Below are 250621 nucleotides of genomic sequence, written 5' to 3'. Positions count from 1 at the left end.
TAGGGGCCCTGAGATTCATTCCTTCATGGTGACTTGTGAGCATCTTAAACAGAAGCAGAGAAGCCCTGGAGAACTGTGAATGTTGAAATGAGATGTTTAGATCTACCTGAAACAACACTTGTGTTCGCTGTGTTTGTTTTGGTGCTATGGTAGCAAACAATCAGCACTGCACTGCCCTATGAAAATAAATGGGATGTTTGCAGCATGCTGGGCTTCTGGCTCTGCTTCTCCAGCGGGGAACTCTGTGCCCATGTGTGGACAATAGGCATTGCCCCTCCGCCACTCTCCCAGCTTGGGCGCAAGGTGGTGGGGCTGTCATCCACGCTTCTAGGGCTTCGTTTCTGTAAGGTGTTTGGCAAACACCTGTGATACAGTCCAGAGGTGTGTGAAAAGTGTTTCTGTGGTGCAGCGTGTTGCAAAGGTGCTGCTGGGCAATGGGAGGCTGGGTACGGAAGGGAATTCAGGGAAAAACCTTTTGCTTTTTTGAGTAATCTGCATCTGTTTGAGAAATGCTGCTTAAATCTCACCTGTGACTGACTGGTGATTAAAAACAGGCCAGAACAAGGTAGCATTTCTGTGCTGGAGACGATGCTGGTTAAGTGTTCAGACCTACCTGTCTTTGAGTCAGGGACATCCCATCCGAATGGAAACAGTGGCTTCTGCTTGACGTATCGATGAAACTTGTGCTTTACAAATCTGAGTCACTAAAATAAATCCTGCTTCATCTGGACTGCATGGTGCAAAAAGAAGAATGAGAGAAAAGATAACAAAATAATCCACTTGGGACAAAATTGTATTTTAATATGATTTTGGTGGAAACCAGCTTCTCTGGTTTTGATTTCCATGGAAACAAGTACAGCAACGCTGCTTACCACTGCCTGCAGCAGGGCTGAGCTTGGCCATAACAACAGTGGTGGTGTGGTGTGCTGGGTGATGAGCTGCCTAGTGTCTAGGGGAATGCTCAAATTTGTGAGCGTGAACTGAACAAAATGGGGTCACTTACCCAAAAAGCCACCTGTGGGTCCCTCTGCACCTCCTGATCTGTCTCAACTTTCTTTTCCCAAGGGCTCCTCTCCCTGAATTTTACTCCTTCCAGTACCTAAAGGGGGCCTACAGGAGAGCTGGAGAAGGACTTTTTACAAGAGCATGTAGTGATAGGACGAGGGGAAATGGCTTTAAACTGGAAGAGGGCAGGTTTACATTAAACATTAGGATGAAATTTTTCACTGGGAGGGTGGTAAGGCACTGGAACAGGTTGCCCAGAGAGGTTGTTGAGGCCCCATCCCTGGAGGTGTTCAAGGCCAGGCTGGATGGGGCTTTGAGCAACCTGGTCTAGTGGGAGGTGTCCCTGCCTGTGGCAGGGGGGTTGGAACTCGATGATCTTCAAGGTCCCTTCCAACCTAAACCATTCTATGACTCTATGATCTCCTCACTCATAAAGTCTGTTTTAAGACCATAAAGGAGAAAAGCAGATGTAAGTGAAGATGACGGCAAAACACCCAGGACAGGTCCATGTCTTTCCTATGTTGGGGGCTCCAGAGCTGGACGGAGTACTCCAGGTGGGGTCTCACCAGACTAGAGCAGAGGGGCAGAATCACCTCCCTGTGGAGGTGGAACAGAGAAACATTTTTCTTAGCAGAAATTGATGGCGGGCTTTCTCCTCACTGCTGTATTTTTCCTTCTCTTTTTGCAGGGTTGTGAGGGATGTTAGTCATTAGCGTGTACGCTTGTCAGATTTGGGAAACAGACTCAGTCTAAATCATTGTTCCTGCTTGGATTGAATTTCTGATTGTGCACTTTAATACTGTTGGCTTTAAGAAATGTGAGTGGCTGGGACAATGCTGCCGGTCAGCCGTCACTGGCTTTGTGGCAGAAGCAGCAGTAAAGAGCTGGCCCAAGGCAGGTGGGACTGAGGGTCAGGGGGAAGCTCAGTGGTTTTGTTTCAACAAGAGCAAACCAGTAATATAACATTTAAATCTTGAAATGGCTACAAGGGAGGAGAGGAATACAGGTAAGGCTTGCAGTGGGTCTGCCTTCTGTACTGGCACTGCAGAGGGGATGCTCTGTACAGATCCTCCCTCGGTGTCCAGTGTCACCTCTCTTCCCCTTTGAAGCACCCTACCCATCCCAGGCTGTTCATCTGCAATACTGCTCGATACACTGATACTTCTCCCCGTTACAATCAGCTTAACGACAGCTGCTGTGTAGATGAAGGCCTGACTCTTTGGGCTTTATAATATGATCTGGACTGCTTCTGCTGCTGAACACGCTGCCGGGCAGGCAGCATGTAACCGGTGTTTCAGCAACTCAGGCGTGGAGGGACCTCTTTGAGGCAGAACTAATTTTTTCTACGTCATTTCTCAGATTTTTGAGGAAAAGAGGAGGTAGCCGAGACTTGGTTCCAAATCGCTGGATTTGCTCGGCCTGGTGTGTTAGGCTTGCAAGCTGCTTTGTCCTTTTGGCCAGCTCTGAATAGTTTTAAACTATCCGTCCCCTAAGCCAGGCTTACTGGCACAGGCTAGCACAGTGCAGCCTGGCTGTGAGCTGAGATGCTCAGCTCCCACGGGACACTTCGGTCCGTCGCTCAGCCATTGCTCTCACCTCCTGCCATATCTGGGATTTTCATGGGAGCCTTCGCCTCCACGAGTTTTGTTTCGTCTACATCGCTCAGCCTGTGAAAGCTGATCGTGCTGCAGCCATAAATATCTGGTGATGAAAACGGGCATTAAAAATGCGACAGATGTAGCTAAGTTTAAAAGCATACCAAAGGGACTTATGCTTGGAGTTAAATTACAGAGCGGGATGGTTCAGGCTGGTTCTTTCAGGGCTCCTCTCAAGCCCTCAGTGCAGCACGTTTAATCTTTCGTATTTTAACTCCCTTAAACGCTACTGTGTGAGATTTGTTGTGTGCGTTTTTTTTTTTAACTAGGGGCTACGTGTTTATAATGCTGTTGACAAGGACAACCAAATGATGTCAAAGTCCTAATTATCCCAAGCTGAAGTGTCACCTCTGCTTTCTGTCTGAGCAGATGAAAGCAATGTTCAAAGAGATCCACTTAATACCAGAGCATTTTTCAAGGCAATCAGCTGCTCCAAGCTCTTTTCCCCCCTAAGCAATCTAAATGCTAAATAGATCTTTAAAATAATTACCATATCTAAGACGAGGAGCCTTCCCTCCCCCCCCCCAAACACCTGATGCTCATTAGCAATATTTGACATGTCACATATCACCTCTGTTTACTCTAAACTTTCTTGGCAGGAGTTTGTCAGGTGCCTTCGAGTGCTGAGCCTACGCTGAAGAGCTTGGGGAAGCCTCTTGAGCACTAATCACAGAATGGTCAGGGTTGGAAGGGACCTCTGGAGGTCACCTAGTCCAACCCTCCTGCCAGAGCAGGGTCGCCTACAGCAGGTTGCACAGGATGGAGTCCAGATGGGTTTTGAATGTCTCCAGTGTGGGAGACTCCACCACCTCTCTGGGCAGCCTGTTCCAGTGCTCTGCCACTCTCAAAGTAAAGAAGTTCCTCCTCATGTTTAGATGGAACTTCCTATGTTCAAGTTTGTGCCCGTTACCCAAGTGCCTCAGCCTCTCCTCGTAAGAAAGATGCTCCAATCCCCTAATCATCTGTGTAGCCCTAATCATTTGTCCTGAGAGAGAGAAGGAGGCTGGATTTCTCCAAAACTCTTCCCTTCCCCTTCCCCCGCCCCCCCCTTCCAGCTTCATTTTGATCGTACTAAAAATGAACAGTGTCAGCGCATGACATCAACCTGGTGTCAGCCTAAGCCAGGTCCCCAAACTGAAGATGAGCTTGGCACCGAGTTTGTGAGGTGCAGGGTGGTAGAAAAGCTGGCTTCAACCTGTCTTTGCAGCTCTTCTTTCCCAGGTCAGAAGAGGACGCAGCTGGGTCGCTGGTGGCTGCTTGCAGCATCCAAGAGCCCTTGGCAGGACCAGCAGCTGCCAGCTGCAACTCTAGCATGGGATGGACTATGAACCCGTGGGACTGCCACAGGGCTGTTACAGCAGCTTTTCTGCAGCAAAGCGGAGCCTTCTGCTAGGGGGAATCCACAGGAGGGGTCTGCTCGCTGCACCTCATGTGGCTGCCAGGAGTCACTCCCACCCTTGTACCAATGGGATATATTAATGAGGAACAGACCCTCTGGGAAACTGGGGGTGCTCTGCTCAAGGGGGTGGCGTTCTTAGCCCTGCCCGCTAAAGCTGCTCTACATTGCACCTCACATGATAATAAAGCTTAATTTGGGCAAAGGATGTATGATTGTAGCCTAGTGGCTCAAGAGCTTTCTGTCTCTTGGAGTGAGGCCTGCGGCCCAAGATCGCTTCAGGAATTACTTTGCATTTTTACTCTGTAACCATTTAATTTCAAGCTCCTAAACAGCCTTTGGAGCAGTGCCTGGAATGCAGGACTGTCCTGCCACACAAATGCCCCAGATGCTGCTAGAAAACTGTAATTACTTTCCCTCTGGTGCAGTTCATCCTCAGATATTCCATCCCAAGGATTCCAAAAGAGCCTCATATTAAGTGGCACTCATGTTGAAAGACATTAAGTGTTTTGCTCTCTAATCCCTCCTGCCAGCCCCAGACAAGCCTATACAGCTTGGTGAAATAGAGAAAGCGATGACTGTTCTTTTATTTTTGTGTTTATTTGCAATGGCTGTGCTCTGGGAAGGCTTCCCAAATCAGGGGAAATAGAGGAACACCTTCTTTATGAGTTCCCTTGGCACTTACAGAGATGGTCTGAACACAGCTGAGACTAAAGCGCTTTTGGGCAGGTGTTGGAGCAGATCCTGAATTGTGAAGACTGAGTTGTACACGTCTGAGGTGTATCCAGCTTTGGACAACAGCTGAATAGAGGCTTTTTGGATTCCAGTGTGAGATCTGTCAATTCAAATCCCACCTACACCCTTTGGATCTGGGCCTCTGGACACCATACATCATCTGGGGTACAGCCTGGAAAAGAGTCTGGAATCACCTGACTTCGAGCCCTGTATTTTGTCTAGGATGCCATCCATTCCTCTTAATGCACACTTCTCAAAGTTCTTATTCAAATGTCTCATTTGAATAGCGTGTGCTTCATCGCCACAGGGGCTCTTTACCCTGTAATATACCGCCAACCAGGCTGAAGGTCTTGAGTTTTAGCGGAGTTGATGGGGCCCTTTTGGGTGTGCTGTGTGTGGTAATGCTATCACCTCTGACCTCTGTGAACTCAGCGCCTCCAGACACCACGTCCATCAGTAAAACAGATTACAAAATCTCAAAGGTTTTTTTTGGTGTTGCTCAGAGAAGTGAGTGCTGCTGTAGAAACTTCCTCTGAATTAGATAGCAATAAAACCTGACCCAGAGGACTGTGAGCATGTGCGAGAAGGGTTATTTGGGGGCTCTTCCTCGTACCCCAGGGCCCCCACCAGCTGATCTCTTCAATCACCTCTTAATCTGACCACAGTCCCAGCAAGCTGATGAGAGCGAACCGGCAGGAAAGGCTTGGTGCCTGCTGTAGCAATGAGTGACCAAGCAGATCCTGAAAGCTGCAAAAGGTTTTAAGGGGATCAATATTCTCTGCGTTCTCATTTCTAATTGGGCTTTATTGCAGGGCTCTGATTCATGTAGTTCATTAAATGGACTCAGATGGAGTTTCTATAACTGAGTTTATACTCCTAGGGCATAGGATCAAAATAGCAGCAGCAAGCAATTGCCAAGGCCCCTAGAACTCATCTGGAGAAGTAATTGCAAGAGTGCTGAAGCATTAGACTTCAAAGAAACGTGGATGTGGCTAAATCAGTATTATTCATTGCATTTCAGTTTACAAAAAAAGTTATCTGCCATGTTAAGAGTCACTTTAAAAACCACTCAGTGCCATGAAGTAGATACTTCGACTAATTTGTGGTACCTCTTGCATTCCGGGGCAAGTATTTTCTGGGTCTTCGTGAAGCCCATGAGTAAACAGCTCCTAAACAGTAACTATATCAGCTGGAGTTACACCATCTCCAGTTCTCTTGTTCTCATGACACCATGCCCAAAACACCAAACTACTGGAAACAATGAGGAAAATACACAACGGAGGAAGATGCTGCTTATTGCACCTCCTTATCTACCGCGGTCTGCAGAGGCACTTTGAACTTCCCTGCAAAACATTTGTGGAAAACCTTACTCAAGTAAGGAAAAAACCTCCCAACCCCGCCATGAAAATAACCCCAACATAGAGTGCTTATGTGTATCTGACCAGATAAAAGTGCCACCTCATCCATTAGCCTGTTCCTGTCAGTGACCCAAACCAGGCGTCTAGGGGAAAAGATGTAAGAACAGGGCAATTGCGTGGTGCTGCTCTCCCAAAACACTCTCGGGGTCCTCAGTAACTTCTGATGCATTGACACCCTGAGCCAGGGGTAGCATCCTTGCACTTAACAACCAGTGATGGATTTGTCTTTATGGGGCTTGTCTAAGTAAGTAGGAAGAGGAGTTTGTTTCAATTCTTAGCAGTTCTTTGGCATTAACTAATTAGCGCTACTTGTTGCTAGTTAGGGTGAGTGGCAGCATTTGATGGAAAGTAGGGCAAGAGGTACCAGTTAGGTCAATGCATGTGTGAGGGCGGGAAAGGGGGAATTGGAACGAGGTGCTCAGTGGGAAGCTGGTTCAGCTGGTACTGGGCTGGGACTTGCATTTTGCTGTTACGTTACTCCAGGAGCTGGAAGGGAGCCTGGGCAAGTCACATGGGTAGGTTTTTTCAATCTGAATTACATGTCAAACACCTTTGAGGCTGGACCTCCATTCCCCCTGCAACCAGATTTAAGTAATATCTAACTTCTCGTGACAGCATGCCTGGAGGTAGTCATGAATTTTCTACTGAAACAGTTTAAATGGAGAATTCAGGTTTATGGAGCTTAAAATGGTTTATTCGAGGTGTCTTGGGGCGGGCAAGAGGAGGTTGATAAAAATTCTACTGGCTGCTGTTCTCCCCACTGCAGGGGGAATCTGGGGCTCCAAATGCGATGCGCAGGCTTCCCGTAGTTAGGGAGGACTGGGGCTGAGGAGTAAGACAGACAGAAGGCAGCGTGCTGAGCAGAGAGCTGCCTTGGTTATGCAATATGCTAACAAGATGATTAGTCCATTAATTGCAAGATGGAGGGAGGCACCTATTTTTCCTTGGGGATTTTCAGAAGGCAAATACTTCCTGGAGCTATGGCTGACCTGCTTTGGGTGCCTTTCTGCCAACAAATGGAGCAATGCAGTTTTGTGGTTAATGTAGCTCCCGCTCTGCTCATTTCAGACGGGCTTTGAGTCCTCTGGAGTATCCCAGGTGAGTGTCTTCATTAAGAGGCTATTCTGCTTGGTTATTCTCACATATCTCTTTCTCAAGTTTTCTATCTGAAGTTGTTTCATTTTGTATAAATAATGAGCGCTTTCACTTGGAGACGATAGGGGAAAGGGATACAGGGTGCACTGAGTGATCGCTGAACAATTAAGTGTGTTGTAAACACAAAAACGACACATGTAATTTTAGGAGGCATTAAATGATTCGTTCTTGGTCTAAGGAGACATCATTACCACAGTATGAAAGATTGGTAAACTTCATTTAGAGCGGCAGGTGCCTGGAATGATAACTGTGTTCAATCGAAGACAAACTTAGACAGGAAAAGATGCAGAAAACTGCTAGGATGAGCAGGAGACAAAGCAACTTCTTGTACAAGAAGAAACTACAGTTCACAAGTTACTAATTTAGCAAAACTGAGATGGGGAATGATTGCTCTTCTGGGGAGATGAGTGGAGAAGTAATTGGAGAAAAATGATAAAAAGGTGCTACTAGCACAAAGTGGATAGAAAATGAAATTAAACTCACTTGGCCCATAATCTAGAAGGATACTCATGAGCTGAGAAAAGTGTTCTGGAACAGCATTACAAGCCAGGCAAGGAAAGCTGCAGTGGTTTGGCACTGGCTAAACTTCTGGACATGATGGGGATGGAGAAGGAACAATTCTGGATTTGAGAAATGCACTTTGAAGAGAAGACTTGAATGCTGACTCTGCTTGCTACGCTCTGGTAACGTCTTGGTGCTTCTGCTACATTCCAGTGTTACAGTAGAATAGATGTACAAGCCAAGAATTCCCTCAGAGGTCAAGTTAATGTATTGAGAGAGAAGAGATTTCTCCCCTTCCCTTCCCCTTTTCCTTCCTGCTGAGAACCTGAGAGAAGGCATAGCTAAAAATGAAATGTGGAGCAAGGTTTATTTCTAGCCCTAGTAGCATTGACTTTCCTCTTTCCCCTGCAAGTACGTTATTGGATACTGCACTAGGACGCCTTTGCCTCCCAGTAAGATTAGCCGGGGGTGATGGGGTGGGGGCAGGGGCACAGGTGTGATTGCTTTTCTCTCCATTGTCATGCAGGGCCTGTTTCTGACTGTCCCCTGGCATTTCCCAAAGTCCTTGAGCTTTCCCTATCAGTACATCACAGATTTCTGAGGCCTTTTATCTCTAATACAGACTTTGTTGTTGTTGTTGTTGTTGAGGGCTGGAAAAGCTTGTGAGGTGTGTGAGTATACGGAGGGGAAGGGGGTGCATCTAGATGGCAGGTCTGATGACCTCTCAGGACTAAACCTATGCCACAAGGCTTTATTCTCAGTGTCCCATGTGAATCTTCTTTCATTCAAAGGGAACATCAGAACAAGATCAAATCTGACTATTCTGCACCCTGTCTTTGTCACCCGGGATTAGTTGCACTTTAGCCCAGTGAACACTACTGTTGTGTCATGCAAACCCACTCAGGACTACTCGCTCGTCTGCCATTTGCAGCACTGTTGTAGGTGGCCAGGGGAACGCTGAGTTCAAATGCCTCCATGAAGCTGGTCATTCAAAACTTAGGTTTCCCATTTTTCATTATACAGGACATTCCAGTAGTGAGTCCAATATAATGATGGACAATTTAGGTTGGAAGAAAGCTCCAAAAGTCGTCTAGCCAAATCCCGCTCAGAGCAGGTTTAACCAGATCTGGCTGCGCAGTGCTGTGGTCAGGTCTTGAACATCTCCGAGGACGGATATTCCCCAACCTCTCAGGGCAACGGTTTTCTGTTGGGGGTGTGTGAAAACCAATCCTCTGGGTAGCTAAGAAGTTTAAACTTAAGGAGACTGTTTCCCGTGCAGTCAATGGAGTGATGCAAAAGCTGTATGAACAGGAATTAAATACGCCAGCTGGAAGCACTGGTGTGTTAGTGATCTGGGCCATACAAATGTCATATTTAGCCAGTGGCAGAGTCCAGAAACACAACCTCCACATACACAGCCCAATTTTTCTCTTCTCCAGGTCTTGTTGGCTTCCATGGCACAAACGCAAAGCACGCATCAGCTACACAGCGTTCCAGAAGCTGTGTGTATGTCACTGGTGGTTGATGCTAAGACGACGGGACTAATCACAGTTTTAGGTGGAAGGACTACAGAGACACTGCGGGGGGGGGTAGCAGCAGCTTGACAAGGGGGTGTAAAAAAAAAAAAAAAAAAAAAAAAAAAAAAATTAACAAAACCCTCACTAATGCTCCACCAGGGACGTCACAGAGCTGGGATATGCAGCGTGCAAGTTTTACTTACGTGTCATACGCAAACTCAGCACAAATAGTAGGAATTAAACCTATAAATTGGAGCTGCGCCCAAACCTCATCTGGATAAACTGTTCATACCGGCACAGCTCAAATTACAGTAATGAGAAAACTAATTGCTAGAATATGACGTTTCCCTGTTACAAATCAAAATGGGTCTTACTTTAACTTCAATCCTTTTCAGACACAGGGAGGATAGAGCATTTATTAACAGGTTGGAATAGAGAGCTGCCTTTATACTGTGCAAACCCAAACATCCCCATTCAGTGTATTTCAGTGGCAAAGTCACTGCCCTGCTATTTCAGTGAATGGAACATTATAGTCAGCCAACACTGAGCAACATTACAGCAGACAAGACGCTCCGTGTAGAAAACCTGAGAGAATTGACTAATATGGCAGAGCTTTAAAATAGTTTTCTATTTCAACAGATTTACTCTTGCAGTTTATGTATAGCTGAGAATCTCAGACTCTGTTAGGAGCCTCAGCGGCAACCTGTATACTGCTGGAGAACTGCTAAATTATGCTCCCTGCTCCCCCAAACACTCCCTGCCTAACAAATCTATGATAACGGTAAAACAGAAAATTTATAATTTATTTGCTTTAATGCTCTCCAGGGTTGCGTGGACACTTTACAGTTTCATAGCAGCTGAAAAACAGGAGCTTGAAATTACTTTGTACTTGTAATCCGGCTACCCTTGATTTTTCAGTTTATTAGCTTTCTTGATGGATTGTTGAGTTTCCAACACAGCTGAGTTCCAGTACAATCAGGCTGTTACTCAGTGGGAATTGCAAATGTACATAACTGTTTATGTACTCTAAAGGGAAGTATCTGGAGCATTGCCCTACTCCCTCCCAGAGCAAGTCATCTTAAGGAGCGTCCTTGCTTTCAGTGTGTCACAAACTAGCTCATTGCTTGGCATATATGGCAATGAGATCACAACCAGCAACTCGCTTACCTCTCTCTAATGCAAGTGAAAAATCTGGTGGTTCTCCCCACCTAAAAAAATCCTATGAGTGGTAGAATCACAGAATGGTAGGGGTTGGAAGGGACCTCTGGAGATCATCTAGGCCAACCTCCCTGCCAGAGCAGGGTCACCTACAGTAGGTTGCACAGGACGGCGTCCAGGCAGGCTTTGAAAGTCTCCAGAGTCGGAGACTCCTCCACCTCACCGGGCAGCCTGTTCCAGTGCTCTGCCACCCTCAAAGTAAAGAAATCCCTCCTTGTGTTTAGATGGAAATTCCTAAGTTCAAGTTCCTGCCTGTTACCTCTTGTCCTGTCACTGGGCACCACTGAAAAAAAGACCATTCCCATGTACCTGGCACCCTCCCTTTAAGTATTTATAAGCATTGATAAGATCCCCCCTCAGTCGTCTTTTTCTCCAGACTGAAAAGCCCCAAGTGCCTCAGCCTTTCCTCGTAAGAAAGATGCTCCAGTCCCCTAATCATCTTTGTAGCCCTTTGCTGGACCCTCTCCAGCAGTTCCCTGTCCTTCTTGAACCGGGGAGCCCAGAACTGGACACAATACTCCAGATGCAGCCTCACCAGGGCAGAGGGGGAGGATGACCTCCCTCGACCTGCTGGCCACACTCCTCTTGATGGACCCGAGGATGCCATTGGCCTTCTTGGCCACCAGGGCACATTGCTGCCTCATGGCCATCCTGTTGTCCACCAGGACTCCCAGGTCCCTTTTCACAGAGCTGCTCTCCAGGAGGTCAGCCCCCAACCTGTACTGACGCACGGGGTTATTCCTCCCCGGATGCAGTACCCTACACTTGCCCTTGTTGTATTTCATTAGGTTCCTCTCCGCTCAACTCTCCAGCCTGTCCGAGTCACGCTGTATGGCAGCACAGACTTCCAGTGTGTCAGCTACCCCTCCCAGCGTTGTGTCATCAGCAAGCTTGCTGATGGTACACTCTATCCCTTCATCAAAAGGTAAAGTCTCCTCTTGCTGTAAACAGTTCTTCTAAAGCACATACATTAGGCTTTAACAAAGAGAGCAAGGTGGTCTTACTTTTTTTTTCCCCGCTGTATGTGACAGTGGTGTTAAATCTGAGAACAGACTGATGTAACGATGGGGATGCTACTTTCCTGCTGTGCTTATGATGTGTTGTGATGGATCTCATGATTTCAGTCTATTTTAAAAGAATGTGACAACAGAAGAAACTGTAGACAAGTATTTTAACCACCTAGCTTATTTCACCCTCAAAGCAGGAATACAAACTCAATTTTGCTTTTCACAATCCCCTTCAGCACATTGAAGGAGGCTGCAGAGTGAGATTCTTGTAAGAGAGTGTTCCTGTTGTTATTGTGCAGTCAAAAACAACTTAAATTCTAATCTTAGTGGTATTACATCAGACCTAGGTCCTTGAACTGGCTGCAAGATTTCAGCCTATACCAAAGGATATATACTCTCCCCCTGGCCCTGTGTGTTGCTGACTGGTAGGAACGTGCAATGGTAGATAAACCAGTCCTTTATGTATATACACACAATTTATCTAGTGTCCTGCAACAGCATCTGCCACGCTTGACCTTGTTCTCAAAGCCTCAGATGAGGTTTCATTCTTATTTTAAGTGACCAGCTACTCTGCTTGTTGGTGCCGATCGGCAGTCCTGCTCTCCCCTTCCCCACACCACCAGTGTCTCTCTTGTATGTAGCGTGGAGTAGCGTTAGGCCTCTTAACACCAGTGGACTGTCAGATTGGCTCGGCCATCTCACAACTTCACCTCACTATTTACTTAGTGAATAGCCATGCCAAGAAATGAGTTGTATCATTCTGGTCATGCTTCAACCTGAAATCACTGGTGGTCGGTCCAGAGACCACATGAGGACTTTTCTATTCCCCGATTAGAAAAGATGCAGCACGTTTCGTGACTCCATAAGCCACGCTGAAGTCAGGCAAGCACCTCAGTTGCTCTGTACTCCTGGTGATGGATGAGGGTTCATACATCTCATTGAACTGAGGCTAGACTTCCTTAATGGACTTGCTTTAAAAAAAAATAATTAAGTATTTCCACACCTGGAAATACTAGGTCTCTGAATTCCATTCTTTATCCCTGTTTTACAATACTGTACCACTCTCCTGCAGAAACAGACAATATAATTGACTTTATCATTTACTCCTGCACTGTAGCAGGTATGACCAACACTGTTCCTCGTACCTATCCTTTATGCAGGAAGCACCAGGCAATTTGCTACAGGCAAAGCACGCACGGGATGACAGATTCTTTTCTGACATACTTTCTGTAATCATGAGATTTGTTTATGGCTTTACTTGCAAAATGCTGCTGACATTTTTGAGCAGCATCTGAAATGCTGCTCACTTTTAAGGTAGCTGAACCCAGGCAAATGTTTGCTCTCTCTTAGTAGAAGTGATGTCTCTAAGGTCAGGTGCAACCAGAGAAAGTCCTAAACACACTGCTGTCATCCCTTACTGGAAAGGAGTCAAGCAGCAAACTGGAGAGTAATTTTTCACTTGGCCTGCTAGAGTGTACTACATTACTACAGTGCCAGTAGAACATCTGCTAGTTTAAGTGTGTTTAAAAAAAAAAAAAAAATTTCATGTGAATTAACCTTGAAGTTAAAGCTTGTTTACCTTCTACTTTCCAAAAAACATACCTTTACAAAATCCCTTTCATAAAGGAGAAACTTTTATTACTGCATGCTTTAAAGCATCTTCTTCTAATGTGAGGAAATTCATGCTTTGTACTTGTTTACTGGTCTTAGTTTGCACAGTCATATATACTAGAACAAAACCCAAGAAGAATAATTTTTATTAGACCAAATGTCAGGTTATCTTTGAAGAAAGAGCTATGTTATGTTCCAAGTTCCTCATTCATACAGATTCAGCGTGCTCCTTGCACTTTTCACAATCAGGAAAGGGCCCACATGACTGGTTTTCCTTAAATTGAAAACAAGCTCACAGAATGAGGAAAATATTAAATCGGTATTTTTAATGTGAGAGGGGATGTTTATTTGGCTTCATTTAAGAACTACAAAATTGCACCCTACTTAGCACCTTGAATGATCCACCGTGAGAATATTGGATTGTTTACCAAAAAAATTGTAAACATTTACCAGAAGTAAACCTCAAACATGTTAGGAAAGAACATGTTATTTTACTACTTGCTATACAGGAGGATATACTACACAAGCTGTTTAAGTAACATTGCTTATATTAAACCTGAATGTTATTATATGGGGCAATAGTGAATTTTGTAAGTTTTACTTACTCTGTCAAGCTGGATTTGAATAGAAAACTTCCATACAGAAGTATTTACAGATTTAAGTAACCTTAAGTGGATTGATATACTTTTGACCTACTACGTTTTGAAAATCACCGTTTCTTATAAAGGAAGCATGTTTTGATGTTAATGGATGCAATGGATTCCTGGTCACTACAGCTGTAGGGCCAGTAGGTCTAATATCTAATTTGTATTCATGTTGGGGGGAAAAGTTTAACACCTGCTCCCACTATCTTTCTCTTCAGTAATTTGATCCCAAGTCTTCAGCAGCTATTACTTATCACTTAAGTGAAGGTATTTTCATTAAAGCTTTCCTATAGACAGTCAATTTGACCTCGGATTCTTTTAAGCCAATCCATTTGCTGTGAGGTCCATCAGAAACTATTGATGTGTATCAGGAAGTTAAGTGCACTGGAGAGAATTGCATTCCTCTGTTAATCCTGGAACTGTTCCTGGTTAGGTATACCTGTACAGTCTAAGACTCAAATCTGTACCTATAGTAGACAAACTCTAGATTAACACAAAGGTACAAAGTACCAATCCAATGTTGCTTTTCTACGTGCTGTATTTTTTGGTCTGATGTGTCCTCCAATCCAAATGTTCTCAGCACAGCAAAATCAATGTTCAAGATATCCAGGGGCAGATATAATTTTACAGGGTGTGCAAGCAGTTAAGTCTTTATCCTTTGTAAAGAGAAAATGCAGTTTGGGGCAGATTCCCATAAAAACAATTTGCTTTGCCTATTCCCTTATCAGGGGAATGTTGGAAGTTGACTAATTTGTGGGGTCTGTAATGCAATAGGTTCGGCCTGCTCTCACCTATCACCTATCCCACAGCAGACACTTACCTGAATATAAATGCCTAGTAGAAAAATAGAGTTCAGAGTGCAAGAAGACTGCTGTGTTTCCCAAAGATTCCCAGGAAAGACAGTAATCAAGACTAGGACAGAGAAGTTAACTTGGCAGGCCAGAATTTGAGCTATTCTGTAATACAGCAAAGAACTGTTGGTTCAGTCCACGTAACCCTTCAAGCCCTGTTCTTTGGTAAACAGGCAAGAAAGATTTAATTCGTTGTTTGGAAAAATCCACAAAATTCAGCACTCAATTTTAACTAAAGGGTAATTCTTTTATTCCCCATTAAGACTGTCTCAAGGACATAACTAAATGTTGGAAACCCCACAGAAGGGCACATACAGTGAATGTGGCGAAATACAATGTGAACAGCCCCAGGGGTTCAAACAAGGTAGGACCATTAGCTAACCAGAGGAAAAAAAACAAAAACAAACAACCAAATTTAAATTCTGCTGAAGATGTTGCACTTTCTTCTCCATTTACACTGGAAAAAAAAAAAAGTCAAATCCAACAAAATCCTTGAATCTCTAACAATACATTCAGTCCTGGCTAAAGAGTTTAACAAGATGGCAACAGGATGACTATAATACAAAACGTTCACTACTACACTCTGTACACACCTGTTGTCCAAGCCCTCCCCCAAACCCATGTAATAACGGTGCCCACATTATTTGCTTGCTTGCTGGGCCTGCCTGCGGAGGAGGACGTAGATCTTCTCCTTTATCCAGTCTTTATTGTATGGTTGGTATGTCTGAGTATCAGCACGGTAACTAGAGAGAAAAGAAAAGAATTAACATAGTATCAGTCTGTCCTTGTAGAACATCTACCAGAAGAACTTCACAAATGATTAAGCATCTTCCAGTGTATGAGGCAGAAAGCTGTGAACAGAACACAGTATCAGAAGTAGGTGGGAATTGCTGCTTATTGAAGAGATTTATCCTGTTCCCTAAAAACAGTTACCCAGCAGATCAGTAAGAATCTGAAATAAAACGAGATGCTCCGAGGACTACTGAGTGACTGGATCACAGTGTTCACATTTTAATTCATGAATATAATTACTTATGGGAGACAACAAATGGAGCACCTTAATATTCTGGAGCTCAGAATGAAGAAGCATAGTTCCACCAGGAAACAATTTAATTTGTCTTAATGAGCCAAACACTTCAACACTACTTCAGCAAGTGTTCATGTGAGTTTAAGTGTTCCACTTCTGTTTGGAATTTTCAGAAAATTAATAAAAGCACTATTTTCCAGGAGCAAAGGTAGACTCATAGATGGACGACAAAGGATTCTTGCCAGTTAGCAGTGATGGCAAGCCTACATCTAGCAAACAAGGACACTTCATAAAAAGTAAACTGAAAACAAGAACCCACAGATGCATTTTCTTTGGTACTCAGGGACAGTTGATAGAAGTAGTCCACTAGCAAGATTTCTTGCCAGGGCCAGAGAACTCAGTTACTAAGTACACTGTTGAAGCAAAATTAGACCGAAAAATGTAAGTAAATTGCATGCAGTCATCTGTGTAACTTCATGCCCTCCTTTCCCGCTTAGTCATTAGAGTTGAATGGTTTTTTGATGAGGATGAATTTCAGTGAATGCTTCAAGAATTACTGAAGTCCTGGTCAGTCTTTAAATCTTGGTACGCATATTTCTAATCAGACAAGAAGGATGAGATGGTCATTGGTAAGAAGTTAAGTAAAAATCCAGCGTTAACTCAATCCAGAATAATTTATAGTTCTTACCTAAGGAAAAAAACCCTAAGCATACTGTTTCTAAGAAAGCCTTGTTATTTAAAACCCAGCATGACTGGTTCAAGGCCACAGAAAGAGTTTCAGTATATATTGATACAGTAGTAGTTAGTAGTAGTTCCAGTGCAGTGTAAGAAATGTTACTTTCAGGAAAAGTTAGCAATTTCCACCCCCACTCCAAACCATTCATAATGTTACACTATGAGACCAGATAGTAAGTACTATAGGAATTTCCATGAACACAAGACATGTCTGGTACGCTACGTGTGCCATCTGGTGGAAGCTATAAGCTGAAGTAGAATTTGATGACGCTGAGTTTACAAGCTTAATAAAGACACAAGACTGTACTAGAAAAGAGTTGCTACTTCCTAAAGCAAGTAGCTAGCTTCAGTCTGTCAGATAAACTAAAACAAGTGTGTCTTTCAAACTGCATCAGCCCAGCACTATGACACCTGAAGATCAAACGAGGCACAACGTCCAAGAACAAGGTAACTGTGGAAACTCTAATCCTGGTTTACTTACTCTGCTGAAAACTTTGGTAAATGGCATTTGTATTAAGTCACTATCAGTAACATAAATTCTGTATGTACATCAGAAGGCAAAGGAAAGCAATCTGATGCTCTGTTTTTTAAAAACAGGTTTTTATTTTAAACTGGAAATAACTGGCAAAGGTTGTTCACTGTACAGCTGCACAAGTACTTGCACTGGGATTTCAGATGGAGCAGTACAGCTGCAGGAATGTCCACACCAGATACTCACCAGCTTAAATAGTTTCTGGAATTTTGAGCTAAGAAAGCCAAATACTATATCTTTTGTTACTTGAATACGAGATTTGTATCCTTATTCCTCCAGAATTTCTGCAAAGTTGATACCACTGTTATAGCAAACCATTACCTTGAAGTTTATGGTGTGGAAAGCACTCATGATCTGGACTAACTAATTTAGTTACAATGTTATGACCTGAATAGTAAAATTTAACATTTGATTTCATAGTGCAGTCAGAATGGAAAGTACACAAGACCACCTTTGCTGGCCCACAACTTTAATACACAGACAAGAACTGGAGATAACGTGTTCATAAGAACACTCGAACAATTACCTAGGGCTCTCTGGGGGACTGATCTGTTCCTCAGTCACTTCATTAGGATTTACAGAAACTTCCATCTTGCTGAATCTTGATCAAAATAAACAATTGGCTGCAATGCACTTCTGTAGACTTCTACCATACCACTAGTACAGCCCTTAGCTGAATAAAATTCTGTAATCATTCTGCCTCCTTAAGAATCAGATCTGCTGCACAAAGGTAGATACAGCCCCAATTTAAACAGATTCTAGCATTAATAAAATATGTAGCTGTATTAAACTGTTGGACTTCCAGTATTTGCAATGCTGGGAGCTTCAATGTGACTAAAATCCAAGTAGAACTGTGAGTTTCTAAGCTTTCTTTCAAAATACTTTATTCCGATACAGTTAACTGGAGTGGGCAACATGGCATGCCAGCTGTAAAACTGCTGCCTTACTAACAGTTATTGTGAAAAAAACCCAGAATCTTACCAGGTTTCACATAAAATATGTAAGAGTTAACATGGAAGATGGATTCTGACTTCTCTAAGTCACTGAAATGGATTTGTACAACTGAACTTACACAAGACAGCTGAGGTCTGCCAAGTCATCAATGAAGTCAAACAATTGGCTGATATCATATGTAATGGATGGACTGTTTGGATTCATTCTCTTCAGATGCTCTTCATACATTTTACAGACTCCTACAGAGGAAAAAAAATTAACAATGCAATATTAAAAAAACAACAACTGTATTTGCTGAGACTTCAGCTTTTGAACCACAGATATCAGGAAAGTTTAGAAATAACTACTATGAAAACAGACACATAAAATTTTTACTCAGATTTTGCAGAGTTGAAATGCTTTTGTTTTAGCTGTTTGCATTGAAACACAATACTAATACTATAAAATCAGGTAAGATGCATGGACAGAAGTATCTAGAGGAAAAAATGTTAGTTCTGTGAAAGATGGAACTGCCCATGCAGTAAGCTCCAAAGGAAACATGAAATTCCTTCTAATAATTTTAAGACATTAATTGCAACTTATATTCCTACTGTACAAGCACCTGCAAAAGAGAAGAACTAATGTCAAATAAAGCTACTCAAATCTCAGAAGAGAGATCATTCTTGAGAAAGAGTCAAACAGGGCTACTGAGATAAGACTGACAGCACAAGCCTGTATATGAATTTAAATCAGTTTTAGTTAAGCTAGCCCATAAATAATTCAGATACATCTGAGAAGAATATAATATTAAACTGAGCACAGAGGCTTTACATGGTCTTTATTGTGCTTTTGTTTGCCTAGCAAAACTTCCTGGGATTAGAATTTTTCATGTTAAGTGAATTTCCACATTTAGATCATACAGCTGTAGTATTTCAATCTTCTTTCCAAGCTCACTATGTGTCTCAAAGTCATGCAGGACTTTTTCTCTGGCAGACATGCCACAAATTATGCTGCAAATTATGTATCAATTGCACACATACTTTTATTTCCTCTACATGGCTAGCACAAAAATTAGCGAGAGTCAGGCTCTGATCCTGCAATGAAATGCATTCAGGCAACTCTGCTGCATGGCCCCACCAAGAATATTGTCTGCTCTCATGAGCTGAATGTGGTTCAATCTAGTTAAATCAAAAAGAGACATTTAATATAAAAAAGTTTTACAAACAAAGAATAGCTATTTTTAGTTTGCCAAAAAATTAGTAAACTAAAAGCCCAAGAAATTTTTGCATTTCTTGTGAATTACCTTGGGAAAACATAAACAGCAACTTATTTTCTTACTGAGTTTATGAATATATAAAAAATGGGGCTTTAACAACATTTTTTTGTCTACCATGTCTGCACTCACCTTCCATGCACTCATTCACTGATTCATAATCAGCATATGTTCTGCCTTCTGGCCTTTTGGTAGGCTGGACAAGTAGAATTGTGTGAGACTGAAAAACGAAACAAAACAAACACCAAGAAAACAGGTTACTTGCAAAATTTGAATGCTTTTTTTCTGTTTGAATTAAGTTATTTATCTGAATGAAGCACTAAAAAGAAGCATAATATCAAAACACTGAACCAGCAATCAAGGATACAGGCGTTTTCCAAATAGTACTTACTGTTCATATAAGCCGTGTTAACAATTTTTGTTTCCAATCAGTCCTATCAATCCTTACGTAAGTTTAAAATGTGTAAAATCACCAGTAAAAGAGCTATTGTGTTGAAAAAAAAGTACCACAGGAATAATAGTTTCTATTTAAACAGAAAAGCAAAGCAATAAATTCAATGTATGATAGCTATGCCATTAGTGCATTTACTTATTTTATTCCAAATGCAAGCTGTTAGTATCATTTCAAATACCCCAATTAAAGAGCAAGGAGGGAGTCCAACTTAACTTCGCTGTCAGTCTCACCTTAAAGATTTTAACAAATAGCTACTTTTGAGTTATTCATTCAGCTTCAAGGGAACACAAATTATACAACAATTCTGCACTTAGTATTCAAGATTATTTCCTGCAAAACAGATGCACTGATTTTTCATACTTCATTGAGTCTACTGAAACAGTAATTATGGTACAGATAACTGTTCCAAATGTCAGAGCCTGTAAGCTTGTTCTTCTGCAGGAAAGAGATGATTGTACAATCTGTGGCTTGCATTATTTCTATAATATTTTTCACTTGGCTACAGCAAGTAATTTGAGCAAACAACAAGCAAGATTTTTGAAGTGTACACAATCTGTGATCTAATTAACAGGTTACACAGCACAGAAAGTTTGCAAGCAGGCTACCAAACACTATTTCCAGTGCTGCTAATTGGAGACAACATTTTCAATGCTAATATATGAGGTGAGCACAAACATGTAATATTCATGGAGGCAACCGCAGAGTATGACACACTGGAAACAAACAGCAAAGCATTTGTTTCCAGTGTTTCCATACCAACAATAATTGGGCTTAAATTGATCAGCTGCTGATAGAAAAATCCTGACCCACACTTTGGACATATCAGTGAAGATACCAGTTCAGTGTTTGAATGCAGGGACAGAAAAGAAAAAATGGCAAACATTAGGATTTACAAGGAACGTATAAGAAAACAGTACAAATTCTTATATCATGACTGATAGCATTCCTATGCCTGGAATATATTTTTCAGTTCCTTAAATTCTGCCTCAAATAACATGGTAGGACATTCAGAGAAGCTCAGAAAAAAGTTAGACAGAGAAACAGAAGCAGCAAGACTTTTCATAATCAGAAGTGGAAAGAGAGGGGAATTCAGAGCTACACACTGTAACAAAAATCATACAAAGGAGACGACTATTTAAGTCTACTTCCACGTATGCCAGAGGGCGCTAGATTTGAAACGAATTCCCCAAGGGGGGCTGGTATCTGGCTGTTCCTAAGTGTATTGTGCTTGAGAAGGCACGTCTTACCAGGGAGTCCAAATGACTCTGCCAAACTTTATTATAAAGTACTTTTTCCAGCACTATCATTTTTATTTGCTGGTCACTGATGACAAGGCTTGGTTCCAGGACATGCAACTCTGATTTCCTGGGAGGATTTGACTAAGGATCCCTTATTAACAACAATGGATGAGGTGCATCAGCCAGTTCAGTCAGCTTGTTCTAAAAAAAGCTGTGTTACTTTAGCATCAGAATATCTTGTAAACTACATTTGTGGTGTCTGATTACATACACATATTTGTCTCTTTCAACTAAACTCAATATTAAAAAAGTTGGGTCTGTTTGACAAAGCCTAAGAGAGCATAGATAAAACTGAACTTACCAGGAGTTACAGAATTGTGTCATAATTGAGTGAATTCTGTATTCAATCTCCCAGAATCTTGCTGGGGAATCATTTTAGGATTTCTGACCTATAAACACCTAGGCTAACCCTCCAATTTTTTGAGTGTTAAATGAATGTGTATATATTCTGAAATTATCCCAGTAATCAGATTATAGGAAAAAAGTATCAGTGAGTCAGATATGTAAGACAATTATAGGTAGATATTATTTGGGCTTCTGACTTTAAACCATTTATCCCTTCAAACACTCTAAAATACCCCTATCAGATACAAGCCTGGAATTTATTAAAATTAATGCCATTGGGGCCATCTGTATTATACAATTCATGCACTGAATCTCAAATATTTCATTGGGAACTTCCCATTGTTTTACCTTAAGGGAAAAAGAATAACTTGCATGTTTTGATAAAATTGCTACCACAGAAGTGCAAAAAAGTGGCAAGTTTAGAAGCCTGAGAAAAGTTTTCTCCAACTATTACCTGCCCTACTGAATATGTGCTTAGGTGACCAGACGAAAATCAGTGTGATTAATAACTATAATGTTTTCATCTAGGTATAAATCTTATTATTAGAAAAAAGAAAACCAAAACAAGGGAAGATCCATAAACCTTCATGCATTAGAACCAGGTTATCTGGAAGAGTTCAATATGGATTCTTATTATTCTGATGCACATGTTGGGTTTTCTTGCATTTTCTTTAAAAGCACAGTTGTACTGGCCGCTGTTAAGCGGGACACTGACTGAGATACCACATGGTTTATCTTACACCGATTTTGAACTCCTAGACAGCACTTTAGAAAGCGCTGCAATCACTGAAAACAGAACTCTAAAAATGGTTAAGGCAGCACTGACAGCCAAACCAGAACTTAGGAGCTAGGCAATATCTGCCCAGAGGCTTCTACCAACTGTAGAGTCTATTAAACAATAAAGGAAAAAAGAAATTAAAAAGGGACATAAACAAGTATTGTAAGAATCAGATGTGTGGTGATGCAAATACAAGTCGTATGCCACACACACCTAAATGTGTTTCATTACTCCTGCTAGGCAGAAAAAGTGGTTTAAGTGTTGTCTTTCACTTCGGACACAAGGGACAGCGGTTGTAGCTGCTCATCCTAGCAAAAGCCAACTGCTTTTGAGCAAGCGCCAGACAGATGTAGAAATTTGCTGCAAACCCAGAAGCAGTTGTCCTTCCACTGCAGGGTAGTAACTTTCTTCGGCAGTCACATTTATTAGACGAATGCAGCAAACTACTGTGACTGGTAGGCCTTTGTGCTTTAGCGTGCCATTCCGACAGCCCACCAGCACAACCACCGCCATTCCCTCCTCCAAGTACTGGGCAGGAGTAGGGGAAGCCGCACGGGCAGAAAACACCTTCATATAATGCAAATCAGCCACGTGAGGTAGGCACACTCGACGGATCCGCGACGCCAGCGCTCGCCAGGAAGAGCTGCACTTCCAGAAGCGCACTGAAAAGGGGCCAAAGCTCCTGGGCCAGCCCGCTCCACGCCAGGGCCGGATGCCTCCCCCCCCTCCCCGAGAGCAGCCACCCTTGCGGCACTTTGCGAGGCCGCGGCCTTCCCCACTACCCGCCGCGCCTTCCCGCCCGCGGTGCCGGCGACCGCCCCCAACCCCAGGGGGAAGGGAAAGCAGCCCGCCTCGCTCCCCCGGGTCGCGCCGTCTTCCCCCTAAGCAGGCACGGGGAGCAAGGAGGAACCACCGAGCCCGGCCCGCCGCCCGCCCCGCTCACCATCACGGCTCCTACTCCTTCAGCACCGCCGCGGAGAAGAAGCGCGCGACGATCTCCCACAACCCCCCGCGCCCGCCGGAAGCGCCGCGCTAACGGCCGGCCACACGGCGCGGCGCTGAGGATGTCGGGAGTGGGCGGCCGCACCAGGCTGGGGGGCGGGGGTAGGGGGGCGGGGCCTGCGGCCATCTTTGATAAGGGAGCCGCTCCTTCCCACTCTGGCCCGTGGAGCGGGTCGGGCGGCCGCAACTTCACCCGCCATCTTGAAGCCGGTGGAGCGTGAGGGGCTGTGTGTGTCAACGTGGGCGGGGCGTGCCGTGCCCCCGGAAGGGGAAGCGCTGGGTTGCGGAGGTGCCACTTTGGCCTCCGAGGTAGCGGCGGGGGCGGGTGGAGGAGGCGAGCACTGGTCCCGTAGGTTCCCCGCGCTTTCACCTCCTACGGACGCGGCCCGCCTTAGGCCTCTCCTCCGTGTGGAGCCGTCTCGGAAAATCCCCGTTCGCCCCCCACCTCGGGGGGTAGCGGGGAGCTGGGCAAGGTCCCTCTGCCTCAGGTGAGGGCTGGGCCTGCCCCGGGGCCTGGCCGCTCCCTCCCCCCCCCCCCCCCCCCCCAGCCGCGTAGGTGTCTCCCCGCCCCGGTGGGATAGCGGCTGCCGCACGCCGAGCCTGGAGGGGCCGCCGCTGGGGGCCGAGCCGGCCGGAGCCGCCGGGCAAGAGAGACATGGCTGAAAGCCTTTCCTGGGAGCTCGGTGTCTGCACGGGTTAAGGCGTGCGGGACGAAGTGGAAAGGTTGCTGTTGAATTTCACTTTAAGGCACCGGACAGAAAGCAGCGAAATGGATGACTTCCGCTCCATCTGCCTGCTGTCCCTGGCCATGCTGATCGCCTGCTATGTGGCAGGGATTATCCCCTTGGCAGTTAATTTTTCCGAGGTAAGACAGCTTCGCCAAACCGCTCGTTGGTTGCTAAGGAAGAATAGCAGAAACTAGATGGAGAGATCTGCCAGGAGGAGTTAGTTCTGTCCCTTTTCAAGTACGGCCTTCCTGCTAGGGGGGATGTCTTAACTTCAAAAGATTTTTAAGGAAGTTGTGAATGTGGTATTTTCATACAAAATCACGGTGTAAAATTACGCTTGTTCTACAATGCGTATAAAAGCCATTTAAGCAGACCAGATTTCATCCAAGCTATAGATGAAGTGAAGTCTTAGCATGTACTGGAAGGACATGGTAGGACCTGGACATCATTATTCTTAGAAACTTGTGTCAGAAACTTTTGAAGTCAGGTTAACTCTTACTTTTTGTCAATGTGCTACTCAAGTTAGGGCTTTTAAAAGCATTTCAGAGAACGTTCTCAGAAAACTTTGGTTTGGTTCACAATTTTGTTCACAACTTCTGCTACTGAAAAGTTAAACCGTAGCTCTTTGGTTACAACAGAACTTCAAGTTGTGCTCCTATCCCATGTAACTCAAGGCATTCTTCTGAAAAAATATCTTGGATACATAAGGTGTTGTTAAAGGAGAGGAAGACTTCTTTGGATTGAATGAGTTTCCAAGCTCCAACAGGAGTTCAGAAGTAAATGTATTTGGGTGCTTCTACAGTGTGATTGTTGAGGCGATGATGATTGTTATGGTCTCTGGAAGTCTCCTAATATCCTCTGATGCGTGAAGGGTTTTTATCTTTCTAAGTGATGATTGTTGCATACAGGTGTGGTGTTGTGAGAGTTCAGTTGTTCTGAGGTAGTAAGAGCTCTCTTATGAGAAGTTTCCCGTTTCTACTGGAAGCAGTGCTGCCTTTAGAAAGCAAAGTGCTGGAAGAGAGATGTGACTTGTTCTTCCCTCAAGTCACAGAGCTGATTGCACCTGTCCTTTGGTCCCATTATTACTAGGAGGCTTTGGGAGCAGTAGACTCTGAACAACTGTTCCTTTTGGTAACAGTACCATTCAGCTAAATGGATTAAACCATGACCATATATTCTGAAGTCTTCACATAAACATTAGCATAGTTCTGTTTTGCCAGTGCTTCACCTGATGCTTTGATGGATCTTCCCTTATATGTCTTCAGTGCTATTGCTTCCACTGTCTTGCTCTTCAAAACTCAGTTTTGCCCTGGAGCCTACAAAGGAAATTTTTGCAGATTTGCTGAGAAGACTGCCTAGCATGCTAGCGTTGTCTTTTTTTTTATTTAATTTTGCATTTCCTCATGTATGTGCTTGATAGTCACCTGTTGTCTCTGACTTTATAGTTGGTGTTGTTTGAAGGTAGCATTTTTGATCTTTATGTGGCTTATTAATATTTATATAGATGAATCAGGGGGCTCCTAAACCTTTTGGCTGTTCCAACAGCTGCAGCAATACAGTTCTGTTGTGGATCCAAAAACATAGCACTCTGCATAAGCAGTAATCCCCCATTTATTAGCCTTTTGTGTGTGCAGTGTTTTACCAATGATACACACACGTGTAATCAAGTTTATTGTGATATCTTAAACTCTCAGAAATTCTTGATTTGGTTTTATGCTTAAATTAGATGTTTTAAGGATCCAGATACTATGGTGGTTTAAAAGAGGAGCTAAATATCCGCAAATTATGTGCAAACACTAGCTAATCCTGGAAGTGTGTAATTAGAATTGTTTTGTTTAAAAATGGTTGCTTAGGCCTGTGCAACGTGGACAATTTCAAACTGAAATGACTGGACTGTGCATTCTATCACTTGCAAAAAGTTTTGTAGCTTGCCTTGGTGAGAAAAAATGCCTCCTCCCACTGGACATTTATAATGGTTAGAAAACAAAAATGAATGTATTGTGTAATATACCCCAGATGCTGGAGAACAATAAAATTATTAATTGGTGTTAATATGTTTCTTCAGATGAGGGTTGGTTTTTTTTTTTTTTCTGTGGAATCTATTGGTTGTGTTCTGATTTCATACTGGTTTCTGTTATTTTAATTATATTTGGATATTCTTGAAAGTACCAAACCAGGTATGACTAAACATTAGTGGTAAAATAGTGAAGTTCTGTTCAGTCTCTACCTTATTTCTATATGCAGATGTAGCCTTTCAGCTTAATCCTGATTTACAGTACTCTGTTGGGCTAACTTTGGTCTGGAAACAACACTATACCAGTTCTTGAGGCTGTCTCCTATGTTGTAGCCTAAATGTGCAAAAAAAAAACCCCAAACAAATTGAGTTCTAGCACTTTGAATCTTTTGCGGGCTTAATAGAGGCAGGCAGCGTTGACTGGAGTGAGACTACTTGCTGCTGAAAGTAGGTGTGATTTTTTTTTTTTTTTTTTTTTTTTTTTTTTGCTAAGTCCAAGGAAGAGTTTCAATACCATATAGATTCAAACCAAATACTGAGCTGTGGAACAGCTTGCTAATTTGAGGAATTTAAGATTTTTTTTTTAACATTGTTTACTGTGTTGCTTTTTTTTAACAAAAAACTTTTGTTTCTTTAACTGAAATGGTTTGACTTCTTGAATCAAACTAGATGATTTTTGCCTGTCAGGGTAGGCTGCAATTATTAGATTGCTGTATTCACAGTCTAAGTATTTTGTACTGAAAAGGAGATGAAGACTTCTCTTGAAACAGTAACTTGTTAGTGTTATTTTCATGGATCTTTAAAATTCACAGGTGCCCAAATGAAAGCATGCAGGACTTTGTATTTGCAGTTTTAATAAAACAGTATTACTTCTGACACTTTTTTCCCTGTGTTTATATATGTATGTATGTAAAAGATTATACTGCTGCAGTATAAAAAGAATTTGTTTTTCTTTGTAAGATACTCTGTTTTTTCAAAAGGATTTTATGAACAGTGGGTGTTGAAGATTACCTTTTAATTTAGATTGCCACTGTATAACAATTTACCAAGTGTAATTTTTACATGTGCCAGTGTACAGTGCATGTTTGTGGAAACTTTACAGGTGTTTTCATCTTTTGCATATTACTATTTGAAATTTCCCCAGTAATACTCTAATGGTTTCCATGCGGTCACAACTGGCTCACTTTCAGAAAGCTGGTTGTGCGTCTCTCTAGAGCCTCCTATTTCTTCTATGCAAATATTGCCTATTTCAGGCAGATTAAACAACATGTGTCGCTATGGTGCATGAAGGAGAACGGATGGCACAATAAAGATATGCGACAAGCGATTTCCCATTAGTTAAGCACTGACCTCTATCTCCAGGTTCTCAGCAGTTAATAGTAGTGTTTTGGTAGCACCCAGACATCTCCTTGTGCATGGAAGATGATGGTTCTGCCACAAAAGGTATACTACACAGTTGTTATAAGGATCTAAACTCCCATGGCTGCTGCATGTCATATGTTAAGGGCTATTACAGAAATAATGAGAAACAACCTCTGCAAGTTGTCATATTTTAGAGTCTTTTAGATATTTATGTAACTAGATTTTCAGTATATGGCTTTGACTTTAGCATGTCAATGTTGTAGTCACAGGGAGCAAAAAGTAATAGTAAACTATTCTTATATTGGTAAAATAGAATTTAGTTAGCTTGGAAGGGGTGATATTTCTCTAAGCTTTTTGCCCAAAATTAGAATGTAATTAGGAAGATAACCCTTACCCATAGTAGCAAGTACTTAATAAATTCTTTATGTGTGGTTTTTAATCTTGTAGAAATTGTTCCTGGAATATGAACTAAACTATTTTCCTTTACTATAAAAACATTAAGTTTGTGTATCTTTTGTTAAAGTTTAATTGCAAATTTGCAATACTTATGAAACAAATCTATTTTAAACCTATCTTTGCAGAAGGGAAAGGGGATTGCCATCGTCTGTAATTACCTGGAGAGTGGAATATAATTTCTGTTGCCCTAAATTACAGTCTTTAACTCCTTTTAAAATGCTACTGGAAGGCTTAGAAATGGTTGTAAAAACAATAAACATTGGTCTGCATTTATGCATCTCCTAATCAGATTAGAAAGGAAAAAAGACTGACATGAAATGTACGTTAGTACCATTATTGGTTTGACGGATGCAGTTCCCTCATTCAAACTCTCATTTGAGGAGTAAGCCCTTTAAAATTATTTTTTTACAGTTCTGGTTTTGGACCTATTTTGGGGATTCAGTCCCTCCTGCCATATTTTGTAGCTACCTGACGTTCTGCAAGTGCTGTGATACTGTAGTTCTAAAAATTCATCTTGCACCTTATTTAATATTTTTGATACATAGAACACATCATCAGATCTTTCAAGTACAAAAAAAAAAAATCTTGCTTTTAAATTACTTTTTTACCTGCACTTTTGTTTTTAAAGAAAGCTGTTTCTTCAGTGATATCCTGTTAAATAGGAGGCCATTAAAGTATGGCAGTTTTAAGGACAAGCTTCTGCACAAGAGTGGCTGTTAGGTTTAGAGACTGAAATATAGTCCATCTAATGTGTAATAGTCTTATAACAGCTTAACATTGTTTATTCTGTCTCTCTAAACCTGTAGGTGAAAGTAGAGCTCCTGCTGCTTTTTTTTCCTCTAAAATCTTCCTTTTCTCTTTCTGTAGTCATAAAACTTTTAGCCCTTTTCTGTTTTATATAAATATAGCTGACTTAGCAGTTTACACTCATACTTGACCAATGTATTTGTATCTGTAGATGCGTTTATAGTAGTGGTCCTCTTGTCTTTCTAGTTTGCTTTGGTAATTTAGTTTTCTTTCTTGTATTTTCTTTTATTATTTAGATTGGCTTTTTTGGCAAACAGGCCATTTATCTTGTGCTGTGTCATACCTAGCAGAGATTTTGGGGAACTTGCATATTTAAGTATGATTTCTAGTGGGAAGAATATATTAGAAAACAAACCTAGAATGGAGATAAAATGTAGAGTTGCAAACATGCTTCAAAATTCAGGCACTGTCAATCTTGCTTTATCTTTGCAGGCCTTAGAGTTTGAGGACCTAGATGGTGAGTTAGACCCCAATAATCATTAGTGCCACGTATAGCAATTCTTGCTATTTTTGAGTATGCTCCATTTCATTTCTTGTCCAATGTTAACAGTCAAATGGATCATTTTTAACTTTTATTTCCTACTTCAGTTGATTGCATTGGACATTGGATATGTTCACTTTTCAGAAAGTTAATTGTTAGAAATATAGGACTATGCAACTGGGGCTCTTCAATAAAAATCGGCAAGAGGTTTTGTGGATTATTTGCTTTCCCCTGCCCCAACCTCTGTTAATGAGGGAGAGTAAAGAAAACATTTTCATTCTTAAAGATGATACTTGTTTTGTTCTTGCTTGCAGGAGAGATTAAAGTTGGTGACTGTTCTGGGTGCTGGGCTGCTGTGTGGAACTGCCTTGGCTGTCATTGTGCCAGAAGGAGTACATGCACTTTATGAAGACATTTTGGAGGGTAAGAACCAAACCAGATGGCCTTGTTCAAGATATCGTAACACCATGACCTAAGTTATACTGGGGCTTGTTTCTAGGGCTTTTAACATGAGATTGGTGGGAGGGTTTCACAGCAGCATGACACAAAGCTGTCATAGCATCACAAAACTGCCATAGGTGTGATATTGCATGTTTATGGTGATCTGACAGAGGGATGTGATCAGGCTGTGGATTAGATGACTCTTGCTGAGCAATCCAGTCATTTACGGGTCCAGGTACTGTACTGTTCGTGGAACCACAGCCAGGTCATGTGTAGTGTTCATTATTCTGGGGAGAGTTAAAGTTTAACTTTCACTGGAACTTCAAAGGAGGTATAAGGATGGCTTTGGCAGAGAATGAAATCGTGGGTTATTTGCTGTTGCTTTTTGTAGTTTAGTTTGCTTCTCCTTAAAGCAATCACAGGAAGTGTTTTATAGATCTATATGTACTTGCTCTTATAAGAATTTCCTCCTCTGAAGCTGAAGAACATCTTGGGATTAAATTACCTTAATATACTTGGCTGAAAATGATGGTTATATAGGACTAATTCAGAGTAGGGGGCATTTCTTTCTTGGGTGGTGTTGCATATACAATCTGTGCGTAGTCCCAAGTTCAAGCATCCAGTTCTAGTTTGCTGTCGCTGGTCTTCAAAACCTCACAGCCTCTAATGAATAGCTCAAAGCTAACAGTGATTATGTGCTCCACACTCACGTCTGTACAAGACACATCTTGTACTCAGAAGTCTCATAACCTCAAATTGAGGTTTATTAACATTTTTTTTAAATAGCCAGAGCTCATTACCTCTGTTTGGAGTGTACTTTAAATCTTGCTTTAGCTTGGATTGTCTTATGACAATACCATTGCATGTATGAGATTCTTCCAGTATGCTCAGAATCAGAAATGTCTGAAGGTCAACAGCAACAACTTAGTGGTCACGGGAGAAAGGGCTGTAAAGTTGAAGCAGTAGATAGCTTTGCAAGTGTCTGATGTAATGTTGTTGCTGATCTTGCATTGAGAGATAATTGTAATACCCTGCTTTTCTTGTACTACTGTTTTTTCTTGTTTGTACACTGTTTAAAATTTCTTTTTAGTAATATGCTTTATCTTTTTTTAGTTTCTACTAAATCTTTGTTGTTCTGCTTGGATGGTATATAAAATTATCCTTTATCAAGAAGTGAAAGAACTTCTGATTATGTTTTTATACTATACTGTAATTTGTGCACTCTAATGTAGGGTGTCTCTAATGAGCTGTAGTTTGGGTTTTCTCTGCATTCAATTTTAATTCTATGTATACTGAATTTTTCTTGTAATGATATGGCTAGCAGTAAATACAAATGCTGTGAACATTTGCATTTTTTTCCCCCTAAATGGGGCATACTGTTCATGTATGAAATCCATAGTCTGCTGTTTAGCTCTATATGCTATATAACCTAGCTTAGTATGTGGAGAAAAAAGGCACTTCCCATTACTGCAATAGTAATATCAGAAGTATTTACCTAGGAAAAAAGAATTTGTCTTGTGAATGAATTAGGACTGAATTCCTTACTCAGTGTCATGACTAAAGCCAATCTGTTTGTAAAATTTGGGTGGTTTTTTTTTTTTTTGTATTGCAGAGAGGCAAGATTCATGGGTATTATAGATTTAACTACAAAAAAATATTGCCAATATTTAGGTTGTTCAAAGTTAAGCTTAAGATTCTGAGAACTAACAGCTTTCAGTACATTTTTCTTGCAACTTCACCCATTTGTGTAATTAAACCTAGGAAGATGCCTAAGGGAACATTGGGGCATATTGAGCAGGGCACGCTGCTGGCTCATGGTAAACCTTGTGTTCACAAGGACCCCGAGGTCCTTTTCTGCAAAGCTGCTTTTCTGATTGTTGGACCCCAGCATGTATTGGTACCTGGGGTTATTCCTTTCCAGGTGTAGATCTTAAGATCAAGTCAGATCTTAAGAGAAAATATAGTTCCTGATCAAGCATTTGAACATGAGAGTCGTCTTCATGTTCATAGTTTATATTATAGTGCTAACTGATGCTTGGTGAGGGAGTAGACATTAATGTGTCACCTGCTTCCTTATATTGGACTCTGATGCACATGTTCTTTAGGGCACTGGAGCTTTGCAAATGGGTTCTCTGTTATTTATTTCTTATTCAAAAAACGGGAAGATTGCTTGTGTGACTAACTGTTCTCTAAGCATTGGGGAAGGACGGGAGACTTTACAAGCATAATTACAATTGGAGATTGTGATGCCGTCACTGGGTCTAGCGGAGAAACATAGAAGAGGAAACATGTTCTTAGCAGAACATTAAAGAGATTTACAAATATTAATTGAACCTGACGAATGTGATTGTAAGCATTGGCTCTGTTCTGGAATGGAGGCAACTTGTACTGAATGGTAGGTAGTTCAGGGCCTTGGAAGTATAGCATGCAACTCAAACATCTGACTTAACTTGATGTATCAGATGTGGAAGTAGATTTGCTTGGTCTGTTTTCCCATTGGAAACATTTCAGTAATAGTTATTGGGTGTAAAGTGCCTTACCTGCTGTGGAAGTACAACTATTTATAACAAGTATGCAAAGGAGTGGTATATGCCTCTTCTGCATCACCCAAAGGGCTTTCTAGCCTGATGTCTTGTCCCTGCCAGGGACTGTAAGGGGAAATATAAAAAAAGAAAGAATATGACTCAGGGGAGTGCAGAGTCTGAAACCAAGAGGTCAAACATTTATTGTGCTTTATATGGTAGTTGGGAACTTAATTCAAAATTTCGTATTCCTGATCTTTGCATGTACCTTTCTAACAGTGTATTTCTGTGTACTGTTGGCAGAAGGCTTAGACATGATTCTTTGCTTATGTCAGCTAGAAACAATACCTAGAGTTTTGCGAAAAAATAGCTTTACTAAATCTCTTTCGCATAAATGTACTAAGCCAGCTCTTGTTAATCTTTGGTGGCCAATACTGAAAAAGCTATGTACTTCTGGACAGTGTTTGCCATCCATGTCGGATGGGATCGCACAAGCAGTAATTTCCTGTGGTCATGAGCAAGATTGGAGGATCTCATGGATCTGTCTTGGAAGCCACTAGGCCGAAGACTACTGGAAATGTTAAATGCGTGTCCCAGAAAAACCTTCTTTCTCTTTAAGCCTGTGTGAATGCAGAGTGAGACTGATGTAACTTGTTGAAATTGGTGGGAATTTTGTGTGTGCTGAGTATTTGGTTGTGACAAAGGTCACACATGCTGGGCAAATGGCAACCTGTCAAAGTTGGTCAAGTTCTATTGTGTATCTGTTTTCTAAAAGTCATTGTAGGTAAAGACGTTTGTCACTTACTACCTTATGAAATATTTGAAAATATTTTTAAATTATGAACTGTGCACCAAATAAAGCATTTCGTACCATGAAAACTTAACTAAAAACCTGTCCAGCTGTCGTCTTTTCCCTTGTTAGATTTTTAGAGTCATTCTGAGCTCACCTAATTTCAGGGTAGCTTAGTGAGACAAAGTAAATGTCTTAGGGTGGGGATGGAATTAAAGCTTGTGTAGGGAAAGGAAACAACCACACAACATTCAGCCCTGGGGCTTTGGAGTTTCTAGGATGGACATTTGTAGGATACTGATGACTTAACTGTTGTTCTAGTCTGTATCAATGGAGTATATAAATGCTAACTTGTTTAACTAGAGACTGATGCTTTGAGATATAAAGTTCATCTTCTTAAAGATTGCATTACATTGCTTAGTGGGTGGAACCTATTTTATCTCCTCATCCTATATTTTCTCACTTAAATGAAGGTTGTGACCTAGCTACTTGACAGTCTCTCTGAATACTGTCACAACTGGCAAATTCAATTAAAAAGGAATTATTCAGCAATTTTTATCAATCAATTTGTATTTAAAATGCAGCATTTAAACAAAGTAGCCTGGCTTATCAAGTGTTAATGCTTCCTTTGCTTTTCTATGCTGAATATGTATGGGGAGAGGCTAACCAGACAGATGTGTGCTTCCCTAAGTAGAATCATAGAATTGTCTACGTTGGAAGAGACCCTTGGGATCATTGAGTCCAACCATCTACCCTACTCTACAAAGTATACCCTACTTTACAAAGTATATGGTCTAAGACTGACCTTAAATGAGGACTTTTGTGTAATGTCCAAGAAAGCATGAGGAATTCTTTCAGCAAAGGAGAAATGTGACTGTGCCATGTTTAGTCCCCTGTCTCCTAATCTGTTTATTTGCCTGCCACAGGGAAGCATCACCCAGCGAGCGAGATGCAGCGTGTGATTGAGTCTGAGAAGGTAGCGGAAATCCCGGTTGTACATGAGTATGGCCATGACCATTCCAGGTTGCACGCCTACATCGGTGTATCCCTTGTCCTCGGCTTTGTCTTCATGCTGTTGGTGGACCAGATAGGCAGTTCTCATGTGCACTCTACAGATGGTAAGTAAAGATTCACTTCAATTAGTCTTGCTAATTAGTCTTAATTAGCAAGTTGCAATTTTCTTGACTGTTAATGGGATTCAGTTTGATTGGTCACATTCAGAGTTTCAGTAGGTGCTTTACAAGCATAAAGCAAGGTCTGTGTGAAATGTTTTTGCTGGAAAACTGTCCTGGAATTCAGTGTAATTTCAGAGCTTGCTTGGCTAACTTGAAGTAGCTGTATGAGCATGTATGGTGCTGTAGTGGAGGGTGATGACACTTCAGTTGCTGTCTGTTTTACAGTATCACTCATAGGGGATTTCTTTGGCTTTCCAAAAACCTTCGGGCTAATCTTAATCTTCATTTGATTTTCCTGCTTAATTGTCATACATGTTGGTAAAATTTGCAAAGGACAAAAAGTTATCCTTACATAAGACTGTAGAAATGTCTAGATGTAAGCTCTCGTCCTTTACTGTAACTGCACAGCTGGACTCCCACACTAGTCTAGAGCCTCACTTACCTCAAAATGTTTCCTGCTTAGTCCAAAGTTTTCTCAAGTTCATTGCAAGACTCTCAAAATGCCTCCGGTTGCTTCTTTTTCCTGCCTGTGGATTCATGCTCAGACTGTAGCTTGAAGTGCACCAAAGGTGTTTTGTCATCTGAAAAGGTATTTTATTACCTTTGGCTGCTCATTTTCTCCCAAATAATTTCCTCTGATGGTGGAATTTGGCCCTCAAAAATTAAGGAATTGATCCTGAAGAAGTAAAACACACACACAAAGAAGGTGAGATATGTTTTGGTTGGATCCTTGGCAGTGTGGTAGGATGGATGGGAAGCCAGTGTGGGAGCTGTGTTGCATTTGTGCTCCTGGAGAAGCATAAATGGAGCCACAGCCATGGCTAGCTGATTTTCAGATCTTTTCAAAGGGATTGGTGGCAGTGAGGATGACAAGGGGATGCAGGTAAGCAACTGCCATGAGTACCCTTGGCATATACAGATTATGAGCCTTTCCTATGTCTCTGATCCGAGCAAATTGCAGAGGAAATTTGACTGTGATCTGTGTTAGAGATAAACACTATAAATTAGGATATTAAGGTTTTGTCTAGTCTGTATCTCTGTCATGAGAAATGTAGTAGTGCTTTTGTAATGTTTTTTAAAGCTACCAGAGAATAACATTTTGCTTATTTGAACCAATGTCTGCTAGTTTTGTTATCTCTAAGTGGCTGGATTTTACTTCTCTAAACTACAAAAATTCTGTAGGTTAGAATGGAGGTATGAAATTAAATGTGACACTCTCTTTGAGTGTGTTTAGTTCTGGTCAATCCAAGACAAATCCAAAGTAAATGTTCTTTGTGAACGATCTCCTCCTGTGTGACATGAGTAGACAACTGCAGTCATCCAACAGGAGGTTATGCAATTAATTACTCAAATAGGCTCCCCTCGATTCAAAAGATCAAACTGACTGAAGAGAATACATCCTTTTTTTGCTAGCTCACTTCCCTGATCTCACAGGGCAACTACCTGGGTGCCTGGGCACTAAGAGACGGGAAGGCAGGGAGACAGGCAGGAGGAAAGGAACGGAACTTTCCCTTTTGACAGCAGTGCAGACTTACTAACATAGCTGTGTAAGTGTGTTTGTAGTCAGCTTACTGACCACTGGTATAATTAAATAACAGCTGCTCAACTGTTTGGAATTAAACAGTTGAATAATAAGACATTTCTGTACTTGTGTAGGGCTTGCCTGCCCTGTTTGCTGCAGTGATTCTTCGTAACGTTTTCACTGCCTGTTGCATAGTGGTGGGTATTGCCCTGTTGTGCTGTATGAGCTAACCTGCAAATGTCCTCAGAGTAGTTGTCAAACAATTGCAGTCAAAACACTGGATCTCAAGCAGGACTGGCTGCACTTCTCTGTGGTGTATAATGTTGGAGGGAAATCTTTGCCACTGCTGCCGTGGCAGGTAGAATTTTTAGCTTACTGGGAATTGCTGGAGAATAAGTGCAACAGAGGCTGCTCCAGACTATCACCTAAAGGAAAATGCCAACACTAGGCTACATGGGGGAAAATCATCCAGACTCCTGGAGCAGCTCTGGATTCTGGGGATGCAAAACTATCTTGTCTTCCTCTTGGTAGCACAGAGTTTAGCATTTATTTTCAGGAGGTTAAGAAAAACAACTGCTTCTGCTTATATTGGTGGTCCTGTAAATTGTGAAGAATTTTCTATGATTCTGTCACTTGTTTGTTGGCAGAACTTCAGGAGATTTGAAGAAGTTAAGTATCAAACTATTTTTATAGTAAATCTAATGCAGAAATATAAAAGCTGACAGTTTTGAACATAACTGCCTGAGCTGCTGGTAGAGACCTCTGATGCTCTTTTTTTTTTTTCCCAGCATAATTTGTGTGTATGTTCTCTTTATCCTAACTTTTTTCTCATAACCATTTCAGATCCAGAAGCTGCAAGATCAGGCAACTCCAAAATCACCACGACGTTGGGACTAGTAGTCCATGCTGCAGGTAATGTGGGACCTATTGTTAGCACTTGACAAGGACTTTCATTGCTGTGTGGTTCATCTTTAGGTGTGATAGAAACAGTTGTGTTTTGGTTTTGAAGGCGGCTTTTTTAATACACACCAAAAAAAGTGGGGAGGAGGAAGGAAGAACTAAGCATCTTCCCCAAAACTTACTGGGAAAACATAACACCAGTGCTCAGAATGTTCCATGGAGTTTTATTTGGGTACAGTGTTTTTACTCCTTTATTTTTCTCACATGAAAAGTTGTGTGATGCTCACTCTGCCTCTCCAGTTCCTTTGCTGGCCTGCTTTAACTGCTAAATTTCAATATGTGCTAACACGTGTGTTAAGTAGTATGAAACACCTTTAGGTTTGCTTGTCAGTTGATCCATGTTTAAAAAAAAAGTTTAAAAAAAAAGAATATCTGATGGAAAAAAGGAGATTATAGGGTGGAGTGCAAAGATTTGACTGACACAGATTTGGCCTGACTTGCAAGGACTGAAAAAATTACATGTCAGTCAACCATGTTCATGCTTTTTAGTACAAATATGATGCTTTTTAATCTCTTGCTGAAAGTTGTTGTCTAGATAAGTCATAAAATTTTGATCCAAATTTTTTTTCACTAAATTAAGTATCTGTATATTAAGGATTATTATAGTATCTGTTTGCTCTTTCATTTAGACAATATTTTTATGTTAAATTGTAAGAAAATAGTATTTATATTTAAAAATCTATTTAAAGAGTAGTTGAAATTCTTTTAATGCTTAATCTAAAGCAGATTTTTTTTAATTTGGACAGGAAACCACTTCTGCTACAGGAGACTAAAATAACTTGTTACCTGGTTCTAACATGTCAGAATATGTCAATACTGAACAGATTCTCAGTATGATTTTTATGGTCTTGAGGAAGAAAGAAACAGCTCCTGTTGAGAGTTGTCTGAAATCCTGAAATTGTGGGTTAACAAATAAATGAAAGTGAATCATGTGTTTGGTTGGTATTGTTAATGGTATTTTGAATAAGAGGACTTCTCAAATCAACATGTTTTATACTGTCAGCCATTGAGAGGGTGTGAAAGCTGAAAGTGATCTGGAGGAATAATCCATGACTTTGCACTCCTCTTTCAGCTGATGGTGTTGCATTGGGTGCGGCAGCTTCTACATCTCAGACTAGTGTCCAGTTGATAGTATTTGTTGCAATTATGTTGCACAAGGTAAGTCATCATCCAGAAAATTGTTGGCTATTTCGAAGACTGTTAAAGCACATAGAACTTACTAAAGATTTTAAGTTTCCTTAGTGATGTAATCTGGAAATGTGTAATGCCATTGAAGTGAACAGGCTAGTAGTACAGCTTCAAGGACCAAAATGCACTGGTATGATGTACGACAGAGTAATAAATGGTGGATGCTAAGTCTGAATGAGGTACAAATGAGAGAGAATTCTGACTGCCCACCCTGGTTGCAGTGGTTGGGAAAAGTCTCCCCAAAATAGGGAGAGAAGAATAGCTCATGAAGAAATGTGGCAGCTTCACACTGATTTTTCTGAAGATAGTGAGGTGGTGTGTTTTTTGTGGTTTTGTTGTTCTTGTTGGTTGTTTGGGTTTTTTTAAACTCAAGCATGCAAACAACACTCCTCAAGATTCTTACTGCTGTAAGAGATGTAATTGAGAGAAGTTTTAGAGGGTGAAGTTCAGAAGTATATGCTAGTGTATTCAAAGGGGAAAAGCAGTTTTATGCTAATTACAACAGTTTTCTGGTTCTGTGATGTTGTCTAGAAGGATATTTGTTATAAGGTTTTTAGTGTTTAAAGAATTAGTCTTTTGAAACCAGTTAATATCAAAGTACTAAAATATAACTTCCAGTTACCTCTTATTGTAGTAGCTTCAACATCAGTCATATGCCGTTTCTGCAGGAAAAACTTTCAAACATTGTTCTGATGGTAACAAACAAACAGTGACTCCTGAAGATGGGAAGATCTTTTTTTCCTTAGTGTTTGTACAAAGGTATATATTGGCTATATAGGGTCTAAACATATGTGTGCAGACACATATTTGACTTATGGCAGCGCATATATATATTACAGTGGTTAGTCATACATTCATCAAAAAACTTGCTTCCATAATTGCACGTCCAAGATGTTAGGAAATCCAGATCTACTATGTCTCTTCTTCACAGTTCATACAATAAACTGCTTTATATAACCCTCTTCAGAGGTGGCAACGTCATTGTCATGTCTTGCTGTGAATCTTAGTTTATGTCTATTGGCAAGTGAAACTTGTTGTTATTATTAATGTTCAAATTAACTGTCTTCTGAAATTGTACAATTGTACAACTTTTCGATGTATGAAAGATTGTCAATAAGTATTCGGTAATGGAAGGGAAATGTATTTCTTCTCTGGTGTCTTTTTATTTATTCTTATCTTCTGATCTTGTTTGATGCTTTTGTCTCTGTCATATTTTTTTTCCCCTTACTCATGGTTTCTTCCTTCTAGGTTTAAAACAAAAAATTCTGTGTATAAAACTGCTCAATATACTGAAGTTTACATCTTATCTCAAATAAAATTGTCAGAGTGGACTGCTGTTGTCCTTGTGCAAGCAAAACTATAGTCAATTCTATAAGTAGGACAGCCATGCCTTGTGGATGAGAAACTGGATGCTAGCAGAGAGAGAAGAAGGAAGTATTTGTTTGCTTCCCAGTGGGAACAGAAATGGAACTGAATGATGAACTAATCAAAAGAGCTCTTAAGTCTTTATTCATGTGGAGACTGACAGCTATACTTCTTTGGGAATTTTTTTCCTCTCCATGTTAATTGTAGAATTTTTCAGCTGTAGCTATAGAAACTGTCCATCTAAGGATGCATAGTGTCAGGACAAAAACAAAGAAATTACAGAAGTTATTGGAGAACTTAGGGATTATAGCAACCACTCAAATCAGTGAACTTTTTGAATATTTATGATGACTACAAATATGTGTACACTGATAGACAGAGCATGGGTTTACATTAGGTACTATTGTTATGGTAGGGCATTCTGCAGAATTCTATTGATTTGGGTTAATTGCAACATACTAGTGCTTTCCCTGCATTTCTTCCAATTCAGTGCATTTCAGAGCAGTAAGTTGTGTGTCAACTTTATCTCTGATTTCAGGGTTTTTTTAGAAGGGATTGTATTGAATATTGTTTTTTGCAGGCACCAGCTGCCTTTGGCCTGGTTTCCTTCCTGATGCATGCTGGGCTGGAACGGAATCGAATTAGAAAACACTTGCTGGTCTTTGCGTTGGCAGCACCTGTTATGTCCATGGTGACATACTTAGGGCTAAGCAAGGTAAGTCTGTGATTTTGTTCTGCCTGAAATGTAGTTTAGTAGTGGAGTTTGGGGAAAGAAATATCATACAAGGGTCATTTGGAAAAAAAAAAAATCCAAACTGAAAAAAATAGCAGGAGGGAGATGTTTTAAAAAAGTAGATAAAAAGGTAGCAATATGAATGTGTGAAACAAAAAATAACCCTTTCTTTCCATCAGAACCAGTGACATAGCTCCTTATAGAGTTATGTATAGGTTTAGGTTATTTTAGAAGGTTGAGTTGTCTTTTCTACCTCTTCCCTCTGACAATTTACCATATTTACTCACATACTCCATTTTATCTGATGACTACACAGTTGAGTCATTTTCGGTGTTGCTGCATGCATTCTTGTTATAATGTGCAGGTAGACAATCATCTTTGCTAGATTTCCCCGCTGTCCCAGAATTGGTCGTCTCACACTCCTGAAAGCATAGTCTTGTCTTGGCTCTATACAACAAATGGTCTGTGAAATGGGCCACTGCACATGAGTTTGTGTTTAGCCACTCCTGTATTTCTAACTGTTGTGCACTGTGCTGGTGACACTATGATGTTGTTATAAAATAACATGATCTTATGAAACTCAAGGCACGAGAGGAATGATTAAGTAAATAGCGTAGGCTAATTGTTTTACTTGCTGGAAAGAAGTCATAGTTGATGCTGTAGCACAGGTAATGGCAGAAAGGGTTGGGTTGTAAATAGAAATGAGACTGGTGTTTGAGTATTCCTTCAATGTAGGCTCACTAGGAGTTGAGTTTGCACTTCAGAGAGAACAGAGAATTGGTAAAGTGCAAAGGCTGTCACAGTGGTGTTACATGTTCTGCTGTGGAACTATATTTCTGCTTTTTGGAAAAGTAACCTGAGAGTATACTGGAGAACTAACATCACACTTGAGTTGGAAATTGTTCAAGAAGCATTTTGAAACTGATACGAGCAGGTTTGCATTTCATTACATTTAATGATGTGTGACATGATCTTAATCCAAGCGTGAATGTGAAGAGGTGCAGAGTTTTTTGATCCAGAAGATGCATTTCTATATGAAATTTGCATGGAAGTTCTGGAGAAGTTTGGGGTGTTTACTTGTACATCCAAACGAAGTATTGAATGAGTGATGATTTGGGACTTAAATCTAGCAAATCTTGCTCTGACCAGCAGGGGACCAGATATGTAAAGGCTAACATCTTATTTGAACTGTTTAGAAAAAGGGGGGGGGGAAGTCAATCCATAGAGTCCTTCCTAAATTTTGTGGGTTTGCAATCTGAATTTTATATTTTTCAAAGCACATTTTGTCATTTTGACATATTGTATGTTGCTGTGAGATGGTCAAACAAGATGCTTCTGCATAGATTGTGGCTTTTTTCTTCTGTAAGGGTTCCTAGAAATCTGAAGTGACCTAACTAGGATGAGCGGTATCTTTCTGCCCCCCACATCAACTTTAGAATGTCAGTTGCTACATGTAATGTGCAAGACATTAAGCAACATGTTAAACTGTTGTCATTGTGAGAGAATGAGAGTTGATAGAAATCCTACTGTGTCTGGACTTCTATACAAGTTTTTTATTATTGATTGAAGAGCAGCTGCTTATCCTAATTTTTTTTTCTTTCCGTTTTTTTTCCATTTCAGAGCAGCAAAGAAGCCCTTTCAGAAGTCAATGCCACCGGAGTTGCTATGCTGTTTTCTGCTGGGACTTTTCTTTACGTTGCCACAGTTCATGTCCTCCCAGAAGTAGGAGGAATTGCTCATAGCCACAAACCCGAATCAACTGGAGGAAAAGGACTCAGTCGCCTGGAGGTGGCAGCCCTAGTATTAGGATGCCTTATTCCTCTAGTTTTGTCCATTGGACACCATCACTAAGCGCTCGAATTTCACCGTTCTCCTTGATCTGACGTGAGCAGTAAACGTTGGCTGCTCCCTTTATCGTTGTCTCTTACCCATCATCCATCCCATCCACTTTATGGAGTTCAGAGGGAACCTTGATTGCAAAATGAGGAATACTGGGAAAGTTTTTAGTGTAGCAAAATGTACTTTGGCAGCCGGACATAAATTCTATGTAACTTTCTTTTCTGAAGACATTTGCTATTTTAATTGTTACTTCTGGCCCTATTCTCAGGGAAGATGGAATTTGGAGTTTAAGAAAGGTGAGCGGGGAAGAACATAGCAACTCATCACGAAATCGCAATCACCAAAGTATCCTGCGGTTCAGCTTTCACAGCTGAGAGCAAAAACAAAGGATGGCTGCCTTGTGAGAGGCTGAAGGTCTTACTAATGAAGAAGGGGGCTCTCCCCCATCGGTTCTATGTTGTCTTGACAATGCAACTAGTCCTTGTAATGTTTGTCACTAATTGTAATGCAAAAATGGGCTACACTGGGTATTCTGTCACTGATAAGAAAGAAATTATGTAGACGAAGTATAGGATTAGAGTAGGAAATCAGCTGGTTAAGAAAGTGCAAATGAATTTTGCAGTGTATTCCATTATTTAAGACAAAGGATAGAAGCAAGGAGAATGTTGATTGTTTATGCAATTGTTAATAAATTTTAAAAAGGCAGTATTTCTTGGGAGATGGTCGTCTGTCAAGTCAGTAAAGCATAGGCACCAGAAATGTCAGCAGGAATTAGGTATTGGGTACTGCGATGACACTACTGCTACTGCTGAGAGAGAGATCCATAGTGTCCTTTTGAAATCAAGCTGTTCTGGGCTCTGAGGAGTAGCAATCTGATGGAGACAGCTGTTGAGGGACCAGAGAATCTTACTAGCACACTTTCAAAAGTCTGAACTGCTGAAATCAGACCAGGGGGCAGATGTCATTAAATAAAAGATATTAAGGCTAGCAAAACAAGATATTTAGTTTAATATTTATGCTGCAGATAGAGTACAAAGTGTTTCTAAAGCAGTTCTAAACAAACAAACAAAAAAAAAAAACAAACCCCAAACTGGTGGGTTCCCAGCAGACCTGTTTAGGCATTTTGCTTTTCCTTTGGGAATTGTGGATTCACCTCTTACTGGTAAGCATGAGTTTTGGTGAATCTGCTGGAGGACTTGTTTCCAACTGCTGATGCCTCTCACTGCAGAAGAGTAATAAAAGATCCCTCCATTTCCAAGGGACAGCTGCCTTTTGTCAGGCACCATTTCTCTTATGCAAAATATATTATACTCTAATAACTGTAGTGCATTGGAAAGTCAGGAATGCTTGACATGCACAGGCTCAACATAATATTCTTTCTTGAGGGGAAAACCTTTTAACACTCTACCCTATTTAAGCTATACTTTGTCTGCACTTTTTAAAGATAACATTGCCAAATACATTTTTCTTTTGATTTTTTGTTTGTTTGAATTGGATTTTCAAGGCTTGAAATAACTTCTTAACTGAAGTGTTTCTTGTTTCCATTTGAATGAGCGTGTCTGTTATTATACTTGTTGCTACTTATACTACACAGGCCACTGTGTCTCAACTTCTTTGTTTTTTGTCATTTTCCTGTAGGTTTTTTTTTTTTCTTTAAACTGTCATCTGTCACTTGCATGTGCACCCCACCCCACTGGTTTAGCTGGCATGCTGCCTCTTCTGCTTCACCCTCATTTTGTGTGTAATGATAGCAACAGTTTAGGGAGGTACATAGGTCCCATTTCACGCATTTTGTAGCTTATGTGTATGAGTGTGCATTGATGAGGGTGTGACAGCCAGCCTTCTCACTGCTGACGTGACCTCTGGCGTATTAGTCATCAGAGGTGCCACTGCTGAGAGGACTTGGCGGCTTTTTCTCCTGTCCCTCAGATCATGTTTCCAGTTTCTGGGGCAGCCACCAGTTCAATGATTCATGAAACTTTAGAGGCCAAGTTATAGTAGCAGGTGAGGGATTTTAATTTAAAACACTGAAACTTAAAATTGGCACAAAAATTCTGATAACACTTACTTTTCATTTTGGCATTTAACCAAGTGATAGAAGACTTATGTGATTTCCCCCCCCCCCCCCCCTCCCTCTATGCACTTAGGAGTAGCAACAGCATTTTCTTTTGGCTGCCTCTGTTACCTCTGTGTTGAACTATTATTTTCAATTCTGTAGCTGCAGTGACTAAGGAAGCTTCTGGCTACGTGATAAGGAGAATATACAATTTTAAATAATCAAACCTTTCCACATAGTTACATGTGGAGGATTATTTTCTTGAGGCAGAGTATTTTCCTGAGTTAAATAAAATGGTCCATTTTATTATATCCCCTTTACCTATCTCCCCATCTGTCACAGTAAATCCAAGCACTATGTAGTCAGGGCCATCTGGTATCATTTTCTACTCCTCAGGGGACCTTGGTGCAAACAAATTTCTCTTACTCTCTCTGTAATAGCCATTTCTGCCTGTGTTTGATACTGTGAGATAGGTGGCAGCAGGTCTAGCAGGTAACGCTTTAACCAAGTGCCAGGCACATCCCCCTTTCCTTCTGTAAATCCCTCTAGGAAATCTATAATTTTCTCATCAGCTGTTTTTTCAGTTAATGTTTTCTTAATTGGCGATAGAAATTGGACTAAAGCTGTTTCCGTTGATCAGGGTGTGTTCAGGTACTTTCCCTACTGTTCCAATTCTCTTATTGTTCTTTATATAAAGAAGGGAAATACTTTTTTTTTTTTTTTCTTTTCAGTGCCTGATGACAGATGCAGAAGCTGCACTGACATTAACTTAAGTGAGGCTGGCAGAGCTGTCACACCAGGGCAGAAATTTTTGATAGCTGTGGGATGTCAGATTGGCTGGGCGCTAAACACAGAAACCCACCGCTGACTTTAAAGAACCATTTCCAGGTGGATGGTGTAAAACGTTATCCAAGAGACCTAGAAAAACTACTCTGTTTATTCAGGAACTAGTTCAGAAACTTCAAGGAGCTTTTGACAGTAGCAGATGTGTCCGTGTGGTATCAGCTCTATGCAGAATAAGGGAGAGATGCTGTGGAGTCAATGCTGCTGCTGCTGCTCCCTTCCTGTTCTGTGCTGGGACTTGGGAAAGAAGAGGAGGGAAGTGTATTTTTATTCTTTTGTGGGTGGAAGGAGGAGGAGTGGTTGCAGTATGGTGGGGAAGTATGATGAATTTCAGATTCTTTATGATGAATTTCAGATTCCTATTCACCTCAAACTTTTAAAAAGAAAATAATTTTTTTTTTATCGTCCTTTTATTACATCTCTTAGCAGCATTGGTTTTCCAGGGAAAAACACTGCGTGGTCATTGCTGTTTACCTGACTCCATGTACGGAACTGTAATTTTAATGTCTCTTTTTCCAAACCATTTGTACACAAAATCATTCCATGAATGGCTGCCTTATGATTTTTCCACTTTTAATTGTGAATGGTTAAAATAATGTTCAATTTGTTTTATTATATTAAATTTTTACTAGGTGCAGTGCTTCGGAGTTGGCTTCTCATTTACTACATGGGGTTTTGTGACAGCTTTGATGAAGAAAAATGACAGTCTTAAATGGGATGCAAGCAGTGCAGGCAGTACATTTTATTTTTGTATAAGTGTGTTTGCCTCTTCTCTCTGTGTCTGAGCACCTCCTGGAAACCTGAAGTGTGAAACTGCATGTCGGGAGGCAGTCTAGCAGGTTGATTTGGACATGGGCATGAATGGGTTTAGAGGTATAAATACAGAAATGATTTGACAGCTCTGCTTGAGAGGAGCGTTTGACAACTTCTATCTCCCACAGACTGTTTAGGAGTTGGCATTGTGATGAACCTCTCTCCACCCCCTCTGAGACTTATAAGGCAGAGACCTCTTTGGAGGGTGGTAAGGAGGTGATCAAGGTTGCTCCACGCCACTGTTAAAAGGCTGGAGGACACACTGGGGTTAAACAAAACAGAGAGCACAGGATGGAGTGAAAACAATCTTGTCAGCCCTGACCCAAAATGCAAACATGAAGTCCCTCCCTTATATTTGGAGACTGTGACAAAGTAGCCTTTGCCATATATACGCGCCTGTGTGCAATTTGGATTAAAAGTCAACATTAAATAGGCATGCAAAGATGTGAGCGTCTCTACTTCGGAGCACACCCCAGCCTACTTTTTGTTCTTGTGGTTCAGGGGAAAGCTGCCAGTGAAATCTTTCTTGCCCCTGCTCTGTGATTGGTTTTTTTGTTTTTTTTTTTCCATCTTTCTGTTCTCAGGCACCGTGTCACAGCTCAACTTTCCTTGTGACTGCCCCGTGATCCTGCTGCTCACCTGTGCACAGGTCTTCAGCATTGCTCTCACGTTTTCGCTATGGACATGGTTTTTCTGGAAGGCAGCCTACCTTCTTCCCGCGGTGTACGGTGAAATGACAGCCTGCGTTAAGCCGTAGCTACCTAAGTTTTCTCTCTAATGCCAACAGTGGTGGTTGTTGTAACTGAGAGCAGGTTGTGTTCTTGCTGTGAAGAGAAATTGTCTTCTCAGCCTTCTCAATTTCCCTGGAAGGGTTTTATTTGCCTCTGACATAATTTTGAGTTACCAAGAATAGTTGGAAATTAAATGTTAGAAGTCATCTGTAAGAGATGCCCGGGCAGGGGATGCGAGGAGAGCTTTGAAAATTAATTTTGGTTTTTTTTTTTTTTTTTATCTGAGCAAAAACTTGCAGGACAGTCTTCCCCCCCCCCCCCCCCCCCCCCGGCCATAGTTTTAGCGTTTGCAGGTTTTATTAGAAGATTCTCAAAAATCCAGTGACTTGCACATTGTATGCTGTGGTTGTGGAAAGGGCAAACTTCATATAAAACACTGAATTACTTTTTAAAAAAAAAAAAGGGCAACTTTAAAAGGAATGGCCACAGTGAGAACACCTCTGATTAAAAATGTTACTTTACCAAACTTTTGGACTACATTTAACATTTTAAAACATGTGTAGGGCAGAAATAAATTAATAAATTGAAGGAGTAAATGCTGTGTAAAAGCCAAAAGGGTGTTTGTCTCCTGTCAAGGCATATGAAAGTTATGGTTTCTATGTGTATGTTTTTAGGGGTTTGTAGAAGGAAGTTGCTGTTACCACTGCAGCATCCTATGGCTACTGCCAGGATTTAGGGCAAGGATGAGAATCGGAGTTGGGATCCTTGGGATAACTGGGAAGCTGACTCCTTGTCACAAGGCAGTCCCTGAGGAAACGCCTGCATAGGCTTTTCAGATCTGATTGTAGATCTGTGGGTTTTGCAAGTAAACCCTGTCACTTGACCCTATGAGATAAATCTATCAGCTGGAGCAATTCAGGAAATGTTAATGATTTAAAGCAATTTTAGAAAGTGAGGCAACCCCTTAAGCAGCTTGTGGATAGCTAATTAAGGACTCGCCTTCACCTTCCTGGTACTGGGATGGTACCTTGCAGTGTGCCAGGTTTTTTAGCGTGTGGTGGGAAGGCGCCGACTGTGAAGCCTGGAGCGCCAACTGTGAAGCCTGGAGCGCCGATTGTAGGGTGGTGGAGGCTGGAAGGGACCTCTGGAGATCATCTTGTTCAGCAACCCCCCTGGCTTAAGCAGGGCCACCTCGAGCCAGTTCTCCAGGACTGCCTTCAGACAACTTTTGAATATCTCCAAGGTGGGAGATTCCGCAGCCTCTGGGCAACCTGTGCTACTGCTTGGTCACACTCAGAGTGAAACAGACTGAAAAGCTTTTTTTTGTTTGTTTTTTACATTCAGAGTGAGCCTCCTGTGTTTCAGTGTGTGCTCACTGCCTCTGGTCCTGTCACTGGGCACCACTGGATAGATGCTGGCTCCATCCAATTTGGACCTTCCCTTCAGGTATTTGTATATGGTGATGAGATCCCTCCTATAGCTGCCAAATTGACACAGTTTGTAGATGTTCTTGCTCTCCATACCCTCCAGCTGCCCTGTAAGCAGGGTTGGGTTTTAGACATACATTTTTAGAAAAGAAAAAGGGGAATGATGCTGTTATAGGATGGGTCATGTATGCATTCCCTAAATCTTCATGCATACATTTATGATATGCCCTCGATGGAGATGATTTATAAGCAATTAATTCAATTTATAATGCTCAAAAAGGACTTCTTTTTTTTTTCTCCTGCAGTTGCTGTCTACACTTACCTAAGAACCTGTCACTAACAGTTAAGTGTTTTAACTATTTCACCCAAGCAATAAGCAATCTTCTCAGCTAATTGCTTACTTTGGATTTTTCTGGTAGCTCATAGGATTTGTGCGGTTAGGAAAAAGTGTAGTCTCTTTATACTGGCTTAATCACAAAAGACTATGGTTAATGTAAAGTCAGTAGGAGAACCGAAACAAATGACGGTGTTGCTATTGTAGCTAGTAGAGGCAGATGCAAGGCAGTAAGGATGAGCAGCCAGATAAGCTCTTGTTTTTTCAGCAAGTAAAATTCAGTTTTAATGGTGAAGCATAATGCGGTATATTAGCATTCTTTTAGTGTGTTTAATAAAAATGTTGTCTCGGTAACTGGAGACTTAACCACTGCAGTCTGCTCTAAATTGTTTTGGAGATGTGAGGAAATGCTTTGGGTGCATTTATGTTACAAGAGATACCACTAAAAACTTAAATATTGAGCAGCTGTGGTGTTGCAGGCTTCCTGATGGTGGCTGTAGAGTGTTTCTTCGGTTGTTAAGGAAAAAAAGTTTTCATCAGCATTTTTATTGGAGACTCATTAGGGATGAGCACAGGAGCAAGAAGAAGATGAGCTGTCATCTATTGTTCCAGCTTACAAATTGAGCCATTCTTCTACTGATACGTGCAAGCCTTATCCAAATATCCCCGCCAGCAGAACTGTGCAACGTTCTACCCTCCTTGTCACAGCACTTCTCCCTTGTGTCTGAGATGTCTAGAGATTAACAAACCCTTATGGGGGGTGTGTGTGTGTGTGGAGGTTTAAGAAAAAGGCCTCATTCAGAAACCTTGTAGAGCTAATTAAAAGTAAGAAAGTAAGCTGTATTGTGATGACTGACACCAAACCTATATAGTACTTAGAAAATCTAAAAGGTGAGGTGAAATTATTAGAGAGGGGAAAATTGCTTGTTCTGTATCTGTATGCCCATCCAGTGTCTGACATGGTAATTACTTCATGATATATATGATTGTAGTTTGCCTTGGAGTCTGTGGAAGTTAATGGGCTTCTGTTGTCTGAAGAAGAAATACTTTAAATGAGATACTCGTTGTTGGACTGAGCAGAAGAGGGCTGCTAAAAGCCCTGCTTACAAGCCTTAGTACTGATCTGAATGACTCTTGCTGTAACACCTAGTCAAGCTTTCCTTGCTCGCCTCCAGAGGGTGAAGCTCTAAGTAGAATGAGTCATGTTCTAGGACTGTGATGGATTTCCCTTGTTCTGTTTTCTCTTTTTGACAGAGAAGCTGAGGGACGGCTGGTCTTGAACAAAACTTTGCGCTCCTGGCTTCTGCTCTGTGCAGGTGCTTCATGTGAATGTGCTTTGGTGCACATGGAGGTCTAAGCCATGGGCCAGTCTGGGAGTTTTTCCATCCTTATCCCTGCAGCCTGGGCTTCGGCAGTATGAAAGAGGCCTCATCTACAAAAGCTGTGTGGCAGCATGGCTCGCAGGAGGGCAAATGGAGATGGGTGAGGAAGATGGCCCTCCTAGCCTGGTGTACTTCGTGGAGAGCAATATTCATCTGGTTGATGGCTCTCTTCAACATACCGGGTTTGCAGTAGAGCTGTCGTGGTCTCCTGCTGTGTTAGATGGCACCAGTAGATCTTTGTGCCTCTGTATGTAGATAACCACTTGAGAATGCAGATAGAATCACAGAATGGTAGGGGCTGGAAGGGACCTTTGGAGATCATCTAGTCCAACCCCCCTGCCAAAGTAGGTTCACCTAGAGCAGGTTGGCCAGGAACGCATCCAGGCAGGTTTTGAATTGCCCCAGAGGAGGATACTCTACAACCTCTCTGGGCAGCCTGGAAGGAGGCAAGAAGTATGTCTTGTTCCTGTCCTGTGAACATGCACAGTGCAAGCCCTGACCTTGCAGTGTCTGGCTGTGAGGAGGACCAGGAGAGAGAGAGAAACTTGGAGTGGAGGCTGCTGCAGATTAGAGCTGAGGGGTATAGCAGAGGGTATAGGTGAAGGGTGTGAATAACATCAGTATTGTGGTCCCTACAGTTTCCACTCCTGAAAGAAGTCCTAATTGTCCTTAGAGCTTTTTAAGGCCTTGCCTTCAATGGTCATAATAATGGTAAGGGTAAAGGGAACACTGAATGTGTACGCAAGAGCAGTTAGGGTCTCTGTGTGCATGCACAGGGCACTTTTATGGACTTCAGATTAAATAAAAACATGGTTTAGCTGATCCTGTTTTCTGGATATGTATTTATTGTTTAAAAGTTAATCCTATGACTGCTTTCCCTCTTTTATCCAGAGGCAACAAAGTGGGTAGAAATTAGTGAACTGCAATCGATATCTAAACTTTTGTAGTTAAGAAACACCTCGTAGGAAGTAGTCCTGCACCTAACCCTCTTTTAGAAACTTGGAGTGAGAGTTCCAATCTACTGACTGGTGTTGAAACAGTTAAGGAGTGTGCTTCTCCAGAGTGGGCAGAGCCATCAGCCCTGCATCTCATGTATTGAGCTTCCACTTAAACTTCTGTATTTCTTCAAGTACTGGCAATCACAAGAGTGTGAAGCTGGAAAACGCAGTCTGCTTTGAAACTGAACATAGAAAACCCTCTAGGCTCCCCCTTGCTCTAATGCTCCTCCCAAATTCCAGAAAGCTGTGGATTTGACATCACTGTCAGTCGGAGTCTTGGATTAATTATTTCTTTTTTTCCTTATGTCTACTAAGATCAGCCAGTTGTTTTGATGATATTCCCCCCCCCCCCCCCCCCCCCCCCCCGAAAAAGAGAGAGAGGAGAACAAGCCGCTTATCTACTTCAAGCCCATCTTGAATATCATCAAACATCATCAGTGTCGGTGTTGATGGTGCTCCAGTTGTTTGCCTGTGTTAATATGTAGAGGTATTACATTCCCCCCCCCCCCCCCCCCCCCCCCCCCCCCCTGTTATTTTGCCAAGGAAACTCCCAACAAATCTTCATCTTTTGCAGGATTTTTTTTAGCTGGCCACTGTATCTAAGCTACTGCATGAGTATATGTACTCTTGTGATGTTCTGGATGTTGGTACTGGTGTCACAGGTGAGGAACTGTGTCTGGGAACTGTACTGAACTCTGCTTTGGTGCCCTCAATACAAAGGCAACACTTTTCCTGCCCCAAAGCAGGGCTCAGTAAGCAACTGCACCTTTGAAACTGTGTGCTGGCCCCCAGAATAACTGCTCTCAACCTTGCCTCTCATCTGTTTGCTGGATCTCCCGAGTGTCCTGGCACCACAGGGTGCAAAGAGCAAGAAAGCCTTTTAAAATTGCTGAGCTGGCCTTTATGTATTCTGTGCTACTCACAAGGCACGTATATCCATGTCATAGGTAGTCCACAACTTGACTTGGATGTTTTCTGTGCAGAAAGCTTCCTGCAGAGCTCGCTAAGCTGTGTCACCTGGTCAAACCACGTCCTGGGTGACTGTTCACTGTTGCTACTGTCATGTTTGGGATTGGGTAGAATAACGTCGATCGCAAGCAGGTAAGATGTAGATAATGCATAATGCTCTAGGAAAGGTAAATAGACATGCAGGTGGCACGTGTGCCAAGCTGCAAGCTTACCAGCTGTGAACACTGTCAAAAAAACCTTCTTGGGGAAAGGTTCGTTCTTGTCTGTCCCTATGCGTGGAGGTTCAGCCGCCCCCCCCCCGTGAGGAAGAGCGGTCCCACAGCCGCTGCGCCCTCCTGCAACCTCCAAAATGGGACTGGGATTCCCATTTCCCATTTCTGCTGGGGCTGCCTGAGCAGTGCGGCTGGTTATGGAGCAGTCGCCCCCCAGACATGCGGCACTGCCCTTCTCCAGGGAGGAAGGGAAGGGAGTGTGTGCCATGGGTTCGTAAGCTAAGAAAAGCAAGCAAGCAAAGCTATATTTATTTACTGCTGTTGAACAAGCTGCTGGTTGGGAGCAGCCTATTTAACAATTCCAGTACTAAGCATTTTTTGTTCATGTAAGCCATGTGATCACCTCGTGGTATTTAGGCTTGGTGGGGGAAAGACCAGTGTATTGCAGGAAGCCTATGGGCCATCTTCTGGAGGAAGCTTTTTCAAGTGTAGCTGGCCACTGATGTTTTGTTTTTTTTTTTTTTTTTAAAGTACCAGTGTGAATGAGTCATCTTCCAGAAGAGATCTCTTAGTATGATTTAAAAAAAAAAAAAAAAAAAAAAAAAAAAAAAACCACAAAAAACCAAACAAAAAAAAACAACAAACAAACTCCTTTGGACGCTGAGAGAAATGGTCATTGATGGTGGTGTCAGTCCCTGAGCAAGGCACCCCGCAAAAGCCGGTCTGTGAGTGCTTACTGTCCACAAAGCGACTGGGCTGGCTGCTTGCTATCAAATCCCTTTGCTTCAGTAAACTGGCATCTAATTTTCTGTCTTCCTGTAAGTCTCCTGAAATGGTGCTGTATCCATAGCTAATAGGTTGATTAATATGAATCATGGGCCATCCAACACGAATCTGGGTGGGTTTTGAAGGGCCGGGAATGATGGAGGGCTTTGTCTGGAACAGGGCACCGAGACCACATGATTCTCACCAAGGGATGATGTCAGGTGGGATTATGTATCTATAAGGATGATGTCAGATCTATAAAGGTTCTTCACTTTAATGCTCATTTGCTGAATAACTCTCTTTGAGCTCTGCAGGACAGCTCTGACTTCCCATGATACACTAAATATTTAACCACGTGCAAAAGAAACACAACCTGTTAATGTCTCATGCTAAAGAGATGGGTTGCTGGTGGTTGTTTTTGTCCTATTTAAAACAGTTGTGCCTCTGCGCACAACTGCACATCTGGGAAGCTGGAGCATCATTTTGATAGGTACATGTGACATTTTACCTTTACACGAGTGATATATCATAAATTAAGCTTGGCTAGACTTTCTTTTTATTTCTCCACATTATTCCAGGTACCTGTTAATACCTCCCATAATTGCTAATGATTCTCTGAGTTGAAAATGGCTACAGAGTCTATCAGAAACTGCAAGAGGAGAGGGAATCCATACTGGAAGGCAAAATCTGAATCTTTCCAATTCTGCAGCAGCTCTGATCCAAATCTCGATTTCCTGGCCCCAGCCCAAGGATTAGGTTGTTCTTTTCTGCATAAAGTACTATTGTAAGGCTGCCCAGAATATAAAGGTATAACTTTTCACTTTAAAAAAAAAAAAAAACAACCAAACAAAAAACAAGCAAACAAAAGCCTCTAAAATAAAAAACCCAGCCTCCTTGTTGGCTGCAGTTATCCAGTATGTGCATCCTTAAACTGAAAGGGAGTATCTTCTAGCTGGAGGGTGCCCTGTGATGATGGAGCGTTACTTCTGTGCTAGTTTGCACTGCCGTCTGCTTCAGACGTTGGTGGTTTTTTTTTTGGTTTTTTTTTTTTTTTGAAAATGATGAGCAAATTTTTATTGGCTTGTTGTGTAGGAAAAATAGGGACAACATATTGGCAAAATAATTCCTGTGTTAGTACAACCCATCTCTCTGCAGGAAGGTTTCCTGAGTAAAGCTCCAGTGCTTTCTCTCCAGGATGTACAGCTGTGTTTGCCCTATGAGCCATCAAGAATGAAACATCCACCTAAAATCTTTACATTATTATTTTGGAACAAAAATGCCTGAGAGAAAGAGGGTGAGCCTAATCTGTACCCCTGGAAGGTACGGCCACCTCAGGTTGCTACGCATGTAGTGGATCTGACCCAGCAATGGCTTTTCGTCTCTGCTGGGTTTTTTTTGCGAGGCAATTCCCTTGCTGTGGCAGTTACATGCCTTCTCATTTATTCATGGCCAGTTTAGGCCCGTTTGGTTTATTGCAAGCATCGACCTTTGCCAATACATTAAGAGGGGAAAGAATGCTTGAAACCAGACAGCAGCCAAATTGTCACCTTTGTTCTCATTTAAATAAGTGAAGTCCGTCTAGTTTCCTGTCATACTACGGGTTAACTATACCTGTGATGGTCCCTCAAGGCCTTTTCTGCATCTCTTCAGGGCTGGTGAATCTGTTTGGCCAGAACTGTGCAGATGGGATCCCGTGGGGTCTGGCACGAGGGCTTATGCCTGCCTTCACCTATCATGCAGAGCGCGGCCACCTTTTTCTTCTTGCACTTGTCACATGATTGTCCTGCTACGGTCTCGTATGTTTGGGTCTCCTTCCCCTGCTCTTATGAAATTATGGGCTCCCAGATTAAATACAAGTGGGTTATGTCTGTGTTAAGGTCTGCGTGCTTTTGGGCTGGCAGGTTTCACCAAGATCTTGCAGCAAAATCAAGCCTGCTCGTGCTTCCGTAAGGATTTCTGTCCCCTGGTATTTGGAGAAGGCGCTTCTGCAGGACGTGGCTCTCCCTACTTACCCTCTGGTTGATGCTTTTCTCTTGGCTGGGTTTTGTGACGCTGTTCTCTCGATCTTGATGTTCCTGGGCAGTTAAGTTTTGCATCTGAGAGAAGTAAGGTTGCAGAACTTGTAAGCTGCCCCTTACGCCGTGACCTTCTGTTTGTAAGAGGCAAGTTGCTTAGACCCCCTCTGCTGTGCTCTGGCTCTTTCCGTCAGACAGGCCCCTCATTTAATTAGATTAGTACACACTTAAAGGAAAAGTTAACGTAACCACTGTTGTTATAAATTATTTTTTCCAGACACCAGCAGCTGCAGAACTCACCCCACTGCTGTTTACTGCCCCAGTGTTGCTGGCTCCTGCCCGTGTTTAACTCTTGGTGGCTTTACAAAAGCACGTTGCTTTTTCCCTCCTCCGGAGCTGCCCACTCTAAAGAATTTGCTGTGACTACTCAGTCCTTTGCTTGTCCTACAAGTTTCCCGAGGAGACAATATCTGCATCTTTGATGTTTGAGGCTGGAAACCTCTTTTCTCCTTGGTCTCTGTGAGATTAAAATTAAGCAAAGAAGCAAAGGATGAACTCACTGCAGGTCGCTGTGGTCAGATCTTTGCATCGCTGGTGAGGTACAATGGCAGGGACACTGGACTGTCCTCACACAAGAGCTCTGGGGCTTTTTGTTGCACATTTATAAATTAAATTATAAATGAAGGTGATGCTGTTGGGCTCAGAATCATTTTTACCCTTTGTGCAACATAATTCCAGGGAAAGTTTTCCCTCTCCTGACACCCTGGTTATGAGTAGTCTTTTCAGTGCAGCGTGTGGAGCGGTCACTACAGCACTAATACTTCTCTTCTGCAATGCAAGGTTGTAGTTGAGAGTTGGGGCTCGGGTGAGATGGAGGCATCTCTGCTGCTCTCCCCTGTTGCCCACCCTCTCCCTTAATGTCACTCTGAGATGGGATTTGCTGCTGCCTGGGACACCTCCTGTCTGGGACCAAAAAGGCCAGTCAAAGCCCGGGTGAGAGAAGGGAACAAAGCAGCGAGTTTGCTGACTCCCTCATTTAGCAATCAATAGTGACTGTTATCAGGGACCCGCATCTCTGATCTCCCTAGTACCAAATACACAGCCTGCGAGCTTGAAGCAGGCAGTCTGCATTTCCCCTACGCAAGACGCTTTGCAAGTGCCCGTGACCGTGGGCCTGTGTCCAGTGGTGGGATCCAGCCTCTGGCACGTCCCCGGTGTCTTACCTCCGGGAATGAAAAAGGGCCGAGCCTCTGCAGCGTGTCACTTCGTTGCTTCTGAATAACTGCATTAGGAAGGGCTGACATTTGGCAATTCTACCATCAAGGCCGATACATGTAGGATGGCGTGGGTCAAAACGGGAGCAGATGCCTCACAGCATGTGTGTGTCTGCGTTGGTTATATGATACCCCCAAAACTCCAGGTGCTTTTCCCAGGCGCAATGCAGGCAGTTCTTCCCCAAATGCTAATCCTGGAGGGAAGGCAGGATGCAGCAGGTCAAGGGAGGTCATCTTCCCCCTCTACTCGGCCTTGGTGAGGCCGCATCTGGAGTACTGTGTCCAGTTCTGGGCTCCCCAGCTCAAAAAGGACGGGGAACTGCTGGAGAGGGTGCAGCATAGGGCTACCAAGATGGTTAGGCAACTGGAACACCTCTCTTATGAAGAAAGACTGAGGGAATTAGGTCTCTTTAGTCTGGAAAAAAGACGGTTGAGGGGGGGACCTGATCCATGCTTATAAATACTTAAAGGAGGCCAGGAGGATGGGGCCAGGCTCCTTTCAGTGGTGCTCAGTGACAGGACAAAAGGTAACGGGCACAAACTTGAGTATAGGAAGTTCCACCTAAACATGAGGAGGGACTTCTTTACCTTGAGGGTGGTAGATCACTGGAAAAGGCTGCCCAGGGAGGTGGTGGAGTCTCCATCTCTGGAGACATTCAAAACCCACCTGGATGCGTTCCTGTGCAACCTGCTCTAAGGTGTCCCTGCTCTGGCAGGGGGGTTGGACTAGATGATCTCCAGAGGTCCCTTCCAACCCTATGATTCTATGCAGGAAGGAACAATATGATGCTCATGTGCTTTCCTGTGGGCATTACAAAAGAGCGGGGCTCTCTTGGAGGACGGTTTGTATCTGTGCAGGGAGGGACGGGGGGTTTCAAGAAAGGAACAAGGACTTGGGGAACCAGAATAAAAACCTTGTTGTGGGAGTGCTAAACAGGAGAAGAACGGAGACTGACCTGAGCTGTGTGACACATTGCTATGTCTCTGTGCGGTGGCCAAGAAGGATCTGGTACCTAAGAGGCAGGGCAGAGGCTGTGCTTGCCACATCTCCAAGAAGCAGCAAGACACGGAGGCGAGGAGAATTTTGATGCTCTAACTTGGCTCAGCGATGGCCCTTTAAGGCTGAGTGAGGCATGCAGCATGGACACTGCCCAGTCCAAACCCGGCAGCCACGTGAACTGTACCCGGGTGGGCAGTGCCAGGCTGGCACAGCAAAAGCCTCCTGATGGCAGAGGCAATCTGATAGAACTTGCCGGCTCCCACCCACTCTGCTCCTCTTTTCCTCGGGACAAATGAGAGGAACCTGTCTCCAAGTGCAAGATTTTGGGGATATGTGTCAGAGCAGATGCCTGACAGTAAAATATCTGTCTCGCCCTGATTTCTGCCTGGGATGCTGCAATGTCGAGTGAAATAACCTTCCAAGCTGACTCTGGCGCAGAGGTATTTTGGCTTATGTTATTGCTGGGAGCTTTCTCTCTTTCTGCCTCTCTGCGTTCCTAATCTCTCTCTCTTTACTTTTTTTTTTTTTTTTCTCCTTTGCCTGGGATGTGTGCTGTCTGTAATGCATCAGGAAGCAATACGCAATGAGGAAACTCTCATCATCTGTGCATCAGGGAGAGAATTATTGACTGAGTGCTGAGCAGTCAAGTTATTGATTCAAACCATAGCCCAGTCTCTCCGTCTGCCGCTTGGAGTGGCTGGTTACGTCCTTCTGGTTCACTGCATTTAATCGGATTCCCTGAGCTGCCGCAAAGAGGGGGGAGAGTTAGAACCAGATCCATCTATAATGTTCGCTTCAAAATCCAGCTCCGTATCCCCTTCTCCATCCATGGAGCAGGCAGATTCAGATGCTCTGGACATCAGCACCAAAGTGCAGCTGTATGGCGTGCTCTGGAAGAGACCTTTCGGGAGGCAGTCGGCCAAATGGTCCAGGAGGTAAGCCACGCTCGCTGAGGGATGCTCAGGTGGAACATAAAGCTGAAGGGTGCCGGGTTGAGTTAGAGTCTGAGTGCGCAGCTCTTCCAGTGCGGTTAGCCAGGCAGAGACAAGGAGGGAAACTTTGGGCACACCTTCCCTGTTGTTCTGAGTCCGCTTTACGCACATGGCACCCCTGTGTGCTTTCTTCTTTATCAACCCAGCCCCCGTGATACATGCGCTTCAGGGTGGGAACAGAGACTAGCTGCCTACTCTGGATAATCATCCTGCACTCATTTCATGAAAGAGGAAGAGTCGGCTCATGTATTTTGCCCCCAAACTGCTTTATCAGCACTTGTTAAAGCTCTTTGAGTTTTTTTGGGTGTGAGACAGCTAGGTGGAACTGTGTGTGTGGGACTGTGCGTGCGGGTGTATGGTCTGCAGGGGTTTGTGGACCAGCATCAGTGCTGCGTGGCAGTGATGGGAACAGCAAATGCAAACTCTGTTCCCTGGGGGGAAGGCGGCTCTGAATTCTCTCCCGTGGGAGTTGTGAGCTGCTGTGTGTTGTGTATCAGCGGCCAGGAAGTTTGGAGCTGGAAAGCATTAGCTATAACCTTTTACCAAGGATGGAACTATGTTCTACAATACTGAAGTGACAGGTCAGTTTGAGGTTTAAAGGTGGTATAGTTTCTTTACCTGAATCACCGAATCTCACAGGAGAGTTTTCCGCTGGTTGTCAAATGATGAGACACGACTGTTTATGGATGGATACTCGCACAGAAACATGGTACAGCTCTTTCTCATTGCTCACTGGGAATACATGATCCAATGGATTATGCCTTCCAGCATTCCTGGATGGCAGATTAATGTCACTGCTGATAGATATCATTCAGTTAGATGACTAGCAGCCGAGAAGCTTGCGTTTTCACCCTACCGCTGCCAGAGAGATGCTTTGCAGCCCAGGATTTGTTGTCATAGTCTATTAAAGAAGGATAGTAGTGCTTGTCCACATCTAGTAGTTTCATACCTGCTGATGAAAAAGTCTTCCAGAAAAGTAAAGTAATGTTGTTTTCTTCCCCCCCCTTCACCTTTCCACCGGGGAAAGGCACAAATGAGTCATTAACAGAAGGCAGCACGGGAAGCCTGAGCTACCTCTGGAGCTGAAAGGCAGTTTTGTAGCCTTTATGGCACAGTGTGTCTCAAGGCTTTTTGGAAGAATAAATTAACCTGCACGTAAGCAACGTCTGTTGGCTGCCTCTGGTACTCCCCTTTGGTGTGCACCTTTTTGCTGCAGGCTGCAGTGTAGACATGACACATCAAATCCATTTCTAAACGTGGCTTTCCCAGTCCCGCTCTGTGTAGTAACCACAGCACAGTCCAGTCTAAACCTGTGAAGATGGTATGGCCTGAAAAACAGTTAAATGTTACATGGGAAACAGTTCTGGTTTTGTAGCCATCTTTGACTTGCAAGCAGGTTTTATTCTGTACTCCACCCCCCACCCCCCCCCTTTTTTTTTTTTTTTCCACCCAGGAGAGGATTTGTGCTGATGCTCCTTACTCAGCATCCAAACATTGATATTTAAATGAATTATGTCTGGAAACTAATGTGACTGTGTTACGGAAAAGAAGTGGACAGAGTAACGGAGGGGAAGGTAATTTGCTGTGGAGGAGACATTCTTAAAAGGCTTTCTCCTTCCTAATCAAAATTTCTTGCAGGCAAATGGTCTATCTCTGCTCTCTCTCTGTCATTATTTATTTAGTGCTGTTCTATTCCTAGAAGTCACCCCCATCTTCAGCAAGTGGTAAACGTTGTAGTGATAGCAGGTGGGAGGAGACGGGGAGGTGATGGTGGGGCAGAGATGATGCGGGAGGTTAGCTGCAAGCATGGCAAGCTGGGAGTCCTGGGGGAACAGAGACAGGCCAGTGGGAGATGAGCACAGGGAATCTGTAGGGTTTGGAAAGAAGAGATTCCTGGAGTAAAAAGACCAGGACAGGAGGAACGATAACGTTGGTTTTTTTTATCGCAGGAGAGATTTGCTTTAAAGTAAAAGATTTTGTGTGTTATTATAAGTCAGTCAGTCATTATGGGGGGATAAGGAGCAATTAATCCATTCTTCTCACCTACCCCCCCATCACGTGCAGCAAGACGCAACTGGTCAAGTGCATTATTTTTGAGAAGGAGAAGACATGTTTCCCACTCCACTTAATTTAAGAGAAACAAATCGACTATTGCTAGATACAGTTGAGGATCTATCTCTGAGCATTGTAGATTTTGTTCTGAAATCTTGGATTACTACTTTTTACCTGTTTGGTATTTACAGGTAGTACCTTTGCTGTGAAGTAATTTTGCACTGGACAACAGTACTACTCCCAATCCCGGGGAGAGTCTTTCCAAGCTACAGGAGACGAGCTAGTGTGTCATGGGAGGATTGATCACACCAGGTCCTCAGCCACGCAGATGGGTCTGCATGGCTGCTGAGATGCACGATACTTTACTGGCTTTATCCCATTTGTTTGGCTGTAGCAACAGTGCTGCTGGAGACGCTGAGGGGAAAAAAAAAAAAAAGGAAGAATGGAAGCTGACTTGATAATGGAACAAGGGAAAAAAAAGTCCAGGCATGGTGTCCAGTGCTTTGGTGACTGAAATCCCAGGTCTGGGAATTCTGCAGCAGTAGAGGTTATGCAGGGAGGGGTAGCAGAGCCTTGTTTTAGTCAGGGCTGGCACCTGATGGCACCTGTGAGGACAGCAAGACTTGATGTGAAGCGGTTGTCTGGAGCACTTTCAGTCCTTTCCCTTGCCCACACAATGGCTTGTCCTGCAGCCGAAGCATTCGTGTGCTGCCTCAGGTACCGACCGAGGGCGGGCTGGGTGCTTCTGGCACTGGACCAACATGCCTGTGTTTATTTGCCAGGGCTGAGGTCTGAGCACGCTGCCTCTCAGAGCTTTGTTTTGAAATGCCGTTAGCAGCGTCCTCGCTCCCATCTCTCCAACGGACAAAGTTCTATTCCTTGGCTAATGTGAATTTTTTTTCCTTGTAAAGTAATATCCTTCCAAGAGCCACTCAACCATCTGCTAAGTTTACTGGTGCTTTTGACCAGTACAGCTTAAGCTTGGCTCACTGCTGGAGTGGCTTTGGAAGTCATGCTCTCTGTCCTTGACTTATGGTCCTCCTCTTCCCACCAAGCTGCACTCCATTCTTCATTCCAATTAACAACTAGCAGTTTTGCCTCTTCCCTACGACAAAAGTCATACTGGTGACAGCATCAGCCTGGTGTGGAGTCTGGAACGAAACGCACAAGGCAAGTAGCTGCCCTTGGATGTGGCATGAATGGGGCTCTGTAGCTTTGCAGGTAGGAAGTGACAAATCCTTCTCTACTGTGAATAATCCCGGCCCCACATAGAAATGTCAGGCTCTAATCTGACTGTCATCATTCAGGTGTGAGACTTCAGGGGCCAAAGGGGACAGTTCCAGGAGGGCATCTGCTCAGTGGTCAGCCGGAGCCAGAAAGCAAGGTGGAACATGAGGAGTTGAAAAGAGTAGAGAGCGAAACATCCTTATAGCTCTGAGTAAACCCATCGGAGGTGCCAGGTTGCTGCTGGAAGAAGGAAAAGAGCACAGTTAAGAGAGAAATTTTTATCTTCTCTTGGACCAGACCTGGCTGTGGCACTACAAAGCACGCATGTAACCTTGCTGTCCAACAGAGTGGCTACCAGCAGTCACTGGATGGGGCCACAGGGCAGATGGAAAGGATAATTACTTAGGGCTGTTTTCTGCTCTAAAAAACCCCTAGGAAGCACGCAGCACGGTTCCCGCTGCAGAGCAGCATAGGTGCGTGCCTGCGTGCAGCACGGGCGGCGGGGCTGGGAGTTGGGCAGGCCGCGCGCTTCCCTCTCGTCCTTGCGACCTCCCCACTTGGCTGGTTGCCGTCAGGAAGCATCCACCTCTTCCCGCTCGCTCCCTGCCCGGCTGGGCCACGCTCCGGCTACCAGGCGCCAGGGCAGGAGGCAGACGGGAGAGGAAGAGTGAGGGACAGGTACGGCGGCGGCCTCTGTGCTGACATGTTGGTAAAGGTCTTTCGCCCATCGTTTTCCTGAGCTGTCCCCAGAAAGAGAAAGAGAGAACTGGGTTGATGTAGTAACGGGGATTCCCTGCCTGTGCTCCTGGACTGGTGCCCAGAAAACCACCGCTGGAAGGAAGGATCAGTGAGACCGCTGCAGTTTTATCATGTAAATGCTTAACGTGGGCCATTGTCACTTCAAAAGCTTTTACAAAGATTAGCTAATTAGTCTCCTGAGCCCCCTGAGACTCAAAGAAAGCGCTTTATCTCCAGAGATCGGGGATCTCAACTTCTCCAGTATGGAGCTGTTGTATCTAATCCTGGCAGATCACGTCCCTGGCTTTACATCCAAGTCACTTGGATTGTTACTCTTCCTCCACTATTCCAGTTTAATTACACTGTGGCTTCAGTGGTTTCTTGGCGCAGGATCTAACCACAGGGACAGGCGACCCAAAGGAGTTGACCATGCGTGAATGGCTCTTGTATTCCTTGTGCTGCGCATGGAGTGTGCGTGGTTGTACTGGGTCTTCTCACCTCTCTCACCTTCGCTGCTGCTCTCCAGGCTTTTGGAGTGCTGTTTCTTAGCTTCCTCCTTTTTTGGTTTCTTGATTTTATTCGAAATCCTCTCCTGCGTTACCAGCACTCCCTTTTATTTCACTGGCACACCTGAGCCTGATTCAGATATGTGTTCAGTGTCCCTCAGTCCCAGTCCTAACTGGGTGTCTCTCCCCATTCTCCCTTGGTCATCTTTGGCCTTTCTGCTCCTGCTCACCTGGCTGCTGCTTCAGTCTTCATCTTGCTCTTGAGTCTTGTAACTCTTTCTCCTCTACTCCTTCACTTCATCGCTCTTTCCATCGTGCTGCATCAATTATCCTTGCACTGTTGGATGGAGACTTTGTCCTGAAAGTCAAAGTTGAAGTGGTGATCTTTGTTACTCAGGTGTTGCCTTCCAGGTAAGGACAGATGAGGGAAAATAGCATAAAGATGTTACATCTATCAGCTAACTAGATTTTTCAATGTTTTCCCTTCAGTATTTGCTGTAGAGTTTCATTATTATTTTTTAAACTCCTATTATGTATATTTTCATTCCAAATCCGCACAGATTTTCTCCACATCTATGAGGTCAAAGATCTAAAATTTCATTAAATTGCCAGAGGCACATCAGTTCTGAGAGATCTGTGCTACGCTTTGTGCTTGGTTGTTTTTTTTGTTTGTTTTTGTTTCCCACTGGAGCATAATCTATATTATGGGGATTAGCAGGAGTACTGAGCAGACTAAAAGTATGTAACAAGCGAAACTCTGGCTTTCACTGGGGGTTAACATTTAGGTTAAAAATCACACATAGCTAAAGGTTAATGTCTTTACCTGTCTTGTGAATGTTTCTTGAGGATGTTCAGACCGAAAAGGCTGTTGAAAGTGATTAATTGACTTTCTCCATTTCATGTGGTGAGTTGGTTTTTATTCCTCAGTTTCGTGTTTGTGCCCACAGTATCTGTTTCACTCTGACCCACCAGACCAAGGACAGTCCGTTGGCAAGGCAGGATCTGTTTGTTCTTTAAATATGTTATTTCTGCATTTATTGTGCAGATGGGGTAATGCATGCCTCTAAAAAATCAAGTCCTTGTTGAACAGGGCGTTAGAGACACGTAGTGAAGATGCAGCCACTCATAAGAAGACTTTCTCATAGAGTTAGTGATGAGAGGTGGGAGGAAAAATGAACCAGAAAGGCAGAAGGCTGCTGCTCACAGAAATGATGTGGATAGGAGGAACCAGGACCAAGTCCTGTCTGCTGTGTGGAGGTGCCTGCCTTGGCCAGGGTCAGCTCTGTCCCTGCTGCAGGGGTTGTGGCTGCCTGTGCCGTTAATGCAGATGTATCGGGGAAAATACCAATCCTTGTTGCACACAGAGGTGGGACATGGATGAATCCACTCTATCAGGAATGTGTCCCACACAGATGTGTCTAACTCATCTGCTAAATGGGCTTTGTTTGCCAGTGTCTCAAAGTTGTGTGAGCAGTTCAGCCCCTCACCTTCTCTGGGATGCTCCTTCCCATCCCTGTCTACTGTCACGAAGAAACCGTTCTGGTCCCTGATCTGTGATACTGGAAAGAGATGGAGGTTCCCATTACAAGGAAAGTGAGTTGTGTCCCACAGACAGTCCATCTGCCTGTCCATCTAAGGAACCTCTTACAGTAATACAGAGGGGGGTACAGATGGCTGCCACAGGTGGGGTGGTGCATTGGTTACCTAGCTGAGGGGACATTGGCTGCAGCTCCTCTGGGAGGTGCACTGGGACTTGAGCCCAGGATGGAGGAAGTGCGATGGTCCCTCCGGTGGAAGGTGAATGGTAATTGTTTCTGCTCGGATAACTTGCTGGATAGGCTGCACTGTGAATGAGCACATTTTTGGTCCTCTAACTAAATGAGCTCAGTGCAGAAGTGTGATTTTAGTGCTGAGTCGTGCTGTTCTGCCCAGAGAGATTTTGCCAGGCTGTGGTCAGGAACAAGAGACGACGTTAGGCAGTCAGCCATGATGTTCCTGGAGTATCAAGTGAGAAGGCAGTGTCCTGCTGAGACAGCAAGCTCGCTGCTTCTCCCCACTTCTGATGTCAACAAGAACATGTATAGATAAGCAGGCAAGAAGAAAAAATTTGGGGCACATGAATTGCTGCTGGTCTTTGTACGTTCTGAAGATTTCTGAATGTAAATATACAGATGTTCAGTCATGTCTTGGAGCAGGCACACAGCCAGTCCAGAGCTTGAGCTTGCTGCAGGCAATCAGAAGTTTAGCTCTCTGTCTTCCAGTCCCTCTGCAAGCCCATAGCTCGCCTTTCTGTGGCATGTGGCAATCTCATCTACATTGCCCCAGCCACGATAGAAGAGCAAGAGATAGGAGCTAGTGGAAGTTCTAAAGCTTTCTCCTGAGCATGATAATAGTAATAATTATAATATAATGGTAATTCTCTGCCAGCTTCAAATTATTTCTTTAGCTTTAGGAACGAAACTGGTGCCAAATTGCTGTGCTCATTTGTACCAGTGGCAGCGCTTGGCTCCACCTGCTTCAGGAGAAGACTGCGGTGGGATGGGCATGTGGAGTTATTAGAGTTGCTCTTGTGGATCAGATCTCTGGGTCCGTAGCCCATCTTTAATGGTGGCTTCAGAGGAAGGCGCAGGAATCCCCAGGCTGCGCAGCTGGAAAGCGCTGCCCGGAGAAGTCTCTTCCTGATGCCTCTTAGCGGTGGCTTTCTGCAGAGAAGCAGGAGGGTTTCCTGGGGATGTTCTCATTATTCACAGAAATGCGTTATCCTTTCCAGATTCCTCACAAGCTCTAGTTCTTGGGACAACATGAAAGTAATTTACACAGCAGTGTTTTGTGCGGTGTAAAAAGGCATTCTTTATTAATTTTCAGCTTATTGCATTTCACTTTCTTTCCAAATCCCTCTTTTCTCATATCAGAAAATACATACAGAACAGTGCAACATATTTTGCTTGTCATTTACTCTTTTGAAACCTCTTTACTAAACTAGTCCCCATCTTTTCAGCTGTTTTTCAGCATTTTTGAGTGCTGCAGATTTAGACTGAATTTAAGCTAAGTCAGATATCTCTCCCCTGTACCACTGCCTGCAGGATAAATGCGACCTCATTTTTCTAATAGGGAGTCTCCCAGGGGCATTTTAAACATCCAAATAAGCTAACAGTGGCAGTCCTTTAATCACAATTTTGAGGGCACGCTGCAGTAAATTAGAGGCTTGGTTTACAGAAGTTGTGATATTCTGTGGCTACTATACAGTGTTCATCAGAGCATACCTAAGGCTAACTGAGCAGAACAAGGCACATTTTAATGTGACGCATATGAGAGAAAAGAATTTCAATTTCCTTTGTATTCACAAAGGTCAGCGACAGGAGACTCTGCCAGGAGCTCTGCTTAAAAATATCTCTTAAAATTAATTTCTGCTCCTGAGTGCTTTCATGGCCAACCTTTTGCCTCGAGTGTCGCTTGGGGATGCTACCCGATGACTCTTCCTTATACTGAGATGGGAGGAAATTGCAAAAATAAGCTTTTAGTTGCTTTTAACCCATGTGAGAGAGACCCTAAAAAAAAAAGGAGCAGGTCACTTCTTCTCAGAGGTTGAACCCAACACATGGGCTAGACAGAGCACACAGAGGTCAAGGCGCCAAAAGGTTTTGGCTGTGCTCCTGTCTTGGACACAGACCACCGTCCCATCCCCCTGTGAGTAAATGATGCTACGGTTTGCCTTTAACACTGATGTGTGCATGCTGCGGTAAACTGGAAGCACAAAGCACTTGAACTTGGCACTTAGTGTTAAACACTAGCTCTTGGCTAGGTACAGAAGTGAGGCACCTCACCGCAGGCTTAGATGGGAATGGTAAACTCTTCTGCTCAGAAAGCAGCTTTAGTGAGGCGGAGATTTTCTTGTGCTGTGAACCAGGACCTCCGTTCTAGTGGAATTGACTTCCTTTCTCTTGTCCTAAAGGTTCTTCATCATTAAGGAAAGTTTCCTGCTCTACTATGCCGAGAGTGAGAAGAAGAGTTTTGAAAGCAATAAATACTTCAATATCCACCCCAAGGTGAGCAGTCTTTGCATGGGAGAGGAGGTTATTGTGTTTCTAGAGCAGGCCCCCCTGGGCCCAGCAAGTGAAAAAGAGGTAAGTCACAAACTTCTCACAGATCCAGGGAAGCCTCAAAAAAAGCAAGAATCATGTCAGTACCTCTTCAGACTCCTTAATGATTCAGCAGGTACATGACTTTAATGTGTGGGGTTTTTTTTCTACCTGATAGTAGATGTATCCCCTTGGCTTCCTGATCTCCTAATCAACTAATCTTGTAGCTATGAGAATACTGTTGGCAAAGCCAGTGGTGGGTCTAACAGCTGTGGTTGCTGCTTGTTCCTAGCCTGTACTCGCACTCGTAAGCAGTCACAGCCACCCCATGCTAACCCATGGGCCCTCAGCCCTAAGAAGCTCTCTCTGTAGCTCTGCCACCTGGAGCTCTCACAGAGGGACTCTTCGCTCTGAGTCTGCTCTTATCCTCTGTAGTCACTGGAGGCTGATGGAGCACACATGCTTCCAAAGGTGCTGATTTCACCCAGCCTGGTTAGGGGTAGCAGACCACCCATCCATCTCCAGACAGCATGTGTGGGGTGTTGACCTACTGCTGGTGACTGCAATGGATGCACAACCTGCCTCATGCTATCACACTGTGACTCTGCAACATCAGAGATCACCACCTGCTTGATAAGAGCTCCCACTTCCATGTTCTAGCTAGAGGTCTTCCCTCCAAACCGAATGCAGGAGAGTTATCTTCCCCCCTTTCAGATACCACTGGTGGTGGTGGGAGCCCCTCTGCTTTTCAGGAACTGTGTGTCTGTTGGTCCTCCTGGGATAGCCAAGGCAGGGCAGGGGCCCACAAGTGACCAAGGGCGAAAGTTCAGCTCCTGGTTAGTTGTTAATAGTTTTACTTGATTCTGCTAACTGATTGGAGTGCCCTGGTTCATCCCCAGGGTGTCATACCCCTAGGAGGATGCATTGTGGAGCCCAAAGAAGAGCCTAACATGCCTTATGCCATAAAGATCTCTCATGAAGACTTCCATGTAAGTAGGCTTCTTTTCTTCTCAACCCCACCCTTCCATCCCCAAAACCACCACCACAAAATATTTTATTGTTGATGAGCAGAGCTGGATTGGAAGTCTTTCCCACACCACCAGTGTGTGCCTACCCTCTCTGGGCAGACTATCCTGAGACAGAGGGTGGCTTAGAATCCCAAGTCCCCTCAAGGTTCTGCTGCTGCTCTTGCTTTGACAACCAACAAGGAAACTTGCTTTTTCTGATAGCAGGTCTTATGATACCAGCAGACGAGTAGACAGATATTCAGGAGCCCTAGAGCTCATGTTGTCCTATCACTTTATTCCTACCTTGACTGCTTGCTGTGTGCATCTCTTTCTGATATGTAGTAGGCTTGGGTCATATTTGCTCCCACATGATGCCTCCCATGCAGGTGGAAGCTTGCAGTGGGCTCTCTATCCACCATAGCTGTGTCCAGTTCATGTCCTGAATGTGCAGAAGCACATAAGGCACCAGCCTCTCTAATCCCATTTTTTTTTCCCTCCCCCTCCCCCTCCCCCTCCCTAGGGTAACATTGTTCTAGCAGCCGAATCGGAGTTTGAGCAGGCTCAGTGGCTGGAGATGCTACAGGAGTCTGGAAAAGTGTAAGCTTCTTTCTGTTCCTTATTCTCTTTGATCTGCTCTGTAGATGTGTAATGATTAAAGAGGGGGAAAGCCTGTCTAGAAGGACTACGGGGAGGCAGAGAAGCCTCCCCAAGAGTAGCGAGGCCTTTACTTGCCTCCAGGACCCATCCTTTCCCCAAGTGAGAAAGCTGACACAAAGCTTCCCGCGTTGGTGTGCAGCGTGGTATGCAGTGTGACTCTGCTAACAACCCCAGGCTGTCACCTGCTGAAAACCTCCCTAGCCTGCAGATGTGTGAATTTGGGGTGAGGTAAGAGCAGAACAGGCAAGGCACAAAGCTAGTGAGCAGCTGTCCATGTGGCTTTACACCCTGCTGGTGACCAGGGACCTCACCAGCCCATCCCTGCTCTCCTGAGCAGTACTGGTCATGCCGGATGTCGGTAATGGCCCCGAGGCAATTGTGTGACCATGGGGCGTGTGTCCCTCCTGCCCAGACTCTAGGGCACTCAGGCCACGCAGCAGCAGAATTTGGCTTCTCGAGACAGATTAATTCTGAAATGCAGAGGGAGGCTAAATCCCAGGAGAGGAGGTGTTAGCAAAGCACTTCCAGCCCACCCAGAGGTGTGAGAGGCTTTGGTTGCTGAATGTGTACAGTGCTGAGTTCATATTCTGCTGAGAATGCTGGAGAGATTTGAAGTTTGTTGACCACCAGCTCTGCAAGCTCTCAGCACCAGGAGGTACAACGAGCAGCTGTCCTGCAAAACTGGACCCGGCTCTTTCTAAATTTCACCAGACGCAGGAAGAGGTAGCACTTAAACAGGGATTTGACTTTCCTAAGCCAGGTAGAAACTTCCAGAGCTGTAGAGCAGAGCCTACTCTTCAGCGATGAGACTTACGGCAACAAGCACTTTGCTCTGCCTTTCCAACACTCAGTTAATTTCAACACTGTGAGGCTGAAAATGTTCATTTGTAATTAATGGGGAGCACAGTGTCACAGCGGACCAGCCCAAGCCAAGCTCTGTGCTGCTGCAGTGAGCCAGGCTTTGGTGCTGGAGCTATGAACCGCAACACAAAGCTGTCTGTTAAAGCTCCGTGGGAGCCTGAGCCCCATGGGACACAAGACCTGAGCCAGAGGTCTGTCACCCACTCAGCAGGAGCAGGTTTGGCCGCTGCAGAGGAGGACAGACCCAGATTCAGCCCCTTGAGTAATTTGGAGGTTTTCCTTTGGCAGCGCAGGTCTGCACTTGCCTTCATCAATATTAGCCTTAACTATTGCCAAGGGCAATAATTGGGGGGGGGGGAGGGGGGGGGGAGCAAATTAATCTTTCAAGTGTGTATGGGAGAAAAGGAGCTCAAGAGGTGTTCTCACAAGCAAGCCCTGTGCGGCTGCTTATTTCACAGAGCCAGCCTTTTCTCTATTCCTTGCTCCAATATTCCAGCACTAGTGTTTAAAACAGGAGCTAGAGAGGTGGCTGCAATCACACAGCAGGCTGCCTGCACCGGGCTGAAAATCTGCCTGAGACACCCTCTTCCCTCCCCTCTCCGCTTCTGTTCTTGCACTGGAGGAGGAGGAGAGCGATGCAGCTCCAGCGATGGCCTAAGCGGTGCTGACGATAGGCTGCATGTGAGGAAAAGCACAGATTATGTGATTTATGTTCGCAAGGTCAGGCTGGGAGGCAAGCAGCAGCCAGAAAGGCACAGCATGGGCCAGTAAATTGATCTGCCATGAATCGGAAAGCTAAAAGGACGCAGCTGAAATTTTCCAGGCAACCTGTTTTAGTGTCCTGTTGTTCCTAGATGGAGACTGTACTGCTGATGGCACTGCAGCACGTAGAGTTTATTGTGATCATCCTACAGTCTCCCTCATTACTTAAAACCAACCAAAGGGGGGGAAAAAAAAAACAACAAACTGACTCTTAAAAAAACCCAATTTCATAGACTGAGAATTTGTTTAATAGGGGAAGAGTTAAAAATGAACCCAGGATGGGGAAGCATCCTCTATTCTCTCTCCTTTTGTTTCAGTTTTGTCCGCTGCCTCTTTACATCTGGGGCTGGGTAGTGTGTGTGTGTGTGTGTGCACGCAACTGCTCATCACCTCCACCATCACAGTCTGCTCAGTGATGCCTTCAGCTCTTCTTCGCTGCTTTCCAAGCCTCCTGGTTTGAGAGGGAAACTGCTTATTCAATGTTGAGGGGAGATGATGGAAACTGCTTATTCAATGTTGAGGGGAGATGATGGCAAGTCCTAGCCACAACACCCTCCTAAGGTGTTGTGGCTAGGACTTGCCACACCTGCCAGACCCTGAAAGCTTTTCAGAAACGCACAAAGGAGGGCGACGCATAAAGCCCTGACCCCCACCTGGCCGGGCTCTCTCCCTACTCAGGGAGGCTTTTGCTGCGGCTGGTGGGGGAGAGGAGGAGATATGTGCTCTCGGTGCCTGTAGTGGCACTCCCTGCACTGGTTGAAGGTAGACTTGGTGGGCAATGGGGGGAATAAAAAAAAAAAATTACCAACTGTGTTTGTCAGGAGAAAAGCATGAAATAGGACACGGCTGAGCCCAGCTGAGAACAATGTTGAGTGCTTGTTCTGAGAAATGTGCTAGCAGTTGCCACACCGTATGTGCGGCACGCTGCTGTGGCCATTTTGTGATTGGCATAAAAAAAAAAAAAATCGCCTGGTATTTGGGGAAGGAGGAAAAATTGGGTTGTCCTGGTTCTCTCTTGTTTTCTGGAAGATATTTGTGGTTGCTGCTGGAAAAGAACCAATTTAAACTTGGGAATTTCTACCAGTGACTCAGTATGTATGAAATCATCCAGGATGCCATTTCCTACTTGCTTCCCGTTGCCTTCTACGCAAAGGTCTCTCCCCTATCTCTACTCCTTTAGGCCCTTGGCAAAATTACGCTCCTTCCTCTCTTGACCCTCACACCTTCTATTTAGGCAGCCCTACCTTCATATAGCCCGTCTCCTTAGGTGGCTGTACCTTTGTTTCCCCTCTTTCCTCACACCCATGAATATACAGATGATTATCCATCCTGGGTTGTTACCTGGAGAGACCTAGGTAATATACCACGTACGTCCTGTGGACCATGAAGTGCTAAGCGTCTCCAAAAATTGGTTGTGAGTGCTCTTGAGAAACAGAAAATGCAGGCAAAGCTAGAGAGATGTTCCCAGTGCTGCAAAAGGACTGGATCAGATGTGTATAGCAAACAGAGATATTTTGGGGCTTTTTTTTTTTTTAACAATTATAAGGGCACTTTCTACTTGTCCCAGGCGCCTTCCTGACCCTGTGCTTTCCAGCACTTCAGGCAATGTGGCTTTTTCTGGTGAAAACTCACTTAGTGAGAAGTACAAAATAAGAAAAGCACTTGCTCCCCCCTCGGCTGCAGTCAGAGCCGGTACCTCCCTGCAGATGTGGTTACACACCGGCACTGGTTCCAGCAGACAACAGGAATAAAAGCTTAAACGCTACAGAGTGATAGGGGTGCATCTTGCAAGTTATTCAGCAGCAGGTGTAGTAACCTTTGAGTTACAGACAGGGAAACATCTTGTTAGGCTGGGGAAGGGAGGCACTGAAAAAGTGAATCTAATAAACAGACACCTTAAAGGCTACAGCCGTTTTGAAACCCTCCAAGTAATCATGTAATAAACTCTGCCCCCCTGAGCTGTTTGTCGTTGGTTTCTCTGGCATCAGATTCATCCTGTGTTAGAGAACCTTAGTGGAAAAACACATTTACACCCGCATGTTCTCACTCAAGATGAAGATGTCTACCTGTGGGCAAAACATCACCTTTTTAATTAGCATTCTAATTTCCTCTGCACTTTAGAAATATCCTAGATGCTCGTTAGCGGAAGAGAAACCCACCACCTGCAAAGAGCACAAGGCAGCGCTTGGGCTGCTGGAGCTGTGAGCTGCCTGGTCCCTGGGGTGATGCGTGTTTAATATATTTGTGTGGCTTTTGTAAGAGACGTGGTACAGGTTGCCTTGGAATTGTTTTATAAGAGGTTGCCAACTTACTGTTTCTGAAAAACTACTATTTCAAGTGGCTGACAAAGAGGCCTGGTACAGGAAGGCTTACAGGTATTTAATATTAATAAGCTCTCTAGGGATTTAACAAAGATGGCAGAATTTCTGGAACAGCAATTGCTGTTCTTGTATGTACACCTCTATAAATAGATTGAGATGAATTTTACATATGTATTTTTTGTGTGTAGATACTATTCTCTCATGGAACACAAAGAGAAGTAAGCAGCAAACTCCACTTCTGGTTCTTTTTTTCATTTGTATGTCCTTGTCCTTGGTTATTCAATATCTGTATTAAAGCATGCCCTGTCCATCAACTCAATCAGTAATGGGCATCTGCTCCACAGGCATTTTTTTGAAGCTTAGGTTCATAGTGTTTTCAAGAGACCTTGAGATCCTCTGGCCAATGGTGCTACAAGAACACAATAATACTCTTTGAATACATATGCTTCCTTTAATTCTCCCTACTTCCCAGCATCTCCTCTGGTTTTTATCTCCAGTTCTCCGTTGTTTTCCAGGGAGTGGCACTTAACTCACAGTGTAGGGCCAGACACCAAATCCTAGTGGCTCACAAGTTTAGTGGAGAAGTGATTGATTGCTTCCAGGATGGATGATGGATACCAGAATGGCTGAAGATACAAGGCTGTGGGAAGGACTCAATAAACAGTTAATGTTTGAAGGGGAGGAGTGGCGATAGCAGAAAAACACTGGAAGAGCTGCAGAAGACAATGTCACTGGTAGATGGGAAGTTATCTGAGTTAAAAGCTAAAAATCTGGTTCTTAAGCATGTTGGGATACATTTTATGGGTTCCAGGTACACCCTGTTGCAGTTGGAGGCTGTGCATGTGCTGGGTTGGTCTGGAGAGCCCTTGAGACTAAGCTCAGTATAGAAATCTCCAAAACACTGGTGAAACACTTGAATAGCTGTGCTGTGTTGATCTACACCTCCTGCATTTAAATAAATAAAATTGCTGACTATCAGGGAAACTTCTCCAATTCATTTGTGGAGAAAAATTTAGAGAACCACTGTCCCAGCTGATGAGAGTCTGTGTTTGAATTCCTTGGTAGATTGCTAGGCTGAGACCCGCTGCGTTGCTCTGTGGGACCCTTAGCTCTCACATTGTCTGCTTTGTGTCTGCTCTCCCTAGGACCTGGAAGAATGCCCAGCTGGGAGAAGCCATGATCGAGAGCCTGGAAGCCCAAGGACTGCAGCTGGCCAAGGAAAAACAGGAGTATTTGGGTAGGAAACTCTTACTTCCAAAAGCCATAAACCCCAAAATAGCCATTTTGCTTTTCTGGAGTTGTCCGTGTGGTCAAGCCAAGCACCTACAGGTGTTTACTATTGTCTCTTACTGGATGAAGGTTTAGAGTAGTCAGCAGCTGAAATTCAGGTTTTGAAAGGAGTCAAAACATGAAAATATTAAGGTATGATCTGGACATCTATGTGGAGCATGGAAGGAAGAACGTGTCTTGGCCAGTGTGCTGCAGTCCCCCAGCTTCATATGGCTGGACTGTACAAACGTTTGCTGCCCCTGAGAAGTTTGGATGTGCTGATTTCAGCTGCTCACCAGGCAAACAGCCAATGCCTTTGTCTCCCTCAATCACGCAGGACTGGTATTTCTGAAGCTGATCACAGCTTTTCATGCATGGGCTTTCCTCTCCTAGCTGTTTTTTGGTCTTACTTTGCTTAGTCTTTGTCTGCATTTGCCCACACTGTTCACATTGAAAGTGGGACCATTTACATGGGCTTGTGTGAGGTATCTAAGAACAATGGCTAATTTGTCATTGCTCTCACCAAAGGCAGTGGAGAGAGAGAGCAGCTGCCCCAGATGAACATATAATAATTTAAGTTGGAAGACACTTCTGGAAGTTATCTAGCCCAATTCCCTACTCATAAACCAGCTTCTGGATGGCAGTACCTTGGGTGCTCTGACTGCCTTGGGAGGTCCAGCTGTCTCTTCCCCACATTGCCTATAGCAAGGTCAAGGCAGAGTTGCCTTTTTAACCCAGATGCCTCCTAAATTAGAGCATTCGCCAAGGTTTAAGGTCTCTTCTGACCTAAGGTCTGCTAGTGACACATGTGAGCCCTGTGAGTTGTCTGGACAGTCATCTGCATTAGACAAGCTAGCAGCAATTTTGGGTGCTTCAGGTTGGTGATGCCTTGAGCAGGGGCTCATGGTATCTACCCCTAATCATCAAGCCACTGGAGGAATCTTGAAGAGCCTTTTGCATTTCAGCATCCATGCTGATCAGGTGTGATCTCAGTATATGGTCTCACACGTAGCAGTGACCATTGTTCAAGTATCAAGGCATGTTCATGCTGGCCATCTAAGCGCCATTCGCATGTGTGAGCTGATGGATGGGCTCATCTGTGAGGCAGGTGGGGAGGAGTGGTTCCACACCTGACAAAGGGATAACAGGGAGCACTGAGAGGAGGACCTAGAGAGGCAGAACAAAAATTAGAAACAGGAAACTTTTGTCAAAACATTTTGCAACCACCAGAGCGGACTAAATAGCCTAAGAGACTTAAGAGGGCCACAGGGCAATAAAAGACAAGGGGGTGGAGGAATAGCCATTCTGTGGCAAACGGGAGATATTTGGAATAGAAAATATATATTTCACTGGGTTCTTTGGTCCATGACAAGAACATTCAGAGCTGGTCAATTGTCACAGTTGGTTACTTTCTTTTGACAGCAATTGTCTATTTATTCCTATATAACTGAAGGTAGGGCTAATGAGGCAGAAGCCTCAGCAATGACCTGTGTCTGTCCTGTAGTTAAGCTTTGAGGTCAGGCACTGCTCCTGGCAGCAGGTCAAGGCTATCTGGAGGAAGCAAACACTGCTGTGAGGAATTCCCTGAATCCCCCCAGAGTTACTTTCCACTTACCCCCCACCCAGCTGGGATCCAAGTTTCTCTCTCAGGGTGGGACTTTGCAGAAAAGAGCATTTTTTTTAGCATCTTTCTTACGAGGAAAGGCTGAGGGACTTGGGGCTTTTTAGTCTACAGAAAAGAAGACTGATGGGGGATCTTATCAATACTTATAAACACTTAAAGGGAGGGTGCCAGGGGGATGAGAACAGTCTTTCTTCAGTGGTGCCCACTGATAGAACAAGAGGTAACAGGCACCAACTTGAGCATAGGAAGTTCTATCTAAACAAGAGAAGGAACTTGTTTACTTTGAGGGTGGCAGAGTGCTGGAACAGGCTGCCCAGAGAGGTGGTGGAGTCTCCCACTCTGGAGACATTCAAAACCCACCTGGACGCCGTCCTGTGCAACCTGCTGTTGGTGAACCTGCCAGAGCAGGGGGGGTTGGACTAGATGATCTCCAGAGGTCCCTTCCAACCCTGACTATTCTGTGAGTCTGTGAAGCCCATCAAACCCTGGGCTTGGCCCCTCCAGGAGGGGCAGAAGAGGGAAGGTGGAAGAGCATTTCCATAGTTACAGTGCGGCTATGCTGGGTCCTGGCAAGGAGGAAGAGGGTGAGAGAAGGAAGGAAAGACAGCAGTGCTTGTCAGCAGAGCTTTAGTAACATAACATTATTGCTCTGGCTCCAGGAGCACTGTGTGGGCAGGAGGTAGAGGTCTGTGTTCCTCCTAGTGGTAGTAATCTGTCAGCAGTAATAATCCCTTCAGGTCCCCATTTTAAAGGGCCTGAGGAGTCCTTTATAGCATACTCCTCACCTGATATGGGAAAGGCTTAATCGTGAGGTGATTCAGTGAATTTGCCCGTGCTCACAGGGCAGCTGGTTGGCAGAGCTGAGAGCTAAACCCTGGGCTTAACTATGAGGAAGGTGTTTCTGTCTAGTTTCCTGTAAGCATGACTAAGAGCTGCCTAAGGCAGAGCCTCTGCTTAAGGTTAGAGTGTAGGACATCATAGGTACATCAGGTCACAGTGTAAGCATCAGAGCAGAGTCTCTGGTGAGCATGTGTCCTTCTCAGTAGACAAGAGCAATGGATGTGAGACCCCACCTGGAGTACTACATCTAATTCTGGAGTCCTCAGCACAGGAAAGACATGGACTTGTTGGAGTGGGTCCAGAGGAGGGTCACAAAAATTATCAGAGGGCTGGAGCACCTCTCCTATGGGGACAAGCTGAGGGAGTTGGGGTCGTTCAGCCTGGAGAAGAGAAGGCTCTGGGGAGACCTGATTGCAGCTTTTCAGTACTTAAAGGGGGCCATCAGGAAAGATGGGGACAAACTTTTTAGCAGGGCCTGTTGCAATAGAACAAGGGGTAATGTCTTTAAACTAAAAGAGGGGAGATTTAGACTAGATATTAAGAAAAAATATTTACAATGAGAGTGGTGAAACAATGTAACAGGTTGCCCAGAGAGGTGGTAGATGCCCCATCTCTGGAAACATCCAAGGTCAGGTTGGACGGGGCTCTGAGCAACCTGATGTAGTTGAAGATGGTCCCTGCTTATTGCAGGGGGGGTGGACTAGATGACCTTTAAAGGTCCCCTCCAACCCAAACTATTCTAGGATTCTACGTTGAGAGGAAGTATTCCTCACAGCTAAAAGTTTTGTGGCTAAAGTTGGGGATTGATTTCTGGGCTTGGCTGGAACATCCAAAGGTGACAACAGGGAGCTGGCAGTGACACCCAGGGTGCTGAAGGGAGAGGGTGATGTGCTAGGTGGGTAGGGATGGGGCGCTGAGCTGCAGGAGGAGAACTGACTGCTGCTACACAGCGTGTGACCCTGTGCACCCACTTAACCTTTCTGTGCCTTTGCTTCCTCGTGTGTGAAGCAGAGATAAGGTTATTTTCCGGATCCAGCTAGAGGATGGCGAAGGTTAGTTTGTTAAAGCTCTTTAAGAACATTGAGAGGAACCCTTAGAAGCAGTACACAGCAATATGGTTGTTTAGTTTATTAAGTTATTTGGCAGGAGGGAAATTACAGAACATCCCATTAGTGTCATGTCAGCCTTCGGAGCCTCCCAGACAGATGCCTGCAGAGCAATAGGGAACGCTACGTTTTCAAGCTCCAGTCAACGTTTCATCCTCATAAATATCCCCGGGATATAAATTGCTTTTCTCTGCATTTGGCCTTTGTGTGTGTGTTTGCAGATAAGCTAATGGAAGAAACAGAAGAGCTGTGTCTGCAGAGGGAGCAAAAAGAGGTGAGCGTTCATCACAAGCCAATTTCCTTCAACTTCCCTGTGGCAGGACTGGGAGGGTGGGAGTTGTTAGTTTGAGAACACAACCGGTTTCATGGAGGGAGGCTGCGGAGCCAAAAGAGTCTCCAGCCAACTGTTGGGCCCTGGGGATAAAGAAAGGAATAAGAGTTGTGCCATGGGATGAGTCCTGGAGGTGTATCCCTGCTCCCCTTCCCAGGCACTTTCTACGCAGTGTGCTTGTGATTATGTCTCCAGGAGGACCAGGGAGGAAGTTCAGATCAAATTCATATTCACTGGGTTGAATTAAACACTTGTTATTGGGCAGATTCAAGAGGACTCTGGCAATCAATGCGTCTGTCTCCAGAGTGTGAAAGCAAACAAACGGACCTGACATTGTTCTAGTGTAGAGATACTGTAGTGAGAAACAAGGAGCAGCAAAAAGCAATGTGGTTTGTTCTTTGGACAGAGCAGAGATGGGGGGAATAAACGTTGCGCTAGGGGAAGCCCAAGACAGCACTCCCTTAGATGCAATTATTGTGCCTTAATTTATCAAGTTTATTATTGTTTTCCAAACTATTCCAAACCTATTTTTGCTTAATAGAAGTAGTTCATTCTCATATTTATACCAATCTATACCAGTTTTTATAGCCCCATCATAAAGTTATTGCAACGTAGCTTTGCAAATGGGTTGTCCTATGACACAGTAGGAAATCCCGCATGGATGTAGATCCACCAGATCGCAATCTTGCAAACTGCCACGTGCTCTCTTCTCCAGTTAATCCAAAATGACTGTTGCCCCTTGTTAGCAAAAGACAGCAATGCTGACTGAGGCTTCTCAGCCCTATGTTTTTCCTGTGTACGTTTCTGAAGAGTTAAAGTCCAAAGGCGGTTTGGATGCTCCTTTAGGGCTAAGCTGCTTCTGCTTTTGGAGGGAGACATCCCTTTCTGGTGAGGTAGCCTGCTGCACAACCCACAGCCATAGGGAGGGAAAAGCCCTTGTGCAAAGACCCTGGAACAAATCTCTCTCTGCTCTTACAAAGCTCTGTGTGGTACCTCCATTGCCCACAAAGAGCAGATGGGGCCGGGTTAGTTTGAAGGAGTTTGTTACTGATGAATATATAACTCACTGAGCTGCGGCGATCTCGCCCACTGTGAGCCTTGAAGGCTTCAGAGCAGTATGTTGGGAAAGCAGCTTGAACCACGTATCTATGCCACGGAACAAGAGTCTTATTATGAATTTATCTGGTGTCAGCGCTGCCTTGCGACCTGCCTGGGCCTGCGGCAGATCTGCCTCACAGCTAAGGCTGCAAGGGGACCCGACCAGCAGCTGGACCCTCGCTGTACTTTGTCCTTGTCTCCCTCCATCTGCAGTAGGTCTCAGTACAACTGCTTCTTCTAGACTAGGGGAAGAGACTTGCTGCACTGCTTGAGGGACAGCTTGTGGTGTTCAGTGCTCTTTAAGCATGGGTTTCTTAGCGTAAAGACAGCGAGAGGCTGTGCAAAGGTGTAACTGTGCTGTTTGTGTTTTTTCTGTCCCGGTGGGGATGGGAAGCAAGGCTGAGCTAGTAGAAGTATCACACTTCAGGTGCAGCAGTGCTGGGGTTGTCACATTCCTGTCCGGGCTTCTGTACCTGTCCATGTGGGTGCCTGGAAATGGTACGTGCATATTGAGTCCAGCTTTCCCAGGGAGCTTTGGACCCGCTGTATATGTGCAGCAGAGCTGATCTGTGCAGGGAGCATGTCTGGGATTTCCAGGTGCCTGGTAACCTGTCTGGGACTTCTGGATATCCAGAAATCCTCCACTGACCTTCAATCCCTTTTAATTGCCCCTGGACAAAAGTGTGGTGGAGTCAGACACCCCATGGCTCTACGTAGCTCAGGTTAAAAGTCCCAGGCATTGGTAACAGGGAAGGCTTTCCTAACTGTAAGCATGTCAGTCAAGTACATCCCTGTCTTCTCTTTCGGTCCAGGAACTCGAGCGTCTGAACCAGGTCCTGGAAGCAGAGAAGCACCGGTTTGAAGAGGTGGTACGGGAGCTGCGGCTGGAGCAGGAACAGATCAGACGGTAAGGCGGCAAACTGGCACGTGGCAGGAAGAGGACATCAACTCCCACACTGAGCAGAAGTGCTGCAGTGGTGGTGAATCAAAACAGTTCGTAAAATCCACCTATTTCGTGCATGTAGGAAGGAGATAAATGCTATATTGACTGAAACAGGAACCGTTGAGATGTGTTTACCTGCATTTGCTATCAGTTGTGTGACCAATAAAATCTAGCTTTGTTTCATTTTGCATCCGGGGCTCCAGCAACTTCATTTTCAAAGGGCTGGGACGTGAACAAGCCCCAGATTAGTCAGGGTAGCACGGCAACAGACAAGTATTAGAGGATTTCAGGGAGGCAATTTGTTGATTGACTGACCAGCCATGTGGGCTCCAGGCGTTTGAATCTGGTTTTCCACCATTAGCTGAACGACACTGGGTGGATGACGAAGTTGCCTCACCAGCGATGATTTTGTCATTTTAAGAGTTATACTATGCAAAGTATGAACAGCAAATGTATTTACAAAGGGAAAGATCCAAGTACTTTGCCCTGAGTGTTGAAAGGGCATAAAGGGCATGTTTTGCCATTGCCATCTTTTTTTTTTTTTTCCTTTTCTCTCCCATCTCAGAAAAGTCAGTGTGATTTTTGGCAAACCATTTTTGTTTTCATAGAACTACACCTGCTCAGATGTGACTGCCCTGTCCGAGCTCTTCCAGTTGCAGCCATGGCCCTGCCCTTGCTAAAGCAGCACACTAACAGTTGGCTTTGTTTTGACGATCAGGAGGCACAGAAAAGTTCCTGGACACCCATAGTGTGTTCAAGATGTGATACTTCCTGGCAAGCTCCTGACTCTCCAGGGCTGCTTGTAGCAACCACCGGTCGCAGGTCCTGCACTGAGATGCACAGCCTGCGCGGTCTGAGCGGGGGCTGTGGGGCTAGTGTTCCCCTGCAATAGCTGTCACCCTTTTTGCTTCTTTAGGGAGCTAGAGCTCACAGCCCGCTCCCTTAAAGGAGTGGAGGAAGAAAAGAAAGAGTTGCGAAGCCTGACACAGTCCTTACAGAAAACCCTAGAGGTGAGTGACCACTTCTCCCCTCTGAGTGACAGCATTTTGGGAATGATCCATGAGAACTGACCAGGGTTAAAAGCAATGCTGTCCCACGGAATGAATCTAACAGCTGTTAGTGTTGGAGTTAAGCCCCATGCGGATGGAAAGATTCATTCAGTAGCTGGTATGAAGGCCAAAATCCCCTGCAGAAAAGGACTAGAAGTCACACGGAGCCCAGCAGAACCAAACTTTTTTCAGAAGCGCCAGGTCATGTGATGTAGGGTGACAACCATAAACTGCAGTTTGGGAAGCTCAGGTTGAACACTAGGGAGAGATTTTTCACCAGACAGGTAGGGCTGACCTTGCAGGCACTGGGAGAGCCTGAGTAATCTCCATCCTGGAAGGTTTTCACAATTTGATCGCAGAAAGCCACAGCTGACCATATCTTGCTGTGTTGACAGACCTGCTCTGAACAGGAGGTTGGACTGAAGCCTACCAGAGGTCTGTTCCAGCCAACATGGCTAGAATTCTGTGGTAGCTTTCTGTTTATTACTTTTTAAGCTGTAACTCCCTAAGTCCTGGTGGAAAGCAGAGCAGCATAGAGGCGTTCCTTGTTCACAGAAGGGAGCATGATTCCTAGGGAATCGTGTACCACAATGAGAATTTAGGAAACAAGGTGTTGACGCATTAAAGCCTTTCTTTACTTGGTATCACTCTGGTGGATTGGTGGAAGGTGGCCTTTCTAAATGTATATAACTTGTGAAATTTCCACGCAGCTGGCCTGCTGAAACCTCAATATCATCCTTAATGTTCATGCCATATCCTGCAAATTTATCCAAAAATCTGTTGCTGGTGTTTCTTTGAACTCTCCTCCTTGCTCACGGTTATGGGTGTGAAAAAAGAACTGGAAAGTTAGGGAAGGAGCATTCATGCTCTACTTGCACGATGGACTGAACACTTCACAGGAAAACAGCATGATGTGCCCTATCGCCCCGTAGGTAGAAGTACCACAGCAGGGATGCCTCTAGTTCACTCTGAGGAGCAAGGTGAGGAGACACCTGAAGGGAGGAGGAGGGAAAGCGGGGAAGCTGCCCACATTGGTGGTGCACTAGAGAAGCACAGGGCTCCAGTCCCTGAGCTGGGTCCTCACAGAATCACAGAATGGTCAGGGTTGGAAGGGACCTCTGGAGATCATCTAGTCCGACCCCCAACAAGCATATCTCACGAGCATATCACATCAAAGGAGCCTCCAAATTCTCATCCTCTTGCATAGTGAAGTCTATGAGGGAGGCTTGCTCCTCAAGAGGCATATTTTGTTTCTCCTGTTTTTAACCTGAATGAGGAATGTGGATGTAAGGATGGAGGTACTCGATAGGGAGGAGCCAGGCAGAAACAGGAGCAGGAATTTTAGACTTGGCTGATACTCACAACCTCTGCCCTTCTTCAAGGAGCTCTCCCTGGAAAAGCAGCAAATGATGGAGATGTTGGAAGAAAATGAGAGCCAGCTCCCACCTCCAACCAGCCCCAGCAAGGAGCAAAGCCCCAGCTGGGGACTGCACTGCAGCCTGCGACAGATTGAAGAGAAGATGCAGCAACTTCTGGAGGAGAAACTCCTGGCAGAGAAGAGGTGAAGTGGGGGCAGGGGCTCTTGCAGTGATGCCAGAGATGGGGTTATGGGACAAGATGCCATCCAGTGTGAAGAGGGTGGTGGGAAAAGAGGAAGTTTTCCCCCTTGCAGGTGGGAGGCAATCTGAAAGGGTATGGCTAAATATTTCCAGGCTTAAAATTAAGATGCCTTCAAAACTGTTCCCCTGTTTATCCCGAGACCTGCAGAGAGGCAAGAGCATTTATAATTTCCATTCTTGGGTGCAGTAAAGGGAAGAGGACACTTCTGCCCTGCTCAGGCTTAGTGGTGCCAAATGACGTGGCTGTCTGCTGACTTGCTTTTTGGTTGCCAAAACAAGACAAGTCTGGAAGCTTGTCTGCTTCCCCTGGCAGGAGTTCAGGCTATAAACACTTCAGAGAGGATGGGCAGAGGGAGGCAGGGCAGCTGAACTCCTTGCTGCCGCTTGGGCCTGCTCCTTTCACATCAGGGCTAAGGCATGTGAATCCATCCGGTGTTCATGGTCTTGTGCATAAGAAGTATTTGGTGCCCCTCTTCTGGGGGCTGAGAATGTCCCATTAAAGAACAGTCCATCTGATTTTCTCCAGCGAGGCCCGTGTTATTGAAGTGCAGCACAGACAGTGCTCCTGTTAGTGCCACTTTGGTCAGGGCAGCCAGGTAGTTAAGCATGTCCCACCATGATACTGAGCCCCCTTCCTTCCTGTGAGTTGTGCTGGGGTGGGAATGGTCGTCCTCCTTTGCTGTGCCGTGCACCAGGATGAAGGAGAACGAGGAGCGGTCCCGAGCACTGGAGGAGGAGCGGGAGTTCTACTCTTCCCAGTCACAAGCACTGCAGAACTCGCTGTCGGAGCTGACTGCCGAGAAGCAGCAGACGGAGAGAGACCTCAAGGTATCCCCTGTGTATGTCGCATATTGCCGTCCCTGGGCCCAGAGGTCTCTCACTTTCCCTTTCAGTTCATCCCCTATTAAGTCAGGGACTTTAGTTTTATTTTGTTTTTATTTTGTGGTTGCAAATCTTCATTTGCTATGCTTCATGTCATACTAACACGTGAAGTTGCCGTGTTGTATCTATGTAGCACTACTATTTATTTTCTCATTCTGAGGCCTGATTAACCCATTCAGTAAAAGTCTTTTCATTTGCTACTGTGAAAGCTTTATCTAAAGATGGGGGGAGGAAAAAAAAAAGTAAAAGAATAAAGATTATCTCAAAGAAATGCTAGTATGGACATTGTAGAACTGAGCAGAAACCTTCCCTCCTCACTTGTGCTCAAAGAATCAATCTTAAGATTTGTAAATCTTCAGGAACCTCTGCGTGAGCTTGGGTTCACAAGCGGAGGAATGCAGGTGAGGTACCAGCCCTCCTTCATTATTGCAGTAATGGAAAATACCTTAATCTACACAAAGGCGATTGGACAAATTATACTATTTTATTATAAGGTAAAAGTTATGCTTATTATTAGCTGTTTGACACTCAACCTCCTTCTATGAGTATTTTGTCCAAAAAAAAATCCAAACCCAATTCTTCTTTTTCCTGCACCTCCAAAATTTTCTTACCCTGTAACCTTCCACTTGGCCAAACTAAAGCTAAGTTGACTTAAACTATATTAGATATTCTCATTTGCTAAGCTACTACTGATATCATCCTTTATTTCTAACTAACTTTTCTTGTGTTTCATTTCTGAAACTAAGTACTGTACACCCCTTTGTGGGAACTGACTGCCTTTATCTCAAGTCTGTCTCAGCTGGAAAGATGTCCTCTTGTTCCTGCTCAGCTGGAAGTGCTCACAGAAGCACAAATTCATGTGTTGAAATAACATCTCTGATTCCACATGGTTCATACAATGAGAGGGAAGCTGTGAAAATGAAAATCAGAGTAAAGGAGAATTACTAAAATAATCTTGACTTCAAATTCAGATTCTGTCTGAAGATGTGAGGAACCACTCTTGTGTTGTCTTACAATATTTTTACTCATTTTCCTTACTGTTGTCTCTTCATTTTCATCTGCTTGGTACCTCTTGTGAGTTAGCAGGATGGTTATTGACACACAAGCTGTTTTTCAGCAATGCTTATTCTCTTCCTCAGGCTGAGGTGAAGGTGCGCATGGATCTGGAGAAAAGACTGAGAGAAGCTGAGGAAGCATTGCAGAGCTTGGAGCAAGGCTTAAATTCTCTGGATTGCAACAAGGAGAAAGAGGAGAGGATGAAAGCAGATGTCAGCAACTTGAGAAGTAAGTCAGTCATCCGTCCTCTCTACTGATGAGCAAGCTCTGAGAGAGGAACTATTTCTACCTATCTTCCCAGACACAAAAAGAAGTTCCCAAATGAGCAAATCTGCACATAATGTGCATTCCAAATTCCTTGCATCTCAACTGCATCTTCCTTTTCAGGAGCCAGAATGCACTATGCAGGCCCTTGGTGTTTTGCCCTCAAAGCAGGGCAAAGTTATCCCAGCCCTCCTTGTTGAGTGGAAGACAAACCTAGGGACAGGGATGAGCAAATGCTTTCCAAAATGTCAAACAGGGAAGCTGTGGCAGAGCTGTAAAGACTGACTAGGTCTGAGTTAGAGAGAGTCTTCTGATACCCCTCAAAATAATCTTTTCTCAGCCTTGGTTACAAGGACATGAGCAGTTTAAGGAGCATCGTGGTTGCTGTAGCAACGTGCTGGTAGGTGACCCAGCAGGTGAAGTTTGGATCCTTACTCAGAGCTGAATCACTGCATCAGCCCAGTACTGCTGTGCTGAGATGACTACAGTCCACAGGTCAGGTGTAGGATTCAGGTGCCTCAGTTCATCCCTGTTTCTTTGCCCTCCCCCCCCCCCCCCCCCCCCTCTTTTTTTTTTATTTTTAATTGGACATTACCCTAGCATCCAGCTTGAGTCAGGTTTGGGAACCTCTCCCTCCTTCTTCATTGACCTTTGGTGTCTGCAGACACACACTCCTCTCTTCTGGCTGCTGCTGCACAGTATTTTCTTTCCCCTTCTTAAACATGTTCTCACAGAGGCGTTACCACCATCACTGATGGCCTTGGCCTTGGCCTTGGCCAGCAGTGGGTCAGTCCATCTTGGAGCTGGCTGGCATCAGCTCTATCAGACAAAGGGGAAGCTTCTAGCAGCTTCTCACAGAAGCCCCCTGTAGCCCCCCCTTGCCATGTAAACCCAATACAGCTGGTTAGACCATATGATATTCTGGAGCTTCATGGATTGTTACTAAGATCTAGGGAGGTGTCGAACGTCATTGCCTGGCTCAACTCCTCAGCGAGTGCAGTCCCTTGTGACTGGTTCATTGCTCGAAGTGTCTGTCCTGTCACCGCTCACAGTGGTGTCTTCTCCTCAGAGTTCTTTGAAGAGTGCATCCGCAATGCCGAGCTGGAGGCCAAGATGCCCGTGATCATGAAGAACTCTGTATACCTCCAAAAGGCTGCCACTCGTCGCATAAAGAGCTGTCGCTTCCACCGCCGGAGAACCAGTGTTTCATGGAATGACTGTAGGTATTGGGCAGCTTCTTACTCTATATCCTGTGGGGCCAGATATGTGCAGATGGGGCTGACAGAGCTGTAAGGTCTGAAAATGTGGTTCATTTCATATTTCCTAGTAGTAGAATGAAGCTACAGAGAAACCTGGAGCTTCCTTACCTAGGCAGCAGGCATTCAGTCTGTGTACTGGTCACCTGTCTCTTCATGTATGTTGAAAGGTAACTGCTGTGATGGTCCTGGGCCCCTAAAAACCCCATATGATCAAAGCTGACTTCATGTGAATGCTTAATCATAGACTAAGTTAGGTTGGAAGGGACACCTGGACATTGTCCAATCCAATCCAGTGCTCAGAGCAGCTACCTTCAAGGTTAGATCAGGTTCTGTGTAGAACCCTAAATTGGAGGCAGCTGTAAAGAAGAAAAGTGTGTTTCCACACTGTCAGCATTTTCCTCCTCTGAAAACAGTGAGGTGAAGCTGTCAGAATGCAATGGGTAGCTCATCCCTTGCCAGGTTCTCAGTCATGTTGATCGCATGGCTCGTGTGCTCTAGTGAAGCTTTGTCTTCAGTTTGTGTCGCTGACGGAGAGTGCTGACCTTTCTGTGCTGCTCTTGTTTCAGTGAAGCAGTCCCAGTCCTTCATCTACTCACACGCAGAAGCTGAAAACATTGAGGAGCTGAAAGAAGCAGCCAAAAGACTGAGCCGGGACCAGCACTTCAGGGAAACTCTCTATCAAATCATGAGGTCGCAAAAGAATTCTGCTTCAGGGGACAAAAAGTGACTCTTGTTGGGAGGGGGCTTCTGATCTCAACTTGCCATTCAGCTCCACAAAAGTTACGCCATCGGGCGCTAGGGTCAGAAGGGAGATTTGCCCCTTGGTGGGGAAAGCGGGGGAAAGTTGTGTGTAGGCAATTCCCTCAGTTTAGTGGCTTTGCTTTAGTTTGAATGCTCCCTCTAGTCTGGCAGACCTTCTCTGCTGATCACTCCAGATCTGTTTGCTTCAGCTGCTTATGTTAAGCCACGTTTTGGCAAGACACCACGGTCAGTGTTAAAGTGAACCACAGACCGTAGCTTAGGAAGTGCCTCTTCTTTCCTTTCCCGTCTAGTCTGTCTGCCAAACAGAAGTGCTCCTGCGAAAGCCCTTTATCAGCCTATGCTCCAGCTGGTGTAACCTCCCCAAGTCGGACACAGCTTACCCTGTTCTGCCTGATCCCCTCTAGGAAACAGCTTGCCGCACGCCTCCGGCCATCAGCACTTCGGTGGGGCACGTTTCCTGGCACACTTCCTGAAGGCCTCAGCAGTCCCAGCCTCCTAAGCACAGGCAATAATATCAAACACAGGGCAACCTCTTGATGCCACACCATTTCAAGCAAACAGTAGCAACACAAGGTGAAGACAACCTGAGGATGCTGTGCATTTGGGTCCGGGGAGGATCATGTGCAGAGAAGAGCTTATAGGTAACCTGGTGGCATCGATGCAAGCTGAAGGGAGGGATGCGTTGTGCTGACTGTGGGCAGAACATCCTGGGGTCACCTTTGCACTTTTTTTTTTTTTTTTTTTTTTTTTTTTTTTTTTGCATTGGGGCATCTGGCCGTGTCACTGCCAGAAGGAGGAGCAGAGCTATGTGCTGCAGAAGGTGTTGCCTAAAGGCAGATTCAGTCTGGAGGAGCCTCTGACTCAGCTCTGATGGCTTCCTCATCACCTCTGTAAAGTAAGCTGGAGGACAGGCGGGTGACTGTCCAGCAACAAAACCCACCACCACTTGGAGAATTAAACGTTGCCAGCAGCAAGGATGATGGAGGTGGGAAAGCCATCTCTGTACATGCTGCAGCGAATAGCCTGTGCCTAAGGCTTTGTTCTGCTCTCTACCAGTCCTCTTAATTGCAATCCAGGTTATCTCGGTCAAAATGGGCCCTTTAGCAAGTTAAGGCTGGATTGGGAGAGGCACTGTGGACAGCCTGTCCAGAGGTGAGCTTCTGGCTGGCCTCCGTCCCCTCCTGAGTGCTCACCGTGTGGTTATTGGGGAGGATTTGCCCTACATGTGGTCGTCTTATATGTTACAGGAGAGGAATCACTTTGTTGTGGAAACCTCGCAGCCTCTCCCACCTCCTTTAAGCAAGCAGCTGGCTGATAATGACCCACGCTACAGTCAGGGCACTGCGGGGCGCTTACAGAGCACACAGCCAGCACGCTCAGAGTGACGCCTTTATCTTTGTGGTACAAATCGGGAAGCAAAGGTATAAATGGTACAAAGGTGAATGAAGTTAGCAGCAGAGGTACAGTTAGGGCTCAGGGGCTCTTAAATGCAGATTCACTGGGGTTTTCGGGGCTGTACCCCTCATCAGTACATACGTCCAGGGACACCGGGGTAGCTGCTTACCTGCCCTGTGCAGACTGTGACGCTGTCTGGTCCCATGCTTTGACTTCTGGCCACCTAAGTCTTTTCCCTACCAATTCAGTGCTGTTTCTCGGGAGAAATTGGGGGTAAGGCAGGGAAGGGAGCCCTGGCTTGCCAGCCAGAGGAGAGGCATTGATGCTGGGCGGAGAAGCGTACTGGGAGGGTGTCATGCTCCTGGAGGGAGTCACTCTGATGTGCCCAGAGGAAAAAAATTGAAGCCACAGCCTGTACTTTCCATTTCAGACACTTACTGACCAGTATCCTTCTGCCAGGCGATGGGACGTCCAGCGCTGAAGGCTGACATTTTTGTGGTGACAGGTGATGCGATAGGAAAAAAGAATTTGCATCCCTCCTTAACATACCTGATCCTTTGTGGGTTGTTTTCCTACTCGTGCTTGTGTGCTAGAAAGCCACAAATGAATTCTTGCTCCTGCAAGGCTGAAGGGCTGTGGGAAAGCAATCCAGAGCTGGTTTTCCCCTTTACACTGTCCTCGCATCATCCCTGGCTGTTTTCCAGTTACAAGGTCTATATTATGCGATGCTGGAAAGGACAGAAAAAAGGACAGCCAGGGCGCATATCTGTAATTCAGGCAGTTAGGAAAATCACCCCGTGGCTTGTGAATGAAGCACCTTTGATCTATTACATCAAAAGCCACAATATCAGACTTTACAGAAGTATTGTACTCAGGAGGTAGCCACATCGGGTCTTCCTTTACTGTGCATATTGACAAGCAATAAATAAAAGTTTGCTGACATTACAGTGAATTCCTCTGTGTTCTTGATACACTGTCACTGAAATGATGCTAAATTGCCTCTGCAGGAGTTGAGACAAATCGTTGTGACATGCTCGTTTACCGCCAGTGTACTTCCTCTGCTTCACTGAGTAGTTGTGTTACGTGATGAATGTCACCTCTCAAAAGGACTGGCTGTATGTAAAATGGTTTCACCCTTGCTACCTACTTCCACTTTTGAAATGTGTATAAAGTTAAAGCCAGGGCATATCGAATCTAAAGAAGAAATCTCCCATTTGCTTACCCAAAGCCAGGTAACCACCAAAACATGCCCCAATCCACCTGGTATTAGTCCTGCAGAGGAATCTACTGTAAGGTCCCTGGCAGACTCAGCACGGAGCTGGGTCTACGCACTGTAGCATCTTAATTAAGTGACTGTCTCCTTATCCTGTTTGAAAGGACACAGAATTACTAATTTCAATATTATCTGTGTGTTTTTAATGCAATGCAGCAACAGGAAGATGGCTTAGGGAGCAACTCACCTTTGTTCAAATAACCTCCACTAGTAATCCTGGGTCAGATCACTTTCTCCTATTGGGAAAACAGGGAATGAGATGAGAACTGCCTCCACCAAGGAAAGTTCCCTAAATTGTTTCTTTGTGTCCAAGGATAGGAGATTATATAGGATGGTTTGCACCTCTAAGAGTTCTCTTCAGAAGTTGCAGAACAGCTAGACTGGCTCTGAAAAGCTTGTGGCCATTCTTCCCTCACCTCCACCTTCTGGCTATCATGTGGGAACTTCTCTTCCCACTGAAGACTTTCTCTGTTGTCCCCTTCAGAGACACTTTAAAATATGGTTTCATTTGCAGACACTACCAAATGTGAAGCCTGCTCATTCTCCTCTCTGTTGTCTTGCCGGCTTTTCACAGTGTGAACGGTGGCTCGTGCTAAGGTCAATTTAAGAGTTAATTATGTCCTCTACGTAAGATGCACGAAGTCTCCAGGCTGTTTCAGTCCCTGTTGTAGAAGAGTGGTTCCTGCTGAAGGACAGGGCTTTGGCTGCTCCCCTGGTGCTCAAAGCCCCAAGGCTTTGCTCTTGCACAGAAGTAAATGGCAGAGAAAGGAAGGGCAGCACCAGCTTTGCTGCCTCCAATATGCGCTGCTTCTAAAGCAGAGAAAGTGGACAAGAAATGGAAACTGCCCTCGGGGTCAGAAGTCACTCATAAAAGATAAACGGTCGCTGGCGCGTGATGTGCATTGCTGTGCACAGCACTCAAGGGACACAGGCTGGTAGCAATTTTCAACTACAGAGTATGGCTTTTTTTTTTTTTTTTTTTAGCCCAAGATGGTGGGCAGGCTTTCCGCTTAGGGCATTAGTGCATTTCTTTGGAGATAAGACGGTAGTTTTTCACAGAGATAGTCTGTTTTGAATGTTTTTCAATGCAGTCCCTTTTTGTGGTTACTGGAGGAGTAACAGTGCTGCTGTGACTGCAAAGGATGCCATTATTTCACTGTGACTGCAAAGGATGCCATTATTTCACTGTGACTGCAAAGGATGCCATTATTTCACTGTGCTGCTGTGACTGCAAAGGATGCCATTATTTTTAGCATCTTCCAACTGATACACTCAGCATAAGGATAATTATGTAGGTTTTCGCTGAGTCCCTGCACAATTTGTCATCCATCTATTCTGAGTGTGGCCATGAATTGGAGAAATGACTGAGCCAGAGAAACTGGCTGTAGTCAGTCACCCGAGAGCTGGGTCTGAGGTGGCCTGTCGGGGGGACAGTCACCATGAGTGGGGCCAGGTGGGACCATGAACTCGGCAACCGCTCGTGGTTCGTTGAAAAACCTGCCCACTGAGATAAGATCTCTTCTATAATAAGTAACTCGTTTGCTTCTTACTACAGGCTTAAGTCTAAAGCTGAAATGGAGAAAGATCCAATTGAGTAGTCAGTCAGGTCTCTGAGTCCTTTCTGCTCCTTTTTGCCATCAGTACCAAGTGCAGGACGCACTGTAGCGCTGGAACCAGCATCTCTTCTTTTTCAATGTTGGCAGATCTGGCACCTCAGAGGAAGAAAAACAATAAAGACTATTTTGTGGGGGTAGCAAAGGCACCTTCTGCTAATTCAGAGCTGTTCCAATAAATAACCTAGCACGGTCATGTGTTCTTACTTTGCCGTATTATGAAACTGCAAACTTTGCTATGCTTAAAATAAGTGAACTCAGCTTACCCTTGAGTTCATCTTGACTGCACACCTGCCTAAAACCTCTCTGTGGAAACCACCCAGAAGCAGAGGAACAGGTCCTCTCCTAGAGATGCTGCTCCCGTCGGTTTCTGGGGGCAGGATTAGGGATGGGGGCAATGGGATTAGGCCCTGTTCAAAAAAAGATGCTGGCTCTCAGTCCTGATGGAATTATGGCTGGAGACTTGTGCTGGAGTCACTGCTGAAAGCACAGCTGCAAACAGGGCAATAGCACATACGGCAGAGCTCTGTCTTTGGGTTCAGAAGCACTCAATGACCCTGGGTGACAGAGGCAGTCTGTGCTCTTAGTTAGGTGCACTCATCTCAGTGCTGTGTGAGGCAGCAAGAAGACAAAACCACATGGTAAGAAGGTGGGAATGCTGTGGCTCTTGTAGCAAGACAGAGGAGCAGGCTCACTGCAGAGATTGTCAGAGCGAATGGATTGTAAGTCACTTGGGAATAGCCGCTGCTCTCATCTCTCCTTTCCTTTCCTGATTCTGCCAGAGGCACAACATTCGTGCTTGCTGTAGGTGAGAAGGAGGTGAGAAGTCTTCACCAGGAACGCGATTGAAAGGTAGGAGTGCAGCAGATGCGATGAAAAGCTAGAGCACTGCTGATAGTGGGTTGGTGGGTTTAAAAAAACCAACCAAACAATAGTGTGTGCTATGGCAAGTGCATCTCAACAAGCAAAAGAAGGTGTCCTGTTTCTCAGTAAGCAAAAACCACCTCAAGTCCCAACTGGAGTCCTGTCCCAGGTGCTCAGAGAAAAGGGGTCTGCAGCCAAAGTGCTGTTTTTCTCTCCCTGACTTACTGCTGCTGAGCAGGACGGAGAGCGAGAAAACACAACCGAGCTTGCACTGGCATGGCCCAGCTGGGTTGCAGGGACGTGGCTTATGGTTGTTCTTCTTTGCGGGTAGCTGCGTGTATGCCGCAACTGCTCAGAGGGTCACACTTCTGCCAAATGGTGCTGGAAAGGTTTTGGGTATCTAAATGTTGACTGGAAGAGGCTGGAAATCCTCGCAGCTCTCAACGGACTTGGATGTTCAGAAACTCCTTTAGCCTGGAGCAGCAGCCCTCTAGATCCCTCTCTGATCAAGTGCATGGTACTTCAGAGAGATGCTGTGACCCATGAAGGGATGCGGGGAATAGCAGTGAATCCAGTGACTCTCTCTCTGCTTCTGATCCTGCTCCTAAATTTCTTGTGTTGTAGTTTCTCCCTGAACACAAATACAGAGCACGTGTGGTTTAATGTGAGGCTTATTTTAGATTTAGAGAAACAACATAGGCTCCCTGCGCAGGCAGAGCTGCCTTTCTTCCCTATATAAGAGGAATGTGGGCTTCAAAATGAAGACAGAAAATTCCCAGTCATTCAAAGGTACCTTGGATGGGTAAAATAAGCGCTCTGCTACAAGCACCCTGTCCGGCTCCCAAGCACAGCACATGGAGGATCCTGAGGCTGGCTGTCAGAGGAACCCCACCTGGGCTCTGCTTCGTTCCCAGACCAGGGCAGGAGAGAAGGAGGAGGGAGAACATTTGCTTTCCAGGTGAATTGGAAGGAAAGAGCAGACCTATCAGGGAAGCAAGGAATAGCCGTTGTGGATAGTGCCCTGCAAAGGAATAAAATGTCCTGATAATCTTCTGTTCCTTGTCCAGGCGGGAGGGAGGAGGCTTGAAATGTGTTAGTTCAGGCCTTGGTTCACGTGTGTTCCCTGTACCAGGAGTTTTGGTCCTGTCTGTACTTGAAGAAGGTCACAAAGTTCACACACAAACTGCTTTATATGAGGATCATCCTCTCCCTCTCTCTCTTCCCTCTGTCCAGCTCCAAATGCGAAGGACAAGCCAGCTTCTTCCCGCCTTTCCCTCCAGCCTTCTCCCTCACCTTTCCATTTGCTCTTCTTTGGCTAATTGTGGCTATCTTCTAGAGGTGGAAATTGGCATCACCCTGGCACACCAGGCTGGAGCCACGGGAGGATGGTGCTGCCCCAGGCGGAGGAGAAGCCCACCCCACCACGGTGGAGCTGGGGAGCTGCTCCCCTTGCAGAGTGCAAAGGAGGTGAGATGTGGCCTGCAGACGATCGTAGCTGCTCATGCCTTTTTCATAACGCCAGCTTTCTGTCTAGAAAATATTATTCAGCCTACTTGCAAAGTCTTTCAGACTTGAGCGTTTCATGCAGAAAATGCGTAGAGATGGGCAGCGAACACCCCGGGCTGTTAACCAGGCACCTTCCTTCCCTTCACAGCCCACCTCAAACGCGGCTTTGGGCCACGTCCTGTGGTTGCAAAGGTGGTTAAAGAGGTGCCTGGTCTCCCCTCACCTCACACCTGGCAGTGGGGACCTTGTGGGGGTCTGTGTGGCAGGTCCTGTCCCAGTCCGTTTCCCAGGGGTGAGGAGCAGGCCGAGGAACCAGTGCCTGTGCCAAAGCAGTCCAAGCCTTGGCTGGGAGGCGCAGGGGGCCTGTGCTTTAGCGAGTCTGCTGGCACCTTGTGTCCCTTGCAAGCTGCTAACAAGCACTGGGTCCGACTCACCTTCACACCCACCGCGTATCCACACACATACATACATACATATGTGTGCACACACGCACAGATATATACACACAGACACGCATATATAGAAGGATGATGTGTACTAAATGTATATCTCAACAGACACGCATATATAGAAGGATGATGTGTACTAAATGTATATCTCAAACCTGTTATCTGTCAAGAGAAATACTTCCCTGATGAGTTTTTTTTTTTTCAAATATTTTTTGTCTTGCCTGAAAATAATTTGCCAGAAAATAATTTATGACTTTTCCTCTGATTTTCTCTCCTTGTGGGCAGAGAGCAGACCGGAAACGTTTACCTTCAGGTGAAATACGGTGTGCTTTATAACTGAAGGTCACCCTGGAGGCTGTGTCTCAACCGTAGCTGCCATTGCCAGACACATGGAGAAAGCAGCATGTGGACAAAGAGCCCTGGCAAGGACAACAGCCTGTTAATCATGTAGGGACGTTTCTGCTTCTCCACCCCACAGCAACCAGGTCGATTTTTCCAAGTTTTTCAGCAACCTGCTCAAGATGTGCAGCCAAGCATCTTTCCAGCTCCCCTGGGTGAGGGTCAGTGGCAGCAGCCCCCCGCGTCGGTGAAGGGGGTAATAAGTCTGTCCCAGAGCAGGGGCATGAGGCTCGGGGCTAACGTGGGTTTTGAGGTTCATGTGTGGGGAGCCTGGTGTATCCTTTTTTCCTTCTGCTGTCTTTCTCTGGATAAATAGGCTGAAATGATGAGGGCTATAAAACTAGCACATTTCCTAGCGCTAGCATCATGTAAATAAGTCAGGTCAGGCAGCTGGCGTGCCAGAAATTTCCTCACCATTTTCCTATCTGCACGACTTAACAAAATACAATGACTTCCTAACAGCCCTGGAAACGCATCCCTCTTACATGCAGCGGGGATGCTTTAAATATCTCTGAACGTCATGGAAAAGAAAACAAGTAACGGTTTACCCTTGGAGAAGTTGGGGGGGGGGGGTGTCCCAGACAGGGGGCTGATGGGAGGGAGCCGCTGAGTCCCTGTAGCTGCAGTGCAGCAAGGAAGAGGTGGTGTCATAAAGAAAGATTTCCTGACTTAAGACACTGTGAATACATTTGAATTACTTTGCTGAATAACTGGCTTGCACTTACTACTGCTGTAATGGGATAGCCAGAGAAGCAGAAGCCATGGCTGCTTCTGCAGCAGGAGACATAAATTATGGAGGAAGGAGGACGTGCTGTATAAGGTCAGGAGAGAGTGGGATGGACAGGACTATATTCCGCTTTTTCTCTGCCTGTCCAGGTGATGTTTGCCATGCCGGGGTGTGAGTTCCCAAGGTAACATGAAATGAATCCTGTCTCCTTTCTAAGAAGAACTGGTTCGGTATTTGCCATCCCTGCAGCCCCGATACCACAGCCTGCCACATTACGGATGCTAATTACAGTAGCAAGGTCATGACTTCAGCTGTTTTTCTGGAGTCTGTGTGTGGAGAAATGTGAATTATACACAAGCAGGATGCGGGTACTCATCTCTGGATGGACAGCTGTACCAAAGATAAATCAGATTTTATTTTATGGAATCTCCTCTCTCCTTAATCTTCAGAGATTTATCGAAAAGCTTAAGGTTAGGAAAGACCACTACGGACTCTAATCTCTTTTCCAGTCTGCCACAGACAAGTACACTTCACCTACTTACCACTGGGTGATTTTTAGTGTTGTTCTAATCTATGGCGAGAAAATCTTGGGAACAGGATCCGCATCACGTTGTCTCTGGCACTTACTGGGGATTTCCCCACCTGCATTAATGCTGCCTGCACCAACTCACGCCTAAACGCGCACCAGCATGGACCCTCCAGGAGGTGCTTGGGAGCAGCAGACGGCTGGGGAGCGTGTGGGCTGGCAGACCTCCACAGCTTGGCTGTGTGCGGAGGGCTGGAAGGCAGAAAGAGGTCCCCAGGGGAAACCTGGCAAACCCAGCTGGCAGCACCGGGGCAAGGGGAGGAGAGGAACCGAGGTGCTTGGTGAGGGAGCCCATCGCACACAGCAGGAAGGATCTTCAGGCCACACCATTTTTCACGGAGCTGGCACCACTAATACGGAAAAGAAGGAAAGCAGTGACTGGCCCAGGCTCCTTACACTCACTGCTGGAGGGGTTGTTTAATGACGTACATTTGCCAAGGGCTGTTTGTATCTAAACACATATAGACTGTTTTTTTCAGGAAGATGTATTGTTGTCCAGGCTGGTTGCTGTAGCCTTTGGAGGCTGAGGGATGGTGAATCCACTGGAAGGGATGATCCTGTTCTTGGTGGCTACGCTGTCAGCTGGAGCATGGTGAAGATGTAGAGAAGTCATGAGTAAAGTCTACTGGTAGGGAAGAGGCGAAGCTCAATGAAATGGGAAAACTAGTCCAGGCAGAGGTGCCAGGCTGGAGCTTTGTGGGAAGAGAAGGCAGCTCATGCCATCCCCCAGCTGACCTGGTGAACATGCGTAGCCATCGCCCTTCCTTGTGAGCAGTTTGTAACTTGGCCAGAACAAGTTCTGGGGTACGTACCCAGCTGTGGCCCTGAGCCGTATCCCTGTGGAGAGAAGCACGCAAAGGGCTTAATTTCCACGTGGTTAAAAGGGTCCCTTGCGCATCCATGCTCTAGAGCTGAGCTTTGGTTTTATGAAGGGGTTGTCCAGCTTTCTGCTATGGCCAAAGTGACTTTGAGGCTTGGGCTGTGGTGGCTGCAGGAACCGCAGCTGTGGGAGGGATGCTGAGGAGACAGAGCCCCCGGCAAGCTGCAAGGCAGACAGCTCTCAAACGCAAGTTCCCCTGTCTCTGGTCTTGAGTCACTTAATGGAAAGATGGATCTTTTTTCCTAATTAAGAACAACATAGAAATATATGTAATGTCAGATTTCCCCAAAGGTGCAGAGAAATGCAGGTGGGAAAGGGAGGGAAGCTGAGAACCAGCAGCCAACTGGAAAATTCAAAGCTTTATTAGCGCTCCATTTTCCTCATGGAGCACCGTGGTGTTTTGTCATCTTCTCCTGAGATAAGAGATGAGAGAAAGGACCTTTATTTGCAGCTAGCTCATCCAGGCCCCTTGCAGGGCAGGTGGGTTACTTATTCCACCTGCCAGTCCTGCCTGTAGTTTGTTTGACTGTATCTCCATGTCTCTGCTGTGCTGTTGGAGGCGGGTGTGTGGAAAGGGCACCAATGTCTGTGCCCTGCCCCAGGAGGATGAACAGCTCACACGTAACCTCAGTGAGCACCTCTGTGGGGTACACACTCTCTTTGGACGCAACACGTTCAACTCAAAAAGCTTCAGCTTACCAACCTGCCCACCTAGCTTGCTTTCCTAAGAAAATGAAGTGTTGGTAGTTGCTCTGCCTCTCCCACCTCCCTACAAGTTGTGACCTCTGTCCACCAAGCTCAATAGACACACAGACATCTCAAAGATGATCTGACCCTTCACGTTTCAGAGCTGAAAGTAATAAAAACATTTTTATTTTGATCTATAGCTGAACAACAGTGGAGTTTTCCAAGCAGGTCCTGGGCTAAGCTTGTACCTTGAAGTGGGAGCCACTTCTCTTGCGTCCCACATCAGTGCTGCACGAAGCATCTCTTGGTGGGAAGACGGAGGAGAGCAGCGCTTCTGGCTGCAGGGTGGCCTCTGCTGTTCACAGGTGAGGCACACGGACGTGGCAGGGTGTGGGTATTTCACAGGCAAATGATAATAACCATGATCTTCAGGGAGCAGCTGGACTGCAGAAGGCAAGATGTACTGAGGGAGGTGGGAAAATGCCCTGTGATTGCTCAGCTGCCTTTGAAAGGTGCAACAAAGAAGATTTAGCGCATGTGTAATTTCAACCAAGAGTCTTAGGGGCCTGGGCTCTTGGCTAAAGTGGAGAGGTGGGGGTTCCTCCTCTGCAGTTACTGTCATACACATGACCTTGAAGGAGTCACTTGGGGAGGTGGAAGCTATTTGTAACACCCAGCTTTGGGTAGAGAGACTCATCTTTTCAGCCTTTTTCTGTAGTCTAAGCTTATGCCTTTCTCATCTATGAAATGGAGTGCCTGGCAGTGACCAGGCAGGGGACTATGGCTCATCCTGCCGGGATGTGCACAGAAAGTCCCGAGGAGATCACAGCAAAGCTGCGGGGGCTGATGCCCTGCGTTAGTCCCTAGTAAGAACCTAGTTTTCTAGCTCTCTGTCTCGGGAGTTCTCGTTCTCTTCTGGTGGCAGCAGATCTGGATTCTTTATACTGAAATCTTGAATGAAGAGTTTTTTTCAACCGACGCCTTCAGTTGCCCTCTCGCAGCCCAGTGGGGCTGCCCCTGTGCGTGCTGAGCCGTGGGGCTGGCAGGCCCTGCAGACCTGCCCCAATGTGCTACCTTACCTGGGAAGAGGTCTTCCCACCTTCCGCTGAAACTAATGCATAGGACCCATGCCCTCTGAAACCATATTTCTAGATATATGTTTCCCTCCAGGTCACTTCTTTTCTGGCCCAGACTTAGCGCTCGGTTAACTTCTTCACAGTCTATTAAAAGCTCTTCCTGCGTAATGTTCTCTCTTTAGTACATGGTGCCAAATATATCCAACCATCAAAACCTTTTGCTCTCAGAGGGACAGGTTTGGCATAGGGGGTGTTTATGGGAGGGGGACATGTGTGCACAAAGCTGAATACCGTTTTTCCTGTGTTTATCTTCCCCTACCACCAAGAGGCATCTCGGGGCAGGTAGGAAAAGTCACTCTACACTTTTGTAGCACTTCAGTGGCATTACTCTGCCAGAAACAGCAATAAAGCCGTGGCACGTGGGCTTGCGATGACAGTCCAGCTCCTCATTTTGTTCCAAGCCCTGGCTGCGTTATCTATCAGGAAGATAATTCCTTGACCTTGCAGTCAGGGGATGAGCGCTTTGCTTAGTGATTAAGCCACTGCAGTAGATAACACGCCATGTTTAATCCCTTTGGTAGCTGGTCCCAGGGAGGGAGGGCAGGAGGGGCTGCAAAAATACGGAGGTTTGCAATAGGTCTGGAGACCTCAGAAACGGTGGCAACAGCGCAGGAACTGTGGCTGTATATGCCCATCCTCCTAAGTTAATTTGGTGGCAGACTGGAAAACAACCAATATATCTAGGGCACTATTTTATCAAGTGATAGAGCCATATGGTGCAAAAAAACACAGTCGTCTGAGGGCTTAGGCATGTCAGAAATCAGGGAGTCCCTTTGCGTATTGATCCTGCCTGCTAGCTGGCATATACAAAAAGAAGGTTTATAATTATTTTTCCTCCGCTTTGTCAATGGGGGAAGGGACTCCTGAATAACCAACTAATCCTGCTGACTCGAGCTGGGGAAGGATGAGATACAGCCTTTTCTGCTGCTTCAAATTGTGGCTGGGAGATGGCTGCAAAACATCCAGGTGGCGTGCTGGAAAGCCCCACAAGCATACCTTAATATCTAAGCAAGTGCAACAAATGCATCAGAGCGTGGATGCACGACCAGGCTGCAGGGCTGTACGAGTCATTGAGGGTTGAAGCCCAGTCCCCATGGTGATACTTAGGGTCCTGCCTGCAAGTGAAATCAGTGTGAGATTTGACTGACAAGGTCTGAGTTAGGAGGTTTCATCCTCCCAGCCAGCTGTCTGTCCCTACTTTCTGCCAACAGTCTGCTTCTTGCCCCTGTCAGAGAAGGAGAAGATGGGGACATGAGCCCGCATCCAGCCTGCCAGCAATAAGACACTGCCTTGCTTGAGGGAGGACCTATTTTTTGAGCAATCCTCTCTTCCTATGCTGTCACTCAGTAGTTGAGGATTATGATTCCTCTTTCAGAAGGTCCCTGCCCTCCTTGGAAACAACCCCAGCCTCAGGTTTCCTTTGGCTGTGGTGTCACCTCTGTTTGGACACAGGAATGTGCTAGTTGTCATCACGTGCTTGCCTTTGGGCAATTGACCTTACCGGGCATGAACTCAGCCCCGTGGTCTGGTGACTGAATTGAAATGGTTGCTTACAAATAAAGCCGTGCATGGATCTGGCTTTTGTGTGAAACTGCCAGCCGGCTCTCTGCTTTCCTAATGAGAACTGGGCTATGGGCAGGTCATGGGTCAACCCCTTGCAGTTTGACATTAGATTCGGTCTTTAAAAAAAAAAAAAAAAAAAGAAAAAGCAGAATTAAAACAAGCTTCAGCAGAAATGTGCTTCCTCATCCTGTGCTCTTGAGCTAGACACCTCTCCTGCAGCTCATCCTCCTGATCCTAGCACGGACACACAGTAAAGTCCTTTTAGTGTCAGTTCACATTCAAACATTAAGAAAAATGTTCCTCATCACCCTCTGCTTCACAGGGGCACCCCTGGCTGCTGCCCCAGAGCTCAAAGGGGAGTGGGTTTGCTTGGGCTTCCTACTGCTTTAATGTCACGGGTGCTGCTGTGTGCCGGCCACCCGGAGCAGCACCTCTGCAAGCCTGGGGTGGAGGAAGCCACCGGGCTGGGGTGCTCCAGAAGACATTTCTCTGCTACTGTAAGGGAGGAGCCTTCAACAGGAAGGAGACCTCAAAAAATTCAAAACTCATCATGACTCTCACGTAGGGTCCCAGTCCTATTTTATTAGGTTGTCCACTCGTTTAAGTCCTCTGTGTGCTTATCCCAGCCAGCTCCATGGAGCTTGTTTCTCTTTTCCCTCCTTACTCCCACCAGGCATTCACGACAGGTTTCTTTGCTCGAGTGGTGTGAGAGCCATCATCTTTGAGGATGTCTAGAACAGCTTTTCTACATTCCTCTACTCACTCAGCTTTCCAGCCACCCCCAACTCATGTTGGAAAACACCTCTGCTTTCTTACCTGTGGTCCTAAGTACCTTCCACTATTCTTCATTCCCTGAGGGTATCCAAAATGTTGTACGAAAGGAGCTGTTTGGCCATGCACATTTCTGTCGCCTGAGACCTATAAGCCGCATCTCCTATGATTTGACAGTTATTTAAATCTCCCACTTTGCCATTTCTTTCTTCTCTGTCACATTCAGCAACTCTTGCCTTTCCTCTGGGGAGACCTTTTGTCCCTTTGCATTTGTGCCTCCACCTTCCCCATAGAAAAGCCTTATGCTAACATTATACTCCATACATCTGATATATTGCCTCCCTGGCCAGCCTTGCTTGGTGCAGGATGCCGCCCTGTACCGGAGGATATTGCAGCATGTTGTCATGGAGAGGGTTCAGACAGCATTGCTAGGGCAGCGGGTACCGTACAGCAGGAGAGTTTATACAGTGCTGGCATCAGCATGGACAGAAAGGGCCCCTGCGGATTTCAGGAGACTCTGCAGAAATTCCCCTGGCAGCTGCATTACAGTAAATTTTCTGTGCATTTGGGGACTCGCAGGCTGTGACTGAATCACGTGGCATCTGTGGCATCTGCATTGTAGTACAGTGCCTTTGCAGGGAGGGACCTGCAGGTTCCCAGAGGCTGTGGGAGCCACAGGAAATCTGTAGAGTAGCACAGCGTGGTCTGATCAGAGACTCTTAGGACAGTAGCTCTGGCTGTGAACATCACTGCCTTCAGGAATCTCTACTTCCACAATTTTTTGATAGAACCGTCAATAAAATGCATTGAAATACCTGACTGTGCAAAGAGGTATGTGCAGGTTCTTTGAAATGTTGTAGGAATCACAGAAAACTTCTGTTACAAGACAGAGTGCCTTCTGCCCGGAAAATATTAGGACTCGTAGCACCCGAGAGACGTGAGCCGGAGTGACAGCTACCATGCAAAGTGATATGGAGTGTATCCACAGCAAACCTGAGATGTCAGGTGCTCTAACTAGTGTTGCATAAAGCCCTGAAGGATCCCTCAGCCCGCCCACCTGCCTAGCATTTGCTGAGAGCAGGCAGGTCAGCTCTGGTTTTCTGAAACAATCCTCCCTGGCTTTGCTTCCTCCTGCACAGCAGTAGGTGAAACTGCTAGCAGAAAAAGCAACGTCGTGACTCAGAGCTATTAAGATAGGACCAAAATTCCTCTCATGACAGGTCATGCAAGCCTATGTAAGCTAACTGAATTTACTGGTAGGGCTCAGGATGGGTTGAAAAGCCCATAAGGAGGAGCTGGAGAATACTGGACCAGTTAGCCCATCCTAGGCTGCAATTAAATTGCTAGTGGTGACTGACCTAGTCTGTTTAACACTGGCTTGGTTATACCCACACCTCACTGGCAGTCACCGCAGCGGTGATAGGGCGGACGTATCTTAGACGGGATGCCGGAAAGGAAAGTTTCCCTCTCACACGAGAAGGGGCACCCCTTCCTATGGCAAGCACTGGTCTAAGCAAGAGGGCAAACACCTAATCCCTTCTTCTGGGGCTGCTAGTGCTCGCCCCATTCATGTTATGCTGTCTGGGAAAGCAATGCAAGGGGAGCACATCTGCAGCGGTGCTGCTATTTACAAATCAAACAATAGCATCTCTTTGCTATGCCGCAACGTCCTAATTCTTCCGTAGGTTTTCAATCTACACCATCCAAAGGCCCAAAGCTCAGATTCAGAGAGTTTTGGTCATTGCTCATGCGCAGGCATGCCTCAGTTTAAAAGCAGGGCAAAATAGTTGGCTTGAAGCATCTACAGACAAGGGGAGACTTGGCTGCATCCTGTGGCCAGATCCCCAGGGACCAAGCTGTGCATGTAGGCAATGGGAGCAGGAGCCTCAGGGCCAAACTGGCCAGGAAATAAGGACAACTTGAAGCTGGTGGGAGCAGAAAATGGTGCAGATGCTCTTAGACAGTGTCTGGGTGAGGGCTGCAGAAATCCCCCGATGAGAGCAAAATGTCACCCCTCCGTTGGGCTTCGTGTCAGACATGGGCTGAGCCCACCCAGGATGGCTGTGTAGTGAAAATGCTGCCTTTCTGGTCATGAATCTCACCTTGTGTTTCTTTGATTTCACTTTTTCCTTCAGGCCTGAGGAAATAGCTGTTACTGGGAGTTAAATGTGAAGCCTGCCTCATTCAGCGTGGACTGAAGACAGGTGCACAGGTAGCAAAGCCTGTGAACAGAGAGGCCCCCCTCCTAGGGTCTAACAAAATGCATGCAACTTGGCATTTAACAAAGCTCTCAACTGCTGGCATAATGCTCAGGGCTTTTTTTCAGGCGGGAAAGGAAAATGTCTTTTTACTTTACCTACACATCTGTGCTTTGAGCTCCCTTCCTCATTTATTTTCCCATCTTTTATAAATCATTAAATAATTGTCAAAAATAGCACAGCTTACTTTGGAGGTGATTAAAAATGAGAAGGAACTACCCCGTCCCCCTCTTAACAAACCAAAACATTCCCAATAGCATCCAACAGACACAGAGCCAAACCTCTTGCTCCCCACTGTTTAGCTTGCTGTCTGACAAGGTGCCCCTGTGCCAGCTGCTCTTCCCCTCGGCTGCGCCGTGCTGTTTAAGCAGAGGCTGCTTTGCAAACACCCAGGAACGCAGCGTGCAGCACGGGGTATTGACAAACTCGTCGCTGTGCCTAAAAATACCAGCTGATATGTGACCCTCACATCCCATTGTCCGGGTACAGTGCAGGCAGGGGGGAGTTTCCACCAGGCTCTTGGAAACATAACCTATCCCAAGCCATTGTGATTTACATAAATAATAGAAAGGTTAATATATCTGGGCTGTATTCATTCCTGGAGTAACTCCGCTGGCTCTGGGGAGGTAACTAACGGGATGAATTGGGCCCTGTAATGTGCTGAAGGTGTTATTGTATGCTGTCATACATATAGATATAAGCAATTCCAGCCAGCCAGGATGGTATAAAGATTCTTAGTTCATGCCTGCTCTTCCATTTAACATTTCCATCTGTAGCTCCTGCCCATTTCTGCTAATGTACCTTCCTCCTGCCCTGCCTGTCCGGGGTTTCCAGCACAGCCTTATCTGTGCCATTCACCATCAGCCCCCCTGTTTGAAAGCCTAAAGAGAAATTTTACAGGCTTTCAAGCGCTACAAAGTTTGGGGGTGATGCCCAGAAGTGGAGGCTGCCACCTTAAAACCTTCATCCTCCATCAAGCACTAGCCGGACAGCAGGAACCAGGGGAGCTGCCACAGCAGGGGGACACAGGGACATCCTTCACTTGCAAGGAGGAGCGGTTAATTAGAGGGCTGCTTGGGGAACAGGGAAGATGTGAGAGCTCCAGCTAGGTCACAGAGGGCCAGCATGGCCCAGGGCAAGTCACATCAGTTCTTTCTGCTTCAGTTTTCCTGTACTTAGGCTGGGGGCGATAACTAGTTTACCTCACAGCCAGGTCCTGAGATTGGATGCGGGGAGCTGTGTAAAGCACGTAAGAACAAAATAGCACTGGCAGTTTGGTTTTGTAATACAGGATATTTCTTACTGCCAGAGTGATTTTGTAATGTGGGGGATTTCTTGCTAAATGGCAGGGATGTAGGAGATGAGTGCAAACTTGCCAGAGAATTATTTGGGTCCTTTCAGACTAGAATCTTACAATAACAAGGTCGTGTTTCACAGTGAAGAGCCATGCTCAAAGAATGGGCTAAAGACAAAGATGTCAGACCGAGAACTGAATTTTTTTACGCCCTAGCATTAAGAAGCATGCGGGATGTGGGGCATATCCCATTACGAAGGCTCTGAACACCTGCCTTCCCCAGAACGCTGGTTGCTCTGCATAAACAGAGAATGTGTTTCCAGGTATCTTGTACAGAATAGTTTTGTAATTTTTCCTCTTCCTGGTGTTTTCCCTTCAAAACACCATCAAGTAACATCTTACCAAAAAGGACAGAGCTGCCTCCTACCTAGAAGCAGAAACATTATGATTTTCTTACTGTATCTCGGTACTGGCTCTTTACAGTGGGTGCTACGTGCTTGCCAAGGGCTTGTGGGGCTGCGCTCCCAACAAGGAGTTGTACTGGGGCTCCCTGGGCTCACATTGGAACATGCCTGCACTGTGCTGCGAAGTAAATGTCACGGGGCTCATTTGCAGAGTGACTGCGCTAAAACAGCACCTTCCTCTTCTTTGCCTATAACAGCTTTCTTTTACAACTGTGACAGCTAAGTGCAATTCTAACAAACGTAATGCCTTAGGACCTTGGCTCAGCAAAGCATTAAACGAGCTTGAACTTGCACGCTTTGAAGGGAGCCAGTGTGATCTGAGAGCAGCCAGATCCCTCCCAGAGCACCTCCGCTCCCCTGGATGTGGTGGCTGCTCTATTAGGCAACGGCACAGTCTCAGGTCTGCAAAGCAGAACTGTGTGCGAAGAGAGCCACAGTCATCACCCATAGTGTGCTGCATCTAACTAGTTTTGTGTCTTGTCCTTACACCTCCCTGCATCTGCTTTAAGAAGAAAAACAAAAACAACAACAACAAAAAAAACCACCAAACCAACCAACTAAAAGGCTTGCAAAATGGCATTCTAACTATTACACTTTTGTCTTCACCACCAGAGGAAGAACACCCACAGCTGAAAGCAAATCTCTTGTTTTGGTGTAACAGCTGGTGGCGATGAGAAGCCATCCTCAGGTAGGATGCGATCAGCCTGGCTCTCTCTGTGGTCAGTAAGGAAGCAGAAAATGTCATTTCCCTGATGACACCTAGCAGAGGTGGCTCTGGGGCTGTTCTTAGCAGAACTTTCGGAAAACTAGTGGTTGATGGACTTTGTATTGCAAATTCTGTTTCCCATGTGTCCCTATCCAGGCTTGGCTTAAAGACATGCACACCAAAATAAGCCCCCTCTCAGACGTGTGTGCACTGCATATTCAGCGTTGGTCTGGTGAACAGAATTCCCCTGGCATCAGGAGAAATTTTAGCACAGAATGAGCCTAGAGCATCATAAACATTGTTAAGAGAAACACAGTAGGTAACCAAGGCGAGAAATCTAATCCTCACATCTCTCATCCATGTGGTGAAAGGATTTATGATAAACTGGGTTAAAAAATACCTTGTAAAATATTAACTAGTGGCGGTGCAGCTGCTCCTCCTAATAGCTTTTAAACCTGTCTGCCAAATTCAACCTTGACAGAGAGATGGTGTTTTAGTGATGAAGTGTGTGTGAAGAGGCAGCGTGCAGAAGAGACTGTTGGCGCTCTCACTGGCACTGAAGGGTTCCAGCTTTAGCCCAGATGCTGTTAAAAATCAGACAATCCACATAAAAAAGATAGTCAAAACACTCAAAATGGGTGAAAGATTCATCCAGCGCTCAGGCAAAAGAAACTGCTTTTTAGTCAGAGCTTCTCCCCCGTGTGCGAGTTCTCTGATGTCTAATACCAGCTGAACTCATCCTGCAGCCTTGGTTTCGCTGAAGTGAGAATCACAGGGCACCCGCCCAGGGAAACCAGGCCGCGCAGTTCTGGGGCCGCTGAAATTACTTGTCTTATTCTGCCATAGCCAACAGTGTGACAGACTCTTCCGATACCATTTGCTTCATTATGTTGTCTCACTATGACAAACATTAGTATATAATGATGGGAGTTTTACCTTAAAACTAATCCCAGGACTTGGTCCTGCAATTCTTTTTAGAACATTTAAATTATATTGGAGTCTTTCTCCCTAATGTTTTGATATCTAAACCTCAGAAATCCTGTAAATACTCGGAGTAGTTTCTAGCAGGTCAGCTTCTAGCAGTGGTCCTAGTTAACGGGCAGTAGTAAGCAGCGCAGTGGTTTTCAAGTGGGGTTAGAGGTGTGTCCACATGTCAGCGTTTGGCTTTAGATTTGAACATTTAGTGGCATTGGATCCAGATTTTGGGTTGTCCTGTCAGATCTATGGGATACAATGTGGAACCTGGAGCTAGACTCCAAGTGTTTAGGAACTGAAACCTGGGAATTTGACGCTAGGTGGATCTAAGATGTGTTATCAGTCACACAAGTTTCCTGATAATTGGCCTTTTGTTGCTGTTGCTTTTAAAGTGCAGGTATTTCAAGGTCTAGTGGTCATTCTGCGGCATGCATGCAAATGGCCTAGAAGCAAAGTCTTTATTATATAACCTTATGATTATAATACAGCAATAGCCTAAAATGTGTTTTCTAATCCCAGGAGAGGACCAACCTAAGTTATCTTTCTGCAGGACCGAACCAAATGTCATCAGCTGCTCCTCTGCTCTAAATAAGCTGTGATCTACTTCTGAGCTGTGAGGTAACATGTTGCTTGCTTTGATTTTCAGTTCTCCCTGGCCTGCAGCTCAATATCAAAAACATCAAATATGCCTCATCTGAAAGGCCCATACTTTTTACTTGTGTCCCAGGGTTTAACTTCTGTTCCCACAGAAATCCAGCAGTAAAACTCCTTCTCAAATAAACAGAAGCTTAAGCAGACCCAAGAAATACCTCTCGTGCCTCCACCCAACTTGCTGACTTAATTTTCCATGCCACAATTTTAAACCACTGATAAACTCCATTGACTTTCACAGACTTTGGACTGGAACCATAAATGGATAAAAATGGATAAAAAATATCCATACACAGATGAATGTCTTTTGAAAAAAAAAATATTTTTTTTTTCTTAGATTGCACATTCAAAACTTGAGCTGCACACTGCACAGTATAGGAACAGTAGTTTGCCAATCCAATTACCACCATGTAGGTGTGCTTTGATTAGTTCAGCTGTAGCCCCAAGGTGTCAAACACAGTCAGCAGCAGGAGATGGACCCCAGGTGTAATTACAGTCACTGGCCAAGACACGTCTCCTGGGCTGTGAAACGTTCTCATCTATGCTGGAAATGCCCCATCAGAGGGAGGTTTGGACAAAGCCTTCAGGTAGACTGCAGTAGACCTTTAGGGAAAAAACTGCTGTTCCAGTTAGAGACTGTGTCTGCTCATTCACCCACCACCTTTTGCCTTCTTTCCGCTGTTTCCCAGCTCTCCCCATTCGCCCTCTGCTAAATGGATCAAGCACTGAACTTCAAGCACAGTGCTATGACGTGGGGAGCAAGAGCCCTCATGCCCATGCTGGCAGGCTTTCTCTGCAGCCCTGAAGGCTACAAACAAGATGAAAAGTTGGCTATGCTGGAGTCACCGCAGGTTTGGTGTTTTTTTTCCAACTCTAGTGCTGCCAGGGAGCAAGGGAAGTTTTGTGCAGGCTGCGTTTGGGCCACTGGGCATCTCTTTTCTAGGTCTTTGCAACTACAAGGGCACACATGGACCACTGCTGTACAAACAACACATGAAGAAGACTGGTTTTTATGAAGGACTTTGTCCAGTGTTACAGCAGGATTGGTTTCACTGTTCAAACCCATTGCTGTTTCAAGGACGAGGGTGAAAGGACAGACTCCTAGCTGAAAACGGTAACACAGCTGTCTTTCCCCCAGCTACTGATATTTTTAGATTTTGGGATTAATTAGTGCTTTTCACCAACGGATATGTTTTACTTTAATAACCACTCAAATAAATAAATAAATAAATAAATAAATAAATAAATAAATAAAATAGTACTTTGTGCTTTGTTAGCATCATTTGTCCGAAGTCTCTGAAGCGTTTTGCCGAGCCGAGTGTTGCTATTTCCTGCGAGTCCCAGCAGTCCCAAGAGCCTGACCCTGCTTCCGTTTATATCGATAGGAGCAAGCCCAGCCCCTGAGGACTTGCCTGGCGTTACACAGTGAGCCAATGACTGGCAGAGCAAACATAGCTCAGGTGCCCTAATTCCTACTTTCACACCGCCTGCCCTCAACAGCACCAATCGTACCACGATTCAAAGAAGAGCAAGTTCCAACAAAATAAAAAAAAAAAACACCCTACTTGCTTCATTTTCCACATTGTTTGTATAATATCTCCAGCCTTGAGGAGCACCAGGGTGAGCTTGGTCTACTGTTGTTGCTGCTGTTCATTTAACACCTTACTTAGAGCCTTCTAAGAAGTTTTTGACCTGCTGTCACCTGAGAAATTCTGGTAAGCAATCCGTGCATGCAGGACTGCATGTCTGTGCCATGTGTCAACCTTCTGGTTTTATCTTCTACTGTGTTGTTTGCCAGAGACACTCGCAAAGAAACAAGATCCTGGTTGTTCTTGCTGCTTCTCCCTGATGTTCCAGGTCCAATGCCATCACCACAGCAACACAGCACGGCGTCACGGATGGTGGAACAGAGAGCTGGCGCTGCCCAGAGCCAGAAGAACACAGCAGGAAGTGCCTGGTTTGGATGTATGCTCATAACTGCAACCCAGCAGAGAGTAAACGTGGAAACCTGGAGCAGAACACTGTCTTATTTGAATGCTGTGCATGGGGCATAGGTAGGCTTTTCACATTTCCAATGCATCAATGGCAGAAGGACTCAGTTCCTTCTAGATGGTATTAAGAGTTATGAAAAAGCCATGATCCTCATCTAAGAGAATCTGTAATGTACCTTATTTTGTGCATCTACTCTTTCTTGTGCCCTGTGTAAGAATACAACTGTTAGCACCAGTGGACAGATAAATGCTGCCCTGCCCGGTAGACGATGATAAGAGCTGGGTGAACGTCTCATTGTGTACAGTTCATAGAACCATTACGTTGGAAGGGACCCCTGGAGGACACCTGGTCCAACCTCCTCCTCAAGGCAGGCCAAGTTGGATAAGGTTGCTGAGGGTGTCCTCAACTTTTGAGAATTCCCAAGAGTGGCAATTTCTCTGTGCAATCTATCTGCAGGTTTCCATTTACAAACAATCCACGTTTGTCACAAAGGCCAGATTCCACAGGTTTGTTCATTTTTATATCTTAATGAACAAGTGGGTTGTGTGGGTGCCCACCAGTTTGTGGACTGCCCACAAACTTCTCTCCTTCTCCCCTGTCCTCCAAAAGAAAAGAAGAAATTGTACAGACGTTTGCAAGAGAAACTTTGAAAAGAGAAGGGGATGTAAGGATACTGGGAGGGGCAACACTTGCAAACAGCAAAAGTGAAATTGTGTTTGTGAGCACTTCTAACAGCTTCTGCCCAGCTCTGATCATAACGTCTACTTACATGGTGTTACGAAGTCTTGATCTGTGCTTTCTCTTGCTCGGTACCAGCAGCGAGCGAGGGGCACCCCGGGGAGTACGGCGTTCTGTACTCCAGCCCTCCTCACTGTCAGCATGGGAGTGCAGCGGCTTTGAAAATGCAGTCCCGTAACTTAAACCACGCTGCCTGTCACTCAAGCCAGCATCAGCCAGGGCGGTTTTGGTTCTTAGCCAGTAGGCTCTAGTAGTCAGTAGTCTCTGTTGTCTGCATTTCCAACTGAAAAGAGTAGCTGTAGTCAGCTCCAGTGTAGACAATCAATAGCTAACTCACAGGCTTCAAGCAGACTTCTACAGCCCTCTGAGAAAATGCACGTGCTTGTGGGGTGGAGGACACAAAAGCTCGCTTCCCCGCTGTAAAGATGACTGAAGTCAGTCCTTAAAACAGGCCCAGAACAAAAACATATTTTAAAAAGTATGTGAAATAGCTGCCACGTTTTTGTGCGGTACCCTGTTCCCCCAAAATAAGAAATTAGGGTGGTGGTGGTTGTTTTTTAAATGTTAATGCGGAGGAGCTTTCTGATGCATTATGATGGACAACCTGTGATGTATCCCCACTTGTTCTTGACAAGATCTTTCATTTCTTATTCAGGTGGGCATGCAGTTCTGCTTCGAAGGCCATCTTGTCAAAGGTGCGCATGTTTGTCTCCTCCCGTACCTTTTCCCGGACATGGAAGGACGCCCGAGCAACAGACCTGGCATTTTCTAAGACAGTCTTCTTCTCCTTGAAGATCTGCTCGCTCCTCTCTAGCTTCCTCTCTATAGAGAGGAGGATTTCCCTGCGCCGTAAGTCCTCGTACTGTTCCACTTTTTGTTTGTTCATCTTCTGCACTTTCTCCTTCTCCAGACGGCTCAAGACCACCTTGCGGGCTTTTTCTTGGACGACTTCTTCAGCCACCTGGGCAGCATGCTGGAGCTTTCTCTCTGTCTCCCTAGCCAGGGCTTCCAAGTGTTCCTTCTGTTCTCTTTCCTTCTTCTCTGCTGCCAGTTTGGCTCTCTGGATCTGCATGTCCTCCCGCCGGGCCTTCTCCCTCAACTCCTGGTTCCTCTTCTCCACTAGCTGCTCATAGTTCTCCTGAGCCTTGGTCAAGCTCATCTCCAGGGAGGCCTTCAACATTTCCTTCTCTTCTGCCTCTTGCTTGGCCAGTTCCTTGAGCAAGGCCTCATGCTTCAGCTTCTCTGCTTGATTGAGCAGTTTCTTCTCCTTCTGCAGCTGCACCTCCTTCTTCAGCCTCTTCTGCGCGGCGGTGGACAGCTTCTCTTGCAGGAGCTGCTCCTCTCGCTCCCGGTGCTCCTTCTTGCCCTCCTCCTTTGCCTTCAGGTTGTGCTCTTGATGGAGCTTCTTCTGCTTGTCCTCCTGGACGGCCCTCTCCAGCCTCTCCCTTCGCAGCCGCTCCTGCTTCTCTGCTTGCTCCCGCCACCTCTCCTCACACACCAGGCGCTGCCTCTGCTTGAGCAGGGCAGCCTCCTCCTGCTCCTGGCTCAGCCTCCCCCGCCGCTTCTCCACTTGGCTCTCCCACATCCGCTGGCCCTGCAGGAGGGCCCTCTGCTTCTCCTTCTCCTCCTGCTCCTTCCGCTGCTCGGCCAGGCGCCGCTGGCTGTCCCACTGCAGGTGGGCCGCCTGACGCTGCTCCCGCAGGAGGTTCGCCTCCTGGTGCTTGGCGATCATCAGCGCCGCGATCTTCTTGTCCCTCTCGGGCACCTCCGAGAGGCCCTTCCTCCTCTTCACCTCCTTGACGATCCTCTCCACCCTCTGGGTGGTTTGAGGCGAGTGGCTGAGGTCACCCAGGCTGAAGCTGCGCCCCAGCAGGGACCCGTTGGCGACGGCGGCGGTGGCTGCCCCCCGGCCCCGGCCGCCCCCTTTGCCCCCGCGCTCCCGCAGGCTCTCCCCACTGTAGGAGGACGATGCCCCCGACTCGGAGGAGGTCTTGCCCCAGCTGCCCTCACGGCGCTTCTGCAGCGAGTCCAGCGAGTGGCTCTTGGCCTTGGCGCCCCCCGACCCGCCGGCCTTCCCCCCGCCATGGGGACGGGGCCCACCGCCGGTAGCGGCGGTGGCGGTGGTGGCCCGGGGGGTGAGGCGGGCGGCGGGCGAGGGCGGCAGGCTGCCGAGGGGGGCGAGGATCCGCCTCTTCTCCTCCCGGATAATCCGCTCCCGCTCCTCCCGGCACTGCTGAAGCTTGCGGCGGCGCTCCCGCTCGTAGGCCTCGTAGAGGCCGGCGGCCACCCGCATGGAGCGCCCGGGGGCCTCCCGCAGCAGCTCGCCCAGCGCCCGCGGCAGCAGCTCCACCGGCCGCACGGCGCAGCGGGCGCAGGCCTCCAGCGACCGCGGGCTGGTCAGCACGTACCGGCTGCCCTCCGCCGCCGCGCAGTCAAAGTTGTACAGGTCCAGGTGCAGCAGAGGCGACTGCTCCCCGGGACGGGACGGCTCTCCTCCTCCTCCACCTTCCGCCGCCGCCGCCGCCGCCGCCGCCGTCCCCGTCCCCGTCCCCCCCCCGCCGGGTGCCGGGCAGGGCTGCGGGGGAGGCTCAGCCGGCGGCTCCACCATGGCTCGGCCTGCAAAGGAGAGAGCGGCGGCGGGTGAGCGGGGCGGCGGGACCGGCGGGGCGCACCGACCCCTTTTGTCTCCCCATGGGAGGCGCAAGGGCAAGGGCGGGCAGCAGGAGCGGGAGAAGGGGCGGGGGGCGTTGGGGGGTGGGGGTGCAGTTGGGGTGTGTTTGTGGAGGGAGGGGGGCAGGTTGCGTGGGGTGGTTTGGGGGGGGGCAGTGGAGGGGGGCGACTTGGAGGGGGGGAGACGCGTTTGGGCGGTCACTGGGGGTGTTTGGGAGCGTGTGCCCCGGCCCGGGGGGGGGGAGGGGGAGATGATGGGGGAGCCTTTAGGGTGCGTTTGGGGCGATGGGGGCGTTTGGGGTGATGGGGGCGTTTGGGGGCGTTCAGAGTCCCTGCAGTATGTTCGGGCTGTGGGCGCAGGCGTGTTTGGCGATGAATGGGGGGTGCCGGGGGTGCACGGTGTCTGCCTGGGCCAGGGGTGGGGCAGTTTGGGGGGGGTGGAGGGGTGGGTGGAGGGGTATTGGGGCTATGAAGGAGGATGCCTGCGGTGCACCGGGCTCGGCAGAGCGGCGGACGGGGGTGTCCGGGCTGTGAATGAGGATGGGGGTGCACGGGGCTGTCGGGGTGCAGGATCAGGACCTGGACCGGGACATGCCACCCACCCACCCTCCACCCCCTCCCCAGGACGGCGCCCACAGCACAGGACGGAGCCCTCCGACCGCCCCGTCCCCGCGGCACTCACCGGGCGGGCGCGGCGGGCAGCCCCGCGCTTTGTCTCGGTACCGGCAGCCGCGGGGATCAGGCGGGCGGCGGCGGCGGCGGCGCTGGCGGCGGCTTCTCCATGGCACCCCGAGCCCCGCGCGGCGCCCCCACCTCCGGGCCGGCGGCGGGCACGGCGGCCGCCCGCAGGCTGCGGCGCCCCGCGCTGCCCGCTGCAGGCCCCGCGCGGGGGGCGGGCGGGCGGAGGCGGGCGCGGGGGGAACCCGCCCCGCAGCCCCGCGGCGGGGCCGGGCCAGGCCGGGCCGGGGGGCAGCGCTGCTGCGTGGCGGGTGGGGGGAGAGTGAGGAAGTGGGGGGGGTCCCCGCCACCGCGGGGGACCGGGCCGGGAGCTGCTGCGGCGGGGGCGGCACCGGGGGTGGCTCGGTCGGTGAGCAAACGCCCGGCCCGCCAGGCGTGTGTCCTTCGCTGCAGGAGTCCTCCATCCCGGCGTTCGCATCCTGCCATCCCGGTGTGTGCATCCCTCCATCCCGGTATCCGCTTCCCGGCATCCGCATCCCTCCATCCCAGTGTCTGCATCCCTCCATCCCGGCGTTTGCATCCCTCCATCCCAGTGTGCACTTCCCGGCATCCGCATCCCTCCATCCCGGTGTGTGCATCCCTCCATCCCGGCATCCGCATCCCTCCATCCCGGTGTCTGCATCCCTCCATCCTGGTGTGCGTGTCCCTCCATCCCAGCATCCGCATCCTGGCATCCGCATCCCTCCATCCCGGTGTCTGCATCCCTCCATCCCAGTGTGCGCATCCCTTCATCCTGGTGTCCTTCGCACACCTGCCTCTCCACACACTTGCCTCTCCACACCTGCCTCTCCATGCACTTGCCCCTCCGGGCACGCATCCTTCCCTGCAGGCCTTTGCCTCCAGGGTTGTGGCCTCTATTTTGCGCTGTGCCTGCACACAAACAACCCCATCCATATTCACAGTTAATATAAGCAAGGATAAAGGGGGTGCAAGAACGAGGAGGAGATGCTAACCCACTTTTACAGATGGCAAATTGAGCCACAGGGAGATGAAGGTGCCTGCCTTGGGCTACCTGGGGAATTTGTGCCAGAGATGGAAAGGAAAAGCCCAGTTCTCAAATTTCAGTGCAAAGCAGTTTCCAGCCATGAAACCCTATTCCCTTTAGTGCTAATGCAAGCTATTGCTTGCTGCAGGAATGTGTCAGGACTGAAAAAGAGGGAACTAGAGCAATGCTGTAGGCAATACAGTACACCTTTGCAGGCACCCACTTTGAATGGGCTGTTTGCAGTTATTCTGATGGATCCCCTGTTTCCACAGGGATCCTGGGCTCAACAGCCACAGCTGGGTTGAGGAGTGCCCTGCTCTAGAAATACTGTCCAGCAAAAAGGGGAATGTTGTTGATTGTGAAGCTGCAGAGCTTCTGTGCCACATAGTGGAGCAACTCAGATTTTGTAGCAAATGCACCATTAGCCACTGTGTTACAACTTCAGTGCTTTTCAGCAATTTAACCTCTATAGGCTCAGCTTAATCTGCTTTGCTTTGATAAGGAAGTACATGGCGCTCACCAAAGGACTTCCATGATGGCCCAGGACAAGAATACAGAGCAACAGAAGGACCCAAGGAAGGTCTAGGGAGTCCTTGGGAGAAAGCTGAAGAGCTGCAGGTTGGTTGTGGTTTCCTATTGTACAGGGAAAGACTTTGAATCGTGCTCATCCCTGTTGCTGATGAATGCACACAAGTAATGATGCATCCACAGTGAGTGGGCAAACTCCACCAATAAACCATATTGACTAATCTGATCTCATTCATTCATCATCATCTTAGTCTGCAGGGGATGGTTATAAAGCTTGGTAATTAGCGATGTGAAAAATCCTCAGGCCGGGGAACAGCTCTCTGCTGTCTGAAGAGACCAGCTCACTGGCTGATGGGACTAACCACTAATACTAGCTGCAGCACCAGAGCTGTCAAGCCGTGACTGTGTTTCCTCCTCATGGAAAATATTAAGCTGGTAAGTGTATATGCCAGGTAAGGTGTGGGCTTCTTGGGGCTTTTTGGCAGGTTGCTGTTTCAGCGTCCAGTGGGGCTGTATTTTGGCCTTGATCTTTCAGGTTTCCTTGTGGATCTTTAGGAGTCCTGTAAGTGGTCTCCCAATGCAATTGGAAGGGGATTTATTGGGAGGTTTTAGAAGCAGCTGGATATGACGTTAGGAGACATTAACACACACTATCCAGACGTGGAGTCATAGCCCTCCCTCATCAAGACTAAGGGAGATTTGGGATGGGGCAGGAGGAGATCTCTGGAGGAGCTGAAGAGGATCGCTGCTAGTGAGTCATTTTCCCACACACAATTGTAAAATCTAATTCTCTGTTGGCTGGAAGTGTCTAGAAATCTATGCACTCAGGTGAAGCACTACTATAAGGTTACACTCCTTTAATAAATGTTTTCCTTCTTTGCATAGCTGTTAATGACAGCAAGAGATGTCGGGCAGTGGAAAATTGGGACTGCAGATTGTGGGGGTGGAAATATTTGTATCATTTCAATAAATTCTTCTGTATGCTCTTCATTGCGCATGTATTAATTACTTTCTTCCCATCCAACTTTAAAACTGCCTGTCCCTGGGTTTTTCCCTGCTCTCCTCGGGAGAGCTATTTCACAACCTACTAGAGCTCGTTGGTAAAATGTTATCAGTTGCTTTCAACTTTGTTTTTTCCTCTCTTTGTTTTATCTCCTCTAGTAAGTAATTTGCCCTCCTTCCTGCTTGGGTTTAGGCCTTACAAATGTTTGTAAACCGTTTCCATATGCCCTCAGAGCCAAGGAAAACATACCGTCATTGCAAATCAATCCCTTGTAGTTGCACGACAAGCTATCCCCTTTCTTCTGACCTCCTCCCTGCACCTCAGGCTCTCCCAGTAGCTGCTGCCCAGAGCTGCACAGTGGGCTTCTGCCCAGCGCTTACCTCCGTGCTGCCTGGCACAGGGTAGCTGTGTGCACAGCTCTGGTGCCGGTGCGTTGCCTTCCTCCTCTCTTGCCTCTCTTCATGTCCCCTTCTCTAATTTGCTAGCTCTCCTAAGGTTTACTCAACGCTGTTTGACTTTCCAGAAGTGTTCCCCCCTCTGCTACAGGGAACGTTAGTTGGTGAATTATTTCCTCCTTGCTAAATTGCTTTTGTTTTCCAGGTTGAATCCTGTCTCCATCTAGTTTGCAATTCCTAGTCTCTCTTTCTCAGGCTCTGTTTACACCGTTGTTGGGAGGACCCTGACCTAGCTATTGTGTAGCTACTCCAGCTCTCAGCCTACTCATTCCTGTTTACAGTCCTCCTGCTTTTGCACCTGAGTATTCCTGCTCCTTCCTGAGCCCAGGGGATAAGGGGAAGGTGACAGGCTTGGGGAGAGGAGAGCAAGGACCCCTCTGAGACAGTTTTAGGCTCCAGGGTGCTGATATCTCCCAGGCACAGGGTCCTTCTTTTTCTAGCTGCTGATGGAGCACAGGAACCCAGCGCTTTCCTGAGCGTGTTTCTTCCCTGCCCAGAGGCAGCTCCTGCACAGGCACACCAGAGCCTCTCCAGCACAGCCTTTTTCTGTCAGCTGGATGGTTTAAGAACTAGTTTAAAACTTTAATGAGGCGTTGGTCTAAGGTCTTGCTGATCCTCATCCCCATGATACCCTTGGTCCCTCCCCAGTAAACAGCCCCTTGCCACATGCCATAATCCTTTGTTTACAGTCCTGCAGCCCCTCCAACTGAGTGATTTTTCAGCCCTAATGCTGCACATAAAGTCCTGTGAGACTTTACAGGCCTGGTAGCCAAGGGCTGAAACCCAGCACATCACAACGTCAGTGTAACAACCCGAATAAAGCCAAAGTCCTCTGGGAGATTTCGGTGTTGGCTCCTTTCCTCCGTTCTCGTGCTTTGCCTTTTGCTTTTGTCACTCCCTGCTTCTGCTCTGCCCGCAGCCCCGACACGGGCTGCCTTTCCCTTCCTCTGTGGGCAGCAGGATGGGCCTTTGCTTTCCTCCTTCTGCTGCCACAAACTGCCTGGTGGGGGGACTCAGGCGAAGCCTCCCTCCTCCCCTGGGTCATAGGGGTTGTTCTGCAGCCCCCTGCCAGGCTGTTCCAGTGCCGTGAGTGTGCAGCAGCATCCTCAGCGACTTCAAAGCAACTGCCCAAAGCCAAGGCACCGTCCCCACCGCTCACAGCCCAGAGGCTCTGCTTAATGTTGTCATCTGTGCCTGTGCCTCAGCCACTTCATGCGAGTCTCTAGGGAAATGGAGCTTCTGGCTGCGGCAGACGCACAGAGCAGGGAAGCAGAGAAGAGATGGGGCATGAGGAGGGAACTGGAGATGGTGACATATGGTGAGGGACAATGCAGAGGGCTACTGCCAGAAGCAAAATGTTTGGCAGCCACTGGGGACAGACTTGCACTGCAAATACTACATCCTTCACTCTGATTTAAGGCCGGGGTCTAAGGCCAGCACGTGAACTGTGCTGACAGTGAGTTGTTACTAGTGTTCATCTTGCTGGGTGACTCTATGGTGTGTGCTGTTTGGCATCTCATCAAAAATGCTTGGTCCTCAGGAACAAAAAAGTTTTGTCGGTCTCTGGCTGAAAGGATCTCCAGACAGTTGGTGCTCTCTTTGTTCAGGACTGGCAGCGGTGTTGCTGCACAGGTGCTCTCTTGGGGACACGCTGAACAGCTCTCTATCTTGGCTTTGTGCAAGTTTGGCACATCTGCAGTAATCTTTGTATTTGGGTAAACCTATGCAGTTACCAGGGCTGGCAGAGAAAATTTTGAAAATGAGGGGAAAAAACCTTGTGACTACATATTTCCATGGAAACAAGTATAGATGTGAGAGTAGCTTTTATTTGCTTTTGGGGATATTCTGCTGTCAGTGGTTATTTCTGGAGAAATTAGAATACTGGCACATTTTGGCTCAACCCAAATCTGAGACGTAGCTGCTGAACCTCATGCGCTCAGTTCTCCTGGTCAGGCTTGGCTTCTTATGGAGAGCTCATGAGTCATGAGAGAGTTATGGAGTCCTTGCACATGGTGAATCATGAAGGATAGATTTGGCCCCAGGGTCATACAGCAAACTTAAGATGAGGTAAACAAATACACGAATCACTTGGAAATTAGTATGAAGAAGTCTTTGTTATATGAGAAGTCAGAGTACACCGTTAGAGTGGTCTGTGCAGGACTGAAAACTACATCTCCATCAGCTACAAATAGTGCAGTGACCCAGAATCGTCTCTAATAAGCAAGTGGCATTGAGTGTAAACTCAACAGGAAGATTGCATGCTAACACTCGTTACATTTTCAAGCTGAAGCTGAAATGCAATTACATTCCCATTCGTTTACTTGAGAACTGTTTGTTTTGAGCAAATGATCAGTCTTGCATGCCGCTTCAGTTTCCAAGCTGAGCTATTTATTCTGGCACAGCCTGGAAATCACGACGTGAAGCTATTGAAGAACAGTGGGAAATATGACATTGCTGGTGACGCTCTTCAGGGGAAGTAAAATGCAAAGTGTAATCAAACGGAAAAAACTGTTAGATTAAGACTGGAGCTTTTGAATTCTTTTAGTTTTAAGTAATCTGAGGTGTTTATTAGCTGAATAGTAACAGTTTCTTTCTCTTTCTGTATGATTTCTTCCTTGACCATGGCATGGATTCTAGGTATTTTTAGGAGAACTGCAAAAATCTCACATCGCTGCTCCTTACCCTATCAGAAGTCATACCAAAACATAATTTTCCAGGGTATAGTATTCAATGTTCCAGTCTAAATATGAGCTACTTTTCCATTCCTTGGTTGTACTTGGTCTTGCCTGGTGGTGCTGTGCCAAGGAGCTTGTAGACAGAGGGAAGGGATTCGCTGTTTGCTTCTGCTCTCATCTGGGAGTGAAGCACAGCGGGGAGCTGGGAGAGGGGTCAAGAGCTGGGAGCTGGACCCTTTCTCGCCTTGTTAACTGCTTGTAGAGAGGTGGGGGCTGACCACTTCTCCCTGGTGACAAGGGACAGGACGAAAGGGAATGGGTTCGAGTTATGCCAGGCGAGGTTTAGATTGGTTGTTAGGAAAAAAATTTTCACTGAAAGGGTTATTAAACATTGGAATAGGCTGCCCAGGGAGGTGGTGGATTTGTCATCCCTGGGGGTGTTTAAAAAAAGAGTAGATGTGGTACCTGGGGACATGGTTTAGAAGTGGTTTTGTCAGGTTAGGTTAATGGTTGGACTTGATGATCTTAAAGGTCCCTTCCAACCTCAGCAATTCAATGTTTCTATGATTATGGAGTGTAAAAGAAGTATATGGGGGCTTTGCACTCCGCCTGCGTGGATGTGCATTATGGCCTGAGGAGAAAGGCAAAGAAGTGTTAAGACCACGATGCCCACCTGCCAAACCCAGAACTGAAAGACAAATGTCACGCTCGTGGAGGCAGAGCGATCACACGAGGGCAGGGTCGCTTCACGCACCCACATTAGGCCCAGCGAGGCGGTCGCCCAGGGCCGAGTTGCCGCTGCTGTTTTAACACCGTTTAACAATAACCTGAGCTACCGAGTCTGCTTTGACTACAGCCAACCCCCTTATGAATAATTCTGCTTAATTACAGGCGAATGTCTGCAGCTGAAGCCTACTACTCCTAATGGTAGGATTAGATTTAAATTCCTCAAAATTATATCTATATCTGCAAGTTTAGACTTTGGAAGGGAAAAACTCTGTTATTATCTATAGCAAGAGCGGGGATTCCTCGTTCCTTAGGCATCAGAGATCATCCATCCTGAACTCTGGAGGCCCTACCAGTTCCAGTGCAGTTCAGATCCCATCAAAACATCCCCGGGAAGGGAAACTGTTCTACCTGAAGAGTGAGAGACTGCAAGTGGAGACAATGGCAAATAGAATTTTCTTTTGCATTGGGCTGATATCTGGGAATAAAGCCAGCTGGAAGACTGCTGGAAGGAAATCTTCCTAACTCTGATCATATTTGCAATCAGGTTTTATGCCAGATGTTGCCTCAGAAAATATGGAAGTCAGCTGACAGTAGTTTTAATATGCAGCTTTGCAACTTGAAAAGGGCTGAGTTTTTGTAGAAAGGAAAGAAAATGAAGATTTATTGCTTCCTTGAGGTGTACAGAGTCACTATACGTAGCCAAGCAATGCAACATCACGTGGAAGAAATAAATGGAAATCCAAGAAGTTAACAAATGTCCCGTAAAAAAAACATAGAGAGATTTTTACAGCTACCCTTCGTTTTGAAGAAGAATAACTCAAGAGATGCCTGACTTTCTTAATGTAAATTTCAAAGTTGATAATGAAAGGAGAAGCCAAGAGTAAATCAGGCTGCTTTTCACAGGAGAACCTGGAAAACAAAGTTCTCATTGGAAAAACAGAGTGCTTGAGGACAATGGGTGTTGGAAAGGAACAGGTTCGGTTCTTCGCTTTGTCACTTTTTTACCTAAATAAATGCTATGACTGGGTACCTTTGGAGATCTGGGCCTCCCTCTTCCATCTGTGAAGAGGAATAATAGCACCTTCCCTCAGCAGTGCATAGCCAATGTGATAATGAAGCCATATATTAAATATATTAGATAAATTTGGCAGCGGGAGGATCTCAAGATGATCGGAAAGTAATTTAAATTAATGACAGGATTTTACAGTGAGGGATATCTTGTCCTTCAGCCTTTTTGAAATGGAATTCCTCAGACAAGCAAAATGGGATCCCCTGTACCTCTTTATTGTAGCACATAAGCAATGATACAGCTACTGTACCACTGAACAGATACTAAAGGGAATAGGATGGATATTTTCCCATAACAGTTTTGTAGAATTGGTGTTTCATATATACGTGTATATAAGTCAGATTCTGCAGTTTCTCTGCTTACACCGACAGTTTCACTGGACTCGGTAATTTGGGTTTTGTTGTACCTTTTTTCCCTGGCTTTTTAGCACAGCATAGGAATGGGATTCATGAGGTGGCGCTGGACAAGCTGGTACAGGTCCATGGCACTGTAGGATACCATGGTGAGATACCTGTGCAGGATGGCTGCTGTACAGCAGTGCTGTGCCCAGGCGAATAGTTCCGCTGGGATCTGGGCGCACCTCTCTTGGACAAGGGGTGATTGCCACTTGCAGGGGGGGCTCTGGGCCCCTCCATATGAAGCAAATGCCAAGAAGGTCAATGTGATCTTCGGGTTTACTGGGGCAAAGTGTCTCTGGTAGACATGAGGGAGTGCACCACTGGTTTGTGAGGTACCGAAGAGACCCTGTCTGGAATGCTGCTTGTTATTCCGGTGTTAGGAAATCCTGCAGGCAGGACTTTGGTGTTAAGAGAGATTAAATGAAGTTTGAGACAGCGGAGCTAGTTAGGATGATCAGCAAAACAGTAAGCTAGCCTTAGGGCAGGACACTAAAAGAGCTTTGATCTTTGAGCCTGTAAAATGAAAATTGAGGCAGGATGTGGCAGATCTTCAAAAATACACAAGGAACCAGGCAACCTGCTCAGCCAGTGCCTTCAACGTATCCTGTATTTTGCTGTGCTAACCCAGAGGCATGCTGCAGTCAACCTCAGAAATGCAGACTCTGAAGAAGCCGCTCCGGTGAAAACCAGGGTGCTTTAGTTGTTGACTTCAACATGAGCAAGACCTACAGGAAACTCCCTTTTCCTTGCTCTGAACATTTAGCCCTTAAGTGAAGTGGAATTAATACCATTGTGCTGTGTGGCTTGAATCTAGCACAACTGGAGCAGAAGTCAATTTGCTGTATTTGAAAGAAAATTAATTAAGGCCTCGTTTGTTTCCCTCAGAGAGAAAAGCTCTGGGTAGTTTCCAGGAGATGATTTTTATTACTTTTTTTTTCCTGAGCTCCTTTGGTACAGGCCTATACGTACAGAACAAATGTTGTACAGCTTCAAGCCCCAAATCCCTGTAAGCTCCCAGGCTGCGGGCTGGGTCTTCTGGCTCCCACGATGGCATGACAGTCCCAGCGGCTGCTCCACAGCAGCACGCTGCATTTCAAGCCACAGAAAGGGAAGTTATCTTAATGCAGTCAATATTGGTGGTAGTCCGAGAAAGGAAATGTCATGGCAGGGATGATGCTCATAGCCTGGTTTAACCTCACCTGTCTTTTACCAGCAGGCTATGAACTGTGCGGAGGGAGGGCTAAAGGAATTTGGAGATGAGAGGCTCAGGACCACCCCCTCTGCTCTTGGCATGCTTCAGCAAGGTAGGAAGGTGGATGGTGTGCCAAGTTTTCTGGTTCACTGTTGTTTTGCCCGTGTTGCTTCAGTACTCTTTTGGAGATAAGCTTTTCTATTTACATCTATTCTGAATATTAATAAATAAGTAATGCCCTGCTAAATGTGAAAAAATGTGAGTGGGTTCCAGTGTATGATCCTGGAAGTGCAAGGGGGGCTGGCAGAACAGGAGATGTGTGCAGGAGGGAGTGGGAGGAAACAAAGCAAAACAGGAGAGGTGAACCGTACAGGAGGCTAATGGGCTGTGGGGATTTCAGGAGCACTTGAAAACTGATTAACTGCTGCAGAAATCCCACTTCAAACAAGTTGCCAATGAATAGGTCATATAGATGTTATCAGCAAGAAGGCAAAGGAGCAAGAGAGTGTGTGGCTGTCATGCATGCCCAAGTGGGAGATGCCATTTGCTGGAATCATGCCTGGCATGCTGCTGGCTCCAAGAAACAAAAGGCACTTCTGGTGTGATGCCAGCTACCTGCTGGAATCTGGACATGGGGGATTGATGGAAGCAGCCAAAGGTGAGTAACACTCCTGCATCTCAGTTGTAAGAGTTTCGGAGCTGTCTCGCTAAGGAGAAAAGGTTTGTGAGGGAGCCTTGTGAAGCTCTGTTGGGTTTGTGTGGCAATGTTTGGGTAGCGGGGGTGTTACAGGGGTGGCTTCTGTGAGAAGCTGCTAGAAGCTTTCCCCGTGTCCAACAAAGCCAATGCCAGCCACCTGCAAGAGGGACCCGCTGCTGGCCAAGGCCGAGCCCATGAGGGATGGTGATGGTGCCTCTGGGATAACATAGTTAAGAAGGGGGAAAAAAACCCAAACAAAACTGCAGAACAGCAATTGCTGCCAGGGAGAGGAGTGAGAATACGTGAGAGAAACAACTCTGCAGATGCCAAGGTCAGTGAAGAAGGAGGGGAGGAGGTGCTCCAGGCGCTGGAGCAGAGATTCCCCTGCAGCCCATGGTGAAGACCGTGGTGAGGCAGGCTGACCCCCTGCAGCCCATCAAGGTCCACAGTGGAGCAGATATCCATCTGCAGCCCGTGGAGGACCCCACGCCAGAGCAGGTGGATGCCCAAAGGAGGCTGTGACCCCATGGGAAGCTTGTGCTGGAGCAGGGTCCTGGCAGAACCTGTGGCCCCGTGGAGAGAGGAGCCCATGCTGGAGCAGGTTTGCTGGAAGGACTTGTCACCCTGTGGGGGACACATGCTGGAGCAGTTTTGCTGGAAGGACTTGTCACCCTGTGGGGGACACACACTGGAGCAGTCTGTTCCTGAAGAACTGCACCCTGTGGAAGGGACCCATGCTGGAGCAGTTTGTGAAGAACTGTCTCCCGTGGGAGGGACCCCATGCTGGAGCAGGGGAAGCGTGTGAGGAGTCCTCCCCCTGAGGATGAAGGAGCAGCAGAGACAACATGTGATGAACTGACTGCAACCCCCATTCCCCCATTTCCCCTGCGCCACTCGCAGGGAGGAGGTGGAGAAAAATTGTGAGTGAAGCTGAGCCTGGGAAGAAGGGAGGGGTATGGGGAAGGTGTTTTAAGATTTGGGTTTTATTTCTCATTACCCTACTCTGATTTGATTGGTAATAAATTAAAGTAATTTTCCCCAAGTTGAGTCTGTTTTGCCCATGACTGTAACTGGTGAGTGATCTCACTGCTCTTATCTTGACCTACAAGCCTTTTGTTATATTTTCTCTCCCCTGTCTGGCTGAGAAGGGGAGTGATAAAGCAGCTTTGGTTGGCACTTGGCGTTCAGCCAGGGTCAACCCACCACAGAAGCCAAAAAGTCTTTGGTGACTGAGCTGGGTGCTGAAGGGTGTCTGTGGCAGCTTGTACTTGGAGTGAAGCCATCTCTGTCTTTCGGCTTGCTGGCTGGGCAGCTCTGTGGAGGAGAAAGTAAATGGCATGGAGCAGGTACAGCACGCCCTCCTTGTCCGCAGGAGCACATAGCGCTGGGGAGGAGGACATTGCACAGGATGGTAATGTTACCAGGAGCAAGGATGGGTTGTATCGTAGCCTGAGGTAACATTTTCTCTTAGGCTGTATTTTCTTCTCTGATAGTGCTTAGACTGTCACAAGACCTTTTCCAGCTGAGCACTACCATCAGGAATCATATTTTATCTGTGGCTTCTCTCTCAAAAGGGAAATGAACTTGAAATTGGGGTCATGTTAGATATATGGTGCCTGGACAGACATCGATAACCTGTGAAGTCCATCATGGGATGGAAGCGATGGGCAGGTAGGTGCGTGAGGGTGAAAGGTACCATTTGTTAGTTATGAGGATGTGAAGGGCTGTCATCAGTTTGAAGGACAGGATACAAATTTCATGGCTGGGATTAAAAAGATGTTTCTTTTATCTGAATAATCCAGTGGCAGGTTTGGATCTGGAGAACAGCAACTGTCCCTGTGGGGGGACTACCAAGACATGCAGAACAGCACGCGTTCGCTGCACTAAAAGAGAAATGCTTTGTATTGCTGTAAAATGGGGCTTCTCCCTACGGCATGAGCAGCCCAGCCTCCCCCACCATCCCATTGCCATGGGCTTGCCAAGGGGACCAGGTTGAAACACCCTGTGGGGTGCCCCACTGCCCCCATATATGGACCGCCGTCTTCCCCCGCCCCCCTCACCAGTTGCAGCCTGACCAAATGCCCGTCGGCGTCTCTGCCAGGAAGGAGCGTGTTGATGGTCTAGGACTCCAGTGATACTAATGCTTCTTCTGTGGAATAAAAGCAACATCTGTAACCACCGGATAGGAAATTAATTGTTTAATCAGATGGGGCTGCACAAAATAAGCATGCTTTGACCTTCCAGTGAGGTTTGGCAGCTTTCATGTGTTAAAATGTCTGCTACCCAGGGTTAAATGTTTCAATGAATTATTTCTTTGCATTTCTATTCAAGCAAGCCAAAAGCCTTTGAACATCAGGAAAATTGTTCCAAAATACTTGGGTTGAGATCCTAAGCTTTTCACCTGTGGGAAAGGCACTCTGGTGGTAGTAGCTCCAGAGCTTCCTTTATTGACACATGTAAAAAAAGGAAAATATTTCACCTCCCTGTTCAGAACCTGGAGCCTGAAAAGAATGGGTCCAGTAGGTCACAGGCACTGGTCTGCGAAGAGGGAAGTACCTGTTTTGGGGACAGTTGGTGGCATTTACTTCCTCTGAAGCATCAGCTGTTGGCTAATACCGGCAACAGGATCTTGGATTAGACAGATCCATGGTCTGATGCGGTATAGTAAATCTGATGTAAAAGGCATTAGTCTGTGCGATTCTTGGGACATATAAGATAGTCTGTAAATGCTGATTTCTGTGATTCTGTGATAAACAAAAAAACAAGCACAGTCCCATTAGTGTATCTGAGGCCCCAGAAGAAGAGTGTAGTATTTTTTTATTATGGCTTGATAGAGTTATAAAGCGAAATATGTATGAATGACAATTAAGGAAAGGAAGTATAGCATAGAAATGAAAAAGTACTTCTAAATATTTAAAAACATTAACTGGTTGAACCTGAAAATGTGAGCCAGCCTCCAGTGAGAGCCCATTTTAGTGAGGACTGGCCAGGAGTTGCAGGAAGGTGCGTTAATGCTCTGAGCAGAGGGAAAAGCGTGGCAGACTCCTCACCGCTCTTTTCTTTCAGAGGTGTGTGGGTTTCCGAACTTTCCCTCCAGGTCCAGAAGAGCTGCACCAGTGGGTCAAACCAGAGCAAAATGCAAAGGTGGAAGGGGCAGAGTGAAAATATTGGCCCGTGTCCAAGGTCTCACGAAAAGAGCAGCTGTGTGCGTTGGCAGGTTTGTGTGCGGCTCTAGATCCCGCTCTCTTCCTTCCTGCCTTCAGGCATGTTTTTCTGGGTGACCATGTAGTTTTTTCTTGCTTTTAGGTTTAGAAGTGCTTACAAGGGGAGTATTTATTTGGAATGTTTTGTCATGTACTGTATTCACGTCTTACATCTGATCAAGTGGTGGTAAGCCATTTCTATAGCCTATTACAGGCTTTTACTATGAACGATCACTGTGCTATTGCAGGAAAATAGGAAAAGTAAACTTCCCTCCACCATTCCAGTAGAGCCACGTGTGCTTTCCCCCCACATAAGAGAGAGAAAAGCTCACTCTCCATAGCAAAAGATGAATAATGTAGCAGATCTATAGAAGGTAAGTGTTAATTCGAGGAAGAGAAAGGAAAGCAAAGAAAGAGATCCTTCTCGATTCCCTGGGTGCACTGTTGGATACAGAAGTGCTGTCTTGGGAGAGAAACAGCAGATGAAGAGAGAGGAGGTGGCAAGAAGGCGCAGAACGTCCCCCAACACCTATGGGCACCAAACCCCCGTGAGCGTGCTCTCCTCCTCCAGCAATGGCTCAGCCTTGGACATTGCCACCAACAACCAACAATGATGGAGGCCGGTGTGGCTCGTGCTCCCACAGGGCCTGCCGCCCGCAGGGCCCGGCTGGGAGGGGGGCCCGAGGGGCTGCCGGTGGGTAAGTGGGGGAGACGGGGCCCGGAAGGGGCTGGCAGATGGACGTCTGCTGGAACAACAGCTGCTGAGGGGGGGCTCAGCACGGCTTCACAGCGACATTATCAGTGTCAGAACCTCTCCCTTGTCCAACTTCTGGTACGATTTGGAGCCACCGCAAAGGCGATGGGCACCTCACTGCGACATCAACCCCTCGCCCCGGGAAGGAAGGGGCTGAAAGCGCAAGGAAACGACTTGCGTTTCGCAGCAGCGTTCTCCCCTGCTGCCGCCGGGCCGGCCCTGCCCCAGCAGGAGAGCGGTAGGCGAGAGGGCTCCAACCCCCTCCGCAGCCGCCGTTCCCGGGCGCCGGGCCGGCAGCGGGCGGGGAAAAGACGGGGGTGAGGGATTCGCAGCGTTCCCGCCGGCCTCCACCGGTTTCTCCTTACGGTGGGGCTCCCTCTGCCTACCGTAAAACAGGACCGCCGGCGGCTGCCGGTGAGCTGAGCCGAGCCGAGCCGCCCCGGCCCCGGCCCCGGCCCCGGCCCCGGCCCCGGCCCCGGCCCCGGCCCCGGCCCCGGCCCCGGCCTGCTGGCGGGACGGCAACGCGGCGCCACTCAGCGGCCGCGTCGCGTCGCGTCGTTTCACCGGCGGCCGCCCCCCGCGCGGCCCCTTTAAGGGCCGCCCCGCCCCGCGTGGCCTGGCCACGCGGGGCGGGGCGGGGCCTGGCGGGCTGTGGCGGCGGCGGTGGCGGCGGCGGCGGCCGGGGCGTTGGGCGGGCTGAGACGCCGGGGCGGCCGGGGCGCGCGGCCGCCGACCTTCAGCCCCAGCGCAGCGGCACCGCCGCCCCGCCGCGCGCCGCGCCGCCCGCCCCCACCCAGTCCCCGGTCAGGCACCGGCTTCACCCCCGCGACCCACCCGCCGCTGAGCCGCCCGGTGAGCCGCTGCGGGGAGGGTGAGGGGGAGGGTGTGCGCAGGCCGCTGAGGCGGCGGGCGGCGGCGGCCGGTGCGCGGGGCGGGGGTAGCGGCCTGGCTGCGGTGGGGCCGGGAGCCGGGCCTGCCGCCGTGTGTGTGGAGGAGCGTGCCGCCTACCTGCCGCGGGGGCCGGCAGGCAGGCGCTGGTGGAGAGGCTCAGCGGCGCTTCCAAGCTTCCCCGGCGGGGAGAGGGAGGGGGAGAGCCGCGGGGCTGGTGTCGGTGCCCGCGGGGCTGCGGCGGGAGCCCCCCCGTCCCCGGCCGGGGGAGGGCTTTGGCCGACCGGCCGGTGCGGTTACATAACGTCACCTGAGGGACTCGCGACCCCCCCTGGTGCGGCCGCGGCCTGCCGCCCGGGTCGGGCTTTCCCTGGGGTCTGGCCGCCTTCACCGTGAACCTTCAGGCTGGGTGGACCCTCCTCGGTGTGGGGGTGAACCCCCGGAGGTTTAAAACGCCCAGCGGGGAAAGTGTTTCCTCCTTCCTCGCTCGCGTTTGGAGACGCGGAGGAGGAGGAGGAGGAGAAGCAGCGGTGGCTGAGGCGAAGGAGGTGAAGGCACCGGAGGCGGCAACCGTGAGAAACTCGGTGTTTGGGAGGGCTTCACCGCGGCTTTCTTGTTTGTGGTGCCTCCGGAGCGCCCAGAGGTCAGAGCTGCCCTGGCAGCCGTCTGTACACGTGTGCAGGGCTCGGGCTGAACCTCCGCATGCCTGTAACAAATCTGTCGTAAATCTGCCCCCACCGGAGGACCCAGAACTCAAAAATAGACACTCTGGGCTTTTGATAACTGAAAAGCAGTAGCTATCGTTAAGTATCCCGAAAACTGAGTAAAAGAGGAAAATGATACCATAATAAATATTTTTTATTTCTAATGTATTTACCTAGTGCGCAGAGTAACACAGTTTTTCATCTCTGTAGTGTTCTTTTTAACAGATTAATGCAAATACAGTAGTTTCAAATGGGCTTATTCTCAAGAGGGTTACGCTATTGCTGGGAATGGACTTGATCTCGGTATAGTTACAGTAACAGACTTTGTTGGGTGGAAGGAGGTGAGAGGAAGTAAACACATAAATTAAAAATATCCTGAAGTCTTCTTTGGAACAGTCGAGAGCTAAACAGAGCTGATGGGCAGAGAGGATTTTGCACTTGTCTGGTTGCGCTTCCTAGTGGCTTTTTGTGCATGTTCCCATAAATGCTATTATGTAATGGTGCTTCTCTTGGCAGGAGTCTGTTGTCACCGTAATTCCTGAGGTTTCTGGAGCAATGCAGCTTGTTCAGGAGAGTCAGTGGTCAGAACAATGGGAGGAAGAGTTCTTAACAGGAGGTTTTAACCTCTTTAATTTTCCATGTGGTAGGACTAAGCTCAAGACATCTGGATCTCTTCCAGAGTATCTTTACTGTCCTCTGTTTGTTGTTCGGCTTGTCTTTCTCTTCTGCTAGGCTGCGCTATAGGTATCGGGCACCCGCTTGCATCCTGTGTCAGAGCTGGGAAGATGTTGCCTCTATTTTAGTAATAACAATTTTTCTACTTTTTTTTCTTTTGTTTTCCCTTCTGAACAGAAGCAGAAGTGACATAGTTATTTTCAGAGCACTTAGCTGTTGCTTAGAAAAAAAAAACCCATGAGATAATGGGGAAAGGGGACTTTCCCTAGTCTGCATCTCTAGTTAGAACTTGTCTGTATATGTCAAAGGGAGGCAAAATGCCTAAGCAGAAAGAGAATTTGCATATTAAATGCCAGTGCTCTAAGGATCGGTGCTTTTGTGTCTGCAGTTTAACGTTGATTTCATCCGCTGCCTTCTCTTCAGGTGTCTGTCATAAATGTCTGTGCAAATCTGCCTCCATTTCTTCTTCTCACGCCATGCTATTTTTTGGGGGTATACTTCTATGCAGAGAGAATAAGTTTTTCCAGTATTGTAATCTGGTGGCTAGTTGTGGCACGGGCAGTTTTACAGGTCACACTTCTGTCTCTTTATAACTTGCATGTTGTTTCTGGTGGTGATTCTGTAAGCAAAACTTGGAGAAGAAAATAACTTTTTTTTCCCTCCTTATTTGGAGTTTCATCTGCCCTCTTAAATTGGCTTGTCCTGTTATATAAATGAGTGTTTCATGGACCACTAGAGAAGAGAGTACTGTCCAAAAGCAGGAGGGTATGTTTCTTTAAGGGGCCACTGGGATGAAGGAAATGTGTCTGAAAGACCTGCTACGTAATCTAACTAGCTTTTAAAATCGAAGATGATTGTTATCACTTTATGGTGTTGTATCTCACTGTAGAGCAGAGTAGCACGCGACAAGGGAGACATAACCTCCTCTTAGACAAGTAGTTGTCAAAACCCAGATGCTCTCAAGTTCCTGCTTTAAAGGTTTTTTTTAATATGCAGATGCGTCAGTGAAGTCCGTGTCTGGGAAAGTACTGCTCTGGAGGCTGAAATTTCCCAACCACAGTATTAATGGTAGCAGGGACTTTGGTTCTGTCACCTTCTCTCTGCTTGTCATGGCCACCTGTGGTCTTTGAGGAGGGCCCAATGTCCTTGAGTTGTTCAATGCACCGTGTCTCTGCTGAAACAGTTTCCAGACAGTTATCAGCAGAGTTTATATTTAGTGCAGCATGTGAAGGTGTGCTGAAATGGCTGCTTGAGCTCACGAGCTGCCTGGGGAGTCAGCGAGCAATAGTTACTGGTCACTAAATGTGTGTCCTGCCTGTAGTGTAGTCATTTTGATGGGATTAGTTCAGTCCTGTGATCATGGTTGTTTTCAGCTATTTTATTCCTGTCTGGAGAATTGTTTCAACTCTCAGTAAGAGCAGTCTGCAGTGGCCTTAACCTCAGCTTCTCCGCTGTGCAACCTCTTAGCTGCAGACTTGGGTTTCTGTGTCTGCGGCAGTTCCTGTTGCATCACTTCTGCTTTTTATCAGCGTACTTGCTCACACCACAGCTATCTACTGCTATACCACCCAAATACGTTTCTTGCTTGTTCTGCTTTCTTGAGAAAACAGATGTAAGCTGCTGGCCTCTGTCAATCCAGGAAGGTTTGATGCTGCACCCAGAGTCTGTGTCAGGCCACTGCTGTCTTTTTTTTTTTTTTTGGCCTTTTAAAAGTTGCATCTCTTCTTGCTACCCTGAGATCCTCCCAGAGAAGCCCATTGCCTGCCGATAACTGCATGAAAGGTCAGTAGCTTGGAAGCCTTGCTCCAGTGTTTCCCGGTCTACATCTTCTTGGGTGCTCTGCCTCGTACAGGGAGTCCCCGTAGCTCCCCTGCCCCTCGAGCCACTTGTCAGCTGCTATAACCACTGATCCCAGCTGATCAGGCTTAGCTGGGAGAGAGGTGATCTTTCACTGGCAGGGCTGGGTCCGCTTGCCTGAAAGACTTGGGAGGGTTTGGGGGGGAGGTGGCAGAAGGGACTGAATTCTGCTTTAGGAGTATGTAAATAGAAACATGAAGGCATTTCCTAGAACAGGAAAAGGGAAAACTTAACCTATACATAGCAAAGATGCTGGTTCTTAATGTGGTATTGGTTACAGTAGATTTCTTTTGCCAGAAATACAATAGTCAGCTCTTATGTTTATCTAGTTGTCATGACAAGCGTCATGTCTTTAGAAATGCCATCATACATGTTTAATCTCTGTTATGAAGCTATTCTGGGTACAAATGGAATTACTTCAGAGGTAATGATTTAAGCCCCAGCACAGAGAGTAGTAGTTAGAGATGACAGGTAGATGAGTTCGGTGAAACACTCTGTCTTTGCAAGTCCTTCTGTGTAATTCACCCAGCTTTGCTCTTCCGTAGTTATACGGACATTATTTTCCTTGACTCTGCTAGCTGACTCATTTGAGCAGCTGCAAGTTTAACCAGTGGAAATGCTTCTTATAAATTTTGGGAAGCCAGCTTTTGTATTTAGCAAGAAATATTTTCACCCACCATTCCTACACTGTTTGTTTTGTTACTGAGTAGTGGCAGCTAGTGCTCTCTCACAGGAAGCTAAGTGTTCTTGCATGGTGTATTTTGTGATGCAGTCTGCAAACCGGGTATTTTCAGACTGATCCTAGTGATGCTAATAAGAGACCGGTAGAAGCCTGGTCTGTTGTTTGCTTGCTTACTTATTTATTTTAAACTGAGGTTATTTGTATGTGATAATTCAAGACAGTTTATTGAGGAAGCCCACGCTGTCAAAGAGTTGCAGGACCAGAAGTTAGATGTATAACAACCCCTACCTCTTTCTCACTGCTTCAGTTGCCCCCTTCCACCAGCTTCTGGCTTTCTCTGCGTGTGTGTTGAACGGTGGGCAGGCTCCGAAAGCGGAGCGTACACTGTGAACCTTCTCTACAGCGCAAAGGGTCGATGTGTCTCATGTGGCCCTGGTGATTCCCCGAGGGGTACGGCTATCCTGGCAACCAGCCCACCCAGCAGTAAATTTGCTTCTTGGTATAAGTGAGTGTTAAGTGGAACGGGTTGTTCATCACCTCTGCAGCAGTAACCTTGTAGGCAAGGTAAAGTACAGCTTTTGGACCTGGTAGGGCAGGGTAAAGGGAAAGTGGCTTCTGGAAGCACTTTTATGTGGGGAATGAAACGCTGCATCATATTTATGCTGTAGACTAGAATGGCTTTCAGTCCAGCAGTGTAAACTCACTTGCCATAGGAATAACTTCCTTGTAGATGCTTGAACTTTGCTAGGCTGAAATGTGCACCATTTTAACCTCATGCTCAGAGGTGACCTGGTTTCAATACTCTCTGTCTCTGTTCATAGCTTCCTTAGCTTACACTTCAAAAGCTCCAGAACCTTTTTGAAAACTTTAAAGCTGTTTGTTTTCCCTCAACTAATTTTCCTCCTGATTTGTAATTAAACATTGCTGTGGTTTGCTGCTGTTCCTGTTTTTTCCCTGCATTGTTTTAATGGGGTTTTGTAATAAAATGAGTGGGAATTGAAAGAATCTCTGGTCATAACCAAGTTTGCATCTTGTTTGGGAGTGAAGATAGGTAAGTTATGTTGGAGTATTGGATCTCTTTCTGCAGGACTCTTAAGGGAGTGTAAGTTTTAAGAGGGAAATCCTGTTGATACATCAGTCTTTTTAAAACAAAAAAAAACAACCGCACCACCACCCCCCAAAAAAAATACCGGACCCCCAATTTCTGTAAGCGAGATTGAGACTGATGTTTGTACGCTATATAAAAATATAAATCTTTTAATAGCTAAACTTGCAACTTGATTTTCAACAGTAGCTGTTAAAGGCAGTTTGCTTTGGAAGGAGCCATAGTTTTTATGTGTAGTTTTAAATATATAGATTAGTGAAATGCTTGAATGTCTCTGACCTATTTAAGATGTTTGGGGTTTTTTTCCTTCTTGGTAAATAACTTCTGGAAAGTCTTCAAGGAGTAAATATTAAAGCAGCCCACACTAACACAATTGTATTGTGGGATGTGCCAGAATCTCCTTTGGCTATTAGAGGCCATTTGTGCCAATCACTCTCACAAGACATTTTATTTGTTAAGACTTATGTCAATTAAAACCCCTTTAAATGAGGGTCAGGGGGAAGGTAAAGATGCATACTGGGTATGTGTTGCTCTCCTGCGAGCCAAAAGACAAAAGAAAGCTGACGTGCAGTGAAGAAGACTTAACAGTAATTTATCATTCTCTGCTGTGTAGGGATTCATTATACTTGAAAGCTAAGACAGAAACTGCTCCCAAAATAGCCTGTATAGGTTATCCTTCGGTGTTGGTACACAGCCTGAGGAGAATCTCTTCTGTGCCAAAACACCAGCCTGGAAGGGTGATTGACATCTCTGCTTTTCAAGAGAAGTGTCAAAATTGCAGAGCATTGCTCAGTGGGTATGAAAGCTTCACTTCTCCATCTGCTGCTGCGTATGCCACTGGTGACCCAGCAGCCATATGTGGAATCATCCTGAAAGCTTTAAACCGGACTCCTCTCCTAGGGCCCCTCACTCCTTTTGAAAGTGTAAAAAGGGCATGCTGCTTGCTTCAGGAGAGGGATGCTCCTGTTTTTCCCTTAGGAAAATCTAGTAGTACGTCTTTATATAACTAAAGCATTGTTGCAAGAGCTGTGTGATCCTGAAATGCTGCAAACTGGTTCTGTGACATGCAACAAAAATATGCTGGAGACTCATCGCAGGCTTTGCCTTAGCTTTGTGAGCAGCGACTATAAAGCCATACAAGCCTACTAACAGAGATCCATTTAAAAACTGCTTCATGGGTATGGGGAGCAGGGTTGTATGGTCTGGGGCTGTGTCTTTTGGTACGTGTGTGATTATTTAAGTTGAATGAGAGACACAAAGAGGAGTTTGCTAGGTTTACTTTTAATTTCATTAGCGTGAGAACCTCCATCTCAAGTCTGTTTCTGGTCTGCTGTCTTGCAGGGCTTGCATGCTTCTGAGACTCAAAAAGCTGACATTTAAATGTGACAATGAAATGTTTAACAACAAAGGAGATCTTTTAAGCATGCTAGACAAAAATGCCTTTCAGCTGCACAGCTTTTACTTTCACTTTTGGATGACCAGTTTGCCCAGTTCGCAGTTGGTTGCTGTGCTTTCCCAAGTGGAGAGAAGGTTACTTTATTAATAACCATCTCTTCTGTTTAAGTCTTGGAATTTTTAGTATTAATGCTGAATAAAGAGGGTCTGTGGGGGGATAAGAGACAATAAAACATACTGGTGTTTTTTAGGCACCGTAGAAATAAATTTCCTTTCTCCTGTGCTTGTTTGGGAAGTATGCAGTATTTGTGATCGCTAGATTTTTATTTGTAGAAGTGTATGTGTATATGTGGTGGCTGGACTTCATGCAGTTCTAATCTATGTATATCAGGTATCTCAGAACTTTCTGTCCCATAAAAAAAAAAAAAAAAACCAAAACAAAACCAAAGCTTGAACACTGATGAAAAGTGTTTTCTGTAACACTTGACTATGCTTGAAACTGATCTATTCTCTGATACTTGAGATTTTTAAATGGATGTGTGAGGGTAGTTTTTATTATTGTTTGTTTTTGAGCAACTTGTGCAGTGTATCTCAAACCCAGATCTGAATTTTGCAGGTTATGTCTATCTGAAGCATAGCTTTGTGCCTGTGTCTGAAAAACACAACAGAGCTGCTTCTGCCCCTCATCCTTCTGGCTCTTGTGTGACAGAGCACCATTCTTATCCCCTGTGTGCTCGCAGCTAATACTTTTTTGTGCATTCCTAGGTGTGTGAATCAACCTGTCGTCACTGAATCACCACTTTAATCATACTGACTTGACAACCATTGTATGCCAGCTTGTGTCAACACCAGGTAAGATGAAAGCTAATGCTGTTACTTTATTTTTCCTGATCTTTTTTTGCTTTTTAAACCTGCATTTTGTCCAAATGCCATGACTTTTCTGTAGACTAAAATCAGAATGTGCTGCCTTCCATGTTCTCCTGCAGCGAGACAGCCACGTGTTGTTATTACTTCCTCTTTTGAAAGCTGGCATTCTAAAACGTTCTTAGGGTCTGACTCCTTTATAACCATGCTTTAGCCTTTTTCCTGACAACTCTGTTAACCTGTTTTTTGTGGTATTCAGATACCGCAAGCTGTTTTTTTTTTTTTTTCCCCTTGTATTCTTCACGCCCTTGTCACTCCGTGGTTTTGCTGTAGAAACTGTTGTGCTCCTGCCTTCTAGAGTTAAGCATGTACTGTAAGCTACCTGTACTATCTGACTCTTGCTCTTGACCAGAAAATAGTTTTTGTTTTGTTTTGATATTTTTTTTCCATGCCCGCTCCCAAATGTTACCTTTGAAAACCTATCACAGAAGGATCTTACTTGTGTATTTTATGTTTTAGTGGTAAGAAACTATCTGGATATATCTTTCAGACAACTGAACATAAAGCTGTTTTTTGGACCTCACCCTTTTATCCTCCTTTAGAGAAGGGAAGGAGATTGGGGGGCGGGGGGGGAGGGAAGGAAATCCCTCTAATGCTTTCAACAAGGTTATTATCCAGTACTCTAGGGGAGTCCTAGTGCTGACAAACTAATGTGAGCCTTTGTTCTGATGCTAATCGGAATAGGGATAATTCCTCTGACTACGCCTTCTTCCCCTCAGATCCCTCTAGCAGCGATAAGGCATTAAGCTCCTTTGCTACCACTCTTCTTGCTGTGCTGGCCTGTTGTCCTTGTTTCCTGCAACTGCTGGCTTGAGTGCAAAGGCTTGAGTTTTGAGGAGGTCTCATTAGGAGTGCTCGTCTAAATCTTTTGAGGTTTTTTTGGGTGCTCCTGAATGGTACTTGAACACTTCTGTTAAATAGATATCTTGGTGGATATGTGTGTGTGTGTGTGTGTGTTTTTTTTGTATCATTAAATAAGAAAGTAACTTTTTGTTGATGCAAGACATGTTGAACTTTAATATAGTGGCATCTTTTGTTACATGTTGGGACACGTAACTGAAAGAATGCAAGTCGGCATGTAGCTGAAACTTGGAAGGTATTTTTCCTTTTGTCTCTTTCTTTCCTCCTTCCTTAGCCAGAGCAAACAAATACTGTTTCTCAAATGCTTTTAAATACCCTTAAAGAGACTAACTTAGCGATCACTAGTCCAAAATGCTCTGTAAGTTTTCTAGGATGAATGTGTATGCAATCTGTATATTGTTTTGGTTTATGACAATGATCTCCTCCGAGTCTAAAGACAAACTGCACAGCAGTAGAGAGGAGCTTGAAACCTAGGTATGTGTGGAATGTAACACAAAAAAAAATTAATCCATTAAAACTGTGTCTCTTCACTAAATCTTATTTGTGGCTGTAGGGAAAGGGCGGGGGGTGGTAGTGAAGATACTGGTTAGGTCTGATGTGAAATGGTCGCATGAGACAAAGCTGTTAAAAAATGACTTGCAGATCAAGAAGGGAGGGGGAGAGGCGTACTGAGTTAGCCTCTTTAGCCTTTCCTTGGCAGCATGAAGCTGACGAGCAGCTCATCCTTGTGCTTCTAAAAGCAGGTCTCCTAGTATAGCCATTTGGTTCGTGATAGTGGGTTCTCTGAGGTTAGTTGGTGGCAATCCCCCATGGATAATCTGTCCTGAGCCTGGCTGAGCTGGCCTTCTGATGAATTTGTAAGGGAGTTTGCTGTCTTTCACTAGGGGCTGTTCTCTCTGCAGGGTGGTTTGAGACCCTTTTTAGTATCTGTACAGAATAGAGGGACAGGAGGGATTTAGACAAGTTAAAGAACTTCCCTAAAAGACAGAGACTGAGTGTGTCTGCATGGCTAGCATCTGCATATCAGCGCAATGCTCTCATAGTGTTTCATTTTGATGGAGAGTGTTTTTTCCTAATGCAGAATTGGAAAAGGCCTGTAGTGATGATATAATAATCTGATCTCTTTGCAAACTGCACAATTTTTGGCTATGTAGACATAATGTCTAGATGAGCTGAGCTCAAAAAAGTGTGTATAAAGGTATTAAGGAGGAGGGAGAAAGGCTCCATCAGAAGACGTCCATCTGAGGTACCGATTTAAAGTGTTTGGGGCAGGGGGTCCAGAGCTGAATCTTACCTTTTTACCTAGTGACTGTGCACAGGTGAGGAGTGCGTGTTACAAAGGGTGTCCAGAGTGGCTTCCTGATGTGAACCTGTGTGGAAGCATTATCTGTGAGAAAGAGGTTTATGAGCACTTCCAAACAGCACTTTTTTTTTTTTTTTTTTTTTTTAAGGTTGACAGTATCCTGAAGAGACATCACTAATAGATGCAGTGTGACACGTTTTATGTGGGTAAAATTATGGGCTAGTCATAACTGCCTTTGCCTACCACTATTAACCCAACAGTTGTTAAATCCCAGGAAATGCTCATTTTCAGGGTGGCAATTGCTTTTATGACCTCAAAATAAAAACTGGAAGGCGTATGTGGTTTTGGTTGTTTTTTTTTTTTTTTTCCCTCTTGTTTAGCATATGTAGGGCATTTCCTGCAAATGAGTGTGCTGTAGTTAGAGTTATTCATATTGTATCATTTTGCAACATCCTGTTCATCTTCTATGATTTGAAACAATTATCCTGAAATGGTGTGTGTGTGAGAGAGAAAGACAGCAGAAAAGTTGTGTACAGAACACAGGATTCCTCTCCCCCATTATTTTTATCCTGTGAAGAGAACAGAAGGAGGATGGTAGAAGCATTTCTGAACAGTTCCTGTGCAAAGCTTCCTGTAAGGCCTTAAATGCTCTCTAACCTGTGCTTTTTTGTCTGTTCCCTCTTGTCTGCTTGAACCATTTATAATGTGGAAAGCCTAAAACACAAGTGCTTGTCACAATGGTGTCTGCTCTGGGATCAGGCAGTGTTCAACTGCATCCCTTCATACATACTGGGATTTCTACTTTGTGTATATTTTGATTTGGTATTTTTTGTCCAGGTTAGTATTTCCTTTTTAAGTGGTGTGCTGTAGCATGAAACTCCAGAGGCATATGGCATTGTTGGTATTAAAAATAAAGGAAACAGTACAGAATATTCAAAATTGATTTGTTTTTTCTCCCCAGATATTTTCTTTCTGCTCTGCTGGTATGAGGCCAGAGGGGACTTCCTCTGCCTGATTCTTTATGTATGAACTGAGGGTTTGGATTCTAGATGAAAGTGGGTTGGGTTTTTAGTGGATTTTTTTGGTGTTTATTTTAAGGTAACTTGAAGACCAGCTTAACCCTTGTGACTGTCTGGGTTAATCTCTGGTAGAGGGAAAGGAAGATGGGTTTTCAGCAGCCACCATGTCCTGGGGACAGTGTATTGTTCCACTTAAGCTATGACGATTGCTTCTCCCCACCTCCTCCTCACTTCCCCCCAACATTTTGTGGAAGAGGCACTTCTTGATTTTAATTTTTCATGTGTATCTTTCCCTTATTGTGAAGCTAAATTTTTCCATTAGCATAGCTTAGTCATCAACTAACACATTGCAAAAAGGCTCTTTGACTTTTGACGTGACAAACAACTTGCTGTGTGTGAGATTGGGAAGAAGTTTTCCCCCCCCTATAGCCTTGTGCTCCCTGGCCAATTCCCCTCTGGCTCTGTTACCTTAACAGAGTCATGTTTACAGGTAGAGCTTAGCTTCCTGGGGAGTGCTTGGGTCAAACTAGCTGGTGGTCAGTAATCTCGGCTAACCTTGGAGTGGCAGGTTGGAACTCCGCATTACTTGCGGGTGCTATTTCCCCTCTGACTGTAGTAGGGATCAGGCTCTGATGTGTTCCTTAAGCAGGAGTTGCAGTGAGGCTAGCTGGGTTCACGTGGGATGTATAGATTGAGGTACTTCTCCTTTATGAGGATGGGTCCTTCAGATGAAAAGGAAGGAGGGAATGGGTGTTGCCAATGTCCTTAACTGTGGCTATTCAAGGAAATTGGCATTCTAGCTGGTCTACCATCTCACTTGCAGGAATCCCTTCTTCTCAATGCCTTTCCAACAGGAAGGGCTCTGCAGTTCGTGACAGAAAGCAGTCTTCTCCAGTTCAGCAAATCTGTTGTAAGAGTCCCAAGAAAAGACAGCTATTTGTAATAGGCATCAGAGCTGTTGATATGTAACTTACTTTTGGGACAGAGACTCATCTCTGTGTTGGTAGAGTAGCAGTTTTATGGCAGTGAGAGCCTGGGATGAACTCATGAATATGAAATACTCATCTGAAAAACAACTTGCTACAGAAAATCTCCTGTTTGAGAGGTATGTCACCTGAAGATAGGCCTGTTGCAGAATAGGTTGAAATCTCTCAGTGCCTCTTTTTTGTTTTAAATGATTTGCAGGAGACACCTAGATTCATCAGAACAACTTGGGTGGGGTTTGGTGATGTGGGTTTGTGTTTTTTTTTTTTTTTTATTAAACTAAAACCAGGCTGTCCTGCATAAAGTCTGAGGCGGCACAGGGAGGTGGGAAAGGAGATGTGTGTTGTGCTTGCAAGACTTCTGAAAGGGCCTGAATACTGAAGTTGGAAGGAGTTGAAGCATTTGAGCCACTGAATGTTAACAGTTGATATTAATATGCCTCTGACGTCTGGCAACATGGCTGAGAAAATAGTCCTGGTTGCTCCTTGTAGGTTGATCTTTATTGCACTGGTTGATCTGTGTACCTGCGCCTGGTCTTTTCCACCATCTCCAATGGTGTACTAGTGCATTGGTTGATGCTGACTAAAGAGGAAGACTTGAGTCAGAAATACTACATCTTACAGAATGATGCACATGCTGCAGGCTCTTCAAGCGTTGCTCCAGACAAGCCTTACTGAATTTGAGATAAGTGATAAGATTTTTTTAATTTCTTTTTTTCTCTGAGGTACTTGGTCACAAGAAACCGTATTTGATAAAGTGAGCTGGTATTTTATAGTCCTCCTGTGTTGTGCATTTAATTGCTGCATAACTGATTCCTGCTGTCTCAAGCGTACATTGATTTATCTTTCTTTATGCCAACTGTTTAACAGGCTCCTAGTACATAGGGGAATTTTGCACCCTCTTTCTACTTAAAGTAGTACTTGGAGCTGTTGAGCGATATTATTCAGCTTAGACAATACAGTATTGTGTTTTAACAAGGACGTGTGCATATCCTAAATTCTGTGAAGATACAGCTAGGCACTCTCTAGCTGCTCAGAGAAGTTCAAGGCAACACTTTCCTCCCTTTCAACACCTCGAGCTGGGTGCTCAATTTTATTAATATCCGCAAGTGGTGAATTTTATAGGATGGATACAATAAACAGTGCAGAAGGGTGTTGGTTTTTTGTCTTCCAAGCCACTAAGACCAATATTAAATGTAAAATCAGTATATTCTATTTAGATTTTTTTTTTTTCCTGTAGGACTCAATGATTATCTTAGCCTTTCTTGTCTTTGAGGTCTTCTCTGTCTCCTTTTTGGCTACGGAGCTGCATGTAATGATGGTAGGATTTGCTGTAAGTGTTAGAAGTCAGCTTGTTTTTCAAGTTGAAGCCAATTTTTGGAGGTAGGTGAGGCTAAGGAGGAGCCAATAGGATATTTTAAGCAGGCTTTCTGAAGCTGGCTTAACTCATTAGTTATACTGGGATGAGCCCATGAATTTAGTAGAGTTATTTCGGACTTACACTGTGAGGGTGGTTGCTGTTACACCTTCTGTACCTGATGTTTGAAAAACTGCTGCAGAGATCCTCTCCCCTTTTTGGAGAAGGGAAGGAAAATAAGAATATCACAAACACAGAATGTGGAATCCCTTGCTGAGTGTGACACTGTGCCTGCTACCCAGAAACCAGATGCTGAGAAAGGCACCTGACTTAGACTGCCTGTGAGAACAGAGACTGACAGCTCTGGAGGCTGAAGGTCTATTAGGCCCTAAGAAAAAAAACAGGGGAGATTAAGAAAGGTGATTACTGTGGGCAGTGTTAATGCAAACTTTGTATAGTGCCATGAATGTTGTGTCGTTTTTGCCTGGGCTTCTCTACATGCTTCCTGCCTATCAAAGCCTATAGCATCTGTAGGAAATGGAGCAGTGAGCTAGATGAACTCGTTTTGATCACGTAAATTCTTACACACCAATATGTGTGTTAATTTTTGAGGGTACGTCAGTTTCCTTAACTATGTATCTGCCTGTAATTGAGATGTAATCTACAGTGTGCTAGGTGGTGCATGCAGGTGGGGACACAAATCCCAGTTAAAGGCCAGTAGCATGTGATGGAGGAAGGTAGGAAAAATGAAAATACAGAAAGAATAATTAAAACTGAACGAGGCTGTTTCTTTTATGTGAAGCTACACTGAGGAAGGTGGTGATCTGTGTACATTTGGGAAGACAAACCTCTCAACAGTCTACCAGTCTCCTGGTGTTCAGGAACTAGTTCTTGGAAGACATGGTGCTGCTTAGCTTCCTGGTGAGAAGTAATAGCTTTGGTTGTGAAAAGTCAGAGTAATAAAGGTTGGACCTCTGGAGCTGCTATAGACCCAACCTCCTGCTCAGAGCAGGCACTTGGGTTATGTAGATCTGGATACAAGGGATGGGTCTGGATGTCTTACATAATGGTTTGGGCTATATATAGTAGGTGAGTGTCCCTCGTGGGACCTTCCCTCAAGAAAAATGCTGAGCTTGGTTCCCAACTAGTGAAATCACTGCTACTGGCCAGAGAACAACATGAGGCTCAGAAGAGGATTGCAAACACTTCCCTGTTCAAATGCATATGTTCAGGTGATGTTTAGCTGGCTGCTGGCGTCTGGGCTTTGAGGACCTTTATTATTATTTCTGTCTTTGGAGAATCTAGATCCAGGAAGTAGTGGTAAGAGGTTGTAGGTGTCTTCTCAAGAGAAGTTGTTGCATTTGTTTAACATAACGGGAAGGAAGATTTCTTGCCTTGAGTTCTTGTCTTGTACAAAGTGAAAACATATTTGCCTGCCCAGATATAACAACCTCTCTCCCTGCCTTCCCACCCTCCTTCACCCTCCGATGAAAGCGTGTATTCCAGGACATACATGTCTTAGGATGGAAATGTTTTTCTATTCTTACAAACACTATGTTTTCAAACACCACTGCAGTCTCTCATGCTGTCAACAGTACACCCTGGGGGTGTAGGTGTTATTTGGCCGTAGGTTTTTGCCTTTAGGCTGTGTTTGGCAAAATAAGTTTTAAGTAAATTCAACACAGTTTACTTTGTATTGGTATTAAAAGCTTAAACCCTATTATTTTTCCTTGGTATGTCTGTGGAGAAGACATTGCTGGAGTGAGACTTGCACTTGGATAACTTGGCTGTGTTTTATAGGTAATGCTCTGTAACACAGGATGAGCTTCTCTGATGTCTTCTGGAATAAGAGGACCTAAAATAGCTAAAATACAGAAGCAAAAATCTCAGTAAAAATTACATGTGGATTTACTTCCATGATAATGGCCATTTCCAGTGTAATAGTGTGTAATGCATGGCTGCTGCGTGCCTTGCACTGTGCTGTGCAACTTCATTATGTTGTGGTTTTCCCAGTGTGTGGCTGTACGGTTGCCAAGCTTTCGGCTGCTGGGGTAGGGTTGTGCCAGCCACGCCTGACACATGAGGAGGTGGTGACCTTGTACGTGTGCGGGACACGGGCGGCCGCAGGGAGGATGAGAGTTTATGTACTGCACAGGGTGGCGTGGCAAGCCTTGGCATTATTGTAGCTGGACATAGAAGCCTATTCGTTTAGTCATTTGGTCTCAGGTTAAGTGCGAAACTTGGAAATGTAGGGCTGCTACCTGGCTTGGAAAGAAAAACAAAGTCTTAATGTGGGAATGCTGTTCTTGGGAAAATGTTAAGGTAGAAAGAAGCAGAGAGGGGTCTCTGCTGCTGCCAGTGAGCCAGTGGTGGCCTCTGGAATGGCTTGCTCTGCTTTTGTTTGGTGGTGGTGCAGGCTGTAGAGGTGCATGTTTTGCTGTAGTGGGCATTAAATAAACTACTTGATTTATCTAGAATGCAAACATGCAGTAATAGCTATACCACAGAGGAAGATTTGTATGAATCTCTTGAACAAAACCCCAAGATGCTTTGTCCTGGGTTTTTTTGGTGTGAAATACCAAATGTCTAAGTTTGAGGGTGTGCTTGTCTTTGTTCTGGAAGGAGGTAAATTTGGGGATCTCTTCCCACAGTAGCACTGAGCTAGACCTTATCTCCTTTTGTGTCAAACAGAAGTATGTACTTGCCAGTCTTCATTGAGCAGGAGAGCTGAAATACTTGGTGTTAGAAAACAAAAAAAAATCCTGTTGCTCTGGGGTTTCTGAATGCCTAAGGAGCAGTGACTACTTATGGGGACTTGGTCAACTAGGAAATCCTACCTTTGTCTGAAAAATTTCTATCTATCTGTACATGTAAGATTATGAAAAAATTTGGAGGGTGAAATGTTACTTTCTCCTTTCAGATGTGTGCCCATTGGTGTAAGTATGGTCATTTTGGCATTCCACAGAATAAATCTGTTCCTCCCAGGGTTGAAGGCTTGCTATGCTTCTGTTTTTCTTCTCTGCACTGTGTGAGGTAATGAGCAACCAAGTCTAAAGTTCAGACCATGGCAGAGCAGCTTGGGGCCATCTCTAATACCTGAAGCTCCTTTTAATTTACAGAGGAAGAAAAAAAATCCTTTAATTACTGGATAGATGACAAATATAAGGATCAAAATGAGGCTTTTGAGGCAAAGCTTAACTGCTATAAGCTGGAAGTAATTGTGGCTCTCCTTGCTGATGAAGTTTAATGTTGGAACTACAGCACTGAGAAGGAAGACTTGGGAAAACACAATGTGAGAGACTTACTTATTTTTTTTTTTTTGTCTGCCCTGTGAAATACCAGCCTTTCCCCCTTGGCCTCCTTACCCTCAGCAGAGGACAGGTGCCACATGCAGGGTCATTTTGGCCACTGCCACTTCCTGCAGTTCTGTGTGCTTCTGTTGGGTTCACCCACAAAACTGCTGATCTGCTCTGACCTTTTCTCAGGCTTCCACTGCTTCATTTCGCAGAGTGCGAAGAGGACTCCACATCCAGCTCTGGATTCAGGTGATCCTAAAATGGATAGGCTGTCCCAAGTTCCACACAGGGAAAAAAATGGATCTTGTTTTTCTCCACAAAATCCGCCTTTTCAGAAAACAATAACAAGGTTGCTGTGGTTTGATCACTGTTAGCCACAAAGAGAGTTAATGATACTAGCCAAGAAAAGATCCTGGAAATGTTTGCTCTGGAAATCTATATTTAATCCTTGTGGCCTTTGACTTACTTAAAGCTGTGCTACAAGCTTTCTGATTTCCAAGACTATTGATTGCCCTCCATGTCTGAAAATGCATTTAATTCTGTGATGCTTTTGCTGGCAGTAGGTCTTCCTTTTCACATGGAAGAAATGTAGACTATAGATCTTGCTAGAAATTGATTAAGAGTAACTGCTGGTGGCATGGAAAGTCTTATATGAGGATAACATAAGCTGTCTGCATAAGTCTGAGTTGCAGAAGGCTTTAAAGTCAGAAGCCTGCTTTCAGCTTCCATAGGAGGTTGCTACCCCACGCATGCACTGTTTCTGCTGCTCTCTGGTGCCAAGTGTATCCTTTTCTAGTAGGATCATTAGTAAATGAAATGTGTAAGGAGAGCAAAACATGGAAGAAAATGACACTTCGTTCTACAAACTTAACCTAAGCTGGCTTTTATAAGCATAGAGATGAAGTTCCTGGTCTTAAGATGAGGCTGCTAGCCACCTCTCTCAGTAATTACTTAACCTGGTGATAGCTAAAGTTCAGATATTGCATCTCTTTTTCCCTCTGGCACTTTCTAGCTGTGAGGCTGTTAAGCAGACAGTTGCTGTCTGTGTCTCTTCTGTGCTGCATTACTGCTTGTGAGGAGGCTGAAAAAGCCTTGCTGTCTCAGCAGCGGACTTGAAGTCCATGTGAGAGCTATACACCAGGTACCTGGGAGACTGCCTTTTTGACTTCCTGTAAGCAAATCCTTGCCTCTGCTGGAGACCCTTGTGGATTGCTCTTTATGTAGGAGTGCTTATCTCTGGGTTTCTGGCCTGAATTCCCTTTCATGAGCAGAGTGTGTATACAAAGTGAGATTTGTGGGTCAGGACAATAATATACCTGGTTTCAGACTGGAGTGTTTTAAAGGGCTGGAGCAGGGAGAATGAATGGGACATGTTGTGACCTGGATGGATCTGGGAAGTAATGCCGGTACTAGTTAATCTGGCCTGTTGTTTTCCATTTTATTTACTCCTGGCACTTGATTATCAGAGCAGGTTTTTATACTGCTCTTTGTGGCTTAGGCTGCTCAGCACTGCTGCAAAATCCTTCTAATCCTTTTTGCCATCCATCTCTTTTAACGAAAACTCAATTGACAAAGTGAATACTTGAATTTCAGAGAGCAAGTGGGGATTCAGGTTTGGGAAGAATCAGCAAATATGGCAAGACCTTGTTAGGACTGAGGGGCTCTTACAATAGGTGAATTAACTTGTGTGCTATATCTTGACAGCAGTTGAGGGACTTTGCTAGTACCAGGGATCTTATTTCCTTGCACAAGACTTTTGCAACTAAATGGTACCCACCAACAGGGGCTCAGATAGAAAAAGACCTTATTGATCTGTTTTTTACGAGATGACGAGGGTGCATTAAGATTGTCCCTCTTGACTTCTGCATCCGGTATTATAACTTTGCTGTATGGCAGACCGGTACGTAGACTAGCACTGCTGAAGTAGAAGCTTTCTTAGCTAGTGTCCCTGTGTTCTGCAAGATATTAGAAAGCACTGCTACCATGTGTCTGGCCTCACATTTTTTTGAAGACAGACGTGTTCTTGGGTGCTCTGGTCTGAACCAACTGTGTTGGTTGCAATTCTGGGCAGTGCTTTCAGTAATTGAAGATGGCTTCAGGATAGCGGTTGAGATTTACTGTGCTAACCATGCTTACTGCTGCCAAATGCCTCACAGCTTCAGAGCGTTACTGTAATCCACTAGTGACAAAACTGGTGTTTCAGTGTAGCGGCTCTGGATAACCAGACTTGTGTTAGGGCTAAGCAGAACTCCTATAGGAGTGTTCTCATCCTCCTAATTCTGGCGTCCTGTCATGAAAAGTGCTCTGAGCTTGACTGTCCAGGCCAGAATACTGGCAGCGTTGGTTCTTCAGAAAGCCAAATCTGGACTGGGGATGATGGAGCTGGAACAGTGGAAGGGGAACAGGCATTTTCTCTCTTGTATTGGAAGGAGTGACCTATTACTTTTGCTTTTAAATATGAATGAACTCATTCTCCATACCGCAGTTACTGACCATATGGTATTCCTGGTAAAAGTAGCAGATGTTCCTCTCTTGCTGTGTTTTGCTTTGTTACACAAATTCTCTTTGTTTTCTTTCTACCCTGCCTGCAATGGGCTGTAATAGTGTTCTGCTCCAGTGTATCAGGTTATTGCCCTGAGTTTCTAAATATATATTTACAAATAAGGTGAGGGCTCCATAAAATGCTGCTTGGGTTGTGGATCTGATGCATGTGTGTATATAGGTGGTAACTGAACCCTGTGTTCTGGGTCAGTATGCTCAGCTGAATAGTTTCTACTTCTGTTTTGCTGTTATGGCCTCTGCACTTTGTTCTTCAACATAAAACAAAATGTTCCACCCTACCTTCTTTGTGGTAGTTTGGTTTCGTTTTGCTAGTGAATGCAATTTCTTTGCAAATCTGCATCACTGTATCCCTAAGCAGCATTGTTTTAGTGAGAGAATGGGGATATTTTTGCACATAAGTGGTTGTTTTCTATATTCTCCCTGCCAGTATAGGTGTTTGTCCTCTTGTGTACTCATGAGCTGCTGTTCCAGTTTAGTAAGGGTGAGTAGGCATATGGTGATGGACTGCAGCAGACAAACATCTATGAATGTCCAATAGACCATGGCATCCCCCAGTCTGGATGCAGGAATTAAAGGATTGCACCCATAAAGAGTTGTTCTCTGTTGTGTCTTTATTTGCATGGGGTATGAAGCACTTGACACAACAGAGAGAAACTGATCCATGCTGGTGAGAATGATTCAGCTCTTCATACATGTTTTATTGTATATTCCTAGGAATCCTCAGGTGGGAAGGGGCACATTGCTTTGCCACTGGAGATCTGTTGTCCTAAGACAGTGTCAGAGGCTAGCTGAGCCTGCGCTGCCATGCTGACCTGCATGTACTCTATCGCACAGGCAGCTGAAGAGGCAGGGTTGTGAACTGAGCCCTTCAGCGGGCTTCTTGTCTGGGTATAGATAGACAGCTCCTTCCCCTTTGCCTGTACATCTAGCCGTGGTCAAAATTTCTTTCTTTCCCCTGTCCAGGGACCCTGCCTGCTAGTCTTCTGTGTAAAGATAAGCATGTGTCAGTATTGACATATTTACTAAGGGTGTCAAACAAAGAAGAATGTAGTTGTAGATTTTTTTTTAAAAAAAAAGATTTGTGGAGTGGGGAGGAAGATTTGCTATTGGTATCAAGGAAACTGCCATGGTTTAACAAGAAGAAACTTCATTGTTCAGTGAGGTGATGGGATTGCTTAAGGTGAAACAAATATTAGTTTTGTCTTTCCTTTTTGAGAGAATACAGATACTAGCTGTCTCCATATATAAATGACTGTGGAACAGTTCAAAGTGTATGTTTGGGTGTTTGCTCAGATACTAGCTGTCTCCATATATAAATGACTGTGGAACAGTTCAAAGTGTATGTTTGGGTGTTTGCTCACTGTTTATTGTGATACTGAAAGGAGGCTCTAGCACATGTCTTGAGACCAGTCTGTTGATGTGTTGTCTCTTACTTTACTGTGAAAGGCTTATGGCGGTGCCATGGGTAGATGCCCCTTTGGGTAAAGCATGAGCCTCTACAGGAGGGATTCTTTCTGTGCTTCTGGTGAAGGAAGCAGAGGTGAGGACATGATTATCTCGGGGCCCGAGGGGTTTGCCTCAGACCACGGACTAAAGAAAGATGCAATACAGAACTGCCATTTCCGTCTGTGCTTAGAAACCTCTAGTCCTTTCTGGAAGACTCGTGTCTGGGTGCTCTTGAGCTATTTTCTGTTTGAGCTGTAAGTCAACTGTGATGGTGTGTTGGTACAGTGCTGATTGGCTTGTGAGGGCTTGTAGTGGCTATATTCAGTGAGACATGGTGGTCTTGCAGGTACCTTTAACTGCAAAATACTATAACTTGCAGGTAGTTCCAAACTCAGTGTGGCCCATTGGCAGAGCCAGTCAATGAGCCACGCTGTTCTAAGCATCTGCTTGTGTAGGAGGCTGAAACCTAGAGGGCTGTTTGAGGGAGGAAGGGTGTGTTTGAGGATGTTGGGATTAATGGTAGAGTTATTCAGTTATGACAGATTGCTCTAAAATTTTAATGCTTTCCTTAGTAGAAGACAAAAACCACAGGAGTGCAACCTGCTGATAGCTGTGTTTGGGAGCAAGCTCGGGTTCCCTGAGGATCCCACTGGGGCCAGTTACAAGGATGCAAGGAGGCAGCAATTTCATCTTTGTCCTTAATCAGAAGAGGAACAGCTGCACTGGGGGTGGTGAAATGCAAGGAAAGGCCAGATAAATGCTAAGACATCAAGGACAGACAGAGATCTCTTCTTAATGTTCTTGTTTGTATTACAAAAGTTACCACAGTCTTCAGGGTGCTGCCAGAATGTACACCCTTTGAACGACAACAACAACAAAAAGGCTTAAACTCTGATGGAAAAAATCAGTGTTTGACATGACTGGAGATGCTATGTTGTGAACCTGTGTTCTCTGTCCCACTGCTCTCAGTAGTTTACTCACCAGTGCCATTGCAGCACCCCATTTTGTGTGCTGCAAGCATGCTGTGGCTTAGTATCAGGCTTTGAAAGATATGCTCAGCACCAGCTCCCGCTCCCACCCAAGGAGGGGGTGTACACTTCTGCATGGGTTCTGTCTCCTAAGGAGGCAGGACTAAATGATTGGGGAAGAGTTTAAAAAAAAAAAAAAAAAATTTGAAAACACCCCCACTTCCATCCCCGCAAAAACCCCAAACCAAAACCCCCACCACAAAACCTGCATGCTTTCTGAAAGAATGTCTGGCATGGGAGAGGAGCCAGTTTGCTTCTTTTTCCCTGGAGCAGGAGATCCCCATGTTCCCAGTTGTGAAAGGGAAGTTCTTAGGGAAGCCTGATGCAGGTATTTGTAGGGTGGCGATAACCCCTTGCATGAAGGAACATAGTATCCACTACCAGTATGCAGCTCATCTCTGCACTGAGCTCCAAAAAGTAAGAGCGCAGCTCAGCCCTTGTTGAGGGAATGGTGTTCTCGCACAAGTCTCACTAGATTGCTAATGCAGCAGCCGCACAGGACCTTTCCAAAATGCACAAAGTAGCTGCCCTCAAAACCTTACAAACTCATTCCTATATGCCCAGGGGTGGTTTTTTGTTTTTTTTTTTTCAGTCATGGGAAGTCCTGGAGACATTGTTAATGAGTTCAGTTGAGGAAATAGCACAAGGAACTGTGGGAGAGGGAAGGCTCACTCTTGCGTGCAAAGCGTGAACTGGAGTGTGCACAGAGAGGGTAAGGAGGTGTGGTAGTAATCCTAAGAAGCAATGAAAGAGAAATTAAAGCAGAGGTGAGGCTGTGTTAAGACTTGAAGACGAGGGAAAAGAACTGGGAACTGGAGAGGGAGACCCATTGGCAAGGAAAGTCTTAGTCTTTATCCCTTTCATAAATCTGGTTTTATAAATTAGTAAGTATCGAGCTTATGTCAGTGACTGTAGCTACAAAAATAAAAAGGGAGTTAAATATTTACTGATAAGAATCTGAGGGAAGCCTGTTTCCAAGCAGTCTTTCTTTTTGATTCTTGCTTCTGAGCCAAATTATTGGCATGTTCTGGGACAGAAATAGCTCATGTATCTGAGTGACCTTTTAATTTCCTTTTCAATCTTCTGAATCCACTGTAATGAACAAAGAAGGCATTAAGAAAGGCGTGGTGCAGATTTCATTGCATGTTTGCAGTAGACCGAATAGCTCTGAATTTCTCTGGGTCTTACATAGCAAGAATTTGTGAGAGAGTAAGATCACAGGGAACCAGTCGTGGTTCAGATTAAAGAGGTGGTTTCTCTCCATGTGATGGTGGCTCATGATGTCTTTGTAGCAGTGGTCTCTTTTGTTCTATGTTTATGCAGCACCTAGCACAGTGTGGTCTGATTCCTAGGCTCTGATTTCTCCTTCCCTTTGCCCTGCAAATGCTAATGAGGCAAGAAGTGCTTGTGAAGGTTTTGTTATTTTTTTTTTGCCTAGTCACATACCTGTCAGAAGCAAAAGTTTATTGTTTTGCCTGTGCCCCAGGCTTCCTGCCTGCATTTCTTCCCTCGCAGTGACTTCCGTAGTGAGTCACAACTAGCTGTAATGTATAAAAAAGGAAGTTAAAAAGCATGTGCTAAAGAGAGGGGGATAAGAAATGATGTTACAGCCAAGAGGCTTTCATTGAGTGAGGGGATGAGAGAGGTGCATGCAGCAGAGGAAGAAGCAGCATGAGATCAGTGGGCTTTTTATTGCACAGCATGAAAAGATCCTACAACTAAAATCTGATCTAACCTTTGCTTCCTGTGTGTCTTACAAGAAATGTTTTCCATATAAGGCACAGGAGAGCCTGCTGTAAGGAAGCATGTGACTGTCATTTATTTCAGAAAATGTGCCTTAGCGCTCAAACATAAGAAAACAGACCAGATAGACCTGTGGTAGCTGCAGCTTGTATTGCCCACATTTATGCTATTTAAAGACTAGTCTTCTCCAAATTGATTCTAGTGAAATAACAAGCTTGTCTAAAGTCTTCTGGTTACTTGTAGATGAGGAGAGTAAGCCAAGTGTTGCTAGGGATAGGCCTGACATTTCTCAAGTCAACATAATTGTATTGCCCAGCTGATGGTAAGCCAAAACCCTTCCAGAAGCCTTCTAGAGCTTAGGTTTCACCACTGGTAAATTGTTTCTTATGCAAGACACCCATACAAAGCAGCCTGCAGTTCAGGTGTGGTTTTAAAAAGAAGCTCTGATTATGTTAATCACTTCTCTGAAGTTCTTCAAGACTTGTTCATTCCTCTGATACCCTTTTTCCTTCATACTTTTTCCTGTCATATAATAGTGCAGGGAAAAAAAAATCTTTCTAGGAAATGAGGATTTAGGCATTTCTTGTCTAAAGAAGCAGAGGATTCCTTTTTGCCTCTTAAAATGAAGGTGTTTGCAGACCTTGGGTTAATCATAATAACTAAACAAATAATTCCAGCCTTTAACATTGCCTAATTCCATGACCTGGACCTTCCCAATACTGATGATATTAAGGCAGTAACACATATGTCCCCTGTTCCAGTCTCCTCCTCAGCTTTTTTTAGGCTTCTGCAAAGTCCGAGTCTCATTGTACATTGTGCATCTTTCTTTTGTTGCAGTGTCTTTCACATTACTAGCATAGGTCTTAATTCAGCAGTCTCAAACCTTTTGCATTTTGTGTGTAGGCTTGGATGAACACTCGCAGAAGTGAACTGGGTTCCCTCTGCATATCGTCATCTGTTGATTAGTTTGTAGATGAGCTCTATAGCCTGCTCTCAGGAATGCGCAGTGGGTGTCAAGCATTACCATGCTCTGAAAAATAACATGACCCTCACAAGGCTGGTTCTTTCCTCTTTCTGCACTTCTTCATTCTCATCAGATCAGGAGTCCTTCCTGTGGTTAGGAAGTCTGATGGTCAAGCTTAATTCTCCAGAAAAGAAAGAAAGCAAAAATTTCAGGTTGGGCATCTTGCAACTGCTGATGCTGCAAACCATCACCTGCTCTGCTTTTCTCCTTGCAGATGGAAGTACCTGCAGTGTTTGCAAGGAATAGTTTAGTGTTCCCTTGGTGATGGTGGTGTTGAGGGTGTACCTGTCAATTCTACAGAGGCCTTCCTTCTGAGAGCCTTTGCCTCTTGAAGAGTAACTTTTTATGTCATGTGGTGCAGAGTTCTGAGATTGAAACTTGCTGTTGGTCTAGTGACAAAACCCAACAGCTTTCTTTGGTCAGAAATAAAGATTTATGAATGGGAATGCTGCTTCAAAGAACTGAAACTCCTGCCCTATTACACCTGTTTCATAGCAAGTATAGCCTAAATATAATAACTTCTTCAGATTTGATTTGTTTGCAAGGAACTAGAAAAGACTGTTGGTGCTTTTGTAAATAAAGCATGTCCATGCTTGACAGAGAAGATGAAACTTAACCTTGGTCTCTCAGAAGTAAGTTGTTGGGTTCTGTCCTCACCAGCAGGTGGTCCTACCTTTCAAAAGAGCCGGTAATAGCATTTCACTGGGACTTCTTTCTATTTGCAGGGGTGCTGTGAAGCAGCCTTTGCAATGATTCCCAGCAGCTGTACTCAAGCGCTCCTGGGGAGTGTGATTTGGAGGTGGTTGGTGGGGGGTTGGAGATAGAGGTCAGGGAAGGGGATGTGGCTGTTGGAGAAGGGGTTTCTGATAGCTGTTGTGCTCTGTAGTATGCTGTAAGGATGGTGGTTTCCTCAAAATGTGCCTTATAAATCCTGTGGAGCCTTAATAGAGTTATTTATTTTCAATGATGCGGGCTTCTCTTTGTCCTCCCCCCACTTCCCTCTGCATGAGAAACAGCGACTGCTTCATGAAGAGAGTAGATCCTGAAGTGCAAAAGGAGAGACAAGGAAGGTAGTTTGTTGTCCAGAGCTAACTGTTGCTTACATCTGTTAAATGTCATGTTCTGCTCACCCAGAAAAGCAGTTTTAGGTGAGGTAGAATGTGTATAAAAGCAGGCGGAGGCTAGCCTCTTCACAAAATGAAGCTTGTAAGCAGGCTTTTAAAAGATGCTAATGGAAGCCTGGACAGTTGGAAATGACAGACCACCAACTCCTCTGGATACTGCTGCTGTACATGACATTCACAATACAATCTTTCCCTGAACTTTCTAGGTGAAGCCACAGATGGCATCCATTTGTTTTTTTCAACAGTTGTTTCTCTGGGCATTTAGTGAAAAGAAATGAGGTTAACTTAAAGTTTGTCTGTTCCCATACAGGGACCCTTTCTGGAAACTCTGCATAATGTATTTTTTTCTTGTGGATGAGAATGAGAGGCCCAGTTAACTTGTGCATATGAGACAGTTGCCAGTCTGATGTTTAGACCTTTCTGCAAGATACAGGTGTTCTTATTTGTAAAGTATGCTTTAATTTAGGTGGTTGCTCTGTTTTGTTTTGGTTTGTTTTGTTTTTTTTTAAACTGTTGCTCCAGTGCTGTTACTTTACTGTTACTTCCTATTGTCTGTTCAAGAGGTGCCGGAGAATTGTTGAGCAAGTTTCTGATACTGATGTCGGGCTATTTGCTTCCCTCCACACACATGTAGCATTTGTAGGAACTAACATTTGTCTCTCTGTATGTTTTTTTATTTAAAATGTTTGGCCTTAGAGGAAAAGGAAATTGGTAACACTGAAAGATGGAGCGAATGGATTTAGCATGTTGTTTTGCAGCAAAGTCTTAGACTGCAAAGGTGAAGGGAGAACAGCTTTGGTGAGGATGAGTGCTGACTCTCAAAAGACTAATTTGCATGTCAGATTGACAAAATGGGGAAAACAAATTTAATCTTAAGAGTACAGTAATAAAGGGATTGGTGGAATTTCCTTTGAGAAACTCACTTGAAAATAGATTAAACGAACATGAAAATCCTCTGCTGTTGAAAGTTATTTTAAATCTTTGTCTTGCGGTTTGGCCGGTTTTGCATATGAATTTTGCTATCCTGTAAGCTGTTGTAGCTGATCTTTGTGCTGCTGCTTGGAGCACTGTGTTACAGGTAAAAACATGAAGTGGATGAGTGGATGGGTTTTAAACTAGCTTGCTTTATACAAACTCTAGTAATCTTTATTTAATCAGTTTACTCTGAGGGAACCTTGTCTTCAGAGACAGGAAATTGCTTGAGGATTACTGGCTGTGGCAGGACCTTCATATTTGTTTGCAAAATATCTGGGAAAAAAAAAATTAATAAAATCAGTCTTCCTTTAAAGGCAATTGAAGCTGGAGTTGCTGCGCTTTTCCCATGAGGCTGAGTAGAGGTCTCTGGGAATTCTGTGCTAGAATGTTGGGTTTTTTTTCTTGACAAATAGTTTGATGGTTTGAGTGTCCTCATGTGGGATGATGGTTGGAGACGCATCAAAACCCCAAGCAAAGCAGAGTGACCTGTTTTCCAAGTGGATGTACTACTTGCTGAGCTGCTAGTGGCTTGACGGAGTTGTTTCCTCCCTCCTAATAGTGAAGTTAAAAGTGCCTGCTCTAAAATGCCCTTTTTAGGGGGAATGAGGAAGGATCTTCCACTTCTCAGCTCTGTGTGTGCAAGAGGAGCACCGGGAAGAGGTGTCTGGGGCAGCACGTGTGGTATCCTCTATGTTCATTTGGTGTTGTTTGAATATAAGCATGCTGGAGAAGAAACGGCGTGCAGAAATTCAGTGAAGACTCTATACTCTTCATCCTCTCCTTGCTTTTGTTTCATGAATGCTTGCCTGGTAGCTGGCCCGTTCAGGGGGTGGAGGACTATGACTATGACCAGGAGGGAGGCAGCACCTGGGAGTGGTGTGCTTGGCTGAGGGACAGGAGGCAGTATGCATTGCTTTCAGGTAGGCAGCTGCCCAGATCACTGGCAGGATGCTTCACCTCTAGCTTCTGGTCCCGTTGGTAAAGAGGCATTGCCTGTGGCTTTATCTAGAGTTTGTCTTTGCACATGTGAGTATCTGGAGGGAATCTGATCTTTCAGAGGGTTTTCCCTGGAGTTTGAGGCAGACTGGCCAAACCCTAGCTGTGCTTTTGCAGTTCTGGGTGGTCTAGTGAAAAAGCCAAACCTTTGAAGCAGAAGATTGTTTAACCTGTATCCTCTAATTTGTGGGTGTATCTCCTTCTGACCTAGCATTGGCACGTGTGTGATTCTTGCCTGTGTACAGCAGCACTTTGTAGCCTTTCTCGCTGTTACGTGGAACTGTAAGATTTACTGCCAGAGCAAGTTGCTGACTTTTGCTCTCCTGCTTTGTACAACTTTTTCCCCTGTCTTGACTTCAATTTCATTTGACTTCCTCTAACTAAGGAAGCCTGTGTTGCCTTTGGCTATCATGGAGTGCTCTCACCCAGCCTTCTGTCTTTTAATCTGCCTGGAAACCAGGCTGCTCAGAAGCCTGATTTAGAGAGAGAGTTTAGATCTAGATCATCTTTAGGCATAGTAAATGATTTCTGCCACATTTTAATGTGGTTTGAAGACTGAGCTAGTTTCGGGAGCAAGAAGCCTGTGCGATTACTTGGCCCAGCACATAGTACAGGCTCCTCGCTTGAGTCAGTGGTTTCATGAATTACAGACTTCAGCAGCAAAGCTGAGGTGGGAGTTTCTTACCTCTGGCTGCCTCAAGACCCTTTGCTTAACACTTGCATTGAGTTTCTATTCTGTAGTGGCGGGGCAGAGGCTCCTCCTTGAGGAGTGGAGGAATGGCGATCCCTGTGAAACTTGCAGGGTGGGTGCTGTGGGATGAGTGCAGGAAGCCATGGCTGTGTTCCCCCTCGCTTGGTGTTGCAGGTCAGGGCATCTTGGGTCCTACCTCTGGGCTGTCCTAGTTCCAGCAAACATTGTCGATATAGATTTTTTTTTTTTTTAATACTTTTTGTCCCTAATAGCCATGCTTTGTAAAGTGTAAATTTCACTTTGAGTCCAGTAAGGGAGAAGCTGAAGACTCAAATTGACCTTCCACTGAGATGCAAATTACAGTATTTATTTATGACAGGTTTTATCCTGCAGACTCTTACTCCTCTAGTCTTCTCTTTGGCATGCTTCTTCTGTCCCACCTCAATTTAATGGTGGAAATATTTAATGTGCAACCCTTGAGTGGTGGCTGTAGGTCTCAGGAAGCCAATTTGCCACCCTATTAGAACTGAACCTCTCCTGGGGATTTTTCTTGGAGTGCTTGGCCTCTTTGCTTGTGCGTGTGTGTGTCCACCCGTGACACGTAATAAGCAGTGATCCTTCTTGGAGTGCCTCTCTGGCTTGATGCTCCTAGCTTGTGCTGCTCAAATCAGAATATAATTACAACTGATCCCTTGTTAGAAAATCAAATTAAGCATAGCCTGTTGAGGGAAGCCAGGTAGAGAGAAAAGACTGTGGAGGTCTCCTGCATAGAGATGTGTGCTGTCTGTGAGCTGGTAAGTGCAAGTGATTTAAAAGAAAGGAAGCAGTTAGGACTCCAGCTTCTCAGCCCTTGAGTATTGACTTTTGAGATTAATTTGTGGCACCTTGCCTAGAGTCTGAAAGCCTTAGGCTGAGTATTGGGATGAATGCTGGTGTGCCTGCTGCTGGTGAGGGTTCCCAGCTGGGGAACCTGACTGGGCCACCTTCTGCAGCCACCCTTGACTGTGGCCTCATAGGAGCGGGTCTGCCTGCAGGCAGCGTGCTAGTTGTCCTACAGTTTTAGTTGTAAGGGGTTTGAATGTCAATGCAAAAATTTTCCTTGGTGTCCTGTTCAAGTGGTTGTGCTGCCTGGTGGTATTGTAGCTGCAGGTACAGCACCAGACTGATGCTTTTAGCCACACCAGTTGAAATGAAAGCACAACAAGTGGTAAGGATGGGGAGAAGCACATTCTAGTAGTGAGGGATTATAAAATAAGCCTTTACTGTACATGGACCTTTGGTGCATTTCCTGAAACAGATTAACACAGCTGCATAAATGAGAAAAGTATCCTGGATACACAAGTGACCTTACCATTCCAGTGCCGCTTTGAGAGCCCTGTTCTTACTGAAAGTAACGTTTCAAGCTTGTATGTGGTTTTAAGAGATTCTGCCTCTGCACAGTTTTTCTTTACTCTCCTTCCCTGAAGCCATTTCAGTTTACTGTGAGTTTTCTTTTTTAGAACTTATTATTTTTGGAAAGCGTTCTGGAACATTTTGTGCATATGGTCCTCTGTAACTGTGCTGTTGTACTGATTAAAGCTGAAAGTATGAAACCTAGCCTTTCTGATGCAGTGCAGCAGGGGGAAAATGCAGAAACAATAGTTTCCAAAGGGAATGCTTTTCCAAATAAAGACATATTTTAAAAAAATTCAAAACTGGGAAAGACTGTAATATGTATTCTCCACTATCCTCCAGTCTCTACTTTCTCCCATAGATTGCATAGATGCCAGTATGCCTAAAAAAAAAAAATAAATCCCTTAAAGCAGATGCAGCACTTTTTTTTTTTTAATAACAGGTTTCTCATCATTCACTGGTGATGTGATCCCACTGCTTTAAGCATCTTTGTAATAGCACAGAAATCTGCCATGCATTGGAGTTGTGTGTGTTAACCTGTCTAACTCCTCACCCTGCCACCCTCCATGGCTCTGCTTTTCCTTCCTACTTGTGCCTGGAAGTTCACAGCCTGCCCATAACTAGCTTCTCCTTCCTTATTTGGAAGGACAATCGGATTTTGATCTCGTCTTCCTCCTCCCAGGAAAGACAGGAAAAGTTTCCACTGATGTTCTGTGACTTCCAAGGATACTTCTTAAAATTTGGGGAGCTAGCGATATCAAGGGCTTTCGTTCAAACTTACCAAGGCAAGGAAAATTGGATGATTTTTGTTTTTTTTCCCCAGTCATAAAATTCAGAGCTTCTGTGACTGTGTCAGACCTGGCATGACAACCACAGTACTTGGAAATGGGGAAGGATCTTCACAAGGCTGAGACTGTTGCTAACAATTTGTCTCTGACTCTGTTTCTAAAAGTGTGAGAGTGATATTTAAAAGAATGAAAATCATGCCCTAGAGCAAGCTCTGCTTTGGTGTCCTCTTTACTGTGTCACAGGATGGGAATGTAAGTCTCAATTGAACAGAAACCATTTTATGGCTTAAAGGCTATGATGTGAAACGATGTTATTTCATGTTGATGTGTAAGAGTACCTTGCTAACAGTTTGCCCTCTCAGTTGGGTGTCTGACGCAGGTGGTCCTGAAGTGAAGATCTTTTTGGAGGCCTACTCTGATGGGAAGATGGAATTTACTACATCTAGGGAAGATGGAATTTACTGCTGCAGTGCACAGATTCATTTAGAAGACCAGTGTGGCTGCTTGATTGGTTCTTTAATATACCATGCAAAAGGATGGCAGTTTAGACTGTAGCAGATGCAAATCTGTGACATGACTGGCAATGATGTAGCAATGGAATTTTAAAGTGTGCAGTGAAAATATGCTTGCTCTGGTTTTCCTTGAGGGATTCAGGAGCCCCTTGCTTGGCTGACTTACACCCAATGAATTCATCCTCCAATCAAAATGTCTTCAAAATGCCTATGTATGTCTTGTGGTTCTCAAGGCAAAGAAAATTGTTGGGAGTCAGGGGTTAGAACCTGAGTTGTCATCTTTCTGGTCCTTCTTGGATGTGCCCAAGTGTTTCTTCGAGAGGCTCTAGACCTCTTTTCTTGTTCGTTTTTACTGGCTGTGTAATTAGGAACAGAGAAAACTGGCAAGCAAGGTGTCCTGAGCAGCAGCAGTGAGTTGGGGTCCTTGTTATGCTTCAGAATTGCCCTGTGGATCACACTGGGCTGAAGAATGGTAAACCATTGGGGTTAATCCACAACTGACTTCAGAGTTTCCATCATGCATTGGACAGTGAAGGGTACCGAATACCATTCCTTTTTTCGCTTGCACCTCTTCTTTGCACACCTTAAAGTCTGTTCCTTCCTATCTTGAAGGGGACTGTTGGAGTTGTTTGGTCCACTCAGGAATATAGAATGATAGAATTGCTAGATTGGAAGGGACCTTTAAGATCATCAAGTCCAACCATTAACCTACCCTGACAAAAATGACTTCTAAATCATGTCCCTAAAAGTACCACATCTACTCTTTTTTTAAACACCTCCAGGGATGGTGAATCCACCACCTCCCTGGGCAGCCTATTCCAATGTTTAATAACCCTTTTAGTGAAAAAGTGTTTCCTAACATCCAATGTAAACCTCCCCTGACATAACTTAAACCCATTTCCTCTCGTCCTATCACTTGTCACCAGGAAGAAGAGGTCAGCCCCCACCTCTCTACAACCTCCTTTCAGGTAGTTGTAGAGGGTGATAATGTCTCCCCTCAGCCTCCTTTTCTCCAGGCTAAACAACCCCAGTTCCCTCAGTCGTTCCTCATAAGATTTGTCCTCCAGACCCCTCACCATATCTTTGAGCCTGCTATGTATTTCTCTTTGGGCTGTAACAGGGAAGAAGCTCATATACAAAGGCTTGCACCCGACTGCTGGCATGGAAGGGAAATAGATGGAGAAAGGAAGTGGTCCCTACCTTTGGCCCACAGAAGAATGTGCTTGGCTAACCTCAGGATGAATTCTTGAGGAACGTCAAGTGAGATAAGGAGGCAAGCAAGGGAGGGGTGAAAAAGCATTATCTAGATGCAAACAGGACTTTAGACTGTGATAGGAAGGATAGAGAGGAGACTGGGGAATAAGCTATGCAAATCGGTGAATCTTGCAGGTTTATTCACTTGGGGTAGGAATGTTGGTGTGACTTTCCCAGTTGTAAGGGACTGTTTATCTGGTAGTGAAAAATCTAGTTTCCTGGCTTAAAGCTTAAGTGTGCCTTAGTAGGCCTTTGGAGAGTTAGACATATGCCATTTATCAGAGATTAAGATGGAATTCTAGAATTTAGCCTGTCCAGCAAGCTTCTTTCTGAGGAAACTCTAGTGTCTCCTCTTGAAAATGGTAGTTCTGCATCACCAACGATTGCGCTGGTGTTTTAGAAACCTTTATGAGAGAGAGGAGGTGAAAGCTAAAACAAGATATTTGTGACAGAAACAGATGAATTTGCAGGTCATAGGCTAAACCCTGTAGCACAGTTGGGGAATGAGGAAGGAAACCCAACAATTCATGTCCCATTACAGGTTGCAATTAGGTCTTGTTTTGCAGGGGGATGTGCGATGATTTTGGTGTCTGGAATAAGCAGCTCAGTCTGCCCCAGTGATTCCTCTCTAGCAAGGGATATGTGCAATTCAGCCCTCTGCTTTATGCTGTGACTGTGCTATGCAGAAATCTGCTTTTCTTAATTCAAAGATGAAGGTGTAAAATGAAGCTACCAAACACACATATTCTAAATCATCTGGTTACTCTGAGTGTGTGTGTGTGTATGGAGTGTTACACGGGTTGTTTGGTTTCTCTTATTTACTGTCTTCCACCTTTTCCAATTATACGGGATAATTGAGAGTTGGCTGTGCTGAAAAGTCAGATGATTAAGATTTTTCTAAACTACCTGCAGGTCACTTTGAATGCTTTGTTGTTGTTTTTTTTTTTTTCCTTTGTGTCTACTTTAACTGTACAGTTTAATTGAACTGTGAAGTTATCCCAAAATGTTAAAAATACAGTTCTGTTTCTAAAAGCTTTCAATTAAACTGGTTTAGCTACAGAAAGTAAGTAGAAATAGGGATTTCTTTCCTTTGCTGGCACTCAGACTTTATTTTTCTGTACTTTTTCTTACGAAGGAGCCAAGAGGATGACTTTTTTGTTTTAAAGCTTGACTGCTCATTGAAAGCAGTCAAAACAAAGACACAACAAAACCAACAACTAAGGGTGAATCCTCTGAGCCACACTGCTCACACTAGGTTCCACCTGCAGCGTGACCATGAGGCAAGAACAATCCTTGTGCTTAGCCTTTCAAAAGGTATGCTGTGCACACCCATCGCTCATTCTGCTGCCAAGATCTTTGCTGTGTGCATTCAAGAGAGAGCAAACAATTTCTGGGTATTATTCTGTGAGGGAGAAACTATGTGGATAAAATAGAGATTTCTGTGCATGAGGATAACTAATTTTCTTTTTGCAAGTTTCAAGTGTGGTATTTAAAAGCAAGCCAGTAGCATTCCAAACTTACTGAATGCTGCCCTAAACAAACTGTGAAGAATCCAGGTTAAAGACCTGTTTTTCAGCAATGGTGACACGGGACACAGCTGTGCCAGGCATCTTGAGGAAATGGAGAGCCTCAGACTGTCCTGTCCACTCTCCTGACATCCCATGTCCTTGGTGTACCAGAACTACCCAAATCTGGCTCTCTTTCATGTCCTGATCATATGACCTTCCAAAGAACTTTTCCACGGGGACCTAGGAGTCCTGCTATGACTAAATGGGGAAAAATCAGAAAATTAGTCATAATCCCGGGAAAATGTACACATGCTTACAAAGGGATCTTGGATCAAGGGATATGAGTTGGAAGTTTCTGAAGGTCTAGAAGATAAATGGCAGAGGTCCCCAAACACCTTAGCTTAGAAAAAGCTCCTGCCATATGCGAGTGCGTCATCTTTGGAAATGTCTGATTGCGGTTTAAAGAAAGCCTGACCTGCGTGGTTTCAGTGGAAGCTGATGCCTGCTTCAGGGAGTTCATGTAGAAGCAAACTACTGCTTGTTGTGCAAGCAGGGCTGGCTGTGCAGCGAGGGGGAATAATGCTGAAGCATCACTGGGAAGGTTGCTTGACAAGACTTCAAGAAAAGAAAGAGCCAAGGATGACTGTAACTCAGAAGCAATGAGCGCTTTTTCCCTTGTTCATGGCATTCCCTGAGAAGGTGTGTAGCTGTTGACTTTGTGGCCACAGAGGATAGTTTATTTTCTTTTCCATATTTAGTAGGTGTTTTTCAAAGTGCACATTAAAAAGAAAGAAAAAGAAGTACCTCTATTGACTTGATGTACTGTTAACAGAAAAGAATCTCCTTTCCCCTCCCCTCATCACTATATTTATGGGAACTGCTGGTTATACTAAATATTATCTTTGGAAACATCTCTGTTTAAACTTAATCCTCCCATAACCCTTCAGCCTAGGCTGTGGCATGTGCAACAGGTCTGAAGTGTCCTCACTCAGTATATTCATGCTACTGTCAGCTTCTGCCTCGTTGTTTCTAGGATCCATTACAGAAACCAGCCTGTTCTTAATGCTGTGTGTAAACAGGGAATCACTTTGATTCACATGGATCCATGAATTGTTAACTTATCTCCCTGAGAGTGTGTCTCTGACAAATGTGTGCGCTCTACAATGCACTCCAGTTGACTTCTGGAGGTGGAGGCCTGAAGAATTCTTATGAAAGCTGCTTCCCCCTGAGCTGTAGGTAAGAGGAATGTGCTAAAACAACAGTCGACTTTCAGAGAATTGAATGTCTGTCTAAATAGCTTCCCAACCACCAGCTCCCCTCTGGGAAGAAAGGATACCTTCTTACCTAGCTAGAATCTCTTTCATCTTCTAATTTTGCCAAGGAAAAGTCAAGGCTGGGAACAAGTTTTGTAACTTGCTTGTAGCCTGAGGGAGGGAGGATCCTCACAGGCGGTACCTGTACCTATTGTCTTTTAACAGTTCTGAGGGGTTTATTGATGCTATCTTCCACTATATGATTTTGCTGCCTTTGTGCCTCCTTCAAATTCCACACTGAACTAAATCAGCTTAGTGGGATGTTAGTGTAGGCATAGCAGTAGCAATTTACAGCATTCCTTGTGGGGCAGCCCTGGGCCTCTGACAGACAGCATCCCTGATAATCTGTGATTCAAGTGACTTGGTAGCTGAAAAGAGATTGGGAAACTGTGCCCAACTTTAGAAGAAAGGAGAGAAACAGCACTGTGCTTTGGAGCAATCTGTTAGTGAACTGAGAATAAACAATAATTGATTCCCCCAGAAGATATTCTTTTTTATTCTAGATTGTTGTTCAGAGACCAGAACGGAACTGCTGGCGTCCACGTGCACTCTTTGGGAGAGGAAAACGCCTCTGGGCAAGGTAGCACACCTCAGGCGGCTCAGCAAATTCTGTAATAATTGCATGCCCTCTTCCCTACCTCTCCTTTGGGCCACTGATATGTCACCGGCAAGCACTGTTCCAACGGCAGGGAAGGGCACCTTTAAAAGATACCTTGGCAAGACTTGTAGAATTTGTTATACTAATGAGGCTTCATTAAATTGGAATGGGGAAGACAGACCTGTCTTGATCTAATCAGAAGGGCCATTTGCTGAAGGTGGTGCATTGCTTTGTCAGAGCTGTAATTTGGTGTAGAGCAGTGACTCTTAGAAGAAAGCAGCCAGCTGTTGGCCTGGAGTATAGGCTAGATGCTGGCCTCTTCCAATTGAATATGAACTTCAAATTCGTGTGGGAGATCTAACTTGAGAGGAGGGGGCAGATGTACAGACTAGCTGGCTTGGCATTCTTCACAGAGGAGTATTTTCTCATTCCACGGTCTGACTGTTGCTGAAGGAATTCTGGCAGGTGAGTGGCAGCATCCTTATTCCTTTCTGCATGGTAGGAGTTTGATGAACACAAAGTATTGGCTCCTTGTCTGTGGAAGAGATGAGAAATCTATAGGCTATGCTACAGGCATAGATTGGGAGTTTCACTTCTCTCCCTCCCCCTCCAAATGAAGCAAGAAACAAAGGGGCAGACACAGTTTATTGTAGCATCAGCTCCAGACTTGCCACATGGCAGTTTAAATGTCATCTTGACATGACATTTCAAGGCGGGGGTGTATGCAGACTGAGAATTCTTCTTTGGTAGAGACTAATTGACTTGTAAGATCCAAATCTTAAAGATAGCCTTTTTGTGAAGGAAATATGAGCAAAGTAGTGACTTGGAACTACGGAAACCCTCTTTTCACTAGCATGACTTCCAGGTTTAATGACAAATCTACATATTCCCTCCCATAATGCAGCTTCTTTTTTGCCTAAGTAATGGGAAATGTGAGTTGTGGCTGTTGGAGTTGTGTGTTTCTCTGGTCAGTGCTGGCATGTTGACTTCACCTCAGAAGTACTTAAGGATCTGAAAGTCATACTGCCTTCACTAGTAGTAAGAGCACTAATCCAGGTCTCTCATCTGTTCTCGCAGCGTATGAAAGAGTATGATACCTGCCTTTGCACCTCTCAGGTTTGTTTGGAGTTATCCAGCAGTTTTGAATTTCTATGGGAAACTTGGCCCCCCCAAAAAAAAAAACCCAAAACCAAAAATAAAGAAAATCCCCCTTCATTATAAATATCCATTTAACTGAAAAAGCTGTGGCTGAATGGGGTTTCCCTCAAAATTGAAAGTATTCCTGTGGTCAAGTGTAAAGAAACATTAATTTCTGCAACTTTTTTTTTTTTTGACCCTTTAGATGTTTGTGTAAGGAATAGCATGATAGAAGTATTGAAATGTGTCTCCCTGTGGTTGGTTGGTTTGTTTGTTTTTTTAACTCCATCACTCACCCAGTTGTCTTTATCCCAGTTTTCTCCTTCCTCCTCTATAAAACCAGTACACACAGATTGTTTTAGTCCCAACTTTCTTTCATGAGCATTGGAGTCACGTGTGATATTGTTACTCATCCAGGTCCAAAGTTACCATTGGAGGTTTTGCAGGCTAAAACCGTATACTACGTTGGTGGGGCATGTATTCTGCTGGGTCTTTTTCCTTCACTAAAAAATAGGGATTCAACTTTGTGCTTTCTTGATTTCCCAACAGTGCTTTGTGTTGTTTGTGTATGAGTTTGTTTTTGCTGTGACAGTGCCTGATAGGCTATGGCTGAATCCCTCAGTCCTCAGGTATGAGCAGTGTCACATCCTGCAATTTTAATTGCCAAGCTCTGTACTGTCAGAACATTATACCTGAGGTGTGCAAGCTGTTTTACATTCTTCCTCATAAGCGTGTGTTTGCCTGCCTGCCAGCTGGCTGTCAGATTTGCTGTGCCTCTCCAGGTGGCTGAAGAAGCATTTGATTTATTTATCCTAGCTGTCTAGTACACTCTTGGAGACCTTCTGAAAGGTGGTGGGGGGTGTAGGAAGACTGTCTCTCTTGAAGTTATTTTGAGACAAATTCTGCAGATGCTATATCCTCTGGGGTTACCTTGAAAGGAAAAGCTAAAATTAATTGTAAGTTAGGCAGTCTTCATACCTGAAATATTAGAGGGTGAGTGAAAAGTTGTGGTCTCTCTAAATGCAGCTCCTTTTATTATTTTCTGTGCAGAAGATTGCCTTTTCTGCTCCTGTTTCCTCATGAACTGTGAATACTTGTTCTAGCATTTAGGAATCTTACTATGCAAAAGGTCGCTCTTGCTTGTTTCTGAATTTCCCCTTTTCCCCCTCTCCCCAGATGATGTAGGTGTTTGGCTCAACACTTACTGTTTCTTTCCTTGTCTTTTTTTTTTTTTTTTTTTTTTTTTGTAGATTGAAGTGCTCCTGATCAACCAGATCTTTCAGGATTTTTTAAAAAAGAAACTTTGGTGGGTAAAAGATGTGCCATGGAATGGTAGCACCAAAGAGCAACACAGGATCGTCTCTTGCCTTGACTAGCCATGGGTTATTTCTTCTGCTAGTTATCTTTGGTACCTTTATCTTGGAAACACAGGCCACAGGTAAGTGATGCCTTTGCATATGCTGCAGGGAGTGGGAGATGTATAAGTATGGAGGTGGGCTTATATTTTTATGAGGAAGCTGGTGACGGTTGATGCATTTTGTACACATCTTTCAGTATTCACAAGACATCACTACTTGTTAAGTAAAGGGCAGTGTCTGAACTGAACAAGTCTTGCATATTAGTAAATAAGTGCTTGTCCTTTACCCTGTCATTTTGATTCCCCCAGATTTTTTCCCCTCCATTCTCATCCCTTCAGTGCAGCTGAAGTGTCTCAAGAGCATGGACCACATTTTGTGTGAGATTCTCATGTAGACACTCTTATCTGTATGCCCTGTAGCAAGTGCTCGTGTGAAGTACTTTTGGAAACACAGAATGTCTTCAGCTCTTTGCACAGCTGATGAATCTGTTCAGTGTTTCCTTGTGTGCTATCTTCTGACACCTCAGCACCTGCTAACTGCACCCCTCTGTTAGATCCTCTTTGCTGCTTGAGTTTCCCCTCCTCCTCTTTCTACCTTCTTGATGTTTGTCTGATGGACAAGTGTGGTGAATAATATATATAGCAGCGCAATGGGATGATATGTAAAATGTTAGCAGAGATGAGGAAATCCGCCTTCCAGAAATGCGTGGAAGAAGAAAATTATACTGGATACTCACAAGGTACTACATGAGGTGAAGTATGTGCTTTTTTACCCAGTGTACCCTGAAATAAGTTTTTTTTCTCTCAGACCAGCCATGATGTAGTCTTTGTCTGTAGAGAGATGCCTGATTGTAAGTGTCATGGGATGGAAGGAGTAACTTCGTGTGCTCTTGCACAGAACTTTAAAGGAGGTTAGTCCGTAAAAGGCACATAGATTTGACTTCAGCAGCTGTTGCATTGTAGAGCAACAACTTACCTTTGAAAATAAAACCTCAGTTCTCAACATAACTCTAAAAAATTCTATTTATTTGACATATCATGGCACCTGAAAATGTCCCATGATCAACACTTTTCAGCATCAGTGAAGCTTGACTTGGCCTTTGTGTGGTAGAGCAGAATAAACGTTAGTTGCCAGATGCACTCAAAGCCGAGGTTATCCCATATGGAAAAGTCTGCTGGTGCTGGAAACTGCTGGAGGAGGATTTGATCTCCTGTTAGTATATCTGGCCCTTCAAGTTGGAAGGGAGAGGCTGTGGAAATCGGATATCCCGGACTTGTATATCTTCCTGGCCTGATTTTGGCTTTGTATGTAATGAGGGGTGGGGGACACACAAGCTAGAGAGTGGCAAATTGGCAAGAAGTGATAGTGAGAGTGGGAAAGGGACAAGGTCCTTTTGGATCTGGTCTATCCTTGTTTTTTCCAGTCTTGCTGTTATTGGTGATAATGTCACTGCTTCATTTCAGATGTAAGCCTGTCAGATATGCCTCCCAGCCTGGGGCTGGAGTGCACCGTCCATGTCTGAAACTCCCATTACACACTGCAGCACCTTCAATTGAGTCTGTAATCAGTATGCAAATGCCTTGTGCTGCACAGGGCTGCTGACTGGGGAAAGGCAGCCGCAATATTGGCAAGCCTGTTTAATATAATTTTTGAGGCATCCGGTCACATTAACAAAAGCACTAGTTAAGCATGTCAGAAGACCCCAGAGTGGTTCTGCATTGTTTCCCTTTCTGTGTTCCTTTTGCTTCAGGACCTGAAACCAGCTGTGGTAAACTGATCAAGGCAGATCATCAGCTAAATAGGATTACAGTGGCTAGGCATGAACCATTTCCTGCAGGGGGAGTGAGAAAGTGAGTGCATGCAGAGGGGAGCCCAAGATCATAGCAGCAGAGGGCAAGACATGCAGGGGAACAAATCCTGGGGGAGGGGGAAGGGCTCACTGAGAAGCGCTTCCATATACAAGTTTTCTGAGACTGGGAGGTAGCAACCCAGCTGCCAATTGCTGGGAGGGATGGGGGTGCGTCATGGTCCCGGAGAGCTGCACCTGCAGCAGCACGCCAGCCATGAGTAACATTAATGAGCAAGTCAGCCGAGGAGCGGAGAGCCAGATGGAGAAACAAAGAATACTGGCGAGGCCCTTGGAAAATCATCTTTCCCTCATCTTTGTCCCCCAACCACCCCACCATCCTCACTTCATTACTTTACATAGCAAAATCATTCAGAGCAGGCAGAGCACGGCGATGTTAACATGAAGCAAGAGATTGTATTAAATCTCTTGGTGGTAATGCTTATTTTGAATGCGGGGCCAACGTGACGTGCTCACAATTGCTACAAAAGCTAAAGAATGTTCTCATAAAAAGACAGACAAGCATGGAGACAATGGCTGGCTCAGCTCTGAGTGAGAAAGCAGAGCTTTGTGATTCATATGTTTAAAACAATATGATGTATGTTGTATTGCAATAATTTTGCTGTTTAGAAATTCTATTGCTTGAGTTCCAGGAGGCTTAGAGATATATTCATGTTCTGGACAGAAATGTATTCTCTTTGCCACGTGGTTAATGCAGAGGGCAGACTCATTTCCAGTCAGCAAGCATCTGGTCTGTCCTCTGGTAATAAATTGATTTTATTTATGCATGGATTTTTAAGAAAAATCTTCAGCACTTTGTCTCAAGCAATCTATCCAAATATCCTGGAGTGCCATGAGATGAGTATGATAAGTTGCTTAGTCACTAAGCACACTGCAGAATTTGGGGAAACGGTTTCCTTTTTCACAGGAAGATAGCCATGAACATAAAAATAAGTGCTGCGCATATTTTAACACAAAATGAACGCAGCATTTGGTGATGGGCAAGCAATGAAGCTGTGTCAGAAGAGGAGGATTTATGGAAACTTCAGTGCTGTTCAAAAATATTTTTTGAGCTTTATCACTGTTGTTCCTTTTTCTCCTGTCTGGCAAGTTCTCCAAGATTAGTTGGGGGAAACAATGAAGGAATGAGCAGGCGAGAAGACTTGGAAAGCAAGGACCTGAAATGCTGAGGCTTAGTTCTTCGTCTGTCTCTTCTGTTTTCTTTGAGGGTTCATCTGGAATGTAGCTAAGAGCCGGGGTGCTTAGTAGATAGAGATAGGGAATTTTTGAAGTGTTGCAGGGGAGTAATAACAACCATTTTGTCTGCTTTTCTACAGATAATGTTCGTCCATTCTTTCTTTCTTGCTGTGACTATTTCCCCCCACCTTCCTTCCCCTCCTATCTCTGGCCTGTAAGGTTATTCCCAAGCTCTCAAAAGCCTTGTGTTTATATCTCATTCACAATGGTCCTCCTGTCTGGACAGGCTATTTTTGGAAGGATGACAGCAGATCAGAATAAGTTGTTCATTAATATTTTAACATGTACTCTCTAAAATACTCGGAAAGCTTCCTATCATTTGTGTTCCAAATGGTGTAATCTCTCTCAGATTCATAACCAGCTCTGTCAGAAACCTATCAAAACATAGGTTGGGCCTTTTATTATTGATAATAGCATCACCTGGTCCTGGGAAATGCAAGTGAAGGTGTTGGTAAAAGTATTAAACGTCCTGAATTAAGCAAATATCAATACCTATAAAGGAGAGAGTTTAAATATTAACCTTTAAAAATTAATAATAATGCTGGCTCGGTGAATCTAAGTCCATTTAGATTTAGACACAGCCTGATTTTTGTTGACTGATCACGTGTGAAACGCAATAAAGCTAGCTCTTTAATTTCTAGGATTGCCATTAAAGTGATAAATTGAGCTTGAATAAACTGAAACGACTTCATTCCTATGTGTTGTCTCTGACGCAAATGCAGCCAATCTGCTGCTTGCTGTTCTAAGGTCTTTTCAGTGCCAAGGTTATTCTGCACAGAAGCTCTTGGATACCGCTGGTATTTGTTTGCATTGCATGGAACAGCTTGTTAGAGCGCACTCCAGTCATTGAGCAGATTCAGACTTGTTCCTATTCTTTGGGAATCTGTGCAAAGCAGAGGTTTCCTTTGTCTCTAATTATGTGGCTGAAAGGAAGGCTGCAGGGATACAGCTAGGGATGAATTCAATGGTCATGAAAACAAGGACACTGTAACATTGGATGGCCAGACAGAAATGTGGGGGGGTGTTGTACATGAACAAAGGATCTTGATTCTAACCTGCATGCTTCATGTAAGTGTGGGTTTGGAGAAATTACAGGGTCAGCCCAAAGACTTGTGTATTTCTCCATGAAAAGAAGGGGGAGCATTTTCAGGTGCAATTCCTCTTTCTGGTCCCTTTGGAGAGCTTAGTAAGAGCAGAGTAGTATGGAAGAGCATGGTGAGGAGCTGCAGAATAATGGCCAGGCAGCAAAGGTGGCTAGGAAGTAAATGGGGCCGGAATTAGACTATTAATAATAATAGTCTAATAATAATATTTGCACTGTTACTACACTGATCAGGCAGTGCTATTTAAGCAAGTGGCTTGAAGGAAATAATAAGGATCTCAAAAAGCCACACACAATTTATTTAATTTTAACCAATTCTAATGGTTGAAGGATGAATTAAAGCAAGTATAATAGTAATCCTGAGTTTTCTTTTTGTCTGTCCTAGGTTGGCTCAGCAAATCCAAAGGACCTGCATGTGAGTAGACTCTTGTTCACTGCTGTACTGTGAGAAATGGGTGTGATGTTTTACTGATTAATACAAGTGGCTATGAGCTAGGATTCCCATTATACTTTTGTTGTATTGGATAGGCTGAGATCCATCTTTGGGCCCCATTTCCATTGTCCCTTGTATTTGGGAAAGATGACTGCCCTCAGTTTGAGAGGGAGATCAACTTCATAAGTTTCACTCTGCTTGAAGGGATCCCTGTGCCTTCTATAGCATTTAACTTCAAATAAGTCAAGAAAAAACAAATAGAATAAATATTTCATTAAAATGCAGAGAGAGATGCTGCTTGTGAGAGTTTTGAGAGGCTGCCAGAGACGATTGAGAGGACAGGGAGGGTAAGCTGAGGCAAAAACCCTTTTATTTCCTTTAATCAAGAAAGGTGAATATCTCATCACAGTGCATGACTGTGGATATATTCCATTAGATACTCCTGCTTTTCATTTCCTGTGCTTGGAAATCTTTCCTGTGTGCATGTTATGGATGTACATAACTTTGGGAGGAATTGGGAAGCATATTTGTCTTCTGTATCTATTCTAAATATATAAAATTTTGTGTAAAACTTTGAACTCTGAAATTTGATCTGTTTAGTCGGAACTTTCCCTTCTCCTTAAAAAAAAAAAAAAAAAAACCAACCAAACAAAAAACCAAACAAACCCAACCCAGAATCGGGAACAAAATCTGAGGGGAATGGATTCATAATGAAGTATTTAAAGGTGTGGGAGGGGAATTTTACCATCTACCAAATTTTGGTCTTCAGAGAGTTGGGAGCTGGAAGAGCTGATGGAATCCTCCAAATCCTGGATTTTTATCCAGGGGTTGAATTTTACTCCTGGCAAGACTGGTGGTACACACACCTAGTATTAAGGGGCTTTCAGTTCTTGGCCATGCGTTGCTAGCAGGAAAATAAGCTGCTTTAGGAAATAACTCAAGAGTTGTCTGGTTCAACTCACCTTAGCTTCCTGGGCTAGAACGAGAAAGATGGAAACTGGTAGGAGCCTCATTGTAGAGGGAAGCAGGAGGGGTGCTGAATGGCATAGTTTGTTCTTCAAGAGAAAGTATTTGTGAACTTCAGTCCAGGTTCTGACTCATCACCGTCCTGGTGTCCCCTTGATGGCCACTAGGTTGAAGATACAGACTTGTCTGTTGTCTTATGCAGCTTCCTTCTGTCACTGAGTCTCCTTTGTCTTTATCTACTTGAGCCAATCATTTGGAAAGAATTTAGGTTTGTCCCTAGTCTCATGGGAAAAATCTTGACAGCGGGACAGAAGAAAGTTTGCTCGCTATCACCTTGTGCCATTTGACAATTCCTTTGCTGCTTCTGTCCCTTTTGAGTCCTAAACTGGTTACCATTGCAGCTGAGGCTATGTTGAATGTTTTTCATCTGTGCAACCCACATCTGCCATTGCTTCTCCAGCCCTTATGTTTAACTGCAGCAGCGCAAGCAGTTACCGCCTCCTGTTTATGCTGCCAGCTATTACTGACTCTGCAGCAGGCATGGCAGAAAAGAAGTAAAGTTGCTCTGGAACTGTGGCAGACTTCAGCCTGGGCTGTTACTGCAAATACTGCTGGAGTAGCTGGTGTGTGGTGTGTAAAGCTGTGAAGTAGATAAGTCCTCATCATGCTTACATCGGTGATAAAGGGGGAAACTAGTGGTAGGGCAAGGTGGGTAGCTGTAGACTGAGTCTTCAGCTTTTGTGGCTGAATCTGTCAAGGCCCTGTGTTTAAACCCAGCAATCTGTGTCTAGATGAGGATTGCTGAAACACTGCTGGTAACAAGCTGCTGATAGTCAAGAGTGAAGGTAGGGTGCTGAAGGCACTTGAACAGCAAGCTCAAAAATGCTTGTACCTTCATGAGAGTAATTAGAATCCAGTGACAGGATTATGGCATTGTCTCAAGAGGTTGTACCTGCTTATCAGTGTGCACTGATCTGCATCTAAAAAAAAAAAAAAAAAAAAAAAAAACATTTTCCTTTCAATGAACTGAAACCTCTGAGGAGTGTTCATCTCTCTCTGCAAGCAGGAATTCCCCTGAGGCTCTGCTTCTGCAAATCGTTTGAAGACTGGCGAATTGCTTGCTTCCAGATGTCATTGAAGGGGTTTGAAGTAACCCCTTAGGTATGGGGCCACTTAGATGAGTTATGGGATGTGCTAGGTAGATTGAGCTAGAGGGGGCTTGTTGCTAAACTGTTGAATAAAATGAGCTTTTTGGCCAGCCTGGTGCAGTGATCCTTTTTTTTATGGAAAGGGGAGGGGAACTTTTGGAGCTTCTGTGCTCAGACAGCCTAATCTCAAGAGGTTGTGGGGGATGCTCCCTCACTGCTTGTGTACCTTGGGCTGGCTGCTGCTGGGTGGAGATGCCTTCTGTGTTCCTTCTCTGTAGGGCCAATGCTGTGAATTCAAGGATGAGTGCTTTTATCTGGTTGGTGTAGTAAGAAGTATTTCAGGGGAAGCAGAAGCCAAAGAATTGAATAGTAGGGTAACAAAAGAGCATCTTTAAACCCTGCGGACTCAGCATTTAAGGTCTAGCCAGCCATCTTAGTTCGATAAGGAAGATCTTTCTTGTTAGAGAGCAGAAAGAAACATTGCTGTTGCTTTTGAGATCTCTCTTTTACTTTGTCAGTAAAGGGAGAGGCATGTCTGATTTGAAAAGTGTGGCCTTGCTGTTGAGTGAGATAAGCACCTCTGGTGGGCATTGTCTTGAGTTTTTAACCTACAGATGGGGAAGAAACATGGTAGGCCTGACACATGCAGAACCATAACTAGAAAGCCAGAGGCTGCTGCTGCTCTTCTGGCTGGAAGAACACTTCCTGTGTCCTGAGAAAAAGATCAACACGGTGTATAACAAGTTTTGTGTCAGACATGCCCTTAGGCATCGATAAAACTCTGTCAGAAAAAGAATAAAACTGTTTTGTGATCATACCAATTTTGTTGTTTAGGCAACTTTGCATTTTCATCTGCTTCTTTTTCAGCAGAGATGTCAGCTGCTGAGAGAGCAGGTGAAGTTTTTCTGGTTTAGGTAGAACTAGAATATTTTGAAGGAAATGGATCTATCTGGGGATTCTTGAGGGACAGAGAAGGACTAGAAGTGAATGGAGGTTTGTAGGAAGGTGGTAGAATAGATTGAACATGAATGAGGATCAGGGGAGAACAAAATTCTAGGAAGGAGAGGAGAGGGAAACAGGGTGCAGCAAAACAGGAAGGCGAAGGTTTCCACAGGTGGAGTTGTGAAAAAGATCTTGGTGGTTTAAAAAGCCAATTAGTGGCTTGATGGTTAAGTAGTGTAAGTCCTGAAACAAGGAAGTGTTTTAGTTATGCAAGTGGATTAGAATGGTTGAGAACAGTATGGCCTTGGGAGGGCAGACTCTAGTAGAAATATATATATGTGTGTGTGTTTATTTTTCTTTAACAGTTAGGTAAGAGTGTCTTAATGCAGGAGGATGCAGGATATGCCTTTACACAATCGGGCTTTTGATGCTCTTCTATATGCAGCAGGACTGACTAATGAGACGCTGGCAGAAAGTTTAAGAACTTGAGGGTTACAAAGTGTGTGTGCCCTCCAGGGACTGAAGCTTCAAGGCAGGAATCTCTTCAAGGCAGGAGCAGAGCAGGGTGAAGATACCAGTTACTGGAGCACTGGCTGTGTCTGCCTGTAAATGCTTTAACATCATGGCTGGGGATGTGGAGAGTGTGAGAAACTGCAAAAGACCAATATAGCAACTGTGTGTGAAACAAGACATAGGGAGGAATTTCAAGTGGAAGTTGCTGCCATATTTAGAGAAATAGAATCATAGAATCATAGAATCAGTGAGGTTGGAAGGGACCTTTAAGATCATCAAGTCCAACCATTAACCTACCCCGATAAAAACACCACTCCTAAACCATGTCCCTAAGCAGCTCATCTACCCTTAAACACCTCCAGGGATGGTGAATCCACCACCTCTCTGGACAGCTTATTCCAATGTTTAATAACCCTTATTCCAATGTTTAATAACCCTTTCAGTGAAAAAATGCTTCCTAATATCCAATTTAAACCTGCCCTGACATAACTTGAACCCATTTCCTCTTGTCCTATCACTTGTTGCCAGGGAGAAGAGGTCAGCTCCCATCTCTCTAAAACCTCCTTTCAGGTACTTGTAGAGGGTGATAAGGTCTCCCCTCAGCCTCCTCTTCTCCAGGCTAAACAACCCCAGATCCCTCAGTCGTTCCTCATAAGGTTTGTCCTCCAGACCCTTCACCAGCTTTGTAGCCCTTCTCTGGACACGAATATCTGTGACTTTGTCAAAAAGTACTGCTTTTCTCAGTTTGTGTTCAGTTTTATAGTTAAAAGCTGCTTTGTTCTTCTCCCCCATCCTGCATTTGTTTGGCTGCTGCACCCACTGTAGAGGAACTCTTACTGTAAAAAAGATGAACCTATTAGAGCTGCCCTGGATCAACACCAAGGTATTGCTCCCTGGTGGAGATGATGCTTTCCAGGTGGGGTCTGTGTGTCACCATACGTGTGGATTATGGACTTCTGGTGCTGCCTCTACTCTGGTCTACCAGCACCCTGGAGATTTATCCTCCCCCCGCCCCCCCCGCCTGTATTTTTCTTGCCTTGGTCATGTTTAGTCCCACTTTAACCAGCTCTTTCCAGTCATGAGCTGATCCCATGTAAGAGTTGAGTCCTTGGGTGGGCAGTGGTACAACTGGATGAAGGAAAGGGGACATTGCAGCCTGTCATCTGGTGCGCAGGTTTTAGCATCCTTTTAGCTGCTTTTAGCATCCTTGATTCTTGCTGTCAGTAAAACTGAGAGAGACTGGTGGAAACTGGTAATTAGTGGTGTTGTAAGGAGATTCTTTCTCTGACTGCAGTCAGGGTGAGCAGAGACTTAACTATTTTACCGCATACCTTTGGCCACCTTCCACTTGTCTGAGGCAGGTCAAGAATATTTCACACTTGGCCGCGTCGGGTGCCGTGGAGCGATTTGAGAGAATGAAAATGAATGTCTGTTCTGCATCCTCTGACAGCAGGGAAGCATCTATCACAAAGTCTGTTTCCATCCACTGAACTCTTAACTTAATTAGTTGCTTTAAATGGAGGAAATTTTTCTCCTGACATTGGTTAGTTAGTAGCACAAAAGGAGGGTGCTTTCAGAACTCAAGCTTTTGTGTTTTTCATTTGAAAATTATTTGGGTTTGGTGGCAGCATTTCAAAGCTGCTTGCCAGTGTGCAGTCTGCACAAACAAAACCAAACACATCTCCCTTTCCAGAGTGGTCTGTCACCTTTCTTCTTTCTGTAGCAATAGAGGCTGGCCTCCTCATTAAATGCAGGTTCTTTTCTATAGGCAGGAGTTCAAACACGTAAGCAGCAGTGGGATGACTGAACTTTCAAGGTGAGATAGTTCCTGTTTCTTTTCCAGCAGAAGGATTTGGGGCTCTTAAGCATGATTTCTATAGTGTTAGATTATCTTCACCCAATCTCATAATGAAGTGGGAATTGCTGTACTGTGAATGGCAAATATTTCAGTCTGTAGCTTGCTTTTCCAGTTAACCTGTATTTCAGCTGGTGTTAAACTTACCTTGATTTACTTCTCAGCCATTGTGGTGATGGTCTCCATTTCTCCATTTTTCTGCTGTAGTGGGAGGCTCTCTGGGAGATGGTGGGAAACAGTAAGTTGTAGGAAACACCTTTTTCGGCAAATCCCGTAGTATTTAAAACCAAATCATTACTTGAAATTGGTTTTCCCTGGTGATTTCCTGACTGGTATCAGAGGCAATGAAAACTGAATGCTAAATTGCAAACAAAACTGGAAAGCCCTCTGGTAACCATCTGTCGGTTGTTACATATTGTATGGTGGCAGGATGAAACCTGTGGTGCCTGGTCTGGTCTCCCATCTCCCCACAGCAGCTAGTTCCAGTTGCTTTTGAAGGGAAGTCGGCTGCTCTCCATCCCTCTGGAGTAGCTTTCTCCATAGGAGGGATTCCTGTCTGAGGCTGAGCTGGTTCCTGGGGTTGTGAGGATAGATGTATTTATGTTGAGTATTTTCGTTGACCGGGGCTCTCCTATACCAGTATCTATTGTGCCCAGTTTAATGACCAGCTGTAACATGTTTTACTGTCGTGCAATTGTTTAGCAGTAGCAAGAGAGCAGTTAGGGACCTTTTGCTTTGCCTTTTTTCAAGTCTTCCCTGAGCCCATCTTTGTCCCCATGCGCGTGTTTGGAGAACACAAGGCTGTGGCGTACGGCTGCTGTGCCCCGGGCCCCTGCCTGGCACGCATGAATTCATCAGCTTGATCTTTCCACCCCTGCTCCTCGGGAGGGTCGGATGGCAGCTGCAGCTCCTGTCAAGCATGATGCCGGGCAGGGAGCTTTGGGGAGGAGAGTTACAAAAGGCCCAGCTTAAATCATCTGTGTAAGGGCACAGCAGAGGCTCTGTCACCCAAGCCCCACAGCTTGTCTTCTGGTGCTATGGTTGTAACGACATTAGCATTTCAAAGAGGGGATTACCCCAGCCCCCAGGTTCTGAGGGGAGGATATTTTAGCTGTTACTTGAATAGATGCTTTCGGGCTGTCTCTGCTTCCTCCCCCTTCCCCCCCCTTCCCGCCTTGTGTGTGGATACTGAAGGGTTGGTGAAGGTGGCCACACCATGCTAAAAGTGGGTTGTTGCTGTTGTGAGGAAGCTGGTTGTTTATTGGCTTAAATGTGGGCTGGTAGATGTGAAGTTGTTGATAGCATTCTTTCTTGCTGATTTGGAGTGACTGTGTGAATTTCATAATTTAAATGTTAAATTGAAGGGCGTGTGTTGGGATCACAACTGTATGCTAGAGAGGTAACCTGAAGTCATGCTTACAGAAGGAAGTTAAGGTAATTATACTGGCTTGTCTTGTGTATTTCAACCAAAGGAAATGGGCAACACATGCATCCTATTCATTTTCTGTCTTCTACACCTCTTGTGGTACCAAAAACCACTTTCTGTGCGCAGGCACAGGATTTCAGAGTGGTTCCTTGGGAAAATGATTGTATTTTCATAAGGTCTTGTTTAAAAACAAAAACTCCTCTGGTGAAAGTTAACTCCTGACTCTTGCAACTCCGCATTACCCTTACCTCAGATCAATATTCAGTTGATCTTTGTCCTTTCGCTGAGTTCACATTCCCTTTCTGATGTTGCTTGTGCTGGAAACTTGAGTTAAGGCCCTACATACACTGGGCTTTAGTGAAAAATCCCTGCAGTTGCCATCTCCTCTCTAGTTTCATTAGCTGTAGAAGTGATGGGTTGGGCCAGGTGGGGTGGTCGTCTGGTCCCTGGGGCAAGAGAACAAAGGGAATTGTCTTGTTTGCCTACCAGAGAGAGGCAAGAGCACTTTGTGCAACCTCTTCAACCATGTATGGGTCCTAAGATTAGTGGCTGGCCCACAGTGTCCAAAATAGAAGCCCTTTGGCTTGAGTGCTGAGCATGGCTGGAGGGCATGTAGCAGAAAATGCTGGCAGTTGGCTGGAGCCTTGTCCTGAGCAGTAATGCTAGTGCTGTGTGTATTGGACTGTTGAATAAGAAGGGAAAGGTGTGTTTTGAAGAGACATTATTATATGTGTAGGTTGAAGTGTTCACAGGGCTTAATCTTTGCCTTTGCCCATAAGGACTTCTCTTGCCTGTTGATGCAGGGCATAGTTGACCCAAGTGGTTTTGCAAAGCAGTGCTGGCTTGGGGCACGGCTGCCCCTTGCGCTGGGAGCAGCCATGAGCCAGGCCTCATGCGGTGAGTCACGGCTCCTACAAGGGGACAAACGGCCAGAGACCGGCTGGAAGAATGGCGTAGCTCTTCCTGAGAGAGATGGCTGGCCTGGGCCATAGATAAGCTGTCCCTCAGGGCATCAAGGAGAAGCAGAAGTACAGTTTCCTCTGTAAACATGGCACAGGGTACTTGGTGTGCTGAGGAAGGGAAGCGTTGTAACTTCTCAGTGTGAAAACAGGAACTGTGGAAGGCCTTCCAGGACTGTGGGGGCTGCTGACAAGGTGTGTGTGCTTATTCAGTGTATTTCTAACTCTGTCAGTCTCCAGGCCTGTTCTAGTCTGCTTATTTCTGTAGAGCACGCTTCTGTCTATAAGCTACTCCAACAAGGATGGAGTGTCTTAAACGCTAGATGCTCAATTGAACTTGCACTGAGCAAGGGTGGTGTTTTTGGGTGACCCATGCCTCGAGCGAGCTGGACAGAAAGGAGAGGGTGGCAGAGTTGCAAATAGCTATGGTCACTCTGTCTTGTCCTCTCATTTTTTCTGTTTCTGCAAATGCACCAGCAGGCACAGCTATGCAAATCTGCCAGATGCCTCCTTGGGAAGTTAGTCACTGAGTCACTGCGCAACCAGCTCTAGTTGTACAGGCTTTTGAATTTGCGGTTAAACTTAGCTGCTGTGTGTCTTTGCGTGGCTGGTTTGGGGATGTGTGAGTTTCTGCATCCTCTTTTCGAAACACCTTTTCCAGTAGCAAATGATAAAAATGAAATATTCAGTATTATGGTGGAAGTAGGCTGGAGAAAAAGTTAAAACTGTAAATCTGAATGCTGTAAACTAAAAACCTAGGAACTAAAGAATGCGGGAAGCAACAAACAGCCTGCTTTCTGAAGGGCTAATCAAATTTTAGGTTTACTTCGGGGGGAACCCTCTGTCATTCTTTCCAATTTCAGGGCAATTACTGTTTTAAGGCTTGCAAGAGAAAGATAAGGGCAGCAAAAACTAGAATTATTAAGTGCTGGTCATAACATTAAATGGGATAACAGCATTTATAATTATTATGGAGTAAGACGAGGGGAAAAAGCATGAAGGAGAAAGTAGTTTTATTTCCCTTGCTCCCCGTTTGGATTAATGAATTTAATTACTTGGAAATAGCTGGTAGCAAACTTGTGGGTTTTTTCAAATGTACTTTTAACAAGACTGCAATTTTTAAAAGAAGAGGAGGCAATTCAGTAAAAATAATTGAAGATGTAAGAACTTAACTGCTACATCCCCTGTTGCAAGTGGTTTGTGTCTGTATATGTTAAGAGAACTGAATTAATATGCCTCTGGTGTACTGGGAGGGGAGAAACCAGGGCAAGAAGATGCAATTCTAAATGCAGGGAACAAGCAAGATACCAATTTCCAAATAGATCCTTATAATAAAGTTGTTCTTTCTTTTGTTCCCGTCAGCATAAAATAGAGAAAAATATGGAAAGGAAATGGCTGAACAGAGTAATGGGATTCTGTGTAACAAGCAGCAAGACTGCATGAGTTGGAAGAAAGGAGATGGGGCAGAATGCCAGAAAAGGATCTTCGTATAATAAAGCTTGTGTCAGAAAGTCCTCCTTTCTTGATGGTATAGTTTAGTTTCCACTAAATTGTTTGCTCTTTTGTCAGCTTAAACTGGTCTTTATAAAGTGATATGGCAACTAAGCAAGTAAATAGTAAAGAAAAATAGCACTGCATCTTCTTTAAATTAGGGAAGGTATCTGGTGGGATGGCTCTGATGTCAGATACGTTTACCATCAAATGAAATTTTCCAAAGTGCTTGTGTCCCACTGGTTGGGAGAGGATGTTTTGAGTCATGCAAGCACTGCTGAAAATTTTGCCCAGTGTGTTTAACAATCTGAAAGAGGGATTTAGATCCTGCTGCCTTAATTTGCAGGCAATACAGTACCAAAGGAGGGCTGCAAAATTCCCATGGTGACAGAGTAACATGAGATTACTCTGAGTAACAGAGCAACTGAGTAACATCTGGAAATCCACGAAGGGAGACTGAAGCTAGCTTTCTCCAAATGTTACTGGACTAGTAAGTAGATTGAGGCAGCATTTGGAAGAAGGCACGAATCCATTCCCTTAAACAATTTGCAATGGTGGCAACCCGTTCTGAGTTGTTTCAGGAAGGCAGGGTAGAGCCATATGAATTTTCATTTCCTCTTGGTGTGTATGTACCCCCAGATAATAATAATTATCTGTACTAAAAGTCTACTGGCAGTACAAGAGAGCTTCATATTTCCAGCTTGTCCAATTCTGTGATGAGACACATTGCCAGAGCTGGCTCGGCCGTGAATACTGATGCAGGGAAGCTTAATTCTCTCACTGAAATTCTACCTGGAAAGATGCTTCTATGTTCCCAGTTTGCCCAGTAGCAAGAGGCACTTCTGTTATTGTCAGCATTAGCATGAGCTCCAGTGTCAGGGCTCCCCAGGGCATGATTTATTAGAAAATAGTGTGCTGAATAAAGCAGTTTTATGGAGCAATGGTGAGGCAGTTTCTTGCGGTTTTCTTAGTGACTCTTTTTGTCAAGTCATCAGGAGGAGTGTTTGAAAGCAACATGCCATGTTTTGGTCAGTCTCATCAGGTGCTCAACTGTGGAACAAGCATGTTCTCTGACTGGAGCCAATACAGGTGCTATAGGACAAAAGTAGCTGTTCATTCTTGTCCTAGGAGCACCTCTTGCAAAATCATCCTTCTTGTTCCTGTGGGCTACTGCAGCCCCAGAGATCTCCTTGACTACAACATAATTCTGTCTGTGCGGGTATTTTGCATTCCTAGATAGGAACTTACTTCAGTCTAGTAACCTGTGACTGCTCAAGCGGGTTTTCACATTGTTCCCATTGCCGTGAACCTTGTTTTTGAATGTTTTTAACCATTTTAGCTGGGGAGTGCCAGGTCCATTAACATGTCCTAATTTTGTACATACAGTTGCATGACCTCCTCTCAGAATGGAACATTGTGGAAAAACTACTTTTCTGGGAGCTTTTTGCAGAGTCTAGACTGGAAATATGTTGCCAGTAAGTGTGCTAGACTGGGATTAGAAGTTTCCAAGCAGTGATCTTCAGAACACATAATAGTAGTCCATGTAGTTCTGCCTGCTGCATAATGAGAGTTTCTTATTTTCAAACTGTTTTAATTCTGTTGAATTAGAGCTTTAAATGTGTTTTTGCTTTCCAGCGCAAGCAGTTTCTGTAATTGGCAGAGATATATGCCCTTGTATAAGAGGGTATATGATCACAAACTGCCTGTGTTATGGAGGAATGCTCTTGTTGGAGTGTGTTCTACATGCTGGGCATGACTTTCATTGCTGATGCGGAGTTTAAGAGGAGCAGGAAGGGATAACTTCAAAAAGCACAGCTGTTAAGAGGAAAACATAGGTGTGGTTGGGTAGCTTGCTCTTCCCTGTGGAATTACTGCAGAAGGGATGCTAGGCTGGCAGTGGTTGTTGCACGATAGCAGGGGACCAGTGTATTTCCAGAGCAGCAGAAGAGATACTGGGACTTGTTTTCTGTTTACCCTGTGAGCTGAAGAGTAAATGTCAACTGTCTGATTGTCTCTTCCACCCTGAGAATAAGAGTGACAGTGACAGCTTTGATGTGCAATAACTAGGTTGCTGTGATTTGCGTTCGTGGCTTTAAGTTCTGATGCTGTGGGGGCAGGGCTATGAAAGTAGATCATGGCATTACATATAAGACAGACACCTCCACCCACCTCATCAATGAAGGGAATTTTCCCTTTTCCACTCAGCCTTACTGACTAGGAAGAAAAATGGGGAGAAAAGAAGATCCAGTGTCATAATCCAGGTGACCTTTCCCAGGGCTTGGGAGGCCTTTGCTCTCTTTGTCCTCAGGCAAAATGCCAAGAAAAAAAGGGTGGAGAAGAACAGTGGGTCTGTCTTTTGAGGAACACCTTCCTTTTCTGGACATTAAATTCTGTTTCTACGTCTTGGGAAGTTACCTTTACTTCTGGTGGGAGTTGACACAGTATAATGGTGTGTTTAGCCACAAAATAGCCTTTTGCACGGTTGCAGCATCCATTTAAGAACTGAGAACCTATTTTAAGGTTTGTCGTTGGGTAACCCTTGGGGAGAATGAAAAATCTATTTCTTGGCAGTGCTAGGTCTTGAACATGTATTTTAGAAACAGTAACTTTGAGATCCCTAGGTATTTGGTAAAAAGATCTAATCCAGATGTTTTGGAAAAGGGCTTTTTGTACTTTGATCCCTACATAATATCATCTTGTGAGGTATTAGAAGTTTCTTCAATGTACACACGGAGGGAATGTGGTGTTAGCTGGAGGATGTGTGGTCAGACTCGGGAGGAGGAGCACCAGTTTGGGAGGAGAGTTGTTCAGTATTTCATTAATACCCTGATGAAAGATACAAATTATTATGAGGAAGTCCAGCTGGGAAGCAGATACTTTTAATACTTCTCCCTTCTTTTTCAAACTTAAGTTGCTTTCCACTGAGGCTAAGCTGTCTCCTAGCAGTATTGTCCTCTGCTCTCTGTGTCAACTGCTAGAATATAGCTGTTCTTATGAGTAGCATCCTAGATCCTAAGTATGGCTAAAATAGCCTTTTCTAAAAGTGAATAGGAAGGGCAGGGGTGGACAAGGGGCAGAATAAAGGGTGGCACTGCAGGCTGTCTAACATGATCAGCACTGTGAAATTGAATGCAACAGCCTTTGGACAGTCTTTGACTATAATTGTGTTGGCAATGGGAAGAAAGTTCTGACAGTGTCAGTGCTTGATGGGATGTATCTGGTGAGAAGGAATAACTCCCCTGCGCTGAGCAAATTGTGTGGGGGTGGAAGCCCAGGAAAAGGAAAGGAAAATTATCAGACATTTGAAAGAACAGGCCATGGAATCTTGTCCTGGTAGCTCCCTGCTGCCTGCTAAATGTGGCTCTGTAGTGCCTGTTGCCTTACTAGTAAAACAGTGGGTTTTCTGTTATTTCCCTCCCCTAAAAGACTTCAAATCCCATTTTTCACAATCATATGGAGGAGATGGGGAAAAAAATGAACAAAACCAGAAAAACTCTGGGTAAAGGAGATACTGTTTCTGTCTTTAGTATCAGAATTGCTTTGTAGTATCTGCTGTTGATCCCTAGGCTTCCTAGATGGTGTATGTTCAAGACACTGTGTTCCTAGCAAATTTGACCCAAGTGATCAAGATTGGGTTTGGAGTTCTCCAATTTATGTTTACATTGTTGCCACTATAATGCTTATTCTTCCTGATTAAATGGGGTGCTGTTCTCTGAAATTCTCTATATTGGTGTGAAAAAGAGATCAGTTATAGAATAGTAACTGATAGGCTTGGTAGATGGAACTCTCTTTTACTGTCTGGACAGTAATTTATCAACATCAAAATAACCTTCCTCCCTGTTGTTTTTTCCCCACCAGTTCTCAGGCATAAAAATACATATCTCTTAAATAAGTGTTCTCAAGGAGTCTTCATACACACTAGGGAGACTTCCTGAGTGCGTTTCTCTGGGGGGCAGCATTTCTACTATTTTTAGCATGATTTCTTTGAGGCTTCCATTTCCTTTGTGTGAGAAACTTCACTAACTGACAAGAGGTTGAACCGTACAGTAAACAGATCTCAATGGGAAGCTTTCCCTCCACTGCTAAGAAACTTATAAGCACTGTCTGGGTATTTTCACCAAACCCTCTGGTAGACGGAGCTCCCCTGAGCAGCTGAAAAGATACTGTGGTGTACTCTGGCATAGAATTACTACATCTCGGAAACAGTTGGTGTACAGGCACTATCTGTGTACTGTTTATTTTCACTGTGTCTGGGGTCTTCATTTGTGTCAACTGGTAAACTCCATCTGGCCATAAGGCTTGGTGGTTTATTGCCTCTATACTGAACTACAATCCAGAGCATGTGATGGGAGAAATTTGAACATCTGCTGCAGGGAGAAAGAAAAAATGGATGAACTTGTGAATCATCTATTTAAATGAGGAGGAGAGACTTTGCGGTTCAGGGAATTCATGGAGTGTAGAGAGACTGAATTGTACAGGAGACATGGAGGTAAGGCTGGATGATGGTCTAGAAATGGTAGTAGAGATGTTGAATTAGTTAGCATGGGAAGTGTTCAGATGTAGACACAGTGATTGAGAGTGGGCTGGAGTCAGTGGCCTGAACAACTGGTGTGCCCTTCAGCTGCCTTTCAGGAAGGGCACAGGTCTCCTGAAGGCCCTGTGCCATATCTACCAGCCTTGTGTGAATGTCTAGTGCCTCAGAACTAACTGAACCCTCTTTCTGGGCAGCCCCATGCAAGAGGTGCTTTCTTCAGCTCCCTAAAAGAGTGACTTGTGAACATATATGGCGTCAGCTTTTAGGATATGGGGTGTCCTACGTGTTAAGGGATCTTGCGGATCTTGTGTTTTTCTTGGAAGTGTCAGATGATCTGCTTGTGAGCTGCCTCTTCACAGAAATGGGGCTTGCTGGATCAGTCTCCAGGATCCGTAGATGTCTGGTTGACGCCAGGCTTCGTGGGCAGAAGCCTAGTGACAACTGGTAAGGTGTGTGTAAGGCAGGTCCAGCAGCGGGATCTGTAGAGGAAGGGAAATCCCTCTACTCTGCTGTGGTAGTAACACTGAGGCCTCTGGTGAGAGAACATAGAGAAAAAGAATAACATAACCTCTGCCCTCCCCTAGCTTAAGCTTTTGATAGTTTAAGCACTCTTACTGGAAAAAAAACAGATGTGTGTGGTTTTCTTTTTTTTGTCCCCTGGGTTGAGGGGTATTATGGGAGCACTGATACTGACGAAGAGCTGGGATTTGGACACTCGCTGCCTACCACATGCGTTCATGTGATGATGTGGGAGGCAGATCTGGGTCCAGCTGTGTGAGTGTGAGGGCTCCCCAGGGTGTTCTCAGCGTTCCTCTGAGCTCTGGCCCCAGCTCTGCAGAAGATGGGAATGCTCATGAATTTTCCCCCCATTTGTGCTCAGCAGAGCACTTCCTGTAGCATTCAGGCGTGCTGCAACAGCTTCCTCTACTGCATTCTTCCCTGGGGAGCATCTGAAATGCTCTTGTTGTGTGTAAGAAACTTCTTGAAACTGCTTTGTTCTTGCAGGGTTTGAGAAAGATTATGTTGTTGTTTTTTAGCTGACGGGCTATAACTTCTCCTACTGTCTTGGTTGTGCTTGCTTAATGTTTCCATTCCAAAGTCTGAGTCAGAAGAAGGTGGTTGTGAAATCTGTCTGCTAGATCAGTGTCTATAGATATGAGATGTATTCTGCGTTGACTGGAGTACTGGAAGGAATTTCTATGTTCTAGGGAATTATGAACCTAAAAAAAAAAAAAATTAAAATCTTTCCTTTAAACTATTATTTGTCTTTTGGAGTAATCTGGCCCTCTCGCCTCATCCTGTTTCTCAGAATATCATAGAATTGAGTTATTATAATGACATTTTATAATGTAAAAGTTAGCATTTCATTCTGATAAGTCTTCTGTCTCTCCTAGTGAAGACAGGGTGGTTCTGCACCTCTTGAAACCAAATTTGAAATGTTGTCCTGCAAGATTGACAATTTACACAGGAGCAAATAAATATCACTGAAACATACAAAAACTGTCCTTACAGGTAAATGCTTAAAAAACCAACCAACCCGTAACAACAAACAACAAAACCAAAAATCAAAACAACAGCAAAACCCAAACAAAAACAGCACAGACCCCAACCCCCCAGCTAACTACACTTTCTCTTTTATGGAGCTAGGTAGTTGAAACAGGAGTTGAAATTATTGTCTGAGGGAATGCTGGAGCTGAGCAGGAATTTTCTCATGCATGTTTGATGGAAGATGGCTGTGAAGATGAGCAGTAGGACTTAGGAAGGAGAAGGTAAAAGTGTAAGAAGCTGGAGAGGGACTTGAAATTTTTCCAACTTGATGCTGTAAATGCTTGCTGGAAAGTGCATAGGACAAAAAGCAATGACAATGGTTTCATGTTGTTTTGGTGGTTCTGGTATTTAAGGAAACAAAGTTTTGCAACAGCATCTGCAAATCAACTGGGTTGTCTTGAAGAATATGGCCTGCAACAGTTTCTTTTCAATAAGGCAGTGTCCTCGACCCCAAGGTCTGGCTGGCAAGAAATGATAATAGTATCATTCAGGCTTTGCCTGTCAAAGTCAAGAGTGATGCAGGTAAAATGCTATCGTCGAGGTGTGGTTCTGGGTACTTTATGCAGCCAAAACTCATTTTCACACTGTTGTTGTTCTGTTAGCTGTATGTTGCCCTGAGAAATACTCTTGCTGGTTTAGCAAGAACTGCTCTGGCATGACTGATGATGATGTATGGATAAGATGTAGCTGAAGGAAGCCACTTGACAGAGCTGAGCCAATAAGTACCTCAAAACAATAAATGAATCTTAATGAAATGTCACAAATAACAAGAACCAGCTGGCACAAAAGGAGCCTTGTTGAGTTAAAACCAGACGGTAACACTGCAAGATGGTAGTGCAGCATATGTGTCCCTAGCCATGTGTTAGTCCTGTTTATGGCAATGAAGGCTGAAGTAAGTTCCTGGCCACAGAGGCGTGTGGGGAAGAACTACTGAACTGTGAAATCCTGCACCTGGGTTGGCTTTCCTCATAGAGAGAAAGATGACACAAATATTAAAGCAGTCAAATTCATCTGTAAATCTTTGTCATTGAAATTAATTACATTGGTGATAAGGGCCCTTAAATGATCACATTGGGCTCTCCAGACTACCTAAAACCACACATTCACAAAAGCAGGCAGAAAAGTTCTCTGAAAAGGGAAGCTGAGGCAGGGAGGCAAAACTTCAGGTGAGCTGGTGGTGGAGCGTGTCTCTAGGCCTAGGTCCCTTGTGGCTAGGCCTTAGTCCTGGCCACTAAGCTGCGGTCTCCCACTTCAAAACTTCAGCCTCTGATGTAAAGATCCATAAACCTCTCAGTCAGTGATGGGGTGGGTTTTGGCTGGCTTTGTGGCAGTAGGGTTGTGTGTCTCCAAGGCTCTTGAGCATCTGTCAGGCCAGCTGTGCTCCAAAAACACCAGGAAAGGAGCAAAAGCAAACCCATAATAAAGCATTATGAGTGTGTTTGCTTTCTTAAAGATTTAAATTGGTATTTTAATTGTTACAGAACAAAGAATCTGTCTAGGTTACCAGGGAATACAAATAAGAAGCAAAGAATACATACAGTCTTGTATTTCTTGTTGCTCAAAAGCAGTGAAGTGTAGAGATGCAGGACTGCAGTTTAGCTGTCCTTGAGGAGATCTGGTCTCTTTCCTGAACATTTTGTTTTGAAAATAGATATACTGTGGGGTTTTGGGTTGTATGTTTTATAATCTTTTTTTATGTCAAATGGAAGGAATGGTATTTAATCTCTTCTTATGTTGTTGTCAGGCATCTAGGGATACAAATGGGTCCTGGCATGGCAGTTGCTACCTCTAACCTTTTTTTATTACGTGCTTTTTCAGATGGATATTTTGACTTGCCTGTGCTTTGATTCCAATGGCTGTAGTGAAAGCATCAAAGGGAAAGTAGTATTTCAAAGGGTGAAAACTCCTTCTACACATCTTCTCTGAACACTTTTCTTGCCAGCTGTGAAAGGAGCTTGTTTTTTGAACGGTTTCCCAATCCTGGCTTGTTTCAGTTGGGCTTTGTTTACCCTGTGGGTGTTTGGGGTGAGGAGCTGGAAGTACAGAAAGGAAGATTTCATGTTTGCTGCTAGGTATGCTTTTGACAATTTGCTAATACATCTTGTTAGGCAATTTGCTAATTCATATCCATTGAGTTGCTTAGAGCTGTTGGTAGGTACTGGGAAAATAGAGGTATAAAAACAAACACTTTGAAGCTATTACATTTGTATAATGAGACAGTCTTCTGAAAGGAGGTGGCTGAAAATCTGAATTCTTTTATACACTGCATTTGTAAAGATTATACTGAGTTGCCATTTACTTTCCATGTGCCATTTGATCCCCAGCAGAATTCCAGCAGAATTCCACCCCAGTGGGTGGAATGCGTGGGACTGCCTGTTCTGCCAGAACTGATGGTGTCTTCTGTGACTAGTAAATCAAAGTAGCAGCAGCATCCCACCAGACCTCGATGCCACTTGCTAGTCACGCTCTAGTCACGAAGCAAGCTTGCTGATAGCTTCACTGGGTTACCTCCCTTCTTTCCAAAAAACACTCTCCAGTTACTTGCCTTGCCAGTAAACAGAGAAGACCGCATACTGAGTAGCTGTTAAGTTTCAGTACAGGTTATACAGGGTCTGACACCACCTTTCCTACTATTGCCTTGCTAGCTCTCAGCAATTTAGGAAGGTGTATCATATCTAGCTCTTCTCAGTAGAAGAAACTTCTTACTTCTCTTTGAAGCTTCTTTTTTCAACTTCACTCTGTGTCTTACAGCTTTTGAATTAGAGTCTCTATTGAGCCTGTATCAGCAGATCAGCTCTAGAAAATGTAGCTGAGAATGGTTGAACTTGCAGTATAACTGGGAGGCTCTAAGACTTTGTGGTCGCTGGAAAAGCTAGGTTTGGCATGTGGAGTACTTCTGTTGCTGTAGTCTGAGGTGCCTCCCACTTTGAATAGTTTGACTTGATGAGGGTTCAAGTTGGGCTATTTTTGTTTTGCTGCCAGGCTCTGCAGAGAAGTTGCTTGCGATGCTGAGCTGCTGTAAAGCTGGCAGAAAATATGACTTAATATTTACAGCTAACCTAACCACATCTAGAGTGAAAATATGAAGTGTGCTTACGAGAGGCTTTCCAGTGAGACAGGACTAATAACTCTTTGTAGTTCTGCCCAGCCGGTGGTAAATGTTTTGAGTGCTTGTTGTGACAAGTCCCGTGAAAGAGATGAGTCAGTCTTAAAGGATAAACAAATCTGCCCAGATATTAGATTCTGATATGTTCAATGGTCCTGAACAGAGCCAAAGGTCAGAAGAGAAATGGCATGGCAGGATGAAAAAGTGTTCTCCAGAGTATGTTGATGTATCAGATTGAGGTTTCAGGATTGCTGTCCTTACCCACCTTTCCCTAGCAAAGCTGTCCATAGAGGTACCGCAGAAGGAAACTTCAGTAACATAGGGCTGTGAGCTTCCCAGTTCGGTTTCCACGCTTAGCACAAAGCGATCTCCTGTGTGCATGCCATTACTAGATCAGCTTTGGCCAAACTTCCAAATTAGTACTTTTGGGATAGGCTGAGTCAGAGGCAACAGCAGCTGCTGCTGCTGAAAGGATGAAAAATGAATCAACTGCGAAAGGCTCATTAGTGAATGAAGGAGGCTTACCAGGGCAGAGCTTTAAAGTTACTTGGCTAGTGCAGGGACCTTTCTATGCATGTGTAAGAAGACAGAGCTCCTTTCTAAACTCTAAGACTGCTTCTTGAGCAGATTCATGACTGTGCAATGACCTGTGTCAAGTCTCAGAATGAACCATAGCAGAAGGTAGCCACGAGCTGGCCTCTTGGGTAAGGGGGAGCTGAGTGCTGTGTAGGTTGGTGGTGACTGCCTGAGTTCCACCTCCCAGTTGAAGGAGAGCGATGGATTCCTACTGCTGTTAGTGTTACCAGCCAGGTGAGGTGTCATGCAGTGCTTGAGTTGCCATGCTGGAGCCCACAACAGGGGTTGAAGGGTTGTACTAGGTTGAAGTTTAGGAAGTGGAAGTGTTCTGTAGTCATATGGAAATCTACAAGCAAGTTAAGCCTCCTGAGGCACTGCTAAATTGCAGGTCTTTTGTCACTTGCTGGTAGAGATGAGTTTTGCACTGCTGTATCCTGGAGGCATGTTTCCCCTATGTCCTCACCTAGCGTCAATAGAGGGGCTGCATTTATTTCAGTCAGGACTTACAGACCAGTTAGCATGTATCAGTCATCTCTGTCCTATCAAAACCTGGTGTCCAAAATCAGCATGAACATCTGATAGTTATGCTTTTTCCTATTGTGTCTTACTGTTTTTGCTGAAGAGCTGGATGGTTTTCCTGAGACCAGAGCCCACAGCATGTGTCAGACTTCTACAAAGATAGCTGTGAGGTATTACTATATCCAAATTGAAAACCCTCTTAGGAAACAGCAGGGTAAATGTGCAGGTTTCCTCTGAATTAAGACACACTTTTAGTTTTGTATGTTTCTGGAAAGAGGAGAGCAGGGACAAGAAGAAGTGAATGAAGAGTGAAGCTGAAGTTTAAAATTAGCACCAGTAATCAGGGACGATGGATGTTACTGGAGTTCAAATGCCGTGCTAATACCTTTTCAACTAACCTGCCTCTACACAGTAGGTGCTCTAAGTTCCTGCGCAGCTGCCTGTTCCTTTGTGAGACGATATCCTTGTTGCAATATAACGTAAGATTTAGAATCGGATAAGCTACCAGTGAGAGGAAGAGAGGCCCCGATGAGTGTTAGCTGCCTCTGCCCAGTGCAGCAAACACTTTTGGACTCCTTACATTTCTTAATCAGAATTTCAAACCATATGCAACTTTCTCAGGGGACCCTCTTAATCAAACTTTTGGCAGGGGGGGAACCCACAAAACTAGCTGGGTGCTACTTATGACAGTGGGTTTGGATTTCACAAGTAGAATCTGGGACCCTGCTGATTATATGAAGTGTTGTTACAGCACTTACTTAATTTCCTTCTCTGAACACGTGGAAGTAATTATGAGGTGGTTGGAAGAAGGCACAGGGAGGCCGGAAAGCAGCCTTGGAAAACAAAAGCAAATGGAACATGTGCCACTTGGAAATCTGTGCTGTGCCCGCGGGGGACAGCAGGTTTCTGTATTAAACTAGATGTTCTGGAACCACTGTACCACTGGCTCCAACTGCAGCCCAGATGCAAATTGTTTATACTGTCTTGGCAATATGGGACGCTGTAAAGTACCAGTCAGTTGGTCTTCATCCTTATTGGACCTGAGGAAGCTGCATGAGCTTCCACATACATCACCAACAGCAATTGTTATTTCCTTATTTATTTGTGTGTGTGCAACAATAAGATTGCTTTATCAGAAGATCTTAAAAGCACTTCTGCAGTTGTTCCTGGTTTGTTTCCCCGTCATCGTTAATGTTTCCAGAATTAATTTATCAATCCTGGCTTTGTTTGAAAGCACCAGGTTTTTGTCTTATGATTTGGTGTTATCCTGATGTCCAGAATGCCCGGCACGGATGAGAGCCTCGCTGCAGCTAGCCCTGTGCAAAGATAAGGCAGAGCCAAGCCTGAAAAACTTGGCAGTGTTAGTCTTGGGGCCTGTCAGGCTGAATCATTTGGGAATGTATCTGAGGGGAGTGCATTACAGGTGGGATTATTACAGGGAAAATAATACGGTTGTCATAGTGAGTAGCACTCTTCTAGGGAGGCAAATCTGCTGCTGGAGTGTGGTTGTGTTTTGGTTGCTGTTTTCCATCACAGAAATCTTCCTTTCACAGATGTGGTTCTTTCGTTAGCCCTGGATTTTGTGTCTTGGTTTTCCCTGCCTAGCATACAGTAAAGTCTGTGCTCCTGTTTTGGAGGGAGAAAGGAACTTAAAAAGCATAAAACTTATTTTTCTGCTAAAATTTCAGTGAGAGAGGGAGTTGTCAGACAAGCAAAGCTTTCTAAGGACAGACAGGAAAAAGTACATTTTGTCTTAAGACAGTGTGTAGCACTCTAGAAGCACCAGTGGCAGCTTCGTATAGCCTAAACATTTTGACTCTTGTAAAATGTAAATAGAATTTGCATTTTAGAGTATGCTTTGATGCTAATGGTTTTCTTTTTAGGAGAGAGATAAGCCACTGGGGAAAAAAAAAAAATCATATTTCTAATAGAAAGACAGACAAGACCCATAATTAATGTTGCACTAGCAGGCTTCCTCTATGGTTGGCTAATCACAGCTGAGTTTTAATAAGCATAGAGGTTTTTTTTAAATACTGTTGTAACATGTTAATTAAGATAATTTGGCTCCATGTGTCTCTTGAGTTACCAGATGGCGACTGCATCGGTGGAAGGCTGCAATTAGAGTCTTTTCTTTTCTTCCTTTTTCTTCCCCTGCCCTAAAAAAAAAAAAGGAGGGGTGGAAAAAAAAGGCAGCTTTGGTGTGGATGGGATGGCTGTGTGAGGGGTGCCTGTTACTGTACACAGTGTTAGTGCTTGTGTCTAATTATATAAATGCAAAGCTATATGATTATATATACAAATCTCTTTGCTTTGGTTTCTTCTCATTTACCCGCATTATGACATAAAGAAAAATAAGCCTCCTCTTCAGACTATGTCCTTGCTAGGGAAACTGTAATTTCCCCGTAAAGGCTGCAGTCGTGCTCAGTTTGCTCTTCTGTCGTTGACTTCAGAGTAAGCAGCATCTGGAGCCAGTACAGACAGAGAGCTTATTTTTCAGTGGACTTTGGCCTCTGCTTAATACACAGAGCCCAAAAGAGAGTTATGTTTTGCAGTGTGTTTTTAGGAAGGCTTAAAATATTTTAGGGGCAGGGTCTTTGAGAAGTGTGTGCGCTCACAATAGAGTCCTTTTATTGACTTCTGCCTCCTGTAAGTAAAATATAAAGAGGTCCTTTAGCCTCAGCTGTTGTGACTGGGCCCCGGCAGCAGCTGCTGTCTCGGGTTTGTCCCTCTGGGAAATGACCCATCTGCTCGTGTGCTAGAGAAAGCCAGAGTGCTGAAAAGAAGGTTCCAAGTCTGTTCTCCTGGTTCCGGTCCCCGTCTCCACCCGAGAAATGACAGACCAGTGGAAAACCTGGGCATCTGGTAATCTGTCTTTTATGGTGTGAATGCTGTCTCTGGCTAGAAACACACTGAGTTCTCAACCGTTTCCATCTGGCAGAGGATAGCATCAGTCTGGATCCTTATTCAGATGTTGTATCTGCAGCTACTGTATTTATATAGTTAAAACACACAGGTTAGCACACTTGTGGGCAATTAGCAAAAAAAAAACCCCAACCCCAAATGACTGACTAACATGTCAATCTACCTGCAAGGGGAGCAGAGCATTCTTCACCTCCACTGGGAAGGACCACCTGTCCTCCAGGGGGAAGGCTTTCTAATGCCTGTAGGAGACATTTGTGTTGGAATTTGTGGGGGCTACAAAATGTCCCCCCAAATGTCCACAAGGTGCTGGATGTCAGGAGAGGGCAGAATTTCAAATATGATTCCCAAAGCAGGTCATTGCTGTGCTTCTTGGAGCTAGCCTGCCAAGAGAAACCCCAGCCTAAAGCATGTGGCTCGTCATGTTCAGCACAGACCTGCTGTTACAAGCAGTGACATTTAGCTGTGGAATACTTGATGAGCCATTTCCTAGCCTAATATTGGTATTAATCCAAATGCTTGGACTGGGGAGGACAATGCAGGAGCAGAGGGTGAGTAGTGGGAAGCTGCTGTGCTGAAAGCTTTTGAGTGCATCCAGGCAAACATCACTGGTTGAAAACCTGAAGGTATTTAGCACTCAGAAGTGGAGCTGGCGCTCTGATCAGCTGGAGCATGTGGGTAGAGGTGACTGCTTTTGTATCTACCACTAAAGCACATCCCCTTATCATTGCTTTCTCAACAGGAAGGAAGATGTGGGTGAGGAAGAGGCAGTACTGTTGATCAAAACCCATGTAGGTGCTTTTTCTCTGCAGACCAGCTGCCTGGGGAAGTGGTTTTTGCTTTGGTAAAAGATGGTGTTTAGTTGACGTAGCTAGTCTAAAAAGGGTATGAAATGATACAGACTTGCTTCTTACTAAAACCAAGCTGCTGCTGAGGGAGGGGCTTCCGAAAGTGACTTCTGCTGTTTATAGGCTGTTTCGTGTGCACAAGGGGAGAGAGGAAAAACAAGGACACTGCCTGTCTTGATTTCACACTTAAAGCAAAGCCGCCTAGTCTTCTCCCCCCCTCAACCCCATCATCTCCTTCTCTGCAGAAGACTCCTGCAGCCAAACACCAGTCTTGCCTCAGGCAGAAGAAGATGTTATGTGTGACTGAAGGCCATGGTTTAACAGGAAAAAATCCTGACCCAAAGAGGACCTTGTGGATTTTTTTTGTTCTGCAGTCACCGGTGTCACTGCAGCTGTGCTGGTCTTTCCCCGCTCCCCTAGAGAGCGATGCAGCAGGAGGCTTGGGTTAGAGTGGCCTGATAGGTAGCTGTGTATGCTCTTTGAATCAAATAGGTATATATTTGTTTATTTATTTAATCCTCAAGGCAGCAAACCACCTTTAACCCAAACTCTTCAGGGCATAGTGCATGAAGTTCTTGTGAGAAAAGCAGCTGACTTGGACAGTGAATTTCCTGTCTGCTGTTTGGGAAGGGTTTATGAAATAAGTGCTTGCTGTTGAAAACGGCATGTATGCCAGTTGTATGCATGCCTTTAGTTTTGGTGCCGTTTTTCTAGTTTTTTCTTTCAGTAGGAATATAGTGGGGTTTGAGTTCATATGTCACATTAGGGATCTGTCCTACCCTAGCAAATGTGGGAGGGTTTGAGACAATGACCTCTCTAGGAGGAAAAGCTAAGTTTAAAAGCCAAAAAAGTTTTACTTGCATGAAAACTTGGACAGTGTGTCCTGTTAGGTGTAAGCTGAGGCACTGTAGTCTGTCTGCAGGCAGGCTGATGTGTTGCCTTTATTGTTGCTCGAGAAGCTGCTAAGTGAGTTTGGCAACTCTGGCTGGTTACCCTATGGCTCTGGCTAAGGACAGTAGTGACGCTATTATCTGGTTGGGTCACATTCATGCTTCTCTGAGTACTGGTGACAGAGGCTGGGAGTATATCCAATAAATAGAAGAGAACCAAGAACTGGGCTAAGGGAGGGGTAAATTGTTTCCTTATTGCCTTACTAAACAACCAGGAGATTAGTGGAGAGGTCGGGTAGTGCCCTGCTGGCAAGAATTAAAACTCTGCAAAGAGAGAAAACAATTTCTCCTATTAGCAAATATGGCCAGAGCTCTTGCTAGCAAATTCATTCAGTTGCTTCCTAAGGCGAAACTAATGTTCAGTGTCACCCCCGAGTAGAATCCATGGGCAGCACTCTGCTAGAATTGCCAGATCATCTAGAAGCCAAAATGAGCTTTATTGCTGGTTTCTGACTTGAACTTCTAGCCCTCTGTCTGGCTGCATCAGGCTGTCACAGTTTTATTGTGAAAAAGCATTGTGTAAAAAAAAAAAAAAAAAAAAAAAAAAAAAAAAAAAAAAAAAAAATTGAAGGCCTGTGTATGAATTTACAAACAAATACCAAAAAAACAAAACAAAACAAAAACCAAACAAACAACCCAAAACTATTGCTGCAAGCCCATTCAGGGCACTAACTGGAGGGAAACAGTGAACCTGGCTTTGTTGTTTTCAGCATGGTGTTAATTAAACCTGAATCTCAGGTCTGAGATGCTGAAAACGCACAGTCTCTGCAGAAGGGGTTCAGATGCAGCTGGTGTTTCAGACCACCCATTTAGCTCTGGCAGGAGCCAGGTTGAAGAGTAGAGGAGTAGAGAGGGAGGATTACTCTGAAGGGTGCCTTAGAGAGTTTGGGGCTTTTTGAAGGTTCTTGCCAGAAGTCAGTAATATCTTTTGCAGTTCCCTCCATTGTACTGAAGACATGCAGACACACAGATTATCAGAGTTGAAAATCAGAGGCCTCCATAGCAGGGACAAGTAACTGGATGATTGGGATACCTTTGTGTTTATTTTGGATGCTATTCTACATGTGCTGTTTCTGTGGATAGTGGCAAGTCCTAGCTGAGAGAATAAAGGTGATGGTACTTTGGAGAACCAGAGACTTGGATGGAGAAGTGCTCCTTGCTGCTGTGGAGAGCGCTGGACCACAACTTGGAAGAGAGTAAATAGGCAAAGGCAGTGACTGCAACTAGGAGGGAACCTTCCTGTGTGACAGCAGATACAAAAAGAGACAAAAAGATACACTTTAAAGGCAGACAACCTTTTTTAAGCTACTCTACAAAAATACTACTGTAGGGGAGTCAAGGTAGCACACGAAAGTTAGGATGAGGCTTCTGAGAGAACTAATCCCAACATGAAGGAAATAGTCCTTTAATACTGGGGCAATTTAACTAGGTGTTTCCGTATTCTGCTTTACAGTGTTTATCCACCAGGCTGGACATGCTGGCATGAGACAGTCATGACAGGTTTAACCAGACTAGCCAGGGGAATGTTCATCTTGTTAGATCAGGAGGGTGTTTTCTGTCTGTGGGATGTTTTTCTTCTGTGAGTCTTGATAATATCAGTTAAATGGGGTAAATCTTGTAGATAAGCAAAAAGAAGAGCAGAGCTTAGGATCTTCCATTTCCAGTCTTCATATCTCACAAAAGTTGTGGTATGTCTGTGGTATGTTCAGATATGTTAACATATCTGAACAGGGCACATGTTCAGGGTATCCAGGTGAAGAATCATCATCTACACAGATTGATTCCAAAATGCTTCAGCGCTGACATGTAAGCTTTGTCTGACACTGCTCTGAGGACAGTCAAAGATGCTAGAGCACTTGTGTAGTCAGTGAGAAATTTACCCGAGGCTCAGTCCAGCTTCCTCTTAAAGTTCCTGGAATTTGGGTCTTACTCATATAAGCAGCATTTTTAATTTGTCAAAACTATTTCTGTCCTAGCTTTAGTGACCTTTGTGCTTTGCTGTGAACTACAAGAAATGTTACTGGATGTTCAGTGCGAAACATCCCTTTGTTTAAGCAATGTTATACCCATCTGTGCACCCGCGTCAGGTGAGCAATGCAGTGGTTCGTTCTCCCTCAGTCACAAACCTATGGTTACACACTCTAGCAGATGATGATTAGTAGTTGTCTTGTTCTGTTTGGTTTTTGTTTGTTTGTTTTTTTCTACAAGAATGTATTCAGTTAAGGAGGATTTGGTTTTCATCTCTCTGTGGTCAGACTGCCCAGCAAAAGAGGTGACTGACTGAAATGCAGTTCAGGTGCTTGGTGCAGAAAAAAGGGGTGTAAGACCCCTGCTAGGATCTGGGAGTCTTACTAGCTGAAAAAAGAAATGTGCAGTGCCAAGCAGAGAGGTCCCTTTTGGTCACCTCTTGTGCAGTGTTGTGCCTGCACGAGGAAGGTCAATACTGGGGAGCTCTTATAATTCTGTGGCAATTATCCAGTCAGATTGAAATATGTTTTAATCTTACATGGTATGTGTAAGTGGAGCGTATGGTACTTGTTCTGTGCCACAACAGGCTCATCCTGCTTGGGCTTTGGAAGTCTTCTGCTTATCTGTGAATTTCACCCACAGAGATCAAGGCTCAACTGTGCATCTACTGTGGTTTATGTTCTGAGTACGTAAAACCCTCACTTTTATGTCAGCGCACAAAATGACACATACTTCCATCTGTGGCATTATCTGTGACTGTGGTTTACTCTTGTGTCATTTTATATTATGTTAGAAATGCTTTGTAGCTCTGCATCAGGTCAGCATGCAGGACCATGGCTCAGCTTCAGCTCAGCCAAGGCACGGAAAATCAATTTCATCCTTTGGTGATTAGGTTAACCAGTTTGGCCAACTGACATCTCTTATTGTCTCCAAAAGAAGCCATGTTCCAACCCTTCACAGCTGTCTGAATTTGGTATAAGAGAAAGCAAGTGGGGCTTGCTACTACTAGTGGAGCCATGGGAATGGGAGCTGGTGAAGGTGCAATGTGATGACACTGGCTGCAACAAAAAAGAGGTTCCTTAGTGTTGTGCTGCTTCATTGTCCAGCTGCTAACAGCTGTTCAGAGAACATGAGCAGTTAACCTTCCTTGAAGGAGGACAGTATTTTCTCATGTGACCTAGACAGAGAAAAATATGGTGCTTAAAGGTGATTTGATGGGAAACTGAATGGAGGTGCATACTAGCTTAATATTTTTTCATTTATGTTTAAAAAAGTCTATGTATATTAAATACCTAGTGTTTTGGAATGGCATTTGCAGAAACTCCAGTGCATAACTTTATTTCTACCTGTCAATCTGGAAATGACAGCTTTTTTTACCTCTGAACAGAGTTCAGTGGTGTTCAAAATGTTTGGACTTCTTGTCAGTTATCTCCTTCCTGTTTTCCAGCAGTGTATGCTGGCAGAGAACCAGCTGTCTCGGGAGATGTCATAAACTTCAGTACCTCTTAGAAACGGGGCCTTTGGGAGTAGAGCTGTGCCCCCTTCACACACAGTGCTGCAATGTTCAAAAACCACAGTTTCTGTGCATCCTCAAAGCTTGATGAATCAAGTTGCTGGGAATAACTTTGCAAGCCTAGGATGTTGGTAACCCCTTAGGAAGTTGATAACTTCTGTAACTTTGCTCTTATTCTCTTCCCTGCCTGGCATGAATATTTGTTTTAAGATGTCTCATAAGGTCTGGGATACTTCTAAGAACATGTGTTTCGGGGAGGGAGTTGATGAAATTCCTGCATGTTTCTTTGCATTTCATATATAACCCAATACCACTGTGAGTCTAGGCTGATGCTGTTGAGAAGGGGGTCAATGGTTACAGTATATGTACTTAGTGTCCCACAGATTTAAAGGAATTTTTGTAACCTTTTGGGAAGCTTCAGTGTAAACTTGCAAGAAGTAAATCTGGGGGTCAGGGTTTTTCTGTGTCCCTTGAAATCCGCCCAGCTTTAAATGGGGCTGAAATGATGAAAAAGTCTCCTCCATGGTTTAGTTCACATGCCTCAAAAAGCATCACTGTGCCAAAGTAATATCCAAACAGCAACACTGGGGCTGGGCCGTACAGCAGCATGCAAATGCTGCTGAGGGTTAAATGCAACCAGGCAGCTTGGGGAGCGTGAGCTACGAGGAGAGCTGGGTCAGGCTGCTCCCAAACCCAGTACCAAACCTTCACGATACAGCCACGCTCTGGAGTGCTAATAAACAGTTCATGCAGGCAGCTATTCCCATCCATCTGCACCTTCTGGCTACAGAGCATAGCCAGGAGCAGGCAGTAGTTGGCACCCAGCCCTTTTCACCCCTGGTGTGTCAGTAGTTTATTCTGTCAAAAGTGGTAAATGGGCTGCTCTACTTGGTTCTGTATTGCCATGGGTGTACCAGTGCTGCAAATTCAGGGCTTAAGCTTTGCTGTTGTTTGAGATAAAGGGCTGTGCAGAATCAGACTCTACCTTTTCTGTTAGCCCCTATTTAGGCTGCACATACAGAGGCAATTAAAAAAAAACACCTTATGGAGGATGTGAAAGCTGAGGGGACTGAAAACTTATGTCACTCTACTGGAAAGCTGCATTGTCTGTCGCAAGCTTTCTGGGTGCCTGTGTTGGGCTGGGCCCTGGTTTGTAGAGGTGCTGAGCTCTCAGAGATGCCAGGGAAAGGGAGTTGGTCCAGCAGGGAGCAGAGGTGTTTGGCTTCCTCAGTTTGTTATTTTTTTTTCAGGTAGCACCAGTCCGTCATTTGCCCACCCAACCCTTGCCTGGGCCACCTCCAGAAATCTTTAAAGTGATCAGCACTGTTGAGTAGCCCTCTTCAAAGCTGCAGGCCCCCAAGACGCTCAGTTCCCGTGAGGCTGTCTTGCAAAGGATGGTTCAGGTGGTCTTCCAGGGGCGCTGGGGTTGCCCAGAGATGCTCAGTCAGGTTGAGGGTGGAGGGTGTTGATGTACTGGCTGCCTGATCCAGATCTCTTTTCCCTAGCACATAAACAGTGTTTTTCTGTCACAGTGAAGGTGACATTTTAAAATACTTGTGATGCTTTTGGATGCTGTGATGACAAATGACTTGAGGAGGTAGGGGAAAAAATAGTGGAGGTGACTAATTCTGCAATCTCTTCCTTGTGTGAAGAGGACAAGTCAGGGACAACTGACTGAACACACTTATCAGCTGTTTCTCTCCTTTTGTGCCAAATGGCCTGTGGAGGTGGGGAGGAAACCAATCTGCAGTTGTGTAGCTGCACATCAACTCCTGAAGCCCTTGCTTGAGGAGGCCAAGGCAGGGTTCTGTAGGTAATTGATGTGGTGGCATTTCCAAGCCTTAGAGAGTACTGCTGCAATGTAAATGAGTGCTTCTTTCTTGTTGGCTGGCTGATTTTTGTACATAATTCAAAAACCTCATCAGTGTAGGTGGCACTTGACGATAAAAGGGGAAGTGAACAGTGAGTGGCTGCCTGGTCCAAAAGGGCTCCTGGCACAGTGGCCACACATGAGTATGGCTCAGTAGAAGGGAGAACAGGGGGAATGAACTCTGTTTGCTGCAACCAGCTAGCAGAGAGAAGCTGTGTGTGGCTCCCCAGCAATTCCAGGTGCCTCTTGTGGCATAAAAAGATGTAGGGAAGTTGTCCCATCTGCTCTAAGTTTCAGCAGCTGCTGTGGCAACAGGGGTTTTACCCCACAGTGTTCTATTCTCTACCATTGCCTGAAGAGGTACCTGTTAATCTGCTGAGAATATTTGTGGTGCTCAGAGAGGTCCCTAGAATTTAGCAAGAAACACCCCTCTCTTGGGCTGCAGATGAAGCAGGTCATTTGTCTGTGTGCCTGAATGGGAAATATGCCATGAGTCAGTCACTTCAGCTGATCCTGAGTGCTGGACAAGCTTAAAGTGAAAGCAAGTTTTAGCCTCATGAGGCTAAGGATTAAAACCTCAGTTACAAAATGGGAAATTATTACAGAAAGGAAAAATAAAGAAAGACAGAAGAGGCAACAGTTAATACTCATGAGGCACAGGACAGTGGCTTCTCTGAAGCTTAGTTAAGAATAAATCTCCTCAAGAGCAAAGTCGTCTTGAAAGGCTGCTGCTTAGACCCCTGTTAACCTTTACTCTCAAGGAGTAAATTGAATTGCAGTTATGAAGCTGGCACAACTCATACCAGAAGGCTTTTGGCTTCACTCAGCACTTCATCTTTGAGTTTACTGGCATTTACAAGGCACTACCTATGATGTATTCACACATGTGATTAGGTTGAAGGGTCACCTGCACTGCAGCGACATAACAAATTTTTCCAGTGGAACACATCTCTAAAGTTTTCTTTTGCTTCTTAAATCTTGCTCAAAATCCAGTTACTTAAACTTTGCCCAGCTGTTTTTCTCTGTTTGTCCCACAGTAAGTGGAGTGCTTAGAGGTAAAACCTGGGAACGCATGCTCTAGGCATTAAGGGCAGGCCTAGATCACCATGCTGTGATGGAATAGGGTGGGTGGGATGGTTGGTTTTCCATGCCCCAGCATATCTCAGGAGGGATCTTTGACATATTTTCTTTTGTGGAGTTTGGGAAGCTGATGTGCATTTAAAAAGAAAAAAATTTATTTCTCCCTCTTTCAGCCAAGCAGATACGTGGCATCAGTGGCGGGTGTTGGAGCTGTTTTGCAGGGTCGCCATGACCTGCCAGAGGAGAGGAAATTCTAAGCAATACAAATATCCTGTTTTCTGTGCAGTTTCCTCATTTGTGATTTGTTGGTTTTACTTGAATGGCTATTGAAATTTCCACAAGAAAATTTCTGGCATGTGCTATGTCTATACCCATTATTCAGGATAGGGGAGAAGCAAGGAGAAATGTAAAGTGCCTTCAGCACTCCAGACTTCACATGGGTAGACAGAGGCATTTTTACAAATATCTTTGTAATATAACTAATTCCTTTTTAAAAATAGGCTAGAGTATTTGGTCCTACTGCAACAAAGCTCTATTCCCCATACCGTTGTTGATATAGCTGTGCAAAATAGCTAAAATCAGTGTGCTGTCACAGGCTTCCAGGGTGCCTTATGGGACAGCTCTGTACCTTGATATTGTATCCACGGTACAGTGGGGTGTTTGCATTCTTCATTCGTTTCAGTAGGAGGTCTCATGCTTTTTCCATATCAGACTAATAGGAAAGCCTGGTTGTTAGGTCGAACCAGCCTCCAGTGAAACAGCTGTGGGGAAAAGATAGCACCAAGGATTTTCTGGGCCTCTCTCATGTGGAATCTCTCTTGTGACAAACTTACATGTCACTGTTCAAAAATACCATCAGTTTGATGCCTGCCAACTAGATTGTACTACTGGGATAACGAGAAGTATTTAGCAATCGTAGAAGACATACCAGAGGTGTGCCCATACCAGAGGTATGGGCACAAGTTAGTACACAGGAAGTTCCGTTCAAATACATGGAAAAACTTCTTTACGGTGAGGGTGACAGAGCACTGGCACAGGCTGCCCAGGGAGGTTGTGGAGTCCCCTTCTCTGGAGATTTAAGACCCGCCTGGATGCAGTCCTGAGTAATGTGCTCTAGGCAATCCTGCTTTAGCAGGGGAGTTGGACTAGATATCTCTAGAGGTCCCTTCCAACTCTGAAAATTCTGTGATTCTGTGAAACTGAGCAGTGTTCTCTGCCGTTGTGTAACAGTCTTTCTTCTCGGTTTTGGTAGTTTCTTAATTTAGTGGGTGTTTGTAGGTGGAAGTCTGCCTATGTGCCAAATCTATTGTGCAACAGGTGTCTTCCTCTTAGATATCCTCCATGATGCTTTGTCTTTTTTTCCAGATTGTCCCCAGCCACCACAGCCTGAGAATGGAGGCTATAAATGCCACCCTAGCCCCTGCAACAACCCTTTGACTTCAGGCAGTGTTATAGAGTATCTGTGCGTCGAAGGCTACATGCTGAAAGGAGATTATAAATACCTGACTTGCAAGAATGGAGAGTGGAACCCAGCCATGGAAGTCAGCTGCAGGCTTAGCCCAGGTGAGTACTCCCCAACTCCAGTGGGACAGCCAGAATTGCCTGTACATTGGCTTTTCAGATTGTCCTTAAACACTGAGTCAGTGTGATGCTGAGGAAGTCCATACAGCTGCCTCTCACTGCTCCAGCAGTTTCATAAACGCAACTTACAAACGCAGCTCTTTATTAGAAATGTCTCTTCTATAATAGCCCACAAGATGTGAGCTCAGAGCCCCTCATACAAAGAGACAACCCATGGAAAGGAGTATAAAGGAGGCAACTTGTTACTTATGTGGAGCCTCTTATTTTGACAGCTTTCATCCCAGAAATAGGGGAGACCCTAACTGAAGCATTTTCCATGCTGTCTGGTTTTGCTTCTGATGGGTTTGACAGTACATCTCCCTCAGTGGTGTACCTGTATGTGCACATGTGTGTGTGAGTATGTAGAGCCAGTCTTCCTTGCAAACAGGTTAACTAACTGTTGACCTCCTGTGGCAAAGAGCTCGATGGTGCTGCTTTTCACTGTACTGGCAGGAAAGGAGATTGCTGACAAATGATTTCTGCTTCTCTCCAAGTGGAAGCAGACAGCTTTTGTTTTGTGGGTCTCTTCCAGCTGAACAGGAATTCCTCCATCAAAGCAGGAAAGTGAAAAGGTTTGCAGGAAAATGTTCATCGTACAGCTCTTAGTTTGCCTATGTCTCTTCTGGTTTTAAAAGCATACATGCTGGATAAAGGGAGAACTCTCTCCACTCTTCAAGTTTGGCTTGTTGATAGAGTCTTACTGCTCAGACATTCTGTGTCAGCAATATGTATGCTCCCAGATTAAGTCTCGTAACCCACAAAACAAAATGTGCTTGCTTAGAAGGAAACAGAAAAGAACCTTCTTCAAGCTCTTTATGGAGCTCACTGTGTGTCTGTGATCTCTGGAACATCCTGTCCTGTCCTGTCCCAAAGACACTGTCTTCTCAGTGTCTCACAGCCACTCCAATAGCCCCTTCCTATGTTGTATAAGGAAAGGAACTGGGAGTTTACCTGGCAGCAACTAGATCCTGAACAGGCTTTTCAAATTCGGAGTAAACTTCCTTTCCATAGTGGTCCCCTTTCCTCTTGCTGCACCCAGGCTGGAGAACAAAGCTGTGCTATTTCAGGTGTTATTCCCTGGGTTGCATTCCTGCACAGTGGCACTTGGTCTACATCAGGGCTGAAGAGACTGTGTTGTGCTGAGCAGCAATCCCTGAGATTTCTTTAGCATCCTGAAGGATCAGTGGCCTTATCAAAAATACGGGGCTGTAAAAGTCTGACCCAGTGAAAAAGCCATTACTTTCACAGCACAGGCTTTGAAACAACTGGTCAGGGTCAGAGACAGCTGAGGTTTAACTGATGGGTCTCTTTCACAGGGCTGAAAGGAGGAGGAGGAGGTGGGTAACTGTAGAGTGAAAGGCAGTAGGTCTTAAAATGAATGGTAATGGATAAGATCCCACCTGCTCCATATAGAGTAAGTGAAATCCCTAGCGGTTATCAGATGTTTTGTGTAGCTCTGCACCTGTCAGCCCCATAGCCTTTTGCCAGTTTATTGTATGAGTTAGTGAGCATCTTGTTGGAATATGAGATGGTGAACATGCTGGAGTGTAGTCTGGGTAGTGAGCAGTTTTACAGCATTGGGTACTGATGCTGAAAATGGAGCACCTCTATTTGCCTACCCTCTTCCCTGTCAGCGTACTCAGTGCCCTGAGTAATGTTGAAAATGGAAATCCTTACTCAACCCTATTTGCCATAGGGAAAAACGTACCAAACATTGTTTTTCCCTGGGGAGAGGTCAAGCTGCTTCTCAAAAATTTCAGGAAAACAAGTTTGAAACAACTAAACCAATGGCTTTGTCCTCAAGAGAAGACACAGAAAATGCAACCTTGCTTTCAGCTTATGTGCCTTTTTTGGGCATAGATTTCAGGCTGTAGTCTTAAAAACAGTGGTCTTCCAGCTTTTTTCTTCTGTTTGCATGCTCTTCTTACCCTTATCCCTACCTGCAGATGTGTCCTGCATCCCCCTGCAGTTTGAGACCTGTGCTCCCAAAGAATGTGTTGAATGTAGCAAAAAGGAATTGGGGAATTGATACATGGGAATGTCTTGAATGTGAAATGCATGCTAGTATTTGCTGATGGGGAAGTGAGGTTTTTCAGATCTCTACCAAAGACATTAATTCGGGACAGAGGCACCATATATCCCACCAGTTATTTGCTCTAGGGAGGTGAAAGGACTAGCGTAGCATTCTAGGCATGATATGCAGTGCTTAGCAATACCAACTCCAGGCCACTCTCTCTCCACTCCGAATTTATTTCTGTCTTGCAAGGGACCTTTAAAAGCCAAACTGGTTCCCATACAGTCACACAGCACAGTTGAGGAGGGATAAGAAGGAGTAACGTGAACAGAGCACATGTATCTAACACTGAAAACTCAGCATCCTGAAGCAACATCTGCCTTCCTTCTTTGTTCCTTGGCATGTGTTTGTGTGAGAGTGAAACTGAATACTTGTTGCGTCTTAAATATACCCAGCCAGGTGACTTCCACCCCTTCCTTTGGGAGACTGTTCCGTTAGCCAAGAAAACCCATTATTTGGAACTTTTCCTATTGGTTGGCCTAAAATATCCTGCTTATTGTGCTAGACAATTATTGGACTTGCTGATGACATCAGGATGTTTTTTAGCTTTTGCTCAGCCAGATCTATATATAACATGACCCTTACCACCATCTGTCAGTTCCCCTCACCTGCTTGCACTGCTTTTCTGTTTGCCTTGTGTTTTTCCCAAGGACCCTTGTATGTGCATATTTTGTTTTAGATTCCCTTTACAGCTGGTGGAGAGGTATCAGCTTGAGATCTGAACTGTCCTCTGTAAGAGATAGCTGGTGTGCCTTGACTGTGTGGAAAACTTGGGCTCCTCACATGTGCACCAAGTACAGCTCCTGAGGGCAGGCAGTCTGGCTGTTTTTTCTTCCCTATGCAGTGATTTAAGGGAGTGGATCATTTTACCTTGTGTTCCTCTTGGTTTTGTAGAAAAGGACTCCCCCCCAACAATTGGAGTACCCACACTGTCCATAGTAGCCTCCACAGCAAGCTCCGTTGCCCTGATTCTGCTCTTAGTTGTGCTGTTTGTTTTGCTGCAGCCAAAGCTGAAGTCATTCCATCATAGCAGGTAAGTGTAGCTGGGGTTCGGAGGGGCTGAGAGGTGTCCTGTTTCTTTGCAACAGAAACCTATTAAGGTACTTGGTTTAGGCCTTCATTTTGGAGCAACTTAACTCCTCACTTCTCTGCTCCTGCTTTAATCACCTGAGTGGCACCTCTGCCCCATGGTCCAGCGGTAGTCTGAAATAGTTGTCTGCAATACCCAGCTGGAGTCCCTGTTCTAATATGCCATCTGATGAGTGGTTTCCTTGCTATTTTTCCATGGCCTTGAATGTGAAAAAGTTATGATCGCTGTTAATCTGGCTATAGATCAATCTCCTGCCTCTTCTAGCATTGGATAGCTGCCAAAGGCTGTGTCTGGGCATATGTATGTATCTTCCCTAGTCTGTTTGCGAGATCCTATGGACACAAATTCTGATAGTACTGCTGATAAGATACATGTGCAAATCTGCCACTGCTCCTTGCTATGGAAGGAGAACCCTCCTGGCCTGGGTTTGTAGATGAGGGGAGGGACTCAGCCGTAACACTGATGCCAGCTGAGGTCAACAAAGCCACTGTGGACTCTCTCTTCCAAACCAACTTCTTGTACTCCTTAAATAAGAGCAGACACATGGCTGTCCAGCAGCGGGGAGGCTGAGAGGTGAGGGTCTGGAGTGTGCCCTTTTCTGAAGAAGTCCAAAACACTGGAAAAGAAAAATTCAATCTCGGGACTCTGACTCATGAGCCTAGGTGATTCACACTGTGCCAGCTTAAGAGCTGTCTGCCCCACCCTGCCAGAGGTTATCTCACCAGCAGCAAAGGTGGCAGAACAGGCAGCGGCGCTGGGTGCTGCAGAATATAGCAGTATAACGACCTGAAATCAGTGGTGGTCAGAGCTCTTTTTTATCTGCAGGCTGTGACAGTGGAGGGCTCTGAGTCATGATCTTTGTCAGATTTAGCTATGGAGGCAGGTGAGGTGGGAGGCATTGTAACCTTTTCAGCTCTTGCTGCTAAATCTACCGGCCACTGTGAATTACAGCCCCTGCTCATGTTTATGGCAATTCACAGTAGGGTTGCAAGGCCATGATTGCTTGACCTTGTTAAACCACCATTCACGTTTCTGTCTGTTCTCCCCTAAGTAAGTCAATGGTGAGCATTAGAGTTCTGCTGTGGGAGGTTACTAGAGTTCTCAGTAACATATATAAGAATATAAATGCTCAACTGCTCAACTTGATTTTTTCCCCCCACCCCTCCCCTCCCTCTTTGTTTCTTTTTTTTTTTTTTTTTTTTTCTTTTGAGGCGAGACCAAGGTGTGTCTGGAGATCAGGTCTCTATCATGGTGGATGGTGTCCAAGTGGCCTTGCCATCCTATGAAGAAGCGGTGTATGGCAGCGCAGGGAACTGCATTCCACCCTCAGACTCCCGAGTGCAGATCGTGCTCTCAGAGGGAGCTGGGCAGAACGGAGCCAGAGAGATGCAGCAGCAGGACCAAGGGGCTCTCAACAGCTTTGAAAGAGAAGATGAAGCCCCTGGACATTCTGGACTGTGTGAAGCCAGTGGCTCTCAGCGCTCTGAAACTGTTCTTGTGCATCAGGCTGCTACCTCTTCCTGGGTAGCTGGCATGGCTAGCAGTAGACCTGTACAAAAAGAGGTCCAAGATTCAGAAAGCAGTGACATACAGAGCCTTTTATCACTCACTTCCTCCGAGGAATACACAGATGGTACGTGACTTGGGCAAGGAGCACTGAATGAGACCCCTATAAGAGTAGGTTCTGCGGCTGACTGCCACCTAGGATGAAAATGGCAAGGAATGCCCCTATGAATGTCAGGCTCCAAAGGAGCTTTTGAGAAGAGTTGTCCCAGTCTCCGTGGCATGTTTCACAACTTAGATGCACAAGCAGTATTTAATACCTTCTTCTGAAGTATGCAGTGCTCTCAGGCTGGGAACCTGGGGCAGTCTGGAAAGACTGTTGGGGTTGTGCTGCTCACTCTTGTCTTAGCAAAGGATTTCCAGAGAAATGCCAGTCTCCAGCATCATAGTGCAAATGCAGTAAAATAGCTGTGTTTGTGGAAAACAAGTTGGTGGGAGTGGGAGGATATGCTTGGAATACAAACCCTTTGTGATACTTGGGTTTTTTCATTTTTAGAATGTGTTAGTAGGCAGCTTACTGCCACAGTGCATACAGTGCCGCAGCCTTGGCATGTGAGAAGACCTAAAAGGGATGTGCTTGAACTTACTGTACAGGGCAGCGGGGCAAGTCTGTTAAACAGTCAGTGCATCTTGCATTCTTGACTGCTGTTCCGCCCTGAAGGAGTGGCGTTACAATGATAGAGCTGATGTGAAGCCGCAGCTTAAGGTTGCTTCTGCAGAGACTGCTGTGTCTTAGGCAAGAAGTGTAACTGGCTTGTAGATAGCTCAGGGCATGAGCTATCTACTCCTTTCCATGGTGTCAAGCCCTATAGCCGCTGTAATGCGATCCAGAACCCTTGCAGTAAAATCAGTTAAAGGGGATGTCTGCTAAAGGACAGAAATGGCAGCGTGTCCTGAGATGGGCATTAAACCTTAAGTACATAAACAGCAGAAATTCAAAAGTGGAGCTTAACAAAAAATGTCTGCAGTGTAGAAGTTGGAGGATGTTGCCTCTGTGCTGTGTCATTTTTATCACTGCTTGAAACATGTATTGCCTCTAAGGCTCATTGTACAGTAGAGATTGCCCCTTGCAGCAGGAAAGACCATAAAGCTTGTGCTTATGGCTCAAAGATGAGGAAGCTGCAGCTACTGGAGGAGGTTGCATTTCTTCAGTCCTGGTATTCAGTATTGCATTTCTTCATCCCTGTCACAGTACAAAACAAGTCTTGGGTATTTTGAGGGACTAAGACTGATGAGGTCATGGGAGAGAAGGGATGTTTTTCTTAAGGGAAGTTATTACCTTCCCCTAAACAGCATTGATGAGGCTTTACTCAGGATACTGTATCTTCTTGTGGAACCCCCAGTTCAAGAGAGGTGGGAAACTGGACAGGCTCTGTTGGAGCTGTGGGGAGTGGCTGAGGGAGCTGGGCTTCTTTCATCTGGTGAAGAAGCAGCTGAGGACCAAGCCAACAATTGACTACGATTACAGGTAGTCAAAAAGATTATGAAGCTAAACTCTTCTCAGCCAGATGATATAATATGGGGCAATGGCCCAAGCTATAACTTGACAGGTTCAGATTGGGCATTAGGTTAATATTTTGCACTAGGAGAGTAGTGCAGGACCAGATGGGCACCCACAGAGGTGATGGAGTCTCTGTCCTTGGAGATTTTCAAGGCTGGAGCTGGCGATGGTCCTGTTCTCCAGGGCAGATTGGAGCAGAGCCCTCTAGAGGTCCCTTCTGTTGTGTTGTGATGACAGGAAGACCACTGCATTATAACATTATGGAAATGGGAGCCTGTCTTGCTTTCAACAGTGGGGTGTGTTTTTTTTGGTGTGTGTTGAACTGCAAAAGTTTGACTACTTTTTCTTTTTTCTCTCCCCACCATTCAGATATTCCCTTATTGAAGGAAGCATGAGGCCTGCTGTGTCTGTCTAGCCTTCTCCCTCTTGGATTTCTTCCTCCTACCCTCCCCCTGCCTTTGGGACAGAAGCACTCTGTGCAGCCTTCCCCGTCCTCGCGAGCTGTACCCTGGATACCTCCAAGCAGAGACGCCCTCAGCTGAAGATCCAAAGGATGTTGCCAGGTTGCCTCCTGGATGCACCAGTGGGGTTGGTGCAGCGCTGGCTTCCCCATTCCATCTGCATCAGGGGCTCAAGGAACGGAGTGAATTTGAGCTCTTCTTTCCTCTTCCCCAGCCAGATGTTTGACAGCAGTCTCTGAAGGGCTGCTCTTTTCTTGTGCCTTTCTCCTCCTCACACCGGCTTGTTGCAGCTTATCAGCCTCTCTAGCCCTTCTGCTGCCCAGAGAGCAGGGGCTAAAGCCGCTTGCTCGCTGGGTGCAGACACAGTTTATATATACGTATATATGTTATATAGGCTCTTCTTCCAGCATCCTCATTGTGATAGGGCAGGACAAAACACCTCACTGGGACTGAAGCTGGGCTTGGGAGGGATCCCAGTGAAGGGGCAGCTTGTGATGTCTAGAAGCGCCTCAGATGAGATGGGCTGTGTTACAACTTAGCTGTGCAATAACAGTTCATTGAGAATTGCTAGAGCGCTGAAGGCTGAGAAGTCCAACGTGTAGGAATGCCCTCTGTCCCTCTCTCAAAAAACGTCTCTGTGAGTCCATTCCTGAAAATTGCTTTTGTCTCCTCCTTCCTTCTCTACCTGTGCAGCCCACTTGGTTATGCTGCATTTCTAGAAGCCGGGACTGGGACTGTACTGCCAATAAACCAACCCTTGCAGCTTTGGTCTGGTGTCAGAGCAGCTCCTGATGTTAGGTTCTAGAAGGGCCTTGGAGAACGGGCTGTAGTTAGCAGGGTCCAGAAAGCTTGGAAGATGTGACTTTCAGTTAACCAATGCTGTGTTAACCTAGGAGTTAGCCCCGTTCACTGAGGCATCAGGACTGGAACCAAATTTGTGGCCCTGCTCTTCTGAATCAGCTGTATGTCTCAAAGCTTTTTCAATTAGGGTGGTTCTGCACTAAAACTTAGGTTCCTTTTGGTCAGGTCTTCAGGCAGAGGTAACACTTTTCAGATGTAATCTGGAAGTGGTTCAGGTGTTTGAAAATGTCAAGAGAAAAAATGCCCATAGGTAGTGAATGCCTAGTGCCATTGGTGCAATCCCAAACTATCTTTCCAGCCACACCAGGTACCTTGGTTCTTGAATCCTGGGTAGCTGTCATCTCAGAGGCTAGTATGTCTTCCTAGCTTCATAGAGCAAGAGTCTGCTGTTTTATCCTAATGGGCTTCAGTGGGCCCACAGAGAAGGGCTTCTTCCTTGTGCAGCATTTGTAGAGACTCTCCTAAATATAACACGGTTGCCTGTTGCTGTGAGGGAAGGGTGGCTGCATTGACAGCTGTGCCAGAGGACACCATAGGTTATCCATGAACCTAAGTTTTGAACATTGTTTCAAGTTTTGGTACCAGGTAAAAGAAAATCCAAAAATATGTATACCTCTGCCCCCGACAGTTATGTATAGCAGGTCAGAGTATCCTGGCTGCTGTTGACAGGACACTCTTTTTTTGCAGGAAGCCACGTTCATTTGGGGTAGGTGATCCTATCACAAGAGCGTTGTGGTGGCTGTAAAGTTCTTCACCGGGGAGGTCTGAACACTGTCTTCCCTGGGATTGGCTTCAGCAAGAACGGTTGGCTTCTTAGATGCATGTACCTTGTCATAACTGTCTTGAAGTAACTAGGGGAGTGTTTGCCCTGTGCGAAGCTGCTAAATTTTTGAGTTGAAGGAGCAAAATTATATAGCCTTACACATCATGTGGCAATATACAGGTAAATAGGGATGCTGGCTTTGCTGCTTTGCTTTTGGTTTTTGATCCTCACCATCCTCATCCTTGTTGTTTCAGGAACACACCATCAGAGTGCTTGGTAAAAGTGGCGCAACACCTTTAGATATAAAATCACTGTGGCTTAGCTCCAGTTCCTGAAAATGGGGATTGGCCATAGTATCCAGCCATGCACCCACTGCTCCTGTTCCCGATTAGCTGTTAAATCCCAGGACACCTGGGAGAGCGTGTGCCTGTGGATAAAAGAATCCTATTTTCCCTATCCTTGTTTTAGAGGGATGGTATTAATTTAAAAATACAGTATTTTAAACTTCCTTCCCTATTGCTCATGTTACCTTGCATTAACACAAGGATTTGATAAATCCGGTTTGGCTATTTTTTGTTCCGTTTGGATGATGAACATCCCATGTCGTTTTACAGTGGGCTGGGGTGTCTCAGCTTCAAGTACTGTAGAGGACGAATGTTGTTTACACATCTGCTATTGGAATTTTAAAAAATAAGCATGGGAATGTTTGTATTTAGTTTTTAACGCCTACCTTGGAAATGGTCTAAGCTTGAGCAAATTGTCTCATTCACTCGTTTCATCAGGGCAGATAGGGAGGGATGGAGCGCATGTAGTGGTAAGGCTTGAAGGAGCATGGAGGGAATAAGTGACTTCTTTCCTGCTACTTTACCAACTCGGAGCAGGAGGGAGTTGCCCTTTATGCACTTAAGGTCCTGTCTACTCAAACTGACCCTCAACCGTCAAGGTGCAAAAGTGAGGTACGTGCTGCCTTCCTGCAAGGGACAGTCCTTTAAGCCAGCGTTAGCACCGGGTTGGTGGGAGAAGCCCACAACAAAGCTGGAAGCTGATCCCGAGGCCTGACCTTGCCCTGGACGAGCGCCTGCTCTGCCAGCAGAGAGCACGTACCGTGTGGCCCTCCCTCCTCTCTCCGCTATTGTAAAGCAAGCAGCTGCTGGTTTGGGAGAGAAAATTCAATTTGGGTGGGAAGAGGAGGAAGCAAGCTGCACAGAAGAGGCAGTGCTTTAATTTTGTTTCATTTACAGAAATTGTGGGAAATGGCTTTACTAAGGGGGGGAGGAGGGAAATGCGGAGGTGGAGGGAAATATGCAAGCATAGATCTTGTGATCAGGCATAAACAGGCAGCTTCTGTTGGATTGCTGCGAGGGCAAACCAGCAGCTCCCAGGCTGGTCTCTGCTGTGCTGACTGGTAACCCCAGCTGGTGCTTCCAGTGCTTGCAGAAGAGCCTGTCCCCTGCAGCAACACTTGTGGGAGCAGGCCCCAAAGACCCGTGCAAGCCAGAACATGGAAACCAGTTTGGGGGCGTCACATCCCTCCTGCCCGAGTCCTCAGCTTTAGACTTTATTTTCATATAAAATGAGGCGGAATGGTTGGGGAGGTACTTGAGAGATGTCTGCTTGGCAACTTTTTTTTCAAGGGGGAGAGAGAGGGGGAGCAAGGCCTCACTTCACTGATGATCAAGTGATTGTTACTCATTCGTGTTTGTTTTCGTTCTGCGGAGGCTGAAGGATTAGGAAGTCTTTTGGGCAGAGATTTAGGAAAAGCTAAATTGCACAGTCCTGTTTTTGCTTTCGGGAGCAAGGGCTGCAGCTTAAAGATCCCTCAGTCGTGAGCTCTGCCCTATATCAGGGTCATTACCTCTGAGCAAAGAGTGTCCCCTCTGTGGCTGTTGCCGGAGGAAGATGCAGCCTGGATCTCAGTGTGGTGGATGGGTAACACGGGCTCAGCCTTGAAAGATGTAACACAGGAAATTATTCTTTTTTTTTTTTTCCTCTTTTGTTTTAGGATTTTTTTCTGATGGGCCACAGCCTCCTTACTATTTTTCCCACCTGTGACTAGCAAAAGAATTTAAAGGGAGGCATTTTTCTTGTTAAGCACTCCCGACGTAATCATCTCATGTTCTGTCATACATGCTGGATCCTGTGATATTCAAGAACATTAAAACAATTTAATTACATTGGAAAAATAAAAATAGCACTTATTTTAAAGGTTTTTGTTATTTTTGGAGTCTGATAGGTTAAAAAATTAAAAGGGCATTTCAGAAATTCAAAGTACTATGTGCAATAAAAAAAAAACCCTCCTTGCTCCCTTTCAGTTGCATAGTTGTTTTTTTAAAAACAAATTAAAAAAAAAGCGACCTACTGCAGTATTCACAGCCCAGGTGTTGCAGAACTTGGACCAGTTAGAGGGAACCAGAAGGCGAAGCTGTCAGTAGCCCATGGGGAAGTGGGGCCATCTCCTGTGCGGATCGGCATCGTGGAGCTCAGCTCAAATGATGATTCAGCTTGGATTGTGTCAGAGCTTTCTGCCACCTTGAAGGGGGTCAGCGGTATTGGTGAGAGAGACGGTTTTGTGCATTCAGGTTTTAAATAGCTTGCATCTCCCCATTATTAGCTGTAGAAGAGGTAAAAAAGTGAAGTCTGGAGGAGAGATGTGCTGCAGCATGTGAGCCTGCGGAGTTGTTGCTGAGTTAAAACTTCATGAGTTTGAGAGGGCAAAGAGCTTAATGCATTTTTATCCTTTTTGGGTTCTTTTTAACCACTAGGGAACTTACAGAAGAATGCTTACTCAGCAAGCATGCTGCTCCTTGTTTGCCCCTTGGACATCTCCCCTGAGGTTTCTCATTTGCCTTTCAGCTCTGGTGTGGGGACTCTTTTAATGCATCTGGAGCCTTTATTTGGCCTTTCAGCACACAGAGAAGTCAGATGTATTAGGAAGAAATCTGTTCCGCTTGTTTTGGGAGGCAACATCCTAAGATGCTCCCAGAGGTGGATGAGTTGGGTTGATACTGAGGAATGGGGCTAAGAACGTAACAGGCTCAGTTGTTGGAAATAATCTGGGATGAAGTTGTTTGCAGTACAGAAAAGGGAACACAAGGTGAGGGGTGAGGAAGAGCTGTGACTGGAAACAAAGCTGTGCTGCAGGCTAAGGGGCTAATGCATTCATGGCTGGGTTGGGAAAGGAAGCTTGTGCTTTGTTTAAATGATTTAGCAGACACCAGCAGGCTTGCTATATAACAAAAAAAATTGATGTACAACTGGTTGGACACACTGAGATTTCCTTGCTGACCTTTTTTAGAACATACTTGCAGAGCCTGGTTTTATAGTTCTGATAGCAGTTGTTTAAAAAAAAAAAAATAAATCTGCCTTATTACTCTATCCAGATAACTTATTAAATCAATTTCACTTTCTGGTTTCTGTATATAAATGCAATAAATCCCATCCATTTTGCACATCCTGCCTCACCCTTCAGTCCTTACCAGGGAACTGCAGGTTGAACTTGCTCTTTGTGAACACCTTTGTTTGCAGAACTTCATTAGAAAACGTTTATTCTCCATGATACGCTTCGAAAGCGCAGAGGTTTCCTAGAGCAGGCTTCATTTTAAAGCATATTTTTATATAGGAAATAAGCCCCCCTTCCAATCCTCCATCCCTTCCTCCTGCCCTTCCACACCAGGATGGAGCACGCCACTTCCCACACTTCTCATCAGGGCCCTGTGTTCAGCACTGCTTCCAAACTCAACCCTCTGCAGGTGATGTACGGATGTACGTACCCACCAGAAACAGGTTCTATCGATGCCCTGCATAGGCGTTCTGTAAGCTGTGCTTTTGCTTCTGCCCTGGGGTAAGCAAGGACAGAGGCGACTGGGTTGTGCTGGAAAAGGTTTTGGTTCTGATTCTCAAATTTGCTTCCTTCCAAAAGAAAACAAAGTAACATTGTCCATGAAGCAGATGTCCTGTGATGCGGTGGGTAGACTGCTGGTAGTTGCTGATGCAAATGCAAGGGGAGCTTGATTGCCTTTGTGCATTAATCTTTTCTTCTTTCCTGCGTGTGTTTTCTTTTTATCTGAATTGCACCACTATGGAATTATTTGCAGAATGGTACTCCATATATATGTGGGATTTAAAAACGAAACCATAATTGACGCTGTGCAGGATGTCACTCAATCAGTTTTATTTTGCTTTGTTTTATATATATTTTCTGGTATCCTGTACATTGCAGTGGGTGTGAAGATAGTATTTTAATATTTGTACAAAGTTTAATTTAATTGTTCTATGTATATAACTGCATTTCTAAATTAAAAAAAAAAAAGTTCTTTTGAAGTGAATTTATAATCTCTTGTGGTTTTTTTGGTTTGTTTGTTTTTTTTTTTTTCAACTGCTTGGGCCTTATGGGCTGGAGATCTAGCAGATGGTTAGTGAATACGTTGCGGTGGTGCAGAGCCTTCCATGTGAAGTCCCCTGATGTAACGTGCAGATTTCCTGCATGAGGCTGGGCAAGGCGTCTGGTTGCCTTTGCTCTCTGTAGCTCTGTGTGCCGCCGTGGCGATTCACGGCTGTGGTGGGGAAAGACCCCTCCAGGTGCTCTCTCCCTTCCTTTGGCCCCCCCGGATAAAACATAGTCTGTGCAGTCTGAGTTGGGAGCAAGCAGCGATGGATGGGTCAGCGATGGCGAGGAGGGATGTGAGCTGGGAGGAGGAGGACAGGGCAGTTACTTGGCTCTGCCACAGCAGGGGTAGGAAACGTGTGGTTGCCGGGTCTGTGCGCAAGGAGGAAAGGCGACAGCAATAAAGGAAAAAGGGCTGACTGCATCGGGAGAGATCGGCTGGATGAGAGCCACTGGGCGGCCTCAAGGAGGGAATAAGGTTGGGTCTGGATTTGATGTAAGGAGAGAAGACGCATTTTGGGGGAGTGTTTGAAACAACTGCTGCGTGGTTTTCTCACAGCGCCGTGCTTACGGGGCTTGGGACCTGCGCTGATGACTGCGGCACCGATGGCCGATAGCTGCTGCGGTGTCTCCGTGCGTTGGTGGGCCCTTGGGAACGGTGAGCTGGGGGAGGGTGGCCGAGCTGCTGAGGGTGGGAAAGGGGAGGGGGGAGAAGGGTTTAAAGAGATGTATGGCATCAGAGGGCTTCAGGGAGGAAGAAGGGGTGAATGTAATAAATGGCCAATTAATCTTGGAGACTAGATAAAGAGAACAGTATATATAGGAAGAGATGTTATTTTTAGAAGGAAGGTAGGTCTCATTGGCAAAATACTCATCCAAAGAGGGTAGCAGGACAGCATCAGAGAGACCTTTCAAATAGGTGGGTGTAGACAGTGCCGGGCTGAGGCTGGGCGCAGGCTCTGCTCTTCCTCTTCTGGGTAGTCGTGCTGCACCAGGAGGATGGCAGAAGCAGAACCTGCAGCGTTGTTCTGTTAGTGCTACATGCAGTCCTCTTCTGTTGTTATTATTATTATGGTTTGTATTGCTTCAAAGGCCTAAGGTAACATTGCCCTTTGAGGTAAGTGAACTAATGAATGTTCCTTTCTTTTAAGGAAATCTGTGAGTAGCATAATGGGAAAGGGAAGGAGAGGTGAAGGGGAGAAGGAGATCCTTTTGACCATCTTGTTCAAAGCAAAGTCCTTAAAGTTGTTAGGAGATTTTTGAATACTCACATAGATGTATTTGTTTTGTTTTGTTTTTTTCCTCTGTGGAGAAACAGGCAGGTTAAAGAGAAGGGAAGGGGTGACATCTGCCTTCCTCCCATTTCCATTTATTCCTTAAATTATTCCCACCCAGCAAGCTGATCTTACCATAGTTCTGCTGCTGCGAAACTGGAGCTCGGTGGCCCGTGCCTGCCCTCCCGGAGCAGACAGTTGGCACACGGGAGGCAGTGGCCTCCAGGAATTGCTTTTAAATTATTACTATTTTTCACTGGGCTGCGGTCTCCTGCCACAGCCACTCTGGGAGCCAGGAATGTGCCTTTCTTGTCTAACAGATAAGAGCTGCAGAACACCGCTTTGGAAATAATTTGTCACCTCTGGTTTGCGCCTGCAGTGAGAAACGGCTGTGGGAGCCGAGCCGGAGGGAAGCCGGTCTGAGGTGGGTGGTCTGGGAAACCCTCCTTAACAGTTGGCCCTTGGGCTGAGGGCGGAAAGGCCGGCGTTCACAGGAACACCTCCGCTTCCAGAAAAGCAGCCTCACCACAAAGACATCGACCCCGCCACAAAAGCCGCTTTGAGAAACTTGCTCGGGCAAGGGGATAGATGGGCTCCTGCCCTTACCAGGCGTCCCGCCAGCCGGCACGCTATACTGCCCGGCTCCCAAACAGGATGTTCTGTACGTGTGGATTTTCCAGGAACACAAAGCCATGGACACACCAGCCCCATAACAACCACATGCTTTAACTCTTTAAGAGGACAGAGGGCATCTGGAGCCTTTCCTCGCTGCCTCTGGCTGCTGCGTGCCGCAACATCGCCATTGGAAAGCTTTGCGGTGGGACTGTGTTATCAAATCGTCCCTTGATGTACTGTAGCTTTGCCCCTGCTGAAAACTTCCCCTGCGGTAAGAGCTGCCCTCTTTTTAAGAGTATCAGGAAATGGAGGATTCCCCGTCCTGCAAGCAGGAGGATGCCAGCAGGCTGTGCACCAGCAAGCCCCACGCTTCGCAAAGCGAGTGTGTGGGCGCTCCTCCTCACCCACCAGGGCTGTGCAGAAGGGCTCCTTGTGAGTGCCGTCCCTGGAGAAGGGAGCAGGGTCTGACGGGGACACGCTGCCAGCCCCCGTCCCTCATCGGCTGCCGTACTTGGCAAAACTGGAGTGGTGTCTCTCAGCACCAAGCCGGAGTCCTGGAACGCAGGGGAAGGGATGGACAAATGCAGACAATGGACTTCCCAATTCCCTCTGTTCCCTTTCGCAGGAGGATGATGTTTCCCAGCAAATTCCTCACCTTAACCTTCAGTGAGACCAGGGCCGGGACACAGCAGAGCTAAAGAGCCCCGAGGGTGCTCCAGGGTGAGGTGGTTGTCCCTTGGCAGCTTTCTGTTGTCTGGCCCATGCCGAGCTCAGGGTGGTTCTTTGTGACACAGCTCAGGCTTTTCATTTGACATCTGTGAAAAAGCCCAGACTTTGGGGCAAGAGGGCACAGAGCGGTGCCGATGGTGGCGTTCAGGGCACAAAGACCGGTGTCTCCTTGGCTGTTTCTGCGGGCACACAGCTCGCATCTCGTAGCTGCTCTGGGGGGAGTGGCAGGGGGGTGTTTGGGACCACGCTGTGTTTTAGCAGGTCTGCCTGACAAGCGGGCTTTGTCTTCCACGGATCCCAGGTGAGGCCGGGGGACCCGCTTCTGTCCCCCCACGTGCCAGACCACGGCGTGCAGCGTCCCTGGGGCAGTTGGGTGCTGATGGGCACAGGGCTGACGCTCTCAGGGAAGGAGGAGGGAGCCATAGCGGGCTGGAGCATGCTCTGGATTCCTGAGAGTGCCAAGGTGGGTGTCCCTCCTCTCGCCGCCGCTGTCTGACACGGGGGGTGTGTGCCATTCGTTAGCCTTGCTCCTGCGCCTGCCCCTGTGGCTGCCGCCTCCCTGCGGTCCAGGGGCAGACAGGGGTGGTAGAAGGACAGGTTGGAGAGCTGGCAGTGGCGGTGCATGTCCCTCCTTGCAGGTCAAGAGCAGCTGGGGATGCCTTTTGTAAGGCTGGGGCAGAACTGCCGGCCACAGCTGGCACACAGCTGGATTTGCTTCTGCACTGGCTCTGCCCATCAGGCGGGCCCTCCCTTAAAAAGGGCTGATGTGCTACCCATATTTAGAAAGTATATAATGTGCATCTTTAAAGTCTCCTTGTGTTGAGGAGACCAGGAGCCAGGTTTGGGAGTAGCAGAATTTCCCTGGGGAGGAAAACTCAGGCAGCGAAGCCCTCTTGGACAAGCCTGATGGGAGCCAGAGGCGGAAGCCTGGCACCCAAGGGGAGACTGCACTGGATTTCCCACCTCATGCTCCCGTCCCTGGGTGCTGCAGGGCAACGTGGGGCTCCCTGTGGGTGGGACAGGACAGCAGTCTTGCACAAACAACTTCCCTCCATCTTCATGAGCCACCTGCACAGGATGGCAGCAACGTCCCTCTAATGGCTGTTTCCAAGAGATTTATGATCCTGAGTTCAGCTCTGCAGAGCAAAGTTGTAACCATCGAATCACAGAATGGTTTAGGTTGGAAGGGACCTTGAAGATCATCGAGTTCCAACCCCCTTGCCACATACACAGAGACCTCCCACCAGACCAGGTTGCTCAAAGCCCCATCCAGCCTGGCCTTGAACACCTCCAGGGATGGAGCTTCCACAACTTCCCTGGGCAACCTCTTCCAGTGCCTCACCACCCTCACAGTGAAAAATTTCTTCCTAATACCTAATTTTAATCCACCCCCTTCCAGTTTGAAGCCATTCTCCCTTGTCCTATCACTACATGCCCTTGTGAAAAGTCCCTCCCCAGCTCTCCTGTAGGCCCCTTTTAGGTACTTGGAAGGCCACTATAAGGTCTCCCTGGAGCCTTCTCTTCTCCAGGCTGAACAACCCCAACTCTCTCAGCCTTTCCTCATATCGGAGGTGCTTCAGCCTTCTGACCATCTTCGTGGCCCTCCTCTGGACCTGCTCCAACAAGTCCATGTCTTTCCTATGTTGGGGGCTCCTGAGCTGGACACAGTACTCCAGGTGGGGTCTCACCAGAGTAGAACAGAGGGGCAGAATCACGTCCCTAAACCATCTTACAATCTGTGTCTCTCCTCATAAATGTAACCTGGCTCCAAATAATTGCTTCCTCCGGGAAGTTTTAAAATATTTTATTTGTTACTGAAACTGTTGAGTATTTTTCTTGTGCTTCTCTGGTGTGTTTTCAACAGCTTTACAAATAACTGAACTTATTTTCATGGCATCGCAGCGGGTGGGAAGGCCCACACTGTCCCTGTTGATGGGGAGTGGGGAAAACAAGGCAGAGAAAACTGAAGTAACCTTCTCCAGGTCACACCAGGGGCTGTGCTGCAGACAGGGAAACAAATGCTCTTAATGACATCTTCAGTGTATCTGCTTCCAGACCTCCGCTTTAGCTGTGAGCTCGTGTTTCTTCATCGTGCGGTGATCCATCCATCACCCTGAGGGACGGGACGGCTCCTTTATCCCAGCGCAGACTGTGCCCCAAAGGGAATGACTGAAATGGTAATTCAGAGCTATTGATTCTCCTCATGGTGGAAGCCGTAATGCCAAAGGCGACACCTGCTACGCAATCGCTTTCTTCTTATTCAGCCTTGTGGCTGAGTTTGAGATAAACCAGTCAGGGCCGTGCCCTGGGGAATGGACTGGAGGCCCTGCTGCTCCCAGTGCAAGGAAGGTCAGTGAGAGCTCTGGGAGAGTCGTTACAGGAAGGTGAGTTTTCTTCTTTGCTGCATTTTGACGGCACAATTAGGTTTTTCAGAACAAGGTGGTAAAAATGCAACTGAGTGGAGCGTGGGAGGGGTCTGGACACAGGGACACGTAGTGCTGGGGTACCTCTGAGACGCTGGAATGAGATTTTCTTGCTTAATAGTGCAATAAGGAACAAAGCATGGTGGTGTTCCGGTTGGTTTATCAGTTGTTGGGTCGGTCCTGGTCCCTGTGAGTTGAGAACGAAGGATTAGTGCCTCATAGTTTCCCCCTGCAGTTGGCATAGACGACAAGGGGAGATCCAGGGAGTTTAAAGGTTTCTTCTTTGTTTCTTCCCCCTGTTCCGCGTTTGTACGAAGCCATCTTCATCATTTGATACTGGGCATCTTTTTTTTTTTTTTTTTTTGTCAGTTTTTGAGGCTGGAAATCCGCCATTGCATCTTCCTCTTTCCCACAGCAGGAAAAACCCAGGCCAGTATCCAGCAACATCCCACCCAAGCCACGCTGGCGAGGAAGGGATGGAAACGGGGCGGGTGTCACTCCAGCCTCCCCCCAGCGGTGGCGGGGTCAGGTCTGCCTTGGAAAACCCACCGGGGGGACGGTAGCCGGGTCCCGGCGCTGCCCGGCGGTCCGACACCCCCCCCTAGCGCCCGGCCGGCAGGGACGCGGCTGGCTACCAGCCCTGGGGGGAGGTCGCCCCGGGTTTGTCCCCTGCCGGCCTGCGGGAGAGGCGGCAGCATCCCCGGCCGCTTCCTACGCAGCTCTCCGCCGCGCTTCACATGCGGCCACCGAAGAGCCGCGGAGCTCCAGCGACCGGCGCTCGCACGGGGTTTTCCAGGATGGATGGCTATTCCCAGCCTTTCCCAAACTGCACACACGTCCACCGGCAAGTAGGCGCCGGTTAGGAGTTAGAAATGAAGATGTGCTCCTCAAACCAAAGGAATTCTTTTGGGGAGGGGATGAAGAAAAGGTAATTTATATTTAAGATCAAAATAACGGTAGGTTTGGGGGGGGGGATAAAATCCCAGCAAATCTATGTTAGCAACCAGAGTGCTGGCACAGGGACAAATGGGTCTGAACTAGAAATTAGGATCACCACCGTCAGTTAGACACTAAGGAAGCCTTGTGGCAGGGTCAGGGAAGCCGGGAAGCTGACTGGTTTTAAGATGTGGTGTGATGGCTTTACGAAACGTCAAACATTTGCCCAAGAATGGGGTCTTGCAATTGTTGTTCCTAAGCTGTACTTCCTTATTATTAAAAAAAAAAAAACCTCCATTAGCATTCCAGGGTGGCTTTAATGGTGCCAGGAACAGTGACCAAGCTGAAAAGGAGCTGGTAAACGTACCTGCCAGGACACCCAAACCAGAACAGACTCTCAAGATGACAGAATTTGAAATAGCAGTGGCTTTGGTCTAAACCAGCCCGTGTTCCACGGTGACCGTGAGCTGTGTTGCAGCAGGGCCATTGCCACCAGGGCACCGTGAGAAAGCCACCTCTAGGATGGGTGCTGGGAGGCTGCTCCTCTCCACAGGCTCTAACTTGGCACTTGTGTCTGCAGAAGGTCACAAGCCCACCCTAAACGTGCTCACCTGGCTTGGCCAGAAACTCCTTGGCAGAAGACTTGGTGGTAGAATGCATTTTTTTTTCACTTTGTCGGGCAAAAACCTGCTGATTTCTTCAGTGTGAGCATGTCGAATTTTTTTGTGGGATCTTACGGCCACTGGGAAAGCAAATCTCTGTTGCTACTCAGGGTGATCATCTGCTCCTGCAGTTAGCAGCAGTAGCTGCTTTCTTTGCCAGAGCAATGTGGAGTCATTTTCTTACGGGAAAGGACACAAATTCTCCAGACATGCCCTTCTGGGCAATTGTTGCAGTTTCCTCTGAAACTTTCAAAAACATAAAATATGATTATTTTTTAAAAATGTCCAGAGCTCAAAATATTTTTCTTCTTTTATTGGGTTCCATGACCAAAAAAGAGGTTATTTAAAACTTTTATGTGTTTCCTTTTTTAGTCTACTGAGGGAGCAGGGGGATATTAATGCTTGAGGGGGATTCTCTCCCTCCCCTGCTTCTCAAAGAAAGCTTGCCTTGTTTTAAGTGTTTTCCTTCTGCCTGTCTCCATAGAAAATATTAGGGATATGGGGTCTGGTATTCATTATAAGCTCCCAACAGAGTAAGATCAATGAAACTTTAAATAAAGCAGCTGTGAGCCAGTATGTCATTTAGCTGTTGAAGTTAAAAGCACGTATAGCAAAAATGGAGCTTAACCATTTGGTGAGGGCCTTTATTCCCTCTTTCAGAACCTTGCGTGATGTTGTCTTGGTGCTGATGCTTCATAGTCGCCCAAGGCAGGTTTTGCCTGAATTTTCATCTATCTACTAGAAAGTGAAGCCTAGACCATGAAGCGCTCAGCTATTACATAGCCACGGCTACTTTCACCTTTGCGATGGCGGCGCCTGATGGTTTAACCATAAACTCACCTTTTTTTTTTTTTTTTTCTTGAATGTTAAATTAGGTAAAACGCAAAGGCTTATTAAAATAGTCTTTTCTTTAAATAGGGAGTGAAATGAACACACACACGCACTTTTTTTTTTCCCCTCCTAGCCTTTGGAAAAAAAAAAAAAACCAAACTCAAAATAGGATGGAATGAAACCCCGGTGCAGCTGTCAGGAGCGCTCCGAGTTTCCCTGCGTGCACCGTTTTGTCATACTGTGTTACACACCGAGCGCGGAGCCCGGCAGTATTTCCCCCCCGGGCACTATTCTCCTCTGCCACAAAGCTGCCTGCCAGAGCCAGTGCCTTCTGTCCGTATTTCCATCTCAGTCGGACGGCTGAGCTGGGGTCATGGAGAGCTTTTTTCACCGGACAGGGGAATCCATTTTCCTTCCCCTCTCAGCAGCACAGCCCAGAGCGGCAGAGGGTGATCGGGTCAGCCTTTGTAACATGAATTCAGGCAAAGAAAAGCCCTCCCGGGCTGCCAGGAAGGTTCTCTCTCACCGACAGATGGGAAGGAGGGGTGGGAGGCACCCGGGGGAGCAGCCACATATTCAAGCAGAGTGATAGTTATCATTTTAATCAGCAGCATTGCAGTTAAGTCGAAGACGCAGGAAAACAGAGGGAAAGGTCACATAAGAGCAACAAAATGGTCAGAGGCGGGAAGGACTTACAAGAAAAGATGAAAAGGGCAAATATGTGCCTCTCAGCTGAGCGGGGACAGCTAAGGAAGGTGGATGTTACCATCCAGAGGGAACAGTCCTCGGGGAGGAAAAGGGAATCCGTAGCCCAGTTCAAGGGCTTGTCACTCAATATGACAGGAGGAATTCTGAAAGGCAAATACGGGTTAAACAGGGAAAAAAACGTTCCTTGTAATGTCATTTGTTGAAGTGAAGTGATTTCCCGCAGGGAGCAGCGGAAGCCCAGGCTCTCGACTTGTCTGTGCGCCGGGAAGGGGACGCGCCTTTCTGTACTTTGGGAAGAGCAGCAGGTGGTGGCGAGGAGCTGGGGCAAGTACTGCGTGATGGACTGGCCTGCCAGGCTCTTTGTCTTCCAGCTTTCTGCCTGCCAGGAATAATGGCCTGTACCTGTTGCTTATCCTACCTGCCACCCACCGCTTGAATTTGATGACGGTAATAAAAGAAAACTCTTCTGCCGGTGTATGTGCTGGGAATCAGCAAGTGGGGATGTCGGAGGGTCGTGTAGCAGAATCAGACCCCAGGAAAAGCTGATGCAGCTTTATGTAATGCATCGTGCGGCTCAGGGGGCTGCAGGAGAGATGCTTTGGCTGTTTCAGGGCTGCAGAAACGATGCCAAATAGAGAAGAGATCTGCATAATCACGTCTTTTGTTGCTGGCAGACGCACGGTCAGGACGTTGTGGTGGCTGAGCGCTTAATTCTAGAGCGATAGGTGCAGTATGTGCCTCTGAATGGTCTGGGGCGAAGAACAAATAGAATGTGTGCCTATTCCTCAAAGCATTTAATCTTCTGAAAACAATTTAAAATGGGATTTAAACAGTAGGCTTTTTTTGGCCATTGTGTTTGTGAGCAAAGCCCAAAAACTATCTGAACAAAGAATTTATTTTCACCAAGAGGGACGTCCTCAGCTCAATGCTGAAAAAGTAGCAGAATTTGGGAAGGCAGTCGCACCGTTGACATTTCCTTATGGGAGGTGACACCAATTCCTGTGCCAAGCAAGCAGGCGTTCGGGAGCAAGAACTGTGGAAAGAGCAAAGCTAATGCAAACAGATAATGATTCACCGGCAGGAACCAGACAGGAGCGCTCCTGGCCTCGTCCCCTGCAGCTTCCTGACAAGCCCAGAGTGCCTGACTCTGCATTTGTCATCTAAGCTGGAGCAGGACAGCCCTGCTCCTCTCTGGCTCTGCAAGGAGAAGCCACGTTCCGGCAGGCCCAACACACGGTGCCCGCAGGCCCAGGGCAGTGCAGGTGCTGCTGGTGAAAGGTCTGGGAATCCACCTGCCTTCCCCTCTGGAGTGGGCAAGTGGGGCAGAATAGCCTTGTGATGGTCCTTGAGCTCAAACTCTGAGCCTGAGGAACCTTCTGTCTCCGAGGCTGAAAGTTTAATTAAGTTCTGGCACCTGGTTAGCGGGATGGCAGGCAACTAACCAAAAGCACCAGACCTGGATAGATGTGGATCTGGGAACCAGGCTGATACCAAAGCACTCCACGTGAACTTGGTGCATGTCTCGAAACCTACTGTCAAACCTAACTTTGTTAGTAAACTGCTGAGGGAGGCTGAGGCTGACAGGTCGTCGTGCTGCCTGTGCCCCCCTGGCCCCAGCTGGGTGACAACCAGCCCCTGAGAGGCCCACTGAGGTGAGTGAGAAGGAGAGGCAATGCTGGAGACATCTGTGACCTCAGGTTACTGCTGCTTTGCAGCCTGGCATGCACAGCAGCTCGCCGCACGCTGATGTGAGGGCTCCGAGGTTGGACATGGCAGGAGCTGATCCTCATACCCTGATATTTGCCTTCAAAGTCTATGCAGAGTAGCACCGTTCAGTCAAAGCTGGCTGCTTAACGATCAAGAGATGCTTGTGGAATCTTCTCCTGAGCCTTCCAGCCATTGCACCCTGAGGGCTGCCCCACCTTGACCTCTATATTTGGGGTATAAATCACTTCTTAACGCCTGCAGATGGGAGTGCTTTGTAGCACCAAACACCCGCTGTGCTGATGGAGTGCTTCTTGCAGAAAGAGCCCATCCATGTCCGATGACAATATGAGCCAAAATCTGCTGAATCTTATCTTTCATTTAGACAACCTGTTCAGCATTTGTGGCTGAAAGTGGAATATTCAAAGTATGAACCGTTGTCATCTTGAGGGCTTGGGTGGCTATGGTTACAGGCTAGGAGAAGGGTGAATTCCAGTGTCCTCCCTAATTATGCTAGGTCTGTGCTGTTATACCTGTCATGTGGATTGCAGGATGGTTTAAAGCTCAAAGACCTGATGCCACCTGGTGGCACGGTGCCCAGCAGGGAAAGAGCACTTTAGAGGTAAATTCTCTGGTGGGGTTATGGTGAGATGTGGATCTAGTTACTACTCCTCTGACAGCAGAGCCCTGTCAAGGGGCAGGAGTGATTGACAGTTTGGATTGAAAAGAACAAAATAATTGGTATTACAGTTGCCCTGAAAGTTGAGTCGGTAAAATTGAAGGAGAGAAAGCCAGTGGGAGAAGCCAGGAGCAGAAACCTCCAGAACCTCCCTCTCTACAGAGGGATCTGGACAGGTGGGACCGATGGGCCGAGGGCAGTGGTATGAGGTTCAATAAGGCTAAGTGCTGGGTCCTACACTCGGGTCACAACAACCCCATGCAGCACTACAGGCTTGGGGGGGAGTGGCTGGAAAGCTGCCCAGCAGAAAAGGACCTGGGGGTGTTGGTGGGCAGCCGGCTGAACATCAGCCAGCAGTGTGCCCAGGTGGCCAAGGCGGCCAACAGCATCCTGGCCTGTATCAGGAATAGTGTGGCCAGCAGACCTAGGGAAGTGATTGTCCCCCTGTACTCGGCACTGGTGAGGCCCCACCTCAAATACTGCATTCATTTTGGGCCCCTCACTACAAGAAAGACATTGAGGTGTTGGAGCATGTCCAGAGAAGGGCTACAAGATGATGAAGGATCTGGAGGACAAGTCTTATGAGGAACGACTGAGGCAACTGGAGAAGAGAAGGCTGAGGGGAGACCCTATTGCTCTCTACAACTACCTGAAAGGAGGTTGTAGAGAAGTGTGGGCTGACCTCTTCTCCCTAGTGACAAGTGATAGGACAAGAGGAAATGGGTTCAAGTTATGCCAGGCGAGGTTTAGATTGGATGTTAGGAAAAAATTTTTCACTGAAAGGGTCATTAAACATTGGAATAGGCTGCCCAGGGAGGTGGTGGATTCGCCATCCCTGGAGGTGTTTAAAAAAAGGGTAGATGTGGTACTTGGAGACATGGTTTAGAGGTGGTTTTGTCAGGTTAGGTTAATGGTTGGACTTGATGATCTTAAAGGTCCCTTCCAAGCTCAAAAATTCTGTGATTCTAACCAAGACTGCCATTGAATTGACTGTAGCTTCAAATCATATCTATAGAAAGATGACATATTGCTGTATCTTTAGGCAATAGGAAGAGAAAGACCTCTGTATTGGTATGAGTACTTTCAAAGAGTTATAATGCTTAAATATACCTTTTCAAAGTAACTATAGTGGCATAAAAATTCTGTGCATGCTAGGCATAATCCCTGGGTGGTTAAACAGTTGGTGAAATTGCAGTTTTTCCAACAAGATCTATCAGAAAGTTAGAGGAACCAGGACGTCACATAGATGCTGTATATATTTGTAAGATTTCTCCTTTCTACTTTGTATACCGTGCAATGTAACAACTAGTTTAAACAGTCTCTTGTGATTACAGCTTAATGACAGTTTTCCTGCGGTATATTGTTTTAAAGTTGTTTTTGTTTAGTGTAACAGTTGCCTAAAAATAAGATATAAAACCACTAGTGATGGGACATGCACCATCCTCCCCAGACTTGAAAAGTATGTGAAAGTTAGGTGATACAAACATGACAGGACACTTAAAGCACTGATAACACTACCACCTTCTGCAAGGGTTTAATCTCTACTTCATAAACATATCGCAAAGCTCTTCATGAACCGTGTGGCGCCATATGCATGTTGGAGTGGTACTGTGCCATAAGAGAGCTGAGGTCACTGTTAAATCTTATTTACCTTAGTGTCATTAAGTAGATCATCACTTGTCCCTTAAATATCATACCCTCTGTTGCCACATCCCAGAACAGGTTTTACTAGTTTCTGCAATGCCAGTGTATTTGTCGAGTTATTTTTTAGATTGTGGTCTACTTTAGCTCAAGCCTTTATAGATGTTACTACTCCCTAAATGGGTATTTCTGATTTCTGACTGGTGTGTTAGACTTCCTAAACATACTGTGCCTTTGTTTTTGCAGAATTTCATCTTCTTGTTGAATCAGTCCTTTGATTTCTGAGACTTATTTTGAATTCTGTTCTTGTCTTTAGAGTGTTTGAAACTCTTCCCAGGCTGATTCATCTGGATGTTTTAACACTGCATGCTCTAATCTGCTTAACAAATTATTAATGCAGGTGTTGAATGGGCCTGTGCTAAGAAGAGATCCCCGATTCCACAAAGGAATTGTCCCCAAGTCTGTCAAAGAACTATTTTGAATGCGAAGATTGAAAAAGCTTCCAGCTTACAATGAATTTTACTTGGGCATTTTCCTGTTTGCTTAAGAAAACAGACTAAAATCTTTATTACGGTCAGGTTTAACACATCTCTTTTTTATTCCCCTTGCCCGCCAGCTTAGTTATTCCAATAAGGAGTATTGGATTCATTTGACACAGCTTGTTCTTGATTGCCTGCCTCGTTGGCATGAGCAGCTTACCAGTTGACTGAATGAAAGTGCTTATAAACTGATGATTTAATCTTTTGTTCCACTGCCTTTCTGACCTTTGAAGTTAAGCTTGCCAATTGAAAAATCACTGCACCGCCAGGAAGTTAGGCATTTGGGGTGATGGTTCATTAGTTACTTTGGGGAGTCTCTTAAGGATTAAAGGTGCTGACTACTTGAGAATATGCGATCTTCCTTCATCCTATTCTTCCCCAGCTACGACCTATGTTCTTCACACCCTTTTTAAGATGAATACTGGGACTCGATTAAGCAAAAGGTGAAGATTATATGACATCCTCAGTGTTTGTAACCTGCCATCTGCTGAAAACAAAAACCGTTGCCAGTGTTAGTCCCTGGGTCTGTGTAAATAAAGAAGATGGTTTCTGAAAACGAAGATGCGGTATGATGTGAGCTGCTTGGAAATGTAATGGCAGATCATGGCCATGAGTGCAGTGGTTGCATTTTGGGGGTGCATTTAACATTGAGTCAAATCAGAAAGGGGGTCAGGAAAAGTCTGAAAGGGCCAGCCGAGGAAGGGTACGTGATCCTGCAGAAGTTCTCCTGTTACCCTCTGAAGGTTTATAAATAGCTTTGACCCAGTAAAATGTTTTTGTAGCAGTCTACAGCTTGCTCTCACAGCGTTGTGAGATTTCCTCACCGGCTCACGTTCAGCATCTACCACTAAACACATTGAGCTGGTGTAAAGTTGTTCTGACGATTCAAATATTAACCCAGGGAGAAAAAAAAAAACAACTTTTCCACTTTGTACTTGTAAGCTGCATGTTGAACTAGGTACTCCATGTTCCTCTACAGCTGGCATAAATTCAGCCTAAAAACATAAACCTAACCTAAACTTTGTTGCATGTACTAATGGAAAAAATGTGATGGTAAGTAATGCCTTATTGGTATTAAATCTCTATTGGGATGCAATCTGGTGTGATGATGCAGTATTCTGCTGCCTGTCTGCCTTAACTGCCTCACGCAGTGGCAAACTGCAGAGACATAGGCAGTGCCTGTCCCGTATCCAGGAGAAGAGGAGTTCCTGCCTCCGCTGCTTTTTCCTGAGCCACTGCCATCAGCACAGCCCCGAACAGCAGACTCACCTGAATTAAGAGCTAAGGTCTGCAACTTCAGTGATGAGCTACAGATCCCCCTGTTACCATAAGGTACCTCCGGGACTAGTTGAATACTGCTGCCGAGCTATAATTAATAGGATGTTAATTATTATGTTTGGCTAGGAAAGATAAGAGTGAAGAACTGTATCCAAGGGATTCTAGCAGGAGCCAGCTGAAACAAGGCCAGTTAGGCAGCGAGGATCTGTTCGGACTGTGGAAGAGTAGCCCTCAGTCAGGCTACTTAACTCTACCGACTGCTCAGTCACACAGCCCCGCGGCAGCACATTTCTCTCTGAATTACAGTGAAAAAAAAGGTGCTACAGCTAAATATATTTCCAGTTGGTGGACAAGGATTCTCAGCCTGAAACTCACATACAAGAAATCCATATATTTGGATCTGAGCAATTTGAAAAATTTAGCTTTCCTGAAAAGTGAAAAAATAGAAAAAACCCAGTGACAAAGCTATTTCTGAATGTCTGTTATTCTATGATATCTAGGTCAATTTCCATTTTCTTTCTCCAAATATTTTGAAGAAAAGCAATTGGTGCTCAAAGATTAAATTCTCTTTTTAATTTTTGCCATCTCCTCGAGACTTTTGCAAAGCAGCTCTTGCGGCCTCATTGTTGCTACCTTTAAGAGAGCTACACTTAGTCTAGCAGTAACAGAAATAGGTTAGTTCACAGAGCCTTGGAAAAAAGGACACAGAATGCATAGGTAAATAAGTATACAGAAAAGGAGAAAGTAAAGAAAGCTAGAGGAGATTAACATGGAGAACCATAGTGAAAGTAATAAATATATTCACCAGTAGCAGGACAGAATGTTAGCTACATTTCTGCTTTCATTGACACAACTGTTGCAGAACTGGGCAAGTGCTGAGTCTTTGGTTAGATGGCTTATCCGAGCAGCTTCACTGTGGATCTGAGGGGCAGTAGCTTTTGCAGAGGGTCTTCAGCAACGGTAGGTAGAGTCTCTGAATTGGAGTCTCTTTTTTCCTCTCTCCCACTCCTCCCTTTTTTTCCTGTTCCCTCCTCCTCCCTGGTTTAAAGCTATTTGTAGGGTGATACCATATAAATTTCCTGTATCCAGAGCATCCTCCAGCAAGTTATGCCAGAGGTCTACTACCAGTTGGTGAAGAGACACTTCTTTTTGCATGTTTTGAACTTGGACTTCATTAGTTTCATTTGATAACATCTAATTTTTGTGTCTGGAAGAGCCAGTGAAGAGTTAATCCCTACTGACTATTTTCTACAAGCAGTACCACGTAGTAATGGTGGCTGCCTGGGACTTTGTGTCAGCTTTCATTTAGTCTTTTGCTGCCTCATGCCCTTTCCACTTCCAAATAATGACTGTATTTACCCAGTTACCTTGATGAATTAACTAGAAGAATTTCAGCCTGCTTGTGTGGCTTTCAGCAGCCCAGAGTTGCAAGGAAGGTAAGGGTGTGGACATTACCGGGCTAGCCAGCAGCAAGAATATTAACAAGTTCTAGGTGGTCTTCAAACAGCCTCGAGCCAAAAGGAGAAATACTCCTTCCTGTTAACATAAAACAGAGAAACTGGGTAGGAAACAGATGTGCCTGCTCGTGACTCTTGTGTGGGAAGCCCATGTGAGTAAAAGAGCACATGACCTTTATGTCAGTAACACCCTTGGGTAACATAGGAACCTTTTAAAGAGTGATTGTTGCCTCCTGGATCCTCTCCTGACTTTTGCTTCTCTTCTTGCAGTGGTCTGAAAATGAGATGCAGAGGACATTACTGCCTTGCAGTAACAAGGGCAATGCTTTTTAGGCTGCAGTTTCACACTGCTAAAATGAACAGTTTTTCCTTAATGGGGTGCTCCTGCCCCTTCCCCTCCTCTCTGTCCAGTGCTAACCCTGCAACCCTGCTAACCCTGCAGTTTTTATCCCACTGCAAGCTGGTTTCCAGGGAGTTAAACCAGCAGAAATCTGCATGCTGCCTTTTCCTTGCTTTTTTTTTTTGCTGGTTTAGCTTTGTGAACCAGCTCACTCTTCAGTCAGAAGAGTCCCAGTGTTGGTAGGAACAGGATTGCCTGTTCCCATGGCACCTGTTAGAGCACCGTAACTCATTATGAAACTAGGAGTGTTAAATGTTAGACGGCACATCTGAATGTACCTTCCTCAGCAGGTAAAGGTTACGATCCACAGGGATAATCACAAGTGTTGTCTTTCATTGCTTAAAGTCCTCCCGCTACTGCAGATTCCTGCACGTGTGCATCATCCTTGCTTTTCTCACGGACCCAGATGCCACGCAGACTGGAAGTATGCATCTTTGTAATCCCTGAGAAAAGCAGGGGATGCTGCCAGTGGCGGTTGCTAAACCTTTAGCTACACTGTAGCCTTTCTTATCCTTGCCTGCACATAGCAGAAATAACTTTCCCAGTTTGGGGATGCTGCATACTGTTGCAGTTTGAGGAGTGTGCGTGGGGGCAGTCATATAACACTATGATGTCAGTGGCATCATGTGCTGTATGGTTCCAGGGAAATTTACTCTACGTCAGTGACTAAGCATGAAAACGAGAAGTTCATCCTCATAGAGCTGATTAATAACAGACACCGGGTGTAACAAAGATGGCACTTCACAGTCCACAAGGGGAATGGATAGGGGGTGGGACTTGAGGCAGTGTGGGACTCCAGGTGACAAGTCAGGGAAATGCTATCAAAAGGGTCATGGTAGCCTCAGGTCAACGTGACACAGCTATAATTGCCAGCCAACTCTTTGTGTAAAGCCAACTGCTCCAGCAGTGCACAAATCTGGCAGTGACAGTCACAGAGCCGCAACCTCCGTCTCTATTAGAAAACTAGTGGGTGTATCTTCAACTTCCAGATGTCTTCCACATTTTGAATTCCCCTTGGGATAATCTGTTGCCTTCACTGCAATCATCTAGAAGCCAAGCTGTGACAAATTCTGCAGGGTTACGTAAAACAGAAACAAAGCTCAGCTCTCTACCTAGTCATTACACACTTGACTCCGAATGAGGACGCAAATAGATCAGGTGCTCCTTATGTATTTTTCTCCTCTCGTTCTTTGCTCATCGTGGCCAAGAGAGAAACACCTGCTTCTGCAAGACCTTGCCCACTCCTGTGCCTGCCCCGCACACGAGCGCAACAGTTTTTAGTCTGTTATGTACTATAGGAATAAAAGAGCCCGATGGTTGCGTTGAGCCCATCACCTCAGCTTGAACGACAGCCCCCTGCTAACACAACACTGTGAAAATCCAGGTTGGGTTGCGCTTTTGCCGCCTTCTCAAAATGGCTTCTAGATGAAGGAACAGGCTGTGTTGTCCACACCCCGGACCAGCACTAACGCCGCGGTCACTTCCCACACAGGCAGCTTTAGCGTACCGCCACCGCTGACCTAACCCGGGCCGGGCGGGCTGACAGGCCAAGGCGAGTACACCACCGGCCGCCCTCCCTCCGCGCACCGAGGAGGGTCTCTGGAAGGCCCGGTTGCAGGAGGGGGCAGGTAGCGAGGGGTGTCCGGGTGTCCGCCCCCACACTCCTCCGCGGGCAGGGCAGGGCAGGGCAGGGCTGGGCTGGGCTGGGCCGGGCCCAGCCCTACGGGAGGGCTGCAAGGAGAAACCAGCCCCGGAGCGGCGGCGCCGCCGGGCCGGGCCGGGCCGGTGCCGGTTGGCCCCGCGCCGTGGGCCGGGCGTGACCCCCTCCCCGCCCTGACCCAGATTCTCTGGGGGAAGGGGCGGGGCCGCCGCCTCCGCCAATCGTCGAGCCGCGCTAGCGTCACGCGGGGCGGGTGGGTGGGGTGGGGTGTGACGCGTGGCGCCGCCTCCATTTGGCAGCACAGCGGCGGGGCGGCGCGGCAGTTCGCAGCCGGCCGTCGCGGAGGGAGAAGGAGGAGGAGGAGGAGAGCTGCCTGCTATCCTGAGCGCCACCTGCTCCGCCCGCCCGGCTCGGCCCACAGCGAGACCCGCAGCCCAGGTTCGTGACAGGCCGGGGGCCCGGCTCGGCGAGAGCGCGGGTGTCTCCCTGCGGCGCCGGGGGAGCGGGGTCGGCGGCGCAGGGAGCTCCCGATTGCGCAGCCGGCCGGCTTCTGACTGGCGGCTGGCTTTCCTGTCGCTCTGGTGGCCTCCGCGGAGTGGGTGCCTTTGGGCGCGGCCCGGGGCCGCCATTTTGTGGCGGCGCGACGGAGTTCGCTTTTCTTCCCTTAGCTGGGCGGGGGGCGGCCGCGCATGCGCCGGCGGAGAGGTGGGAGACGCGTCGGCATGTTGTGGGTGGGGCTGCAGGCGGGAGCTCCGGTTGCCATTGGCGCAGGCTAAGGCGGACCCCACCTGGCTCCTTCCTATTGGGCCGGAGCGGGGGCGAGGCCGGGCCCGCGCGCCTGCAGCGGACTGCGGCAGGGAGGGGGGCGGGGCTGCGCTGAGTCAGCGGGCAGGGCCGGGGGGCGCCGGGCTGGGCTGGAGGGAGGCGGGCTGGGCTGTGCCGTGCCGTGCCGGGGGCGCTAACGGGCCGGGCCCCGTGTCTCCCGCAGGGAGCTCCTCGCCAACAGCCATGAGCGGCTGCCGCGTCTTCATCGGGAGGCTGAACCCGGCCGCCAGGGAGAAGGATGTGGAGAGGTTCTTCAAGGGATACGGCCGCATCCGGGATATCGACCTGAAGAGGGGGTTTGGGTTTGTGGTGAGTGCGCCCCTCCGCAGGGCTCTGCGGTCCCTGTCCGTTGGTGGTCACTCGGATCTCATCCGCGTTTGATGTGCTCAAAGCTGCTCTTAACGATAATGCCGTTAACGTGCTCAGCTAAGTATACCGTGTGGCAAATAAGCATTTGTTAATTTCGGAGAGTTGTCGTTTATTTTTACTTTTATGTTTTCGCTGTGGTGGTTTTGCAGGAATTTGAGGATCCAAGGGATGCAGATGATGCTGTCTATGAATTGGATGGAAAAGAGCTTTGCAGTGAGAGGTGAGGTACCCTATTTCATGAATATATAAGCTTGAACATCTAAAATAGGAAGCAAGTCAATTTTAACTTGCATTGTGTTATCAGTACTGTTTAAACCATTTTGTGCAGGTTTTTTTTTTCCCTGTAACTGTGAAGGAATATGTAAGAAGAAAAATGTAAAAATGTATGGTTTTCCGTTTCTTATTCTTTTTCCAGGGTTACAATTGAGCATGCAAGAGCACGCTCTAGGGGTAGAGGCAGAGGGAGATACTCTGACCGTTTTAGTAGCCGTCGTCCACGTAGTGACAGGAGGTACGTGTAGCTTTGAACTGACATAGTTTAAAAAAGAATACTGTCGATTCATCTGATCCAAGAACTTGAGCTAGAATGAGAGATCAAAAGGCAATATTTGCCTTTTTAGTCAATCATTTGATGTGGCAGTAGGATAGCGAGGATTACAAAACTTATCAGACATGCTTGTCGTCTTTATGCTCCCCCCCCCCCCCGCCCCAAGTACTTAATGCTTGTCCTAGATTACTCGCTGCATTCCATAGTTAAATTGTAGTAGTTATGGTGACGTGCTGATACCGGTTATTGGTATAGCCTTTATTAATATTAACGTGTGGTTATATTTTAACTACTAATAAAAATCTCAATTGTTTATTTCCAAACAGAAATGCTCCACCTGTAAGAACAGAAAATCGCCTCATAGTAGAAAATTTGTCTTCTCGAGTCAGCTGGCAGGTTTGTTGAAACACGATTAACTATTTTGACTTCATTTAATGGGTATGTAATGTAATTATTTTGTAAAATAATTAATTAATTATTAAATATAATTTATTTAAAATGTTTATGTAATTAATGTAATTTTAAATAATGTAATTTAAATATTTTCAATGAAAATTAGTTAATTTTAATTTATAATAATAATAAATGTATATATTTGAGGATATATATTTATTTTTTTCTTGTTTTTTAAATCCATTTTAACCACATATTAAACCCTTTATTTGCCAGCCTATCTGTGTCGTTGGCCTTATGACGAGGAGTGCCTGTGGGTTATCCTAATCGTTCTGTCTTGGTCACTCTTGGTTGGGCCTGGTTGACTTTCCAGTCAGCTCCTACAATGTCACTTGGCCACCTCTAGATCTGTGTTTGCCGGTCTAGACGTAATCGATGCACTCCTTAAAGTGCCACATTGCAACGATCCCAGAGCGTTAACGAGATCTGATTCCTAAGTTGAGAGCTGTTCTTCCTGTAACGCTTCCGAATAACGAGGTCCTGGTCGAAAAGAGTTGAAAGATACGAAATTAGGTGGTCGTTGGAATCCTGATCGCAGTAAAGTGGTCCTTGGTAACATCAAGCATAGAGAATGTCTGGATCCATCAGTAGTCTCCTAATAAGGGAGGGCAGTGCGATTAATGGCTTCCATCGACTGGGTAGTGTTCGTCAAGTGGGTGGCGAAGAGCCAGTCGGGCATATATCATGACGGTATCTCCGGTCGCTTAATGCAGTTTGCTGCTTGGCTAGCCTAGGGAAATGTTAATAAAGGTAAAGTAAACTATATTTTTAATGACCTATGGGGCACAAAATAATTGGTGTTATGTAAATGTAATTCTGTATGCATATTAGACTCTTAATGTAAATGGAGACTAAAATAGTACAAAAATATATGGGTAGTATTTCACACTCAGTCCAGTATATATACAAATGTACTTTCTTATTTCTTTCTTTCTCTCTCTCTCTCTCTTTCTGTCTCTTTCTTATTTAATCTATATAATCTGTGTAGACTAATATTTTCCTTAATGTTAAGATAGATTATTAGCATTTTGCTTAAAGCAATATGCTTTTTTCATTTATTTCGTGCCCTGATATAGATAATTCAATTTTGATAGAATACAAGTATGGCAGTTGCCATGTTTGTAATTTATCTAACATCTTCTCTTTCAGTAGTCATAAGTTTCTTTTGTTTGTTTTTAAGTATTTTTGTATAGATAAGTATTAATTTCACTTCTTCGCATAACATAACTGGTCTTGTGTTAGGATCTCAAAGACTTCATGAGACAAGCTGGGGAAGTAACCTTTGCGGATGCACACAGACCTAAGTTAAATGAAGGGTAAGCCTCTAAAATAATCTCTTGAAAGCTGTAGAGTAATATTTGTATGTATAATATTTGGGGAGGGAGGCTGGCTACTTGGAGTGCTCAGCAGCTGTTCATGGTTTAATTTAGCCACCCTTTGAAAATGCATTCTCTGGTATTTGGGGAGGGGAGTTCTTCTTGCTTGAGTTATGACAAGGAATGATCTGCACGGAGCAGTGTGAGGGTTTTTTGAGTTGGTTTTCTTCTCCCCCCCTCCAGAGTATGTTTTTCTCTATCGTCAAAAATGCAACTTGTAATAGTGAGCTCTGTGTTACGTTTTTTGTTTTGTTCTGTTTTTTTCTGTAGGGTGGTTGAATTCGCCTCTTACAGTGATTTAAAGAATGCTATTGACAAGCTTTCTGGTAAAGAAATTAATGGAAGGAAAATCAAACTAATCGAAGGCAGCAAAAGGCACAGGTATGGATTTCTATTCTCTTAAGTAATGCTCCACTAAGAAAGCTTTAAAGTCAGTGACCAGGCAGCCGAACTGGAGACCAGTGGATTGCCTGGTTATTGTTGCGGTCTGTGATGTTTCATTGCTAACACCGACGCTCTTTGTTTCCTCAGTAGGTCCAGGAGCAGGTCACGGTCTCATAGCAGAAGCTCATCCAGGTCTCGTAGCCGTTCCCGTTCTCGCAGCCGCAAGTCTTACAGCAGGTCAAGGAGTGGGAGCCGTAGCAAGTCTCGATCAGTTAGTAGATCTCCAATGCCACAGAAAAGCCAGAAACGTGGTTCTTCCAGTAGATCTAAATCCCCATCATCTGTGGATCGGCAGAGGTCTAGATCAAGGTCCAGATCTATTGACAGTGGCAACTGAACTATGAGTAACTTGCCCTGGGGGCCCTTTTTTAAACCATACTTGCTAAAACTTGTGGTAAGTATGTGACTTTCTGTGGGGAAGGGTTTGGATGGGGGGAGGGAGGGGGGATGGGGGAACTTTGTAGATGTGGACCATGGTGGGAAGGGTTATTGACTAATTGTATTAAATGTTTTTTGATAACCCTTTTCTTGCTCACATTTTTTTTGTGAATGTCTGAAGTGTATAGTTTGTGTATATTTGGTAGAGCTCTTTATAACTAAAGCCGACAAATTTTTTTCTACTCCAAAAAAATCATCTGAACACTTAATTCCCAGTATATTGAACTGTGAATAGCAATTCAGAACACTAGTTTAATAATGCAAATTAAACTAATAGCTTTAGGCATCTAAGAGCTCTACATGTGCTGTACATAAAGCTTTATTTCAGAGGGTATTTTTTTGTGCTTTTGAACCGTTGTTTCAGTTCCAGGTCAGCAGATTAAGTGCTGGTCAGTACTGGTAATAAAACTTTATTTTAAAAGCTTTTCATTTAATATGACTTGCACTACACTAAGAAAATGCCCATTTCACTGCCCTGTGGTAATAGTATTCTATAAAGCACCCTAATTCTTGATACTTAAGAATTAAATAGCTAAAATAAAGTATAAAGAAACACATCTCTGCTTCTAGTGTGTTCTTACTGTTAATAAAGTGTTTGTGACTGCGCCTCATGTTGTTGGACAGTGTTAAGGTGTTTCTTAAAGATGGGTCCACAGCAAAGCTATGATTGAGTGCTTTGGGTGTGGGGGAGTACTTGGTTCCTTTTAATTATGTCGTGCTACGTACTTGGATATCTTTATCTTCTGAAATAAGAACCTGGATAATAAGGGGAATCATGCTGTCATAGCTCATAGCAGAAAGGGGAATGGAAAAGTCATGTAGGTTTTTATCACCGTTCGGATAATAAGCATGGATATAAAAGTTGGATGTAGTCGGCATACTTCATTAGTGTGCTTGTGCACGCGTGTGTGAGAGGACATTGAGGTGTGGATAAAGCATTTTTATAGGTATTAGTCCTCATTCTGGAGAAAGAGGAGGAATTTTTAAGTTGGTGGGTGGGAGCACTGCAGCCTGCATTTTCGTGTTTTGCTTTACAGGGGCAGCAACCCTCTGCAATCCCTGTGTTTCTCAAACCCTTATCCAGGTTGCAAGAGAGAGCTTTAGAATTTAATTTAAAAAATAATGTGTTTTTTTTTCTTATAAAGTGCTTTACAAAGCTGCTCCAGTAATGCCCAAAACCTTTAAAAAGATCTCTGGAGTCTAGGCTGGGCTTTGGATGAGGTCCTGGGGAACTCAAGGCACTTCTGTCCAGAGCAAGGTCCGGCCTTGGGGGAGGTGAGTGGTTTGGTGTCTCTGCAGCCTCTGCTGCCTTTTCTCCATACTGTTGTGCGGTTCTCATAAATGTGTTCCAAAATGACGAACAAGAATGAGCTTTTGTGCCTTGGAAATCTGTCCATTCAGGTGGCACTGCATCATCCTGGGAGCAGGCAGTGAGAGGTGGTGGGATTGATACTCAGTTAACTCGATTATTACTAGTCAGCTTTGGGGAGTGGGAGGCTTCCTTCTCAGAGGTCAGAAGTTCAGAGGCTGGATCACCTTCAGAGGGGTGGGAGAAGGCTTTAACCTCTAGGGGTAAAGGCAGAGTGTCAACGCTGTCAACGTTGACACTCCTCTGGGTGTAAGATGAGCTCTGTTATCTCAAGTCAGTTGATCATTCCCACTTACCTGAATGATTATGGGTGTCTGTGTTTGAGTGGGACTTGTCTGCAGCAGGAACCCGGGTGGCTGAAGGCATCTGATGATTAGAAGGGGGTGGGATTTTGGACACTTCCCTCCCACAGGCTGAATTTACAGTACCACCTCCCCTATAAATAGCTGTTCTGAATTCTGTTTCTAAACCACACCACTTGCCTTGCAAGCAGCGTGACTACACTTCTGCATTGTATTTGGGGAGCTGGCTGTTGTGACCACAAAACGTTCAGTTTAACCCAAACTCCCAGGCTTTGCACCCTGGAGGGTCATGTTGACTTCTGGCCAGAAATTATTCTGCATTTATGAAGCTGAGGTTCTCGGAGCCTGTTTATTCTTACTTGAGATGGATTACTTCAGGTTACAATGCATAGTTAGCACATGAGAGGTGTTGATGCCAATCTTCCCTTGTACTCATATTTGTAGTGTGATGAGCTGGATGGTGCCCTGAAGGGGTGGTGCATTTGGTTCACCGACTCCTACAAAGCCGAGCACATTCAAGGCTCACGTGTTTTCAGAGGTACAGCTTGCTGGACCCAAACTTGACGTACTGAAGCAGTTTGCTTAGCTGTGCTCCATTTTTGTGCCCCCTGCTGCGTGGAGAGCAGTGGTGCACCACACACTGCGGGGTTTTGGAGAGCAGGAGGGACCAGCAGCCCAGCTGCATGCTGGGTCTTGGTTGCTCCTGCACTGAGAAGCTTTCACACCTCATTTTTGGGTCTGTGTTAAGAGAAACGACACTAATCTTCATCCGTGTCTTTGAGAGCCACTTCCAATGTGTGCCAGCGGGACAGTTACAGGTAAGTGAAATTAAGGGAACGGATGTGGGCAGTGATTTGCATATGTGCAAAACTGGGGGCAGTCACTTGCGAGCGTGGCCCTAAGCAATCCCAAAGGGTTGTCACGATGGCTTGGTAGTCCTTAGAAGTCTCCCTCATGGGTGGGCAGGGAGAGGCTTAGTCTGGGGTAAGGCCTTTGGGAAATAAGGGTGAGGGTGCAGATAGCTCTGTGGGGATACCTTTGTCTTAGCCTAAAATTGAGGATACAGACTGAAGTCTTACACGGAATCGCTGGAGACCTGTAAGCCGGCTGCAGAAGGTGGAGCTCGGAGGGGTTGTGATAGCGGCTGCTGCAGAATCTGTTTGCGTTGCGTTCCTGGTTTCCCGCTGTTCCTGCAGGGTCTCGACGCTGATTTCATTTCTTGAGCGGTAACGGTGTCCGCAGCTGTGCAGGTCAGTTTTTCTGCAGCTGAAGAAAAATAAAAACGTACTGAGAATAGGCAATTCTGAACCTGGGTTGTGGAAATACTGTGACACGGCTACAATCGGCCTTGCTGGGTCGTTTAAAGCAAAAGGAAGGAATTTGGAAGTCCTGTCAAAATATTTAAGCCATTTTCAGTCATTTGTGAATGGAAACAAATATTTGTGGCCGGGAAAGCCACCCTTTCTATGGTAAATTTGCAAACACCTGTATGGCTGTTTCCAGTATCAACTGCTTTGTGCTGCAGGCACACCTGGGGGTCCAAATTGAGTGGGGGACAATAACTGTCATCCTTCAGCTATAGTGATAAGATATGGTAAAGTGCTCCTGTAGCAGCTGCTTCTCTGTCCCAAGGGACTGGAGAAAGCTGATCTGGAAGCATCAGTGGGATGAGTGGTAGAGGATCTCCTTCAGCAGCGCATTCTCCAGCCATCTTCACAGACACCTGGCTGGGCTTTGGCACTGTGGACCTGTTGAAGTTGGAGAAGAGTCTACCTTGCATCTATACCACTACTGTATGTATATTTTAATTAAGCTTGAATCTATTTATGTACTTGTCTAGCAAAAGATCCACGTTTCCTTCCTTCAGCTGCAGTACTTGGCAGTTCTGTCCTTTTCCTCCCTCCCCCCACAAAATGACACCCTTTGGTGAACCTCAACAGTTTACAGCAAAGCTGGGATTTGTTGCATTAAAGAATATCTGATGTTCTCCTGTATTTTTTTTTTGGGGGGGGGATATGTCTGACTGTTCTTTGCCATGTGCTCCATGCAAATCACAGCTTTTGCAGGACAGCCGTCCTAGTTTAAGCACGGGACTCTGAAAACCTCTGAGCGCTGATAATACAGATAGTATATAGTTGTACAAAACACTGTGCCGATTCAAGAAGTCGCAATTTCTAATGTCTTCAGTTACCTATGAATTTTTGACTGTGACTTGTATTTAATGCATTGGGTATGGTAACTGAGTTAAAGGGCGACCCGATTCTGCCCCAAGAAAGCAGCAATTCATTGGTAGGTATATATAAACATATATGGGTTGGATTGGAAAGTGTAGGGAATACAGGAGCACAGCTGTACTTGCCATCTGCTTTCTTTATTCTGTCATGGATCCTGAAGACCAGGATCAGCAGAAGTCCCTCTCCAAGCTGGAAGAGCAAGTAGAGCAGTGGGAAGAAGTAGAGGGGGCCGATGATTTCTGGGGAGAAGGCGACCTTGAGGATAGTCGAGCAAAGCTGTACGTTCTGGCAGCCAGTTTCCACGCACACCGTCCGCCTGCATCTGAAGGGGGAAAAGTTAAACAGATGACAGATTTCATCTGCTTTTTAGACAATTTAAAAAGAAGCCGTCCCACCTCGCTGTAGCAACGCTTCTTGCATTTGCCTGGGCTAAAAGCTGATTTATGAGGAGCAAATACTGGTGTCCATCCCTAGAAGGTTTTGCCTCGTGCTCCTTTTGCAACATGCAGAGACAGATCACGCTATAAATGTGGACTTTGTGCTTAGTGGTGTTTGGAGACCTTGTGTGCCACTCTGGGCGCTGCACCTCCCCACAGGGAAGGAATCTGCTTCCAAGGTGAAGAGTCCGAGGTGCAATGGTAAAAAATAGCAAGGATCAGTGGGCTTTCTACCTGGAGTAGATAGAATGAGAAAGGGAAGGAGTGGGTTTTACAGGCAAGGTTTCCATCCTGAATTCCTGGGGTTTTGGCTGAATGCACTGACTGTTTTGGGATAGTTATGAGCTGAGGAACAGTTGTGTCACTTGGTGTTTGGTCTCTGTTCATATTCCCTGATTCTTTGTTGTTCTTTGGTGCTATTCCTTCTCTTCTTCCCCTGCTTCGTTAATGAGGGCAGAGGCTGGTAATGTATGCTTAGCAGGTCACTAGTGACCTCAGGTCAAACCCATCCATCTGCTTGCTCAGTGAACCTGCATAATGGCAAGGGGGTTGGAACTAGGTGATCTTCTAGGTCCCTTCCAAACTAAACCATTCTGTAGTAATGGACCTCCACCCCTTCTGTAGAGATCAGGTACCTGTATCAAAAACTACTCCATCTGCTCCTCCTCTCTCCGTTGAGCCGAACAGAGGTTGAACTCATTTCTCTCCCCACTCAAGGTGCGGGAGTCCTGACTTGGGAGCAGCTTGCAGCGTGTCTGCTTGTACTCCTAGGACCCATCTTGGGTGACTGCAATCAGTGGTTATTTTACAAAAGTACATCTGTGTTGAGACCCATGTTTTTACCATGACTCCAAAGAGCTGTCATACCTCTCTGTTCTTCTGGTGATAGAGAGTGAAAGGAGGGGGGAGCAGAAGAACATACCGGTCATTAAGCTTGAAGACTGTGGAGAGAACATAGCCCAGCAGGAATCCAATAAAAGGCATCAAGGCAGAAGATCCCAGGAGGGGTGGTGAGAAGACCACTGTGATACCGCTTCCCACACTGGCCACAGACAGAACTATTATTGCAGCAGATGACAGTAGAAGCACAACCATCCCTGCCTAAAACAAAAGTAGACAAGACGTGGACAAGAGAGAAACCTCCAGCAAAATTTGCCTTGGCTGTTGGAAGCAGCTGTGCCCAGTTCCCTGTCCATCACATATGTAAGTATATAATGAGAACGCGTAAGAGCCTTTCATGGACGTAAATGTTACAAGTAATCAACAAGAGACCACCTGAGGTATTTTCTAGAGACACCTTAAACAACCAGGTACCTTTCTGGTCTATATGCAAAACGACTGGTGCTTGCTCCACCAGCCACTTGTTTCTCAGGTATTGCTATAGGTCTCTCTGTCCAGGTCCCTTTGTGGGTCTGGTCCACCCAAAGCAGGTGGGGAGGAAACTGCCGTACTGACAGGCAGATCCTGCCTACAGCAGGCCTGGAAGGTGGTGGCTGCATTTTCAGATTGTCTCATTGGTGTCTGGTGATGTAGCAGATGAAGCAGCTGGAGAATTTCGGGAGGCAGAACACACAGCTCTCCCCTGTCTCTCTGCTTTGGAGTCCAGTTTGGATGGAGGTCCCCAGGTGTTTTTTAAAAGCAAGTCTCCAGCCCTGTCCTCTTTCGTAGAGATGATAAATGGAAAAGTGGTGTTAGCAGAAAGGAACACAACCCAAGGGTCAGCTGGGTTGGTGTAGGTCACCTACTCATGCTAGGTTTTTAAAGCTTCTTCTGAAACAGCCCAGTCATTACTGCCCTGTGCTGGGTAAAGGGACCTTTGAAGAGCTCTGGTCCTTCTGCATCTGGTCTAGCCTGACTCCTGAGTTCTCATGCTTCTTAGATGTTAGTGATTCCTAATGTCATTTTATCAGGTCTGTTATTGAGTCTTAGCACCCAGTTCTTGGTCCCAGTTTCTCTGAGATCAAGCCCAAGGGAAAGAAACTATGAAAAACAGGATTACAAAGTTGTTAACATCTCTCTGGGTACTGCTAGTGGAGCTCTTGGGTTAGACAATGGTGTAGTTGGTTGTCCGGATTTCCCTTTTGCTGTTTAAATGCCTGATGTACAAAGGAGGAAGGGAGATGATTCCAGGCATAAGCAGGTGCTTAGTGATCTAGTGGCTTCCGCTGGATAGACATCTCGTTGATGTAAGCAGCAACTTTGTGATGTGATTTTTGCCCTGTGCTAGACCTGAGAGAACAGTGGGGTGGGGTGGTTTTTTTTGTTTTGGTTTTGTTTTGGAGTCGTGGGTTTGGGGTTTAGTGTTGTTTTGTTTTGTTTTGTTTTTCTTTTCTTGTCTTTTCTAAATCTGGGGTCTGATTTCGTTACAGCAGTAGTTGGGGGCAGTGCCTATGAGGCTCATTAGTGCTGCTTGTAGCAAAATAGAATGAAGTTAAAACTGAAGCCAACAAAGAAAAGAGGGTAGGAAGTTGCCTACACAATGTCGTTTGTCTGCAAGAGGTGGAGGACTTCTCTTTGGGCAAATATGTTAAAGATTAAAGTGGTGAAGTGGATGTCTCGAGTTCCATCCTCAACCCTTTCATTGATTTGCAGCACACCTATTTCTGTGTTAATATTTCTGTGCCTCTATTTTTGAAAACTTCCTTGAGGTCCTTGGTTGAAAGGCAACTAGCACAGAATACTTCTTACCTTGATGATAAAGCCAGTGTACTGTGGTTTCTTCTCATTCAAGATGATGCCGGTGGCACAGGGGATTAGCACTAGGACCAGGGAGGTGATTATTCCTTTGTAAGGTACCTTGCCCTCCAAATCCCCCTCGTATAGTCCTCGCGAGTAAAGGTACAGCAGCAGAGGCATTAGTCCAATTGCCAGGACCGTTGAGCATGTGGTCATTACGATGCTGAGGTGAAGAAAGGATCCTTCAGTAGAAGAATGACACTTCTTTTATGGAATATGCTCATTTTTCTTACTAATCTGGACACATGGCTTTAATATAAGACTTAAGCGTGCTCTTTCCCAACCTGTCACTGAGGCTTCCCCATCACTATCAGGTTGTATAAGGATGTGGTATGATCAGAGAGGTGGGGAATATGACTCAAGTTCAGAAAAAGCCCTCGCTATGGGTACAGCTCACGTTTCAGAAATTCGCAAGCGTCAGAGAAAGTAATACTTGATATATTCCCCCTGGATCTTGTTTTATCACCAGGGTTTGCTGGTTTGTAGGGTTCTGAGTTCAACGTTTCTCACTGATGCAGCCTCTCCAGGCAGCACGCTCAGTCCACACAGAACTATATGCTGCTATATGGATAGGTGTAGCGTATATATGCTATATGTACTGCTGTGTGGAGGTGAAAAAGTGTTCCTGCACCCATCTCATCAAGAGCAGCATGCTATACACTTCAGAGAAAGGTACAAAATCCCATTTTAGTGTAAAACTGGGATAAATTGATTCATTGAGCAATACGGGTGCTATAAAAATATTCTAGATTTAGTATTTCGGTCTTTGTCCAGCTTCTTGGGCGTTGCTAACTGTTGATTAAGCTAGTTTCTGAACCAGTCATACCGCTAGATTGGCCTGGGCAATGAACATGCACTCAGCTTGCCTTACCTGAGGTTCACGTCCCCTCTCAGTGCCAGGCTGAAGATGTTGGAGAGGTTTCCCCCTGGGCAGCAGCCGCAGATGAGGATGGCCAGCGATTCTGTAGCACCCAGCTGGAAGAGCTTGCCCAACACGAATGCTGTCAAGGGCATGACGCCGTACTGAGCCATTACAGCAATTGCCACACCTTTGGGTTTCCTGAGGTGAGTTGTGATCTTGGCTATCTCCATCGTACACCCCAGAGATACCATGATGACAAAGAGGACCACAATAAGGACCACGCTCAGGGCTTTGTCCGTGGCCTGTTGACCGAATGCAAATGGTGGTGCCACACTGGTCAAGGAGGTGCTCTGTGTGTGACCTGGGCTCCAAAGCTCCGGGCTCTCAGAGGCCCCCATGGTCTTGTTCATCCTGCTGAAGAATTTAGTGGTCCCTTCTTCTGTAAGTAACTGGGAAGGCGAGGAAGGAATTGATTCAGAAATCCAAACAACATCCAATTAATGGAAGTAAAACATGAGCTCTTTTTCAGGCCACCATTCTTAACGTTTAGCAGCTGTTGAAACAAATCCACATTTTGAACAGTCAGCTGTGAACGTTGTGCAGTTTGGTGTAGCTTCTGCTCTGGCCCCCCAACTCTTCCAGCGTCCACTCTCACTGTGAGAACGCGGGCGCAGCTGGGGAGGGTGAGAGGGGGGGCTTGTTCAAAACTGGTGAGGATGGGCAAACAAACCAGAAGAACTCTCGTCCACAAGACGCTGCCAAGGTCAACACTTAAAAACATGATGCATCTAGAGTGCTTTATTTTTAACAAGGGTTATAAAATGCTTATGCTTCTGGCCATAAATCAGTCTCTCCATAGGAGGGCTAAGAAGAGACTTCCTCCAGGGATGAAAAGTTTCTCTAGCAAACTCTGAGGGGCCTTCATATCTCTTTTCTTTCGAAATATCATTCCCTTCTTGGTGTTGAGAGGAGTTTCTGCATGGCAGGAGCCTCAACCGACCTCTGCAGTGCAAAGCCGTGCTTGCTGCAGCGCAGCACTGCTGCTTCCAGGACCTGAGGTACCCTGCACCATCATCCAGCCAGCGGTGTAGGCATCACCTGAGCTCTCCAAGCCAAGGCAAATAGGTAGCTCTTAACCAGCCTGGACTGATGCCTGCTCAGTGCTTTCGGCACAAACACGCAGAGCTCTAGTGTGCAGGGAACAGGGAGCTGGGCGGCTGGTGCTCGGGTGGGAAGAGGGACTGGAGAGGTGCCTGGCAAAGGTTGTTCCTCCAGCTGCTGCAGAGGTCATCTCTGTCCATCCCCCTGCTGCTCCCTGTGCCCTGGCTCTATAGGGAACACGCTTCTCCCGCGTCTGCTATTGCTGGGGAACAGCACATCGCCTGACCGGTACCAAGGTGCCGCGCTCCCCGATCCCTCCGCAGGTTTTGTCTTCGTTTATGGAGCAAATCGACCTGAACCAACCCCTAGGTCAGGCATAGGACACCAGAAACATACAGAGCTGAACACATTAAACAAACTATAGCAAAGCGAATGCCCTTACCTCACATGCCTATAGGAGACTTCGGGGAGGTTACTTGCTGCTCCATCCCTTCCTTGCCAAGCTTGGTCCTTCAGTCTTCTGCTTCAAGAAAATCTTTCCCGCTTGGCAAAATCTTGTCCTCTGCTTGCAGAATATAAAGCCTTTTAGAAAGGAAAGTTATTATATGATGGTTGTGCTTACAGGACTGCAGTCTTTTTCTCTCTGGTGGGGGATTTTAACCAAGGAGGTCTGCTGCAATATGGCCAGGCTCTAATCCCTTTGCTGAAGGGTATTATAAGGCTGCAGTAACGTGTCCATCGCTCCTATTCATCTGGGAGCTCAGCAGGCTCAGCCTCTCCAGCCCCATTGCTCTGGAAACGCCGCTGGCGGCAAGCAGGAATGTTGGAGCTGTTCTTCCCCACTTGCTCTCGCTTTGGTTGGGAACTTTGTTTTCCAGGCTGAGAGCCAGGACGGAAAAGCACCGACAACAGCTCTGGAGCGCATCGTGGGCATCCCCCATCGGGATGCCTGCAGCAGTGTGGGATGCATGTGTGTCCATGCCCACGGCTTCTTCTACACCCTTGTGAGCATGACACCCTCATGCTTGGGGACAAGGGCCCTTCCCCATAAATTGCAGGCGGTGCTTTGGGACATGCCTGTCACTGTGGTGGCAGAGTCCTGCCCAGCTTTGTCACTTGGGTCCTGGCTAAGCAAGTGGGAGGAGGTGGTCTGCAGTGTTGCACACGTTTTGTTTTCCCTTGGGCATCTGCAAGATTTCCAGGCACAAGTAAGGGCTGCCCAAGTGGCAGATGGGCAAGGCCCATAGGAATTGGGAGAAAATGCAGGCGCAAAGCCCACAGCCATCCCTTCTCTCTTTCTCTGCCTCCCTTCAGGTTTTTCTCCCGTAGATCCCCAGCCGTCCTAAGGAAATGCTAGTTTTCACTGTGTTGACCTTTTAGCTGTGCACTGAATTTTGTGACAAGATGTGAGAAAGGTCAAGTCAAACAATTAAGTGGCTGTAAAGCGTCACTGCCTCAGCAGCGCCCAGACCCCTCTGGCAAGCTCAGTGCAGCTCAGGGTTTGAAAACAACGATGTTGTAACGCTCTCACCCTTTGTCTTTGCAGGGCTGTAGAAGAATGTTTCAACTACCCCAATAATTAAAAAAAAAAAGCCTGCTAGTTGTTTGCTCTTCAAGCGTTCCTGCTGGTTCCCAGTAGTTAACACAGGAAATGCTGTGGGAACCGAGGGAGAGACTGGTCGAGAGAAACAAAATAAATTAGGATCATTATTTCACCCTGATCCATGCTGGGGACGTCTAGTTGTTTTACACAGGCACCGGAGCTGGGGGGGTTGTGTTCAGATGTGGCCAAAGAGCTGCATCTCAGCTCTAAACCCCTCTGCTTGCTGCAGTGGGACCTGGGAGGTGGGACCACCAAGGAGGTTGGGTGGAGGAAGGAGCGGGCTCCCGTGTTGGGAGGCAGAGGGGCCTGGGTGGTGCATGGCATGCTGCTGGAAACCCACGATGGGCTGCTGCTGACCTGACGGTCACGTCATCTACCTCGGTTCTGAGGAGGCTTTGGCCTTGGAGGAGCTACCTGCTCAGCAAGCAAGCCCCTAGTTTCATCCCTATGCAAAGCGTGCCTTTTCCTTCTTTTGACAGCTTTCCAGGCTCAATTCCTAAAAGCTAAATTTCTAGGTGTTCTTTAAATGGTCTCCTCTTTTTTTTTTTTTTTTTTTTTTTACCCCCTTTTACGGCCCAAATATCCCCAAACAGCTTGCTCCCCACGCAGAAGCTTTTCCTTGTGCCCTCGCTCTGCGTAAATCCATGGAGCTTCCCAAAAGGTCCTGCACAGCTCATGCCACTTGAGGGCAGTGGTTGCATGCCCAGAGCCTGGTTGCTCGCTGAGGAGAAAAGAACTCCTAAAACAACAAAGTCTCACGGTAGGTGCCATCACTTAGATCGTTTTTATTAAGGCAGGTACTCCCAAATTCAGAGGTATGGTCTGATACACCAGGCGTCACAGGACGCTTAACAAACGCGAGGCATTAAAGGAGATATTAAAAAAAACCCCAACCGAATACATACAAGTTAGCAGGCTTCCCGTTGGAGCTTGAAATGAGCTGTGCTGTGGAGTTTTTTGTTTTTTTTTTTTTTTTAAAGACGCCAAAGGAGTCAGTGCTTCATGCTTTCATAATGCAGCTTCATAAATTCCCTGGATAAATAAGAAATGGCTCATGTGCCCCTTTCGCTGGTGAGGAGCTGAGGTGCAGTTTTCCGGTTTGCAGCTGGGATTGTTATTTCTTCTGTGTTTTTACGGAATTTAACGTAACTTAAGCTCAGCCCAGTTGTTACCCAAAGGCCGTACTTCAGCAGACGGGCCCGATAAGAGCAGCAGTGACAGAGTTCCCACTATGTTGGCCTACAATCTGGTGCCCATATTTTGCTCAGGTGAGGTTTTCTCGCTGTGTGTTTATGTGCTTGGCTAACCAATTTGCTCATTTCTCTGTGCTTTTGAGGCAATTTGCACACTACAGCCCTGCCGCATGGCCGGCACTGTGCTGGAGTGGCTGTTGGGGGCGTTGAAGAGGGAGGACTTCTGCAGGGACAATCAGGACTTGTCACAACTTGTATCAGCTGTAGCCACACCACAGTTTTGGTCCTATCCCTGTTTTTTCACAACAGCCATCATCCGAGGATGCAGCCCACTTAAACGGGATGCCCTCCAATTAAAATCCAGGTCTGGTCTGCCCCATCATGGGACAAGTTTTGTGTTTGGGGTGGTGGTTAGTTCTGCTTGTATCTGAGCCTGCTGCGATAGGGTCAGAAACAAGAACAAATTGAACGGGCTTGTCTGGAGATGCAAACCACTTGCCACCTGGTGTGGAGCAGTCTGGTCACACAAGCTGCCACGTACCATTGGCCAGGGCTGATGGACACACTCCTCTCTCCTCACCCCTGTGTTGGGTGCCATCATGTTGCCATGCTAGCTCCATTTTAGGGATGGCTACCCGTCATGTCACGGGTAAGGGGCACATCTGGAGGTGGACAGGACGAGGGGGGCTGGAGAGGCTCCCCTGGCTCTGCACAGTCCTGCTGGCTCCCCGCAGCAAGGCGGAAAGCCCTGCCATGACACCAGCAGCACACTCTGGAGGCCTCCCACAGCTGCTGGGACGTGTCAGAGATGGGTGGCTGTGCAATCTGCTGTTCACTGCCCGGCTGCGTCTGCTGTGGCATCCCAGCACAGTCGGGGGTCCCATCCCCGTGCCCTGCGGCAGGATGGCTGGGACTGCGTCCCCCTGCCTTCCCGGTGGCAGCCGTGCCCTGTCCCCCACCGCCGGGCGTTCGCTGGCTCCCTGCCCCGGCAGTGCTACTCTCTCAGCGGCCCTGCGCACAGACAGGAGCCAAAGTTGTTTATATTTATTCAAATCCCATTTAGCATCCATCAGGCTTAAAAATCCCATGACTACCCTCTTATACAATTTTGTTTGATAGGAAAATAATTAATTTTGCAATTAAGCTGTGCCCAGAACAAATGATGTAAGAGCACTCCGTATGGGCTAAATTAGTGCCTGCTGAGACACAGCGCCAGCATCTGTCTGGTTTAGTGACACTTATTTTAAACAGCCAGAGGAGGGGATAGTGCACCCTCCTGTGATTTTACTGACGGCTTCGGCTCAGCCAGAGACCAGGAGGGGACTCGGCAGTGTCAGCTGGAGCACGGTCCGGTCGGTCAGCAGTGAAAAATGAGCTTACTCCAGTGCCTCTTCTCTGCTTTACGGAAGCTGTTGTTAAATTTGAGCTTGCTGGCCAGGTGGGCATTGCTTATGCCTTGAGTGGTGCGGGCAGCTCTGGAGAAAGAAAAGCTGCTCCCAAGAGCCATGAGTGAGGCGCTTCAGCCATTGAGACCCACATTCCAGTAGGTGGCCCCTTCTCCTGACTTCTAGAGCAAGGCTTTCCAGCAGCACCTTGAAGTGCCAAAGGGCCTTGGTGGCATGGAAGGGTCCTGCCCCGTCCTTTCAGAGGTGTTACTCCAGACAGAGAGCTCCAATTCTGGAGATGGGTGATTCTTACGGTTAGGAAACACAGGTTGCCATGGATTTCTGACCGTTGTGGTAGCCGCTTGGTTTTCTCTAAGAAGCCCCTAGCAGCCAGTGCAACATGGTGATAGGTGGGAGCAGTCTGCAGGTCTGGGGTAGAAACACCCCTGCTGATGGGAGGGGGATTTTTGCATGGGTTGAGGGAAGCACGGGGGTTACCCCACCTTCCCGGATGCAGAGGGTGGTTCTGTTTTTGCCACCCGTGCCTGCAAGAAGGCTGTCAGCATGGTACTGGAGCAGGTTCATTTTGGGGGGGGAACTCCACAGAAGGAAGTGTGTTCGTGTCCATGATGCTTATTTTTCCCTGTGGGAGAAGAGATGTTATTTATTGTCTATTGTAGTCACTTGTTAACTACAGAATTAGTGGGTCTGGTTAATCTTGACTGTTCCATTTCCTGAGGGACCAGATGTCAAAAACAGCTTCGTAAAAAATTTGACAGCTTAAGTTTCCTTGAAACTTTGGTAAAACGCTGTTGGCAGGCCAGTAGGACTGTATCTGATCTGTGTAGCCTTGACTATCGCTCTTAGCTTTATGGGAGAAACAAGCCTTGTCTGCTGTTCTTCTGATCTTTGCAGGGTGATAACGCTTCAGAAAATGCTGTGTTTTCACTGGGACAGGTGAGAAGCCTCTTTGGCACAGGCTTGGGAGACCTGATCTGGGCAGCAGAAGGTTTCCTAATCCCTTGCCCAGCTTCCAGCTGTGGATGCTGTAGACCTGTGAAGGTCAATTGCACCTTGAGCTGAGGTGAGTGTGTTTCATTTGTATCAAAGCTTATATTAAGCAATTTCATTGAGTAGATTGTGCTCAAGTTCTACCTCTGTAGCTCCACCAGTGACGTGAAGTAGCTCTTCTTCCTACATGATGAATATGAAGATTTAATAAAGGAGATGGCCAGGAAAATGGGAAGTAAGAAATAAGGTGATCAGGAATAGCCAAGGATTACTGAAAGAGTTGAAGACCCTTACCCAAACCCCAGGGGAGAACCAGGAGGTCTATAAAAAGGCAGTTGCAACCTCCTGTTGCAACCAAGCTCCCCTCTGAAGGGCAGCCAAATGGCCTTGACAAGAGAGAGAAATTTCCATGTCAAAGAGAAGGCATGGAAACTACCACCAGGGTTTAATCTTAGAAATAAGGCCCCAGGTGGCTGTGTGGGAGACTTCTCCAGTGGGCGCAGAGCAGCAGTGCCACAGAGCCACTCAAGTCAGTGCCTGCACACGAGGGCTCAGTGGGAGACCTGGGGGTTCCCTTGCAGCATGCATGCAGCACAG

General features: G+C 45.6%; 7 protein-coding genes and 1 long non-coding RNA gene across 12 annotated transcripts; 5 read left to right on the top strand and 3 right to left on the bottom strand.

Moving 5' to 3' along the window:
- Positions 1 to 14939: 14939 nt before the first annotated feature.
- On the bottom strand, positions 14940 to 23126 carry ERH (ERH mRNA splicing and mitosis factor). The gene is made up of 4 exons (XM_082485208.1): positions 23032 to 23126; positions 19346 to 19433; positions 18080 to 18200; positions 14940 to 15456 (listed from the first exon to the last, which is right to left on the bottom strand). Exons 1-4 carry the CDS (start codon positions 23032 to 23034, stop codon positions 15354 to 15356), a joined length of 315 nt encoding a protein of 104 aa, XP_082341334.1. The 5' UTR covers positions 23035 to 23126; the 3' UTR covers positions 14940 to 15353.
- Positions 23127 to 23853: 727 nt separating this feature from the next.
- Positions 23854 to 42524, top strand: SLC39A9 (solute carrier family 39 member 9; the record flags this gene model as incomplete). 4 transcript variants are annotated; one of them, XM_082485331.1, is made up of 7 exons in its annotated part: positions 23854 to 23955; positions 29253 to 29361; positions 33618 to 33809; positions 36232 to 36300; positions 37421 to 37506; positions 39482 to 39616; positions 41255 to 42524. In XM_082485331.1, 7 exons carry the CDS (start codon positions 23860 to 23862, stop codon positions 41483 to 41485), a joined length of 918 nt encoding a protein of 305 aa, XP_082341457.1. In that variant the 3' UTR covers positions 41486 to 42524. The 4 variants fall into 4 exon arrangements, with proteins under 4 accessions (XP_082341457.1, XP_082341454.1, XP_082341456.1 ...); XM_082485328.1 differs by having other exon boundaries at positions 23860 to 23955; positions 29253 to 29385; XM_082485330.1 differs by lacking the exon at positions 33618 to 33809 and having other exon boundaries at positions 23860 to 23955.
- A 14554-nt stretch (positions 42525 to 57078) lies between these two features.
- On the top strand, positions 57079 to 86570 carry PLEKHD1 (pleckstrin homology and coiled-coil domain containing D1; the record flags this gene model as incomplete). Its single annotated transcript, XM_082484921.1, has 14 exons — positions 57079 to 57227; positions 65760 to 65853; positions 66786 to 66875; positions 67414 to 67490; positions 72640 to 72731; positions 76555 to 76607; positions 78575 to 78669; positions 79622 to 79715; positions 81137 to 81315; positions 82069 to 82201; positions 83395 to 83539; positions 84645 to 84794; positions 85401 to 85524; positions 86001 to 86570. The coding sequence occupies 14 exons, from the start codon at positions 57079 to 57081 to the stop codon at positions 86131 to 86133; spliced, it is 1608 nt and encodes a 535-aa protein (XP_082341047.1). The 3' UTR covers positions 86134 to 86570.
- A 22404-nt stretch (positions 86571 to 108974) lies between these two features.
- On the bottom strand, positions 108975 to 111162 carry CCDC177 (coiled-coil domain containing 177). The gene has a single exon (XM_082485137.1). It carries the CDS (start codon positions 111129 to 111131, stop codon positions 109164 to 109166), a length of 1968 nt encoding a protein of 655 aa, XP_082341263.1. The 5' UTR covers positions 111132 to 111162; the 3' UTR covers positions 108975 to 109163.
- A 1170-nt stretch (positions 111163 to 112332) lies between these two features.
- On the top strand, positions 112333 to 113808 carry LOC309673140. The gene is made up of 3 exons (XR_014269292.1): positions 112333 to 112361; positions 113419 to 113534; positions 113749 to 113808. It is a non-coding gene; the product is annotated as an uncharacterized lncRNA (long non-coding RNA).
- Positions 113809 to 126376: 12568 nt separating this feature from the next.
- SUSD6 (sushi domain containing 6) lies at positions 126377 to 208265 on the top strand. Its single transcript, XM_082485640.1, has 8 exons — positions 126377 to 126471; positions 133691 to 133777; positions 164010 to 164197; positions 168708 to 168737; positions 200852 to 201049; positions 204075 to 204213; positions 205482 to 205903; positions 207704 to 208265. Exons 3-8 carry the CDS (start codon positions 164077 to 164079, stop codon positions 207727 to 207729), a joined length of 936 nt encoding a protein of 311 aa, XP_082341766.1. The 5' UTR covers positions 126377 to 126471; positions 133691 to 133777; positions 164010 to 164076; the 3' UTR covers positions 207730 to 208265.
- A 23381-nt stretch (positions 208266 to 231646) lies between these two features.
- SRSF5 (serine and arginine rich splicing factor 5) lies at positions 231647 to 235770 on the top strand. 2 transcript variants are annotated; one of them, XM_082485135.1, is made up of 8 exons: positions 231647 to 231777; positions 232328 to 232473; positions 232683 to 232753; positions 232949 to 233044; positions 233407 to 233476; positions 234776 to 234849; positions 235180 to 235290; positions 235441 to 235770. In XM_082485135.1, exons 2-8 carry the CDS (start codon positions 232348 to 232350, stop codon positions 235688 to 235690), a joined length of 798 nt encoding a protein of 265 aa, XP_082341261.1. In that variant the 5' UTR covers positions 231647 to 231777; positions 232328 to 232347; the 3' UTR covers positions 235691 to 235770. The 2 variants fall into 2 exon arrangements, with proteins under 2 accessions (XP_082341261.1, XP_082341262.1); XM_082485136.1 differs by lacking the exons at positions 234776 to 234849; positions 235180 to 235290; positions 235441 to 235770 and adding an exon at positions 233750 to 234272.
- Positions 235771 to 238537: 2767 nt separating this feature from the next.
- On the bottom strand, positions 238538 to 244141 carry SLC10A1 (solute carrier family 10 member 1; the record flags this gene model as incomplete). The annotated part of the gene is given in 7 exon segments (XM_082485733.1): positions 238538 to 238591; positions 238593 to 238625; positions 238628 to 238728; positions 239810 to 240018; positions 241056 to 241234; positions 242822 to 243032; positions 243741 to 244141. Coding segments are annotated over 7 exon segments (1188 nt in total).
- Positions 244142 to 250621: the final 6480 nt, after the last annotated feature.

This window comes from Vanellus vanellus, assembly GCF_965231255.1.
Source record: "Vanellus vanellus genome assembly, chromosome: 6".
Lineage (NCBI taxonomy): Eukaryota > Metazoa > Chordata > Aves > Charadriiformes > Charadriidae > Vanellus > Vanellus vanellus.
This window is presented reverse-complemented; position numbering and strand designations above follow the sequence as displayed.

Bases quoted from the DNA above. Each gene is read 5' to 3' on its own strand.
- ERH (XM_082485208.1), bottom strand. The intron at 18,201-19,345 runs GTGAGTGCAGAC...TTTCCTCTGTAG, and splicing joins AGTGAATGAGTGCATGGAAG to GAGTCTGTAAAATGTATGAA. The intron at 15,457-18,079 runs GTAAGTTCAGTT...TTTTCTCTCTAG, and splicing joins GCAGACCTCAGCTGTCTTGT to TTACCGTGCTGATACTCAGA.
- CCDC177 (XM_082485137.1), bottom strand. From the start codon at position 111,131: ATGGTGGAGCCGCCGGCTGAGCCTCCCCCGCAGCCCTGCCCGGCACCC.
- SUSD6 (XM_082485640.1), top strand. From the start codon at position 164,077: ATGTGCCATGGAATGGTAGCACCAAAGAGCAACACAGGATCGTCTCTT. The intron at 204,214-205,481 runs GTAAGTGTAGCT...TTTTCTTTTGAG, and splicing joins AAGTCATTCCATCATAGCAG to GCGAGACCAAGGTGTGTCTG. The intron at 205,904-207,703 runs GTACGTGACTTG...CCCACCATTCAG, and splicing joins CTCCGAGGAATACACAGATG to ATATTCCCTTATTGAAGGAA.
- SRSF5 (XM_082485135.1), top strand. From the start codon at position 232,348: ATGAGCGGCTGCCGCGTCTTCATCGGGAGGCTGAACCCGGCCGCCAGG. The intron at 233,045-233,406 runs GTACGTGTAGCT...ATTTCCAAACAG, and splicing joins CGTCCACGTAGTGACAGGAG to AAATGCTCCACCTGTAAGAA. The intron at 234,850-235,179 runs GTAAGCCTCTAA...TTTTTTCTGTAG, and splicing joins AGACCTAAGTTAAATGAAGG to GGTGGTTGAATTCGCCTCTT.